At 39.9% G+C, this 243,793-nt stretch overlaps 3 protein-coding genes and 5 pseudogenes across 5 annotated transcripts; all 8 read left to right on the forward strand.

Moving 5' to 3' along the window:
• The first annotated feature begins 50,880 nt into the window (after nt 1–50,880).
• Nucleotides 50,881–88,737, forward strand: PI4K2B (phosphatidylinositol 4-kinase type 2 beta). Its single transcript, XM_012472410.2, has 10 exons — nt 50,881–51,273; nt 62,395–62,549; nt 65,160–65,360; nt 66,506–66,637; nt 69,014–69,167; nt 70,605–70,672; nt 73,996–74,095; nt 78,623–78,756; nt 79,333–79,392; nt 86,577–88,737. Exons 1-10 carry the CDS (start codon nt 51,012–51,014, stop codon nt 86,748–86,750), a joined length of 1,440 nt encoding a protein of 479 aa, XP_012327833.1. The 5' UTR covers nt 50,881–51,011; the 3' UTR covers nt 86,751–88,737.
• On the forward strand, nt 59,082–59,176 carry LOC135272208 (U2 spliceosomal RNA; annotated as a pseudogene).
• Nucleotides 60,347–60,441, forward strand: LOC135272210 (U2 spliceosomal RNA; annotated as a pseudogene).
• Nucleotides 88,738–121,347: 32,610 nt separating the features above from the next.
• ZCCHC4 (zinc finger CCHC-type containing 4) lies at nt 121,348–188,516 on the forward strand. 2 transcript variants are annotated; one of them, XM_012472446.3, is made up of 13 exons: nt 121,348–121,507; nt 122,619–122,737; nt 123,889–123,971; nt 148,973–149,248; nt 149,698–149,778; nt 162,171–162,243; nt 167,576–167,726; nt 169,283–169,383; nt 180,003–180,124; nt 180,369–180,444; nt 182,634–182,685; nt 183,194–183,338; nt 187,177–188,516. In XM_012472446.3, the coding sequence occupies exons 1-13, from the start codon at nt 121,381–121,383 to the stop codon at nt 187,310–187,312; spliced, it is 1,542 nt and encodes a 513-aa protein (XP_012327869.2). In that variant the 5' UTR covers nt 121,348–121,380; the 3' UTR covers nt 187,313–188,516. The 2 variants fall into 2 exon arrangements, with proteins under 2 accessions (XP_012327869.2, XP_012327871.2); XM_012472448.3 differs by lacking the exon at nt 183,194–183,338 and having other exon boundaries at nt 121,381–121,507; nt 187,177–187,301.
• Nucleotides 163,564–163,682, forward strand: LOC135272147 (small nucleolar RNA SNORA40; annotated as a pseudogene).
• On the forward strand, nt 163,923–164,014 carry LOC135272146 (small nucleolar RNA SNORA40; annotated as a pseudogene).
• Nucleotides 188,517–193,382: 4,866 nt separating the features above from the next.
• On the forward strand, nt 193,383–193,501 carry LOC135272145 (5S ribosomal RNA; annotated as a pseudogene).
• Nucleotides 193,502–197,249: 3,748 nt separating this feature from the next.
• On the forward strand, nt 197,250–238,614 carry ANAPC4 (anaphase promoting complex subunit 4). Of its 2 annotated transcripts, none has more exons than XM_012472435.3 (29): nt 197,250–197,330; nt 197,404–197,542; nt 200,305–200,410; nt 202,834–202,966; nt 208,111–208,185; nt 208,320–208,346; nt 208,441–208,485; nt 209,420–209,504; nt 210,204–210,308; nt 211,619–211,702; nt 213,076–213,162; nt 213,590–213,654; nt 213,954–213,996; nt 214,109–214,185; nt 215,974–216,074; nt 216,159–216,210; nt 221,724–221,779; nt 224,997–225,046; nt 226,249–226,305; nt 226,619–226,675; nt 229,410–229,503; nt 233,342–233,439; nt 234,027–234,088; nt 234,169–234,207; nt 234,303–234,404; nt 235,215–235,289; nt 236,228–236,401; nt 237,438–237,561; nt 238,263–238,614. In XM_012472435.3, the coding sequence occupies exons 2-29, from the start codon at nt 197,414–197,416 to the stop codon at nt 238,488–238,490; spliced, it is 2,430 nt and encodes an 809-aa protein (XP_012327858.2). In that variant the 5' UTR covers nt 197,250–197,330; nt 197,404–197,413; the 3' UTR covers nt 238,491–238,614. The 2 variants fall into 2 exon arrangements, with proteins under 2 accessions (XP_012327858.2, XP_012327862.2); XM_012472439.2 differs by having other exon boundaries at nt 224,997–225,043.
• Nucleotides 238,615–243,793: the final 5,179 nt, after the last annotated feature.

Genomic DNA, 243,793 nt, shown 5'->3' on the forward strand with positions numbered 1-243,793 from the left:
TGGAACTTCTAAGAAGGCACATAAGTAGATACTAGCGTGTCGCTAGATAAATGTGAAGGGCATGTATGTGGTGAGAAAGAGGGATGTGGAGTCTGTTTTTTTGCAGGCTGAGGGAAAAGGTTTCTGCAGTTTGCTTCAAGGTTACATTTTGAAACCCATTTTGATTGCAAGCTGCTTGCTTAGTGTGGCTTCCTGCTACAGGAACACAATCTCATAGTTGAAATCAGTAGTCCTAGTGGTGGCCTCAGAGGTGGTGGCTCTTCTGGTGGGTCACTTCTGCTTTACTATGGGAGTCATTTCTAGAAACCTAATCTAAAGCCCACACCCTTAGACCTTCCAATGACTTTGTAAACACCCCATTCCCTAAATTAAACCCCTTGGCAGTTAAGACATCTTGGGTCATTTCTTCTGCCCTCAATCTTGACTCTTAGACTAGATTTTTGCATCTTTCCTTCACAATCCCAACTGTGTACCACATTTTTGTAAGCAAAAATATTTTTTTCTAGAAAAAGCATCATTCACTTCACTTAGTTATGTTACTTTTCCTGAATTATTTATATCAACAGAAAGACTGACCAATCACCTCCTTCCTATATAATGAAGCCTGAGGCTTTGCCATTCCCTGGTGATAGCTGCACAAACTGCAACCGTAATGCTGGGCAGGGAATAATCAGAGTCAACAGAGCAACTTCACGATCCCAAGCCAATAAAGTGAAGCCTGATACTGATGTTTCTATGGAATTTTGAAAATGGAGAGTTGAGAGAAAAGACTTTCTCCAGCAATGTCCAAGAGAGATAGAGTATCGATGACTCAGTGAGTTTTCCTGCCAGCTTGGCAGATAGTCTTTTAATTGAGACTGACTCACCATGCCTCAGTGGTGACTGTATTCCTTAAAAATAGCAGCTCCCATTGCATTGGACTCAAATCCTTTTTGCAAGGAGGCAGGAAATAAACTCACTCTGCAACCTTCCCTTCTCAACTTAGTTTCCCTGTTGGCCATTCTGACCATCTGACATCTGTGCTGGTGTGATTTTTACTTCTCTAAATCCATACACACTAATAAATTAGCATTCTAGTCTTTTTTATTTGTTTAGCCTCTTGTGCGACTGTTATAATGATTCAGCTCAACAGAGCCTGATTATCTCTAAGAGAACTGAGAAAAATTGGTGAACCTAAAGATCTGAGTCCAAATCTGAGATCAAAAAATCCATGGACCCTGAGATCTTCTTCTACCCCTAAAGCCTGATTTACAGTCCCAACAAGTGGGCAAACACACACTCCCTGGCCAATTCTTCATTATCTGCATGTGGGTCATTTATAGCCGTTAATTTTCAATTATAAGACTAGTTGAAAAGGCCAGCCTCTTGAGTTCAAGAGATATGAGTTCAAATCTTGGCTATGCAGCTTCCTAAACAACTTACTTCACCTTTCTATGCTTCACTTTCCTCCTTTATAAGGAGTCAATAAGAAAACCCACTTGACATGGAATTAAAAACATATAAAGCAACTAGCATAAATAAATAGTAATCCCACCACTTTGGGAGGCTGAGGCAGGAGGATCACTTAAGCCCAGGAGTTCAAGGCCAGCCTGGGCAACATAGTGAGACTCCATCTCTACAAAAAATAAAGGATTAGCCAAGCATGGTGGCATATCCCTGTAGTCCCATCTACTCCGGAGGCTGAGGTGGGAGGATCACTGTAGCCCAGGTGTTCAAGGCTACAGTAAGCCATGATTGTGCCACTGCACTCCAGAGCCTGGGCAAAAGAACATTCCCCTGTCTCAAAAAAAAAAAAAAAAAAAAAGTAGGGGGACTAGGGCTCTGTCCAAAGATAAGTAGAAAGAGGGTTCCAGGAGGAGGATAGTGTAGGAGGAATAGTGTGGTGATAAAAAGAAGCTTGACAAGCCTTTCTGAAACAGGCTTCAAAGGCCAATTTCAACTCAAATAGTCTGATTGCAAAAGCCCCCACAAATGCTTCCTACTCCCAGCATCCACGACCTTAGGCAATCCTGTCTTACTCTCACTCTGGACTTGGTCATGCCACTGGCTGTGACCCATGGGATGGGTGGCAGCAAATGTGATTCAGGTAGAGGCATGCAAAGGGCTTCCACATCTGGGCTGACCCTAATGATGTGCAATCATCCCTCTGTATCCGTGGGGGATTGGTTCCAGGACCTCGATGGACACTCCAGTCTCTTACATAAAATGCTGCAGTGTTCACATATAACCTATGCACATCCTTTTGTATCTTCTAAATCATTTCTAGATTAGTTACGTCACCTAATACAATGTAAATGCTACGTAAACAGTTGTTATACTAAATTGTTTGGGAACAATGACAAGAAAAAAGTCTATATGTGTTCAGTTCAGGCTCAATGCTTTTCCTGAGTATTTTCTATCTGCAGTTGGTTGAAACCAGAGATGCAGAACACATGGATATGGAAGGCTGACTGTACTTGGAACATTTCTGTCACCATGTGAACAAGCCTGGTCTAGCCAGGTGGATGCTGAGAAACACGTGGCCCAGTCTTCTCCAGCGTCCCAGTCAACAGCCGGCACTGCCAGAGACATGGCAATCCAGCTCCCTGCAGCTGCCCGTAGATTCACACATGAGCTCAGTCAAGACCAGCAGAATGGCCCAGCTGAGCCCCGTTCAAACTGTTACTCATAGAACTGTGACGGAAATAAATGGTGGTCATTTTAAGTCATTCCATTTTGAGAAGAGTTGTGAAAGAAGTGAAAGCTTCCTGAAGTGGGGGTGGGCATTAGAAGTCGCGGCAGATGAGTGACATAGGCAGGTATGAAATGCTATCCAGATGGATGTGCATTTAGGAAACTGGAGCATGCCAAATATTTGATTAAGCAAAATAATTATTTGCATAAATTTGCTTCAAGAGAAATAGGTCGAGCTCCCCCTCCTTTTTCCCTTCCTTTTTTTAATCTCCTTTTCCCCACTTTTCCCTTCTTCCTCCCTCTCTCCTCCTTCCTCACAGAAAATAATAATAATAATAAATAGGCTAGGTATGGTGGCTCATGCCTGTAATCCCAGCACTTTGGGAGGCCGAGGTGGGTGGGTCACGAGGTCAGGAGATCGAGACCATCCTGGCTAACACAGTGAAACCCCACCTCTACTAAAAATAAAAAAAATTAGCCGGGTGTGGTGGCACTTGCCTGTGGTCCTAGCTATTCAGGAGGCTGAGGCAGGAGAATCGCCTGAACCCGGGAGGCAGAGGTTGCAGTGAGCCGAGAATGCGCCACTGTACTCCAGCCTAGGTGACAGAGTGAGACTTCGTCTCAAAAAATAATAATAGTAAAAAATAATAATAAATAAATAAATAGGTTGATGAGTCATTATTTCCTGCAAAAGGTAGTGATCCGTGATGCCTTACAGCCTTGTAGTTCAGGTGCTGTCTGCGGGCCAGAGGCATCAGTGTATTGGAGTGTACTGGAAACATGGAAGTTGGGCCCCACTGTAGATCTAATGCTCATCATGGGAATTCCGACATCCCCAGGTATTTCTTTGGCACCATCACACTTTGAGAGGCACTATCCTATCCTAAGAACAGAATCCACATTGAGCACTCACCTCATGCTTTCTACTCTGCTTAGATATTTTTAAAAACTTCTTTAGCTGCTTCAGTATCCCTTCCTTTCCACCTATACTCCCTACCATTGCATTAGTAAAACAAACAAAAGCAACTTTTATCCTTTGAATTGTATCATCACAAAACTCGTGTGTGTGTGTGTGTGTGTGTGTGTGTGTGTGTGTGTCTGTCTGTATGTTTTCTTGGGAACTTTGAGTAGAGCCCAATAATAAAAATTGCTTTTCCCATTCAGGTTTTGAACAAATTGATAAATAAGAGGATGTGGAGAAATAGGAACACTTTTACACTGTTGGTGGGAGTGTAAATTAGTTCAACCATTGTGGAAGACAGTGTGGCGATTCCTCAAAGACCTAGAAATAGAAATACCATTTGACCCAGCAATCCCATTACTGGGTATATACCCAAATGATTATAAATCGTTCTATTATAAAGACACATGCACATGTATGTTCACTGCAGCACTGCTTACAATAGCAAAGACCTGGAACCAATCCAAATGCCCATCAATGATAGACTGGACAAGGAAAATATGGCACATATATAACATGGAATACTATGCAACCATAAAAAACGTTGAGTTCGTTTACTTTGTAGGGACATGGATGAATCTGGAAACCATCATTCTCAGCAAACTGACACAGGAACAGAAAATCAAACACCACATGTTCTCACTCACAGGCAGGTGCTGAACAATGAGAACACATGGACACAAGGAAGGGAGCATCACACACTGGGGTCTGTTGGTGGGGGCTAGGGGAGGGACAGCAGGGGGTGGGGAGATTTGGGAGGGATAACATGGGGAGAAATGCCAGATGTGGGTGAGAGAGGGATGGAGGCAGCAAACCACCCTGCCATGTGGGTACCCATACAACAACCCTGCACGATCTGCACATGTATGCCAGAACCTAAAGTACAATAAAATAAATAAATAAACAGAAATAAAACAAACGAGATCACAGATAGAGGCCAAGATGTCATCTTTATCAGTGTTAAAGTCTAAGTTAGAGACATTACCAAATGAGCTTCCTCCATTGCATTCAGAACTGGCTGGCCAGATTTATCTATTGTCAGTTGTGGCCCAGGGCAGTCTTACCCCTGCCTTCCCCTAAGAGAAGGAAGAAAAGAGGACTGGTTGGGGGAAAGGATGGGAGTAGAGATAGGCTGGAGAGAGGCAGGAGGGTAACCTCTGCATAAAAGGAATCACTAAGAATGGAGAAAGGCATGTGTGGTGGTGGTAATGAGACAGTTATGTTCTATAAAATGCAGTAGTCATCATCATCTAGAAATGTCTTAAAATCTAAATGGTTTAGAAATGCTTTTAAATGATGACTGATTGATGATATGATCTGTTAAAATGAAATAATACAGATTGTAATGTGTAATTTTTAAAAATGACATTAGGTTCAGGTTCAAAGTTGATGATAATAAAGAACATGTTTGAAAGTTTTTGTTTGTTTGTGTGTTTTTGGGGGTTTTTTTGAGACGAGGTCTCACTTTGTCACCCAGGCTGGAGTGCAGTGGCGCCATCTTGACTCACTGCAGCGTCGACCACCTGGGTTCAAGCCATCCTCCTACCTCAGCGGCCCAGCTAATTTTTTTGTATTTTTAGTAGAGACAGGGTTTAGTCATGTTGCCCAGGCTGGTCTTGAACTCCTGAGCTCAAGGAATCCACTCCTTTTGGCCTCCCAAAGTGCAGGAATTACAGGCATGAGCCACTGCACCCAGCTGGTTTGAAAGTTTATGAACAAGAATAGTGCAGAAGAAAAATGCCTGAACTCTCCTGTGAGTGAAGAAAATGAACTTCTGTTACGTTTCAGCCACTATACAAATATTTCTGTGGTGATACAGAATAGATGTTGCTGAAAACCACACACTCAGCAAAAGTGAACATTAAAAATGCTGTTTTCAGGAATATTAGGATTATAGTCAGACCACTAGAAATTTATGCAACTTTGTAATGAGAGCACTAACAAAAACAGTAATTGGTACCCTGAGAGACAACTTGGACAGTCCAGGCAGGAAGCTCAGCATGGTTGCAAGTTTCCTCAAGCTTTTCAAATGCTATTAAACGTAATTGTGGAATATCACAGAGATGAAGAACAGACTAGCCATTGCTGGGGTTAGGGATGGGTGGAAGGGGCTAGGTATGGCTGTGAAGGGAGCCTTGTGGTAATGGAACAATTCTGTAGCTCAGTTGTGGCAGTGGTTATACTAATCTATACATTTGATAAAATTGCAGAGAGCAGCACATACACACACACAATGTATACAAAACTGATGAAATCTAAATATGCTCTGTAGACTGTACCAATAACCAGTGTCAATTTCCAACTTCCTGGTTTTGTTCCTGTACTGTAGCTGTGCCAGATGTTAACATTGGGGCAGCTAGGTGCAGGGTAAATGGAACCTCTATACACACACACACACACACACATACGTATATATATACACACACATATATATTGCAATTTTCTATAAAACTATACATTATTCAAAATCAAAAGTTAAAAAAAAAAATTGTCCAAGCACAGTAGCTTACACCTACAAATCCCATCACTTTGGGAGGCCAAGACGGGCAGATCACCTGGAGTTTGAGACCAGCCTGACAATCATAGTGAAACCCCATCTCTACTAAAAATACAAAAATTAGCTGGGCATGGTGGTGGGTGCCTGTAATCCCAGCTATTTGGAAGGCTGAGGTGGGAGAATCACTTGAACCCAGGACGTGGAGGTTGCAGTGAGCTGAGACTGCATCACTGCAGTCCAGCCTGGGTGACAGAGCGAGACCCTTGTCTCAAAAAAAAAAAAAAAAAGTATAAAAAATTCCTTGGGCAGAACTGCTGTCTGTGGTTGTAGAACCAGTGCAGATGGAAATGGAGCTCTGAGCCAGTGGCACTGTATCTAGGCAGCCAGAAAAGGAAATGCAACCTGCCCTGAGCAGGACTGGGCGTCCACCTGTTTCTTTCTTTTTTTTTTAATTTAAACAGAGTCTTGCTGTGTTGCCAGGCACCAGGCTGGAGTGCAGTGGTGCGATCTTGGCTCATTGCAACCTCCGCCTCCTGGGTTCAAGCAATTCTCCTGCCTCAGCCTCCTGATTATATGCTCTGTACTATTATGGCACCACACCCAGCTAATTTTTGTATTTTTAGTAGAGACGGGATTTCACCATGGCCAGGATGGTCTCGATCTCCTGACCTCATGACCCACCTGCCTCAGCCTCCCAAAGTGTTGGGATTATAGGCGTGAGCCACTGTGCTCGGCCCCCACCTGTTTAAAAAGGAACGTGCCCAACATGTTGCACTTATTTTTATTTTCTCAACATATACCAGAAATAGTTCCTGCCTGTGTATCAGCCAACCTAAGGATATTCTTCCCCTTTCTGTAGAAGGTTATCATTCTATTCTCACTACTCAAGCTCCTCTTCTTTCAAAGTATGTTAGCTTTGAATTTCATGTGTTCTCTTTATTCAGGATCTACCCAGCCATTTAGAAAGTTATACTTGATTGCAAGTGGAACATTTTCCACATATAAGCCATAATATATGTAAGGGACAGAGAGTCTTCTGGGAAGATTTGAATCAGATGAACAGACTTCCCGTTTGTGGAGATGCTCAGGTGTATTTCTGGGAACTGGCTTCTGCAGACCATTGGATGTCCCTGTGTGTAAATGAATACACAAGGCTCAACAAAACTATAGTTGGTGACTACAAAAGCCCTCAACTCAAAAGTCGTAACCATCGTTGCAGAGGAATCACCAGGGGCATTTGTTTAAAATGCACATTACCTGATCTTTTCCCAGAGTTTCTGAATCTGTTGGTCTGGGGACAAGGTCCAGGAATATGCAGTGTCACATGCACTCAGGGCATGTTGATGCTGTTTCTCTGAGGACGGCTCTATGAAAAACAGGCTTATATCCTCAACAAGAAGGAGGCTGGCCCACTAGCTTTTAAGTATTTAGCTGATTTCCTGCTGAAATAGTGCAATGTGGTTAACAGTAGCTTTGGAGGAGATGAATAGAGGTGATGCTTCAAAGACATGCTGAGCAAAGTGAAAAGCAAGTTAAAGCACCGTGACACTGCTTCCAAAAGCCGAGGATTGACAGCAGCTGGCAGTCATGCTGGTACCAGTGTCACCTTTGAATACAAAGAACATTGGGTATTTTCACTTATTTCAGCAGGGATAAAATGTTAGGGAGGAAAATATTCCCCTAACTAGCTTCCTCCTCTGAAACGTCAATGTAGAATAAGAATGCCTTCTTCTCATGCATCAGCTTTCCAATCACCAGCTTATTTGAAGGCATCACAAGAGAGATCTTTTAAATCATCTACCCTTAGGCAAATAGGACATTTCTTGAAATTCCTTGAATGTTGAAAAATGTACTTTTGAAAAAGACATTCCAAGTTCTTTATAGCTTAGAAATGTTTCCTTCTGAGGATGTTAGGAGATGTCCAGGTGAAGAAAAAGTGAACACAGAAGGAGGCGAAAACCTGGTTGGCAGATTATTCAGACATCCAGGAAAATTCTATTCCCATGTGACTCTGTGTTGCATTTGAATTTATAAAAATCATGAGACCTGTGTTTTTCCAAACACTGCTTCAACCATTCAGTGAAAAATGTCCTCTTGGACAAACTGAGTTCTGCCTGGTCCATTTTTAGGATTTACTTCGCTTCTCAAGACTACAATTCCTTGTTTTTGTATATTCAACATTTAGTATCTTATCCAGTGTGTAAAATATATGTAATGGTGTTGACGGATTGAAAGATCTCTTCTAGATGGCACTAAATAAGGGAATTTAGAATGGGATGGAAGACGGAAAAGGAAAGGTTATCACCAGACTCCTTTTCTCTTTTTGCTTTGAAATTCGTGGTACCCAATAATTGGTTCACGTCCAAATAGTTAACTGAGCTAAATGAGGTTTTGTGTAACTTCTGCAGGCCAGAGGGAAGAGAAGAGAGTAAGCGCTAACAAGTACTCAAAAAAAAAAAAAAAAAAAAAGGTGAAACCTATAGTCTCAGCTGCTCAGGAGCCTGAGGCAAGAAGTTCCCTTGAGCTCAGGAGTTCAAGTACAGCCTAGACAACATAGTAGCCCTTGTCTCTTAAAAAAAATTTTTTTTTTTTTAGTTTTTTAAAAAGAAAGAAAAAGAGCTAGAGATCTTCAACATGTAAGACCAAGTGTCAAGGCAGGCCACTCTAATTAGATATTTGGATCAAATATAATTTAAGGTTAACAATAACTCCTGCACAAGATCCTTTATTTGAATTATTCCATTTAATCCATACGACAAACCTATAAAAAGGAATGATCTGTAAGAAACTCATTGCAGCCCCAGCCACCATCACCTAGTGGATGTCCAAAAATAATTGTGTTTTAATAAATGAAGGAATGAGTGAAGAAATCTTCACCTTTGCAGGTAAAGAAACTGAGGCTCAGAGAGGGAAGGGAGCTGTATTTGAATCGCCATTCTGTATTTTCAATGTGCTAATAACAAGTGTGGTTTCACGTAATCAAGTTTATTATCTGTGCTGCTGCATGCTGTTCTACTCTGTGTGACCTCCAAGTCTACCAGTTGTGAATCTTAGCAACCAGTAGGTGGCGTCCCCATGCAATATTAATTCTCAGTGCTCATCCAGTAGCAGCCCCTTCCAAAATGAGGACCTAAGACCCCTCTGGAGCACTTCAAAATAGTAATTTATAATTAAGATAAAATGATCATTGAAAACTCCTGGAATTCTATCCCAATGGCTTTTATAAATGTGTTTTTGATAACGGGGTGAATTGTGCTACCTTTACCCCACAAAAACATGGTCACCCCTAATCTCTAGAACCAGTGAATGTGACTCTATCGGAAAAAACAGTCTTTGTAGATGTAATTAAGTAGCACAAGATGAGATCATTCTGGATCACCTAGGTCATCACCTAAATCCAGTGACGTGTCCTTATAAGAGCAGAAGAGAAGGTCATGTGAAGACAAAGGCAGAGAGTGGCAGCCACATACCAAAGGATGTCTGGTGCCACCAAATAAGTAAAGCTGGGGCCAAGTAAAGCTGATTCAAAAGCAAGACTTAATAAAATCATGATGTTTCAGTCAGGTGTGGTGGCTCACACTGTACTCCCTGCACTGTGGGAGGCCAAGGCAGGCAGATCACAGGCCAGTAGCTTGAGACCAGCCAGGTCAACATGGTGAAACCCCATCTCTGTTAAAAAAAAGAAAAGAAAAGTAAAAACGTTAAAAAATAAAACAAACATGTTTAAAAAACTCAAGTACTTAACCAAAATATCCAACCTACTGCATTATAGAGCTTCGATGTGTGTATTACTTTGAACATGAATGCTTGTATCATTTGTGAGACAGAATTGTACTGGAGACTTGTATTTTGATTTCCCCAAAGATAACAAACCTTGTCTCTTTTCTAAGATGCCACTTCCATACATCATTCAAGAACAATGAGGCATTCAATTATCCATCACAACTTTTCCAAGTGCCACATCAGAAGCAACCCAGGGACAAGAGAGAGATAAATGAGCATTACAGTCATCTCTGAATAAGCTATTCTTGTCTTATTTATTATGACCTTGCATAGGCACTCATTCAAATAAATTCAGCAAACACTTATAATGTGCCTAGCAGGTGCCAGGTGCTCTACTAGGTGCTGAGCAGTCAACAATGAATCAGATCTAGTGCTTGTTGTTTTGTTGAGAAAATCCAAGTCAGCTAACAGAAGAACAAAGAGTCAGATATGGGTCATGTGACAAGTGAGAATGGGTAGGGGTGGTGGAAGCACACATAGGAGGCACCCCTCACCCAGGGGATACAATGGGGAGGAGGAGATAGTGCCCAGGCTGTTATCTTGAAAGTACAGTTAGCAGAATTGGAGGCTGGCACACACGGTGGGAGGAAGCAACAGGCAGGAGCATAGAGGTCTGGGAACCAGGCAAAGAGTCACTTTGTCTGGACTGGAGACCAAAATTGAGGAAAGGCTGGAGAGGCAAACAGAGCCACGATGGGGAAGGGCTTTGGTAAGGGGTCTGGATTTTTCCTTAAAACAACAGAGCATCATTAAAGGGCTTCACATCTGTTACTGAGCAATAAAATGAGATTGCTTTTTTGGAAACATGAATCTGTTGATGTGTGATGCTGAAACAGAATGGGGCAGGGGCAATGAGGGAAACCAGGTAAGGAGTGTTGAGACCATCCATGCAGACATTAGGAAAGCTGGCAGCTGCAGAGGGGTGAAGAAGAGGAGAGAGTCTGAGAGGGTTGATATGGTTAGGCTCTGTGTTGTCACCCAAATCCCAGCTTGAATTGTAATCCCCAGGTGTTTAGGGAGAGACCTGGTGGGAAGTGATTGGATTGTGGGGGTGATTTCCACCATGCTGTTCTTGTGATAGTGAGTGAATTCTCATGAGATCTGATGGTTTTATAAACAGTAGAATCCTGCACTGACACATGCTGTCTCTTGCCTGCTGCCATGTAAGATGTGGCTACTTCCCCTTCTGCCGTGATTGTAAGTTTCCTGAGGCCTCCCCAGCCATAGGAAACTGTGAGTCAATTAAACCTCTTTCCTTTATTAATAATCTAGTCTCAGAAAGTTCTTTATAGCAGTGTGAAAACGGACTAATACAGGGTATTAAAGGAATGATTCTTAGGATTAGATATGGAGGTGTAGGGGGAAAAAGTAGAATGGGAAAATTATACTTCCCAGTTTTTGAACTCCTGAAAGATTAAGCCCTGGCTTTTAATTCATCTCTGTGCCAAACTAGCCACCTTTACAAAATAAGTCCTCAATTTGTTAGCAGTAGAATCGAATTTTCCAGTTTTCTGTTAGGAACTGAGTCTCTGAGTCATTTCCACAGTGCTTCTGGAATACCCTTCACTTTCAAGTATATAAAGCTGTTAGGAGAGTGAATTTATGGCTCTCAGAAGGGCCTCTGTTTTTGTTCATCTGCCCATTGAGTGGCTTCTTACTGGATTAATGGCCTGGTACATGAATCACAGGGACCGCCCGTGCAGAATTGAGTGCTGACAGCCAGTTTCAACTCTCTCGAATCTCCGTTGCTGCCTTGAGCTCTAGGCAAGCATGGCTGAAGCCTTCCCCTGCACCCATCCCTGCCCCGAGGTCTCTCACAGCCACCGATAGCATACATATTTGTACTCCAAAGGCCGCTGTTCATGTCTCTCTGCCTACAACCCCTGATGAAATTCCTACAGCTCTACTGACTGAGGCCTTTTTAAATTATTTTTTGCTACTCACCTATCTAGCACTTCGTGAGAGTGCTCAGACTTGCTTCCTAAAGCCAGAGTGCCTCCAATGTGTTTCAGCAGAAAGGCACCCAGAAGAGAAGGAAACCAGAGAACACAGGACTAAAGTCTCTACAGAAGCAGCAGAAGTAGTGTTAGCAGATAGTCAATCAAGAGGCAGCGATGACTTGGGACCTGGCTGGGCAGAGAAAGCCTCACAGAGGAAAATGGATCCCTAAAGACAGTTCAGATTTAGCCAACCCTGATTGGGGGAAGGCGTACTATTGGCCTACTGGGCTGAAGGACTCCTTTTGCTGGTCTGCTCCTTGCACGGTGTGATGTTCAGTATCCCTGAACCCTGCCCACTCAGTGCAGCAGGTCAAAATACCCACTCCACATTTCCAGGTACTCCGTGGAGGGCTGCACTTCCCTGGGTGTGAACCATGGATGGACAGCAGAGGGGAGCGTGACCAAATGGAAAAGACTGAGGTGTGGGGGAGACACACCAGGGTTATTTGCAGACTGCCAACAGAGCATCATGATCGTGGTAGAAGATGCACCAGGAGGGCCAGGCATGGTGGCTCATGCCTGTAATCCTAGCACTTTGGGAGGCAGAGGCGGGTGGATCATAAGGTCAGGAGTTCAAGACCAGCCTGGCCAAGATGGTGAAACCCCGTCTCTACTAAAAATACTAAAATTAGATGGGCGTGGTGGTGGGCGCCTGTAGTCCCAGCTACTCGGGAGGCTGAGGCAGAGAATTGCTTGAACCCAGGAGGCGGAGGTTGCAGTGGGCTGAGATCTCGCCATTGCACTCCAGCCTGGGTGACAGAGTGAGACTCTGTCTCAAAACAAAATAAAACAAAACACAAAAGAAGATACACCAGGAAAATGATGTTTCAAACAGGCTGAAGATGAGGGTTATCTCTAAGTGCTACTCACAACACATCCAGATGACTCCGAAAGAACATGTTAACACGAATGTCAGGCCCAATTAAGAAGTCGAAGGCACTAACCAAGTGTCGTGGTGCACGCCTGTAGTCCCAGCGACTCCAGAGACAGAGGTGGGAGGACCGCTTGAGCCCAGGAGGTTGAGGCTGCAGTGAGCTATGATAGCACACTGAACTCCAGCCTGGGTGACAGAGTGAGATCCTGTCTCAAAAAAAAAGAAAAAAAAGTCAAAGGAATGTAGTGAATAGGATGTGAGCTTTGAACTTGGACCTAATCTGGAACACCACTTACCACTTACTAGCTGTTTCCTTGGGCAAGTTATTTATGTTTTCCCAGCCTGTTTAATCGTGAAATATGATCTTCAAAATGAAGATCATTCTTGCTCAAAGAGTTAGTGGAATTTACATAAAGTGCCATTTATGATTACTTGTGTTCATGTTAATTGAGGGTGCTGCACATTAAAAGGACCCTGAGAATATGGGCAGGACTATTTGTAGGACATTCAAAGAGACCCGCAAAAATATAACATGATCTTTACTGAACTACATTGTTCTACACCTACTCTGTGCTAAATGCTGATATTTATAAGTTATGTATTTTATTCAGTTCTACTCTGAGGTAGCCTTTAACCACTTTGTAGAGGGGGTACACATTAGACTCAAAAAAATTAGACTCAAAAAAGTTGCCTAATATAGATAAAAAGTAACCATTCCAATTCCTACTTCACATTACTCATAAACAGTAACTTGAGATAGATCATTCATGTAAATATAAAAGCTAGAACTATAATGCTTCTAGAAAATAACATAGAACAAAGTCTTTGAAACCTTTGGGTAAGCAAAGATTTCTTAGAAAGAACACAAAAGCACCAACTGTAAAAAAAAAATTGATACACTAGATTCCATCAAAATTTAAAACTTATGCTTATCCAATAACACTCTTAAGAAAGTGACTCTTTTTAGACAGGACACAAAAAGTATTAACCCCTGAAGAAAAATCTGATGCAACTGAAAATAACCCAAATATCCATCAGTAGGAAAATGGATAAATGAATTGTGATAGATGCCTGGAACAGAATATCACTCAGCAGTTTAAAAATGAAAAAAGAGGCCCAGGTGCCATGGCTCATGCCTATAATCCCAGCATTTTGGGAGGCCAAGGTGGGCGGATCACTTGAGGTCAAGAGCTCAAGACCAGCCTGGCCAACATGTCAAAACCCCATCTTTACTAAAAAAAATACAAAAATTAGCCAGGTGTAGTGGTGCATGTCTGTAATTCCAGCTACTCAAGAGTCTGAGGCAGGAGAATTGCTTGAACCCAGGAGGTGGAGGCTGCAGTGAGCTGAGATCACACCACTGCACTCCAGCCTGGGCAACAGAGTAAGACTCCATCTTAAAAAAGGAAAAGAAAAAAGAAAAAACTACTGTATTGATACATGCAGTATTGTAGTTGAATCTTACTTCATAATTTTGAGATAAAGAAGCCAAACTCACAAGAATTTCTATTGTGTGATTCCGTTTATATACAGTTTTTAAACAAGCAAAACAAATGCACAGCAATAGAAATCAGAACACGAGTCACCTATAGGCCAGGCACAGTGACTCATTCTATAATCCTAGTACTTTGGGAAGCCGAGGCAAGCGGATCATTTGAGACCAGCCTGGGTAACATGGGTAAACCCTGTTTCTATTAAATATACAAAAACCAGCCAGTCATGGTGGGACATGACTGTAGTCCCAGCTACGTGGTGGGGCTGCGGTGGGAGGATCACCTGAACCTTGTGAGGTTGAGATTACAGTGAACTGAGATCATGTCACTGCACTCCAGCCTGGGCAAAGGAATAAAACTCTGTCCCCCCCCAAAAAAAAACACAAAAAAAACCCACATAGGGGTAGGAATTAACTGGAAGGGGAAGTGAAGGAGCTTTCTGGAGTAAAGAGAACATTCTATACTTTTTTTGGGAATGGGTTACATGGGCATATACCTTTGTTAAAACCCTATGAGGAATACACTTAAAATCTTTGCATTTCGCCTCACTAAAGCTTTACTTCACTAAAAAAATTAACTGGGATAGGTTTGGAAGACCTCCACATTGTACTTCTAGCTTCTTTCATGATCTCATCTAGTAGTCATGAGATGTATATTTAGCAAAGACAACTCTCCCCTTAATTCTGAAGAATGACCAATAATCAATTCCTTTTCCTGACCCCTTTGAGAATTACAAAGTGTGTATTTAATGAAAAATTAAGTAATGAGCATCTGTTAACTAAGAAAGTTAATGATGATAGGATACTTGCACATAATATATCACTAAGGGTTAATGATGATAGGATACTTGCACATAATATGTCAATATATACATCATTATGAGGGTTGTAATTATATCACTGATAATATGAATGTTTTTAGGTTTTTTTTTTTTTTTGAGACAAGTTTTCACTCTGTCACCCAGGCTGAAGTGCAGTGGTCCAAACACAGCTTACTGCAGCCTTGACCTCCCAGGCCTAAGTGATCCTCCTGCCTTAGTCTCCCTGTAGCTGGGACCACAAGTGTGTGCCACCATGTCTGGCTATATTTTTTTTCTTTGTTGTTCAGGCTGGTCTCAAACTCCTGGATTCAAGTGATCGCTCTGCCTTGGCCTCCCAAAGTGCTGGGATTACAGGTTAAGCCATTATGCCTGGCCATAAATACAAATTTTTGAAGAAACATCAGCATCTACCTTTAAAGCTAGAAGTTATTTTAAGTCTGTGCCTAAAGTTGACCGTTAACATGTGTAGCTGCAGAAGGTGGATTTAACTATCACTCTGACACACGACTTTTATTTTAGATCAAACAACATTCATACGTTTGCTTGTTTTTCCCCATTTTTTTCTTGGGTATATAGAAAAAGCGATAGCAGCATATGTGATGAAGAAAAACTTTCATTGAATGGTGCTAGTTGTATATCACTGCCATCAGCTGCTTCAACTAGAAAACCAGTTCGGTCCAATAATAATTTAATTTTTTCCACGCAGTGCATGGAATCAAAGTAAAGCTTTTGAAGTTTATTTTCTTGAAGGTTTAATATAGAATTGTTATGACTGTTATTCTATAATAAATTAAAAATTTCAAGCCAGGCATGGTGGCTCACACATGTAATCCCAGCACTTTGAGAGGCTGAGGCGGGTGGATCCTCTGAGGTCGGGAGCTCAAGACCAGCCTGCCTATCTCTACTAAAAATACAAAAAAAATTAGCTGAGAGTGGTGATGTGTGCCTGTAATCTCAGCTACTTGGGAAGCTGACACAGGAGAATCACTTGGACCTTGGATGTGGAGGCTGCAGTGAGTTGAGATCATGCCGCTGCACTCCAGCCTGGGTGACAGAGCAACACTCCATCTTAAAAAAAAAATTCAATGTTAAAGAAAAACGATTAATTTTTGTGGTGATAATATACATACAAATTTTGAAAAAAAGTAGTGTTCTTACTAAAGTAAGAGATTTACTTGCAATTGGATGTGGCATACACATAATTTATAATTGCATTTAAAATCTCAAAAAATAATTCCTTTAATTATCAAAAAGAAACTGTAATTGCCAAAATCTACAAATATTTTTACATATGCACAGAATAACTAGACTCTAAAATCTTGTGACAGTGCTGACATTGAATATAAAAACATATTTCAATATGGCATAATGTGTTTTCTCTCTGCTACCTGTCACCAATCCGATGTTTAAAAATGTTCAAGTCCTTAAACAAATTTATGGGAAAATAAACAACCCCATCAAAAAGTGGGAAAAGGATATGAACAGACAATTCTCAAAAAAAAAAACATTTATGTGGCCAACAAACAAGAAAAAAGTTTATCATCACTGGTCATTAGTGAAATGCAAGTCAAAACCACGGTAAGATACCATCTCACGCCAGTTAGAATGGGGATTATTAAAAAGGAGACAACAGATGCTGGAGAGGATGTGCAGAAATAGGAACAGGTTTACACTGTTGGGAGGAGTGCAAATTAGTTCAACCATTGTGGAAGACAGCGTGGCGATTCCTCAAGGATCTAGAATCAGACATACCATTTGACCCAGCAATCCCATTACTGGGTATACATCCAAAGGATTATAAATCATTCTACTATAAAGACATATGCATATCTATGTTTATTGCAGCACTATTCACAATAGCAAAGACTTGGAACCAACCCAAATGCCCATCAATGTTAGACTGGATAAAGAAATTGTGGCACATATACACCAGATAATACTATGCAGCCATAAAAGAGGCTGAGTTCATGTCCTTTGCAGGGGCATGGATGAAGCTGGAAACCATCATTCTCAGCAAACACACACAGGCACAGAAAAACAAACACCACATGTTCCCACTCATAAGTGGGAGTTGAACAATGAGAACACATGGACACAGTGAGGGAAACATCACACACCAGGGCCTGTTGGGGGGTGGGCGGCTAGAAGAGGGATAGCATTAGGAGAAATACCTGATGTAGATGACGGGTTGATGGGTGCAGCAAACCACCATGGCATGTGTATACCTGTGTAACAAACCTGCATGTTCTGCACATGTATCCCAGAACTTAAAATATAATAATAAAAAAAGTTCAAGCTTTGAATATCTATTTTATAAACCAATACAGGTATTCCATCATTGTATTGACCTTTGTATAAACAAGTCCTCTTAATTTTGGTTGTATGTTGTGCAAAACTGGTTGAAAACTGCTTTCTCTTTTTTGTTTTTCAAAGTAATATTTATACAATTTTAAGTGTCCCAGTTGGTGAATTTTGGCAAATTGTGTCCAATCATTTAACCACCATCACAATCAAAAAATGGAGCAATTCTTCACCCTAGAAAGTATTCTCATACCTGTATATATTTACTCAGCTCCCCTAACCCTGGCCCCAGGCAACCATTAATTCTCCTTCTGTCACTATAGTTTTACATATTATAGAATTTCATATGAGTAGATTTACCTAGTATGGAATCTTTTGTGATTGACTTCTTTCTCTTAACACAATATTTTTAAGATATATCCATGTTATTGTCTATACTATGTCCTTTCTTTGTATTGTTGAATAGTTTCCTGTGGTATGAATATATCACACTTTGTTTATCCATTTAATAGTGATGGATATTTGTGTTGTTTCTAGGCGGGGCTATTATGAATAATGCTGCTATAAACATTAATGTACATGGTATTTTTTTGTTTTGTTTTGTTTTTGTTTTTGAGATGGAGTCCCACTCCGAGGCCCAGGCTGGGATACAGTGGCGCAATCTCAGCTCACTGCAACCTCCACCTCCCTCGTTCTAGCTACTCTCCTGCCTCAACCTCCTGGGATTACAGGCATCCACCACCATGCCCCACTATCATGTACATGTTTTTGTTTGGACATATGTTTTTATTCCTCTTGAGTAAATACCTGGAAGTAGAATTTCTGGATCGTATGGTAATGAATCTAATCTTATAATGTAATGCCATGCTGCCAGGCACCATACCATATTGCATTCCTACCAGCAATGCCTGAGAATTTCAATTGCAACTTATCTTTGCCAACACTTGGTAGTGTCAATCTTTATGATTACTCATTCTAGTGTGTAGTGGTATCTCATTGTAGTTTGAATTGGTATGTTTCTGATGAATAATAAAGTTGAGCACGTTTTCATATGCTTATGAAAAGTTTTAATCAAAGTGTTTGTCAAATGAAATACCAAAATGCAGTTATTGGAAAAATGATTTGCAAACAGAGAAACTTGAAATTTATCCTTTCATAAGCACAGGAAGTACTGAACAAATTAAACAATAAGCCCTCAAATGGTGTACAATATTAATGTTGAAATCCTGTAATTGCATTTTAGAATATCTCAACTTGCAGCATGAATCATTTGCTGAAGCACCTATTTTTAATTAGATAAATTCATGTTCTGTACTGGAATAAAATGATACTGTGGAAGCCCATAATTATGCAGAATTGTAAATAGAGACAACATATTACGAAGTTGTTCTTATGAAATATTTGTTGAAGAAAGCTACTCTGAATGAAAACAAAAAAAGACAGCATCTGTGAAAATATTGAGGCTGAAACATTTATATGTTTCAATGTGCAAAAACACAAAATGGTGAATATCCTTGTATTAGTTTGCTAGGGCTGTCATAACAAAATATCACTGACTGGGTGACTTAAACAACAGCAATTTATTTCTCACAGATCTGGAGGCTGGGAAGTCCAAGGTGTTAGCAGGTTTGGCTTCTTCTGAGGCCTCTCTCCTTGGCTTGCAGACGGCCACCTTCTTGCTGTGTCTTCACATGGCCTTTCCTCTGGGTAGGTTAATCCCTGGGGTCTCTTTGTGTATCCAAACTTCCCATAGTGGACACCAGTCAGATTGGATTAGGGCTTACCCTCATACCCTCATCTTAACTTAAGCACCTCTGTAAAGTCCCTATCACCAAATAGGGCCACATCCTGAAGGACTATGGGTTAGGACTTCACCATATGAATTTGAAGGGGCAGGATACCATTCAGCCCATAGCAAGCCTCCATTTAGCAGACCGGGTTCTGACATTCCTTTAACTTCCGTATAACGCAGGAGGAGACATGCATGACCTCAAGAGTCTGGTGAGAGGTAAAACTCAGGCAGAAAATAGCGCCCTCTGCCCTGCAGTTGGGAACCACCCTTGTGTTATGTGCTTTGCTATGTGTCACTGTTGATCTGCCAGGCTCCAAAGTCTACCTATTGAGGCAGTAATAGCCACCTGACCCTCTCACATTGGCATCTTTTATTTCTACTGTTTATAAAATACATGCTCATTGCAAAATAAAAATAAAATGCTGGCGAAGTATACAGAAGAAAATAAGGATCACCTGCAAAACACACCACCCAGTGATAGCCACTGTTACCATGCTGGACATATGTCCATCAAAATGTTTTCTCTATACAAACAACTTGTATGCTTTTAATACAAAAAATAGAAATCACAATAGATACTCTTTTTCAGCTTTAAAATTGCATGTATTTCAGGTGTACAATATGATGTTTTGATGCACATGTGAACATGGTCAAGCATATGAACATATCTATGTCCTAATGTGATCAGCTTTCCTTTTCTACTTAACATCATGGATATCTTCCCTTTCAATAAATAGATACCTTAAGAACTATCAAAATTTAGGCTGGCTACCTCACCCTGACCCTGAGACTAGATTGTACTTAGATTCACTGGAACATGGTAGAAATTTCAGGACTGAAAGCAGCAAAGACCACTCAGTGCTAAGCAGAGTTTAGGCATTCGCCCCTACTGTTTGCAACCCTCTGCCAATATGTAGGCTACCAAATGTTGCTGAGTTTCTAGTTGGGGAAGCTCTCTCAGTGATCTGGGAGTAGACAAGGGGGCTCTGGTATCCTGCAGGTCTCTTTCTGCAGGCCTGGGGAGATTGCCTTTCCAAGGTGGGAGCTTTTCTTACCTTTTTAATTCACTTTCCTCCAGGCTGAAATTGTGAAACTTAGTCACTCCTAATCACAATTCTCTTCTCTCATTTGGGACATTGAAGGGCATCTTTCAGCCCCAATTGTCAGGTAGAAACATAGAAAGCAACTCAGCATAGCCTCCAACAACCAGGAGCTGTAGAAAAGGAACTTGCAAACATTGTACATTCGCCTTTGTTAATTCAAATGTGTAGTATCTTCTAGGAACTGGGCCCAGATGTAAGTGAATAAGAAAAAGTGTCTTAGTCTGTTCATTCCATCTCCAAAACAATATAACAATTACAGGGTAAAAGGATTTTCAGCTCCAGTAACACAAAATCCTCTTATCTCTCTCTCTGTTTTTTGAGACATAGTCTCACTCTGTTGCCCAGACTGGAGTGCAGTGACGCAATCTCAGCTCACTGCAACCTCTGCCTCCCAGGTTCAAGCGATCCTACTGCCTCAGCCTCTCAAGTATCTGGGATTACAGATGCCTGCCACCATGAATGGCTAATTTTTGAATTTTTAGTAGAGATGGGGTTTCAACATGTTGGCCAGGGTGGTCTTGAACGCCTAGCCTCAAGTGATCTCCCCACCTCAGCCTCCCAAAGTGCTGGGATTACAAGTGTGCACCACCACGCCCAGCCATCAACAAAATCCTTTTAAATAAGTGCTAGTTATTCCACTGCCTAATAGAAACTGTGTCATAACTTACCTTTTATTGATGGATATTTGAGGTTATTTCCAAATTTATTACACAATACCTCAATGAACGTCTTATACATGTATTTTGCACTATTGTCTGAATATATTTTATTAGAGCTGTGTGCAGTGGGGCCTGCCTTTAGTCCCAACTACTTGGGAGGATGAGGTGGGAGGATCGCTTGAGCCCAGGAGTTTGAGGATAGCCTGGGAAAAAAATAGAAAATATATATTTCCTTAGAATATATTCCCAAAGGTAGAATTTATGGGTCAAATAGGATTATAGCCCAGAAATATTATACCAATTTATATTATTTCAATTGTCTTGGATCTATACCTAGGAGTAAAATTGATGGGTCATTTGGTAAACCTGTATTTAACTTTCAGAGTAACTGACACACAGTTTTCCAGACAGTTTTTATAGTAACTGCTGAACAATTTTTCAGAGCAGCTGCACCATTTTGTATACTCTCAATAGTGTCTGAGGGTTCTGGCTTTTTTTTTAAATTATTCATTTATTTATTTTTTAAAATATAGAGATGGGAGTCTTACTATGTCGCCCAGGCTGGTCTCAAACTCCTAAGTTCAAGCAGTCCTCCTACCTCAGCCTCCCAAAGTGCTGGGATTATAGGTGTGAGCCATTCCACCTAGGGTTCTAATTTTTTTTACATACTCATCAATACTTGTTAGTATCTGGCCTTTATTATTATTATTATTTGAGACAGAGTCTTGCTCTATCACCCAGGCTGGAGTGCAGTGGCAGGATCTCAGTTCACTGCAACCTCCGCCTCCTGGGTTCAAGCGATTCTCCTGCCTCAGTCTCCTGAGTAGCTGGGATTACAGATGCCCACCACCATGCCCGGCTAAGTTTTGCATTTTAGTAGAGACGGAGTTTCATCATGTTAGTCAGGCTAGTCTCGAACTCCTGATCTCAGATGATCCTCAGCCTCCCAAAGCTTGGGATTACAGGCATGAGCCACCGCGCCCAGCCTATCTGGCTTTTTTATTATAACTATACTAGCAGGTATGATGTGGTATCGCATTGTGATTTTGGTTTGCATTTCTCTGATGGCTATTGAGGTTGAGTATCTTCATGTGCTTATTGGTCATTTGTAAATCTTCCTTTAAGAAATTCCTAAGGCCAGGCACAGTGACGCATGCCTGTAATCCCAGAAATTTGGGAGCCTGAGGTGGGTGGATTGCTTGAGGCCAGGAGTTTGAGACCAGTCTGGGCAATATAGTGGGACTCCATCTCTACACAAAATTGAAAAATCAGCCTAGTGTGCTGGCAATGCACCTATAGTCTCAGCTACTCAAGAGGGCTGAGGTGGGAGGATCTCTTCAGCCAGATGGTCGAGGCTGCAGTGAGTGAGCTATGATTGTGCCACTGCACTCCAGCCTGGGTGACAGAGTGAGATACTGCCTTAAAGAGGAAAGACCAAGTCTAACTTCAAATGGGATGGGGAGGTACATTCTTCCCATAGCTGATCACATATAAGAAAAAAGAAGAAGAGAGAGAATCAACTTGAGAAAAGCAAATGAAGCTCATGAGGAATGATAATATTTTCCTAGGCACCAACTCTTGAAATTATCACCCCTTCTACCCATCCTCACAGCCTCCAATTTTTAGAGAAGAGTGAATAGCAGCAGAAGGAGGAATTGGTCACCAGGATGCATGGAGAGACACCAGCATACTAAGTCTCGTATTCCTCCACTAAAAAGATTTAGTACTAAAAAGCTGCAGTGAAGTCTCCTGTTCCTAAAATTCATTGCAACCATAAAAGCACCACCATATTTTCATGAGCTATTAAAACAAACAGTTAAAAATCAAGTCCATTTGGTATCCAATATCCTTCACATGACCATATTTTTTCATGTATTTGTGAAGCAAAACAACTCGTTTAACTGCAATACATCTCCCTGTAACTGTTTCAGACTTCCACATTCTCTTTTGCATCCTAAAATAATAAAGTACAATTTCTCTAGCCATATAATTTATAAATTACATACACATATCACAACATGAAATACATTCTCCCATCATTTTTCTCAACTGTCCTTTCATTTGGACAATTGAAATTACAAACATGGGGCCGGGTGCGGTGGCTCACACCTGTAATCCCAGCACTTTGGGAGGCCGAGGCGGGTGGATCACGAGGTCAAGAGATCGAGACCATCCTGGCCAACACGATGAAACCCCATCTCTTTTTTTAAAAAATAAAATTTTAAAAAAGAGAAAAAGAAAAGAAAAGAAATTACAAACATTGAGCACCATAGGAGTAAGAATAGTGTAAAGGGAGGGTATTAGCATTTATTTGATACCTATCATATCACATGTTATTTTGTTTCACTTAATACTGACCCTAATCTTTAAAGCAATTGTTATTGTTCCCATCTTTTTGATGGAAAAGCCCGAAAGTGAGTAAGTTACTTACCCAAGTTTAAGCAGCTATAAAATAACTATGGCAGATACTGTTGGTTGCTTGTCTATAACCACATTTCTTCTTCTGTTTTGCTGGCTGAACATGCTTCTCATTAAATAAGTTGAAAATGCTGGAAACTAAAAAAAAAAAAAATGCTGGTAACTTTTTAAATTTTTGAAACAGTCTCACTTTGTTGCCGCAGGCTGGAGTGCAGTTGGCACTCTCGGCTCACTACAGCCTCAACCTCCTGGGCTCAAGCGATCCTCCTCCCTCAGCCTCCCAAAGTGCTGGGATCACAGGCATGAGCCACTGCACTTGGTCACTGGAAATTCTTCATCCAGATTTTGCTGCTAGGGCATGCGCTATCACCCAACCCAGCCAACGGGCCAGAGGGAAAGCCTGCTGGGATGTTATGAGAAAGTTTTCTTTCTGATTAAAAAATAAAATGAAACACACACACAAGGAGACTCTTCCCCTCCTCCTTACCTCCTTTTTGTTTGTGGATGAGGTCTTGTAATGATATTAATATAATACCTGAAACGCAGAAACCATCTTAAGATCACGAGGATAGGAAGGAGAAGATGAAGTTCTGTACTCTAAAACACTCTACAGAGGGTAAAAAGAAAAAGTGGTCCCTAACATCTTTGATTCTCTCAATTGACTAACCCTGGAACTTCCCCAACTCTGGATTTAAGACTACCTGATGCATAGTAGCACTTACCATTTACTGAACAAATAGTTAAGTGACTTTAACTTTTTAAAATGTGTTTTCATAGACAATAATGGAAATATCTATCAAAGCTAAATATTCACCTACCCTGTGACCCAGCAATTTTACTCCTAGGTATATATACAAAAGAAATGAGTGTTCTGTGTCCGCCAGAGATACGTGCCAAAGCGTTCATAATAGAGCCAAACTGCAAACAGCGCAAATGTCCATCAATAGCAGAATGGATAAACAAATGTTGGGATACTCAGAGCTTGAAATATGACACAATATAAAAGGACAAACTGTTAAAACTCACAACAGCATGGATAAATCTTACAGACACAGTTATTGAACAAAAGATACCAGAAACACAAAAATATATACTGTTTGATTCCTTTAAATAAAGGTTAAGACGACTCTCTCTCCTGCAGCCTTGTGAAGAATGTGCCTTGCTTCCCCTTTGCCTTTTACCATGATTGTAAGTTTCCTGAGGCCCCCCTCCCAGCTGTGTTAAACTCTCATTGTCCCCTGATAAAAAGCACCCTCTCTTCCTCTGCTCTTCCATCCTTTTCCCTTTCCACTGTGCAACTGAACACTAGGAAAGAATGACATGCAAAATAAGAGGTTTTGGATTCAACATAGGACTAACTACTGGATGCTACTTACAGAAAACTTTATATTTGTGTTGACAAGTCTTGTCATCTAGGTGAAAGCCAATGCTACCATAATGACAAAATTGTTGAGGAAATAAATCTATAAGAGACTTCATTTAAAGAAATAAAAGAAAAAATAATAAAGGTTAAGACAAAAGACTAATCCATTTTTGTAGACATCAGCACTTACCTCTGAGAAGGAAAACGGTTACTGATGGGGAAGCGGGAGGCATAAGAAAATCTTCTGGGTGATAAAAATGTTCTATCTCTTGATCTGAATTGTACTTACTTGGGTTTATATATATGCTTAAAAATTGTCAAGTTACATGTGTAAAATATGTGCACTTTACAATATATATAAGCCACACTTCAATTTTTTAAAGGTAACAAAACATTGTTGTTTTCAAGGAAGTACAGGAAATATCTTTTACTCCATGTTAATTCAGGTAAGTTATCTCCATAAGTGCCTTACAAAATAATCTTCATAATACAGTAGCACCATAAAGTAGGCATTATTATCTCTGGATCACAAGTGCACAATATGAGAGTCAGAAAGGTTAAGTTACTTTCCAAAGTCACACAGCTGATCAATGGCAATGCTAGGATTTTCTTTCTCTTTTTCTGAGACAGAGTCTTGCTCTGTTGCACAGGCTGGAGTGCAGTGGTGTGATCTCAGCTGACTGCAACCTCCGCCTCCCAGGTTTAAGCAATTCTCATGCCTCAGCCTCCTAAGTAGCTGGGATTACAGGTGTGCACCACCACACCCAGATACTTTTTGTATTTTTAGTAGAGATGGGGTTTCACCATGTTGGCCAGGCTGGTCTTGAACTCTTGACCTCAAGTGATCCACCCGTCTCTGCCTCCCAAAGAGCTGGGATTACAGGTATGAGCCAGCATACTCGGCCAAAGCTAGGATTTGAATATAAGTTTGTCTGACCCTCAAAACCCATGCTCCTTTCCCTGCTTTACTATCCAATGGGTAGTTACCTGCATAGCTAACTTCCCAGGGTCACAGAAAGAATCACTGATGCAACCCAGGAATGCTCTCTTGGAGTATGGATATATCTAGAGAAACTGTGGAAAGAGACCAGGCATGGTGGCTCACTCCTGTAATTCCAGCACTTTAGGAGGCAGAGGTGGGAGAATCACTTGAGGCTAAGAGTTAAAGACCAACTTGGACAACATAGCAAGACCCCTTTCTCTATTAAAAAAGAGAAGAAATTGCCTAAATAGAACAGAAAAGGCTGTATGCGCAAGATAGTTATTGCAGGATTTATAATAGCAAAAATCTAGAAAAAACTAAATATTCAACAGTACGTAATTAAGCAAATTATAATACATAAATTCAATAGGATATTAAGTAGCCATTAAAAATCATTCTCAAGAAAGCTTATGATATAATTTTCACTGGAGTAAAACTGAATAAAAGTTGCATATACTTTAAGAACACAATCATGAAAAATAAAACTTTTTAAACTTATGCACAGAGAAAGGAAAAACCAGAAAGTGTTTGTATGTAAAGACCATTAATTTGTGTCATCTATTATTTCTCTCAGCAGTGTTTTGTAGTTTTTCTTATAGAGGTCTCTTACCTCCTTGGTTAGGTATATTCCTAAGTTGTTTTTTGTTTTTTTGTTTTTTTGTTTTTTGCAGCTATTGTAAAATGGGTTGACTTCTAGATTTGATTCTCAGCTTGGTCACTGTTGGTGTATAGAAGAACTACTCATTTGTGTACATTAATTTTGTAACCGGAAACTTTCCTGAATTCTTTTTTCAGTTCTAGGAGCTTTCTGGAGGAGTCTTTAGGGTTTTCTAGGTAAACGATCATATCATTAGCAAATAGCGACAGTGTGACTTCCTCTTTACCAATTCGAATGCGCTTTGTTTCTTCCTCTTGTCTGATTGCTCTGGCTAGGACTTCCAGTACTATGCTGAGGAGGAGCTCATAGATGAGCTCATTTTCAATATTGTGAAAATGACCATACTGCCAAAAGCAATCTACAAATTCAACACAATTCCCATCAAAATACCACCATCATTCTTCACAGAATTATAAAAAAATTTCTAAAATTCATATGGAACCAAAAAAGAGCCCACATAGCCAAAGCAAAACTAAGCAAAAAGAACAAATCTGGAGGCATCACGTTACCTGATTTTAAACTATACTATGAGGCCATAGTCACCAAAACAGCATGGTACTGGTATAAAAATAGGCACATAGAACCAATGGAACAGAACAGAGAACCCAGAAATAAACCCAAATTCCTACAGCCAACTGATCTGATCTGTTGAAAAGGACATCCTTTTCAACAAATGGTGCTGGGTTAATTGGCTAGCCACATGTAGGAGAATAAAACTGGATCCTCATCTCTCACCTTACACAAAAATCAACTCAAGATGGATTAAGGACTTAATCTAAGACCTGAAACTATAAAAATTCTAGAAGATAACATTGGAAAAACCCTTCTAGACATTGGCTTAGGCAAGGATTTCATGACCAAGAACCTAAAAGCAAATGCAATAAAAACAAAGATAAATTGCTGGGACTTAATCAAACAAAACAGCTTTCACATGGCAAAAGGAACAGTCAGCAGAGTAAACAGACAACCAAGAGTGGGGAAGAAATCTTCACAATCTATACATCTGATAAAGGACTAATATCCAGAATCTACAAGGAATGCCAACAAATTAGCAAGAAAAAACAATCCCATCAAAAAGTGGACTAAGGACATGAATAGACAATTCTCAAACGAAGATATACAAATGGCCAACACACATACGAAAAAATGTTCAACATCACTAACGATCAGGGAAATGCAAATCAAACCCACAATGCGATACCACCTTACTCCTGCAATAACAGCCAAAATCTAAGAACAAAAAAATAGTAGATGTTGGCATGGATGCAGTGATCAGGGAACACTTCTACACTGCTGATGGGAATGTAAAACTAGTACAGCCACTATGGAAAACACTGTGGAGATTCCTTAGAGAACTGTAAGTAGAACTACCATTTGATCCAGCAATCCCACTACTGGGCATCAACCCAGAGGAAAAGAAGTCATTATATGAAAAAGATATTTGCACATGCATGTTTATAGTGGCACAATTCACAATTGCAAAAAAATGTGGAACCAACCCAAATGCCCATCAATCAACAAGTGGATAAAGAAACTGTGGTATGTATATATGAGGGACTACTACTCAGCCATAAAAAGGAATGAATTGATGGCATTTGCAGCAACCTGAACGAGATTGGACATTATTATTCTAAGTCAAGCAACTCAGGGATAGAAAATCAACATTGTATGTTTTCCCTCATAAGTGGGAGCTAAGCTATGAGGATGCAAAGGCATAAGAATGACACAATGGACTTTGGAGACTTCAAGGGGAAAGGGTGGAAAGGGGTTAAGGGATAAAAGACTACAAATAGGGTGCAGCATATACTGCTCAGGCGATGGGTCCACCAAAATCTCACAAATCACCACTAAAGAACTTACTTATGTATCAAACATCATCTGTTCCCCAATAACCTATGGAAATATTTTTAATGAAAAAAATAAAAATCGTCTAAATTGAAAAAACAAATAAAGACCATTAACAACTTCTGACTCTGAAAAGCGTAATTTTGTAAGATGGGGTAGGAGTTGGGATAGACGAGGAGTTGAAGGGAGGACCGGGACTTTCATTTTTTGCTTTATAAATTCTGTATTTAACTTTTTTACATTAAATATACATAATCTTATGATAAAAACTTTAACTAATTTGTTTAAAAAAACTAGAAGGAAATTTACAAAATATGATTGTCTTTAAGTAGTGGGATTTGAAAGATTTTTTGATGTGTTCTTTCAGCTTTTCTATACTTTCTAAAATTCCTATAAAAATCTTTATATTGGTGGGGGCGAAATAAATTTATTTCAATGAGTTGATGCATTTGAAAGCACGCTGGAATCTGTGAAGCACTTAAATTATAAAAAGTGATTTTTTTTTTTTTTGAGACGGAGTTTCGCTCTTGTTACCCAGGCTGGAGTGCAATGGCGCGATCTCGGCTCACCGCAACCTCCGCCTCCTGGGTTCAGGCAATTCTCCTGCCTCAGCCTCTTGAGTAGCTGGGACTACAGGCACGCGCCACCGTGCCCAACTTAGTTTTTGTATTTTTAGTAGAGACAGGGTTTCACCATGTTGACCAGGATGGTCTCTATCTCTTGACCTCGTGATCTGCCCATGTAGTTGGTGGGAGTTTATGAAATTATTTTTCCTTTTGTTTAGCTCTATTTTTAAAACTTTTAATTTGATGAACATGTATCCCAGCTTCCCAAAGTGCTGGGATTACAGGCGTGAGCCATCGCACCCGGCCCTAAAAAGTGATTTTATTACTACTGTTGAAAATATTAAATGCTGGCAATGGCGTTTTGTAATGGGAGGCAGATCTTCTATCCACCTGCCCAGGCACTCAGAATGGCTGCAGCCTCCACCTTTCTGAAAATGAGAGGGAGGTTGGATAAACCACTACCCGCCCACCTGGAACAATTCTGGCCAAACTTCAGGTGCTAAACTGGAAATTTATTTCTTGGGGCTGCACATTCAGATCACCTGGGGAGTTTTTTAACTGCTCCGCCCCCAGAGATTACATACAATTCAATTGCTTAGGGCAAGATACCTCAGGATTTTTGAAATGCTTCCTAGTTGAGGTCAATAAACATTTGATGCTGTGGATAAACTCTAGGCTAAGTGCAGGGAAGAGTTTCAAAACTCATCTGGGAAACATTAACCAAAAAACTGAAAAACAAGACTTTCCTCAAACCAACCTGAGTTAAAAAAAAGTAAGAATTTTAGTCACCAATTATATATTTACAGTTTACAAAGGTCAGTGCAGACATAATGCCTTTTGATGATCTCATTTGATTATGGTAATGAATGTAAACTGCTAACAGATATAACCGCCTAGAGAATTCTGGACAGTAAGTGACGCAGAAACCATTATTTACATTTTGCCCAGGAGAGAACTCAAAGGGAACAGTTCAGTTTCCCAGAATCAAATCACCAAAGTATTGAACCTCAATACTTCTACCTTCAACTACAGCTTGTTGTTACCTGGAACTGGCTTATATCTTTGAGTTGCCAATTTCACTACTGAAGATTTGAAGATTTGAAGAAGCCGGTTGCCTGCCTCTATCCTACTTATCCCCAGAGCATCAAAAACAACGGGAACATATTGTGCATGGAGTTGTGCCATCACTCAGTAGCGCTGCCTACAATAGGGCTTGGACATGTAAGTAAGTGTACACTGAATGAAACAATGAATGACTATCTTCTACAAGACAACATTTGATCCCCATTTTACAGAGGAGGTAACTAAGACTCCAACAGAGAAGATAACACATCCGAGATCATAAAACCTGAAGGAGGCAGAGCTAGAATGAGAGGGGGCTCAGACGGCTGACTTTGTACTCCTCTTCATGCTATGACCAACTGTAGTTTTTTAAAGACTAAGCCTCAAGGACAATGGCTGTAGAGACAATTTATGTAGAAACTCCTCTCTAGATATTATGCACAGATATTATAATGGGAGGAATATTGAATAGGAGTTGGCAACAGTGATTTTCTATTATAATGTTTTATTGAAAACAATTTATTTTACATAAGATTTACTTCCAATATCCTTAGTCTGACTAATGACAATCTTCTGAAATGATTTTTTTAAGAATTATTTTGCTTCCTGAAAAATTCACATAATATAGTATGTGACAGATCACCATAGTCATATATTTAGATTCACAATAACTAGATACAAATAAAAGATAGCTAGAGAGAAGATATCATACACGCTTTTAATCAGGAAAGAAAAAGACCTCTCTAATCAATGTCTTGCAAAACCATTAAGCAAAGTCCTAAACTGAAGCTCAAATAATTGAAAAATGAAAGTGATCTATCTACTCGTGACAGGGAGATTGCAGCTTTATAAAAATGTTGAATGCACGTCTGGATGAAAGGGATTGACACTGTCATTTGGTAATTGGCTATCAGTCACAGACAAATGGGAGAAATAACTAAGCTGAGAGCAGAAGTCAGAATTTTCTCCACTGCCGTTAAGAGGCCACAACATGTTCATTCAAAAGTTTGATGTTTAAATCATTAGTTACGGGAAATAGAATTGACAATGGTTAAAGGTATTACAATTTATCCATCCATCCATTCATCCATTTATCCATCCATCCACTGGGTTTAACCACATGAAATTTCCCAGTTTCCCAGTTGTGCTAAATGCTTATTAAACACGCTTCCAGGTGTGACATACCATGTAAGGTTTGGAGAGTAAGGGTTAAATGAAAAACACTCTCTATCTCTGCAAATCCCCAACTAGGGGAGCAGGCCGGGGTAGGGGACGGAGTCGGTGAGCACACACCGACAAGTATTTATAAGAGTTACAAATGTACAAGTGCTATCAGATTATATTGACATATACGCATAGAAAGAACATAGAGCAGATTGTCAGCAGAAATGTGGTTAGTGGGAGTTTATGAAATTATTTTTCCTTTTGTTTAGCTCTATTTTTAAAACTTTTAATTTGGTGAACATGTATTTTTGTAATTAAAGATTTTTAGAAAATGTACTATGGAGGCTGCAGAATTGATGACTATTCATAGATATGTGTAAGATAAAGGATTTAAAAGTTAAAATACATGAAGCAACCTAGGTAAAATGATAAGTGAGATATTGAATATACAAGACAATGGCCAGACCATCTATCAGAGTAGAACTCTGAGGCTGGGCATGGTGGCTCATGCTTGTAATCGCAGCACTATGGGAGGCTGAGGCGGGCAAATCGCTTGAGCCCAAGAGTTCAAGACCAGCCTGGACAACATAGTGAGACACTGTCTCTATAAAAAATACAAAAAAAAAAAAAAAATTGGTCGTGCATGGTGGTGCATGCCTGTAGTCCCAGCTACTCGGGAGGCTGAGGTAAGAGGATCACTTGAGCCCAGGAGGTCTAGGCTGGAGTGAGCTGTGATTGTGCTACTGCACTCCTGCCTGGGTGACCGAGTGAGACCCTCCCTGTCTTTCTCTTTACATATGCACTTGTGTGTGTGCATATATATATATATAAATTTTTTTAAGTAGAACTCCCTGACCCACAATCTGTAGAAACCAAACCATTATCTCTAGCAAACAGCCCAGGAAGCTAAACAATAATCCCTGTAGTCATTGTCCCAAAATAGCCAAGACTTGATTAATAACTGCCAGCTTCCCTGATTTTAATCCCTGATTCCAACTCAAGGCCAACCAGAGAAAGCCAAATATTATACCCAAATCAATCACATAGGATGCCCTCTTTCTGGTTGGCTGCCTCCAATTTCTCCATGCCAACAGCCTCCTATTAGGGTGTACCTGAAGTCTTCCCTTTTTTGGTACTATGAAACCTTCCCACTCTTCTACCTGCCTTTGAGTCTCTGCCAAACACAAGTTATGATGGCTGACTCCCTTGCTATAACAAGCTGTAAATAAGGAGCTTTTGCCGGCTCTCATGTGAGTAGGTCTTTGTTTATTTCCATGGAATAGAAGAGAAATAGAATCAGAAATGAGCTTAGCACATAGAATGCAAATGACAAAGTCTTATACATTTATGAGAAATATGGATTATAGCAACTCTCCATACCCCACTATCTCCAGGAAATTGCTGGGTTCTGACTGAGCCCCAGGAAGATGAAGTTATTTTGCTCTTTCTTCCTTCCTTCCCTCCCTTCCTCCTTCCCTCCTTCCTTTCTTTCCTCTTTCTTTCTTTTCCTTCCTTCCTTCCTTCTTTCCTTCCTTCCTTTCTTCCTCCCTCCCTCCCTCTCTCTCTTTCTTTCTTTCTTTTTTGAAACAGAGTCTCATTCTGTCACCCAGGCTGGAGTACAATGGTATGATCTTGGCTCACTGCAACCTCTGCCTCAAGGGTTCAAGTGATTCTCCTGCCGCAGCCTCCTGAGTAGCTGGGACCACAGGTGTGTGCCACTACACCTGGCTAATTTTTGTATTTTTAGTAGAGACAAGGTTTCACCATGTTGGCCAGGTTGGTCTTGACCTCCTAACCTTAAGTTATCCTCCTGCCTCAGCCTCCTGAAGTGCTGGGATTACAAGCATGAGCCACTGTGCCAGGCCTATTTTGCTTCTTTCAATTTCCTTCTTCATACACTCTTCCAGCATGCTTTACTCTCAACTCCTTAACCTGAGAAGGAAAATCAAGAGCCATTGAATACCTCTGTTTTGGTTTGAACTTTGAAGGCTGAATCAGAATCAGGAAGGTCTAGGAACCAGATTTAATCACAATATAAACTCCATGAGGGAAGGAAGCATGACTGTTCAACCTCTCACCATGTGTCCAGTTGAATGATTGAAATTAACACCTGGAGGCATCCAAAACATCGACACCATATGGTACCTGCAACAAGACAACCCAAATGATTGCATCATATTAAAAAACCTATCTTGCTTCCCTGAAGTTACTGAACCAAGACACAGTCAGAGAAAATCTGTGTTCCAGCATACCAAATATGGCCCGCATAGACTAGCCACACAGAAGACGAAGATCAGCTCATCATTTCCTAGTGATTTGTCCTACGGTGTTCAGTGCTTAGTCAGATACAGCTGTGTTTCTAAACTCCATCTTTCTCTTGTGCTCACTGGATAGTAAACATGAATTGCTATTAATAATAATTTTCCACTGCACGTCCAAAACAATCCATCCAGAGAAAATTGGAACTTCTTCTCTGCTGAGGTCCAGTCCCATCAATTTGATGCTCATTTTATAGAAAGGCCATTGAGCAAAATTAATGTACCCAAACAAATAGAGTTTGTCCTTGTAACTGATTCAGAGTATGACAGGAAACAAAAGGGCTGCCTTAATGGCTTCCTCTGGGAAATTTATTTTCAGAACATTGAGTTATTTTCTCCTACTCTACCAGATTAGATTAAAATATTTTTTAAAAAAGAAAGGAAAATAAAACTTAGTTGTCTGTTATCATAGAAATCACTTTGAGATCTAGCTTCATTTAAATTCGCTTGTTATTTTCTTAGTCAAATAATGTTACAACCCGAGTTATTTTACTTTCCGTTTTCTTCACATCTCCTCTAGCATGTTTTTTTCCCTAGTCCCTTAACCTGAAAAAGAAAACTGGGACCCACCACATGCCTGAAATGAAAGCATTTGAGCCCTTTAAAGATACTGCTATACCTTGCCATGAGAGAATGCATTGGACTGTCATCCAAAAACTGTTGTTTGAGGGTTTTTTTGTTGTTTGTTTTTTGCTGTATTAGACAGGTCAGTAATGTTATCTGCCTCACTCTCAGTCACAAGGAAAGAAAAAAATGCCTCCTCTACAATTTCCATGGGAAAAAAAATGTTATTTTCCTGGTGACCTGCAGCCTTTTGTCCTCCCACATCATAGCCAATTGATTGCAAAAGCAGTCAGCCCATGGACTAACCTATGGAGTGGCCAGGCATTAAAAACCATACCCAAACAGAAAAGTCGGTAACCAAAGGAGCCAACCAGAGTAGCGTAGTCGGAAATTAGAATTAGAAAATATAGAAGAGAAAATCAGTTGAGTAGCAATAAGAGATGATAAAACTTGCAAAGAGAAGGCTTGTGCAAGCTCGTCTGCCTATTCAGCAGCAGCCATCAGGAAGGCCTGCACAGAAGGCTGGTCACTGGTAGATAGCAGCAAGAAGAACAGAAGCAACAGGCCAGAGCTGAGTCCGCAGGATGGCAGGAACGGGTGACATTTTGCTGCTCAGGAACAAGGAGAAAACTAGCTCCTGGTCAGGTTCCTTCGGGCCTGGCTGGATGGCAATTCTTGTCACTTGAGCTTTCTATCACCCTTATCACGGTTATGCCTAAAAGGAAAACAAGGAAACTCCCCCTCAAAATCCTATTACTTGCAGGAACCTGAGTGTGCCTCTCTTTTTTTTAATACAAAAGAGAGCTGAGTGCTCATGCGTGTGTGTGTGCGCGCGCACACACACACACACACACACACACACCCCTCTAAAATATAAATCTTGCCAGATCTGGAGAATCTTAACCTTCCAGCATAAAGAGGAGTAGCAAAGTGGAGAAGAGCCCACGTTTGCAGGCAGGAGTTGAGTTGTGAGTACTAACCCAGCTCAACTACTATTTTTGATGTAGTCATGGATAAGGGGCTTATCATCTCTAAATCATTACTTCAATCAGAAAATGGAGTTGGATGAGATACATTCATTTGATAAATATTTACTGAGTGTCTACTATGAGACTAGTTCTGTGCTGGCTAATGGGAGCATAACAGTGAAGTAACCATGGTTTTTTGGCTCTTCAGACTTATTGTTGTAGTTGGCAGTACAGATAGATAAACAGGTTATTACAAAATTGTGTAATGTTAGCATATGTTAGAGGTAGAGAGTTTCCTTTGGAGCCAGAAGAGGGTACCTAATCTGGATAGGACAGGAGACCCTCACAGAGGTCTTTCTAGGGGACATTAAGACCTGGAAGAGGAAAAGTTGGTCCACCACATTGAGGGTGTGGGCATCCTTTTGAGGGACTGTGTTAAATAAAAACTTCTCTTCCTGGGTCTGCATGGGGCATGGTTTCAAAGGCAGGAGTTTCCGGCTCCATGCCTCCATCTGGGAACCAGAGTGGTTTCAAATGCAAACTTTTTTGTCTGGGTTTCCCGTGTGTGGGCTAGGTAGAGACATCCAGGTGGGCTTCTTTGTTCAAAACGCCCTTGGAAAGCTCTGGGAGGAGGGGGCTCTATAACTCGAGACTTGTGGACCAAGTAGCCAATTTGGTATGAGAGTCAAAGATCAATCACTCCAGAGGAAGTTTGAAAGGACTCCATTCGTTGGATGAGACCATGAATGGGGAGGGAATAACTCAAGGGTTAAAATTCTCCTGCTCCTTACCTATATAGATTCCTTTTCTGGGTCTCCTCCCATGGGAGGCAGCGTGGGAGCTGTTTTCTTTCTCTCTCTGTCTAATAAATCGCTTTTCTGCAAAACTCTTTGGGTCCATAATATTTATTCCAATGGCAAATTCACCACACCTCCAGGGCCCCTTTCCCTATTCTTCAGAGTTAGCAAGGCCAAGAACCTCTTTGGAACCTGGAGGGAGCTGTGAGCGTCTTCGGGACACCCACCGCCCCTTTCATTCTGGCTGGACAGAAGAAAAGAAGAATCCATGTGATAGTGTGAGGCTGTTGATGAAAAAGCCAAACTCTATAAAATATTTGAAGAGATTTTTTCTGAACCAAGTGTGAGGACCATGACCAATGACAAAGCCTCAGGATCCTGAGAACATGTGCCCGAGGTGGTTGTGGTTCAGCTTGGTTTTACATGTTTCAAGGAGACAGAAGACCTCAGTCACTACGTGTAAGGTATACACTGGTTCAGTTCAGAAAGGTGGGACAACTCCAGTGGGGGCTTACAGGCTACATGTGGATTCAAAAGTTATCGGATTGACAGTTAGTTGAAAGAGTTAAGTTATTGTCTCAAGACCTGTAATAAATATAAATGGGTGTCTGGGTTAAGACAAGGGGTTGTGGAGACCAAGGTTCTTATTATGTAAATGAAGTCTCTTAAGTGGCTGCCCTTAGAAGCAATAAATGGCAAATGTTAGACTCTCAGCTAATCTCTTCAGGATCAGAGAAAGACCTGGAAAGGGAAGAGGATTCTCTATAGAATGTAAATTTTCCCCATAAGAGACAGCTTTTCAGGGCTGTTTCAAAATATGTCAAAGAAATAGATTTTGGAGCTTGTTACAGTGACTCACACCTGTAATCCCAGCACTTTGGGAGGCTGAGCTGGGCAGATTGCTTGAGCCCAGGAGTTGGAGACCAGCCTGGGCAATATGGTAATACCCTGTCTCTACAAAAAAAAAAAAAAAAAAAAAATACAAGAAAATTAACCAGGCATGGTAGTGTGCACACCTGTAGTCCCAGCTACTTGGGAAGCTGAGGTGGGAGGACCACTTGAGCCCAGAGGTTGAGGCTGCTGTGAGCCATGATCTATGCCACAGCACTTCAGCCTGGGTGACAGAGTGAGAACTTTTCTCAAAAAAAGAAAAAGACAAACAAAAACAGAAAAAGACAGAAGGAAAGAGGGAGGGAAGGCAGGAAGGCGGGAAGGCAGGAAGGAAGGAAGAAAGGAGGGAGAAAAATATATATATATTGAGGTAAAATAATTTCTTTCAAGGCCTACCATCAGTGATGTGATGCTATATTAGAGTCAGGTTGGAATTTGGTGTTTTATTGCTAAAAAGAGTCTGTTTTGTCAGTCTTAAGATCTCTGTTTTAATATTAATGCTAGTCATATGGGCCTGAATTCCAAAGGGAGGAGAGTATAATGAGGCACATTCGACCTCCTCTTCCCATCAAGGCATGAACTAGTTTTTCAGGTTTCTTTGGAATTCCCTTGAATTCCCTTAATATTAATGCTGGTCAGATGGGCCTGCTGGTCAGGAGGAGAGGTTCACTCAGTCTGTTGGAGGTGCTTTTATTTTTGGTTTACAGGGCCAAAGCCCTTGGCCTCCTAAAGGTGAGTTGAAAAATCAACTGACATGTGGCAGATTGATTAATAGGAGAAAAGGAATACAAATTTATTTAATGCATATACACAGGAGCCTTCAGAATGAAGACTCAACCTCCCAGTGAGGTATAGAAGCTTATGCACCAACTTGAGTTTACAGAAAGAATAGGGGCCCAGATCCTGGTGAAATGGATTATGGGATGGGGAGAAGAGGAATTTCATTGAGAGGCAATAAATGATAACTGGGGAGAATGACCGGATGGGAGAACAGAATTAACTGGTAAATAGTTCTCTTTGGAATGTAAATAATTCTTTGAGATAGTCAATACCTTGAATAACATCTGTTCAGGTGTGGCTCCATTCTCGGTCTTCTTTCCTGTAATGGATCCTAAGATAATAAGGAGGTGAACAGGAGCAGCCGTTCTCCTTGGTGGGTCAATCCTATCTTTATGTAGATATGGGAAAGTTTCTTCCAGAGCTGATTGATCCTTAAGGATTTTTACTTTAAAATACTCATTTTGCCAGGGAGCCATTTTTTCAGATGAAATATTTTTATTTCCTTCATTAGCTTTGTTATAAGTAGAATTTTCAGTGCCGCAAAAGAAGTAGCACTGGAATATAAATTTCCTCAGCAAGGCAGTTTACTTCTATAGAAGGGTACAGCTCACAGATGGAACAATGGTGAGCACACACCTGGACAAGTGAGGGAAAGGGGACTTATGCCTGACGGAGGTCACCCCTACTGCTGTGTCATTCCTCTATTAGCTAGGGTTAGACTGCACAGTCTAGACTAACCCGTATTGGCTATTTTTAAAGGGAGCAGGGGTTCGAGCCAGAGTGGCGGGGTAGGTAGCTTGACAGGAAGGGCGGTTACAGACAGGTCAGAGCAGGCAGCCAGGGGTCAAAGCTGGTGACCGGAACAGGTGACTGGAGCAGGTGACTGCGTTGAGTCAGGATGGAGCAGGGAACCAGGGGAACAGATGTGCGCTACTAGTTAGAACTGGCAGAAAAGGTTGTTTACTGAAACTACAAGGAAGTTAAACTTTAAAATGTAGAATTAAAGAATAAGAGAGCTGAACATACTGACATGCTGATTCTTTGAAGAGAAACTTGGGGTTCACTATATCTAATAGCTTTATGTGTCAGTTTATTTTTGGGGTTGGACAAGCTTGCTCTAAAGAAAAAAAACTTATGGCAAAAAAATTTTTGACACTTTTATTTGCTTGTCCAATATCTTTTCCTCCCTTAGCTCTTATAGGCAAAATTACAGTTTTGTTAAGGTATTCATGTCTCCTTCAAGTAATTCAGAGAAATGGAATCATATTTTCAACTCTGGGGATAAATCCTGACTGGTCCAAGTCAATACAAATGGTCTCATTCTCTTTGTTAGTAACTGATTGGTTTAGCAATGGGCATGTGAACCTATTTTCGTCAGTGAGCTTTGAGGGTGATATCTCTTAAGGGGGATATCTTGCAAACCATGATTATCCTCTGCTCTCACACCAACACAACATTCAACACAGAAGAATTCTGTGACCAAATGTGGAGAGTTTTACCTACACACCAAGCAGCAAACACCAGCTGGGGGTCCTTTAATTCAATTCTAGCACTATCTCCCAAGAGATAGCATCAGATCCCAAGGTTGGGGGCTCAGTTCCCAAAACTGCCTCTCCCCTACCAGTAATAAGTCTGGGCCTCTGGAATGTCTGATGACCAGCTTCAACTTGGGGTTACCGCAACCCTCCTTTTAGGTTCTATTATTTTGCTGGAAAAGCTCACAGAATTCAGGGGAACATATTTATCAGCTAATTATAAAGGATGTCTCAAAGGATACAGATAAAAAGACACATAGAGTGAAGTATGGGGAAGGGGCATGGGGCTTCCATGCCTTGGAACCCCCACCCTCCAGAAACCCTCATGTGTTTAGCTATCCAGAAGCTCTCCAAAACCAGTCCTCTTCAGTTACTACAGAAGCTACGTGATGGCAGCATTCCTTCCTCCAGGTTATAGGGCTGGATGAAGTTGGGGGTGTAGGGCAGAGGAAGGAGGGGAATGATTACAATCCTGCCTTGGGGCAGGTGAAAGAAGGGCAAGAAGATCAGAGAGACAAATTCTATTTTCTGAGGCCTGATCTGAAGCCTAACACACAAACACACCAACATTATAACAAAAGACTGTTACAATGGCTATGGGAGTTATAAGCCAGGAACCATGGATGAAAAAATATATATGTGTAAAATAACATCACAGCTTGGTTAGTCTATAGTGTCCACTCTAATCAAACACTAATCCAAGTGTTGCTGTGAAGATATTTTGGAGATGTGGTTAGCATCTACAATCAGTTAATTTTAAGTAAGGGTACTACCTTCCACAATGTAGGTGGGCCTCATCTACTCTATTGAAAGGCTAAAAGAGCAAAACCAGGTTTCTCAGGAAAGGTATTCTGCCCCAAGACTGCAGCATCAACTCCTGCCTGAGTTTCCAGCCTGCATGCCTGCCCTACAAATTTTGAATTTGCCAGCCCCCACAATCATGAGTCAATTCCTTAAAATAAACCTTTTATAGGTTGGTGTAAAAGTAATTGAGGCTTTTGCAATTACTTTTGCACCAACCTAATATATCCTATTGGTTCTGTTTCTGTACAGTCCAAATTCAGGCATACACACAAGTCCTAAGATGGACAGGAAACCAGAAGGACTGGCTTATAATTAGTGAGGAGAGCAGTGTCCAGAGCCCACAGGGCCTTGTAAACCCAAATAAGATTTCAGGATTACATTCTATGCACCATAGGAAGCCACCGAAGCTTTAGCAGAGAAAGAACATAATTGGAATTGCAAGTTGAGAATATTATTCTGGCTGCTCTGTAGCAGGGGTGTCCAATCTTTTGGCTTCTCTGGGCCACACTGGAAGAACTGTCTTGGGCCATATATAAAATACACTAACAATAGCTGATGAGCTAAAATAATAATAATAATAATAAAGTCACAGGAAAACCTCACAATGTTTTAAGAAAGTTTATGAATTTGTTTTGGGCTGCATTCAAAGCCATTCTGGGACGCATGCAGACTGCAGGTTGGACAAGCTTGCTCAACAGAAAAGAGATTTGTGGCAGAGGGTCTTAATGACACCTTTAGTTTCTTGTCCAATATCTTTTCCTCCCTTAGCTCTCGCAGGCAAAATTGTAGTTTTGTTAAGGTGTTCATCTCTTCTCCAGATAACTCAGAGAAATAAGATTGTATTCCCAACTCTGGGGATAAATCCTGATTGGTCCAAATCAGTACAGATGGTTTCATTCTCTTTGTTAGTAATTGATTGGTTTAGTAGTGGGCATATGAACCTGTTTTGGCCAGTGAGCTTTGAGGGGGATATCTATTGTGGGAGACTTCTGGGAAAAGTATCCTCATTTGTAGGAACGCACTAGGAGACAGTCTCTTTCTGCACCTGAATATGTCTGGGTGTGAAGCTACTGACAAGAGCTGCAGCCATTTTTCACCCATGAGGGTAGCAGTCTGAGAGTAAAGATGACAAACTAGGCATAGATGAGCTAAAAGACAGAAAGAACCTGGGAATCTGCTGACAACGATTAACTGCTGAGTCACCCAGCTCCCAGACTTGCCCTATTGCTGGCTATCCTTCTATGCAAGATAATGAATTTTCTTTAAGCCAACTGGAATCAAGATTTCTGCTTTTGCTGCCCATGGCATCCTAACTATTTGCAGGACTAGAGCAGAAGTGAGAGTTTAGTTCAAAGACAGTTGTGGTGATCAAGACAGATATGACGATGACTTGGACTATGATGTAGTGGTGGGGAGAGAGAAAAGTGGATGATTCAGTAGATATTTCAGAAGTAGAATCAACAGGGTAAGGGGGAGCAATGTATGGACCCATAGATGAAGTCATTAGCAAAGTTCTGTACATGTTGACAATTAATAGATTAATATGCCATTTGAAAGTTTCTTATCAAACAGGAATGATTATGACTGTACTTCTGATGTTCTTTTGCATCTAATCTAATCCGTTGCCCAATAATACCAACTCTGAGATTAGAAGTTAAAAATAGTCTCATCATGTAAGATCCAATGTCAGAGTCCAAAAGTCTAATTCAAGGAGCAGAAACTACTCTGCAGCCACTATGGAGTGTTTCCTCAAAGTCAAGAGTGACAGTTTCCAATGCCAGAGCTTCCTTGGACAAATTAAGTTTTCTTTTATCCTGAAGCCAGCTTCACAGGAAAGCTTAGCAGAAGAAAACTGTCATCTCATTAGTGTAGCTGGGGCATTGTCATGGGTCTGGGATGTTTAGAAATTTGTACACCTTATTCTCTCCCTACCCTGTCTTGGAGTGGACCTGTCACATACCCAGTGAGGAAGGGACCCTGATGATAAAGCTCTGAGCACATCCAAGATGTTCTGCAGAGTTCGTGGAACTATGTTCAGTATCCAGTGCTTCACAGGCAGATTTTATGGAAGGTTTCCTACAACAAAGAGCTTTTGTTGTCAGAATTTGGAATCATGGTCTTTTCATCCCCGATCACATTCAGGAAGTGATTTTTCTTGTGCTCACTCTGTCTTTGTTGTGACCACTTCTTAAGTTTGCTCAGTGGTTCTCTTTCTGTGATAGTTACAGATTCACACTGAAGCTTTTGATGAGGCCATCTAGCTGATAATAACAGGTGTAAGTTACTGCAATAAGTTTTTATAATGGGTTGAATAGCTTCCCCCTCAAATTCATGTCCACTGGAAACCTAAGAATTTTACTTTATTTGGAAATAGAGTCTGTGCAGATGTAATTACTTAAGATGAGGTCATGTACTGGACTAAGGCAGGAGCTAAATCCAATGACTGATTTCCGTATAAGAAGAGGAGAAGACACACAGAAATACACGGAGAGGAGAAGACCATGTAACAACAGAACAGAGATTGGAGGGATTGTCTACAAGCCAGGGAACACCAAGGATTACTGGGAGCCACCAGAAGCTGGGAAGAGGCAATGTATTAGTCCATTCTCACGGTGCTGTAAAGACACTACTTGAGACTGAGTAATTTATAAACAAAGGAGGTTTAAATGACTCACAGTTCTGCATGGCTAGGAGATCGCAGGAAACTTAGAATCACGATGGAACGGGAAGGGGAATCAAGCACCTTCTTCACAGGGCAGCAGGAGGTAGCAGAGATCTGTCAAACACTTTTAAACCATCATATCTCATGAGAATTCATTCAGTATCATAAGAACAGCATGGGGAAATAGTCCCCATGATTCAATCACATCTTAGCAGGTCCCTCCCTCAGCCATGGGAATAACAATTTGAGATGAGATTTGAGTGGAGACACAGAGCCAAACCATATCATTCTTCCCTGGCCCCTCCCAAATCTCATGTCCTTGTCACATTTCCAAACATAATCATGCCCCAACAGTCCCCCAAAGTCTTAACTCATTCCAGCATTAATGCAAAAGTCCAAGCCCAAAGTTTTATTTGACATAAGGCAAGTCCCTTCTACCTGGGAGCCAGTAAAATCAAAAGCAAGTTGATTACTTCCAAGATACAATGGGGTACAGACATTGGGTAACTGTCCCCATTCCACATGGGAGAAATTGGCTAAAACAAAGAGGACACAGGCTCCATACAAGTCCAAAACCTGGCAAGATACTCATTAAATCCTAAAGCTCCAAAACTATCTCCTTTGACTCTATGTCTCACATCAAGGGCATGCTGATATAAGAGATGGGCTCCCCAGGTGTTGGGCAGCTCCATCCCTGTGGCTCTGCAGGATAGAGCCCCCGAGGCTTCTTTCATGGGCTGACAACGAGTGCCTGCAGCTTTTATAGGCAAATGGTACAAGCTGTCAGTGGATCTACCATTCTGGGGTCTGAAGAATGGTGGTCCTCTTCTCACAGCTTCACTACACAGTGCCCTAATAGGGACTCTGCATGGGGGCTCCAATCCCACATTTTCCTTCTGCATTGCCCTAGGAGAGATTCTCCGTGAGAGCTCCATTCCTCCAACAGACTTCTGCCTGGACATTCAGGTGTTTCCATACATCCTCTGTAATCTAGGCAGAGTTTCCTAAACCTTAGCTCTTGTCTTCTTTGCACCTGCAGGCCCAACACTATGTGGAAACTGCAAAAGTTTGGTACTTGGACCCTCTGAAGCCATGGCTTGAGCTGTACTTTGGCCCGTTTTAGCTACAGCTGGAACTGGAGTGGCTGGGACACTGAGTACCAAGTCCTGAGGCTGCACAGAGCAGCAGGGCCCTGGGCCTGGCTTGTGAAATTATTTTTTCTCTGGGCTTGTGATGGGAGGGGCTGCTGCTAAGAGATCTGAAATGCTCTGGAGACATTTTCCCCATTGTCTTGGAGATTAACATTTGGTTCCTCATTACTTATGCAAATTTCTTCAGCCAGCTTGAATTCCTTCCCCAAAAATGGATTTTTCTTTTCTACCACAAGATCAGGCTGCAAATTTTCCAAACCTTGATGCTCTGATTCCCTTCTAAACATAAGTTCCAGTTTCAAACCATCTGTTTGTGAACGCATATAACTGTATGCTTTTAGAAAAAGCCAGGTTATCTCTTGAACATGTTTGCTGCTTAGAAATTTCTTCCTCCAGATACCCTAAATCAACTCTTTCAAGTTTAATTCAAATTTCCATAGATCTCTAGTGCAGGGGCAAAATACCACCAGTCTCTTTGCTAAAGCACAGCAAGAAAGATCTTTACTTCACTTCCCAAAAAGTTTCTAATTTTCATCTGAGACCTCAGCCTGGACTTCATTGTCCGTCTCACTGTCAGCATTTTGGTCAAAACCATTCAACAAATCTCTAGGAAGTTCCAGATATTCCCTCATCCCTCATTGTTCTGTCTTCTTCTGAGCCCTCCAAACTGTTCCAACCTCTGCCAGTTACCTAGTTCCAAAGTCGCTTCCACATTTATGGATTATCCTTATAGCAGTACCCTACTATCCTGGTACCAATTTTCTGTATTAGTTCATTCTCACACTGCTATAATGATACGCCCTGAGACTGGGTATGTTGTAGTGGAGCGAGCATAGGAAGTCAACACCAAGACAAAAGTATGCCAGATTGCAGGGTCTTTATTGCCGGCGGCCAGGGAGGACTCATGTCTCTCCGACCTGTGGTCCCGAAAGGAGGGTGTCAAGACCTTTTATACCTGTAAAACCACCTCAGGAGTGAGGGTGAGGGGCGGAGGTGGGGGTGAGGGGCTTCAGACATTCCAAGGGCTAGTGGATTCTGTAAATCACCTCCTGGGCAGAGATGAGGGTGAGGAGCTCCTGGACATTCCGCGGGCCAGGGGACTTTTGACATTCTGATTGTTACTTAAGTGGTTCACAAAAGTCAAGATAAGCATTTGTTTACACATTGTCTGGGTAGGGTGGAAATTACAGTCCTTAAGTACTTATTACAAGTCGCAGAGGCCAAGATGGCATGGGTTTGGACTGCCTGCCTGTCACATTCGGGTTACAGAAAGCAGTTTCAACAGAAAGCCGAGGTATGGTTGAGGTATGCAGTTTTATGGGGCTTTTACCATGTCACAGGTAATTTATTAAAAAAAAAAAAAAAGGAGGCCGGGTGTGGTGGCTCACGCCTGTAATCCAAGCACTTTGGAGGCCAAGGCGGGCAGATCACCTGAGGTCGGGAGTTCAAGACCAGCCTGACCAACACGGTGAAACCTTGTCTTTAAAAGAAAAAAATAAAATTAAAAAAAAAAAAAAAAGGTGTTTTTTTTTTGACATTTGGAGACTGAGTAATTTATAAAGAAAGGAGGTTTTCTTTTTGGAGATGGAATCTTGCTCTGTTGCCCAGTGGTGCCATCTCTGTTCACGGCAAACTCTGTCTCCCAGGTTTGAGTGACTCTCCTGCCTCAGCCTACTGAGTAGCTGGAATTACAGACATCTGCCACCATGCCAGCTAATTTTCTTTTTTTTTTTTTGGTATTTTTAGTAGAGACAGGGTTTTACCATGTTGGCCTGGCTGGTCTTGAACTTCTGACCTCAAGTGATCTGCCCGCCTTAGCCTCGCAAAGAGCTGGGATTATAGGTGTTAACCACCAAGCTTGGCCAATGTATGACTTTTGGAGAGGCGATGTGATAATTGCTTAACCATCACCCGACATTCCTGGTGGGTGGGAGAAGAGCCCTCTCCTGCCCTGCTCATGCTGTCTAACTGCCCGTAACAATGTAACTTTAGTAAGCTTTGGGAAATCAAGAGTTCTAAAGATTGTTGGTAAAATAAAGACATTTGATCTAAATTAGGCAGGTCAGATATTAGATTTGTTAAATGCTTTAAGGTAATAAACTGCTTCTAGAAAAAAAGAAAGAATGGCATTTCTCCAAATTTTGTGGAAAACATAAATCTACAGATCGAAGAAGTAAAGCAAAACCTAATCAAGATATTTGTAAAGAAAATTATACCAAAAACTTCATGGTTAAACTATTAAAAATCAAAGAAAATCAAAGAACCAAAGAACCAGAGAAAATCTTAAAGGCAGCTAGAGAAAATGACAGTAAAAATTGAGTGTGTAAGTGAAGGGTTATGATTCAGAAACAATGAAGTCCAGAGGACAATGGAACGACATTTTTACAGTTGAACTTGGATGGGTAAGGATAGCAATATCAACCCAGAAGTCTGTATCCAGAGGACATAGTATTTGAAAATGATGGTAAAATAAAGACAATTTCTGATAAATTAAAACTTAAATTTATTACCAGTGTATTAGTCCATTTTCATGCTGTGGATAAGGACATACCTGAGACTGGGCAATTAACAAAAGAAAGAGGTTTATTGGACTTACAGTTTCACATGGCTGGGGAGGCCTCACAATCACGGTGGAAGGCAAGGAGGAGCAAGTCACATCTTACATGGATGACAGCAGGCAAAGAGAGCTTGCACAGGGAAACTACCATTTTTAAAACCATCAGATCTTGTAAGACTCACTTACCATCACGAGAACAGCACTGGAAAGACCTGCCCCCATGACTCAATCACCTCTAACCTCCCACAACACATGGGAATTCAAGATGAGATTCAGGTGGGGACACAACCAAACCATATCAACCAGCAAATCTGCTTTATAGAATTTTTTGAAAAATTCTTTAGAGGGAATGGAAATGATACTGGATAGAAACTCCAATCTACAAAAAGGAAGAACACTGGAAGTTGTAACTATGTGGGTAAATATAAATGACTTTAAATTGCTTTCTTAATTTCTCTAAAAAAGCAATTAAGGCAAAAATTATTCACTGTATTTAAATATATAGGTCTAGTATACACGACAGCAATATCATAAAGGATGGGGCATAAGTGGAATGATACTTTTGCTAAGTTCTTACCTCTTATGTCAAATAGTACAATGTGGGCTCTTAGTACATTGAGATAATTTAAAGATGTGTATTGAAAACCCTATTGTAAGCACTAAAAATTAATATAAAGAAGTATAACAGAAAGCCAATGGTGGAATGAAAATGAAATAATCAGAATCATTGAATTAATCCAAAAGAAAGCAGGAAAGGAGGAATAGAAGAACAAAAAAGGATAAAGCAAATGAAACACAAATTGCAAAATAACAGATCTCAATCCAACCATATCATTATTACATTAAATGTAAATCGACCCAAAACTCCAATTAAAAGGCAGGTACAGGCTAGGTGCGGTGGCTCACGCCTGTAATCACAGCACTTTGGGAGGCTGAGGCGGGTGGATCATCTGAGGTCAGGAGTTCAAGATCAGCCTGGCCAGTGTGGCGAAACCCTGACTCTACTGAAAAATACAAAAATTAGCTGGGCATGGTGGTGGATGCCTATAATTCCAGCTACTCGGGAGACTGAGGCAGGAGAATCGCTTGAACCCAGGAAGCGGAGGTTGCAGTGAGCCGAGATCACACCATTGCACTCCAGCCTGTGCAACAAAAGTGAAACTGCATCTCAAAATAAATAAATAAATAAATAAATAAAAATAAAAAGGCATGTATTATCAGACTGGATTTTAGAAAATCAAGAACCAACTATAAGCTATCTATAGGAGATACATACACTTTTTTGGGTGTGTGTTTCCACACACAACATTGATGAGATACATATACCTCAAATATAAAGACATATCTAGGTCAAGTTGGTGCTTAAAAAAAGAAGAGATGTATAAAGACACAATGTAAGGTTTGAATGAAGCAACTGAGGTTTAAATGAGGCAACTGAGGCCAGTTATTGGAATAAAGAAATTTAATCAGCTCCTGGGTGAGGTTCTACAGTCCGACAGGAGGGGCCGGAGAAGTCACGCTTCTCTTCTTGGGACGTGGGGTTTTATAGGGAGTAGGGGTAGCTGATCGACTGCGGGGAAACAAAGAGGAGTTAATTTCATTGGATATGAAAGGACTAGGGATGGACGAGGTGAACAAAGCGGAGAGATTTCCATTGGTTATGAAGGAACGAACCGGCACGGACGAGGGGCTGGTTGAGGACGTACAGGGCCAGCTTGCCATAGGGCAGGTCTTTGGCGGGCTTTTCAAAATTTCAGCGGGTGCAGGGCTGAGACTGGAATGTGGAAACGGATACGGGGAGCCCGCGTGGAGAGGGCAAATGCTAAGTAATGCGCTCAGAATGGTGACGTAGTTTTCAGGTGCAGAGAAAGAGGGGCGTGTTCATTCAGCTCTCAACTGAGGCAACCAGCCTTACACACAAGTTAATTGAAAAGAGTGGAAACTGATTTATACAGCAAATAGCCCAGGAAGGATAGGGTAGTTATATTAATATCAGACAAAATATATCTCAACCCAGGAATATTAATAGAGATAAGGAGGAACAGTTCATAGTCCTAATTTTAAAAAATGGTGAAATCATTATGACATAAAAGCCTAACCAAAGATTTAAGAATCCTATGTATGTACCTAATAACACAACTTCAAAATACATGAAGCAAAAAACTCACCAAATTAAAAGAATAGACAAATTCACAGTCATAGATTGTAATACTTCTTTTTGTAAATAATAGAACTAAACAAAAAAAAAAATTCTTAAGGATATAACTAAGCTGAACAACACTATCGATATTTAACTGAATTAATATTTATATTAATAGAATCAATGGACAGTTACAGAACCATTCAATCGCAAAATACACATTCTTTTTAATATATGTATGTATGTATTTTTTCAGTCTCTACTATTTGAATTAGAAATATATTCTTCTTAAAGTGCACATGAAATATTTACCAAGGTAGATAAGAAGACAGGCTATGAAATGAGTTTCAGTCAATTTCCAAAGACTGAAATCTCACCCTGGGTGCAATGGCTCACACCTGTAACCCCAGCGCTTTTGAAGGCCAAGGTAGGAGCATCGCTTGAGCCCAGGAGTTTGAGACCAGGCTGGGTAACATAGTAAGACCACATTTCTACTAAAAAAAAAAAAAAAAATTACTTATTAAAAAAAAATATATCTAAGAAAGCTCCTAAATATTTGGAAATTAAATAACACACTTCAACAAGTGGCTTGTCAACCAAAATGAGAGACAGGTAAAAGTCTCAGTCAACGGAGGTTTGTTGAGCCAGAGTTTGAGAGCACGCCCAGGAAAAGCACACTGTGGCCTGTGCTCTCCGAAAGAGGTTTCCCGGAGGCTCAGTATTTACACATTTCTTTAAAGAGGAGAAGGCATCAAGGAAGAGGGTTGGTGGTGGTGAGGCAAATGGTTACATTTTTGCTAGAGTTTAATTAGTGCCCAGTAACTCTATGCTATGCATAAGATAAGGTGAACATTCAAGGAAAATGGAGTAAAAGAATTATGCAGATATCTCAGGTGAAGGAATGATTGATCTTATCCTTGTTCTGCATCTGGGAAGATAAGCCTGTAATTGAAATCATCAGTGTGAAATTAACAGATTTTAGTTATTTGATTTAGGTTGCAGACTTAGTTACAATTGATATGTCCTTGTTTTATGGAAGGATATACATCTTGAAAGGTTTAAGGGCCAATAAATAATTTATTTATGATCAATTTGTTCAGGATAGTCATCCTGAGGCTGAGATGCATGAGGATTTTTTTTTTTTTTTTTTTTTTTTTTGCATTTTGGGGAGGGTCTGGCTAATGTAGAAAATTTTTATACAACGATGGAAGTAACAGGTATCCCTTTGTAAAAAGAACTGTAGTGTTGGATGACTTCAGTCTCCAGGCTTTACTCTCCCTTTGACATAATAAGTTGGGGTGGGGGTGGTTCTGAGATTGTTATTTTCCTTTACAGGGTCAAAGAGGAAATCATAAATTTAAAACTATTTTCAGCTGAAGGAAAACGAAAGCACAGTATACAAAAATTAGCAGGCCGGGCAAGGTGGTTTATGCTTGTAATCTCAGCGCTTTGGGATGCCAAAGCAGGATGACTGTTTGAGACCAGGAGTTCAAGACCAATCTGGGCAACAGTGAGACCCTGTCTCTACAAAATTTTTAAATTTAAAAATTAGCAGGGTCTCACGCCTGTAATCCCAGCACTTTGGGAAGCCGAGGCAGGTGGATCACGAGGTCAAGAGATCGAGACCATACTGGTCAACATGGTGAAACCCCGTCTCTACTAAAGATACAAAAAATTAGCTGGGCATGGTGGTGCGTGCCTGTAGTCCCAGCTACTTGGGAGGCTGAGGCAGGAGAATTGCTTGAACCCAGGAGGCGGAGGTTGCGGTGAGCCGAGATCGTGCCATTGCACTCCAGCCTGGGTAACAAGAGCGAAACTCCGTCTCAAAAAAAAAAAAATTAGCAGGGTGTAGTAGTGCACACCTGTAGTTTGAGCTACTGTCTTCTACAGTTTAAAGGTGGGAGAGAATCCCTTAAGCTCAGGAGGTTGAGGCTGCAGTGAGCTACCTATGACTATGTCACAGCACTCCAGCCTGGATAACACAGCAAGATGCTGTCTCTAAAAGAAAAAAAAAGTAGACTGCAGCTAAAGCAGTGCTTAGAGGACAATTTATAGCCTTAAATACTTGGCATTGGAAAGGCAGAAAGATCCAGAATCAATCATCTTCAACTCTAAGCAATTAGAAAAAGAAGAGGAAATCAAACCTCAAGTGAGCAATAAAGAGCAAAATAAAGCAATGAACTAGAAAACAGAAAATTAATGAACTAGAGAACAGAAAACAAAACATGACGTTTTGAAAAGATTTAAAAATTGTTAAACTTATAGCTAGATTAGTCAGGAAAAAGAGAGAGAATATATAAACTGCCACTATCAAAAATATCTGAACAAAGACAAGGTCCCTGTCCTCCTGGACGTCTAGTGGAGGAAAGAAATGCCATACAATTAAATCTATAGTTACAGATTATGATAAACTCTTAAAAGAGAATTCTGTCGCGGAGTGAGAGGCCGCTTTTGGTTGCAGGAGGGCACCTCTTTGGAAATTACTAAGCTTCCCTCCCTCCACTGAGAGTACCGCGAGCTCTGCCCAGCTATTCCTCGCGCTCCCGGAGGCAGGTGGTGGCCCCGCCCCACCTGGCCCATCAAAAGTCCCGCCCCCTGTTCACTCCCACACGCCCCCGCCGCCGCCAGGGCCTTTCTACGCAGGCGCAGGGGTGGCGCCCGGCGGAGGCACGAGGTGGGGCAACCGCTGGGCGGGCACCAAGCGGGCTGCATCGCTGGTGAGGTGGCGTCCGTCTTACCCGGTCGCTCCCGTTCCTGGCCATGCAGAGCCCAGACTCAGGCACCTGGCTGCTCTGATCTGGTCTCGGCGCGGAGGGAGCAGAGGGAGTCCATGGCGGATCCCTCCGAGCCCAGCCGGCTGGCGTCCGCGGGCGACGGGAGTCCGGAGGAGGACGGAGAGCGGGAGCCGCTGCTGCCGCGGATCGCCTGGGCCCACCCGCGGAGAGGCGCCCCAGGCAGCGCCGTGAGGCTATTGGACGCCGCCGGGGAGGAGGGCGAGGCCGGTGATGAGGAGCTACCGCTCCAGCCAGGGGACATGGGGGTCTCCCGGAGTTCTCCCGCCGACCTGGACCGGAGCCACCCCGCGGGTTCAGGTGCGAACCGGCCCTGCCCCACTCCCCGCGCCCCCGGGTGGCTGCTCCGGCTGCCCGGCTCTGTCCTGTCTTCCGCGCGCGCTGACCGAGGTGGACGGGCTTTCCCCGCTTCCTGGGGAGACCGCGGGCACCTCGCCTGTTCGCTCTTTCTCCAGGAGCTCCCTTTGCTAAGGCCAGTGACTGTCCTTAAACCGATTCTTTAGTGCTCCCTGCAAAGTGAGTCTAAACTTCTAGAATCGGACACTGGGGAGAGCTTAACGCTGTAAAATGTCGTCAGTCCCTGCTCAAGTTTGGACTTGACTTTGGAATTAAGAACCTTGAACTCTCGGGAAAGTTCCCGGAGTGGTGAACTTGCAAAGTGGATGACAGGAGACAGATGAACAGAGGAGACAGATGAACAGCAAGAATATCCAGTTGCCACTGGGGCACGTTTCAAAACCTTTTCCTATTAAATGTTGTTATTGTGACGTTAGCCACAGGGGGCTAAAGCAGTTGAAAGTCTGTTCCTGCTAACAGTTTCTCTTTCTTGATTTACTTCTAATACATAAGAAAACCAAACGAAAAACCTCTCTTCACTATTAAGCGGACTGATACCCTCGGGTGAAATGGGGCAATTGAAACGATGTTGAAAGTTAGTTAAATTTAGGTATGCTGTGCAGGCCTGGATATTTGTAGATAAAGGGAGTTTTTCTGGCGTGTTGAGTGGAGTTAGACTAACGTGATGGAAATGGCAGAGACTTGTAATATTGCCTGCTAGAGGTGAGACAGACATGTTTGTAAAAGGGTGATAGTAACACCTCTCTGCTGGTTGTGAGGATGGATTAAATGAGATGGTGTGCACCCCGTTTGGTTTGTCGCTTCACACATGACAACTTAAAAGCCACAGAAAATGGAAGTTTCATTAACACTGCTTAGTTTCTCTGGAGTTGCTAGAAGTTAAATGTACTGTTAGTGGTACACTAATGTGTCCTGTACAGTTTAAAGAATTTTGGATAGAATCGGTCATTCAAGTTCTAGTTGAAGTTACATTCAGACACATTCTAGAGTAAATAAATCGGAGAAATCCAAGGGGAGCCATTTGTCTGATTGTTTAAGCTTTAACCAGCGTCTCTGACGTGCATTTCTGTTCCATTATAATATTAGCTGATGGATGCATTGATGTTTAACCAAACAACGTGAAGCTGGAACCAGGTGACAAACGGGCCTGCATTCGCCTAGTTACATTGGCAATTTGGGCATATATTACTTAGAATTTAGTCTGTAAAATAGCTAGCTTGCCTTTTCCTTCCCATTACCTTGTGTAGCCACTAAACTCTTAAAGAGCCTAAAGGCTTCAGAATGCTCTCGTTCTGTTAAAGTGAGGTATTTTGTAAACAAAAGTATTAAGGCTAGAAAAAATCAAAGTGAGAGACCAACGAGATGGCAGGGCTGTAATCCCATCCCAGCATATTGGGAGGTGTAGGCAGGAGAATAGCTTGAGGCCAGGAGTTCGAGAGCCGCCTGGGCAACAAAGGGAGACCCCCATCTCTATAAAAAATAAATAGAAAAAAACACAACCATAAAAGTGAAAGTGAGGTTATAGTGTTAGAATACAAATGGATTCTTAGAATTCCTACCTTTTTTTAAAAGTAGTATCTTACCTATATCACAACTTACAGTTTGCTAAGATTTTTTTTTTTTTTTTTTTTTTTTTTTGAGACGGAGTTTCGCTCTTGTTACCCAGGCTGGAGTGCAATGGCGCGATCTCGGCTCACCGCAACCTCCGCCTCCTGGGTTCAGGCAATTCTCCTGCCTCAGCCTCCTGAGTAGCTGGGATTACAGGTACGCGCCACCATGCCCAGCTAATTTTTTATATTTTTAGTAGAGACGGGGTTTCACCATGTTGACCAGTATGGTCTCGATCTCTTGACCTCGTGATCCACCCGCCTCGGCGTCCCAAAGGCTAAGATCTTTTTTTAAAAATATTTTATTCTCGTGTGGGTGTTGTGGCTCATGCCTGTGAGCACTTTGGGAGGCCTAGGTGGGTGGATCATTTGAGATCAGGAGTTTGAGACCAGCCTGGCCAACATGGTAAAACCCTTCCTCTACTAAAAATACAAAAATTAGCTGGGCATGTTGGCAGGTACCTGTAGTTCCAGCTACTCAGGAAGCTGAGGCAGGAGAATAGCTTGAACCAGAGAGGCAGAGGTTGTAGTGAGCAGAGATCGCTCCACTGCACTCCAGCCTGGGTGACAGAGTGAGACTTTGTCTAAAAACAAATTTTTTTTTATTCCCGCAACAGTACAGCAAGTTAGTTGTTATTCGCCCTTATCCTTGTTACAAGGATTCAAAATTAATAAACTGGTAATGACTGGTAGCTCATAGGACTTCAGAGATAAATGGTTTGCCTGAAGTCAAATATCCAGGAAGTGGTAAATCAGGAGGAAGCCTGCCCTTTTTTCGTTTTGCCATGGGTCCATAAGTGTTAGAAAATAATTGTGTCTTTGGTTATTTTGGAGGTTTTACCTTTAATGGGACTTTAAAATAATTTCTGTGAAAACTGTTTAAAAAAATTTTAAAGACTAAAATGTTCATGATTGAGTAACTCAATTTTTAAGTTTAGTTATTTTTTAAATGACTCCATTAACTTCATTTGTCCTTTACCATCTGATTTCCATGAAACTACTTCTCTACTTCCAAGAAGTTTTTGCCTTTAGATTAATATGAGCATCATTTATGATGCTTAACTCCTTTGTTTACATAAACAAGAGGTTTATGTACTTTAGTCAGTGGAAGAATGTCATATGTCTGTTACCTTTAACAAGGCATTTAACAAAGTCTACAAACAGCATAAACCATAGTGTTAGTTGTTGGATCAGTGTCAGAGTGGAAGGATTAGTGCATTCCTTGTTCTAGTTATTTTAATCAGTGAATTGGGTAGTAATGATGCTAGCTAATGCCTACATAGTAGTTAATATGTGCTAGGCATAGTTCTATATGCTTCATGTATATTCATAACCAACCCTGTGATAGGAGTACTATTTTTTTTTTTTTTGGCGGTTGGAGAGGGCAGCGGGGGACAGAGTTTCACTCTTGTTGCTGCCCAGGCTGGAGTGCAATGGCATGATCTTGGCTCACTGCAACCTTTACTTTCCGGGTTCAAGCAATTCTCGTGCCTCAGCCTCCCAGATAGCTGGGATTACAGGCACACGCACCACCATGCCCAGCTAATTTTGTATTTTTAGTAGAAACAAGGTTTCACCATGTTGGCCAGGCTGGTCTCGAACTCTTGACCTCAGGTGATCCACACCGCCTCGACCTCCCAAAGTGCTGGGATTATAGATGTGAGCCACCACAGCTGACCTTGTTCTCATTTTAAGAAAGTACAGAGAGAGGCTGAGCGTGATGGCTTAGGCCTGTAATCCCAAGACTTTGGGAGACCTCTTTGATGCACACCTGTAGTCCAAGCTACTCAGGAGACCAAGGTGGGATTGCTTGAGCCCATGAGTTTCAGGTTACAGTGAGCTATAATTGCACCCCTGTCCCTCAGCCTGGGTTACAAAGGAAGACCCTGTCTCAAAAGAAAAAAAGAAACACAAAGAAGTGAAGTGACTTCTCCAAGGTCCCAGTTAATATAAACCAGGAGCACTTAGCTTCTGTTAGTGTGACAGAAAACAGTGTTAGAATTCACAAAGAGCTGCCAAAGTAAAAGAAAATGTGAATTTGTAAGTCATTTAATTATTCATGGTGGCTTATAAATACGTGAACAGAATAAGAAAATCATATTAAAGGAAGAAGGATGAGAAGAAGATGGAGCCTGGAATGAGTATACAAAATGCACCTCACATGCTTAATGCAGGCAACTCACAAATTTGACCTTTTTTTTTTTTAAGATGGAGTCTCGCCCTGCCACCCAGGCTGGAGTGCAGTGGTATGATCTTGGCTCACTGCAACCTCAGCCTCCCTGGTTCAAGCGATTCTCCTGCTTCAGCCTCCCAAGTATCTGGGATTACTAGTGCCCACCACCATGCCTGGCTAATTTTTGTATATTTAGTAGAGATGGGGTTTCACCATGTTGGCAAAGCTGGTTTTGAACTCCTGACCTCAGGTGATCTGCCCACCTGGGCCTCCCGAAGTGCTGGGATTACAGGTGTGAGCCACCACACCTGGCCCAAAAATTTGATTTTTAAGATTATTGAGCAGCTAACTTAAGAGAAAACACAATCACGGGGTCTATAAAGTTAAAATAAACTGGTTATTTGAACCAAAACAGAAAGGACAAAGGCCAGCCTGTCACATAGTCTCTTGGTGAATGCTGTGTGCTAGACAATATCTGTGGTAAAAGTGATTAGTTTCATAGAGATAGTTCTTACAACTTTTCTGAAGCCCATTTCAGTAGAAATAGTTTTAACTATGGGTGCTATCTGTATTGTCTCACGTAGGTTCAAGATACTGATAATCTGGTTTAATTTAGAGGAAGGTTTTAGCAGAGGAGATGTTCCATGTGTTTTGACCGTTTTCCATAAGTGAGCTTTTGAAAGACAGTGAGTGGCGGTGTGTTGGAGGGTATTTCTCAACCAATGCATAAAATACAGATGTTATTTTCTTTTTTTTTTTTCTTTTTTTTGAGACGGAGTTTCACTCTTCTTGTTACCCAGGCTGGAGCGCAATGGCGCAATCTCGGCTCACTGCAACCTCCGCCTCCTGGTTCAAACAATTCTCCTGCCTCAGCCTCCCGAGTAGCTGGGACTACAGGCGCGCGCCACCATGCCCAGCTAATTTTTGTGTTTTTAGTAGAGACAGGGTTTCACCATGCTGACCAGGATGGTCTCGATCTCTTGACCTCGTGATCCACCCGCCTCGGCCTCCCAAAGTGCTGGGATTATAGGCGTGAGCCACCGCGCCCAGCCTCAGATGTCGTTTTCAGTCCATTGCAGACATGCATCATTCATCAAATATTTTGAGTGCCTACTGGCTGCCAGTGGAAATCAAGGCTTTTGGGAAACAATAGGAACCTGTACTAGATGGATGCCTGTTCACCTGCCCTGTCCCCTCACAGCTATAGCCTATGGAGGAAACAGTCAAACAGTCCTAACAGACTGTGTATATGTGCTTGGATGGGGAAAGCTGTGCATTGAGGCATGGAGCCATGCCCTAGGTGTAGGGGGCCAGGGAACACTTAGAGGAAGCGGCATCCAATTCAAGACTTGAAGGATGAATAGCTCCAAAAGCCCTGAGGCTGGGTTCAGTTCGCCAAATTTGTGAACACCTAAAGTTTTCTATTTGTTTGTTTTTTGAAACAGGATCTTATTCTGACACCCAGGCTGAGTGCAGTGGCACGATCACAGCTCACTGTAGCCTCGAACTCCTGGGTACAAATGATCCTCCCACCTCAGCCTCCTGCGTAGCTGGGACTACAAGTACATGCCACTATACCCAGTTAATTTTTATTTTTTGTAGAGATGGGGTCTCACTATGTTGCCTAGGCTGGTCTTGAACTCCTGGACTCAAGTGATCCTCCTGCCTCGGTCTCCCAAACTGCTGGGATTACAGGCATGAGCCACTGCACCCTGCCAGTGAACATCTATGTTTTTCTAGAAAATATTCTGCTTAGTGGGTAAGGTGTAGTAAAGATGGGTAGGTTTAGGTTTATAGTTCTAATCCTCAAGAGAGAAAGAGTTCATTTGGATTTTTTTATTTGGAATAGAAAATTAATGAGTTACTTGCATACTTCATACATACTTCAATTGTGCTAAATAAAAAAGGTTATACAACAAGTTCTCTTAACTCATTTTTAGTTTCTGCATTGTAAAGGACCAGTAATAGCCTGGTCCTTTAAAGTGTGGCCAAGGGGATAGTTTGTTAATTTTTCAAAGGAATTTACTGAAGTCTTGCTATGTGCCAGGCCCTGTTCTAGGCACTTGGGATACATCAGAAAATGTATCCCAGAAGAGATCCAACAAAAAAGAGCTCTTCCTTCTTGGAACATAGATCATTTTGTTTCAGCATCATGAGTGTGAATAAGAATTAGTGACGGGAAGGAAGTGTGGCAGATTTATGAGAACCGCATGGGTGAAAGTTCAGAGGGTGAGCTGCACATACGCAAAAAGCTCGGAGCTTGAACAGGACCAGGACTTGACTAGAAGGTCACCACCTCTTCTTAGAGGTGACCCAAAGTGGGTACATAGAGGTAAAATTGAGATTCTCCTCAGAACATGAATTTGAGTATTTTCTAACACAGAGAAAAATCGAAATGCCATACTTTATTCCTTAAAGGGGTGACAGTAATTTTAATTGAAAAAAAAATAATGAAAATGTAGCTAATCATGCCCTCAGCTACCAAAAAATCAAACCAAATGAGAACAAACCTTCAGACCAGATCATCCACAGCCCATCCAGCTTGAAGCAGTGTAACGCCTTATGCCTTGGGGAGGGTGCTTCAAGGTGAACTTATTACCAACATGCATTTAAGTAATTAGAATGAAGGCCAGGAGCTGTGGCTTCTGCCTGCAATCCTAGCACTTTGGGAGGCTGAAGTGGGAGGATCACCTGAGCCCAGGAGTTTGAGATCAGCCTGGGCAACCTAGTGAGGCACTATCTCTACAAAAAACTTTAAAAAATTAACTGGGCATTGTGATGCACACTTGTGATCCTGGCTACTCAGGAGCTGAGGTGGGAGGATTCCTTGAACTGGGAGATCGGGGCTGTAGTAAGCTGTGATCTTGCCACTGTACTCCAGCCTGGGTGGGAGTGAGACCCTGTATCAAATTTTTTTAAAAAAGATCACAGAATGTAATTGTCAGTTACGAATGAGTTAAGGAAAAATTATCTACTAAAAATGAGTTTCTTTGAATTTAGAATAGTTGATATATGACCTTTTTTTTGGGCAGAAATTAGTAGGACCAGCTATTTTTAAAGTGCCTTTCTAGATTGTGGTGGTAAATCTAGGCCATTTTCAAATAACAGAATGCCCATTTTCCTGTGGGAAAGATATTATCTCATTTATCCAAAAGAGGTGCTCAACAGGGCAAAAACAGAGAAGGAAATGAGAAGATCCTGGCTTTTTTCACAGGAATGTTTCTGATTGATCTGATTTTGGTTGAAACTGAATTGTTAAGTATTCTGAGGATGACTGTGGGCTCAATGAGAGCAACAAAGGCAGAGTCTATAATGAACTCATAAAACGTCACCCATAAACCAATTTGGCAACATTTAATAGTAATAATGTCAAGGTCTGCACGTCGCGTCCAAAAGAACTCAAGTACAGATTGAAGAGACCAAGAGTGGTCTAAGAGTTTAGCTCTTTCCATATGAATTAGTAGTATGACAGGACTCCTAAATAACTAACACTTTATTATAGTGCTTCTTATTTTGAGATAGTGTCAAGACTGGGAGGTATCCCTATTCTCTGCAGTGGTTTATGTGGTTTCAGCAATCCTGTTTTAAGGAGGCACATTGATATACTGAGGCATGAAACGGCAGGGCAACTAGGATGCTGAAAACCTGAAAAAACTCCCGTATGAAAGGAGATGGAGAACAGAGAAGATTTAAAGGAATGTGAATTGATCTTCAACTTTTTGGAGGGCTTATTACTGGGAATAAAGGAATAAGTAGATTTGTTTTGCTCCGAATGGCAAGTCTAAGACAGAGAGTAAAACTGCAGGAGACCTGAGCAAGGTTGAAATAAATAACTTCAAGTTCATTTTTGTTAAGAACCTATGAAACCCTGACCTAGAAGAGATACCTAGGGCCTTTCGGAAGGTGGAGGGTAGGAGGAGGGAGAGCATAAGGAAAAATAACTAATGGGTACTAGGCTTAATACCTGGGTGATTACTTCTCAGTCTTTTGGCTATGATCAAGTATAGTATCTCTTCTTATCAGTTTAATACCTGGGTGATGAAATAATCTGTACAACAAACCCCCAAAACACAAGTTTACCTATGCATGTCCTTTGCAACCACTAATGATAATGATTACTGGCACGTTCATTTTCTCAAATAAATATAAGTGCCCGGTAAATACTAATCCCTCTTCCAAGTAAACAAGAAAGACAGAGTTCCTCCCTTCATTCTTAAGTATTTTCAAGGGAAAGATAAAATGACTTGAAATATTTATCAACTGTACACATGACTAAAATACTTGGATTTTTTATTCTTTTGAATGGGTTAAATATGCCCACTAGCCTTTTTTATAGTATTTTTCTTATCACAAACTTTAAATAGTGATTTAATTTTTAAATTATAAATGGAACTTTTTTTAGACTAGAGACAGGTTCTTGCTATGTTGCTTAGACTGGTCTTGAACTCCTGGGCTCTTGTGATCCTCCCACCTAGGCCTTCCAAAGTGCTGGGATTACAGGCATGAGCCACCATGCCCAACCTCTTAGCACAAATTTTTAAAAAGTAATAAATTATGGTTTTATTTCTGTCTGAATTAAGACAAGTTTTAAATTAAAGAAAGTGGATCATTGATCTTGAATATTCTCAATAACACGTATACCATTGAAATGACTTCTAAATTAAAACGTGAATAGCCTTTGATTTGTCTGCCACCTTAAATGATTAGTTATTAATTCATCCAGCAAGTGTTTATTAAGTGCTTTTATGTTCCAGGAACTGTATAAGTTCTGGGGATACAGCAGCGAAATCCTTGTCGTGGTGTTTCCTGAGTTTCTGGAGCATCCAAAATAAATACACAGATCAGGTGATAAGTGCTAAATGGAAAAACAAAGTGAAGGTTAGAGATTGGGTAAGGGTCTTGGGGGTCATAATGACTTGGACTAATTGTGAGATGGGAAATAATTGGGCTGCTTGGTCCAAAAGAGTGACATGAAATGTTTTAAGAGCCATAAGAAAGAACGAGATCATGTTCTTTGCAAGGACATGAATGGAGCAGGAGGCCATTTTCCTTAGCAAACTAACACAGGAACAGAAAACCAGATGCCACATGTTCTCACTAATAAGTGGGAGCTAAATGATGAGAACACATGCACACATAGAGGGGAACAACGTACAACGCCTTTCAGAAGGTGGAGGGTAGGAGGGAGAGGGTCAGGAACAATAACTAATGGGTACTAGGCTTAATACCTGGGTGATTGGCTTCTCGGTCTTTTGGCTAAAATCAAGTGTAGTACTTGTTCTTATCAGTTTAATACCTGGGTGATGAAATAATCTGTACAACAAACCCCCAAGACACAAGTTTACCTATGTAACCTGAACTTGGACCCCTGAACTTAAAAGTTACAAAGAAAAAGGATTGCTAGCTTCTCTGTTAGGTATAAAGAGGCCATGGGTGAGAGAGGGAGACCACTTAGGAGGCTCTTAGAATAATCGAGGTGAGAGCTGATAGTAACCTGAATCATGTGGAAGGAATGGAGATGGCAAGAGGTGGTTGGATTCTGGGTATTTACTTAAGGTAGAGCCAATACAACTTGCTGATTGGATGTAGAGGGTAAGACTGTGAGATCATGGATGATTTTAAGGTTTGTGGCCTAAGTAACTGGAAGATTTGGAGGTGCCAGCAACTGCGATAGGGAAACGTAGGGATGAAGCCTTTGGGAGGTATAGTAAAGGTGAGAGTGGAGTTTTGGGTAGTTAAGTTGGAGATATCTATTAAGCATCCAAGTAGAGATGTTGAATACAGTAGTCAAGTTTAGAGCAGAAGTCCAGGCTTGAGTTACAAATTTGGGAGTCATCAGTGTTGGTAATGGAGAGAAGAGGACTATGAACTGAAACTGGGCCATTCCAAAGTTAAGTAGTGAATAGATAAATGCAGTGCTGGGGGCTGGTCATAGTTTTTGTGACTGCTTATTTCTTTCTTTCTTTTTTGAGACCGTCTCACCCTGTCACTAGGCTGGAGTGCAGTGGTGCGATCTCGGCTCACTGTAGCCTCCGCCTCTGGGGTTCAGGTGATTCTCCTGCCCAGCCTCCCTAGTAGCTTCGACTACAAGGTACCCGCCACCACACCCAGCTAATTTTTGTATTTTTAGTAGAGACAGGACTTCACCATTTTGGCCAGGATGGTCTCGATACCTTGACCTCATGATCTGCTCGCCTTGGCCTCCCAAAGTGCTGAGATTACAGGCATGAGCCACTACGGCTAGCCTTCTTGTTTCTTAATGAAATAAGAAGCTAGATCCTCTCCTGAGAGAGAGGATGGGAGAGGAGGTGTTGGGAATTTTAGGAGAGGAATTAGCTTGTGTGCATTTCTTTAATTCCACTGTCCCAGTGCAGGCCTTGGAATCGGCAGACAGTTGGGTTTAACCAGGACAGGGAGTTTTGCAGGTGACCATGATGAAGGGAGGAAGAGTGATTCTGTGATGACCTGCCATAATTTAAGCTGGCCAAGGAAGACAGAAGCAAGGACAATGAAGGGGATGAAGTCCAGTGACATGATGGAGCAGTCCTTAGTAGGTTCTAGTAGGGCAGAAGAACATTTGGACTTGGAGCACTAGAGGAACTGAACTGGGAAGATAGGAGGTGCTTGAAATTGAAAGTGTGGTGAGGTTGCAGTTACTGGTATTGACAAGATCCAAGGGGAATTAGAGGCTGAAGTAGGATGGAGGATAGAATTACTGCAGGAGAGAAGTTCAAAGAAATGAGAGGTATTAGTATTATTTCAAAAAACAGTGAACTTCCCCCCATGTTATTATTATTATTATTTTTAGATGGTGTCTCACTCTCGTTGCCCAGGCTGGAGTGCAGTGGTGCCATCTCTGCTCACTGCAACCTCCACCTCCCAGGTTCAAGCGATTCTCCTGCCTCAGTCTTTCCAGTAGCTGGAATTACAAGCATGCACCACCAAGCCTGTCTAATTTTTTGTATTTTTAGTAGAGACGGTGTTTCGCTATGTTGGCAAGGCTGGTCTTGAACTCCTGACCTCAGGTGATCCACCTGCCTTCAGCCTCCCAAAGTGCTGAGATTACAGGCATGAGCCACTGAGCCCAGCCCCCATCCCATGTTATTATTTGGGAATTTAAGAGAAGTGGGGGTTGTTAGGCAGTAGGGAGGAAGGAGGATTAGAGCAGTCTATACAAACCTTGATTACATTTTATGTACCTTGTGTCCTAATGCCAGCAACCTAATCCATATTACAGGTCCATATCATGAGCATTCTCATAGCTGGTCTTTCTTCTTAATACAGTAACTACTGGTACTTCAGAAATGAATGCATACTTGGATGACCCAGAATTTGCTGAGATTATATTGAGAGCAGAGCAAGCAATAGAAGTTGGAATTTTTCCAGAAAGAATCTCTCAAGGTTCAAGTGGAAGTTACTTTGTGAAGGATCCCAAGAGGGTGAGAATGTCACAGACCTACTATATGTAATAGAAACTTTGGTAAATACAAGTTTAAATATGAAATCATTGTGAGTTTCTAAAGATATTTTCCTATTAAGTCTGATTGTAACCTCTTTTACAAAATAAAGGTCAGTTTTTATAGTTTTTGTTTGTCTTTTTTTGAGACAGGGTCTCTCTCTCTCTCTCTCTCTCTCTCTCTTTCTCTCTCTCTCTCTCTCGCCCAGGCTGGAGTACAGTGTTGCAATCATAGTTCACTGTAGCCTTGACCTTCTGGGCTCAGGTAATCCTCCCATCTCAGCCTCCCAACTAGGTGGGATCATAAGTGCGTGCCACCATACTGGGATAATGTTTTTAATTATTTGTAGAGACAGGGGTCTCCCTATATTGCCCTGGCTGGTCTTAAACTCCTGGGCTCAAGCAGTCCTCCTGCAGTGTTGAGATTACACTGTACTTGGCCTCAGTTTTTTGTTTTTAGTAAATCACTCTAGTATTTAGAAACAGAGCTAATCATTTCAAGTCACAGTTTGCCATTCTGTTATTTTATATTTGGTTTCAAGCATTTATTGAATATATACATTCAGCTGTAGCCTTATTGAGTGTGTATATTCACAAGTCCTTATCTTATAGAAGTCTATAGCCTTATTAGTCAAGCACAGTGGAAGTTTAAACCTTCAAAACTTATTTAATGTCATTTCCAACGTACTTGATTTTTCAGGTATATGAATACCTTTTCTGGCATTTTACCAGGGGAAGAAGGCTCAGCCATCTGAAGTTTGAAAGTATTGGAATGTGAAAGTGAAATGAACCACAGGATGATTCTAGACCAGAAAAGAGAAATTGATGTGGCACTTTGTTCCACTTAATCTAGAATTTTTCAAAAATATGTTATTTTTTCTAACAGCTTTCTGAATGATGCATAAGGAGCAGTTCTTTTCTCAGGGGGAAGAACGTTTATAATTTCACCCATTTTTTTGGCAAAGATTGAAGTTACAGTTTTAAAATGATTTTAAAGCATAGTTCCTTTTTTGAGATTAAAATGTATTTGTAGGTATTGCCAGTCTCTCAATCTTTATTCTAAGCTTTATTTCTTAATTTGATCTTGTTGACTTTTTTACTAGTGACTCAGACCTTATTGCATTATATTTATTGTGGTATAAAGCAATTATATACTTGAAATTATAAGATTTGTTCTTGTCTAAGGATAATTCAGCTTCTAAATTTAATATGAATATATTGTATCAAACAATTAGAGTATAGAGACTTTTAGACGTTCATGAGCAAAAAATATTTTTTAATAGGAGAAACTTTATTTAGTTAATGTATTTATTTATTAAGATGGATTCTCTGTCGCACCAGACTGGAATGCAGTGGCGCAATCTCAGCTCATTGCAACGTCCACCTCCCAGGTTCAAGTGATTCTCCTTCCTCAGCCTCCTGAGTGGCTGGGATTACAAATGCATGCCTACCACCCCCAGCTAACTTTTGTATTTTTAGTAGCGATGGGATTGCCCCATGTTGGCCAGGCTGGTCTCGAACTCCTGACCTCAGGTGATCTGCTCACCTCCCAAAGTGCTGGGATTACAGGCGTGAGCCACCTCACCTGGCCAAGAGTTTACTTTAAATTGGTTTCTTAAAAATAACTGGAAAAAAATTAGGGTAGGAGAATCTGACAGCATGGATATTCACTATATCTTATCATTACCTTTGTATTTTAGAGGTGATTTTTGTCATTGGATTAGTTAATTTAACAAATACTTGGATGTCTACTGTGCTTCAGGTACTGTTCTGAGTACTGGAAATGCAGCCCTAACAAACAAAGTCCCTGCCTTTTTGGAATGTGCATTAATGTGGGGAAAGTAAACAGCAAACATATAATGTGGATATTTGATAGATACTGAATAATACCACTGTTTGACCTGGGATAGTGGTTTTCAAACATTTAAAAATCAGTGAAACCCTTTCTCTCTTTTTTTTGAGACAGAGTTTTGTTCTTGTTACCCAGGCTGGAGTGCAATGGCTCGATCTCGGCTCACCACAACCTCCCCCTCCTGGGTTCAGGCAATTCTCCTGCCTCAGCCTCCTGAGTAGCTGGGATTACAGGCACATGCCACCATGCCCAGCTAATTTTTTTGTATTTTTAGTAGAGACGGGGTTTCACCATGTTGACCTGGATGGTCTCGATCTCTTGACCTCGTGATCCACCCACCTCAGCCTCCCAAAGTGCCAGGATTACAGGCGTGAACCACCGCGCCCAGCGAAACTCTTTCTTAACTTGGAAGTCCAGCAATATAAAACAGGTGAAATTAGAATTAATCTGGTTAAGTGGCATGAGGTCTTGGAGCCTTGCTCTCACCTTCCCAGGGTCTGTCAGAGCACAGTTTGAAAACTATTGGTCTTGATTTTAAATTGTTGATTGAGAATGAATATGAAAATGTGATCGGAACTAAATCTCTTAATATTTGAGGTTTATAAATCCTCTTAATAGTTTGAGGATTTATGCCTACATCTGTGGTGGGAAGCAGTAGAAAACTATGTATTAGAATGCATTTTTTGGATGGTTATCAATATATATAAAAAGTCTAATAAGATGATTACTCTTTTGCTATAGAAAATTATTGGTGTGTTTAAACCCAAATCAGAAGAGCCTTATGGTCAACTCAATCCAAAATGGACCAAATATGTCCATAAGGTCTGCTGCCCTTGCTGCTTTGGCCGAGGCTGCCTGATTCCTAATCAGGGGTACCTTTCTGAAGCGGGTGCCTATCTTGTGGACAACAAGCTTCATCTGGGTATCGTACCTAAAACAAAGGTAAACAAGGCTTTATCTTTAACCATGGACTTTTAACTTACAACCTGCCTATATCTGAATATTTCAGTAAGGATTCCTAATGGTAGAACCTAAAGTGGAGCCCCTTTTTTGATAGTAATCCAAGCGTCATGAGTGACTAGTAAATTGATTCTAGTGTAGACCCACAAATTATTTAAGGGACTGTGTCTTGTTCCTGTGTGATCTGACGATGCTAACAGAAAGAGGATAAAGAACTATCATTCAGAAGGCAGGAAAACATCAGGGATCCAGAGATCCTACTGAAGGCAGAGATAACCAATGTGCTTAAAGACTACTATTCTTGTCCTTTCAGCCTTTATAAAAAATTTTTTTCTTTTCTTTTCTTTTTTTTTTTTTTTAAGAGGCAGGGTCTTGCTGTGTTGCCCATACTGGCCTTGAATTCCTGTGCTCAAGCAGTCCTTCTACCTCAGCCTCCTGAGTAGCTGGGACAACAGGCATATGCCATCATGTGCCTGTCATCCACATCCTTTCTTTTCTTTCTTTCTCTTTTTTTTTTTGAGACAGGGCCTTGTGCCCAGGCTGGAGTGCAGTGATACAATCATGAATCGTGGCTCACTGCAGTCTCGTCCTGCTGGCTCAGGCTGATCCTCCCACCTCAGCCTCCTGAGTAGCTGGTAATACAGGTGTGCACAACCACACCCAGCCAGTTTTTGTATTTTTTAGTAGAGGTAGAATTTCTTCATGTTGCCCAGGCTGGTCTCACTCCTGAGCTCAAGCATTCTACCTGCCATGGCCTCCCAAAGTGCTGGGATTACAGGCATAAGCCACTGCACCCAGCTAACCTAGCATCCTTTCTAAATTTTAACTTGATGCCTTCATCCTTAAAACGTTTATTCCTAAGTCTGCGTTTCACCGTTGTTACTTTGACCACTGGCAAATTTTAGGCCTCTAAAAGGCTTTTATACCACTCTTAGGAAGAATTAATGTGCCATTCATTTAACAAAGCTTTGCAAAATTCCCTGTCTTTTCTGTTTTAGATTCTCCGGAGCCTTTCTTATAGGGTTAAACTTTGCTAATTTTCATCATTAGAGTGAGTTTCATGGTGTATATGAATAGAGATACTATAATGTAAATTCTAACCATTTTTCTAAACTATATGTTTCTAGGTGGTTTGGCTTGTCAGTGAGACATTTAACTACAATGCGATTGACCGTGCAAAATCAAGAGGCAAAAAGTATGCTTTAGAAAAAGTGCCAAAAGTGGGTAGGAAATTTCATAGGATAGGACTCCCTCCTAAGGTAAGTTTCTCTGATAAGCTTTATTTAGGGGGCCAATGGGCTCATACATCCTGACCTCTAGGAGCTGGGCATTGTGCTGTTAGCTGTGGATATAATAATGGCACAGATTTTTCATCTTCCAGGAGCTTATAGTAAATAGGTAATTTCAGTGTAATATGATAAAGCTGTTTAGATGATGGTAAGTTCAGGAAGCTCTAAGATGATAGAAGAGGGATGCCTAACCCAGTTTAGAGGGATGGGAAGCATTTCCAGGAAGAGGTTGCATGAAAGGCTTATAAAGTAATGGACAAAAGCTCAGGTCTGGAATCAGACTTAATTCCAGCCTCTGCTAGTTTGCTCTGAGACTTTGGGCAAGTTCCTTTCTCTCTCTCTCTTTCTCATTTTTTTTTTTTTTTTTTTTTTTGATAGAGGATCTCGCTCTGTTGCCCAGGCTGGAGTACTGTGGTGTGAAAAGGGCTTACTGCAACCTCGACCTCCTGGGCTCAAATAATCTTCCTACCTCAGCCTCCTGAGTAGCTGGGACCACAGATGCACACCACCACACCTGGCTAGTTTTATAATTTTTTTTGTAGAGAGAGAGTCTCACCATGTTGCCCAGGCTGGTCTTTAATTCCTGGGCTGAATCAGTCTTCTCACCTTGGCCTCCCAAAGTGCTGGGATTATAGGTGTTAGCCACTGTGCCTGGACAAGTTCCTTACTCTCTAAGCTCCAGTTTCTATAAAATGAGAATGACGAAAACTACCTCTTAGGTTCTTGTGAGTTTAAAACTAAGAAATCCATGTCAAGTAGTTGGTATAAAGGTTAAGTAAATGGTAGCATCTTTGTTTACTTATTACACATTAGATTTAGTGTTTTCTTATCACCTTTAAATCTAAGGAATGATAAGCAGCCAGCTAAACAAGGGTAGAGAGGGTTAATGGGAAAGGCATTCTAGAAAAAGCTTTAAGAATTATTTTTTAGAAATATATTGGTCTTATGATTTTCTTGCTTCTGTACATTTATCTAGATAAAAAGAATTTGAGTAGGAATCAATTGTTAACCTAACTTTTAAGATGAATTTTACTCTAAGTGGGCAGGAAGTTTGAAAGTTTTTAAAAGGCCTGCTCCTCCTTGGACATGCTGAAATAAGTGTGAATAAAGGAGGATGTTATTTCCATATTTGTGACTACTAGTACTTAGTTATAAGTATTTCAAAGAACACCATTAGGAAATCATTAAAATTTCATACCAACAACAAAAACATAAAGTGTTAGGATAAAAAGCAGATTTTCTGTGTGGTGATTTGTTTGTATTTTTGAAGCAAACTGGGGTTACCTATTACTTGTGTATCGCGTGCTACTTAAATTTGTATTTCCTTCTCCAACAAATTGTTTACTGTTAACTAGTAATCTTAGTAACTGAAACACCTTTTTAAAAGGTCATATCTTCAAGGAAAGGACTTTTTAAAAAACCACTATCAAGATTATGATTAGTAGATTTGTTCTTTAAAGTTTAAGACAGAGTATTTACTGTGTGGTTAAGGAATCTGTCCTTTTTTTTTTTTTTTTTTTTTTTTGAGAAAGAGTCTCTCTCTGTCGCCCAGGCTGGAGTGCAATGGCGTGATCTTGACTCACTGTAACCTCCGTCTCCTGGGTTCAAGTGATTTTCCTGCCTCAGCCTTCTGAGTAGCTGGGACTACAGGTGTGCACCACCACGCATGGCTAATTTTTTGTATTATTAGTAGAGAAGGGGTTTCACCATCTTAGCCAGGCTGGTCTCGAACTCCTGGCCTCAAGTGATCCACCCGCCTCAGCCTCCCAAAGTGCTGGGATTACAGGTGTGAGCCACCATGCCTGGCTTCATCATGTTTTTAAAATAAAATTGTTTATTTAGAATTCAAAAAAAGAGCTTAACAGTTAAAAAAGTGAAAAAATTAAAAAAAAAATTATTTACTGTATTTTATGTCATAAAAAGAATCCGGAAAAGTTTCTTCAGTAAGAACAAAATTGCACTGTTATTAAATAAGCAGGATAGGTTTAAAATTTGACCTCCATAATTAAATTTGTTTTAATAAATATTTTTAGAAAATGACATTTCTTTTTCAGAGTGTCACCTTGAAGGCACATGTTTATTCTTTTTTTAAATTTTCCCAAAATAGCTGCTATGCTCCTTGAAAGTCTAGGGTTAAGCATTTTTTATTTGCTATGTACTCTTCATGTGATTATTTAAAATTAGTGTATAAAAATAGTTTTCTTGATAAATGTGGCTTATCTAAATTAGTGTGAAATCTTCTTTCTTATTGTATTTACATATTTTTGACAGTACTGCTGAGAAATATAAATATTAATCCCTTTGTTCTTGTACTTTCTTTTCTAACTATAGTTCTTAAAATTATAGATTGGTTCCTTTCAGTTATTTGTTGAAGGTTACAAGGAGGCTGAATATTGGCTTAGGAAATTTGAAGCTGACCCTTTGCCTGAGAATATTAGAAAACAATTTCAGTCACAATTTGAAAGATTAGTTATTTTGGATTACATCATCAGAAATACAGGTATTGAAGTTCTCTCATTGTTCACTCAAATCTTGTTCACTTTCAAACTATATTCTTGTTATCCAAATTAAAGCGGTAAACTTTTGTTGCAGAAGTCTTGAAGCCACTTCCTCTGTCTGCCTTGGGAAACAGATGTAGTGTAGACTCTCCTGGGCAGAATTCATCCTATGTGGGAGAGTCTGACTCAGAGCAGGCTCCTAGATCAGTTCTTGTCCCTTAGGGAGGAGTTTCCTAGGGGCAGGGCAAAGTCAGATATTAGGAACGTTATTTGCATAATGTGAATAATTAAGGCTTCATTGTATAAATTACGTTAGGTGCTTATTTTGACATTATGTAACTGTTTGTATAGTCTATAAATACACTAAACTCTTAATTTTTCCTGTGCTGTCAAGAAGCAATGATATTAAAAAAAAAAAAAAAAGAAGCAATGATATAGACTAGGGGTGTCCAATATTTTGACTTCCCTGGGCCATTGGAAGAAGAATTGTAGGTCACACATAAAATACAGTAACTCTAACACCAGCCAATTAGCTTAAAAAAAATTGTAAAAAAATCTCATAATGTTTTAAGAAAGTTTACAAATTTTTGTGGGCCACATTCAAAGCCATCCTGGGCAGCATGCAGCCTGCAGGCCAAGGGTTGGATAAGCTTGATGAACATTATCCAAAGCAGGGGTCAGCTTGGATAACGTAGGTCCCTGGACTGTCAGGGTCAGCGTGACATGAGAATTTGTTAAACATGCATCTTCTCAGACACCACGCCAGACCTTTTGGAACAGAAACAGCAAGTGGTTACTGGCAGGCTGTGTTTTAAGGTACCTTCCAGGTAATTCGGATGTATTCTAAAGTTTGAGAACTACCAGTTCAAAGTGTTTTCTTATTTATATTAGTTTTTGGAAAAGTATCAAATAATTTTCCAGATTTACCTTCTTACTATATATATGTGTGTGTATATATATAGAGAGAGAGAGAGTAAGAATATATATAGTAAGAATATATATATATACACACACACACACATTTTTACAGTCTAGACTACTTCTATGCTGGCATGAGGTGAACCTGCTTAGAAATTTGCCTAGCAGTAGGGGTTAATGCTTTTTTCTTCCTAAAGTGAAGAAAAGCTGTTTGATTTTAATAACCTTGATTTAATAATTGTATCACCTCACAGGGTAGTTTTGAGGATTACGTGAATTATTACATACTAAGCACTTATAGCAATGTCAGCTTTGATGAAATATTCAATAAATGTTAGCTCACATTTATGGGTTTTTGTTGTTTTTTTTTTTAGTTTCTCTGTGTTAAACTGAGACCTTTAATATGCTACGATAACCAGTGAAAGTCTCAAAAATCAGGAGATCACTAGATGTTTCTCATTGGTATTAAACCATGATGTCCATAGAAATGAAGTAACGGATTTTCTTGTTTGTTTTGAAAGATAGGGGCAATGATAATTGGTTAGTCAGATACGAAAAGCAGAAATACGAAAAGGAAATTGACCATAAGGTAAGGAAATTTAAAATTTTATATATTTATAGATATAGATATATAATATTTATAATTATGTGTAACTTGAGAATATGTATATTCAATTTCTGTAACAGATTCCTTGAAGTTAAGTTATTCTTCACCATTTCCTCCTTCTTTCTCTTAATTCTTGGTTTTCAAATCTACTTACTCTGTTTTTCTCACACTTTTTATTTTCATCACTTGTTTACATTTGCCTTTATTTATTTATTATTATTATTTTTAACAGAGATAGGGTTTTGCCATGTTGACCACGCTAGTCTTCAACTCCTGGCCTCAAGCAGTCCACCTGCCTCGGCCTCCCCAAGTGCTGGGATTACAGTCGTGTGCCACCACACCCAGCTGGTTCCGTTTTTTTCTTTTATCATTGAGCAGCTTTATTTTTTACTTCATATTAGCATAGAAGAATAATACCCACTTAGTACCTTTTTAGAATTTGAGAAATTTATAGAATCCTCAAACTTATTTTGCTTTTATGTAGTAAAGGCTTTTGGGATTTTCGTTCACCATGTTTGTATTTTACTAATTCACTTTCTTCTGAGTCCTTTCATTCAGTCTTAGACAATACAATATTACCTAATAAATGGAGGATGTGTGTTTAACCTGTGAATCATGTCCACTGAACTTAAAAAGTATTAACTACTTCTGCCGGGCGCGGTGGCTCACGCCTATAATCCCAGCACTTTGGGAGGCCGAGGCAGGTGGATCACAAGGTCAAGAGATCGAGACCATCCTGGTCAACATGGTGAAACCCCGTCTCTACTGAAAATACAAAAAATTAGCTGGGCATGGTGGCGTATGCCTGTAATCCCAGCTACTCAGGAGGCTGAGGCAGGAGAATTGCCTGAACCCAGGAGGCGGAGGTTGCGGTGAGCTGAGATCACGCCATTGTACTCCAGCCTGGGTAACGAAAGCGAAATTCCGTCTCAAAAAAAACCTATTAAATACTTCTACTTATAAGAAGCTGGTTTTAACATATATAACAGACTGCATAGACCCTCAACACTGATATCAGAGTTACAGATTTTAGATTAATTGCTACCGACTTTGAGTACCAAGTTCAAATTTTAGATATGTACATGAGATTTTTTTCAAAATATTTTTACAAGTTTAAAACAGTTTGTACATTTGGGAAAATTTTAAGTGATTAAAAATATTTCTTCAATATTTATAATTTATGTTCTCAAGTAATGACTTCTGTTGCATCATTATTAAAAGTTTGTACTTTTAAATGTTTATCAAGGATATTTAAAAATATATATTCATAGTCCTTAGCAATAAAAAGAAACAAACTTGATACATGCAATAGCATGGATGAAACTTAACATTATGCTGAGTAAAAGAAGTTACACATAGAGGAAACATATTGTATGATTACATTTATATCTAAAAATTAGAAAATGCAAACTAGTTTCTCATGACAGAAAACAGACCAGTAGTTGCCTGGGCTTGGGGCAGAGGGAAGGCTGGACTGCAAAGGGACACAAGGAAACTTTGGGGTGAAAATTTTACATATGTCAAGGCTCATCAAATTGTATTTGTCAATATAGGAAGTTAATAGTGTGTAAATTATATGCCAATAAAGTTGTACATAGGAAAGAATGGTAGAAATAAGAATAAATGGCAGTTATAGCAGAAATGAGTTTAAAATACACACATAAATGTACATATGTATAAGCTCCTGAGCCAGGCACAGTGGCTCATGCCTGTAATCACAGCACTTTGGAAGACTGAAGCTGGAGGATCGCTTGCGGCCAGGAGTTTGAAACCTTGTGTCTATAAAGAATTTTAAAAAGTTTTTTTTTTAAAGCATCATTTAGGCCAGATGCAGTGGCTCATGCCTGTAATCCCAGCACTTTGGGAGGCCGAGGCAGGTGGATCACGAGGTCAGGACATAGAGACCATCCTGGTCAACATGGTGAAACTCTGTCTCTACTAAAACTACAAAAATTAGCTGGGCATGGTGGTGGGCACCTGTATTCCCAGCTGCTTGGGAGGCTGAGGCAGGAGAATCGCTTGAACCTAGGAGGCAGAGATTGCAGTGAGCCAAGATCACACCACTGCACTACAGCCTGGGACAGAGCAAGACTCTGTCTCAAAAAAAAAAAAAAAAAAAAAAAAAAGCATCATTTAGGGATAAAAGACTTTAAGGTAGTAGAAAAAGTAAAATGAAATAAATTAGTTGGGCATGGTGGCACACACCTGTGGTCCCAGCTACTCGGGAGGCTGAGGTGGGAGGATTGATTGAGCACAGGAAGTCAAGGCTGCAGTGAGTTGTGATTGTGCCTCTGCACTCCAGCTTAGGTGACAGAGCAAGACCCTGTCTCAAAAATAAAAAAATAAAAATATTAAAGACAAATAAATGAACATAAGCTCCCTGATTTATTTTATTTGTGTATCTTGAGCAGTTAGATTTTGCTGAAAATTGTTTTGCTCTGAGTATTTTGTGTACTTTCATTAAGGTGTAAAACATTTAATATAAACTAAACAAAATAAAGTTGGCATACATCACATCAAACTTCGCTGTAGTGCTTTTAAATTAGCAGGAAATTTATAATCATGGCAGAAGGCACCTCTTCATAGGATGGCAGGAGAATGAGTGCCAGTAGGGGAAATGCCAGACACTTATAAAACTATCCAATCTCGTGAGAACTCACTCACTATCATGAGAACAGCATGGGGGAAACTGCCCCCATGATCCGATTACCTCTACCTGGTCCCACCTTTGACACATGGGGATTACAGGGATTACAATTCAAGATGAGATTTTGAGTAGGGACACAGCCAAACAGTATCACCAACATTCAAGAATATCTTGAAGTTCTTTCTACTAGATCTTATTATATTTAGTTATGGTCTTTGAAGGAGTTTCATTTAGAAACATTTTATATTTGACTTATTTCTTTGGGACCCTAAGAAAGACTAGGTATTAATAAGGTGATTTTATTAAGGTGTTTAAAAAAATCAGTAATATTTTACATCATACATTTAAGCAATGAATCTAGCAGTAAATTATCTAGAGCATCACTATTTTCAAGCCCTTTAAAGAGAAAGAAATTGAAACCATTACCGAGTAAATGTATAATATCAAATTTTAAAAAATACTGGTTAGGAAATACACTATTTTCAGACAGTCTCTTCCATACTTGTGTGAATTTGTATTTTTTTCTGGTAACATTTAATTTTTTATAGGCTCTTCAGAGAGAATATGTTCTTAAACCTCAATAATTATTATAAATAATTTTTCTTTTGGGAATATTTATAAAGGTTCTTTATCAACATATCATTTTTCTCCTCTACAGGAATCAAAATGGATCAATGATAAAGAATTCCTTATTAAAATAGCTGCAATTGATAATGGTCTAGCATTTCCTTTTAAACATCCTGATGAATGGAGAGCATGTAAGTATTTAGAAGCTTCTGTAGATTCTATAATTACCTTTTTTTCCAGAATGAGAAGGGAAAAAAAATTTACAGATACCATAGCAGAAGAACTGGATGAAATATGATTATTAATTAAGGCTCAGTTCTAGGCATTAGGGATACAAATATATACTACAGGGTCTTGCTATGAATTATGTACTTATTTTTGGATGACTGGGTTTTGATTTTTAGGCTTTGTGTTATCCTTGGAAAATGAGTTTAGTAGTGTTCCAGTTTTCAAAATATATATTCATTCAAATTATTTTAATATTTTGGTAGAACTATATTTTAAATTTTTGGTTGTATTAACTTTTAAAACAATTTAGGCCTGCCCTTCACCTGACCTCATATTTAGTGAGTACTTTAATTGCCTTCCCAGTCTCTCTTGTGGTAAATGATTACATTTTCTGCATCTTCTTGAACCAGTTTTAGACACCTTTATTTTGTTTAAAATTATCCGTAATTTCTTGAGTTTTAAATTTATTGGTATAGCATTTTATTAGAATTCTCTTATAATTAAAAAAAATTTCCTCTGTGCATATTATTTAGGGAGTGAAATGAAATGATGCCTGTAATTTGCCTTAAAATACTTGTGGTATTGTGGAGCAGGAGGAATTAAAAAAAGCCAGTTTTGCAAAGAAAAAAATAATTCAATTAATATGGGAGTTTATTATAGTAGTTTTCTGATATTTGTATGTGTTTAAAATATATGGGCCAGGTATGGTGGCTCACGCCTGTAATCCCAGTACTCTGGGGGTTGAGGCTGGCAGATCCCTTGAACTCAGGAGTACCAGACCAACCTGGGCAACATGGTGAAACCCCATCTCTACAAAAGATGCAAAAATGAGCCAGTCGTGGTGGCCCATGCCTGTAGTCTTAGCTACTTGGGAGGCTGAGGTGAGAGGATTGCTTGAGCCTGGGAGGTGGAGGTCGCAGTGAGCCAAGATTACACCACTAGACTAAGGCCCCATCTCAAAAATAAAATAAAATAAATAAAATAAAAGTTTAAAAAATCATTGTATCCATGTCTCTTTTAAATTCCTCCTATTTGTTAATGAGCCTTTTACACATTAGGCTTGCCAAAGACTTGTCTGTTATTAAGCATTGGCCCTTCTATTTAGTTTATTATTTATGCTTTTTTCCCCAGATAATTGCCTTTTTATATTAAAGATCAGTCTTTTAGTTAGTTTGCTTTTTGTTTTACAGATTAATGTTTATTCTTTTCTTCTATTATGTTCATGCTATATTGCTTTCCTGTAAATGCATATTAGGCCTCATATTGTCCTCTGGATGTCATTTTGGCTAACCCACGGATGCATGGGTGCTGCTCTATTGCTCTGCTTTACATACACATATTTTCTGATTTTCTTTTTGACTGGAATAATTTAGAAGTATTTTGTTTGATCTTAAAATTTCTATGTCAGTTTATTTTAACTGTTGATTATTGCTATTTCTAAGAAACTGTTCATTGTTATTTTCTAGTATTATTGCATTGTGATCTGCGAATCTGGCCTGTGTAAATCCTGTTTTGAAATTTTTTAGCAATTTCTCTATGATCCTATATATGGCCTATTTAGAGGACTGTATTTGAAAAGAATGTTTGAGCACAAAATTCTGTCTGCTAACCTAAAGGCTGTTGGTTATATCATGTCTTTGACTTATTTTCTGACAATTTGTTAATTTTCAGAGGAAATTAATGATCACTGTGATTGTGATTTTGTCAGTTTCTTCTTCCATTTCTTTGCATTTTGCTTTATATTTAACATATGTAGAGGTCCAGTGGTTTATCTTCCTGGTGGCTTCTTTTTTTTTTTTTTTTAAATAAATGTGAAATATATCCCACTTTGTATGTACCTCAGTGGTTTTTGCTTTTCTTATTTGGCATTCTGTAGCATTGTTATACCTCCTTTCATTTTGTTAGCATATACCTGGTATTATTCTCTACGTATATGTATGTATGAGTGTATGAATGAATGGCAAGGCCCCCCTCTGTCACCTAGGGTGGATTGCAGTAGCATGCTCATAGCTCACTGCAACCTCAAACTCCTAGGCTCAAGCAGTCCTCCTGCCTCAGCCTCTCGAGTAGCTGAGACAGGCACACGCCATCACACTTAGCTAATCTTTTATTTTTAACTTTTATCATTTTGTTTTAGATACATGACTTATGAAGAATATACTTCACTGTTTTTTTAACCCAGTCTGAGTGTTTTAGCAGGTGCACTTTGTAGTTTGAGTCTCAACAAACTACTGATACGCTTAAGCTTTGCCTGCCATCTTATTTTTTTTCCTATTAAGCATGAATTGCAATTTGTTGTTTTTTACTTGTCCTGTCTTTTGTTGAACTGATCTGAAATGTCTTTGTTCCATTTTATTATTTCCTCCCAATGGTTTGGAATCTTTATGCAAACTGCATTTTTAAAGGGTACATCTAGGAAATTTTATCAAACATGCAGTTGGGGATTAAAGGTTGGGGCTTGAAAAGGAATTGGTAGTGGGTATATAGTTTTTATTTCTTTTCTTTTTTTGGATTCCTGGGATATGAGAGAGGGAAAATAGCTTTTAAACTGTCATCTCGTTGGTGGAAGCCAAGGTAGTGTTTGCTATCACCCAGGAAAATCACAGAGAACAAACACTATTGCCTAGTACAATGCCAGGCACATAAGTATTCAATAAATGTTTTATGAATGCTTAAATAAATAGAGAATAGAAAGGACTAAGTATGGAATCAGGGGTAACAACAACATTGAAAGAGGGGAGGGAAAACTAGCAAAAAAGAGAAGGAGTAGCTTACAAGACAGAAAGTAAACTTAGAGTGGCATCTCCAACGCCACAGAGGAGAGAATTTCATAAAGCAGATGATAGAAGACACTGCTACTTGCTACAGAGAGATTAAGTAGCATGACAACTGCAAGTGAGCCTTTGGACAGACCCTTAGGTCTGGTGATTGGTGATCTTAGGAGAGGGAGTTTAGATGGTAGTACTAGAAGTTGAGTGTAGGGATTAAATGTGGAGGCAGGCGAAAAATAAGGGCCTTTCTTCTATGAAATTATTCGGGGAAAACTAAAAAGAAAATTGGACATATCTACAAAGAGATGTGAGCCAGGGGAAAGACTTTCTTTAGAATGAAAAGTGACCCTCCTACTGTGTGCAGTGAGATAGATCAAGAAGTGAGAGCCAGGCGTTGAGGCACGCTCCTGTAGTCCTAGCTACTTGGGAGGCTGAGGCGAGAGAATTGCTTGAGCCCAGGAGATTGAGGCTATAGCGAACTGTGATTGTGCCACTGAACCCCAGCCTGGGTGACTGAGGAAGACTGACTCCAAAGGCAGATTTCCTCTTCAGGGCTTTCAAAGTGGTAGGATGCACCAAAGCTGGGGATTCTCATTGGGTATGCTCACAGTAGCTCTATGGATGATCATGATGTCAAAAACCTTCCACTCTTGTAGGAATCTGCATATGCACTCTCTCTAGAAGATTATACCTGTACAAATCTTTCTAGTCCTGGCACAGTGTAAATTTAATGGTCGTTTTAGGGGAGAACTAGAGTTAGCTCAGAGTCATGGAATCCTTTATCTCTTAAAGTGACTCACCTATTTACCTCCTAATGATTTTAAAGTTCAGAACACCTTCTGTATACAAGTAAGTGGTCATTCCTGATGATTTGTAGCTGTGCAGGGCAGGGAGACCTCAGCCATGGTATTCAATCTGTGCCTGGGTGTGGTGATACGCGCCTGTATTTCCAACTACTTCTGAAGCTGATATAGGAGAATCCCTTGAGCCCAGAAGTTTGAGGCTGCAGTGAGCTATAATCATGCCAATGCACTCTAGCCTGGATGACACAGCAAGACCCAGTCTCTTAAAGAAATATAATAAGGCTGGGCCCATTGGCTCACACCTATTATCTCAGCCCTTTGGGAGGCTGAGGCAGGTAGATCACTTGAGGTCAGGAGTTCGAGACCAGCCTGGCCAACATGGTGAAACCCTGTCTGTGCTGAAAATACAAAAATTAGCCAGACGTGGTGGCATGTGCCTGTAATCCCAGCTACTTGGGAGGCTGAAGCAGGATAATCGCTTGAATTTGGGAGATGGAGATTGTGATGAACCGAGATCGCACCATTGCACTCCAGCCTGGGTGACAGAGCAATATATATAATTAAAAAAATACAAAGCTGTGTACAAACTATAGGTATTCATCAGTTTCTGAACTCAGGAACCAGATAGATTTTTAACATAGATCTATTTAGAACTATTTGAAGTAGATTCATTATCCAAACTCTTACTCTTTACTGTCTAAAACTCAGAGACATTACTAGTTTACTGTCTGCATTGGCTGTCCAAATCTGAGTAATTTGGATTGCAGTGGGTAGTTTTACTCTAAGTTCTTTCTCCTGTCTTTTTTGTTTGTTTGTTTTTGGGTGAACCTAGGAGTTGTAGGAAAGAACCAGGATAAATGTGAGTCTAAATAAACCATTTCCTCCCACTGATTAGGAGAATGCTTTTCTCTGTTAGATCCATTTCACTGGGCTTGGCTTCCTCAAGCAAAAGTTCCTTTTTCTGAAGAAATAAGAAACTTGATTCTACCATATATTTCTGACATGAACTTTGTGCAAGATTTATGTGAAGATCTCTATGAACTTTTTAAGGTAAGTTAATGCTTAGTTTGATTATTGCAAAAAAATGAAACCTTAAAATAGAAGAGACTTTGCTTAATAGATCTAATTTGCAGTTTACTGCTTCTTGTATTGCTGCTTGCCATAGAACCTGACATGACAGAGAGGAATTAGCAGTTTTACTTTCCAGGAGCATAAATTCATAAAGCTGTACTTACTATGAGCATTCTTTGAAGTGAGACTACATTAAAACTTTATTAGCTATTTTATTCAAAGAGTTGAATTTTTACAAGAAAACTCTATAAATTCTAATACATATTTCGTGACTTGCTATGATTTAGTTCTCTTAAAAAGCCTAAATTCATTGGCTGGAAAGTCATCTTAAATCCTTTCTGGAACAAGTTGGGGTACAAATAAATAAGTCTATTTTCGTCATTCTGGGAGTATACAAAAATACATCAGGTAAAAATACTCTTTTTGTTTTATTTTATCAATTAGGAAAGCTTTTTAGTGGCCTTATTTGCTGGGTTGAAGAGTTCATTTGTTTTCAAATATGTATATTGAAGTCTTTATTTTGGGAATTATAATGTTTTTTTCTTGCTGTGATAGACTGACAAAGGATTTGACAAAGCCACTTTTGAAAGTCAGATGTCTGTGATGAGGGGTCAGGTAAGTTACCTTTTTATTTGTTCATAATGAAAAAAATCTCTTTGAAACAGTAGTCAGCTGTTTTCTCCACTGTGACCTAGAGGTGGAATTTTTAATACTACTTCTTAGGCTGAACCAAAATAGCTCAGATGATCAGAAATGAAGTTGATTCAGCTGGGAACCGTGGCTCACGTCTGTAATCCCCAAACTTTGGGAGGCTGAGGCAGGCAGATCATCTGAGGTCGGGAGTTTGAGACCAGCTTGGCCACCATGGTGAAAACCCCATCTCTATTAAAACTACAAAAAAAAAAAAAAAAATTAGCTGGGCATGGTGGCAGGTGCCTGTAATCCCAGCTACTTGGGAGGCTGAGGCAGGAGAATCACTTGAGCTCAGAAGGTGGAGGTTGCATTGAGCTGAGATCACACCATTGCACTCCAGCCTGGGCAACAAGAGTGAAACTCCATCTCAAAAAAAAAAAAAAAAAGAAGAAGAAATGAAGTTGATTGAAATAGTTTCTTCCCTCTATTATCTTATAAATTAGGTATTTCTGACCTTGTTCTATACTGTTTATTTAGCCCATTGTTTCCCCTGCTGTGAATTGTTTGTCCCCATTCTGATAGCTATTTTCTTGGGTAACACTACCTTTTTCTTCCTCAGATCCACTCACTTAGATATTTCAGTACCAAGTTCTGTTGCCAATAGATTATTATTATTATTTTTTTTTTTTTGCAGAACGTGTTTGGCCTTTGCTAGGGCAGTCAGTAAATAACCTTGTCACCAAGATTGAGTGTCAATTGCGACATGAAAAAACTAATTGTAACTCAATCATTGCTCTGACCTGCCTCCTCCTCACCTTTAGTTAAAGATTAGAAGTGCAAGGCATGAAGTCTGCTGATATGGGGCTGCAGGCTGGGCTCACTCTCAGATGACTTCTGCTTCTTGGACTCTATGAATAGTATTTGTATTCCAAAAGGAAAGCTTGAAACAGAAATAAATTATACTGTAAACATTGTCTGTTAGTATACTATAAATTAACATTCTCTTCCTAAAATATACATTTAATTTAAGGTAGGTTTGCCACAATATCTGTAGCAAAGAAGATGGATCAAGTTTTTGCACTGATTATTATGTTATATAATTTTAACAAGTATGTATCATTAAGTCAGAAACTCATTCATTCATTCACCAAATATTTATTGAAAGAACTAGTGCTGGAGATAAAGCAGTAAGCAAGACCAAGTTTCTGCTCTCATGGAGTGTTGCTGTGCAGAGGAGGCCAGGGCTCAGCGAAAAGGGACAGGTCGTGATTAACTCGTGCATCGCTCTGCTCCATCACATGTATGCACTGCTTTACTCAGTCATGCATTTTAAGTAGTAAGCAAAGCCTAGAGAAATAGGATGGAGCCAGAGTATAGAGGGCCTTAAACACCAGAGTGTACATTCCACAAGGAAGGGACTGGAGCAGTTAGAAATTAGGCATTAAAGAAGGGCTGTGATAAGACAGAAATTTTTGAAAATGAGATCTTACTCTGGGTTTCTTCTATGAACTCCTTGAAATTGTGTGTAAAATTTTGTTAATATGTACATTTTGAGTGTGGGAGAAGATCGGATTTACATCTCAGCAAAAATATTTATGTCCCCCCAAAAGGTTAAGGACTACTGCAGAAGCCTGGGCTGGACAGTGGGGTGCAGCTTTGCTCAGTAGATGAGGCGATGACAGCCAAGGAGCTTCACTACGAGGCTTTTTCTGGTAATTCAGGCAATAATGAAAGGATTCAGTGATCAGTGATTGTAATTATGTTGCAACGTTTTGCCATCCCAAAACTTATTTGAGCTAAATTTTTAAGCAAAGGTAATTATGCCTTGATTTGACCTTTTTGCTTGAAACAATTTGACTTGACATATCAATATGCTTCATCTTCTGGAGCTTTCTTATTCCTAAAGGTTTATTTTTATTTTAGGAATATGATTTAAAATAAAGAAGTAAATAAAAGCTGTAAATAATTTTGTAAGCTTTAATTGTGTTTTAAAGTTAGCACCTGAGGAATTTAAATTAAAATTTTTTTTAAAAGCCCATCTGGGTACAGTGGCTCATGCCTGTAATTCCAGTGCTTTGAGAGGCAGAGGAGGGCACACCGCTTGAGCTCACAAGTTCAATATCAGCCTGGGCAACATGGCGAAACCCCATCTCTACAAAAAAATACAAAAATTAGCTAGGCATGGTGGCAGGTAGTTCCAGTTGCTGGGAGGCTGAAGCAGGAGGATCATTTGAGCCCAGAGGTGGAGGTTGCAATGAGCTGAGATTGCGCCACTGCACACCAGCCTGGGCAGCACAGCAAGACCCTGTCTCAAAAAAAAAAAGCCCATCTAAGAAAGTGTGGGAATGTTCCAGTTCTGAGGTCTGTTACAAAGAAGTATCTGTGGTTGTCTTCTGATTTACTCATATCCTATCTCATGCACAAAAGCATAAGGTATTATAAAAATGAATGTAATAAAATATTAAGATGATGAGGTCAGGATCTTAGGAGAGAAAGAAATGAAATGATGATACCTTGGTTATTGTTTTCATTTTTTTTTTTGGTTTTTAATTTTAATTTGATTTTGAGCTTTCTGATAGCCAAAAAGATAATATGCCCTGACCATGTACATGATTATGTAGCTCTCTGGTTTTGACTGTTTTTTGCTTTTTAAAAAAAGTTGGTCTAAGGCCACTTGTGGTGGCTCACAGCTGTAGTCCGAGCTGCTTGGGAGGCTGAGGCAGGAGGATTGTTTAAGCTGAAGAGTTAGAGGCTGTAGTACACCATGATAACACCTGTGTGTAGCCACTGCACTGCAGCCTGGGCAACAGATCAAGACCTCGTCTCTTAAGAAAAAAAAACGAAGTTCTAAATAAATCAGGTATTCGGCCAGGTGTGGTTGCTCATGCCTGTAATCCCATTTTGGGAGGCCAAAGTAGGAGGATTGCTTGAGCCCAGGAGTTCGAGGTTGTAATGAGCTATGATCCCACCACTACACTCCTGCCTGAGCAACAGAGCAAGACCTTGTCTCTAAAAAGAAAAAAAAATTACTCTGTATTCTAAAGTAAATCAGCACTTATGAAATGAGGCTTAACAAACAAAAACAAATAGCAGTCACCTATATTCCAAACAACAGAATAGTTACTTCAGCAAATTCCTTGAGTCAAAGTATTTGTGTTATTTCTGTCATTTATAAATATTATTTAAATCCCTCTCCCTTCCAGTTTTGCTTATTAACTTAATGGATTGTGCTTTCTACAACCAAACCTTTTGCCCTAGTTTGTAGTAAGCCTTTAGTTTTACACATGTAATCAATGACACGCTCTCATTCTTCACATAAAGATGTAGACTGAAACAAATATGAAGGTTTTTTTTTTTAAATCAGAGCTGGTAATAATGTTTATGAAAGTTAAAGATAAACCATGTTTTGAATTGTATATTAAATAGTAATAGGTCATAATCAGGGTAGGTAAAATTCATCTTATATTCTAAGTTGGAACACTGAAACTGACAACATATTTATAAGAAATGTGAACTGAAAAAAATGCAGAAATAATAACTAAGACTTTTTCTGAAAATACAGTGAACTTATATGCAGTGATTTATATACCAGAATCTCATTTACAGATTCAATAATAATTGATGTTAAAGAAAGTGAAACTAACCCTTTAGTGCCTCCTGGTACATGACTCCTTCCCGGATACTTTGATGATGCTTATTATTGTTTATCCTCACAACACCTCCACAGAGTAGTCTACATTTGAGGTGGAATCAGTTTGGCTCAAAGGGCTTTAGTAACATGTATCTGTGAAATAAAGGGGACTGACAGCCTGGCCAACTGACAGCCTGACCAACTGACAACAGTTATGCACTGTTTCTGCCTGGGGCCCTTATCATCTCTTCTCTGGATTTATTGACATTCTAAGTTGACCTTACCTCTTCTCCCATTCCTCTTCCACACTGAAACAAGAACAATCTCTAAAAACAAATCTGAGCATGTCTTCTGTTATTTAAAACTCCTATGATTTGTCCATACGTACAGTCTCAAGTCCAGGCTTTCAGTGCAGTTGACAACACCCTTCACAGTCGGGCTCCAAACAGTGCCTCTGTCTTTATTTCTTGCCATTGTGCCCCTTCCCCTGGGCGTGGCAAATCGGAATTGCCCTTCCTTCCCCTTTCCCAGTGGTGCCCTTGTGCATGCGATTCTCCATCCTCGATGCCTGTCCCTCTTCATCTAGAGAACAGTTTTTATTTCAACCTCCATGTCAGTCTTCCTAAACTCCTCCTGCCAACAGGGAGTTGTTCTGATTTTTGCAGCACTCTCTGGGAATATGCTGGTGTCACATTTTACTCAGAAATCTGGTTTTTAAATCAGCATATGGGGTACATTGCTATCAAAAGATAGCTTAAAATCTGTGATAAAGTAGAATATATGTGGTTTGATGTATGTAGTGCAGTAATTTTCAGGCCCACTGGAATTTAAAGAACAGCAAACTAATCTAAAGGAAAGCAAAGTTGATATGTAGAAGCCCACAAGTTGATACGATCTGCCTGGACCACAGCCGTCACATTCCCTATCAAGTTGTCAATATGGCATGGGTGGAGAAGTCTAGTGTCTCCCCTGGCTAGCAGAATTTGCTCCATTCATTTTTTTAAATAATCCTCTGTGATTTAAACATATAGTAATAGATTTGTTATTGTTTGAGAAATGAAAAAATAGGTGGTATGTGGGGGAGGGGATCAGATTTTAAAGTCAGGGGCAGAGGTCCTTTGTAGTTAGAGTGTTCATCACACTGTATTGCAATTATTTGTTCATGTGGCTGCTTCTAGAATTTGAGTTCTTTAAGGGGCTTGCCTGGCTTTTCCCTCATTTGGTCCCTTCTTCTCCCCAACACAGTGGGTGCTCAGTAAGTGTTTGCTTAGTGAATAAATGCAGGATTATCAAGTGTCTTCTGAATTCCTGGAGAAATATTAACAGGTTAATTTCAGGATTTAATTTTTGCAAATTATGTAGCTATTTGAAAATTGATAATTCATAGAGCTACTTTTGTTTTCCTATACCTTTTTTTTTTTTTTGAGACAGAGTTTCCCTCTGTCATCCAGGCTGGAATGCAGTGGTGCAATCTCAGTTCACTGCAACCTCTGCCACCAAGTTCAAGTGATCTTCATGCCTCAGCCTCCCGGAGAGCAGGGAGTACAGGGTTGTGCCACCACACCTGACTAATTTTTATTTTTTTGTATTTTTTTGTAGAGATGGGGTTTCACCGTGTTGGTCAGGCTGGTCTTAAACTCCTGGTCTCAAGTGATCCACCCACCTTGGCCTCCCAAAGTGCTGGGATTATGGGCATGAATCACCACACGTGGCCAGGGTTTCTGTTTTCCATGTTCTCTGCAAGAGTCACATGTTGTTCGTAGAGTCAGGAAAATACTATATGTTACTTAAATTGGTATGTTTAGACTAACATTTTTCAAATAGAATTTTTAAAACCCAAAGAAGAAACTAACCAAAACATCTCCTTCCTTAACCATGCTGGTGCACACTTTTATTTTCACGGTAGGAGCAATACTTATAATAAACTCAATTTTCATAAATTATCTTTTTCTTGTTATCCAAATATAGCCAATTTAGAAAATTTTAAGGGGAGGCTGAGTGTGGTGGCTCATGCCTGTAATCCCAGCACTTTGGGAGGCTGAGGTGGGTGGATCTCTAGCCTACAAGTTCAAGACCAGTCTGGGCAACAAGGTGAAACCCTGTTTCTACAAAAAGAACAAAAATTAGCTGAGGTGGCATGTGCCTGTAGTCCCAGCTACTCTGGAATCTGGGGTGGGAGGATCGCTTGAGCCCATGAGATGGAGGCTGCAGTGAACTGTGATCACGTACTGAACTCCAGCCTGGCCGACAGAGCAAGACCCTGTCTTAAAAAAAAAAAAAATGTAAAGGAAGAACTTAAAAGTGATCCTAAAACATAAATATAATCTATAACACTGTTACTAGTGAAGATCTATTTTCCTGATGTGGTAAATACTCCAAATATTCTACAAACTGAAGACATCTAGTTTGGCCAGGTGTGGTGGCTCATGCCTGTAATCCCAGCACTTTAAGAGGCCAAGGTGGGAAGATCGCATGAGCCCAGGATCTCAAGATCAGCCCTGGCAACATAGCAAGACCCTATCTCTACAGTGAATAAATAAACCGTGTAGTTTATACTATTTCAAGTATTATGAAGTTTATTTATTAGTATGACTTTATGTTGAAATGTTTATGCTTATCACTATTGACTTTACAAGAACCAGTGAAATGCATAAGACATATATATTAGAATTCCTAAAATATACAATAAAGGAAATTTTTCCTAATACACAGGGAGAAAAGAAAATGAATTGCTATAATTTTATTTTACTTGAACAGAGAATGGAATAAGCTATAATGTATGTATTGCATTTCATAACCTTATTTGCATGCTCAAGTAGAAATTCCCAGAGTATCTTTGAACATGATATGTAATGTATTTTACTTTCCCTAATTTTATTTTTCTTATTAAGAGTAAACTCTTAAATGCACCTTTATTTGAAAGGCTACTTTCTCAAATTATCTAACCTATTTACCCTGCTTCATGCTTTCCCATAGCAATTTCACCTTCTACTACATGGTATAATTTACTTAATTATGTTTATTGACTCTTTGCCCTGCTAAAGTATAAGCTCTATGAAGGCAGCAATTTTGCTTGTCTTTTTAACCATTGTGCCCCTAGCACTTAGAGCAGAACCTCGCACATAGTAGGCATGCAACAAAATTGTTGAATGAATGGATAAGGCAAGTATTTAGTTAAAACCAGACTGTTTAAACCAACATTTATTGAGGTTTAATGTCAAATTGAATATGTATGTAGACCTCTTCACTTATTCTTTGATTCCATTGCTCTTGGACATAGGCACATTCTAGAATATTTTAAACTTACCTTCTGGCAAAAGTTACTTAATGCTAATTGTGTGTGTGTGTGTGTGTGTGTATGTGTGTGTATAAACATACATACAATCATATATATAGCAAGTACTCATCATCACAGTCTCTGTTGTGCATAAATGGATGAAATAAAAATTATAATGAATAAACGGTTTAAAAAATGTCAGTGAAGTAAAACTTTTTCTCTTTTTTAAATTGGTGAAAATTTCTCTTCTTCCCACAGATCTTAAATCTTACTCAGGCATTGAGAGACGGGAAGAGTCCTTTCCAGCTAGTACAGATGCCTTGTGTGATTGTGGAACGCAGTCAAGGTGGAAGTCAGGGTCGGATTGTCCACCTGAGCAATTCCTTTACCCAGACTTTCCATTGCAGGAAGCCATTTTTTTCCTCCTGGTAGTAAATGTAAGAGTAAGATAAACAAACTGTTTAGAATTATTGTGTTGTTAAAACATGATAGTAATGTAAATCTGCTGTTAGGAACTCCAGTTGCTAAAACCTCAAATAATTTAAGTCTTTAAAAGGTTATATTTTAGATGTAACCAAAAGTTTACAGTTTTTTGTCCAAATATTAAATTTCTATTTCAGGGAAGAAGTGCTATATCTCCTATATTGCATTTTTGTAGAAAACTTGTATTTTATGTTGTTGTTAGTTTAAAAGGTAATTTTACACGTGCTGGAATGGCTGTAATTGCTCTAGAATTCCAAGTAGAATACAATAACTTTTAATATTGAGAAGAATGTTCATGTTAACTCTTCTTACATTACAAAAGGCCTTTGAGGATGCCTAAGTCTGAAATTGCTCTTATGAACTTTAATAAAATGGTTAGCTAATAGAAAAACAGGTAAGAATAAAGCAATGTTGCCTTAATTTTAAAAGCTGCTATTTTAGAATTTGAATAAGTACTCCTAAAGTGACCGTGATTAGGGACCAGAAAATTCTATCTTGACTAAGTAATAGAGGACCATTTTGGTTTTTGTACTTCAGAGTATCTTTGGTGAATTACTTGTTGTAGTGAGGAAGAAAAATCTAAGAAAAAAAAAGGAAACACTCAATTGAGACTTGAGGGGAATAATAGAAAGTTAAGGTAGATCCCCAATATTTTGGAATACCAAAATTGCCTTAAAAATTCCCTTTTGTTTCTTACATGAGATCAAGTACTTGAGATTAGTAGTTCAGAGTACTGGCCTTGTTCAATTTAGTACTTCAATTAGTATTAAACTTCCCTGAAAAGTAAGCCATACTCCGAACTATATATTGGATTGCATTTTGGGGTCCTAGGTCATAAGTTCTTCAAAATAATAATTATTATTATTGTACTATTGTACTTGAAATTGCAGATATTATTATAATTATAGTCAACTGTAGACTGTAGGGTCAAATTAAAGGGGAGCATGGCAGATAATCATAAAGTTATTTATATTTGATTTTGAAATTTATTTTTGTACTTTGTTTTGAATATCATCAGTATGTCTGACATTCTTGAAATTTGTAACATTGTTAATGCAGTAAGTGATTTAAATTGAACTGATGAATGTGTGATTTTACAGAAGCAGAAGTTTCATTTTCTTGAAGCTTAAAACCAATCTCACCACTCGGGCTTAACCAGGCAATTTGTGGTCTTGGCCTTTTGTTTTCTAAGCTTACTGTCTTGTGTTTGTTATTTGGTTTTAATGAAGTATTTCGTGTAGAAGGTATTTCCTGGAGGTTAAATTAGGATGCAAAACAAATCTGCCATTCCCTCTTCCATTACATCTTTCTTTTGGTCTTCATGGATGAGACGAATGAGGATTCTGCTGCTTTGCCTTGAGGGAGTTCACTGGAAACCTGGGTTCTCCGACCTCTTCCAACCCTCCATAAGCTCAATTTTGAGATAATGGAAAAGTTACTGGAAATTCAAACTCAAACTACTATCTTTAGATAAACACTAGTAATTAAAATGTGCCTTTTGAAGATGTTTTCTAAGAGAAAGGAAATAAGTTGCAGTGACGTAGGTACTGCTTTCATAAACAGTTTTTTCAGTATTTTGAGAATTGCCATATTAATTTTTATAATGGAAAACTTAATAAATTGTTACTGTTTTATATCATAAAATTAAAATACTATGGAAATACTTGTGAAAGGTCTGACCATACCAGAAAAGTAAAGTTGAGATAGTTAAGATATAATCACAAGTCAGAGTACATTGGTTGTATTTTGTATACTTTCATGAACTGAATTCTTATTTCAATATTGTGGTTTTTTTCAATAAGTATATTTATAGTGTCAAACATGGTAGACTATAGGTAATAAAAATCATTGTCTTAAGATTATATTCTTCTGTATGTATGTATTTTGAATATTTAGAATGTTTGTGAACACATTTACTATAAATGATGCCAAACTACCATTTTGTTCATTTATTCAGGGTATGGTTTAATTCGTTATAATTCCAAAAGATATTTAACTGAAACCTTTATAATTGGAGACATTTTAATTTTGCTTAATTAAATATGCCACCTTATCATCCCCCAAATTTATCAGCAATTGAAGACTCTTTGTGGAAACATAGTTTTTTCATACTTGAAGATAATTTGACTCACAAAACTTTTCAAAAATTTGAAGTACTTTAGACAGCTGAGTCAAGTGGATCACCTGAGGTCAGGAGTTCGAGATGAGCCTGGCCAACATGGTGAAACCCCATCTCTAATAAAAATACAAAAATTAGTCAGCCATGGTGACACACGCCTATAATCCCAGCTACTCAGGAGGCTGAGGCATGAGAATTGCTTGAACCTGGGAGGGTGGAGGTTGCAGTGAGCTGAAATCGCACCACTACCTTCCAGCCTGGGTGACAGAGTGAGACTCTGTCTCAAAAGAAAAAAAAAAATTGAAGTACTGTACCAGAGGGAATTAAAACCTTTTTTTTTAAATGATGGTGCCATGTTCTTTGATCAGATTACATCTTAAATCCTTGTACAGCTGTTTGAAGAGAGAGACAGCATCCTAGGTGTTATAGTCTACCTTCTTTCACCAACTTGCTTGGGCAACTGTACAGAGTTGTAGCAGAGATTCTTAGTACTGTGCTATGTTTCCAGATCTCTCATGCAATTAGTCTGGGGCCTTGTGACTGATATATGCAGCTTCCAGGCCTGGTAGGAAAACTGTCACGATTGACCACTCTCTTGTCTTTCCATTTGGCTATGAGCAAAGAATTTGCAAAATGGAAGCAGCCAGGGCACAGGAGGCACTGCTGGGGAAAGCTACCAGGAGAGCCTCCTGACTGCACTGGACTGTGACATGAGCAGAAAGAAGTGCTGTGTTGAGTCACTACACTTTTAAATTTAATTACTACTCTAGCTTAGTCTGTCCCATCCCAGACATTATGATGTGAATAGAAAAATACGAGTCAGTTTTAAATACAAATTCAAAAAGCAACCATGACATTTCTTCACTAAAGCTGGGTAAAAGGTTATCTTTTTGAATTCCAGAATATGAATAGTTTGGGTTAAAACCATCAATACTTAACCAGGCACGGCAGCTCATGCCCGTAATCCCAGCATTTTGGGGGGCCGAAGCGGAAGGATCCCTTGAGCTCAGGAGTTTGTGACTAGTCTGAGCAACATAGTGAGACCTCATCTCTTAAAAATAATAAAATCAATACCAACAAGATCACGTGGGTAATAGCAGCTTTAGAGGATCAAGCAGAGAGAAGGGAAGGGGGATTTGTGACGGTCCTAAGAGCCAAAGAACTGAGAATTTGCCACCATGTACCCAGCCCCCAGAAGAAGGATCCCCAATAGCAGTGGGAATTTCAATTGGCAGAACCAAAAACCACAATCAAAATTAGGAGAAGGCTGCCCACCATTCACCTGGTAGCTAGTAAAAGGGCCTGCAGAAAGGTATGAGGATGCTAAGGCAATCTAGTCTTCATAGTTCTCAAAAATAGCCAGTGAGCAGACATAGGGCTATACTGAGAAAAACTACTGGGAATAGAACACACACTGACAAGGGAAGAACCCAGGGGTAAAGGAGAGGGGTTCAGATAATGAGAGAAGAGAGGACCAATTGAGACAGAATTCAGCAAGTACTAAAAAGGTAGCAACACACAAAACCGTCTTCCCTAATACTCTGTGGTAACAACAGATGACAGAACCCTAGAGCCATGAAGCTCAGAAACTGTCCTGGCCCACCCTCACGTCCTACGCAGGAATCTTCTAAAAATACAGGAGGAAAGATACAGGAAAATGCATCTGATTTAAACATCTTACAAGATGTAAGACTACATCTTACAATATGTCCTAAGACAAAAAAGAGGTTTACAATCTGCATAACATACCACAGAAAATGAAGATATCCCAGAAATGTATCTCTAAAGCAGAGGAAACAGTAATCTTATGTTTTAAAACATGCTGAAGGAATTTAAGAAGCCATGGAAGCAAAGAAAGAACAACAGAAATTGGGAAAACTCTGATTGGGCATGGTAGTTCATGCCTGTAACTTCAGCACTTTGGGAGGCCAAGGTACAAGGTTCCCTTGAGGTCAGGAGTTGGAGAACAGCCTGAGCAACATGGCAAGTCGCCATCTCTACAAATAAAGTGTTAAAATTACCTAGGAGTGGTTGTGCATGAGCATAGTCCCAGCTACTAAGGAGGCTGAGGCAGGAGGATCACTCGAGCTCAGAAGTTCGAGGCTGCAGTGAACTGTGATCACACCACTGCACTTCAGCCCAGGCAACAGAGTGAGACTCTCAAAAATAAAAATAAGACCAGGTTTGGTGGCTCACACCTGTAATCCCAGCACTTTGGGAGGTCAAGGCAGGAGGATTCCTTGAGCCCAGGAGTTCAAGACCAGCCTGGGCAACATAGGAAGACCCCCATCTCTACAAAATAAACTAGAAGGAACACAAGAGCAAACAGACAACGTATCCGCAACCACCCAACAGCAAACGTTGTACTTAGTGTTGAAGAATCTGAAGCTTTGGGTGTTCATTCTCTATTGTTACTTTAATAAGTTACAACAAACTTGCTGGCTCAAAACAACACAGATTTATTATCTTACAGTCCATAGATAGACGTCTTGATGCAGGTTTCATTGGGCTAAAATTAAGGTGTCAGTAGGGCTGCATTCCTTTTTGGAGGCCTTCAGGGAGAATCCATTTTCTCCCCCTTTCCAGCTTCTTGAGGCCTCTCACATTCCTTGGCTCTGTTTCTCCTCTTCCATCTTCCAAGTCAGAGGCAGTGGGTTGAATCCTTATTGCATTGCTCTTAAATGTACTCTTCTGCCTTCCTCTTGCACTTTTAAGGGCCTTTATGATTACATTGGGCCCTCACAGATAATCTAGAATAATCTACCCATTTTAAGGTCTGCGGATATATAACCTTAATTCCAACTGCGACTTTTTGTTTCCCCAGATAGAGACATCTTTGGGAACTATTATTCTTCCTTTGCACTTTCCCCCTGAGATTAGTAATGTGACGAGGACACATGCTCTTGCTATTTTTACTCAAGTGATACTCGAGAGCCTAACTAGTGCAGGAAGGCAAGAAAGAGAAGTCAGAGGACGAAGTAAAATTGTCATTATTTACAGATGGCATAATTATGCATGTAGGAAATTCAGAAATATCTACAGAAACCTATTTGCACTAATAAGTGAATTTTGCAAGGTTTATATATGAGCAACGTTAGTCTGAAAATTTTAAAAGGTACCATTTACAGCAGCATCAAAATACATTAGATTCCTAGAAATAAGCCCAACTGAAGATGTTCAAGATCTCAATACTAAACTATAAGAGAGCATTGGAAGAAAATGAAAGATTCTGATAAGCAAAAGGATATACAATGCTTAGGTATTGATAATATTAAAACATTGATTCTCCCAAATTTATAGATACAACTCAAAATCGTATCTGAGTTTTTTGTAAAACTTGACAGGTAATTCTATAACGTATAAGGAAATTTTTTGCCCAAAACAACTAGACAAGAAGAACAAAGTTAGAGGACTTATCCTACCTGATCTCAAAACTCATAAAGCTACAATAATCAGACGTTGTGGTATTATATGATGGACACACAGATCAATGAAATAGTATAGAAAATCCAGAAATAAACACTACACATGTAGTAAACTGATTTTTTTTTTAATTGTACTTTAGGTTCTAGGATACATGTGCAGATCATGCAGGATCGTTGCATAGGTACACACATGGCAATGTGGTTTGCTGCCACCATCCCCCTGTCACCTACATCTGGCATTTCTTCCCATGTTATCCCTCCCCGACCTCCCCATCCCCCCCGCTGTCCCTCCCTTGACCCCCACTCAACAGACCCCAGTGTGTGATGCTCCCCTTCCTGTGTCCATATGTTCTCATTTTTCAGCACCCTCCTAGGAGTGAGATCATGTGGTGTTTGATTTTCTGTTCTTGTGTCAGTTTGCTGAGAATGATGGTTTCCAGATTCATTTATGTCCCTACAAAGGACACAAACTCATCATTTTTTATGGCTGCACAATATTCCATGGTGTATATGTGCCACATTTTCCTTGTCCAGTCTATCGTCAATGGGCATTTGAGTTGGTTCCAGGTCTTTGCTATTGTAAATAGTACCACTATGAACATATGTGTGCATGTGTCTTTATAATAGAATGATTTATAATCCTTTGGATATATACCCAGTAGTGGGATTGCTGGGTCAAATGGAATTTCTATTTCTAGGTCCTTGAGGAAGCGCCACACTGACTTGCACAATGGTTGAACTAGTTTACACTGCCACCAACAGTGTAAAAGTGTTCCTATTTCTCCACATCCTCTCCAGCATCTGTTGTCTCCAGATTTTTTAATGATTGCCGTTCTAACTGGCATGAGGTAGTATCTCAATGTGGTTTTGATTTGCATTTCTCTAATAATCAGTGATGATGAGCATTTTTTCATATGTTTGTTGGCCTCATATATGTCTTCTTTTGAAAAATGTCTGTTCATATCCTTTGCCCACTTTTGGATAGGTTTGTTTGTTTGTTTTCTTGTAAATCTGTTTTAGTTCTTTGTAGATTCTGGATATTAGCCTTTGTCAGATGGGTAGATTGCAAAAAATTTTTCCCATTCTGTTGGTTGCCAGTTCACTCTAATGATTGTTTCTTTTGCTGTATAGAAGCTCTGGAGTTTAATTAGGTCCCATTTGTCCATTTTGGCTTTTGTTGCCAATGCTTTTGGTGTTTTAGTCATGAAGTCCTTGCCTATGCCTATGTCCTGGATGGTTTTGCCTAGGTTTTCTTCTAGGGTTTTTACGGTGTTAGATCTTATGTTTAAGTCTTTAATCCATCTGGAGTTAATTTTAGTGTAAGGTGTCAGGAAGGGGTCCAGTTTCTGCTTTCTGCACATGGCTAGCCAGTTTTCCCAACACCGTTTGTTAAACAGGGAATCCTTTCCCCATTGCTTGTCTTTGTGAGGTTTGTCAAAGATCAGATGGTTGTAGATGTGTGGTATTGCCTCCGAGACCTCTGTTCTGTTCCATTGGTCTATATCTCTGTTTTGGTACCAGTACCATGCTGTTTTGATTACTGTAGCCTTGTAGTATAGTTTGAAGTCAGGTAGCATGATTCCTCCAGCTTTGTTCTTTTTGCTTAGATTGACTTGGCTATGTGGGCTCTCTTTTGGTTCCATATGAAATTTAAGGTGTTTTTTTCCAGTTCTGTGAAGAAGGTCATTGGTAGCTTGATGGGGATAGTGTTGAATCTATAAATTACTTCAGGCAGTATGGCCATTTTCACAATATTGATTATTCCTAACCAAGAGCATGGAATGTTTCTCCATCTGTATGTGTCCTCTCTTATTTCCTTGAGCAGTGGTTTGTAGTTCTCCTTGAAGAGGTCCTTTACATCTTTTGTTAGTTGTATTCCTAGGTATTTTATTCTCTTTGTAGCAATTGTGAATGGGAGTTTGCTCATGATTTGGCTCTCTGTTAGTCTGTTATTGGCGTATAGGAATGCTTGTGATTTCTGCACATTGATTTTGTGTCCTGAGACTTTGCTGAAATTGCTTATCAGTTTAAGGAGATTTTGGACTGCCATGATAGGGTCTTCTAAATATACAATCATGTCATCTGCAAATAGAGACAATTTGACTTCCTGTTTTCCTAATTGAATACCCTTTATTTATTTCTTTTTCTTGCCTGATTGTTCTGGCTAGAACTTCCAATACTATATTGAATAGGAGTAGTGAGAGAGGGCATCCTTTCTAGTGCCAGATTTCAAAGGGAATGCTTCCAGTTTTTGCCCATTCAGTATGATATTGGCTGTAGGTTTGTCATAAATAGCTTTTATTGTTTTGAGATATGTTCCTTCGATACCTAGTTTGCTGAGAATTTTTAGCATAAAGCGCTGTTGAATTTTGTCGTAGGCTTTCTCTGCATCTATTGAGATAATCATGTGGTTTTTGTCTTTGGTTCTGTTTATGTGGGGGATTACATCTATAGACTTGCTTATGTTGAACCAGCCTTGCATCCCTGGGATGAAGCCTACTTGATCGTGACGAATAAGCTTTTTGATATGCTGTTACAATCGGTTTGCCAGTATTTTATTGAAGATTTTTGCATCTATGTTCATCATGGATTTTGGCCTGAAGTTTCTTTTTTTGTTGAGTCTCTGCCGGGTTTTGGTATCAGGATGATGTTGGTCTCATAAAATGATTTGGGAAGGGTTCCCTCTTTTTGGATTGTTTGCAATAATTTCAGAAAGAATGGTACCAGCTCCTCTTTGTATATCTGGTAGAATTCAACTGTGAACCCGTCTGGACCTGGACTTTTTTTAGTTGGTATGCTATTAATTACTGCCTCAATCAGCCCTTGTTATTGGTCTATTCAAGGTTTCAACTTCTTCCTGGTTTAGGCTTGGGATGGTGCAAGTGTCCAGGAATTTATCCATTTCTTCCAGGTTTGTAGTAAACTGATTTTTAACAAAGGTGCCAAGGCAATTCAATGGAAAAGGATAGTCATTTCAACAAATGGTGCTGTAAAGTAGATGGAGACAGGCAAAAAAATCAAAGATGAATCATCACCTTCACCTCATAGACTTCAAAGAGTTAATAAAAGCTTTAAAAAATTTTAAAAATTAAAAAAAAAAAGAGTTAATAAAAGCTAAACTTCCAGAAGAAAAAAGCAGAAAATCTAATGGCTTTGGGTTTGCAAAGATTTCTTAGACTACAAATGGCACAAACCATTTAAAAAAAAACAAGGAAGTTGGGCTTCATGAAAATTAAAAACTTCTCTTCAAAAGACACTTTTAAGAAACTGACATTTATAGCTACAAACTGGGAGAAAGTGTTTGCCAAACATATCTGGTAATGTACCTGTATCCAGAATTCCAGAATGTATGAAGTGATCTTGCAACTCAAGAATATTCCCAGGCCAGACACGGTGGCTCATGCCTGTAATCCCAACACTTTGAGAGGCCAAGGCAAGCAAATCACTTGAGGCCAGGAGTTCAAGACCAGCCTGGCCAACATGGTGAAACCTCATCTCTACTAAAATTACAATTAGGCTGGTGGCATATGCATGTAATCCTAGCTACTCGGGAGGCTGAGGCATGAGAATCCCTTGAAGCTGGGAAGTGGAGGTTGTGGTGAGCTAAGATTGTACCACTGCCCTCCAGCCTGGATGACAGAGCAAGACTCTGTCTCAAAAATATTAATTAATTAATAATAATAAAAGAATATTCCCAATTAAGAAATAAAATATTTAAACAGACACTTCACAAAAGAAAATGTAGGAATGTCCAATAAGCACATGAAAGATACTCAACATGTTAGTCATTAGGGAAATGCAAATAAAAATCATGAGTAAAGTTAAACAAACATACTCTTATCATACCACCTAGTCATTCCACTGCTTTGTAGTTGCCCAAGATAAATAAAAGCAAACGTCCACCTGAAAATGTTCATAGCAGCCTGTTTTGTAACACCCTGCACTGAAAATAACCCAAATGTCCACCAACAGATGAATGGACAACCAAAATGCTGCATATTCATACAATAAAGAGATATGAAATACTAATACACAGTGACACAGATGAATTTCAAAATCATTACAGTAAACAGAAGCCAGACACAGAACATACTGTATGAATTCCATTTATATAAAATTCTCTAAAATGAAAACTAATCTATTGTTAAAGAAAACAGTCCAGTGGTTGCTTGGTTACAGACATTGGAGGAGGGCTAGATTGCACGGAGGCATAAGGAAACTTTGGGAGATGGTCAAAATATTTTTATTTTTATTTTTATTTATTTGTTTATTTTATTTTAAGTTTCAGGACATATGTGCAAGACATGCAGGTTTGTTACATAGGTAAAAGTGTGCCATTATGGTTTGCTGCATCTATCAACCCATCACCTAGGTATTCAGCCTCACATGCATTAGCTGTTTATCCAGATGCTGTCCCTTCCCTCATCCCATCCCCCCAACAGGCCCCAGTGTGTGTTGTTCCCCTCCCTGGGTCCCTTTGTTCTCACTGTTCAACTCCCACTTGTGAGAACATGAGGTGTTTGCTTTTCTGTTCCTGCATAGTTTGCTGAGGATAATGGCTTCACGCTCCATCCATGTCCCTGCAAAGGATATGATTTCATTCCTTTTTTTTTTTTTTTTTGAGATGGAGTCTCGCTCTTTTGCCCAGGCTAGAATGCAATGGTGTGATCTCAGCTCACTGCAACCTCCATCTCCCGGGTTCAAGCAATTCTCCTGCCTCAGCCTCTTGAGAAGCTGGGACTACAGGCACATGCCACCACACCTGGCTAATTTTTTGTATTTTTAGTAGAGACAGGGTTTCATGGTGTTAGCCAGGATGATCTTGATCTCCTAACCTTGTGATTCACCCGCCTTGGCCTCCCAGAGTGCTGGGATTACAGGCATGAGCCACTGCACCCGGCTGATTTCATTCCTTTTTAAGGCTGCATATAATTCCATGGTGCACATGTACAACACTTTCTTTAACCAGTCTATCACTGATGGACATTCGTGTTGATTCCATGTCTTTGTTATTGTGAATAGTGTTGCAATGAACATACATGCGAACATACATATATCTTTATAACAGAATGATTTATATTCCCTGGGTATATACCTGGTAATGGGATTGCTGGGTCAAATGGTATTTCTGGTTCTAGATCTTTGAGGAATCCCCACATTGTTTTCCACAGTGGTTGAACTAATTTACATTCTCACCAACAATGTAAAAGTGTTCATATTTCTCCACATCCTCGCCAGCATCTGTTGTTTCTTGACTTTTTAATAAATTATAAAAACTGATAAAGGGGGTATTACCACTGACCTACAAAAAATAGAAAAAACCATCAGAGAATACTATAAACACCTCTATGCAAATAAACTAAAAAATCTAGAAGAAATGAAGAAATACCTGCATAGATACACCCTCCTAAAACTGAACCAGGAAGAAGTTGAATTCCTGAATAGGCCAATAACAAGTTCTCAAATTGAGGCAGTAAGTAATAGCCTACCAACCAAAAAGAGCCCAGGACCAGATGAATTTACAGCTAAATTCTACCAGAGGTATAAAGAGAAGCTGATACTATTTCTTCTGAAACTATTCCAAATGGAGAATATCCTCCTTAACTCATTTTATGAGGCCAGCATCATTCTGATACCAAAACCTGGCAGAGATACAACAAAAAAAGAAAACTTCAGGTCAGTATCCCTGATGAACATCAATACAAAATCCTCAATAAAATACTGGTAAACTGAATCTGGCAGCAAATCAAAAAGCTTATCCCCACAATCAAGTTGGCTTTATCCCTGGGATGCAACGCTGGTTCAACATATGCAAATCAATAAACGTAATTCATCACATAACAGAACTAAAGACAAAAAACACATGATTATCTCAATAGATGCAGAAAAGGCCTTCAATACAATTCAGCATCCCTTCATGTTTAAAACTCTCAAGAAAATAAATATCAATGGAATATACCTCAAAAAAGTAAGAGTTATTTATGACAAACCCACAGCAATATCATACTGAATTGGCAAAAGCTGGAAGCATTCCCCTTGAAAACCGGCACAAGACAAGGATGCCCTCTCTCACCACTCCTATTCAACATAGTACTGGAATTTCTGGTCGAGGCAATCAGGCAAGAGAAGAAATAATTGCAATTCCTGCTTTTTTCTGCTTTCTATTTGCTTGGTAAATTTTCCATCATCTCTTTATTTTGAGCCTATGTGTGTCTTGTTTATTAGTCTAGCTAGCAGTCTATTTTATTAATTTTTTTTTTCAAAAAAAAATAGATCTTAGATTCATTGATCTTTTTGAAGGACTTTTTGTGTCCCCATCTTGTTCAGTTCCAGTCTGATCTTGGTTATTTCTTGTCTTCCACTAGCTTTAGGGTTTGTTTGCTCTTGTTTCTCTAGTTCTTTTAGTTGTGATGTCACAGTGTCAATTTGAGATCTTTCTAGCTTTTTCTTGTGGGCATTTAGTGCTATAAGTTTCTCTCTTAACACTGCTTTAGCTGCATCCCAGAGATTCTGGTACATTGTCTTTTTGTTCTCATTGGTTTCAAAGAACTTCTTGATTTCTGCCCTAATTTCATTATTTACCTAGGACACATTCAAGAGCAGATTGTTTAGTTTCCATGTAGTTGTGTGGTTTTGGGTGAGTTTATTAATCTTGAGTTCTAATTTAATTGTGCTGTGGTCTAAGAGACTGTTTGTTATAATTTCAATTCTTTTGCATTTGCTGAGGAGTGTTTTGCTTCCCAATTATGTGATTGATTTTAGACTAAGTGTCATGTAGCACTGAGAAGAATGCATATTCTGTTGTTTTGGGTGGAGAGTTCTGTAGATATCTATCAGGTCAGCTTAATCTACAGCTGATTTCAAATCCTGAATGTCTTTGTTAATTTTCTGTCTCAATGATCTGTGGGGTGTTAAAGTCTCCCATTATTATTATGTGGGAGTTTAAGTCTCTTTGTAGTTCTCTATGAACTAGTTTTATGAATCTGGGTGCTCCTGTATTGGGGGAATATATATTCAGGATAGTTAGCTTTTCTTGTTGAATTGAACTCTTTGCCATTATATAATGCCCTTCTTTGTCTTTTTTGATTTTTGTTGGTTTAAAGTCTGTTTTGTCAGAAACTAGGATTGCAATTCCTGCTTTTTTCTGCTTTCCATTTTCTTGGTAAATTTTCCTTCATCTCTTTATTTTGAGCCTATATGTGTCTTTGCATGTGAGATGGGTCTCTTGAATACAGCACACTGATGGGTCTTGACTCTATCCAGCCTGCTATTTTGTGTCTTAATTGGGGCATTTAGCCCATTTACATTTAAGGTGAATATTGTTATGTGTGAATTTGATCCTGTCATCATGATGCTAGCTGCCTATTTTGCATAATTATTGAAGTAGTTGCTTCATAGTGTTATTGGTTTTTGTACTTCAGTGTGTTTTCATAGTGGCTGGTAATGGTTTTTCCTTTCCATATTCAGTGCTTCCTTCAAGAGCTCTTGCCAGGTAGGCCTGGAGGTGACAAATTGCCTCAGGATTTGGCTGTCTGAGAGGATTTTATTTCTCCTTCACTTGAGAAGCTTAATTTGGGCAGATATGAAATTCTGGGTTGGAAAATTTTTCTTTAAGAATGTGGAATATTGACCCCCAATCTCTTCTGGCTCATGGGGTTTCTGCTGAAAGGCCAGGTCACCTTCTTTTTGTAGGTGACCTGGCCTTTCTCTCTGGCTGCCCTTAACACTTTTTCCTTTATTTTGACCTTGAAGGTAAATAAATATGTGTCTCGATCTTCTCATGGAGTATATTACAGGAATTCTCTGGATTTCCTGAATTTGAATGTTCACCTGTCTTGCTAGGTTGGGGAAATTCTCTTGGATGATATCCTGAAGTATGGTTTCCAACTTGGTTCCATTCTCCCTGTCTCTTTCAGGTACCCCAATCAGCCATAGGTTTGGTCTTTTTACATAATCCCATAGTTCTTGGAGGTTTTGTTTGCTCCTTTTTATTTTTTTTCTCTAATCTTGTCAGCCTATGTTATTTTAGCAAGATAGTCTTCCAGCTCTGAAATTCTCTCCTCCACTTGGTCTATTTGGTTATTGATATTTGTGGTTGCGTTGTGAAGTTCTCATGTTATGTTTTTCAGCTCTATCAGGTCATTTATGTTCCTCTCTAAACTGGTTATTCTGGTGACAACTCCGGTATTGTTTTATCATGGTCCTTAGCTTCTTTGCATTGAGTTAGAACATGCTTCTTTAGCTCAGCAAAGTTCATTATCCCACCTTCTGAAGGCTGCTTATGTCAAATTTATCCATCTCAGCCTCTGCCCAGTTCCGTGCCCTTGGTCGGTGTTGCAATCATTTGGAGGAGAAGAGGCACTCTGGCTTTTTGATTCTTTCTCATGTTTGTGTGTTTAGCTTCGATCTTTGAGGCTGCTGACCTTTGGATGGGGTTTTTGTGGGGACTTTTTTGTTGATGCTGTTGTTGTTGTTGTTGCTTTCTGTTTGCTTCTCTTTTAACAGTCAGGCCCTTCTTCCGCAGGGCTGCTTCACCTTGCTGGGGATCCACTCCAGACCCTGATTTTCTGGGTCCCTCCTGCACTTGGAGGTGTCACCTGTGGAGGGTGAAGAACAGCAAAGATGGCTGCCTGTTCCTTTCTCTGGGAGCTCCGTCCCAGAGGGGCACCAACGTGATGCTAGTGGGAACACTCTTGTATAAGGTGTCTGGTGACCTCTGTTGGGAGGTCTCACCCAATCAGGAGGCACAGGATCAGGGACCTGCTTAACGAAGCACTCCAGCTGCCCCTTAGCGGGACGGTGTACTGCACTGCGTGGAATCCCACTCATCTGGAGTGCCTGGATTCCTCGGAGCCAGCAGAGGGAAAGACTAAGTCTGTGGATCCACAGAGAACCCAAAGGGGCTTCGTCCCAGGGAGATCAGAGTTTTGTCCATAAACCCCTGGCTGGAGTTGCTGAAATTCCCACAGGGAGGCCCCGTCTAGTGAGGAGGGATGGGTCAGGAGGTCTGGCGTAAGGAGGCAGCCTGGCCACAATCTGCCACAGCCAATGTGCTGCACTGTGGAAAATTCCTCCTGGATCCAAACTGCAGACTAGAACTGCCAGGATGACTGCCGTCCTTCCCCTCCGGAAGCTCAGTCGTCTTAGGCAAAAGGCAGCAGCAGTCATGGTGGCTGCCTCCCTCCCCCCAACCTGGAATTCAGTCACTCAATAGTCTTTGGCAATCTCCAGCCGAGTGGCTGCTGAGAATCTGCACAGCTCTGTGCTTGGGACCCAAGACCCTGGTGGCATGGGCTCACAAGGCAGACCTCTTGATCTGCAGTTGCACAGATCCATGGAAAAAGTGTGGTTTTCTGTGAGAAAATATTTTAAATGGTCCATTTTCAAGGCATGATAAATCTAAGTATGGCAGCAAATGTGACAAACCTCATGGCTCATGAACCTAGAAGGTCACAATAAGCAAACAGAATGTAGAGGAGGGGTCAACCCATAAGAGGGAAGAAAGTTTCATTATTGAGAAATCAAAACTTAAGCGGGGATGAGGACAGGTGTAACCTTATAAGAGGGATAATGAAACTTAGGTGATGTCTGGGAAGATTGTAACCCCATAGTACTGGACCAATGAGGAATTGGGGGAGGGACTTGCGTGCTAGGAGATAAATTACCTGTTGCGACTTCCCTGGATATGCCTGCTCACCAGACACCCAATCTTGCAAGACTGTTATCAAAAGTCTCACTTTTGATGTTCTTCATGCTTCTAAGTTCATTCTTTGGGTTTAGATGGGGTAAATTCATTCTTACCCCCATGTGGCTCCCAAGTGGGCTGTCGCACCACCCTGCTTTTACTCACTCTCTGTGGGTCGCACCAACCTCCTAGCCAGTGCCAGTGAGAGAACCTGGATACCTCAGTTGCCATTTTTGTTCTTCTCAGCGGGAGCCTCTGATCGCAGCTGTTTTTAGTCAGCCATCTTGGCCCCTGGAAATATTTTTTATCTTGATCATGGTTCTGGTTTCACAAGTGAAGACATTTGTGAAAGACTGTCAAACTGTACAGCTCATTGTATGTGGATTATCCTTCCTACAATAATAAAAAATGATTTACCATTTCAAATGGATCTGATTTGGGAAAAATCTAAACCCTGACAATTGGTACAGTCATTTTGTTTTTGTTTTGAGGCAGGGTCTCACTTTGTCACCCAAGCTGGAGTGCAGTGGTGCGATCTCGGCTCACTGCAGCCTTGACATACGAGGTTCAAGTGATCCTCCTGCCTCAGCCCCCAGAGTAGCTAGGACTAAAGGCACACACCAGCACACCTGGCTAAATTTTTTGTATTTTTGTTAGAGACGAGGTTTCACCCTGTTGCCCAGGCTGTTCTCAGACTCTTGAACTCAAGTGATCCACCCACCTCAGCCTCATTCTGGAGAGCAGTATCTGGTGCAATTGAAGGAGCAAATACCCTTTAGTAGTAATGCATGCAAGCAGACATATACAAGACTGTTCAATGCTGTGGTGTTTATAACACTGAAAAATTGAGAATGACCTAAATATCTGTCAGCAGGAAAATGGATAAGTAACTCGTGGCATGCTCATACAATGGAAGTCTATAGAACAAGAAAAATAAATTGACTATAGCTACATGTATCAAACTGTGTATGGCCAGGTGCAGTGTCTCACACCTGCAGTCCCAGCACTTTGAGAGGCCGAGGCAGGTGGATCACCTGAGATCGGTAGTTTGAGACCAGCCTGACCAACATGGAGAAACCACATCTCTACTAAAAAAATACAAAATTAGCTGGGTGTGTTGGCACATGCCTATAATGCCAGCTACTCAGGAGGCTGAGGCAAGAGAATCGCTTAAACCTGGGAGGTGGAGGTTGCAGTGAGCTGAGATTGTGCCATTGCACTCCAGCCTGGGTAACAAGACTGAAACTCCATCTCAAAAACAAACAGACCAAAAAAAAATTGTGTACATAAACCTCAAAACAATGTTGAAGAAAGAAAGTTACACAAGTATTTAACCATATCACTTATGTAAATGCAAGCTACAAAGCAGTACTCTATGTTGCTTTTTGACGTGCATGTATGTAAGCATATGAATATGTGGACAGGAATGGTCTCCTTCAGAATTGTGGCTACCTCTGGGCTAGGACAGTATGGAAGCAGACCCAAAGGGTACCAAAATATTAAGTTTTATGTATAAAAGTATAAAATTTATTTCTGCGCTGTGCACACTGGCTCATGCCTGTAATCCCAGCACTTTGGTAGGAAGGTGAGCAGATTGCTTGAGCCCAGGAGTTCGAGACCATCTTGGGCGACATGGTGAAACCCCATTTCTAACAAAAATACAAAAATTATCTGGGCATGGTGGCATGCACCTGTGGTCTGAGCTACTCAGGAGGTTGATATGGGAGGATCACCTGAGCCTGGGAGGCAGAGGCAGAGGTTTCAGTGAGCTGTAATTGTGCCACTGTACTCCAGCCTGGGTGACACGGCAAGACTCCTTCTCAGAAAAGAAAAAAACAAAAAGTTCCTGCCTGGCCAACATGGTAAAACCCCATTTCTACTAAAAATACAAAAATTAGCCAGGTGTAGTGGCACGCACCTGTAATCTCAGCTACTCAGGAGGCTGAGCCAGGAGAATCTTTTGAACTGGCAGGTGGAGAGGGGAGTGAGCCAAGATCACAGCCTGCACTCCAGCCTGGGCAACATAGCGAGACTCCATCTCAAACAAAAAGCAAAAACAAAAAAAGAAATGTCTTTCTTAAAGTTAAAAAAAAATCTAAAGCAAATAAGACAAGATGTCCACATTTGTTAAAATCCGAGGGATAGGTGAATGTTTTTATACCCTGTTATTTTCCAAGTTTCAGTTATTTTATTATTTAAAAAAGCTTGTATATGAGAGAGCACATTCACCTGAATTTTTTTTCTTTTGCCACCTTTATTAGGTCATGAGGGCTGCCATAACAAAATACCACAGACTGGGTGGCTTAAACAACAGAAATTTATTTTCTCACGGTTGTGGAGGCTGAAGCCCAAGGTCAAGGTGCTGGTAGCACTGGACTTTGAGGCAGCGGCCATCTGTCCGTATCCTCACAGGGTCTTACGATCCCCTTTAACTTTAAAGGCCCTGACTCTAAATACACTCACGCTAGGGATTAGGGCTTCAAAATATGAATCTGGGGAGGACACAATTCAGCCATAATACCACCTAAAGTGTTATAAAAAAGTTGTAAGCACCTATGTCTACATTAGCCAGTACCCCAGCCATCTTCTTAATCCTATCCTCAGTGGAGGATTGAGATAGGAGAGGGATCTTGAAACTCTCGAGTCTTCAACCCACCTATAAATGCTTCCTGAAGTGAGTCTGAGAGGCTTTTGCTTAAGTGCAGGAGGTTTCAGCCTCGATTTGCAGTCCCTGTTTTGACTATTGAGATCAAGTTCTTTCTTGTTACTGGGCTAATGGTTCTATTCTACAGAGCTGTGAACCAGAACAGCTGATTTCTCAATATGACAGATAGATGAAATTGCTGCAGCCCTTGTGTATTTCCTAAAATCCCCACTCCTGAATGATGACAGTTTGTATGATAGATACAATTCACTCATCGAACTCAACAAACATTGGGTGCTCATTGTGTGCTGGATTCCCAAAAAATTGGTAGGAATGCAAAAATCAATAAAATACAGCTTCATTTCTGGGATTCGCTCTGTGAATGAGGGAGGGGAAGCTGAAAATGGTAATAGATCTACGGTCAGGTATTTTCTAGGGAATAATATCCTAATCCTTGCTCTTCCGTGTTTTATACCTGCATAAATCTACCTTTGCCTCTTAGATGATAAATTCCTTGCATATAAGGTAAAGAACCTAAATGTTCTATAAACAAAATGCTTGTTGACTCTAACATAAACTCTCTATGTTTTTCTTTTTTTTTTTGAGACGGAGTTTCGCTCTTGTTACCCAGGCTGGAGTGCAATGGCGCGATCTCGGCTCACCGCAACCTCCGCCTCCTGGGTTCAGGCAATTCTCCTGCCTCAGCCTCCTGAGTAGCTGGGATTACAGGCATGCGCCACCATGCCCAGCTAATTTTTTGTATTTTTAGTAGAGACGGGGTTTTACCATGTCGACCAGGATGGGCTCGATCTCTTGACCTCGTGATCCACCTGCCTTGGCCTCCCAAAGTGCTGGGATTACAGGCTTGAGCCACTGCGCCCCGCCTATTTCTCTTATTTATAATAAGAGAAATAGGTGTCTGGATTTCTCATGTATTGTGGAGGGTGTCTGGATTTCTCATGAATCGTGGAGGGTGAAGCTTTCATTCAGCCTCTTGATATGTTTCATCTGGTCTTTGGGACTGGGGAGTGGATAGTCTCCAAAGATGGCTGCTATCAATTCCTTTCCTTTTCGTAAGCATGTGCTGTTCCATTCTTCGTAAAGTGGGATCTACCTCCACTCCCCTTCCACTGGGGCTGGCCTTGCAGCTTGCTTTAACCTTACTTACCCTTTAAGAAACCACGGAGCCTCTACTGTCACCTGGGAAATCAGCGGCCATGTGTGAAGTCCAGCTACCCATGAGCCCACTGCCCTATGAGGAAGTGCAGACTAGTCTCATGGAGAGGCCATGCTGCAAGAGAAAGAGAATGTCATTCTCCACTTACTACATCATCTCTACTAAGAAAATGAACAGGCCGGGCGCGGTGGCTCATGCCTGTAATCCCAGCACTTTGGGAAGCTGAGGTAGGTATATCACAAGGTCAAGAGATTGAGACCATCCTGGTCAACATGGTGAAACCCTACCTCTACTAAAAATACAAAAATTAGCTGAGCGTGGTGGCTTGTGCCTGTAGTCCCAGCTACTTGGGAGGCTGAGGCAGGAGAATTGCTTGAACCTGGGAGGTGGAGGTTGCAGGGAGTCAAGATCATGCCACTCCACTTCAGCCTGGGCAGCAGAGCAAGACTCTGTCTCAAAAAAAAAAAAAAATCCCACTGTGTGTAGACCATATTAAAATTTCTTCAATTATTCACCAAATATATATTTTACAGCTAGATTTTTTTTTTTTTGCATTGGGATCCAATGAAGTTTTTTACATTGTATTTTATCTTTTTTTCCCTTTTTTCTTATTTTTGAGATGGAATCTCACTCTGTCGCTGAAGCTGGAGTGCAGCAGCATGACCTCCACCTTCCAGGTTGAAGCCTCTCGGTTTCAAGCGATTCTTGTGCCTCAGCCTGCCAAGTAGCTGGGACTACAGGCATGTGCCACCACGTCTGGTTAATTTTTTGTATTTTTAGTAGAGACAGGGTTTCACTATGTTGGCCAGGCTGGTCTCAAACTCCTGACCTCAAATGATCCACCCACCTCAGCCTCCCAAAGTGCTGGGATTACAGGCATGAGCCACCGCCCAGCCTTGTTTTATCTTTTAATCTAGAAATTTCCTTTGCTTTTGTCTGACATTAACGTTTGGAATATTCTCGATTCTGGATTTGTATAATTATCTCCACTTGATGTTCAACTTGATCCTCTAATCTATATTCTATAAACTGGAAGTGATATCTAAAAGCTTGAATAGGTACAGGTTAAATATTTCTGGCAAAGTATTTCATTGATGGTTCGATATATTTAATATCACCTTTACAGCAGTTGTTAATAAGAGATCTTTAATTTTGATTGAATAATTCATCACAGTAGGGAAGTCCCAAAGGATCCAGAGAGCTTTGACAGCAGGAACTTTGTTCACAATCCTAAAATGTTCTTGTCTGGGGAGTATGGTTAGATCTTTCCCCTATTTCTTTGAAAACTTAATAGTTGTCCTTCACCAATGAATTGTTTTTATTTAGCTCTTTTTAAATGATGATCATGTTTTGATTTTCTCTTTTTAATTGACGAGTTAAAATTGTATATACTTATGGTGTACAATATGATGTTTTGGTCTATGCACATGTTGTGAAATGGCTAATTTTGTTGTTGTTGTTTGAGACGGAGTCTTGCTCTGTCACCCAGGCTGGAGTGCAGTGGAGTGATCTCGACTCACTGCAACCCTGCCTCCCATGTAGCTGGGATTACAGGTGTGCACCACCATGCCTGGTTAATTTTTGTATTTTTAGTAGAGACGGGGTTTCACCATGTTGGTCAGGCTGGTCTCGAACTCCTGACCTTAGGTGATCCACCCTCCTTGGCCTCCCAAAGTGCTGGTATTATAGGCACGAGCCACTGCACCCAGTCATATAGTAAGGTATTCATACCTTATTGAATGTATTGTTTGTAAATATATTCTCCCATTCTGCAGGTTATCTCTTCACTCTGTTGATTGCTTCCTTTGCTCTGCAAAAGCTTTTTTTAGTTTGATAGAATCCTTTTTGTCTATTTTTGCTTTCGGAGTCACACTCAAAAACTCATTGCCGTGACCAGTGTCATGGAACTTTTCCCTTTTGTTTTCCTTACGTAGTTTTACAGTTTCAGATCTTATATTTTAAGGCTTTATTCATTTGGAGTTGGTTTTTTGGTATATGGTGTGAGATGAGAGTCTACCTTCATTCTTCTTCATTGGATATCCAGTTTTCCCAGGGACATTTATCGAAGAGACTATCCTTTCCCCATTGTGTGTTCCTGGCATCTTTGCAAAAATCCATTGACCACAAATATGTGGCTTTCTTTCTGGGCTCTCTCTCTGGTTCCATTGGTCTATGTGTCTGTTTTTATGCCAGTACCACACTCTTTTGATTTTCATCAAGCAAACCTACTAATCTTTTCACAGTATCAAAAGAATATTGTTACGATTGATACTAATTAAGGATAAACATCTCAGGGGAACAAAATACATAACATGCAACAGGGTAGCATTTGACTTCTAATCTGTGAGCTCTCATTCACTAGTGTGAGCCATTTTGCTTTTACCCAGTGTTTCTCTTAAGAAGATTCTTAAATATTGTCAGCCTATTGCTTGAATGGTAAAAATATATAACAAAAATGAATGTATCTAAGCAAACTGCATTATTAATAAGCATCATTTTGTTTACTAATTAAGTTTTAACCTACTTCAGAAACCATATAAAGAGTTCTTCAAGAAAATAAACCCTTAAGCTTTAAAGTTTTTATTCTACCACTAAGCAATGACAATCGATTTAACTTTTTTTTTTTTGAGATGGAATCTCGCTCTGTTGCCCAGGCTGGAGTGCAGTAGCACGATCTCGGCTCACTGCAACTTCGCCTCCTGGATTCAAGTGATTCTCCTGCCTCAGCCTCCTGAGTAGCTGGGATTACAGGCATGTGCACCACACCCAGCTAATTTTTGTATTTTTAGTAAAGACAGGGTTTCACCACATTGGTTAGGCTGGTCTCGAACTCCTGACCTTGTGATCCACCTGCCTTGGCCTCCCAAAGTGCTGGAGTTACAGGCGTGAGCCACCACACCTGGAAAAATTTAATTTTTGTCTTAAAAATGCTGTAAACTTACTTTATGTTCTAAATATTGTCTGTCTTCAATAAGTGGATAAAAAGTATGTACAATTCTGTTTTGCGTTTGGGTTTTGGAATAGGGACCCGAGTTTAAATCTTGGTTCTGCCCTTTGTTAGTTTCATATCTTTGAGCAGATCTTGCAATCTCCCATATCAGCTCTTTCTCTACGTGTAAAAGACATGAGCAAATAGCTCGTAACGTTTGTACCAAGGATGAAATGAGGGTTGTTTTATGAAAAATGTGGCATGAATGCTCTCAGTTTCCACCTGAGCAGAGTCTGTGTGTGTTAACGGCACTTTTGGATCTTTGGTTTTAGATGATGAAATAAGGCATACAGCCGCATTTATGGGTTTGGATTATTGCATAAAGTGAATATGTGTGCATGCAAATTTCTAGATCTGATGACATCTTTCTTGGAGCATGGTGACAAATTTGGAATCATAAAGCTGTTAAAGTTTTCTGTTCTGTGGCATATATGGGGTTAATCTGGGGTTGAGAGAAAAAGGCACCTGAGGTCCCTAGTTAGAGACTTATCCAAACCTGACTCCAAAAGAGACCAAGTGGCATTTCAAAAGGTATTTGTTCAGAATCCTGACGCCTGGGTCTAGCCGGTGAAATGCTAACCTGGCAGTCAGTGGCTGGTGCCCTTGCATGTAGTCTTGTGGGTTTTTTAGATCTGGAAATTGAAAGCATGCGATTTCAAAAAGAAGCCGCTAATCTCTGTAAGCAAAGAGACGTGTTTATTTTTCCTTTGGCTCCCAGAACCCTGTCTGCCCCAGAAGCTCTGGTTACACAATTCCCACCTGGCGGGTCCTTACCTGAAGAAACGTCAGAAACGCCTGAGACTCGCAGAAGCAGCAGAAAAATCAAATAGACTTGCCTTCCCCCAAGAGTCAGAAAGTTGTATAAACATCTTGGGCCGGGCTGATCCCGTAGCCTATGGGACTGGTTTAACCAGGTGCTTCTGCCTGTGTGCCAGTTCTGGGAGAACAATGCTGCCTTTGATCTCAGTGTGGCTTTGGCAGCAATCTAGAAAGCTACTGTGGCCTTCCAGGGTTTGTTTTAAACTGCAGTACTTAAAGGTAACCAGGAACTGAATTTAAACCCAAGTACTGGTTCAAACCAGGGAAGTAACGGCCCTAGTATGGCTTCTAAGCAATTTCACATCTAGCTACACTTTTTGTCCACGTTGTCTGTGAGGAGTTGGAAATGCTTCATTGGCTGAATTTCTGGCTAGAGTCCTGCTCCTTCAGTGGGACAGTATCCCCTTAATATGTCTTGAGGACAAACATTATTACCTTTAAGTTTCAAAAGTCTGAGGCTCGGGACAAGTTGTCATTGTTGATACAGAAATTGAACGTAATCCTTGGAGGAATGCAGTGGAAAAAGTCTTTGAAGAGATGAACTAGATTCTAGCGGTGGTTCTCCTTAGAATTTGGGGCAGGTTATTTGAATTTCCTGTGCGTGCATATGTATTGTACGTGTACATGTCTGTGTGTGTGCTTGCCTATTTCTTTCACAGTGCTACCACATGTATCTTGATAAACGTCTTTTTTTTTTTTTTTTTGAGACGGAATCTCACATTGTTGCCCAGGCTGGAGTGCAATTGCGTGATCTCGGCTCACTGCAATCTCCACCTCCTGGGTTCAAGCGATTCTCCTGCCTTAGCCTCCCGAGTAGCTGGAATTACAGGTGTCCACCACCACGCCCAGCTTTGTATTTTTAGTAGACATGGGGTTTCACTATGTTGACCAGACTGGTCTCGAACTCCTGACCTCGTGATGTGCCTGCCTCGGCCTCCCAAAGTGGTGGGATTACAGGCATGAGCCACCGCGCCTGACCATCTTGATATATCTTACTTTACTGGGTGCTAACTGTTGTCCATGCTACCCTGGACATCTCCTGTTTTCTCCTCCAGATCCACTTTCCACCCTCCATGCTTTCCCCCTACACTGTGCTCTGGGAGGCTGACTTTTATGGATGGCACTTTTATGGAGCACTTCTCACTTCTGGTTGCTTTTTGCCAATAGGAGACACATAGAAGAAAGATCTGTAGGCAGAAGGAGAGTGAGAGTGAAGCATTTATCCCGCCAGCTTCTGCCAGGTGGGCCTGTCATGGTTGGCTGAGGCCCTCTACTGAAGGCCACAGCTCTCGTAGAGTTGTGTTTTCCATGTAGTTAATCTCTCTGGGTTCTATTTGGCCTAGTAGACCTGGGGGTAGAAATGGCTCTCTCTGCTGTAATAGCCCTAAGATAATGCATGTTCTCTGAGTGGTTTATTTTAACTTTGCCCACAATCTGGCAAATTGTCCCTTTATGAAATGCCCCTCAATTAGCCCACTTGAATGTGTCATCTGTTTCTTCCCAGCATCCTGAATGTCACAAATGTGATCTTATTTAATTCTTACCGCAGCCAGGAAGAGTTATGTATTATTACCCCAGAGTGCACCTGTGAAAGCCTCAGGGATGTGAGATGCCTTGCCTGAAGTGACATACTTTGTAAATGGGAGGGCGGGACTCCAAGGGACGCCCCCTGGCTCGGCTCTCCGGCCCCTCGCTGTGCTGGACTCTGTTGGATTATCTCTGCAAGTCTCACACGTGTGGGTTCACGGCCCCCTTTTCATAAAAACACTTGGCAAACCTCTTGAAATGAAATTACTAAATTATACAATTTATCTAAACACCTAATTTCCAATAAAATACCTATATTAAAAAATAAAAGGACAGTTATTTATAATATAGTCATGAACTGATGTTTTTCTCAGTGACTGACCGTATAGACGACGGCGGCCCCATAAGATTATGAAGCTGAAAAATTCCTAGTGACATCGCAGCCATTGTACTCTTGTGGCGCAATTTCTATTTTCCATTTTTTTTGAGATAGGGTCTCGCTCTATCACTTCAGCTAAAGTGCAGCAGTGCAATCACAGCTCACTGCAGCCTTGACCTCCTGGGCTCAAGAGATTCTCCCACCTCAGCCTGCCCCTCTTCTCCATTACCCCCAACCCCCACCCCATCGCCCCCACAGTGGGACTACAAGCACGTGCCAGCATGCCAGGCTAATTTTTTTAAAAAAAGGTTAGCGGAGATGAAGTCTCCCCACACTGCCCAGGCTGGCCTTGAACAGTTGGGCTCAAAGCAGTCCTCCCACCTCGGCCTCCCAAAGTACTGAGATGCAATTACTTTCTTAAAAATAAAATTTGGTAGAGCCTAAGTGTACAGCATTTATAAAGTCTGCAGTAGTGTACAGCAATGTCCTAGGGCTTCATATTCACTCACCACTCACTCACCACTCACCCAGAGCAACTTCCAGTCCTGCGAGCTCCATATTGAGACAGAGTCTTGCTCTGTTCCACAGGCTGGACTGGCATGAACACAGCTCACTGCAGTGTGATTCTTCCATGATAGAATTCTGGATAAAACACAGTGGTAAATGCCTAGACTGGGATAGCATTTTTTATCTTTCTTACTGCATTTCTACTTTACCTCTTCTATGTTTAGACATGCCTAGATACACAACTACTTCCCTTCCTGTTCCAGTTGCCTTTAGTATTCAGGACAGTAACACGCTGTAGAGGTTTGTAGCCTAACAGCAAGAGGCTATACTGTGTAGCCTAGGTGGGTAGTGGGCTATACCACTGAGGTTTGTGTAAGTACCTTCTACAGGGTTCACACGGCGATGAAATCACCTAGTGATGCGTTTCTCAGAATGTATCCCTGTCATTAGGCGACCCATGCCTGTGTGTATTCTGTATGTAGATAGTCATCACCACGTGGGTAGTTACAATTAAATCATTAGGGGCATGCACTTTCCTATCAGAGTACATGAGTATTTGAGATCTGTAAGGCAAAACAGATTTGTTGTTCTTTGCGTATGGCATTTTGAGATGAGGGCTAAATTTAAATAATCAGGTCAAATCACTGAGGTGGCTTAGACTTTTGCTCAAAAATATTTACTCTCTTCCCTCCACCTCCACGGGAGGCGTGTGCTTTCACTCTTCCACCATCACCAGACTTTGGGCTTGGCGATGGGCCTGCTTTGGGCACTTGGGCTAACAGCAGACAAGAGTGAAATAAAGCTTGAAATGTGCCGTGCAGGGAGGCTCACTTTCTCGTGCCTCTGCCTCTGTCAAGAGAAGGGCCTCTCCCAGGAATCTGCTGCCCCATCTGCCTGGGCCCCACAATGAGACACTCAGAACAGACCTGGGCCCAACCCAAGCAAGGGGCCAAGCCCAGCTAACCACGCTTGAGGCAGGACTGCCCAGCTGAGCCCAGCCAAGACCAGCCAACCCCCAGCAAACCCACCCATGCATGGGAGAAAATGATTGTTGTTTTGCCTTGGAATGGCTTATTATGCAAAAGTTGCTGACAGACACAATGATCATGAATGTAAGGGCTACAGATGCAGATGATACAGGCAGGTTGTCCTGGGACTTCAGATCCCGGGGGCCCAGGTGCTATTGCTCATGTGATTCTTCCACGATAGCATTCTGGACAAAACACAGCATAATTTTTTCCTTCATTCACACAGTGGTTGCATTCCGGAAATATTCAGATTTATTAAAACTGTACAAAAATACTTTGTTTTTGTACAGTGTAAATCAAAGTTAGATTTTAGACTGAAGTAATTGTAACAGCTTGTTGAGCTACACAAATGTTTGTGCAGACAATAAAAGTATGTGGGACATTAGGCAGAACTGTCCTAACCGTTACAGGCCACTTAGCACCCAGCTGCCCCCCAAATACCAGAAGTGTCCTTGAATCATTGTGAAAGCCCAAAACACCTCCGCACATTTCCAAAATTCCCCCAGGTGGCATGGCCTTGTTGGAACCTCTAGATGAGATGTGCTCATAGTAATAATTTAATCAAAACGTAGATAGTAAATATTATGTGCTAGTAATTTTTTTTCTGTGACAGGGCCTTGCTCTGTGTCACAGACTGAACTGGCATGAACATGGCTCACTGCAGCTTCAACCTCCCAGACACAAGTGACCCTACCGCTTCAGCCTCCTGTGTAGCTGGGACCAAAGGTACACATCACCACGCCCAGATACTTAAAAAAAAAAATGTTGGTAGAGATGAGGTCTCATTTTGTTTCCCAGGCTGATCTCAAACTCCTGGGCTTAAGCAATCCTCCTGCCTCGGCCTCCCAAAGTACTGAGATTACTGTGAGCCACTAGCCAGCACTGTTGATATAAGAAAAATATGCAACCATTGCTCTCAAAGGGCTTACAGTGTAGAGGGGAATGCAAGCCAGCAATTAGGCAGCTGTAATGTGGAGTGATAATTCGTACCAGGAATGTGCATTCAGGATGCTGCAGGAGCACAACCCAGGGGCATCGAACCCAATCTTGGGGCTCAGAGAAGGCTGCCCTCTCCTGGGAGATGAGTAGGTGTTAACCAAGCAAGCAGCCATTAAAGGTGGAAGAGAGGAGAGGGAGCAGGCAGCACACTCCATCCCATATAGAAAGGGTCATTTTAATGCATCTACTGAACTGTAAAAGGAGCCGTAGCCTTGGGCTTGGATAGATTTCAGTTCAAATTCTGTCTAAACTCTAATCCTGAGCCATTATAATGACCAAACTTTATTCATTGCATATTATGTTCCAGCCTCTGTGGGAAGTACTTTATATGAATCATCCTGCTTAATCCTCCCAACGGTACCTTAAAAGGGTACTGCTGTGGTTATCTTCCACGTTACAGAGTAAGAATAACTCTCCTAAACTAAGGAGTGGGAGAGCCATGATTAGAACCAAGACAGAAACGAAAAACAAAGAATGAAGATAAATTTGACGTGAGAACCAATATTCTTTTTCTTTTCTTTTTTTTTTTGAGACAGAGTTCCACTCTGTCACCCAGGCTGGAGTACAATGGTGCAATCTCGGCTCACTGCAACCTCTGCCTCCTGGGTTCAAGTGATTCTCCTGCCTCAGCCTCCGGAGTAGCTGGGATTACAGGTGCCCACCACCATGCCCAGCTGATTTTTGTATTTTTAGTAGAGACGGGGTTTCAACACATTGGTCAGGATGGTCTCAAACTCCTGACCTCGTGATCTGCCTGCCTCGGCCTCCCAAAGTGCTGGGATTACTGGCGTGAGCCACCTCACCCGGCCCTAGCACGTTTTGCCGCTGCCCCACGCAGCACACCACCTCTAATCCTATTTCCTCATCCATGAGATGAACGCAATGACAGCTCCTGTGAATTTACACATGGATGAAGCGGTGTATATATTTAAAGCACTGGAAACATTGGTAGAATTAAAACAAAAAAATTATACTTATTATCCAAATTCTAATTTTTCCTTTATAAGTATCTTAAAAAATTTTTACCTGTATTTTTAAAAATGTGGCTACTGAAAATTGAAATTACAAATGTGTTTCATATTTCTTTTTCTAATTTTATAGATTTAGGGGGCACAAGTGTGGTTTTGTTACATGGATATACTGTGTAGTGGTGTGATTCTTCCCTTTTTAAGGGAGGAACGTAGTCATTTGGAGAATATACATACAGTGTATACAGTTTTAGTTACAAATCACACTTTTTTTGGTCATTAAAAAAAACTCAAGCTATACCGGGTTGCATGTAACAGAAAACACACAATATAAGTGACTTAAACAGGTAAGCGTTTATTCTTTATTATTATTATTATTTTTGAGATGGAGTCTCGCTCTGTCGCCCAGGCTGGAGTGCAATGGCATGAACTCAGCTCACTGCAACCTCTGCCTCTTGGAGTCAAGTAATTCCCCTGCCTCAGCCTCCCTAGTAGCTGGGATTACAGGTGCCTGCTACCACACTCAGCTAATATTTATATTTTTAGGAGAGATGGGGTTTCACCATATTGACCAGGCTGGTCTCGAACTCCTGACCTCAGGTGATCCGCCTGCCTCAGCCTCCCAAAGTGCTGGGATTACAGGCGTAAGCCACTGTGCCCGGCCAGACCAGGGTTTAGTCTCATGTCAAAGAAGCCAAGTTAGATAATCCAGTTCCCCCTATCCTCTGGCTTCTGTCTCAGGTTACTTCATGATCCAAGGTGGCTGCTAGAGCTTCAGTCCTTAGATCTGCATCCACACGCAGGAGGAGGAGCGGAAAGAACAAAGAGACAGACCTAGTCAGTTCCTTTAAGGGGATTCTCTAAAGTCCCATGCAGGACTTCTGCTTACATCTGGGATTGTGCTGGAAGGCGGGGGGCTGCCAGCCTGTGACTGACTGATAGAAGCGTATACAAGCCCCCGCCTCACAGAAGGCAATGCTGCAGTGCCCAGAGCATCCTGTGTGAGCAGGCTGAGGCTGGAAACCACTCCCTCTTGTATCTTTCTTGCCTCAGTGTCTAGAGGAACTCTAGAAGCTTCTAGAAGCCTTCAGCTTCTGGAGACCTCAGGTGTACCTTGGCTTGTGCAGATAACTCCAATCTCCGCCCACCTCTGTCTTCACGTGGCCTTTGTGTCCTTTCCTCTTTTTCATAAGGACACCAGTCATTGGATTTAGGACTCACCCCAATCCAGCGTGATCTCGTCTCAAGCATTCACTGATCATTTCTGCAAAGAGCCTACTGCCAAGTAAGATTACGTATGATGTTCTGAGTGAACGCAAACGTCTGGGGAACCTACTACACGTGGGATTCTACTTTTCAGCAGATTTCTTTCTTGCCTTTTTCTTTTTCTTTCTTTCTCTTTTTCTTTCTTTCTTTCTTTCTTCCTTCCTTTTTTCTTTCTTATTTTTCTTTCTCTTTGTCTCTTCCTCTCTCCCTCCCCTCCCTCCCTCCCTCCTTCCTTCTTCCTTTCTCCCTCTCTCTCCCTTCCTTTCTTCCTTCCTTCCTTTCTTTCTTTTTCTTTCTTTCTCTCTCTCCCTTCCTTCCTTCCTTTCTCCCTTTCTGTCTTCCTCCCTCCCTCCTTCCCTTCCTTCCTTCTCTCCCTCCATCTCTCTCTCTCTCTCCCCCTTTCTCTCTCTCTTTCTTTTTCTCTCTTTCTTTCTTTCTTTCTTTCTTTCACAGAGTCTTGCTCTGTTGCCCAGGCTGCAGTGCAACGGTGCAATCTCGGCTCACTGCAACCTCTGCCTCCTGGGTTCAAGCAGTTCTCCTGACTCAGCCTCCCAAGTAGCTGGGATTATAGGGTGTCCGCCACCATGCCCAGCTAAGTTTTATATTTTTAGTAGAGATGGGGTTTCACCATGTTGGCCAGGCTGATCTCAAACTCCTGACCTCAAGTGATCTGCCTGCCTCAGCCTCCCAAAGTGCAGGGATTATAGGAGGGAGCAATCGTACCTAGACAGACTTATTTATCTTGAGGTTTCATTTCTACGCATTTACAAGAAGTAGTCACACACACACACACACACACACACACACACACACACACACACGTTCTCTCCTGCACTTCGTTCCCAGCTTTCATGCCAGAGAGGCATCATATTCAGGCAGGAAGATGGGGGACAGGGCAGCTCCTTGAGATATGGATGGACGAAGTCCCAGGAGTCCCATGCCACGGATCTTTATTGGCTTCCGAAAGGCCCGTTTCATGGGGGCTCCTGTCCAGCACAGCAGAAATGACCAGTGAATCTCAATAGCTTATCAGAAAGCGTCCTTAGTTTCAGGGTGTTTGGTTCAGCAGTGTTGTCGCTGTTTTTCAAAGATCCAAGGAAGGCTACACAGAGTCCCTTTGTATCCAGGTCCTTTCCCAGCCAAGTTTTCACAGTTGAGACTTCTCAGAGCTGGGAAAAGTTTTGGTGAGCTTTACTCTCAGAAATCAGAGAGAGAAGTCAAGGGGGCCGTGGGGCCATCTCAGCAGGGGTGTCGGGATCCTGCACTGGAAAGCAGAGGCTGCTGTGGCAGGGTCTGTGCGGGTTTTATTCTCGTGGCTGGTCTTCCCCGATCACTTTCACCTTAAAACAGAACAACAACAAAAAACAGTTGTGAGTGTGTGTGCTTACTTTGGAGCAGCAAGATGAAAGTCAGCAAGGAGGCCAGTTCCTCCACAAAGGTGGGAGAGGATGGAGGGAGGAAAGACAGAGGGAGGAAGGCAGGCAGGTCGATAGGGAGGGTGGCAGGGAGAAAGAAGGTCAGAGTGAGCTGATCATGACTGGAAAAGGACTTCAAGGACAGATACCTCCATCCAGTGTTATGGCTGCAGCCACAGAGCATTAATCAGCATCCTTGATTGTGAGTGATAGAACCAACCCCATCTCCAACTGGCTTAAGGAGCCACTGAGGAATTTATGAGACTTGTGTAACGGAAAGCTTCAGGCATGGCTGGATCTAGGCGCTCACATGGTGTCCTCACACCTTCCTGTTTCCCAATTCTGCTTTTTTCTTCTTGGCTTCGTTCTAAGGCAGGTGCTCCTCAAGGGGTGGGAAGCATTTCTACTGGCTGCTTGGTCGCCCTGGTGAAGAAGGCTTATGTGGTCGATTGTGGGGGTCATGGACCCTGATTCTTCACCATTTCCTGATCACATTCTTTGCCATGTAACTTTGCAATGCTTGGCCTATGTGACTTGCTTGAGCCAAAACAATGACATGGAAGTGAGAGCGGTGTGATTCCAAGCCCAGGCCTCCCAGATCTTGTCTGCATTTGCTAATTCTCTTGTGCACCTGCCAACCCCATGAGAAAGATATGCCCAGTCTGTCCTGGTGGTTCCAGGAGGAGGAGGAGAGACATACAGAGCAGAGCTGAGTGATCCTGGCCCCAACCCATTTATGCCTAGTGTTCCATTATTGGAATGCTAAGCATGTGGGAGTTATTTATATCTGCTCAATGTCATCGCCAAGGTCTGATTGCAAAAATTAAAAGAATTGCAACCTCAGGCATAAATAAATGGGTTAAGGTAATCCTGGATGAGCCAACCACTAGATGTGTGATTCAGCCCAGGCAACATTGGAGAGCTGAACCTCAGACACAAGAGAAATCAACGTCATGAATGCCACTGAGATGAAAACATCCAACCATGACGCCTTCTTTCTCAGCCATTCCAGCGGAAGCTCCAAGCCACCTGCCCAAATCCAAGCCAGTCCCTGCCATTTTTTATACCTCGCACACTACACGGGCTGAAGTCAGGAGGGGTGGCTTCCCAAAGGAAAACTGGGGCCCTGTCACTGCAAGATAGAGAAGATGGTGAGACCCCACTACGGAACGCTCCTCTGGCTTCAACCATCTTCTTGATCTTCTCACCATCTTACCTCTGATGGAGATTTGGGAATGGAAAGTTTTTCAAAAGACACTGATTTGTTCTATTAATAAAGCCACGGAAGGAGACTACCAGGCCTCTTAAAAAGCTCACGAGTTTGACCAGACAATCTGTTGGGAGAGTGGCTGAGTCCCAGCAGTCTTAGCAGCCTGGGGTCACGCTCTGTGTGATAAATGTAATATAGGTCTCTCCTGGCACTTAGGATTCAAGGGACCTGTTTTCAGTTCTGTCTCTGGCTTCCTTTCAGAACCTTGCTGAATCAGTATGTCTCAACTCAAGCATTTTCCTGCATAGACTAAAAACACTATCAGGAAATTAAATGAAACGTGTAACTTATTGGTCATATTCGTAACCCCATCAGTAAATATTTAGCACAGATTATTTACTATATATATCTGAAAATAAGGTGAGTTTTTTTTCTCCCCAAAGTTATCCCTCTGCAAAGAGGGAACGGCCTGATGTTTGAAGCCTTCAGCGACTCTCGCATTTTGCGGGGCCCTTCCCATTTACTTTATTTGGATCAACCTTTGTTGTATTTTTACTGTTTGGGGAAGCTTATCTGTAAAGGCTGCACATCTACACTGGTTTTGGCTGCTTAGAGAGGTTGCCTCACAGAATCAGCATTATTTAAAAGAGAAAGAGAAAATATGGACTCAGTGACTCTGGTTTTATGAGTTTACAAATTCAGTGGCAAATTTTATAAACAAGTCTTTTAAGATCACAAATGTGTACATCTAAAACAAATTTGTAAATAAAAGTGCTAGAATTCATGTGAGTAGGTAGTTAGGTCTTTTATTTTTTCTTCTGCCCGAGGCATTGTCTCCAGAGGTCCTGAGAACATGTGTCCAGCTAGTAAGGTCTTGAGATAGTATCCAAAAGTATCATTATCATAGCTGTAGAACGTTTCCTACCTCCAAAGACGAGACATCCACAGATAATATACACTGAAAATGTGTGCTGGACATCTTGAACAAAGGGGACACTGGTACAGCAAAGACACAGATGCTACCGGTGCAGATGGAGAATCTGAGTGAAACTATTACATGAAATGTGAAAGAAAAACAGTCATGTTTCTACATTAATAAACCATAGCACTCAATGTGTGATGTTAACCAGGCACGTGCCCCAATGGTTCTTTAAATAACGTGGAGACTGTTTCATCTACAACCACAGACACGTGGATGCTTCTTGACTACTGCACTGTAAGACTTGAAATTGAGTAGGTTGATTCCTCCCTTCATTATTCTTTTTCAAAATTGTTTTTAGCTATTTTAGTTCCCTTGACTTTCCATATAAATTTCAGAATATTGTCTAAACCTACAGAAAAAAATCTGGCTGGGATTTTTATAACAATTGTGCTAAACCTCTGTATGCATTAAACCTGGAAAGGGCTGACATATTTACTATGTTGAGTCTTCAAATTTATGAATGCAGCATGTTTCTGCATTTGTTTAGTTATTCTTTGCTTTTTAAAAAACTTTAAAAATTGTTTATTTATTTATAGCAGGGTCTCACTTTGTTGCCTAGGCTGGTTTCGAACTCCTGGATTCAAGCAATCCTCCCACCTCGGCCCTCCCAAAGTGCTTGTATTACAGGTGTGAGCCACTGCACCCAGCCTTGATTTTTTTTTTTAATCAAGTATTTTGGAGTTTTTAGTATACATAAAGCCCTGTACATATTTTGTTAGATTTACACTTATTTCATTTATTGGAGTGATCGTAAGTGGTATTCTGTTTTTAATTTTAGTGTTCTTGTGATCATTGCTAGTATTTAGAAATCCAGTTGATGTTTGTATGTTTATCTCATATCCTGCAACCTTGCTGAACTCAGTTTTAAACCAGAGGTGTTTTCCTGATAGATTCTTTGGGATTTTTAAAACGTGGACAATCATGTCATCTGCAAATCGGGACAGTTTTCTTTCTTTCTAATGTATAAATGCCAATGAGTATGCAACATGATGTGTAACTCTCAGTGTTGCCCAAGTTATAAGAGGATGATGCAGTGGCTGTGACTTTGAAAAACAAAGAATGGTCCATCAGTCGCAGCTGCTGCAGCCATTTCAGCTATTTGGCAGAGGTGGTAATGCTGCCTTTTGGAACTACAATACAACCAAATCTTTGTTCAAATCATCTCACCTCCTGGCTGTATTCGTAAGAAAGGAGGGTGCTTTCAGGTGCTGAGCTCACGGCACAGGTCCCACGAGTGACTTACGAGCCCCACCGCTAGGAGCCGCTAAGGTGCAGCCCCTGGGTGGGCGGGGACTGCGTTTCGGGGCATGGCCTCAGCCGCGGCAGCGCCCCCAGCTCCTCCTAAACACGTGAGGGCGCTGTGGGTCTCTGTGGCTTGCAGGGGCGCTCTTTCTCCTCTTTCTTGGGTCTTACTGAGGCTTTCGGGACGGCGGCGGGAAGATGGCGGCTCCCGGGGATGGGCTTGAAGCTGTGGAGGCAGAGGGCAGCGCAGGGCTCCGAGGGCCCTCGGGAATAGCGGTGGTGCTTCCCTCGGGTCCCGCCGTCCCGGCCCCGCTGTGCCCTCACGGTGGGTCAGAGTCTGGGCTCAGCTTAACTGCTGGGCGCTGAGGGTGTGAGTTGGCTTTGAAGTGGTTTTTGGGGCTCGTGTATGTTTATCCGCCTCTTTCCCTCACCATGTGCTGCCTAGAAAATACTCCTTCCTCGGAATGTGGTGTTTTTCAGCTTCCTTGAAAAACATTCAGACCAAGTGTCCACTGTTGTGATTTTTGGCTCCAGGACTGTTTAATCTCTTTTGTCGGGGGGTGGGCGGGGGGCGTAGGCAAAGAGAAAGATGCATGGTATTGAATAGTTCTCGTTGACAAGTACTTGGGGATTTCATTTGTTGATTTGCTGTCCTTTCAAAAATAAAAAATTAGGAAGAAAAAGTGTAATTCTTGCCTGGGAACTAGACTCAGTTTTCTGTAACTTACAGAAAGTGGGCGTGTCCAGCTCAAAGCTCAGATTTTCACTGCAAGGGTAACCTCGCGAGAGATGTCAAAGTCCTCAATTCTCTGAGTCCCCCTCCTTGTTGTAGCCTAGGTTTGCAACATTCACAACGTAGACAGCAACTATACTGACAATAGCATTTTCTTTCTGGAGAGACCAGTTTTCAAAAATTATTTATAAGTAGTCACTGCCAGAATGTTAGCAGAGAGGAAGAAAACCATTCATTAAACACAGAGAAGTCGGCGTGGTGGCCTGTGCCTGTAGTTCCAGCACTTTGGGAGGCCGAGGCAGGCGGATCGTTTGAGCCTGGGAGTTTGAGACTAGCCCGGGCAAAAATGGCGATACCCCGTCTCTACAAAAAATAAAAACAGCCGGAGACCGGCGCTTGTAGTTCCAGCTACTTGGGAGGGTGAAGCAGGAGGATTGCTTGAGGCTAGGAAGTAGAGGTTGCAATGAGCCATGATCTTGCCACTGCAGTCCGCCCTGGGCAACAGAGGGAGACCCTGTCTCAAGAAAACAAAATAAAATGAAAAAACAAAAGCAAAAAACAACCAAAGAGATGAATTTAATTATGGTAAATTGTGCATAAAGCTCAAACAAATTTTATTTGAGGGCGGTGAAAAGTCACTTGATGTAGATGACCGTTATTTGACACTTTTCTTTCTTTTTTTTTTTTTTTATTCTGGAACTAGGACCCACTCTTCTGTTTGTAAAGGTAACCCAAGGGAAAGAAGAAACTCGGAGGTTTTATGCATGTTCAGCCTGTAGAGATAGAAAAGACTGTAATTTTTTTCAGTGGGAAGATGAAAAGGTATATCAACTTTTTGGATATTTATTTTTTTATTTTTGATATATTTGGCAATTTTATTGAGAATGCGTAAACAAATAAAAATATGCGGTCTGAACATATGAGATAAATCTCTTAAGAGAGATGGAGATAGTATGTTTGTTGGTTCAGAAAACTGGATTTCATGCCTACTCTGATTACTAGTATCTTAAACTACTGTCTCGAAGTCTTAATTCCATGTTAAACTCTCTGAAGTGGTAATGTTGAGTGGCTGATCTTCTATCTTAGCTTGGGCTTCTATCACAGAAGTACCATAGGCTGTGTGGCTTAAACAACAGACATCTGTTTCTCACAGTTCTGGAGACTGGGAAGTCCAGGATCAAGATGCTGGCAGATCCATTGTCTGATATAAGTCCTGTCCTCTTCCTGATTTGCAGACGTCCATCCTTTCTTATATCCTCATTTCCCAGAGAGAGGAAGCAAACACTGTCTATGTTAGAGGGACACTAATCTCATTCCTGAAGGCTCTACCCTCTTGACCTAATTACCTCCCAAAGGCCCCTCATTTAAATACTGTCACCCTGGGGTTAAGGCTTCAACATATGAATTTTAGGGGGCACAAACATTCAGTCCATAGCACTGTTGGGCAATATAGATTTCTCACTAAAGAGAAATCATGATCATTCCAGAAAGTGTTAAAAAACACTTTTTTTGAACATTTGCATTGAACGTCCCTTATACAGCTATTAGATGACCAATGAAGGCACTTAGAGATATAGTTATGAGCTTGGTGTCCTCTTGGACTCAGCTCCAGTTGAAGTTTCTGGAAGCTTTGACAAGAGAATCTTCAGTTTTGTTAGGTTTATGGAAAAACAGTCTTATATACCACTCTTCTGCAGACCCATTAAGGTGAATGTTTAGCTCATGTCCTTTTTGCTATTGTGGATCATGCTACAGTGAACATATTGCATTTATCTCTCAGTGCTTTAATATGCTGGATATTGCTTCAAGCTGCTCTAGAATTTTCCCAGTTTTCACTGTTTTGTTTTCCCCTGAAATGAATGCATGTTGAATTTGTTGAATTTCTGGCCTCCTGATGTCAGAATGTGATACCAGTTCTTCTGGGATGTTAGAGGCTTCCTACTTTATTCAATGGGTTTTGTACTCTCTTTCAGCTGTCAGGAGCTAGACTTGCAGCCCGAGAAGCTCATAACCGAAGATGTCAGCCTCCCCTATCTCGAAGGCAGTGTGTAGAAAGGTACTGATGTGGTGTCATTTTTCTTTATTAGTTTACCTGTCATGTTTCTTTATTTGTTATTGCCTTTTCCTGTGCCTTTAAGTTTACTTTCATTTATTTATTGTAGTTATATATATATATAAACATAAAATTTGCCATTTTAATCATTTTCAAGTGTGCAGTTCATTGACATTAAGTACATTCACCGGCAGTGGGCATGGTGGCTCACGCCTGTAATCCCAGCACTTTGGGAGGCTGAGGCGGGTGAATCACCTGAGGCCAGGAGTTGGAGACCAACCTGACCAACATGAAGAAACCTCATCTCTACCAAAAATACAAAATTAGCTGGACGTCGTGGCACATGCCTGTAATCCCAGCTGCTGGGGAGGCTGAGGCAGGAGACTTGGTTGAACCTGGGAGGTGGAGGTTACGGTGAGCCGAGATTGTGCCATTGCACTCCAGCCTGGGCAACAAGAGTGAAACTCCGCCTCAAAAAAACAAATAAATAAAAGTACACTCACGGTGTTGTGTGACCTTCATCCCTATTCGCAAAACTTGTTCATTGCTCCAAACAGAAACGATCACTATTAAGCTGTAACTCCTCATTCCACCTCCTCCCAAACCCTGGTAATGTCTGATTTATTTCTGTGGTGTTTTTTGAGACAGGGTCTCACTCTGTTGCCCAGGCTGGAGTGCAGTGATGCTGTCATGACTCACTATAGCCTCAACTTCCTGGGCTCAAGCGATCCTCCCACCTCAGCCTTCTGAGCAGCTGGGGCTTCAGGCACATGCCACCACAGCCAGCTAATTTATCATTATTATTATTATTATTTTTTTTTTGAGACAGGGTCTTGCTGTGTCACCCAGGCTAGAGTGCAATGGCACTATCTCGGCTCACTGCAACCTTTGCGCTGAGGGTTCTAGTGATTCTCTTACCTCAACCTCCCGAGTAGCTGGGATTACAGACCCTTGCCACCACGCCTGGCTAATTTTTTTGTATTTTTAGTAGAGATGGGGTTTTGCCATGTTGGCCAGGCTAGTCTTGAACTCCTGACCTCAGGTGATCCACCTGCCTCGGCCTCCCAAAGTGCTAGGATTACAGGCGTGAGCCACCATGCTTGGCCTATTATTTTTTGTAGAGACAAAGTCTTGCTGTGTTGCCCAGGCTGGTCTAGAACTCCTGGGCTCAAGGGATCCACCCACCTCAGCCTCCCAAAGTGCGAGGGTTACAGACATGAGCCACTGTGCCCAACTATTTTTGTTGCTATGGATTTGACAGTTCTGTGTACCTCATGTAAGTGAGATTATACAATATTTGTCCTTTTGGGTCTGACTTATTTTACTTAGCATAATGTCTTCAAGGTTCATGCATGTTGTAGCATGTATCAGAACAGTATTCCTTTTTATGACTGAATAATATCCATTGCCTTTATATACCACATTTTAAAAATCTATTCATCTGTCGATGGACACTTGCATTGTATCTACTTTTTTGCTGTTGTGAATAATGCTGGAGTGAACATTGATATACAAATATTACTTTGAGACCCTGTCTTCAATTCTTTTGGGCATATACCTAGAAGTGGAATTGTTAGTAATTCTGTGTTTAGTTTTTTGAGGAACCACCAAACTGTTTTCCATAGTGGCTGCACCATTTACGTTCCCACCAGGCATTTATCAGTGTTCCAATTTCTCCACATCCTTGTCAACACTTACTATTTCTTGTTTTTTTGATAATAGCCATCCTAGTAATTGTGAAGTGGTATGTCATTGCAGCTTTGATTTTTGTTTTTCACCAAATTACTAATGATGTGAATCATCTTTTCATGTGCTTATTGGCTCTTTATGTATAATCTTTGGAGAAATGTCTATTCAAGTCCTTCATCTATTTTTAATTGGGTTATCTTTTTGTTCTTGAGTCACAGGAGTTCTTTATATGTTCTGGATATTACACCCTTACCAAATAAATAACTTGCAAGTATTTGCTCCCATTTTGTAGATTGTCTTTTCATTTTCATGATGTCCATTGAAGCACAGGAGTTTTAATTTTGATGAAGTTCAAGTTATCAATTTTTTTGTTATTGCTTGTGCTTTTGGTGTATAGATCAGAACCCGTTATCAAATCGTCATGAAGATTTGCTGTGATGTTTCTTTTTTGAAATACTAAACCAAACAAATTTGAAAAAGCTATAAACATCTATTTTTAAAAATTTACATTGTTGAAATGTTTTATTGGGAGGATTAGAGTTGAGTCATAGATTTAATTTTTTGACAAACTTGTGAAAAGAATTTATCCCTCACCTGTGTCACTGACATTATATAGTATGGGCTAGGAGAAGCTCCTTAAAAAGCCTCTTGTCTAGATTACTGGTGACAAATAGGTTTTCACTTTTATGGCAGCTCCTTCATTTTATCTGGGCTGCTGTGTTCAGAAAGATTGTGAGGCCTCATCTAGACAAAGCACAGAGGAGTACTGGGGAAATGTATAATATTTTTCCTGAGCTGCTTAGTAGTAGACTTTAAAGTCCTTTGATACAGGAGGCATTTCTCAAGATAACTTGATTGCCCCTTGCTACAGTGCTTAATCAGAGATGTCTATGTATTTACTGTGTGGGAATTCAGTCATCACCCAAAACATCTTGAAAAGGGAATTAAAGAAAATTCAGGCTGGGTGCGGTGGCTCACACCTGTAATCCTAGCGCTTTGGGAGGCCAAGGTGGGTGGATCACTTGAGGCCAGGAGTTCTGAGACCAGCCTGGCCAACATGGTAAAATCCCATCTCTACTAAAATTACAAAAATATGCCAGGCATGGTGGCAGGTGCCTGTAATCCCAGCTAGTTGGGAGGCTGACGCAGGAGAATTACTTGAACCTGGGAGGCGGAGGTTGTAGTGAGCTGAGATTGCACCATTGCACTCCAGCCTAGGTGACAGAGTGAGACCCTGTCTCAAAAAAAAAAAAAAAAGGAAAAGATGGAGCACTACTGTGAGGTAGGCACTGTGCTAGGTGTTTTACATGAGCTGTTATTTAGTCCTGCAGAGGTGGTTTACTTAGATGAGAAAATTGAGGCTTGTAGGAGTTATACTTTATCATGTTCATGCTATGAGAAGTACTAAGCTGTGACTCATCTTATGCCTGATGCTAAGGGATTAGTTTTAAATGTAAAAGTAGATAGTAATATATTATGTATGGTGATTTAATTTGAGGATATATAAGGAGATAAAAGATAAGGACTATGTAGAGAAGTATCATAGTGATTATTGAAAGAAAATAAAGTGTTGAAGATGGAGAAAGTAGAACCACATTGCCCGTGGTTTCTTCCTTTGAACTCACGACCTTGGTCATTTTGTATAATTTCCTCCTGGCTTTTTTCCCTGTGCCAGGTTTATTTGTGGCCATAATGTATACATAGTTTTGTATTCTGCCCTTAACACTTACTCTTATCTGATAAGCATGTTTCTGTTAGAAGAATATTGGTGATTTAATTAAACTCTGTCAGAAAATCTAGGTGATCTTATTTCTATGCATAATAAAATTTTAGTTTGGAGCTAAACCACTGTTCTTTCTTAAATTTTTTATTTTTCAGTCTCTTATTTTTTTTTTTTTTGAGATGGAGTTTCACTCTCATCACCCAGGCTAGAGTGCTAGAGTGCAGTGACACGATCTCGGCTCCCTGCCACCTCCACCTCCTGGGTTCAAGCGATTCTCCTGTCTCAGCCTCTGAGTAGCTGGGATTACAGGCACCTGCCACCACGTCCAGCTAATTTTTGTATTTTTAGTAAAGATGGGGTTTTACCATGTTGGCCAGGCTGATCTCAAACTCCTGAACTCAGATGATCCGCCCATCTTGGCCTTCCAAAGTGCTGGGATTACAGGCGTGAGCCACTGCACCAGGCCTAAACCACTGTTCTTATCTTTGTAGTGCCAGAATATGTTTATTTGATTAAAAAAAAAAATCTTTGAAATGGCCAGGCATGGTGGCTCACACCTGTAATCCCAGCACTTTGGGAGGCTGAGGTGAATGGATCACGAGGTCAGGAGATCAACACCATCCTGGCCAACATGGTGAAACCCCGTCTTTACTGAAAATACAAAAACTGGCTGGATATGGTGGCTCGCACCTGTAATCCCAGCACTTTGGGAGGCTGAGGTGAATGGATCACGAGGTCAGGAGATCAACACCGTCCTGGCCAACATGGTGAAACCCTGTCTTTACTAAAAATACAAAAATTAGCTGGATGTGGTGGCGTGCACCTGTAGTTGCAGCTACTTGGGAGGCTGAGGCAGGAGAATTTCTTGAACCCAGAAGGTGGAGGTTGCAGTAAGCCAAGATCGCGCCACTGCACTCCAGCATGGTGACAGAGTGAGACTCTGTCTCAAAAAAATAATTTTGAAATTTATATTTTATATTAAATAGAACATAAAAGCTGACTAAAATGTGAATTATTAAAGAATTTCCAAAAGGTTATTTTTTTGGGGGGGGCTATAATTTCATGTTTTATCTAGTGCTAATTCTTGCCAGCGTATCTCAATAAAATGCTTTTCAATATCTTAAATCACCTATGACCCATTATCTTGGATTTTGTTGCCAGAAGTCTCCATCCAAACATCTGTCCACTTAGTCATTCACTCGTTCATTCATTCAGCAGGTATTTGTTGAGGGCTTAAAAAGAACTTAAAATGCTAGTAATGGAATTGAGATATATAGATAAAGATTATATAGTATAAAGTAAGGCATGTTAAGTATCCAAGGTATTCATAGAGAACAGTAAACGACTTGGAAGTTGGAAGCCTTAGGGCTAATTTGTGGCCTAGGTGGTCGGTACAGGGTAAGGAGAGGGCATGTGAACAGGTGTTGGAAGATGGGTAGAAGTTTATTATTGTTGATTTCACTGTATCACTTTGTAATCAGTGTTCCTATGCTTTGTTATATGCTTTCTATGGAGCAAGCAGTTTGAAATCAGTCATTCTTCTGAAAATATTCAGTGTCTTAAGATAGAGAGTCCTGTTATAATTTTGGCTTTTTAAAATCAAAGACATAATAAATAACCTATTCTCTTTCTCTGTCTTCAGCTTGAGACTAGCAGTTCATTCTTATGTCTTCCTAAGGATGATGTGCTATTGTTGAGATTGTAATTGTTTTCTAATGTGGATAATTTAATTTTGTATAACTCATTTATAAGTTACCTTATTAAACAACTATTATATTTGAAAATATTAAACTGCATTTAAACTTTATTATACTGATTCTTAAAAAGATAATTATCCATATTATCTATAAAACAAATTTTTCATGTTTTTGTGCAGTTACAATAGCTTTTCATTGACTAATTTATTTTTTAAATCATTTGTAAGGACTTGATAGCTAGCAAGATAAATTGACCTGTTAGCTGATTTTTGTTATGGGACTGATAGCGCTGCATAGATTTCTAGGTTTACAGAATAGGATTTGATTTTCATTTTTCTAATCTCACTCTTTGAACCATACTTTATGTTTCATATGTGTTCATTGACATATTTACATTTTGTGCCTGAGATTTGCTTTTTAAAAATAGTTTTTAGCTGCCTGTTATGCTCTGAAATGTGTTATTATGTTTATTATGTATTGTGTTTGCACCCTTATTGTGACCTATGAAGTCTTAGGGAAGATATTTAAATGCTAAAATCAGCATTAATTTATGTGCATCCAAATAGTTTTGTTTCCTTGATATTTCATTTGGTTATTTTTTTTCAAATCTCATTTAAACTGAGATTTTCAAAGTCTGCTATTAGAGAAATGCCATAAACATAATTTGTGTACTCCAGGAAAGGCAAATGGAACATCAAATGCAGATCAATAAAAATGACATTTCAAAATGCTAGCCTGCAATTTGTGAATCATGCTGAGCCATGCAGCAGAATGAATTTCTCTCCCCCTGGGGAATGTGATGTAAATACGGATAAGGGGGGAGAGCTGAATAATCTTGAGTGCTTCATATTCTCATGTTCTGTCTCCAAACTTTTAGAAAGCCGTGTGTCTGAACGTTAAATTTAAGGCACGATAGTTGCTGATTATGTTGTGATTTTGAATAGAGAGAAATATGCACAAGATCTCAGTTTATCTTTTATCAGGAAAAGGTTAATAAACTAGCAGTGAAGCTTTCTGAAGGGCAAGTTGAAAATACTTACAGGAAAGAGGTAATTGTCAAGGCACAAAAATGTATCGTGTAAGTGGAGATTCATTTTGCAGTGTTCTCCTTTTCTTTCTTTTAAAAATGATTAAGCTCAGTTCCTTATGGTGAATGAAACATCACCACATCACCCCCTCATTGCTTTGAACTTTCTTTCCTCCCTTCCTAGTGATTTTGCAACTTCTGCCTTAAGCTGGTGTTACTCAGTGGGTGATAGGTAGTCCTTTTGACCATATTTGAGTAACAAAACCCGATACAGCTTCCTCTACTTGGGGGATTTTCCTTTCTTAGATCCTCTAGAGGCCTTAATTATTGTTATTCTTTCAACCAGGAATATTTTTTCTTTCTTTTCTCTCTGTCTCTGTCTCTCTCTCTGTCTTGCTCCCTCTCTTTCACTCTTGCTCCTGCTCTTTTTCTTCCTTTCCCTTTGACTTCTTTCCTCTCTTTTCTATCTTTTTTTGGAGACCGTTTCAATCTGTTGCCCAGGCAGGAGTGCAGTGGTGGTTGTAGCCTCAAACTTTTGGGATCAAGGGATCTTCCTGGCTAATTTTTTTTTTTTTTGAGATGGAGTCTTCCCTCTGTTGCCCAGGCTGGAGTGCAGTGGCAAGACCTCGGCTCAATGCAACCTCCGCTTCCTGGGTTCAAGTGATTCTCCTGCCTCAGCCTCCTGAGTAACTGGGGTTACGGGCACCCACTGCCATGCCCAGCTAATTTTTGTATTTTTACTAGAGACGGAGTTTCACCGTGTTGGCCAGGCTGGTCTCGAACTCCTGACTTCAAGTGATCCGTTTGCCTTGGCCTCCCAAAGAGCTGGGATTACAGGTATGAGCCACCACACCAGACCCTGGCTAATGTTTTAAAATATTTTTAGAGATGGGGTCTTAATATATTGCCCAAGCTGATTTGGAACTCCTGAACTCAAATGATCCTCCTGCCTCAGGCTCGCAAGTAGCTGGGATTACAGGTGTGAGCCACAGTGCCCGGCCAGGGACTATTTACTTCTCTCATATCAAATGTATGTCCTGTTGCTCAGTTCTGGTGCCTGACTGAATGTATGATGATGTGTTTCAGTAATGAATCATTGGGTGATGGCAATTAACTCTCCGCCTGTAGTTCCAGCAGTGCACAACACTTACATGAAGACATGACAGCTTCAAGAGCAAGGACCGAGTTTTCATGAGGTCTGAGCTACATGTTGGCCTCTGTCTGGCTGACAGCAATTATAAATCTTATCTTGATATTGCAGATGCTAAAATGTGAAAAAATATACACCTTAGAAGTGATGAAATCAGGTGGTTGGATTTTGCTTTGTGATTCAGCCTGACAGGCTTTCTATTTATTTATTTATGAGATAGGGTCTTGCTCTGTCACCCAGGCTGGAGTACAGTGGCATGATCATGGCTCACTGTACAAAGTTGTACAACTATCACAGTCTATGTCCAGAATATTTTCATTACCTCAGAACGAAACCTTGAGCCTGTCAGCAGTTACTTCCATTTCCCCACCCCCCACCCCAGCCTCTAGCAACCACTATTCTACTTTCTGTTTCTATGCATTTGCCTATTCTAGGCGTTTTGTATAAACAGAATCATACAATAGCCACTTATCAATTTTGATTTAATCTTTTTTTAATTAATCAAAGACTTCTGTTTAAAAAACACTGAATTGTTCAGTTTAGTTATTTTTTTTTTTTTGAGACAGGGCCTTACTGTGTCACCCAGGCTGGAGTGTCATGGCGTGATCTTGGCTTGCTGTAACCTTTACTTCCTGAGTTCAACAGATTCTCGTGTCTCAACCTCCCAAGTAGCTGGGATTACAGGTGCATGCCACCACGCCCGACTAATTTTTGTGTTTTTAGTAGAGATGGGGTTCTGCTGTATTGGCCAGGCTGGTCTCGAACTCCTGGCCCCAAGTGATCCACCCGCCTTGGCCTCCCAAAGTGCTGGGATTACAGGCGTGAGCCACTGCATCTGGCCTGAATTGTCCACTTTGAAAAGGTGAATTGTATGGTACGTGACTTGTATCTCAGTTTTAAAAATCTCTGTGTGGTAGTAGAATCAAATCATTCAATGAGAGTGCACCTGCAAAGAGTAATTGACGCTCCTGTGTCCGTCTCTGCATTTCTCCTTCCCCAGTAGCAACTGTAGGCAGCTCTAGGCTAATTCTTGCGTCACATCAAAAGGCAGATCATGTTTGGTTGTGCACTTTTTGTGATATTAAGATTAATCACGTGTTCAGGTATTAGCCAACATAAACCATCCATTACAAAGCTCCCCATCAGCCCTTTGTCTAATGATTTTAGCAGTAACTGATGATCATTGCTCAGAGGTTGTAGAGGGTTTTGGAATCTTGTCATTGTTTATGCATTCATTAGCTGTAATTCTTTTGTAAAGGAGAATGTTGTTTCATCAACTGTTGGCTTACCTTGCTACAGTTCATATGGGAAAGAAAAGATAAATGTTTCATCCTACCCCTCCTGTCCTTTTTAACTAGTTTTTAGAAAAATGGTTTGGTACTGTGGCAACTTCCAAAGTTGATTAATCAGGATCATTGTTCTAAATTGTTTTTTTTAATATCACTATGAAAACATGTATTTTTAAAATTTGGTGTTTTATAGTTCATTGAGATTATTACTCTTTGTGATATAGCACTGTCTTTTAGAATTTGATCTGATTTTCACAATATGATGGGGGTTGTAAGTAGGGTGACTGTAGAATTTTAATCCAGGCCTAGATACTTTTTGCGACTGTCGGGGAGGGAGGCAGTAACCAGATGGACCTTCAGGATGGAAGATGTCAACTGGGACTGTCCTGGACAACCAGGGATGTGTGGTCACTCTAGTGGTATGGGATTGTTAGGGGAAAATTCACTTTCCCCCCACATTTTTACCTTTACTGAGGTATGCTACTTTACATATAATAAATTGCACATATTTAAAATGTAACATTTGATGAATTTTGACATATACATCTACCCATGAAATCACCACTAGTCAAGATAAAGAACATACTATTACCTCCAGAAGTTTCTGGCTGCCCCACTGTTCTATATCCCTGTACCCCTAAGGTCCCCAGACATCCACTGATCTGCTTTCTGTCACTATAGATCAGTCTGCATTTTCCAGAAGTTTATATAAAGGGAATCATGCAGTATGTACTGTTTTTTAAAGTCAGGTACATTCATTTATTTAGCATAAATATTTTTGATATTCATTCATCTTGATGTGTTTATCAACAGTTCATTCCTTTATTCACAAATAATATTCCACTCTATGGATATATCCATTCCCCTGTTTGTGGTCATGTAAGTTTCCTCCAGTAACTGACTGTTAGAGAAGAGCTGCTATGAGCATTTATGTATATGTCTTTGTATGGACTCATGGTTGTATTTCTCTTGGGTAAATATTGGGAATAGAGTGGATGGATCATATGGTAGATATAGGTTTAATTTTTTCCAAAACTGCCAAACTTTTCCAAAGTCGCTGTACCATTTTACGTTCCTTTCAGCAATGTATAAGGATTCAGATTTTTTCCTGTCTCCTCCAACACTTATTATCTGTCTTTTTAGTTATAGCCATTGTCAAGTGATATTGCATTGTGATTTTAATTTGTATTTATGACATGGAGCATCTTTTTATGTGCTTATTGACTATTTTTTATATATATTTTTTTATTGCATTTTAGGTTTTGGGGTACATGTGAAGAACATGCAAGATTGTTGCATAGGTGCATATGTGGCAGTGTGATTTGCTGCCTTCCTCCCCTTCACCTATATCTGGCATTTCTCCCCATGCTATCTCTTCCCCACTCCCCACCTCCTGCCGTCCCCTCCCCTGTTTCCCCCCAACAGACCCCAGTGTGTAGTGCTCCCCTCCCTGTGTCCATGTGTTCTCATTGTTCAACACCCACCTATGAGTGAGAACATGTGGTGTTTGATTTTCTGTTCTTGTGTCAGTTTGCTGAGAATGATGGTTTCCATGTTCATCCATGTCCCTACAAAGGACACGAACTCACCGTTTTTGATGGCTGCATAATGACTTTTTTTGTATTATCTTTGGAGATATGTCTGTTCAGTTCCTTTGCTATTTTTGAATTGGGCTAATTGTCTTTTTATTGTTGAGTTATTCCTTATACATTGTGGATACAGTTCCTTTACTTGACATATAATTTGCAAATATTTTCTGCCATTCTTGAGTTGTTTCTTCACTCTCTCTCTCTTGCTTTTTTGTTTTTTTGATTTTTTTTTTTTTGGCAGTGGCACCATCTCAGCTCACTGCAACCTCTGCCTCCTGAGTTCAAGTGATTCTTGTGCTTCAGCCTCCTGAGTGGCGGGATTACAGGTGCATGCTACCAGGTCCGGCTGTCCATTTTTTTTTTTTAGTAGAGATGGTGTTTCACCACGTTGGCCAGGCTGATCTTGAACATCTGACCTCAAGTGCTCTGCCTGCCTCAGCCTCCCAAAGTGCTGGGATTATAGGTGTGAACCACTGTGCTGTCTTTTCATTTGCTTAATGGTGTCCTTTGCTGTACAAAAGTTTGAAATTTTGATTAAGTCCAGTTTTTTTTTTGTCTCTTATGATAAGGGTATCTTTTGAAGAAAAAAATTTTAAGTCGTGATGAAGTTCAGTTTATTGATTCTTATACTTTGTGCTTGAGTCTATTTAAGAAATTTTTGCCAAACCCAGTTATTATTATTATTACCTAATATGTTTTCTTTTAAGTTTTAGTTCTTAGAGTTAGATCTGTGACCGATTTGGGGTTAGTTTTTTTTTTTATATGAAGTGAGGTAAGAGTCGAGGTTCATTGCTTTGCATATGTCTTTCAAACTTTTCCAGCACCTTATCTGCTGTGGGGTTAGAGGGAAAAAAAACAACTTTTCCAGCACGATTTCTTGATAATATTATCCTTTCCCCATTGAGTTGATTTGGCACCTGCATTAGTTTTCTGTTGCTACTGTAACAACTCACCGCAAGCCCAGTGGTTTACAGCAACATAGATTTATTCTTCCAGTTCTGGATGCCCAACATTCAAAATCAACTAAAGCAAGTTGAAGTTCAGCTGTCGGTGGGGCTGGTTTCTTCTGAAGACTCTGAGAGGAGAATTTGTTTCTTGCTTTTTCCAGCGTCTGGGGCCACCTACATCTTTTGGCTGCGGCCCCTTGTTCCATTTCATAGCACATCACTCCCGTCTCTGCTTCTGTCACCGCATCATCTTCTCCCTCCCTCCTCTGCCTCTTGCTTATAAGGACTCTAGTAATTACGTTGAGTCTACCCAGATGACGCAGGATAATCTTTGCATCTCTAGATCCATGACTTCATGACATCTGTAAATTCTCTTTGATCCTATGAGTGTATTCACAGGTTACACATTATCTTTGGTAGGATGTGGGGAATGAAGGGGCATCATTCAGTCTACTGCAGCACCTTTCTCAAGTCAGTTGACTTTATGTGTGGGTTTTCTTCTGGACTATTTTTTCCCCTCACCTATAGGTATATGTTTACATAAATACCACATGTTTTGATTACTGTGACTTTATAATGTCTTCTTGAAATAGGGTAGTGTACGTCTTCTAACTTTGTCCATTGTTTTCAAAGTTGTTTCGGCTCTTCTAGGTCCTCTTTATTTTCATATGAAGTTTTTCAATGAGGTTTTCAGTTTCTACAAAAAAATCCTGCTGCAATTTTGATTGAGAGTGTTGATTTTATAGATACATTTGAGGAGAATTGATATCTTAATCATACTGAGTTTTCTAGTCTGTGACTGTGATGTATCTCTTCAGTTACTAAGTCATCTTTAATTTTTCTTGGTGATGTTTTGTAATTTTCAGTGTACTGCGGTTACACATCTTTTGTCAGATTTATCCCAGAGTATTTCCTATATTTTTAATGTGGTTTTAAATTGTGTTGTTTTAAAATTTCAGTTTCTCATTGTCTGTTGCTGGTCTCTATACAATTGATTTTATGTATTGATCTTTTATTTTGAAATCTTGATAAGCTTACTTACTAGTTCTAGCAGGCTTTTTGGAGATTTCCTCAGGATTTTGTACAGGTATGATCATGTTGTCTATAAAGAAGTTTTAATGTTTCCTTTACAATTTATGTCTTTTTAAAAATTCTGTCTTACCAAACTGGCTAGAAACCCTAACCAAGGTCCAGTAGAAGGCTGAGAGCAGACATCCTTGCTTTGTCCCAGTCTTGGGGGAATGCATTCAGTCCTTGAGCAGTACGGTGTTAGCGATATGTTTTTCTTAGATGCCCTTTATCAGATTGTAGAAGCTCCCTTCTATTCCTAGTTTTTTTGAGAATCTTCTCTTTCCTTCCTCCCTCCCTCCTTCCTTCCCTCCCTCCCTTCCTACCCTCCTTCCTTCCCTCCCTCCGTCCCTTCCTTCCTTTCTTCCTTCCCGCCTGCCTGCCTGCCTGCGGGATTGTTGCATGAGTACCTACATGGCAATGTGGTTTGCTGCCTCCATCCCCCCATTACCTATATCTGGTATTTCTCCCCATGTTATCCCTCCCCAACCTCCCTGCCCTCTGTTGTCCCTCCCCTATTCACCCCTAACAGACCCCAGTGTGTGATGCTCCCCTCCCGGTGTCCATGTATTCTCATTGTTCAACACTCGCCTATGAGTGAGAATATGCGGTGTTTGATTTTCTGTTCTTGTGTCAGTTTGCTGAGAATGATGGTTTCCAGATTCATCCATGTCCCTACAAAAGACACAAACTCATCTTTTTTTATGGCTGCATAGTATTCCATGGTGTATGTGTGCCACATTTTCCTTATCCAGTCTATCGTCAATGGGCATTTGGGTTGGTTACAGGTCTTTGCTATTGTAAACAGTGCTGCAATGAACATACATGTGCATGTGTCTATAATAGAATGATTTATAATCCTTTGGATATATACCTGGTAATGGGATTGCTGAGTCAAATGGAATTTCTATTTCTAGATCCTTGAGGAATCACCACACTGTCTTCCACAATGGTTGAACTAATTTACACTTCCACCAACAGTGTAAAAGTGTTCCTATTTCTCACCTCTCCAGCATCTGTTGTCTCCAAATTTTTTAATGATTGCCATTCTAACTGGCATGAGATGGTATCCCAATGTGACTTTGATTTGCATTTCTCTAATGACCAGTGAATGATGAGCATTTTTTCATATGTTTGCTGGCCTCATATATGTCTTCTTTTCAAAAGTGTTTGTTCATATCCTTCCCCCACTTTTGAATGGGCTTGTTTGTTTTTTTCTTGTAAATCTGTTTTAGTTCTTTGTAGATTCTGGATATTAGCCCTTTGTTAGATGGGTAGATTGCAAAATTTTTTCCAATTCTGTTGGTTGCTGGTTCACTCTAATGATTGTTTCTTTTGCTGTACAAAAGCTCTGGAGTTTAATTAGATCCCATTAGTCTATTTTGGCTTTTGTTGCCAATGCTTTTGGTGTTTTAGTCATTAAGTCCTTGCCTATGCCTATGTCCTGAATGGTTTTGCCTAGATTTTCTTCTAGGGTTTTTATGGTGTTAGGTCTTATGTTTAAGTCTTTAATCCATCTGGAATTAATTTTAGTGTAAGGTGTCAGGAAGGGGTCCAGTTTCTGCTTTCTGCACATGGCTAGCCAGTTTTCCCAACACCATTTATTAAACAGGGAATCCTTTCCCCATTGCTTGTTTTTGTGAGGTTTGTCAAAGATCAGATGGTTGTAGATGTGTAGTGTTGCCTCCGATGCCTCTGTTCTGTTCCATTGGTCTATATCTCTGTTTTGGTACCAGTACCATGCTGTTTTAATTACTGTAGCCTTGTAGTATAGTTTGAAGTCAGGTAGCATGATTCCTCCAGCTTTGTTCTTTTTGCTTAGAATTGTCTTGGCTATGCAGGCTCTCTTTTGGTTCCGTATGAAGTTTAAGGTGTTTTTTTTCCAGTTCTGTGAAGAGGGTCACAGGTAGCTTGATGGGGATAGTGTTGAATCTATAAATTACTTCAGGCAGTATGGCCATTTTCACAATATTGATTCTTCCTAACCATGAGCATGGAATGTTTCTCCATCTGTTTGTGTCCTCTCTTATTTCGTTGAGCAGTGGTTTGTAGTTCTCCTTGAAGAGGTCCTTTACATCCTTTGTTAGTTGTATTCCTAGGTATTTTATTCTCTTTGTAGCAATTGTGAATGGCAGTTTGTTCTTGATTTGGCTCTCTTTAGGTCTGTTACTGGTGTACAGAAATGCTTGTGATTTCTGCACATTGATTTTGTATCCTGAGACTTTGCTGAAGTTGCTTATCAGTTTAAGGAGATTTTGGGCTGAGATGATGGGGTCTTTGAAATATACAATCATGTCATCTGCAAATAGAGACAATTTGACTTCCTCCTTTCCTAATTGAATACCCTTTATTTCTTTTTCTTGACTGATTGCTGTGGCTAGAACTTCCAATACTATATTGAATAGGAGTGGTGAGAGAGGGCATCCTTGTCTCGTGCCAGATTTCAAAGGGAATGCTTCCAGCTTTTGCCCATTCAGTATGATATTGGCTGTGGGTTTGTTGTAAATAGCTTTTATTATTTTGAGATACATTCCGTTGATACCTAGTTTATTGAGAGTTTTTAGCATAAAGAGCTGTTGAATTTTGTGAAAGGCCTTCTCTGCTTCTGTTGAGATAATCATGTAGTTTTTGTCTTTGGTTCTGTTTATGTGAGGGATTACATTTATAGACTTGTGTGTGTTGAACCAGCCTTGCATCCCTGGGATGAAGCCTACTTGATAGTGATGGATAAGCTTTTTGATGTGCTGTTGCAATAGGTTTGCCAGTATTTTATTGAAGATTTTTGCATCTATGTTCATCATGGATATTGGCCTGAAGTTTTCTTTTCTTATTGAGTCTCTGGTGGGTTTTGGTATCAGGATGATATTGGTCTCATAAAATGATTTGGGAAGGATTCCCTCTTTTTGGATTGTTTGGACTAGTTTCAGAAGGAGTGGTACCAGCTCCTTTTTGTATATCTGGTAGAATTTGGCTGTGAATCCATCTGGACCTAGGCTTTTTTTTTGGTTGGTAGGCTATTAATTGCTGCCTCAACTGCAGCCCTTGTTATTGGTCTATTGGGAATTTTGACTTCTTCCTGGTTTAGGCTTGGGAGGGTCCAAGTGTCCAGGAATATTTCAATTTCTTCCAGGTTTATTGGTTTATGTGCATAGAGTTGTTTGTAGTAATCTCTGATGGCAGTTTCTATTTCTGTGGAATCAGTGGTGATACTGCCTTTATCTTTTTTATTGCATCTATTTGATTCTTCTCTCTTTTCTTTTTTATTAATCTGGCTAGTGGTCTGTCTATTATGTTGATCGTTTGAAAAAACCTGGATTTATTGATTTTTTTGAATGGTTTTTTGTGTCTCTGTCTCCTTCAGTTCTGCTCTGATCTTAGTTATTTCTTGTCTTCTGCTAGCTTTTGAGTTTTTTTTATCTTGCTCCTCTAGCTCTTTCAATTTTGACAATAGGGTGTCGATTTTAGATTTTTCCTTGCTTCTCATGTTGGCATTTATTGCTATAAATTTTCCTCTAGATACTGCTTCAAATGTGACCCAGAGATTCTGGTATGTTGTGTCTTTGTTCTCGTTGGTTTCGAAGAACATCTTTATTTCTGCCTTCATTTCATGGTTTATCCAGACAACATTCAAGAGCCAGTTGTTCAGTTTCCGTGAAGTTGTACGGTTCTGCGTTAGTTTCTTAATCCTGAGTTCTAATTTGATGGCACTGTGGTCTGAGAGACTGTTTGTTATGATTTCCGTTCTTTTGCTTTTGCTGAGGAGTGATTTACTTCCAATTATGTGGTCAATTTTAGAGTAGGTGTGATGTGATGCTGAGAAGAATGCATATTCTGTGGATTTGGGGTGGAGAGTTCTGTAAATGTCTATTAGGTTTGCTTGGTCCAGATCTGAGTTCAAATCCTGGGTATCCTTGTTAATTTTCTGTCTAGTTGATCTGTCTAATATTGACAGTGGAGTTTAAAGTCTCTCACTATTATTGTGTGGGCGTCTAAGTCTCTTTGTAGGTCGTTAAGAACTTGCTTTATGTATCTGGGTGCTCCTGTATTGGGTGCATATATATTTAGGATCGTTAGCTCTTCTTCTTGCATTGATCCTTTTACCATTATGTAATGTCCTTCTTTGTCTCTTTTGATCTTTTTTGGTTTAAAGTCTATTTTATCAGAGACTAGGATTGCAACTCCTGCTTTTTTTTGCTCCCCATTTGCTTGGTAAATCTTCCTCCATCCCTTTATTTTGAACCTATGTGTGTCCTTGCATGTGAGATGGGTTTCCTGGATACAGCACACCGATGGGTTTTGACTTTTTATCCAATTTGCCAGTCTGTGTCTTTTGATTGAGGCATTTATCCAATTTACATTTAAGATTAATATTGTTATATGTGAATTTGATCCTGCCATTTTGATGCTAGGTGGTTGTTTTGCCCATTAGTTGACGCAGTTTCTTCGTTGTGTCAATGCTCTTTACCATTTGGTATGTTTTGGAGTGGCTGATACTGGTATTCCTTTCTATGTTTAGTGCTTCTTTCGAGAGCTCTTGTAAGGCAGGCCTGGGGGTGACAAAATCTCTCAGCAATTGCTTGTTCATAAAGGTTTTTATTTCTCCTTTGCTTATGAAGCTTAGTTTGGCTGTATATGAAATTCTAGTTTGAAAGTTCTTTTCTTTAAGGATGTTAAATATTGGCACCCACTCTCTTCTGTCTGGCTTGTAGGGTTTCTTCCGAGAGATCAGCTGTGAGTCTGATGGGCTTCCCTTTGTGGGTAACCCGACCTTTCTCTCTGGCTGCCCTTAGCATTTTCTCCTTCATTTCAACCCTGGTGAATCTGACAATTATGTGCCTTGGGGCTGCTTTTCTTGAGGAATATCTTTGTGGTGTGTACTCTGTACTTCCTGGACTTGAATATTGGCCTGCCTTGCTAGGTTGGGGAAGTTCTCCTGGATAATATCCTGAAAAGTGTTTTCCAGCTTGGATTCATTCTCTCCGTCACATTCAGGTTCACCTATCAAACGTAGATTAGGTCTTTTCACATAATCCCATATTTCTTGGAGGCTTTGTTCATTTTTCACTCTTTTTTCTCTAATCTTGCCTTCATTTTATTTCATTGAGTTGATCTTCAGTCTCTGATATCCTTTCTTCTGTTTGGTTGATTCAGCTATTGGAACTTGTGTATGCTTTGCGAAGTTCTCTTGTTGTTTTTCAGCTCCATCAGGTCATTTATATTCTTCTCTAAGCTGTTTATTCTCATTAACATTTTGTCAAACCTTTTTTTCAAGGTTCTTAGTTTCTTTACATTGGGATTGAACAGGCTCTTTTAGCTCAGAGAAGTTTGTTATTACCCACCTTCTGAAGCCTGTTTCTGTCAATTCATCAGACTCATTCTCCATCCAGCTTTGTTCCCTTGCTGGTGAGGAGTTGTGATCCCTTGGAGGAGGAGAGGCATTCTGGTTTTGGGTATTTTTCATCCTTTTTTTGCTGTTTTTTTTTTTTCCCCATCTTTGTGGATTTATCTGCCTGTGGTCTTTGTATTTGGTGACTTTCGGATGGCGTCTCTGAGTGGATGTCCTTTTTGTTGATGATGAAGTTATTTCTATCTGTTTTTTAGTTTTCCTTCTAACAGTCAGGCCCCTCTGCTGTAGGACTGCTGGAGGTCCACTCCAGACCTGCTCGCCTGGGGATCACCTGTGATGGATGCAGAACAGTAAGAGTTTCTGCCAGTTTCTTTTTCTGTTATCTCATCCCACAAGGATATCCACCAGATGTCAGCCTGAGCTGTCCTTTATGAGGTGTGTCTTTGGATATATGGGGGTCAAGGAGCTGCTTGAGACAGTCTGACCCTTAAGGGAGCTCAAGTGCTGAGCTGTGAGCTCTTTTGTTCTGTTCAGAGCTGCTGGGCAGGTACGTTTAAGTCTGTTGCAGCAGAACTCATAACCACGTTTTTTTCCCAGGTGCTCTGTCCTGCAAAGGTGGGGCTTTATTTATACGTTCCTAAAGTGCTGCTGCCTTTTATCAGAGATGCCCCGCCCAGCTAGGAGGTAGCTTAGTCACAGTCTACCAGAAGAGGTGTTGCTGAGCTGCTGTGGGCTCTGCCCAGCTGCTGTGTGAACTTCCTTGCAGTTTGTTTAAAGACTTATAGTTAGAACTGCCTCAGTAATGGTGGACTGCCTCGGTAATGGCAGATTGCCTCAGTGGTGGTGGATGCCCTTCCCCCCACAGAGCTGGACCGTCCCGGGTCCAGCTGCGCTTGCTGTGAAACTCTCTATCCAGAGCGTTTCAGATTGCTGGTCTTTGGGGGGGTGGGACCTGCCAAAGCAGATCACCTGGCTCCCTGTTTCAGTCCCCTTTTTTTCAGTTGAATGGGCGGCCCCATCTCTCAGGCATTCCAGGCGCAGGTTGAAATGCCTGCCCAGATTTGTGTGAGTTTTTGTGCGGAGACCCGCTGCACGGCTTCTAGCTGTGCTGGAAACTCATGGCACTTTTCAGCTCAGGAATCTCCTGGTCTGTGGACAGTAATAACTTGTTCGGAAATGCAGTGATCACTCACCCTCTGCATTGTTCTTGCTAGGAACTGCACTCCAGAGCTATTTCTATTCAGGCATCTTGGATCCTCCTCCCCTTCCTTTTTTCTTCATTTCCTTTCCCTTTCCTTTCTTTCTTTTTCTCTGTTTTGCTCTGTCATCCAGATTGGAGTACAGTGGCACGATCATGGCTCACTGTAGCCTCTACCTCCTGGATTCAAGTGATCCTCCTGCCTCAGTGTCCCCAGTAGCTGGGACTACAGGTACGTGCTACCACACTCAGCTAATTTTTTTACTTTTTGAAGAGATGAGGATCTTGCTATGTTGCCCAGTCAGGTCTCTAACTCCTGGGCTCAAGCAGTCTTCCTGCCTCAGGCCTGCCAGAGTGCTGAGATTGTAGGCATGAGCCACCGTGCCCAGCCTTAGAATCTTTATCATCAGTGGATGTTTGATTTTGTCAAGTGCTTTTTCGGGGGAGGCATCTAATTATCTTTTTTCCAAAAAAACTTAATATGAATTACATTGATTGAATTCAAGCTTTAAAACAACCTTGCATTTTTAGGATAAACTGTATTTGGTCATGGTATAATACATTTATATATATTGCTGGTTTTGATTTGCTAAAATTTTGTTAATTTCAAGTTTGTGTTCATGAGGCATGTTGTCTATAGTTTCCTCATAATTTTTTTCCTGGTTTTGTTATTGGGATAACGCTGGCCTCATGAAATGAATTGGGAAGTGTTCTCTCTTCAGTTTTCTCAAAGAATTTATGTAGAATTGGTATTGACCCAATATCATCTTGCTTGTATTGTTTTCAGTGAGAAGCCTGATGTCATTATGTCATTTTTATCTTTATCTCTGTTCCTCTGTACATAATATATCTTTTTTTTTTTTTTCAAGATGGAGTCTTACTCTATCTCCCAGGCTGGAGTGCAGTGGCTTGATCTCGGCTCACTGCAACCTCTGCCTCCCAGGTTCAAGCAATTCTCCTGCCTTGGCCTCCTGAGTACCTGGGATCACAGGTGCCTGCCACGATGCCCAGCTAATTTTTGTATTTTTAGTAGAGATGGGGTTTCACCATGTTGGCCAGGCTGATCTCGAACTCCTGACCTCAAGTGGTCTGCCTGCCTTAGCCTCAGGGTGCTGGGATTACAGGTTTGAGCCACCGTGCCAGGTCCGTAATCTATCTTTTTTCTATGGTTTCTTTTAAGATTTTATCATTGTTTGTTTGTTTAGAGACAAGATCTTGTTCTGTCACCCAGGCTGGAGTACAGTGGCATGATCAATGCTCACTGCTCACTGCAGCCTTGACCTTCCACACTCAAGTGGTCCTCCCACCTCAGCCTCCTGAGCAACTGCAACTACAGGCGCTTGCCACCATACCTGGCTAATTTTTGTATTTTTTTTTGTAGAAACAGGATTTTGCCATGTTGCCCATGCTGGTCTCAAACTCCTGGACTCAAGTGAGCCTCCCACCTTGGCCTCCCAAAGTGTTAGGATTACAGGCGTGAGCCACTGCATCTGGCTTATCATTGATTTTAAATAATTTTGGCTAGGTGCAGTGGCCCATACCTATAATCCCGGCACTTTCAGAGGCCAAAGCAGGTGGGTCAGGTGATCCCAGGAGTTTGAGACCAGCCTGGACAACATGGCAAAACCCTGTCTCTACAAAAAAATACAAAAATTAGCCAGGTGTGGTGGCAGGTACCTGTAGTTGCAGCTGCTCAGGGGTCTGAGGTGGGAGGACCGCTTGAGCCTGGGAGGTCAGGGCTGCAGTGAGCTGTGATCACGTTGAGGGAATGTGTTCTCTTTCCAGCTCCATGAAGGGGCGTAGTTTTAAGGGCAAGAATTTCTCAGGGCCATGCCCCGCTCCCATCTCTCTCCATCCAGGATATTTAACAGTTTATGTTTGAATTTCTTGGGCTTGGGAAGAAACTAAAAGTCAGTCACCCCAGCAGTATTTCAAAGGAGCTCCTTTCATTGGCCAGAGGAACTTGGGAAGGTGGAAATTTCTCCCAGAATAATTTCCCCTGCTCCTTCACCCACGCCGGATTTCCAGCTCTCTGGAATCCCCTCCCACATGGTGGGAGCTCCCTTTCTCCTCTAGGATTTCCCCTCTGGAATCCCCTTCCACACTCTTCATGGAAGTCTTTCTCTTCTCTTTTCTCTGCCTAAATAAAATCACCTTTCTGCAACACTTCTTGGGTCTGACATTTACATTTACGAGCATACGGTGCACCTCCAGTGGTCCCATCGCTGATTCTTTAAGAGATTGGAGACCAAGAACCCACAGCATTCTCTCTGGGGAGCTGTGCCTCACCAGCACCCAAGAAAAAACCTGGTTACAATGTCACTGTACTCCAGCCTGGGTAACAGAACAAGACTCTGTCTCAAAAAACAAGTAAATAAATAATTTTATTATGATGTGTCTTATAGTTTTCCTTCATGTTTCTTGTACTATGGTTCTCTGAGCTTCTTGATATTTTGATGTAATTTTGAAAATTATCATTTATTATATTTTTAAAATCCACCCTCTCCTTTATTTTGAGGGCTTCATTTCCACATATTTAGGCCCCTCAGTTTTTCATTTTGGGTCATATCTGAGACTGTGCCTTCAAGTTCACAAAGCTTTTCTCTTTGGTCTCTGAGCTGTTATTCCCATGTAGAGTGTTTTTTTTTTTTTTTTTTAAATGAATAATTTTAACAAATCTTTGTAGGTTTGGTTTGGATCTTTTTATATTTTGTATGTCTTTGCTTAACAGGCTCATGCTTTCCTGCACCTTCTTGAACACATGGAATATAGTTATAATGAGTAGCTTTAATGTCTCTACCAATTTCATCATATGTCATTTCTGGGTTGGTTTAGACTTTTTGATTTTTTTAAATTTTTTACTTTTTTGAGACTAAGTCTCACTCTGTTACTGAGGCTGCAGTGCAGTGGCGTGATCTCAGCTCGCTGCAACCTCCGCCTCCTGTGTTCAAGAGATTCTCCTGCCTCAGCCTCCTAAGTAGCTGGAATTACAGGTGTGATCCACCACACCTGGCTAATTTTTGTATTTTTGGTAGAGACCGGGTTTCACCATGTTGGCCAGGCTGGTCTCAAATTCTTGACCTCAGGCTTGTCTCAAACAACTCCTGACCTCAGGTGATCCACCCATCCCAGCCTCAGTGCTGGGATTACAGATGTGAGCCACTGTGCCTGGATGATTTTTTTTTTTCTAATCATGGGTCATGTTTTTCTGTTTCTTTGCATACCTGATAATATTTTATTGGATACTAGCAGTGTAGAATTTACCTTGTTTTATACTGGATATTTTTAATTCCTGTATGTATTTTTGATTTTGTTCTGGGACAGTTACTTGTTGTGGTTTGATGTTCTTGAACAGGAGTTAGCAAACTACTACCTGTGGCCATCTCTGGCCTTGCCTATTCACTTGGCTGTGTTTGCTTTTCTGGTATCACTACAGAATAGTTGTGACTGAGAGACTTTATGGCCCTCTCAAGCTTAAAATTTTTATTATCTGATCCTTTACAGAAAAAGTTTGCTGACCCTGCTTTTGAAGGTGTGTCTTTAAGCTTTTTAGGCAGGACGGAGGAACCTTTCTTGGTTCTAGGGCTAATTCTTCCTCCTTACTGAGGCAGTGCTCTTCTGAGTACTTGAGTACTTGTGTATTGTGAGGCATTTCCACTCTGGCTTGGTGGGAGACAAACCATTCTGGGCCTGTGTGTGTTGACAATTTCACCTGCTCCTGGGCACCGGTTCTTTGCCTTGCCTTGGGGAGTTTCTGCACATGCACGTGCTGCTCAGTACTCAGCCGAAGACTCAGTGGAATCGTCAGCTGGTCTTGGAGCACTTTCTCTCTCAGTGTACAGCTTTCTGCTCTCCTGTCCTCTCTGTTTATTCTCCAGTACTCTTCCTGTGAATTCTAGCCACCTTGCCTCCTGGAGTTCTCGGCTCTGTCTCATCAGTTCCTTGGGAGTTTCGGTTTCCCATCCCTGTGCCGCCAGCTCTTCACAGGCAGGAAACAGGGCTGCCGTACTACTCACCTCTCTATTCCCTTCCCTCAGCATTCACTGTTTTGGGCTGCTAGCTGTCTAATACCTTAAAACTGCTGTTTCATATACTTTGTCTTTTTAAAACTTCTTTTTGAAGGCCAGAATGGTAAATCTGGTCTCTATTGCTCCCTCATAGCTGGCTGTGGAAGCTATCAACATTTTTTTTCTTTTAGAGACAGAGCCTCACTCTGTTGCCTCAGCTGGAGTGTGGTGGCATAATCATAGCTCACTGTAGCCTTGAATTCCTGGCTTCAGGTGATCCTCCTGCCTCTGTCTCCTAAGTAGCTGGGACTACAGTCATGTACCACAATGCCTGATTAATTTTTACAATTATTTGTAGAGATGAGGTCTCACTATGTTGCCCAGACTGGTCTTGAGCTGATCCTCCTGCTTTGGGCTCCCAAAGCACTGGGGTTTCAGGCATGAGCCACTGTGCCTGGTCTGTTCAATATTGTTAGCACTTAGTGATGAAAGGTAATAATAGTAAATTAAATGTTTCTGTTCCCAAAGAGTGTTTATTGGTTCTTTCACTTGCATTTCATGTCCTAAGGCCCTTTCTTCTACTAACATTCTCACTTTGAATTACTAAGAAGTTTCTTCTAATATCCCTCTATCTCCTTTTTCTTTCTAGTTATAGATAAAGCTGTCAAAAGATCAGTTATCATAGGAATAGAAACATTTAAATTACTGGCACGATAGCTTATTTCTTGCTGCAGCCATTCAGAATATCTATTTGTCACTGCCTTGGGTGCTTTGAAGTGAAACTGTGCATAGATACACAAAAGTTTAAAACTCACTTTGATTACATGTTAGGTTCAGAGTTTTTACACTGCAGTTCCTGAATTTAGTTCCATCAAAACTGTTACGACTAGGCCAGGTGAAGTGGCTCGTGCCTGTAATCCCAGCACATTGGGAGGCCAAGGCGAGTGGATCACCTGAGGTCAGGAGTTCGAGACCAGCCTGACCAACATGGTGAAAACCCATCTCTACTAAAAATACAAAAATTTGCTGGATATGGTGGCACATGCCTGTAATGCCAGCTACTCAGCAGGCCCAGGCAGGAAAATTGGTTAAACTTGGAAGTTGGAGGTTGCAGTGAGACGAGATCACGCCATTGTACTCTAGCCTGGGTGACAGAACAAGACTCCTTCTCAAAAAAAAAAAAAAATGATATGACTCTTCCCAAAGTGTAAGGATCATTTAGTGCACTGTTTAACCTGCTTAGTTTTAGACATTTCTGACTCTCATGGTCCTCAATAATACTATTTCTTTTCCTTTTTTTGTTTTTGTTTTGTGTTGTTTTTTTGAGATGGAGTCTTGCTCTGTCGCCCAGGCTGGAGTGCAGTGCTGTGATCTCGGCTCACTGCAACCTCTGCCTCCTGGGCTCAAGTGAGTCTCCTGCCTCAGCCTCCCTACTAGCTGGCATTACAGGCATGCGCTACCATGCCTAGCTACTTTTCATATTTTTAGTAGAGATGGGTTTTCACCATGTGGTTTTCTTTTGTTTTCTTACTCTGATTTCATAACTGGCATCACATATACAAAACCAGCAGTTTTTAAAACATACTGACCATGATTATTTTCTCTCTTCAATAATCTCTAATAAAATTAAAAAAGAAAAAAAAAGAAATGGTGACTTTGAAATCAGATATAAGGGTGACTTGAAAGAAATCAAATGGGCTATTCAGTGTAGTCTTTTTTAAGACTTTGAACATTGTCTTGCTGTTTTGGAGGTGAGCTTATAACTCCATCAGTACTGCTAAGAACAGAGGAGCTTTGAGAAACATCTTTTCTTTTAGGAGGTAATTTTTCTTGCTAAGTATGTCATAAGAACTTGAAGAATGATCTTAATTTCTCATTTTAAAATGACTGTCAAGTGAGCAGACTGTTTAACAGATCAAAGTTAGAACATGTGGATTTGTCAATAAATTTAAACTTGATAGTAGTTGTCATTACTACCAAGTTGTTTGAGTAATATATTATATTCACATTTTAAATGGATATTGATCTTCATTCAGTGACTAAATTGGAGCATCTCAATTCTTATGAAATTGCTGATCCTTTTCCTCTTTGTAGGTAATGCAGTCAGACATAAATCCTAGCCAACATTCCACAGATTTCTTCCTACCTTTCTCCTTTACACAATACTCTTTAGGAAGTAAGAATACTTTTTGGATGCTAAAAATAGCAAAATACGTTGTGTTTACAACAATAAACTTCAAATATATTTCTTTGTGTTTTATTTTGTCTTGAAGGTACTTGAAGTTTATTAAGTTGCCCTTGACTCAGAGAAAGTTTTGTCAAAGATGTCAGCAGTTGCTGTTACCAGATGACTGGGGACAACATAGTGAGCATCAGGTTCTGGGCGATGTTTCTGTCACACAGTTAAGAAAGCCCAGTCAACTCCTTTATCCACTGGAAAACAAGAAGACAAATGCCCAGTATCTGTTTGCTGATAGGAGCTGTCAGTTCTTGGTAGACTTACTTTCTACCCTCGGATTCAGAAGAGTACTATGTGTTGGAACACCAAGGTATGTCATATGATTTTTTAAATAATTATCTTCTCACCACTATTCAAACTGTACGAAGATTTTATTAAGTAGTTATTTACCCTGTGCAAGGTATAGCATGAAGCTTTGAGTATTTAAAATGTGAAGCAGAGTACCTCTCTGGAGGAGTTTGCAGCCTGTATTCCATTTGAGAAAAATCTTCATAGATTCCTCTCTGGTACATGAGAGAAGATTCTTTCTGATTTAACTCCCAAATTGTTTATAATTTTAGACCTCTCTGTTTCAGATAAGTTCTGCTCTTAAAAAATATTTGCAAAATCGAAACCTCGATTATACCTGCCAAATTCTCTTCAGTGTCTCATTGAAATATCACAAATACAAGAAGAACGTTGATGGTTTTGTTGTTTGTTTGTTTATTGTCTGTGACATTTGTGATTTCTTATTACATTTGCTTTCACTAATTGCTTTAGGTTGCATGAGCTGATCAGGTTGACAGCATCAGCTGACAGGAACTCTAACATTAAAAGCCTTTTATTGGATATTGATTTTCGGTAGGTTTAAAAATACAATATTTATTTCCTTTCATTGTCTCCTGTTTTTTTTTTTTTAATGCTTTTCTGTTTTTAATTGTTTATACTCTGTTACAACTCTTTAGTTTACATTTAAAAATAGTAATTTGTTACTAGGAAACTTTTTAGTTCTGTAAACTCAACATGTAATCTGTATTACAAACAGGGAGGCAGCTGATTTCTCCTTTTGCTGGTGTGCTTCCTAGATTTTCTCTATGAATGTGTCTTTGGCTTATGATCTACAGATGAATTCCCATTGAGTAAAGTTTCTTCTCATATATTATGTTCAAAGATAATTCTGAACTGCCTCATACTTAATCAGACTTCCAGGATTTTGTCTCATCAGATCTTTGAAGTGTGAGAACTCAGACATTTCTTTTAGTTTATTTTACTGGATGTTGTACATATTGTCTTTCACTGAACATAGCCTGCAGTGAAGGGAGTGCTGAGTAGGGGCTAGACAGGTCCCAAAGCAGAAGATTAGCTGACAGATAGACTTTGTGGGCAAGGGTTGGAATTAAATGGCATCTGATGTATTGGGACAACGGATGACACAGAGGGAGGAACACATCTTGAATCTCCCTTCTGGTGGTAATTTTGAAGGAACAGACCTTTCACTTATAACATGGATAGTAAATACATCCATTCACTGTGTCTATAATTCTGTTGCTTTGAAGTACTCTTTGCAGTTTCTGTAATTGTTTAATACCAGGAGTTCATGTTGAATTTATAAGATGCTTTGTTCTTAGTATTCTTAATGTGTTCTTGAAGGTATCAGGAAGGAATCAGGCTTTGTGTTTGCTTTTATTTAGATCTACTTCCTAAAAACAAAGCAGACAGATTTTTTTTTTTTTTTGCCTTAGACAGAGTCTCGCTCTGTCACCCAGGCTGGAGTGCAGTGGCATGGTCATAGCCCATACCCTTGAACTCCTGGGCTCAAGTGATCCTCTAGCCTCAGTCTCCCTAGTAACTAGGACTATAGGCTAGCACTACCGCACCCAGGTAATTTAAAAAAAAAATTTGTAGAGTTGGGGTCTGGAACTCCTGGCCTCAAGCAGTCCTCCTGCCTTGGCTTCCCAAAGTGTTGGGATTAAAAGCATGAGCCACTGAGTACCAAACAAATTTTTAAAGTGTAAAATGTCACTTTAAAAAGTGTAGACTGGGTCAGGTATGGTGGCTCGTGCTTGTAATCCCACCACTTTGGGAGGTCAGGAGTGTGAGATCAGCCTGGCCAACATGGTAAAACCCCATCCCTACTAAAAATACAAAAAAAAAAAAAAAAAAAAAAAAATTAGCTGGGCATAGTGGCTCATGCTTGTAATCCCACCTACTCTAGTGGCTGAGGCAGGAGAATTGCTTGACCCAAGAGGTGGAGGTTTCAGTGAGCCAAATTCAAGCCAGTTCACTCTATCCTGGGTGACGGAGCAAGGCTCGGTTTCAAAAAATACTACTACTACTAATAAAAGTGTAGCCTGGCCAGGTACAGTTGTGGGTAACCCCCCATATAGGCACCGAGGAATGAGAGCTAAGCAGAACCTTGGCACAGTTAGGGCTTGAGGAATATCTCACTTTATAGTGTTACTACTCAGCAATTTCCTTTTATATAATCCTTTATATAATCATATATTAGTTTATAGAATTAGGGCTTGAAAAATCCCTTTATATAATCCTCTATATATAATCATATAATAGTTGATAGTGTGAGTGCCTAAAGAATATTTCCCTACATATATATATAATTATATCTTAGTTTATAATCGGAGGAATGCCTGAATGGACACAGTACAGAGCATGAATTAAGGACTAAGCAGCTTATAATTGGAGAAATGCCTAGAGCAGACACAGTGCAGAGCATGACTTAAGGGAAAACAGTTATACCAGGACGAGAATCCATGGCCCAGGCGGCAGTGTTCAGTATCATAAAGATACCCACTGTATGGCAGGCTTGGGGCAAGAGCTACTCCTCCTGATAAAGGAGTTGTAGGACCTTGCTCCAGTTCTTGTGGAAGGCTGCCCTCAGACCGGCAATCCACCTTGGTGACTGTGAACTTCATCAGCTCTTGTTACTGTGCTGCTCGAAAAGCATCTTCCCATAGAACTCATTGGAAGCTGCCAGAAGGTGGCAGTAACCTTGACAGCTCTGTCACTGCTATGTGACTTAAAGCATCCTCCTATAAATCTTCTTAGAAGTAGTTTGCCCACAGATAGAAGTATTGCACACTGCACCCTCTTCACTGCGCACGGCCCACCTTCAAGCCTCGGTGACCTAATGGGGGTGGACCCCTTACTGCACACGGCCCTTGCTTTCATGGGAACGGGCCCTTGCTATGCACTGTCCACCTCCTGGCCTAGGTGACCTAATGGGGGTGGACCCCATGTTTTATTGCTCACGACACTATCACTATCCTTAAAGATGATATCACTCACTGCCCTGCCCCCTAATCTATACACAATAAATACTGATGCTTCTGGACATTCGGGGCCTCGCCTGACTCCGCTTATAGGTGGCGTGGCCCCCTGAGCCCAGCTGCATTTTCCTTGTACTTCTGTGTCCTGTTTCTTTATTTCTCAGATCCTGCGCCTCAGCACAGCATAAGGCACACCCCACGACCCTGTGGGGCCTTCAGCCCTACAACAGTGGCTCATGCCTGTAATCCCAGCACTTTGGGAGGCTCAGGCAGGTTGATCACTAGAGTCCAGCAGTTCAAAACCAGCCTGGGCAACATGATGAAACCCCATTGCTACTCAAAATACAAAAATTAGCCAGGCGTGGTGGTACGCGTCTGTAGTCCCAGCTATTCTGGAGGCTGAGGTGGGAGGATTGCGTGAGCCCAGGAGGTAGAGGTTGCAGTCAGCTGAGATTGTGCCACTGTACTCAGCCTGGGCAACAGAGTGAGACCCCGTCTCAAAAAAATAAAATAATAAAACAACAAAAAAAAATAAAAAGTGTAGCTTTAATAATTTATTTTCCTTTAGATTTCTGAGTCAACTCTAAGCTGTGTATCATACACAACCACATTACTCAGAAATTACCTATACTCTCTCATTCCTTATGAACAGTTCTGGCCTGTTAACACTCATCCCTTGTTAACAGGACTAGCACACTTCACTAACATCTGCTTAACATGAGTGATCCTTGATTAATGATGATACAGACTTCTTAAAGATAAACTCAGTTTATTTTTAATTGGATATAATTCATTTAATAGTCACCATTTAAAAGTATATATTTCAGTGGTTTTTGTTGTAATCACGGTGTTGTGCAGCCATCACCATGAGGTACTCCTAGAATATTTCCATCACCCTGAAAAGAAAGCTAGAGTTCACTTCTCCTAACAAGCACTTTCTGTCTCTCTTTTCTGGATTTGTCTGTTCTGCACATTTGATATAAATAGAATCATAAAGTCTGTGACATTTGTGGCTGGCTTCTTTCACTTAGCATAACGTTTTCGGGGTTCACCCATGTGATAGCATGTAGTGGTACTTCATTCCTCTTAGGGCTTTATGATATTCCAGCGTATGGATATGCATGGAGATAGCAACCTGTTTTTTTAAATTCTGTGTTCCTTTCCTCAAGTATTAAATTATTCTAAATGCATTATTTTAAAGGTAGAAGTTTAACTTTTGGGTTCTTATAACGTATTATTAATAGCTGGTATGTTTTGTTTGTTTGTTTGTTTGAGAGGGAGTCTCACTCCGTCGCCCAGGCTGGAGTGCAGTGGTGCAATCTCAGCTCACTGCAACCTCTGCCTCCTGAACTCAAGTGATTCTCCAGCCTCAGCCTCCCCAGTGCTGGGATTACAGGCGTGTGTTGCCATGCCCAGCTAATTTTTCAACTTTTAGTAGAGAGGGGGCTTCACCATGTTGTCCAGGCTGATCTCGAACTCCTGACCTCAAGTGATGTGCCTGCCTTGGCCTCCCAAATTGCTGGGATTATAGGCATGAGCCACCGTGCCTGGTATAGCTGGTATTTTTTGAGTGCCTGTTATATTTCAGGACTTGCCCTGACTCATTCCTCAAATTAGCCCTGTAAGATAGATCTTATCATTGTCCTTGTTTTTCCAGATGAGAAAACTGAGGCACAAAGAGGTTAAATAACTTGATCAAAATCATAGTTTATAAGTGGCCAAGCCAGAATTCAAGCCAAGGCAGTCTGGCTTCAAAAACTAAGCTATCCACTGGAAATAACTTAGCTTTTGAAATTGTATATATGCCTTTCTCATCTAGTCAGTTTTTTTCTTGTCATCCTTCCATCTTTCCCTTTTTCCCTATAGCCTCCTACCTTGTTCCACAAAGATTTTCAGATGAATCAAAACTGGTTTCTAGGTTATTTATGTATTTAGAATTAGGCACTCAGGAATTTTTTTCTTGGAGACCTGGAAATCCAGTCACGTAAAAGAGAATTTATCGGTTCACATTACTGAGGACTAGGATATAGCAGGCTTTAGTCTAGTTGACATAGTGAGCCTCACACAGTATTGCTAGGGCTTCTTCCTTCTCTACCTCTCATTCTGTCTTTCTCTGTATATTGGTTTGATTCTGCAGACAGCTTCCTTCCTACTGCCAGGGACATTGGTGGCAGCAGCTTTAAGCTTATCTAGTCTCGGCATAACGGCCCAGTGGAAAGAGGCAGTTCTTCCTGAGAGCTCCAGTGGCAAAACTCCAGAGAGTGCTCTGATTAGCCTGATTGGGGTCACTTGCCTATTCCAGAGCCATCACTGTGGCCTGGCAGATGGCGTACTCCGGCCAGCCTCTGACCAATCACATGAAGTAGGTTCTCCACAGGAAACAGGTGTTTGACTTAAAGAGAAGGGATGTAGGTGCTGGAGAGACAAAAACCCACATGTCCATAACTAAACTATTCAAGGCAACATATACAGTTGCCAGCAGCACTCATATTCCTACCTTTGACATTTTTACTTCAGTGAAAATGGTACAGTGTGATCTTTCTAAATAGCATGGTTTTGAATTTACATTAAAAGTTATATAATGATTCTAAGTTCATTAAAGACAAGCTTTTTCAAGCTAGTTTTAGTGGACTGATTTATACAAAAAGAGACTAGGAAAAATCATAGTGTGTCTTCTCAAAGAACTTGTTAAAATTGCAAGAATCCTTGGTTTACTTTGTTTTTAAAAAAGGAAAAATGATCTTCGATTCTGCCATCCAAAATGTTAGTTTTGGTTTTTTAAACCTTTTTTATGCATACAAACATTTTAAAAAGTAGATACATAACCTTGAAAACTTTTCCTGCTGGTGATATTTTAGGTATATTTCTTTTTTCTTTGTTTTTTGAGACAAGGTCTTGCTCTGTCACTCAGGCTAGAATGCAATGGCGTGATCTCAGCTCACTGCAGCTTCGACCTCCTGGGTTCAAGTGATCCTCCTACCTCAGTCTTCCAAGTAGCTGGAACCACAGTTGTGTGCCACCACACCCAGTTAATTTTTGCATTTTTTGTAGAAACAGGGTTTCACCCTATTGTCCAAGATGGTCTTAAACTCCTGGGCTAATTAATGCATTTTTCCCACCTCAGCCTCCCAAAGTGCTGGGATTACAGGGTATAAGCCACTATGCCCAGCCTATTTCTTTTTTAAAAATTGAGACATATTTGACATACATAAAACAGTGGTTTTCAGTATATTCACACGGTTGTGTAACCATTACCACTGTCTAATTCCACAACATTTTCATCACCTTCAAAAGAAGCAAGAAGCACTCTCCCTGTGAGCAGTCCCTCTCCATTTACCATGCCCCCAGCCATTGGCAACCATGAATCTACTTTCTGTCTTTATGGATTTGCTTTGCCTATTCTAGATATTTTTTATATAAGTGGAATAATATATTGTGTGGCCTTTTATATCAGACTTCTTTCACTTATGTTTTCAAGGTTCATCCACATGGTAGCATGTATCAGTACTTCTTTCCTTTTTATGGCTGAATAATATTCTACTATATGGATATACCAAATTTTGTCTATCTTTTTATCTGTTGATGGACATTTGAGTCGCTTCCACATTTTGGCTATTTTGAATGATACTGCTATGAGCATTTGTGTACAAATTCCATGTGAGCATAGGTTTTCGGATCTCTTGGGTAATATTTTAGTTTGTTGGGGCTGCCATAACAAAATACCACAGACTGTGTTAAACAGCAGAAATTTGTTCTCTCACAGTTCTGGGGGCTGGAAGTCCAAGATCAAAGTTTCAGCAGGTTTGGTTTCTCCTGAGGCCTGTGTCCTTGGTGTACAGATGGCCACTGTCTCCTCACAAGGTCTTTTCTTCATGTGTGTATCACTGGTGTTTCTTACTATGTCTAAATTTCCTCTTTTTTTTTTTTTTTTTTTGGAGACGGAGTTTCGCTCTTGTTACCCAGGCTGGAGTGCAATGGCGCGATCTCGGCTCGCCGCAACCTCCGCCTCCTGGATTCAGGCAATTCTCCTGCCTCAGCCTCCTGAGTAGCTGGGATTGCAGGCACGCGCCACCATGCCCAGCTAATTTTTGTATTTTTAGTAGAGACGAGGTTTCACCATGTTGACCGGGATGGTCTCGATCTCTTGACCTCATGATCCACCCGCCTCGGCCTCCCAAAGTGCTGGGATTACCTAAACTTCCTCTTCTTATAAGGACACCAGTGAGATTAGATTAAGGCTCACATTAATGGCCTCATTTTAACTTAATTACCTCTTTAAAGGCTCTGTCTCCAAATAGTCACATTCTGATATCCAAATAATCACATCTTTATATTGAAGCCCAAACCACTTGAAAACTTTAGTGGTTTGGGCTTCAACATAAAGACTTTGGGGGTGAAACAGTTCAGCCCTTATACCTAGAAGTGGAATTGCTAGGTCATGTGGTAACTATGTTTACCTTCTTGAGGAACAGCCAAACTGTTTTCAAAGTGGGCACCTCATATTTTATTCTCACCAGGAATAGATGAGGTTTCTAATTGCTTCACATCCTTGCCAATGTTTATTATCGTCTGTTTTTTGAAGTGGTATCTCCTTGTGGTTTTGGTTTGCATTCCACTGATGGCTAATAATGCTGAGCATCTTTTCATGTGCTTATAGGCCATTTGTTTATCTTATTGGAAAAATATCAATCCTTTGCCCAGTTTTTAATTGGTTATTTGTGTTTAACTGTGAGAGTTCTTAATATATTCTGGATATTAGACCCTTATTAGTTACATGATTTGCTAATATTTTCTCCCATCCTGTGGATTGTCTTTTCACTTGTGATGAAGTCCAGTTTTTCTTTTTTCTTCAGTAGCTTTTTTCTTCAGTTGCTTGTGTATTAGGTGTCATATCTAAGAAAGTCTTGCCTAATCCAAGGTAATGAGTATCTATACCCATTTTATGAGAGAGTTTTACAATTTTTGCTTTTACACATAGGTCTTTAATCTATTTTGAGCTAATTTTTATTTGTTTTTGAGGTAGGGGTCTAACTGCTTGCATGTGGTGGCCAGTTGCTCTAGCACCATTTATTGAAAAGACTGTTCTTTTTCCATTGAATTGTCTTGGTACCATAATGAAAACCAAAGGACCACAAATATATAGGTTTATTTATGGACTCTAAGTTCTATTCCATTGATCTGTGTCCATCCGTATGCCACTCTCACACAGTCTTGATTACTGTTGATCTATAGTAAATTTTGAAAATGGGAAGTACGAGTCTTCCTATTTTGCTCTTTTTCAAGATCGTTTTGGCTGTTCTGGGTCTCTTGCATTTCCATATGAATATTAGGATCAGCTTGTCAATTTCTACCAAAAAAGCCAGCTGGGATTTTTATAGGGATTGCATTGAATTTTTAGATTAATTTGGGGGAATATTGCCATCTTAATATTAAGTTGTCCAGTCCATGAACATGAGATGTTTTTTCATTTCTTTAGGTCTTCAATTTCTTTAAATGATATTTTGTAGTTTTCAGTATAGAATTCCTGTACTTCTCTTGTTAAATTTATCTCGATGTTTTATTATTTTTGGTGCTATTATAATTTAAATGGTTTTCTGAATTTTATTTTGTGGCGTTTATTGCTAGTACTATGATTTACTTTTAAAAGTTTTGCAAAAATACAGTTAACCCTTGAATGACATGGTTTTGGACTGCCGGGGTTCACTTACAAGTGGATTTTCCTCTGCCTCTGCCACCCCTCCTCTTCTACCTCCTCCTAAGCCTAGTCAGTATGAAGGTGAAGACCTTTATGATGATCCACTTCCACTTAATGAATATTAAATAATATTTTCTCTTCTTTATGTTTTTTTTTTATAATGGAGACGGTGTCTTTGTAGTTGGCCAGATTGGTCTTGAACTCCTGGCCTCAAGCAATCCTCCCACCTCGACCTCTCAAATGACTTTCTTAATAACATTTTCTTTTCTCTAACTAACTTTATAGTGAGAATACAGTATACAAAACATAAACAAAACATGTGTTAATTGACTGTTATCTGTAAGGCATCCAGTCATCATAGGCCGTTAGTAGTTACATTTTTAGGGAGTTGATATGGTTTGGATATCTCATGTTGAAGTGTGATCTCCAGTGTTGAGGTGGGCCTAGTGGGAGGTGTTTGAATCATGGGGTTGATTCCTCATGAATGGCTTGATGCTGTCTTCATGGTAGTGAGTTCTCATTCTATTAGTTCACCCAAGAGCTGGTCGTTTAAAGAGCCTGGTACTTCCTCCTTGCTTTCTTGCTCTTTCTCTTACCATATAACATGCCTGCTCCCCTTTCCCTTCCACCATGAGTAAAAACTTCCTAAGACCTCACTGGAGGCCCAGCAGATGCTGGTGAACCAAATCTCTTTTCTTTATAAATTACTCAATCTCAGGTATTCTTTTATAGCAATGCGAAACGGACTGACACAGGAGGTAAAAGTTATATTTGGATTTTCTACTGCACCCCTAACCCCTGTGTTGTTGAAAGGTCAACTGTACATATAACATAACATTTACTGTAGTAGCCACCTTTAGATATACAACTTAGTGGTGTTAAGTAAATTCACATTGTTTGTAACTGATCTCCAGAACTCTTCATCTTGCCTGATTTAATTGGAAAGATTTATATGGCCCCTTAACTATTTCACCTTTAATGCCATACCTTGTAGTTTTCCTCTTTTTGCACCTGTAGTTGATATGTCCTGGTCAGCGTAGGGGTTAGGGGATGTGGATAAACTTATTTCATAATGTATGGAATATATTGATACTTTTTTTTTCATAGTTTATTAACTTTTGTGTGTGCCTTGCAAACAAAAACTGATGGTGTTCTATTGGCAATATCACAGCTCAGTTTTTTTGATAACATAGTCTGTTACTGAGTCAGTTCTGTAGGAGGTCAACACTAGTTGTTAAGAGAGAGCTGGTTTTATGAACGATGCTCATTAAAAAAAAAAAAGAGAGAGAGAGCTGGTTTATTGAAACACCTAAGTTGCTGGAATGCTCAGAGGCTATTACCTGTATTTACAGCATGGTGGAGTGTGTGGTTGGTTCAGATTTCTTCTAAAGACCACAGTTAAATTAGAAAAAAAAAAATTCTGTGTGGTACAGAGTGACAGTGAGTGGTTTTTTGGCACTTTGACTTTGGTTTCTTGGTGCCTTACAACAGGTTTATCTGAGGCTGGACTGCCTCAGACTCCAGTGTTCTCTATAGATGTGCTATAAATATCTTTTTTAGGGAGTAGAAGATATGAAGTTCACATTTGCTAAGATGGATTTCTATATGCTCTAATTTTAGCATGAAAGATGTGAAACTCTGTTTGGCAAACTATTATCCAAATAAAGTTATGTCAAAAAAATGAATTTCTTAGGTTCATTTCATGAACTAATTTTATTCAGCTCTTGATTACATTTCCTGTGTGTAAAGCATGTTTCACACTTGGTAGCTGACTCTCATTTAAAGAGAATGAATGACCAAGTTAAATGAATGTCCTTTTGAGCAGTTTTCAAGTGCATGCATTTCTGATTGGTTTTGTTTGCCTTATTCAATGGAGAGAATAATTCTTTGTGGCCAGTTTCATTTTAAGAGGGCAATGTTGAGTGATTTTTTGTAATTTAAAATATGAATAATTATGCTCTCAAATTATGTATTTGATGGAAACTTAGAACTGAAATCTTGGCTTTTCTTTCCCTCTGGCTTTGGACACTGCTGCCCAGAATATTTTGGACAGGTGTGCTGTGCTGAATTTCATGTAAATCAAATTTTCTTTTTTTAGTATTCAAAACTGACTGTTGTATCTTTGTGAAGGAATGGAAACAATGGGGATTAAGTTAAAAAGGGATTGTATTTTCCTTTGCTCATAGTCAAAGCAGTGCAAGAGAGAAGAAAACCCTCAAATCGGTGTTTACCTATGGCTGTACTAGTACTGATATACTTTTTTTAAAGCCAGTTATTTGAAATTTAAATAGGAACATACTTGTTTAATGGTAATTTGACCTTGCCTACAGTCAATTTTTGGAATGTTCATTAGGTTACAGTATATAGTTTAAATATTTTTCAGTAATCTAAACCTTTTATTTCTTCAGCAAATTTGTATTTTATGAAATGTGCTAACAGTGTCTTAAATGACATTTAAGGTTAATGTACTGAGAATGGTCGGCAGCTCTTCATCCATCTCCACAGAACAAGAAGAAATAGATTTAGATTATCTTTTGGTGAACATAAATATAATTCCCTAATATTAGGGTCATTAAGACATAAATCTTTACAGCTGATATTTATTAAAATAATAGCACTTAACATTTTAGTATCTGCTATGTAGCTGGCATTGTATTAAACATTTTACATACATTAGCTCATTTATTGTTATCTAGTCCTATGAGGTAGAAATTATTATTTTTCCCATTTTATAGATGAAGAAACTGAGGCTCAGAAAGGTTAAATGACTTACTAAGGATACCCAGCTAATGAGTGAGAGACCCATAGTTTGAAACCAGACCATCTGACTACAGAGCCTGTGCTCCTAACCACAGTGTAATGGGAAAAGGATAAACCAGTGCTGTCCCTTATGTAAATATTCACCATGGATGATCAATCAGTTATAGATAGTAATGGATAACTGAGTAGAAATACAAGCAAAGAAGTTGCCAGTATCATGATTTGGTTCAAGAAGTCATAATAAGTAAGGATGTGTCATATATTTTTTTCAGTCTTTTCACTATGTTACAAATTCCCAAGAAGGATCGTGTAATTGATATGTGAATTATGTGTAATAAAATAGTCAAAGTTCAAAATCCCATTGAGATAACAAAGATGTTTCTATATTATACGGAAAACTCAGAAATCAGCAAGACAGACATTAAGACCCATATACATAAATAGGGAAAATATATGAACAGACAGTACAAATACAGTTAAGAAATACAGAAAGTTCCACCTTGTAAGTTATCAAATGCAGATTTAAATCATAATGTGGTATGAGTTTTTCCTAGTAAATTAGCAAGAATTTATAAAATGTTAATGCCCAAAGCTGGTACTCTCATTCACTGCCAATGGCTTTTTAAAGTACTGCATTAGAAAAACAAAATAATTCAATCAGTAAATACTTGGCACCAATTTAATAAATACAAAATGCATATACTTTTTCTATTATATTGAAAAGCATATTTTATTAAGCTAGTCTGCATTAGACAAAAAAATTTGTATTACTTTGTTTTCGAGACATAGTCTGGCTCTATCGCTCAGGCTGGAGTGCAGTGGTGTGATCTTGGCTCATTGGAGCCTCCACCTCCTGGGCTCAAGCCATCCTCCCACTTCAGCCTCCCAGGTAGCTGGGACTACAGGCGCGCACCGCTATGCCTGGCTAATTTTTGTATGTTTTGTAGAGGCGGGGTTTCACCATGTTGCCCAGGCTGGTCTCAAACTCGTTAATTCAAGCAATCTATCTGCCTCAGCCTCCCAAAGTGCTGAAATTACAGGTGTCAACCACTGTGTCCAGCCTGTATTAGATACTTTTAAAAAAAAATCACCTACAGAAGAAAATAAATGAACAGGTGTTGAGCAGAAATGTTGATTTATATTCTCCTTGAAATTATTAACCATGAGGGATATGTCTTAATTGCCAACCCACTGCAAGCTTAAATTGCATAATCATCTGTCAGTAACTGATTGTTTATGTATAATCTCCTGATACATAGGAACATGTGTTTTTTATATACGAGTATTCTATAGTTTTGCTACTAGTTAATTAAACATAGGAAAATGACTTAAGTTTATTTACTCACTGTTACAGATTCCCTGAAATTTTTGGAAATTATTCTTTATTTCAAAAAACTAAAGAATGATGAAGTTTTTAAATTAAAGGGGTGATTTTATAGTTTTAAAATTGAGTTTATATTTGCTTACTCTATAGATGTGACTGGGCAAATAACTATATAATTATTTTACAGGTATTCACAGTTTTACATGGAAGATAGCTTTTGCCATTATAATATGTTTAACCATCATTTCTTTGATGGAAAGGTAAGAGTTGTGACCATTATCTCATTGTTCTCTTATTGTGGAATAACAAATTTCAGAGTGCCTTTTTTTGTGCTTTCTCTAAATTCCCTCAAGGTCAAATTGTGGCTGTTCCACCATTTATTGGTATTTTTTTTTGTTCTTTCACTGTTTATTGAGCACCTAAAAGTGATTTTATTTTTCCCTTGTTATGACTTTTCACTACTTTTTGGATGAAGGCCCACATTCTTAGAAGGCCCGTGGGCTCTGTGTGATCTGACCCCAATTTCCACTCTAGCCTCCTCTCTCCCTGTTTCCCCTTTGCTGTCTGTACTCAGGGCACAGGGCTTTCATCTGGAACTGGTCAGAAGTCTTTCCACCACAGTGAAGACCTATGCTGTTCCTGCTGGTTTCTGCTATCTTTTTGCATTGATAACTCCACTCATCCTTTAGAACTTTGTTCCAAATCACTTCTTCCAGCCTCCCCCGACCCCAGTGCCCCAAAGGGTCAAGTTCTCCTTTGCAGACTTACCACTGTGTAATTAAATGCATGTGTCAGGGCTGGGGGTGTATGGAAGATCTTGCTTCCTTCCTCTCACTTTTTCTGTGAACCTAAAACTGCTCTTAGAAAAAAAAGGGTGGGGGTGGGGGGGGTCTCTTAAAAAAAAAAGCAGCTCAAAAAAAGCTTTTTTCAATATGATGTTAATAACGTCACTGAGAATAAACAGCATAGCAGAGCTGATACATTAAGTTTGAGCTCTTCGTCAGGCCTATTATAAAATAAAATCTGTAATCAGCCAAGTAATCACACCTGCTAGGATGCTGGCCAAAATTATTTTGAAATTATCAAGACACCTTGAAGCATACCCATAGGTATATGCATACATGTCAATTTTGTAAAAGTTGTGGACCATGCTTACTATATATTGTGCTTTGAGATCCTAACTAATGATAGGATGAAAACCAAGCAAGACTTTAAAAGTCAGCATTCAGGAAATGAAAACAAATATGAAATTGTTGGTTGGGATTGAAAAATGAGTCCCCTGATTTAGTAAGTATAGCACTCCTTCCATTTGAATCAATTTAGCATTGGGATATATATTAATATTTTTCAGCTGTGAAGCCATTAAAACTCAGGTATTGAAATAAACAGCAGTTATAATTAGATGTATTTCAGCTGTTTTCCAAAGAGGTTATGTGGTTGGTAATCACTAGGATTTGAGAACTGATTAGATGAATGTGAAGGAAAGTGGGAGTTGAAAGTCACTTGCCAGTGGATGATGAGGGACTTCTCATCTGGGACAGTGGCAGTGAGAAAAGGAGAGGAACAAACTGGATTATCACTGCACTTATGTATGTTTCTGTTTAACTTGTGGACGAAGATTTATGGATAGGTGCAAAAAATAACTCCTTTTGGCCGGGCACGGTGGCTCACGCCTGTAATCCCAGCACTTTGGGAGGCTGAGGCAGGCAGATCACGAGGTCAAGAGATCGAGACCAACATCGAGACCTGGCCAACATGGTGAAACCCCGCCTCTACTAAAAAAATACAAAAACTAGCTGGGCATGGTGGTGCGCGCCTGTAGTCCCAGCTACTTGGGAGGCTGAGGCAGGAGAATTGCTTGAACCCGGGAGGTGGAGGTTGCAGTGAGCTGAGATCACGCCACTGCACTCCAGCCTGGCACCTGGTGACAGAGCGAGACTCTATCTCAAAAGATAAAATAAAATAAATCCTCTTTTGTAACCCAGAACTCATTGTTCAGTATGAGTTTTGATACATATATGAAGGGATATTATGATACCTGAGACGGTTAACTGATGGGAGTATTGATAGTCCTAAAGGTTGGTTCCAAGCCAGGTGCAGTGGTGCAAGTTTGCAATCCCCGCATTGAGGTGGGAGTATTGCTTGAAGCCAGGGGTTCAAGACCAACCGAGGCAAGAAAGTAACAAACACCTCATCTGCACAAAAGTTTAAAAGTTAGCTGGATATTTGGGCATGTGCCTGTATTTGCAGCTACTCAGGAAGGGGAGGCTAAGGCAAAAGGATTGAGCCCAGGAGTTGGAGGCTGCACTATACTCCACTGTACTCCAGCCTGGGTAACAAAGACAGACCCTGCCTCTTAATTTTAAAAGATTAATTCTAAGACTGTAAATAGTTAAACAGCATGGAATACGAGGGAAATCCTCAGCAGTATTAATTTTGCATTCCAATTTCACGTTGACTTGATATATAAGATGGCTTTTTGTTTTAAAGGCTTTTATCTTGAGAACATGATGTCTGGAGTTAAAGGTATTGGCATATTTCCACATATCTGTATTATCCTTGAGTGTCATTGCTTAGGAATGAATATGATTTGAACTCATTCATGTTAAGAGAAGGTTCTAAATTGAGAACCAGGCAAATCCACCACCTACAGCAAAAGCGACCCTAAAGTAAATTGGTTGGAGAAATTAGATCCCAAAGATACTTGGTGAATTTTGAAGTTTTCATCAGTATATCCATATTAAAAGGAGATGACAGAAGCCAAAATAAAAGAATTATGGGCTGACAGGACAACTGGATTAAAATAAGCATCAGTTTCATTAAAAAGGGCTCACTTGAAGATAAATCTTTTCTCTCCAGCTCATTAGAGGATCTAAAGTGACCTTGATGGACAGTGGAAGAAATCACAACATGGAATTCCTTGAATAAAAATTTATTGACTTTAAATAATTTTGGCTAATGTTACACATACAAAATTATAAAAAAAAAAAAAAACTCTAAAAAAAAGGGTTGTCTAGGCAGTCAGAAGACTCTACTGAGGGAGAAATCCAAGCTGACTTGGTGGAATGGCCTGGATTTGTATTTTTTCTTCCAAACAGAGGGAAGCAAAGTTTGAAAATGTGGAGTTTGTGGGACTGGTGGGATATTGATGTATCCAGCATGACCACTTGAAACCACAGGGCCTTGCCCTTGGTGAGGTCAGGGCTGTGATGTAGAGATGAGGAAGTCATTGAGTTTGTATTGTTACTTGATGCTACAGTAGTGAGTTAGGGTTTTCGTGTTGTTGTTTGTCTATTTTAATACCATGCTATGATTTTGCTTTTTATTTTGAACAATAAAGACAAAATAAGGATAAAATTACATTTATGTTGGCTAGCAATTACATAACAGTTGGCAATTTTTTATATTTTTTAAAGAGTAACAGGTAATTAGCCTTTTTCTTGGAAATGCTCTGAAGCTTATAGAAAGTGTGTAGCATTACCTTAAACATTTCTAGGATAATGGTTGGAATAAGATGCCAAGATTGAGTTCCACTTTATCTTCCCTGAAGAAAAGAGTTGTCCAGCTCAGGCTTTCCTTACTCTATATTTCAGCAGCAGCCTCTAAATAGCACTGCACCTATAGAGATTGATCTGCAGAAACCCATTGTTTTAATGATTTTACTATCTTCCCTTTTTCTGCCTACTCCTGGAGTCAAGTTTTTCACTAGAGATTTACCATCCACTAATCAATCACTAAGTATTTAAGTGTCAGCTCGGTGCCTGTGAGGCTGTCCAGGGATGCTTAGAAGAATAGAAGACGCTGCTAGTGCACCTCAGCACTTTACAGTCCGCTAGATTAAAAGCAGGAGTTCCCCACACAGAATTTCTTATTGCAAATCATATATCTTTAAAAAATGCCATCTACCTTAATGGCAAAGGGGGTTAAAGTATGTAGAGAGGATGGCTAATTAAATTGCCGGGCACTTTTTAAATGATAACTGAGATAAAGGAAAGAGTCAGGTGACTGTCAACATTGGTGATAAGCAAGTATCTATTTTCCATAGGAGGTCGTCATTAAGACCATCAGCAACTCGTGTTGGGCAATGATGCCATTGATTCTTACCTGGAAGAAAAATATCCTTTAAAAATATTTTTGAAGTTAGGTTAGGAGTTAGACATCATTGACATATAATTTCTCTTTTCTACTTTTAACTCTAAGGAGTTTGAAGATTTCAATTTCATCATCTGAAAGTCCTTGTTCATGTAAGCAGGTTAAGGAAGTGCAGACGGCACTTGAAAAATGATTAACCTTCTTGACAAGTCATCCTCTGCTATAGGAGTTCCAGTAGGAAATTAATGAAGACTCTCCTGGGGAAAAAGGTTTTCCTCTCATCAGTGGGGTCTTCTAAAATGATTTAGCAGTAGAACAAAATATATTTTATCAGAAAGTACATATAGGCTTATTAAAGTTTAAAATGCCATTAAATTTTAAAATCTCATGTCATTTTGTATACTGTGTTGACTTATTTTGGTAGATGAGTACGGTCAGCTCTCCCCATCTGTGGGTTCCACATCTGTGGATTCAACCAACTGCAGATCAAAAATATTAAAAGAGAATGAAAGGATGGTGGTGACTATACTGAACATGTACACTTTTTTCTGATTATTATTCCCTAAACCATAGAGTCTAAGAACTATTAGTATATCATTTACATTGTATTAGGTATTATAAGTAATCTAGAGATGATTTAAAGTATATAGGAGGATGTGTATAGGTTATGTGTAATACTACAAATTTTATATCAGGGACTCCAGAACCTGCAGGTTTTGGTATATGTGGGGGTCCGGGAACCCCAGTCCCTCAAAAAACCAAGGGGCTGTACTTGGAAGCTTCTTCCAAGTCAGTTGACTGGAGATACTGTTATATGGTATCTCTTAATAACTTCACCCATAGCAAAAACTGTTAAATATCCTTGTTAATGTTTACTTTGCAGTTACTCAGAAAGCTGAAATTAACCTTTGGGAAAATGTGTTAATAGCATGGTTTCATGGACCAGATAAGCTTTGTTGTTTGTGAACTTTGATTTTTTACTTACTAATAGTGCATGTTCAAATATGTCTGCCTGATACTCAAAAATATGTGCATGTTTAACTGGCAATTTGTGGCTGTTATTAAACTGAACTCATGGCATTGGACAAACCAGATAGGAAAACAATGTCTTACTCCTCTTTGTGTCCCAAGTGCTTAGCACCATCCCGGCTTCTGTTTGCTGAATTGAATTTAACATTTTAGATAGTTTTCATGGGTAATGAGTTTCTTTTAGGACTCTAAATTTAGCCTTTTAATTTAACCATTTGAAATGTGTAGTCTTCTGATAGTGATGGTGTTTGAATTTGCAATTTTAAAAACCTGCTTATCAAGAAAACCAAAGATAAAATCTTACAGGGGCTAAGAGAGGCTTCAGCATGTCACTGAGGGATGCTGCGGAGGCAAGATGACTTGGTAAAGTTTCCAGGATTGAGAGTGAGACCGAGTCTAATGCATTCTCCTCCAAATAGGATGAAGTGCCTCTCTCGTCCTAATTTAGAAATGCATTTTTATTTGTTCCAGACTGCCCTTGAAGTATGCAGAGCATTTTTACAGGAAGATAAAGGCAAAGGAGTCATTATGGTGACAGATCCTCCATTTGGTGGCTTGGTTGAACCTCTGGCTATTACATTCAAGAAGTTAATTGCTATGTGGAAAGAAGGTCAAAACCAAGGTGTATAATTTATTACTGCAAAATAAACATGTATCTATGTATCTACTTCCTGTCAAATACTAGCTGAGCTCAGTGAATCGGAGCATTGGTAGAATATACATGTCTTGAGTTCGCTTTTTAAAAACAAACTTATTTGATGTTGCAGCAAACTTCATTATCATGATATACTTTGTATTATTCCAATCATGTGGGTTTTTTTTAATGGCTTATAGGTAAAATACTATGTTTTTGATGGGGATAATGGGACATTATGCAGAAGGGCAGGAACTGTTGTCATTCATTCAGTAAATACTGAGTGGCCACTGTGTGCCAGGTACTGTTTAGGTACTAGGAATAGATTTGTGTGCCCTGTGGACCTAACATTGCCTGTACCTAAAGCCTTGCCCAGAATTCTAAGAGGGCACTCAACCTGAGGTCCAGGGCTCTATGCTTTGCCAGGATTTGAGTTTGGAGGTTGGACATCCCATAGGCTGATCATGGTTATAAGTGACACAGATCCCCAGCCCTAGAGCTGGGTTAGTGGCTGGGGGTTATTATTCAGTTTAAAGCAGCTTAGGACTGCAAAGTATTTTATATAATTATCTTAATTAGTTGGTACATTCATTTTTTATAAATATTTTCTAGCTTGCAAGTTGATAAATTTGTTAGAGTGTCAGGAATTTTGTGATCAGGCCTCTCCACTAATTGGGTTTTGGGAGACAGAATGCAAATGAAATCTATAATGTGACTCATATGGTTAAGTATTTCACTTGTTTTCTGTTTTTAAGTCCACTAATTAGAGTGGATAAAATCAATGTCATTGGGGAAGCAATAAAGAGCTTTTGTGGGCTTGAATTCCTCTTCTGCCACTTACTAGCTGCATGGACTTGACAGTTTATGGCTTTAGTTTCCCTATCTGTAAAATGGGATAATGTCTAATTCTAGGGATTATTGTAAGGAGACAGTACATAGAAAGTACTTATTATAGCTTAGTGTAAACATTATGATTAGGCTTCCCTCTGATTAAGGCTTTTCAGCCTGTTGGAGTTTTAGCTGTAATAGTGCTTACACTAATCTATAATAAGTACTATTTACAAAGACCTACTCTATACTAGGTGCTTTGTGTTTTTAAGAATTTTCCATGATTCAGAAAAGATTGATTCATCCTTGGAAACTAAGATAATGAGTTCTGGCAGAGCTGGGATTCACATCCAAGGCTACTGCCTTCTAGTCCAGAGGTCCTTCTACGATATCATGACTACCTTTGTGCTTCAAAAATGACACTCCTTTTCTATTTTCAACTTTTTAGGAAATATAATTGCCTTACCTAGACAATAGTAATATACATGTAAGGGTTACTTTTACATACTTTTAGTAGCTATGTTTCTATATAAAGGAATATTTCTGACTTTTGGGAATAGTCAAGTTTGAAATGGCACTCTGGTAAACATTTTCTGTTTTTGTATGAAATTTAAATGTGTTGAATCATTGCAATTTCTCATTCTAGCAGAAGTTTTTCTATTGTAGCTATTTTTTCTTTAATTTACTATTATTTTTCCCTTTTTCTGATCCATTAGATGACAGTGACAAAGAACTGCCCATTTTCTGGATTTTCCCCTATTTTTTTGAATCCCGAATTTGTCAGTTTTTTCCAAGCTTCCGGATGCTGGATTACCAGGTAGAGTACATTTTCTGTTTGCTGGCATGGTTGGGGAATGGAGATTCTACTTAAATACTTGTAAGACTACCCATTGATTTTAGTAAATTAAAATACAATGAGCTGTATTAAACACTAAAATTATACCATATATAGCTCAGTCCAGTGGTTCCAAAATGTCTGTAATCCCTAGGGTGCTTGTTGAAAATACAGAGTGAGCACCAAAATAAACCCACTAAATCAGAATTAGAGGACAAAGTCCCAAGAAAAAAATATCTCACCAAGCTCCTTGGGTGATTCTAAGCGTGCTAGGTTTTAGAGTGGCTGATTTAATCTTTTGTCATCACTGGGAGATGCTGCAGCCCCCAGGATCATCATTATGAACATTGGTTTGCTCTGTTCAGAGCATATAGAAAGGCAAATCACCTTTCTGGTTGGTGGAATGCCATGTATACTTTACTGCGCCATGTATACTTTACGGGATGTCAGGAGTGTCGGAGAAGGCAGAGATGGCTCTGTGAGAATGTGTTGATTCTGGGAGGAAGTTACTGGAGTGAGTAGACTTCCTCCTTCACAGCAATGCCTGTGGAATTTTCCCCATGCCTGAAATGAGGATGAGGCTGCTGTCCACAGTAGCTCTACCAATTCCTTTAAGTTCATTTTGCTTTAATCTCCACTTTCCTATATTTCTTTTCCTTGTATTTGAAGTTAATCCTGTTGTTGCCATCACCATGTATGGTCTTCAGGCAGGTACTGCTTCCTTTGCTTTGTTTTTTTTTTTTTGAGACAGAGTCTCACTCTGTCACCTAGGCAGGAGAACAATGGTATAATCTCAGCTCCCTGCAACCTCTGCATCCCAGGTTCAGGTGATTCTCATGCCTCAGCCTCCCAAGTAGCTGGGACTACAGGTGTGTGCCACTATGCCCAGTTAATTTTTTTTTCCTGTATTTTAGTAGAGATGGGGTTTTGCCGTGTTGGCCAGGCTGGTCTTGAACTCATGGCCTCAAGTGATCTGTCCACCTCAGTCTCTCCAAGTGCTGGATTATAGGTGTGAACCATTGCACCCAGCCTGCTTCCTCTTTTTATAAGAGTTTTCTATTTGAGTTCTCTGGATAATTGACTAGCCTCTGATTAAGGCAGAGTTTTAGCCATAAATGTCTTCACTGGCTGTTGCAAGCTAGCACTTGGTTCTAATCTTTCTAATCTTGAAGGCATATACCATTATGAAAATTATTTTAAAATTCTGAAAGAAACAGTGTTACCAAAAATTAGGGTAAGTTGTGATTCCACCCAAACAGCAGACACTATACTTTCAAAGTGTTCACTTTTAATCTTTTTTTAAAGCACTTTTTACATATTTGTTTTTTTTTTTTTTTGAGATGGAGTTTCACTCTTGTTACCCAGGCTGGAGTGCAATGGCGTGATCTCAGCTCACCGCAACCTCCACCTCCTGGGTTCAGGCAATTCTCCTGCCTCAGCCTCCTGAGTAGCTGGGATTACAGGCACGCTCCACCATGCCCAGCTAATTTTTTGTATTTTTAGTAGAGACGGGGTTTCACCATGTGGACCAGGATGGTCTCGATCTCTTGACCTCGTGATCCACCCACCTTGGCCTCCCAAAGACATATTTGTAATCATAGAAGACAATTTTGAATTCTGCTTTTTCCCGGTGTCTTATAAGTATACATTTGTAAACATAGCTACACAATCATTATGCTTTAATAGCTTTAAATTATTTCATTAACAGGCTATATTATTATTCCCTTATTTTTGGACCATAGGTTGTTTTTACATTTTAAGGTGCTATAAATAACACTGCTATAAACATCTTTTATGTTTATAATTTTTTCATGTTTTACATAACTTGTTTAAAATAGATTTCCAAACCTAGGTTACTTTATCAAATGTAATGGACTTTTTTATGGCTGTTGAACAGTATTAACAGGTTTTGTTCTAAAAGTGTGTAGCACAGGCCATTTTAAACTTGACTTCTTGAGCTCTGCTTCAGGCAAAATTTATGCTATAAGTCTTCTCAGAGCCCGTTTAACTCCCATTTTGGGGCATCAAGTTTTCTGTTACTTGTCTGAGCGTTGCTCCTGGTATTGACATTTGCAATGCAGAGATAGCTGACATATTTTAAAGGTGTTAACTGCGTAAACTGGTTCTACTTGTCGGTAGCATCTATGGCAGTGGATAATTGTATGTTTGGCACACGGTAGGTACCATGTATATGTCAAATGGATAATTGAATGAAAAAGCATGAACCCTGGAGTCAAAAAGGATCTGAGTTTTAATCCTGGTTCTGACACTTACTTAACCTCTCTGAAGCTTATCTTACCTGTTAAATGAGCATGACAATAATGTATCTGTCTCTTAAGGTTTTAAGGATTTAATGAAATAATGCATGAAAAGGTTTAGCCCTGTCCTTAAGACACAGAAAGTGTTAAGTTTAGGTTCTTGCTGTCGGCATTGTCATCACCATCACTGTCACTGTCATCATTCAGATAGTCCCAAGGTAGGGATAAAACTCCTTCTCAGGTCTTTTTTTGATATATCTGAGACATTGAAATTGCATAATTATATAAATTGGTGCAAAAGTAATTGTGGTTTTTGCCATTCCTTTTAATGGCTCATTAACGAGCTATGTTATTATTCCCTTCTTTTTGGACTATAGGTTGTTTCACCTTTTAAGGTACTATAAATAATACTACTATAAACATCTTTTATGTGTATAATTTTTTCATTTTTTACACAACTTGCTTAAAATAGATTTCCAAAACTGAGGTTACATTCCTTTTAATGGCAAAAACTGCAATTACTTTTGCACCAACCTAATAATTTGTGCCCTTAGAAAATTATTTCATCCACATTTAGAGAAGAGGTTTTTTTTTCACTATGGACAAGAGCATGAAATGGTGAGAGGACAAAAGAAGACAGATCCAGAATAGAGCAGATGAGAGAGGCAACTGCGAATAACCAGCCATCACTTGTTAGGCAGTCTGTGTTACTAGGAAGAACTTTTGGAAATATTAGGGTTATAGTTTTGAGAAATAGTTGCAAGGTCCAAGCTTGTGGACAATAATTATATGCTTTAGTGTATCGATGAAGAAAGGTTCTGATTAGGTCATATATGTCTGGCAGGCTAAAAAGCAGTCTTCTCAATAAGGAGAAAGCCAACCTTTGGAAAGAAAAATGAGAATAAAATCCAAAACAAAGCAAATTTGTTTTTCATGATTCCTGCTAAAGGGAAGAACAGTACTGTCCATTACATGCTCATGTTGGAGAAACTGATTTTGCCACATCTCCTCATGTATTTATAAACATTATTTGATGGACGTTCTTTGACAATTTTTCTATTTTTTGAAAATTTCTCTGGACCTATTATTATTCCTTTCTGAGCATTTTGCTTTCTTCCTTTTCTTTTGTTACTTTAGCTTCATTAAATTTTTTTTTTATATATAGAGATGGGGTCTCTCTATGTTGTCCAGGCTGGTCTCAAACTTCTGGGCTCAAGCGATCCTCTCACCTCAGCTCTCCCAAAGTGCTGGGATTACAGGTGTGAGCTACCACTCCTGGCCTAACTTCATTTTGTGGTACTTTTTTTTTGTTTATAGTAGCCTTCATTGAATGAAAACTTTGAGTCTCCTCTCCTCCTTCATAGATCTTTTCCTATAGACCTTGATTAGGCTTTTTTATTTTTTTTTTGGACATCACCTGAGATGATTATAAGTCCCCAAACCACAGTGCAGTAAAAAACCCCAAATCACTACATCTCTTTTTTGGAAATACTCTCCAGATAACAGGAAGGCAGAAATGCTGAAATCTTCATAAAACATAAATTATGTAGATTCTTCAGTGATTAAGCACTCGATGAATACTGAATGAAATAGTCATCAAAGACCTGGAAAACCAAGAGTTTTATTAAAGGCAGATTAGAAAGGAAGGATAAGGAAGGATGTGATGTTGAAAAGAAACTCTGATTTAGAGTTAGAAGAAGTCTGAGTCCTGGCACTGCCTTTTAGAGGCTAGTTAATCTTGGGAGAAGTCACTTTATCTTTCCAGGTTCTGTTTCCTTACCTATAAAATAAAATGATTGAACCAGAAAAGAGATGGCAGATAACTTTCTCTTTTGGTACTAATCCTGATAAATTGCTAGTGATTTTCTGGAGAATTTGTTGAGAATACCAGGCTCGGTAGCAAAGAGTAATGTCATTAGTAATGTTTGCTATGGGGGTAGGGTCAGGGAGTGGTGGTGTTCATGTCCTGAATTTTCTGTATCTGAATTAGATGGTCTCACAACCCTTCCACCTGGGACATTCTGCTCTCTCTTGTTTCTACTTAATATGGGACACTTGTCTGGGGGTATTAAAAGTATAGCTCTTTGCTTTTGTCAAAGCTACCCTTTTAAAACATCAGCCTTTTAGGACACTGTGTTTTTCAAGATTAATTTCACAGTCATAAGCGAAGATATTTTTGTTGCAATTTCTGGGAAATTATTGCAGATTAAAAGACGGTTACCAAAATTCTTAAAATTTAATGTATAATCATAAAACATTTAGGGGGTTTGAAGTAAAAAGAAGTATAAGATGTACACGTTAATTTTAAATAAGAGGCTATGGGATATGGGGACTGCGAAAGACTTTACTGCTGTGGTAGAAGCTGGTTGCTGGAGCAGAAGAAGGTACTGGGGACCTTCTGTGTGTACTGAAATCCAATATAACACAATCCTTAGGGAGTTATGGAAATGCAGGTACTCTGTCTTATTTAGTCTTTCTTTCCTGGCATGACACGTGGAACACAGTAGGCACAAAATAAATGTTGACTTGGATGTCTTAGTCTTCATTGAACTAGTTTCAGTCTCATGTTACGGAAGACATTTGCGTATAGATAAAATTAAAAGTTAGGAATTGCAGAGATTTTGTGCTTTCCCTCATTTCTATACAGTACTTCATCACATTAATCAGTTCCATGGGAGAAATTTCCTATTTGAAAATGCCTCTCATCATCATTGTGAGTGAAATGTCAGGGATAATGATGGGAAAATGGTGTATCAGCTCCACTACTAGTGATAGGCAATTTGCAAAATTGTGTTTGCTTTACAGCACTTCCATAGGAGGTTTATTTGTGTGGCTGAAGCTATGAAATATGGATGTATGTTAGAGGTACATTAATTTACTCTAGCAGCATGCATTTTACATACCATATGTTTATAGTTAATTAGCACAACAAACCCGCATTTAAAAATAATAATAATCTCAATTAGGTTATGCAAAATCAAGCAATCAACCACCTTCCTGACGCATACATTCTCTGACTCCTTGGGTAACCATAAAGAAATTGTTCCTTTTTTTTTCCCTCTCTTCCATCTGCTATCTAGTATATTGCATAGAATATTCCATGTACTAGAAATCTTTCTAAAACATTATTCTCCAACATTTGAAAAGCTTTATATGATTCCCTTGGGAAGTTTTTTTCTTATGACACTCATAAATGTTCAAAATATCTTTGTTGAGTTTAATAAGGTACTATATATTTATTGAGTACACAGAGGAGTGCATTAGGGGGAAAATTGGGAATTTACATGATTTTAAGAGAAAATGACTTACAGTACTATTTTAAGGTGATTTTGTAGTAAAATCTATTTTTGTACCCTAGCCTCTAATAGATAACATATATTCATAGAATTTTCAAAGTTAGAAACAGAGGTAACCTAGGCTGACTTCCCAACATAATAATCCTCTCCACTAAATTCATGACCAGCCGTCATCCAGCCTCACTTGAATGCTTCCAGTGAGCAGAGGCCTACAGCCTTAGAAGGCAATGCAATTTATTTAATAGCTCTAATCGTTAGAAAATTTTCTCATATGGAGATAAAATATGCTCCCCATTAACTTCCAACCATTGGTCCTAGTTCTGTTCTCTGAAGCAATAAAGGATAAGTCCAATTTCTATTCCGTATGACACCCCTTCAGTTATAGAATAGCTATCAGATCTTCCCTGTCATCTCTTTTCTGGATAAACATCCCCAATTTGTTAAACTATAAATTCTGTTCATTCCCATTATTTTTCAAAGAAATGAACTGGTTTTATCAATGTCTCTTTTGAAATGTAGTGACTGAACGTGAGGCTTCAAATGTGATCTACCCTGAAAGTTTCCTTGTTGTGATACTGTACTTCCAAACAGGTCAACTGTGAATCCATGCCAGCTTTTACACAGTTTTGCTGGACTGCAGAGCCACCATACTGACAGGCAGAAACCCTTAGGGGCTTTTCCACACTGTCCCTTGGGTCTCCTCATCCTGTGCTACAATATACTTAGTTTTTCCCACTGCTGAAGCTTAGCCTTAAACTAGACAGGGCTGGAGAACAAGCCTAGGAATTTCTCCGTAAAGGCATCTCTTTCCCTTGTCCTCAATTTCTTACATTTTTGTGATTCACTTATTAAATAGCTAGCTTACGAGCCAGTTTTATTGTAAGTTCTTGTGTATTCTTGTTTGTAATAGAAACAATTCGGTACATAACTTATTTGAATGTCGAGCCTACCTGCACTGACCTCATAAAAAACCTCATGGTATTCTCGTGGATAATCTAAAGCAGTGGTTCTCAAACATCAGTGTGCCAGGAGGGCTTGTGAAAACACAGATTACCGGGCCCCATTCCCAGAGTTTCTGATTTATTAGGCCCTAGGTGAGGTGAGAATTTGCATTCCTAATAAGATCCCAGGTGACACTGACATTGCTGATCCAGACACCACGGTTTGAGAGCTACTGACAAAGAAAGATGGATTTAGTGGCCAGGTGGATTCATAGCAGTCTTAAAACCAAATTGAGAATGCGTGTGGATAATAGTTTGGAGGAGGAGACTGAAGCAAGAAGCTAATAGAAGTCATGCTGGTTCACTTCAGTTTGCTTTCAGGATAATCTGCTGAAACTAAAGGCTGAGTTAGGGACCTTGAGGAGAGAGGTACATGTTTGAAATGGTCACTGTGGGGAGAACAACTATAATTGTGAACCTGTGTCTTCATCTCCATTTTTCTCCCTTATGCCAGGCCTTGAATAAGTACTTAACATACATTATCTCATTTAATCCTCACCACAACTTTAAGTGCTGATACCCTTCTGTTACATAATATGACACAGAGCAAATTTCACACACAAAATGGGAAGCCCCAACCAAACCAGCACACGTCTTCAAAGGCTGAATTTTTTAAAGCCAAAAGCTAAATTATGGAATGCATAATAGACTTTCTTGTAAAGTCTGTTGTATTAGATAAAAGATTAGAAAGTTCCTTTAATACTAGACAACATGAATTTGTCATAACAAATCTTACATTTTGAATAATGAAATTTCACTGCTACAGAAGCTGTTGGTTAATAAGTAAACTCTTGCTCTGAAGAATTTCTTGTTAAATACTGTAAGGGAGATGGCTGTGCTTTAGTCAGGAGTAGGCTAAGGTGGCTTTCCAGTGCGGCATAACTCAGCGGGTTTGGAGCACGGGTGCACAACTCTGCACATTATGTCACCACACCACGTGAGGCGCATTAGGTGACCACCCATGTGAGCTCGTGCTTGGCTTGGAGCCACTGTTGTCTGTAAAAGGTATAATTACCCTGCTAATGCTGTGCCTTTGGCTTATGCCTGGGTTGGCTTGTGCCCAGGCTTGCTTGCACCCAGAGAGAGAGTAAAGCCATGTTGAAACTGCGATTCCTCGAGTGTTTTTCCAGTTACCTGGCACTGGTCTACCCACTCCCCTTGGTCCTCAGCTTGGACTGAAACCTAACACTTGGCATGACAGTTGGCATCATGAGCAGGATACCAAGGAGACTGAGCCTTTGTTCCCTGTTGATTCTGGGTCAACCGTGTGGCTACAGCATGGGTTATGGTGCCCAGTGGCAGCTGTACTGATTGGATGGGCTCCGGTGGAAATCTGGGCAGGAGTAGTTGGGTCCCCCACAAGCGTGGAGAAGGCGCTGAAGCAGCTAGATGCACAGAGCCCTGAGAAGGAGTGAGCTTTTGCTAGCAGAATTGGATGGGTGTTTTTTGACTGCGCTAAGAGAAGTACACACCCAGTCCCTGAGGGGTGCAGTAGAGGCAAGGGCCCTCTAGGTACACATGGGGTGCCTGGAGGGCCAGCTACACAGCTCAGAAAAAGAGGTCCCCATGAATGGGGACCTCCATCATGGGGACCTCCAGGCACAGGTAGGGTGCCTGGAAGCCCAGCTACAGAGCTTGGAAAAGGAATTAGAGGCTGCTGTGGATGCAAGCCTGGGTCCATCATTTCGGCCAGAGACCCCCACTTGGTCTGATACCAAGGAGGCTGTCCGTGGGATCAAGGGGTCCATGCTGTAAAGAAGGGGAAGATGCGCCACCCACATGGGTTCCCCGAGTGGGAGAAAAGGGGGCCCAATGAGTGACACACTCACAGATGTGAATAGATTTGATTTTGGCCAGAGTTGACCAAGAGAAAATTGATTAGCAGCCCAATGAAGTACTCTTAACTTTGTGGAGATGGTTGTCTCTGGAGCAGAAATTCCAGAAAATGCCCAAGCGGGAGAAGAATGTTGCTGTGTAACTTGGTCCCACCCAGGCGCTCCAGCTCAAAGACTCTGTGCTGCAGACAGGCAGGGGTGAGTCTTTTCTGTTTGATGAGGGAATTGGCCAAGGTGCTCGGCTTGGGAAGACACTGGACGACTGGAGGCTACATGTGAAATTTGCAATCCACTGGTCTCCCACCAATGCACAGCAAGTGCTGGTGCTGGTAAACACCAGTGCAGATACATTCTGGGGTTGGATATTTTACAGAGCTTGACAGCTGTGCCATCTGTCACAGACTTGTTGGACCACTTAATGGAACTGGGACAGTACGGGCTAAAGCATTCTTTTACAGAGAGCCTGGAAGAGTGTGCCTTCGTGGGAGGATGACAGTGGACTTTCACGGTGTTGCCGCAGGGCTTTATGCATGGCCCCACCGTATATCATGGTCCTGTTAATGATGTTATGCTAACCTCTGATTCTCTTGCAGATTTAGAAGTGGCAACACTCCCCTTGCCTAAAATTAAGATGGTATGGCCGAGACCACCTTTCCGGCAGCCAAGAGGGCCATTTAGCAGGCATAAGCCCTAAGGGTAGTTGACCAGGGGCGCCTGTTTGAGCTGGATGTGTATGTGACCACAGATAGTTTTGGCTGGGGCCTGTAGCAGTGCATGGAGCGCTTGAGAACACTGGTGGGTTTTTGGTCCCAGCTGTGGAAGGGAGCTGAGCCCCAGTGTTCATTGATAAAGAAGCAGTTCGCAACTCATTTGCTGCCCTTCAGTCTCATGAGAGCATGACAGGATGGGCTACAGTCATTGTGCATACAATTTACCTGATAGTGTGATGGGTGCATGCATGGATAACGACCCCCCGGACTGGACAGCACAGACATCCACTTTGGCAAAGTGGGGCACCTACTTGGAGCAGCGGAGTACACTGAGTACAAGTCCCTTAGCAGCAGAGTTGCGAGAGGTCTTGGGACCTGTAGTCCTAATGCAAGATAAGGCCATGGTGCCTGAAGCAACCATCTACCTTGAGCCATTGCTGTTTAAGGAGGGGCATCCCCCCATTCCCAATGGGGCATGGTACACAGATGGGCGTAGCCAAGGTGCTGCTGTTGCATTCCAACCTAGTACTGACACCATATGATTTGAAACCAGATACGGGCAAAGTAGCCAATGGGCTGAACTTAGAGCAGTGTGGCTGGTGATCACTAAGGAGGTGACACTTGTGGTAATCTGTACGGCTAGCTGGACAGTTAACTACCTAGAAGTTACAAAGGTAACTAGTTGGTCACCAGGCCATGTGGGGCCAGGCCATGTGGCAGGACCTAGAGGAGCAAGGATCACCTCCTCCAACTAGGTATAGGGATGAAAGGTAAACTGTCGTTGTCTGCCCCAACACCTTTAAAGGTAGGGGAACAAAAAAACTGGCTTAATGTATAAAGCAACATTGCGGTGATGTCATTATGGGGTGGTTGTCCGTCATAACCTGGAGCTGTTGCTCCTTTATTGTTGATGTGTGTTATGAATTCAGGGCTCTAACCTGTGGGCACGTGTCCCTGCCCAGAGGGCACCCTTGGCCAAGGGAGTGGAGTGTGAAGGAGATGACTGCACTTTAGTCAGGAGTAGGCCTACGTGGCTTTCCGGCACAGCGTGACTTAACGGGTTTGCAGTGCAGTCACAGGATTCTGCACATTACGTAACCACGCCATGTGAAGCGCATTAGGTATCACCCACATGAGCTCGTGCTTGGCTTGGAGCCATTATTATCTGTAAAAGATAGAATTACCCTGCTAACGCTGTACGTAACGGCCTGCACCCAGTTCGGCTTGCACACACGGCTCACTCCCAGCCTTGCTCACACCCAGAGAGAGTAAAAGCCATGTCGAAACTGTCTACAATCCTCAAGTGTTATTCTAGCTACCCACCACTGGTCTACCCACTCCCCTCTCCCCTTGGTCCTCAGCTTGGGCTGGAACCTGATACTTGGCATGACAATACTTTAACTCCTATATTGGCATCAGCTTGTTCATGTATTGGTTAAAAAATCCTAATGTTGACTAATTTGAGTAAATTTTCTTTCTGCTTTAATTGTTAACTTTCTAGGTAGATTATGACAATCATGCACTTTATAAACATGGAAAGACAGGTCGAAAACAGTCTCCTGTGCGTATTTTCACCAACATTCCACTCAACAAAATAATCCTTCCTACTGAAGAAGGGTACAGGTAAGATCACAGTGGAACTTTGAAGTACACGAGTCACTGAAAATGAAGTTACATATATCTATCAGTAAAATGCTTTCAGTATTGAATTATGTTATTCTATTATTTTTAAATTAGGTCCATAATTTCATAATGAATTGAATTCAAATTGTACCCAGTTTTTGTAATGAGTGCTTTGTAAACTTTTATCTACTCTGTAAATCTCAATAAATATATGCAGCCTATTTCTCTGTCCTTTATTCTTTAGATTTTGCTCTTTGTGTCAACGATATGTTTCTCAAGAGAATCAGCACTGTGAGCACTGTAATTCTTGCCCATCCAAGGTATGGTGTTCTTATAGAATGTATTTTTACTGAGACATATTCATTTCACTTTAGTTTACTAGTTTTATTACTTTTTAAATGTTATTTTGTTAATATGATTTGTCTTCATATGTATTATTTATTAATTATACTACAATACAACATTTTAAATTACAGCATACAACAGGCTTTTAAAAACACTTAACTGCCTTCATCATCACCAACAGTTATTTGAATTCATCTTCATATGGTACGATGTGACTGCTAAAATTATCAGTGTTTCAAATAAGGCATTAAATGAATGCTCAATTATGTGTATGTTGAGGGCAAAATTATGGTGTTTCAAATAAGGCATTGAGCTATTAGGTACCATCATCATTCTGATGAAATAATTAATAACATGTACTGTGCACCTTTTAATATGCCAGACACTTTCCTAAGAGCTTTACATGGATTAACTCATTTAATCCTCACAACAGCCTTATTAGGTACAGTTACTCGTGATTTTTTTTACAGATGAAGGACTGCAAAGGGACATACCTCCTATTTATTTATTTATTTATTTAGGTATTATTTTTTCTTAATAGACTTGGTTCTTTAGAGCAGTTTTAGGTTCACAGCAAAATCGAGCAAAAGGTACAGATTCCTCATATGCCCCCTGCCCCAACACATGCACATTCTCCCCAACTGTCAGCATCTTCCACCAGAGGGGGGCATTTGTTACAACTGATGGACCTGCGTTGACACATCATGAATACCTGGAGTCCATAGTTGACATTGGGTTCACTCTTGGTATTTTACATTATATGAGTTTGAAAAATGTATAATGACATGTTTTTACCATTACAGTGTCATACAGAGTGGTTTCACTGTTTTCACTAAAAATCTTTTGTGTTCCGCCTACTCATCCTTCTTCCTGAAGGGTATCTTTGGCTACCACTATCTTTTTACTGTCTCCATAGTTTTTCCTTTTCCAGAATGTCATACAGTTGGAATCATACATATACAGCCTTTCAGATTGGCTGCTTTCACTTAGTAATAGGCATTAAACGTTCCTTCATGTGTTTTCACGGTTTGATAGCTCATTTTTTGTTAGCACTGAATGATATTCCTTTGATGTACCACAATTTGTTTACTTATTCACCTACTGAAGGAAACCTTGGTTGTTTCCAAGTTTTGGCAATTATAAATAAACCTCCTAATTTTGTAGGAAGGCAGGATGACCCTTAAGTTGTTTTGTTTATTTTAACTAAATCTGGTCAGAAAGGGCCTGTAAAGTTTAGATTGGCTCATAAGCACAAATTATTCTCCAAAGAATAGGCTGCATTTATGTAAATATTAGAAAGTACATTTTTCATGATTATATAATGTTATATTTTCCATGATTATATAATGATATTACTGGTTATACTTGTTTTTAACAATGTTAATACATCTGATTGTTTATATTTAGTTTGTATTAGTTGAGACATGATGTGTGTTCTTCATTAAAAAAACTTATGCCCAGATTGTATCATTTAAAGTTGAAAATGAACTTATTGTTTAGAGATGCACACAAAGGTGGTAAAAGGAAGGAAGAGCAAGGAAATGACAATCACAAAAACTGAATAGGTGTTACTGGGAGGGAAAGGGAAGAATGCTGTGATTGAGTAGGGGCACAGGGGGGGTTCCAGAGGGCTGGTGGTATTCTTTCTTGACCTGGTGGGTTTCATCCATGTTTGCTTTATAATACTCATTAACTTGGGTATGTTTTATGCACTTTTCTAGATATTTTTTATTTCATAGTTTTAAAATTAATCAAACAGTAACCTATAATCTGTCTTTCTAAATTATGTAAAGTTCTCAAATATGAATTTCATTAAGGATTATACAGTATAGACACATAAAATTATGAATCATTAATTCTCTTGAAATTTTCATTTGAGTCCTTCTTTGTGCAGATTGAGTTGCTTGAACTGGAGTGGATTTTCAAGATGATTTAGATAAATCTCCTAGTTTTACAGTTAAGGAAATTGAGGCCCATCAAGGAGGCATTTGAGTTGAGTGGAGAAATGCATAAATTAAAATCAAAGTATTTAATTGTGAAGCCCAGAAAAGGCAGAAATAGGGAATGAATAATTTACACAGATTTTAATAAGACATTTTAATTTTTAATTGTAGAACTTGATTTTTAATAACAAATTAAATATAATTAAAATTTTTTTTGGTAGGACGGAAGGAAGTGGAACCATTGCTTTCTCTGCAAAAAGTGTGTAAAGCCTTGTAAGTATTGATACTTAGTGTTTGAAATCCTATGAATACATTTTAGAGTTTTTCTCCATCTAAATAGGATTTTTCATTGGATTTATAAAGGAAAAAATAATCATCGTAGAGACTTGTAATTTATTTGCTTTTTAATTTTATAGTTATCAACATGTATGTTCTGCCTTGTTCTGCCTTGCAGGAGAGATGACTGCTAACCTGTTTCAGTGTGGCATTCGGTTTTACTTATTTTAATAAGGCATTGTGTCACTCAGCCAGCCTCCATTGTGACAGTAGCTGTCAGCTGATAACTCACTGGAGAAGGGCTGAAATTGTTGCCATTTCACAGAAAGAAGTTAGCTAGTTTATGTGGAGTTCTAACCTCTTTATTTAGCCAAACAAAAACTAGCTGTGCAAACTAGCTACAATTCTTCAAGTAAACACTGTTCATATATCCTACCTTAAAGGTTAATAAGATGAAAAATTACATTACATGAACTTCTTTTGAAACTTAATTTTTATTTTACAGCCTGGATCCACTGTAGCATTTGCAATCACTGTGCTGTTCCAGACCATTCTTGCCAGGGCCCCAAAGATGGCTGCTTTATTTGTGGTGAACTGGATCATAAACGCAGTACCTGTCCTAACATTGCTACATCTAAAAGAGCTAACAAGTCAGTCGAATACTTTACTAGAAAAATATATTCCCTCTGTGTTTTATACAGGGTAGTCCACAAAAGCATGCAACATTCAGAGGATTTTGAAGTGCCAGGTTAATTGTCACTTTCACTATTACGTATTGGCTGCATAGATGGGCGGATGGAGGAGAGGAAGATGATTCAAAGCGCTTGCTTTCAAAGAGCTTATAGCTTTATAGCTTAGACATGAAAATAACCAAAATATGAGGTAGAAAAAAACTTTACATCTCATTAGCTTTACGTCTCATGTGTAAAGTTATACGGGGTGACAATTCATGCTTTATTGAAGGACATGGTATTTAAGTCAGGCTTTGAGAGACAGATCAGATATAGACACAGGATGGCAGGAAAGGCTGGAGAAGGCATTTCAGATTGAATAGCGAGTACTTCCACAGTAGGCAAATTGTAGAAAGTTACTTCTTTATATCAGATTTTAAGAAAAATATTTAGACATGCTTTACTTAAGTATTTGAAATTTGTATTACTATTTTTTCTGTAATTATTTTTATGTCTCTTACCAATATTTGATTACAGCTATGGATTACAACTCAGTAAAGTGATACCAATGACAGTAACATATTTAGAAAAGCTTTTGCTTCTGGAATAGTTATCCCCAAAACAAAGCAAAAAAAGAAAAACATTGCTATTTTAATCAGGCTAATTTGAATGGTTATACTTTTTTTCTAACTAGAAGGGATGATAGAATTAAGTCCTCTTGCTTTATTGGTAAGAAAACTAATGTCACACAGTTATTAACTGGAGATTACCAGATAGCTAAATTTGACATTACATGAAAATTGAGATTAGGGTAAAAATGTTGGGCTACCATATGTCTTGTGATTCCAAAAAATTGATTCATATTAGAAATATCTGATGCTTTTGTAATTATTTATGATAATATTAGAATTCATTCTCATGTGTTTTATTTATTTCTGGTCAGTGAAAACTTTTTTTTCCATTGTGGTCCAGCCACTTGAATTCTGGCTACTGTTACAACTGTCTCTTTCCTAAATTTACTCTATTTCAAATAATTATTTCCACTGAGTAATCCAGAATAGAGTTTTTAAAAATCAATTAAAGAAGCTTATTGAAGAATCTTATGAAATATTTTTCCTTAGAATAAACGTTCAAAAATTGAATACAGCCTCATAAACATATTGGTCTGGAACTGTTGTACCATTGACAGTGTAATTCTGGGTGGGAACAGGAGTCAGTAACATGCTCAGCCTTTAATTCTGTGAGCCTACGTGGAAACTAAATTTGCGTTTTAATACTCTATTGTAGGCTCTTCATTGCTTCCTGAATAGCCTCAGCTAGTCTGTTTGGCACTAATATACTATTTCATTAGGGGAAATCATTAGTATCTTTCAGTACTAGATTTTATCAAGTTTAATTCCAAGAGGAAATCTTTTGAGATGTGGATGGCTGATAATTCTTAAATAATAATACTTTTTTTCTCAAAGACTCCTAAATTCCTGTTAATAATTACTGCTTTCAAAAAAAAATTATAATGAAATTCACAAAGCAAAAATTTTTTTTCTTTATAATAGTGAAAAATAACAGCCTTTTTAGCATACATGGCATAAAAAGGCTTTCCATCTCATGCCTTTTACAGCTGTCTTATATTAATCTGTTTTTCCTTGGTGTTAATTTTTCTTTCGTTGCTAACTGGAATGATGCTTGCTCCCTCTTGTGGTTAAAACTCATTTTATCAGTTACATAAATACCTCTAATTTAGAGGACAAATACTAGGTCAATTTAATTTTAAGACAAAATAAAACTGACTTATAGTCGCTGTTCAAAGACTTTATCTCCGGAAAATTTTGTGTATTCATAGTACAAATGAATATTTTCAAATATTTTCCTCCTGTTTTTACTGTATTCTCTAGTGAAATCTGGTTCATTTTTAGTCCTGCTTATACGTGCATGAGCCAAAGAGAAACTTAAATTTTGTGTACAGGCACACATGGTTTCATTGACTTTGCCATTAGCGATCGTACTATACTTCATTAAGTTTGCTAAATCATCACTTATCAAGAAATTATCCTATTAAAAAAATGACTGGGTAAGTAGATTTATATAGTATGCAAGAATCAGTATAATAGTATAAAGATGACTTTTTTGTTTTAGTTTTCAATTCTCCTTCTGTAGACTTTTATTTTGAACTGATAATCCCAGTCCATAGTGCAAAATCTAAATATGAAAAAATTTAAAGTTGTCAAGCAAAATTCTGCATAATGGTCACGTGGAACTAATAATAGCTAATATGTATTGAATGATTATTATATGGTTAGTAGTTTGCATATGTGAATAATTTACAGTAGAGTATGTAGTATCAAGGTGATTAAGAACACAGGTTCTGGAGTCAAGGTGGTTCTGCCAGTTCCTCATGGGATGATCATTGATTTCATAGCCTCAATATCTTTGCCTAAAAAAAGTAAGGGTGGAGAGGAGGGGGTGATCATCGCCTTTATCTCTGTCTCCCAGCTCCTTGAAGTCAACAGTTATGCCTATTCATTTTTGTATTCTCAACAGCTAACATATATGCTGAGTAAACAAAAAGTGAGGCATAAATTGAACCCATTAGGGTATGCACTGTTTATGAAGCTCTTCTCCCAGGTTTTCTCCTGGCAAGATCAAGAATAAGCTTTTCTATGGAGAAACTTATGAGAGGTGAACCTAACAATTGATATTGCTGGGTAATCAGGGGAAGATTCCAGGTTTGCCAATGCTATAGCTCCGGCCTGTTCCTTGGTTCTTGATATGATGAGTGGTATGATTCTCCTAGCTTGGAGAAAGTGAATGGATGGGCTTGTAATCTTCTCAGCCACAAGTCGCCTGTAACTTACTTTGGAGAACACCAGAAATGAAGAATCTGTTTTGTCTGGTGTGGTTCAGTGTTTTTAGAGGGTGAGTTCCAGCTTGTTTATTTTGAAGCTAATCTTCAAGTTAAGGACCACAAAATGCTTATACCCTGTGTGGCACTTGTCAGGACTTTTGATCTGCTGAGGAAAGGAAAATCTGCAGGACTTAGGAAATGGGCCCTTTCAAGGCTTGTCAGTTTTTTCCATTGTGCTGTTTCATTTTCCTGCCTCTGCTAACTGCCCCATATATCAGCCCTTCTAAAAAACAGAATTCAAGGATTTGGAGATTGAAGTGCTGTGTTGAGCAGTACAGATGTACTAAACGCTTTTTTTAAAAAAAAAATCATGCTCGGCTGGGCACGGTGGCTCACGCCTGTAATCCCAGCACTTTGGGAGGCCGAGGTGGGTGGATCACGAGGTCAGGAGTTCGAGACTAACCTGGCCAACATAGTGAAACCCCATTTCTACTAAAAATACAAAAATTAGCTGGGCATGGTGGCTCATGCCTGTAGTCCCAGCTACTCAGGAGGCTGAGGCAGGAGAATCGCTTGAACCTGGGAGGTGGAAGTTGTGGTGAGCTGAGATCTCACCAGTGCACTCCAGCCTGGGCAACAGAGTGAACTCCATCCCAAAAAAAAAAAAAAAAAAAAATTCAAACTCACCTGCTTTGCATTTACCTCTGTGGTGAGTTTGCCCCGACCAGCTTATTCTAAATTCGTAGTAACTGTCTTTTAAAGAAAATTTTTTTTTTCTCAAACATTTTGCTTGGTCAGGCCTCTGACTGTTTCCTTGTTGTTATGGTTAGGAGACTGAGGATTTATGCTTGCAATACACTAGATGCTTTCCCTTCTTCTATTTTCTTATTTGGTTAGCTAGTTAATTAAACTTCAACATAATTACATAATTCACTGTGCTCATTCTGTGAAATAATTTAGCACCTTGTTTTCCAGGGCTGTCAGAAAGCAGAAGCAAAGAAAAAGTAATAACATGAAAATGGAGACCACGAAAGGACAATCCATGAATCATACATCTGCTACAAGGAGAAAGAAAAGGAGGGAAAGAGCCCATCAATATCTTTGCTCTTAAATGTCCAGTGACTTGAGAATAAGAAAGATTTATAGTCCAACCTTTGATGCCATTTTCTGAAAGTGCCACACTGGACTTAAATTCAGCTGCTTTCAGAGGTGTGCACCTTTCTGAGCTAGATAACAGGCAGGTGGCATTTGCTGGCTTGCAGTCCCTTATCTGCCTCTCTGGAGACTTGGGGAGTTGGTCCATCTTCAGCTGGTTTACTAGTTCTTTCGATGCTCGTTTTTCCTCACTTTAAGTCTCTCCCAGTCACATTATTCTATTTTTATTTATTTATTTATTTTTGAAATGGAGTCTTGCTCTGTCGTCCAGGCTGGAGTGCAATGGCAAGATCTCAGCTCACCGCAACCTCTGCCTCCCGGCTTCAAGCGATTCTCCTGCCTTAGCCTCCTGAGTAGCTGGGATTATAGGCACACACCAGCACGCCTGGCCAATTTTTGTATTTTTAGTGGAGACAAGGTTTCACCATATTGGCCAGGCTGGTCTCAAACTCCTGGCCTCAAGTGATCCGCCTGCCTTGGCCTGCCAAAGTGCTGGGATTACAGGCATGAGCCACTACGCCCAGCCCCAGTCACATTATTCTAGCCTCTTTTATCCAAAAAATGAGCAGACAGCATTCTTTTGCAGAAGATGTCAGAAGAAAATGAAAGTGAAAACGTATGAGGTTTGTTTACATTGAACATAAAAGTATGTTAATTTAAATAGGAGAATTATTTTATGTTAAATATGAAACAATAGTTTAAACCCCATGTGAAAAGAAAAGTACAGTGCACAATTGTTTTTAGACTGAATCTGAAGATGATGGAAAGAATTTTTACAAAGGCACTGTATATAGAGATTGTAATTATAATTACATTATTACTAAATATTTGTTTTCCAGGTACTTTGTGCAGTTGTCCTTTGATGGTCTAGAATCACTTAAATGTTTGTTGAATGAATGAAATGTTTAGAAATATGACTTGCTCTGTCATTCCAGTGTCTTTTAACTGATGCAATAAGTTTCTCTCTTTGTGAAGTAGTTAGCAGCAGAAGGCAGGATAGTTTGGTAATTAAACTCCTCATTCCTACCCTTACATTTCCTGACTGTGTGGTCTTGGCCAGGTCACTCACTCCCCAAAAGCCCCGGTTTCTTCATTATTATAATGGGAGAATAACAGCTATGCCTGAGGTTTGTTTTGTGATTAAATTAAATGAGACCCAAGTGCTTGGCTCTCAGTTCTCCTCTGTCATTGGTGAGTTATGTTAACAATGAAGATTGTTACTGAGGTCTAGTGGTAATTATCTTTTGGCCCAGTAGCACAGCACTGAAGGCAGTAGTTTGAACTCCCAGAACAAACAGTTCATCTCCCCATTTCTCCGCTAGTTATTACCTCCTTAAGACTGAATTGTTTTGAATGACTTATATTTGCATAGGGACTTTTCTCTTGTTTCTAAACAATGCTATAAAGCAGATTTGAAGGCATCTTTGCTTGGGGTTAGTCAGAGGCCTGTGAGTAAGGGTGGAGGAACTGCACTCCATCTGGTATTTAAATTCTAGGTAAGTTAGGGCTGATGCCTGGTGTAGAATACTCAAGCGTGGCCCAGATCAGTGTGGCAGTGGTGTACATCAGTTGACATCAAAAGATGAGTTATACCCCTGGACTTCATAAGCATCAGAAAGCTCTTCTCCCCTTTGTTACATGGAGTGCTATGATAGGAGGGGCACATTTGGAGGTGACTGGGTGAGATACGAACGTAAAGCCATTGTGAGAGTTCCCCTCTCTGATTCAAGCAGACATTGCCTGACTTTATGGTGTTCACCATTCCATGGTAAAATCTATTGAAATCTCTGAAACTAAGACACCTGAGGGACTATGGCTACTGAAGAATTGAGTTCTGAAGGCCAACAGCTATTCTCATCACTAGATTTCCTTAATTTTAAAATATCATCAATTGTCAAACACAACATTGATTTTATCATAGCTTTTCAGGGGGAGAAAAACAATACTTCATTAATTATACATATTAATTTTTAGATTATCTGATTTCAGAAATACTGAAGTGCAAAAAAAAAAAAGGACATCTTAGAATTGAGGAAATAGTCTTAGTTATAATCAGGAATAATGTACTTATTTAATTTGAGGCAGAGTCTTGCTCTGTCAGCCAGGCTGGAATGCACAATCTTGGTTTACTGCAACCTCCACCTCCCGGGTTCAAGCGATTCTTATGCCTCAGCCTCCCAAGTAGCTGGGATTACAGGTGCCCACCACCACGCCTGGCTAATTTTTGTATTTTTAGTAGAGACAGAGTTTCGCCATGTTGGCCAGGCTAGTCTCAAACTCCTCATCTCTGGTGATCTGTCTGCCTTGGCCTTCCAAAGTGCTGGAATTGCAGGCATGACCCACCACACCCAACCAGGAATAATGTACTTTAAAACTTTGTTACTGTCTTAGAAAGTTAAAAATAGGAAATTTGATGATTTTATACTTACATTCAATTAATACTGATTTTAAGAACTTAATCTCTGTTCCTTTGTTAGAGAATAAACTAATTGGTAGTCTATAAAAATGTATCTCTGGGAGGTAGAATATGAAGTGGGATGAGGTCATTTGTTCTTAATAGAAATCTGCATATTTGAATATTAAGATACGTACTCAAAACAGCAATAGAAGAAAATCCCTGAAATCTGACAGATAACATTTTCTAAGCTTTTAAAAGGACATTTTTAGTAAATAATTACAGCTAAATTTCATCTTTCTTATATTATGAAATTTAATGAGCTATGTAGTCTTTTTGTAGGCCCTCAATGATTAGATTTCATGTTTGTTCCTATCTTAGTCTAGTTCCTAGACTAGTTGATTTCTCCATATGCCCCATTCTTTTCATCCGATACTGTTCTTTCTGCTTGGAATATGTCCCCCCACATGGCCAGTCCATTCTCTTTTGGGAATCTTCCACAAGTCACTGATACAGAAACCTTCTTTGGCCCCTTAGCATTCTATGCCACATTTAAGGCAGTTTCACATATTCTGTGATTATTTGTACAGATATTATTTCTCTCAAAGATTTAGGTTTCTTAATATACTGATATTAAGAAACCCATGTCATCCACTCTTGTGTATACTGTGCCTTGTTGGTGCTCAATAAAAATTTGATGTAGCCGGGCACGGTTGCTCATGCCTGTAAACCCAGCACTTTGGGAGGCCAAGGTGGGCGGATCACCTGAGCTCGGGAATTCAAGACCCGCCTGACTAACATGAAGAAACCCTGTCTCTACTAAAAATACAATATTAGCCGGGCATGGTGGTGCATGCCTGTAATCCCAGCTACTTGGGAAGCTGAGGCAGAAGAATCCCTTGAACTTGGGAGGCAGACGTTGTGGTGAGCTGAGATGGTGCCATTGCACTCCAGGCTGGGCAACAAGAGCAAAACTTCATCTCAAAAGAGAAATTGATGTAAGAATGGAATTTTCTGGAGGCTTTTAAGTGGTAGGCATGCCTGAAATATGGACTGGATCTGCTCTTTAATGTTTCTTCTAAGGACGGAAAAAGAAAAATATTTGTATTGGGAGGGACTTAGAGTCAATATGAGGACCACCCTGACACAGGTTTTAAATGTGGGGATGTGCTGTGTGAGGAAGATTAGTAGCCTTATCTGCAAGGCCCCTTCAAAGTAATCTGCAAAATGCTAGGGAGAAGTTTCACTAATCTTGAAACATAAAATCGCAACCTACAAAGTGTCTTGGTCTGCTGCCACTGCATTCACAATGTCCCCGTTGGTCTCTCCAGTGGAGTAGTACATCTGTTGCCAGAGAAATAAAAATGTGTTTGTGTATTGTTGTTGTTGTTGTTTTAAAGGGAGTCTCTGTCACCTAGGCTGGAGTGCAATGGCACAATCTCGGCTCACTGCTCACTGCAACCTCCACCTCCCAGGTTCAAGCGATTCTCCTGCCTCAGACTCCTGAGTAGCTGGGATTACAGATGTGTGCCACCACACCCTGCTCATTTTTGTATTTTTAGTAGAGATGGTGTTTTGCCATGTTAGCCAGGCTGGTCTCGAACTCTTAACCTCGGGTGATTTACCTGCCTTGGCCTCCCAAAGTGCTGAGATTACAGGCATGAGCCACCGTGCCCGGCCTGTGTGTGATTTTTATACTACTTTTATGGCACTTAAATCATGCCCTGTATAAGAATGACTTTGTGTACTTGTTTAGCCCCGTACAGATTAGAAGCTCACTGATGGCAGTGCCTGTGGACATCATTGTGTTCACTTACTAGGCACGAGAACTGTGCCTTACCTATGGTGATAGAGATTACCAGCTGCATCACCTGTGACCTCAGTTAATGGGAAGCAGGCAGCCAGGCTAACACATTTCTTCACCCTCTGGGTAGCAGGTGCTTGTAAATACCAACTGAGTGAATGGAAATGCCATTTATTATGCCGCTTTATGCCTCACACCTTAACCACGCTATGTAAGAAGTGGATACACTTAGAGCTGCCTAGGTAGGACAGCTTCCACAAAATCTAAAGGAAAATCCAGTTTTACTCTTTGATGTGATTTTAAATGGACCATGAACATCTGGGTTGAAATTACTTGAGGGTCAGCTAAGAAGGTCATTGCAATAAAGTGGAGATAAGATCTCTGCTATTTGATTTCAGGCAATTTGGTATAAGTGTTAACTCAGCAAGATGAGACAAATAGAGCAACAAGATCTCAGAGCTCGGAAGGGTTGAGTTTTATCCCAACTGTCTTTGGTAGGACAGTTACAAGGTCCCTGGTTTAGTTGCTTGATACCACTGGAGACCAGAAGAGGTGAAACAGCTCGTGATCTCTAAGATGGTAGGCCTGAATAGATGGGCCAGTTTCTTCATCTGTGTTAAATACACTGAGCTCCAAGTTTCTCTTCAAAGAATCAGTATGTCAGTATGTTCAGCTCTCTTATTCTTTGTTCTCCATTTTAAAGTTTAACTTCCTTGTTCTCTTCACCCCATTGCCTCAAGTTTCAGTAAACAACTTTCCTGCCAGTTCTAATCAGTAGTCCACATCTGTTCCCCTGGTCACCTGCTTTGACCTGAGCCACCCCTGGTCACCTGCTCTGATCTGAGTCACCTTAAGTTACCTGTTCCATAACCATCCTTTCCGCGAAACTGCTCACCCCACCACTCTGGCTCATACCCCTCCTCCCTTTAAAATGGCCAATTGGAATTAGCTTAGACTATGTGGTCCGACCCTAGCCAAAGGGGGAATGATACAGCAGTAGGGGCTACCTGCATCAGGGATAAAAACCCCCCCTCCCTTGTTCAAGTGTGCTCTTGCCATTGCTCCATTGGTGAGATGCATGCTTCTATAGAGGTAAATTGCCTTGCTGAGAAAATCTTAGTCTGATCACTAGTTCTTCTTTTTGGCACCGAGGAACAAGCAATTGTTTCTGACATCTACAAATGTGGAGAGGAGGAGTGGGAGAACACTAGAGGAAGTCAGCCCAAACATTGTATGTGCTTAGAGAAGACAGAGGAAAACAAAGGTTGCTGCCCGTTAACTTTACAGTAAATCAAGGAAAAATAAAATCATCTCTAACCCTACCACCCAGAGATACTACCCAGAGATAACCACTGTTACAACTTTCCTGTCTACCCTTCCAAAGATAGGTTCTTGCATAAATAGGTATACAGACACATGCTAAGATTTCCCTCACAAAAATGGAATTTTAAGTACATACTGTTTTGTGACTCATACTTTTTTGAAAGTATATTGTGTACATTGATTTATGTCTGCATAGTATTCTTTAGGATAGATATATATTTTTAAAAATTTATAATGGGACATCTAGGTTGTTTGCATTTTTTTCACTTTTGTTAATAACCTTATAATGAACATGCTTAAGTATTTATTTCTCCTGCCTTTGCCTCCTTAAAAAGCACTGATGCCTGGTCCCTGAGCCTTCTTCCCTTTTCCTCTTTATTCTGTGTCACAAATGCATAAATGAGCCAGTTTGACAAAGCAATATTTTCCTAAGGATGGAGGAGGCAAACAGAGTAGGTAAAGCAAAAATCTTTATGGGGCAATGGGAAAGAGAAAAGGCTGGAAGTCTACAGCCCTACCACCCTGAACACACCTGAGCTTGTCTGATCTCGGAAGCTAAGCAGGGTCGGGCCTGGTTAGTACTTGGATGGGAGACCATCTGAGAATACTGGGTGCTGTAGGCTTTATTTAAAAAATAAATAAATAAAAATAAAAGGCTGGAAACACTGTGTTAATATTTCCTGTCTACAGCTACTTTGGATCATTTCCACGAATGATCCCTGCTGCCACTGCCTACCAACACACATGAGGGGGCTACAACAAGCTTGTCTAACTCGCAGCCTGCAGCCCAGGACGGCTTTGAATGCAGCTCAACACAAATTCGTAAACTTTCTTAAAACATTATAAGATTTTTTTTGTGATTTTTTTTTTTTTTTTTTTTTTTTTTTTTTTTTTTTTTTTTTTTAGTTCATCAGCTGTCATTAGTGTTAGTGTATTCTATGTGTGGCCCAAGCCAATTCTTCTAATGTGGGAAGCCAAAAGATTGGACGCCCCTGGTCTATAGCAGCATATAACTCTGCTGTTTCCTGCCCACACCTGGAACTCCACACCTGTGCTGTTTCCTTTGTGGTAAGGCTTAGGAAATTCATATTCTGTGAAAACTTCCTGTGCAGGTGGTTATACTCTGTCCTTTGCAGTACAGTGTTTATGCCTCTGGGAACAGCCATTTTCACGAGTTGTATGGGTGTTTGTATTCAGGTAAGTTCCAGGAAAATGGACATTCAATTTCCATAAGAATGTAAAGTGCATAGATACTGGATCCCCACCAGATGATCTGTTATAACTGCCCCAAAACAACACCTGAAAATGCATTTTGTGAAAAACACAGGCAAGTGCATTTTCACCTTAGAAATGTTGATTCTGGAAGAGTTAGGGGGACATGCTAAGTTGTTTGTGGCAAAGGCAAGGGTTGCAAAGCCCCTGAGAGGAAGTCAAGGGTTGAGAACAGTGGCTGGCACAAATTAGTTACTTGACACTGAATGAATTAATCTCCCTCCATCGTCTACTTCCCAGGGGCCAGATCCAGACAGAGGTCAAGAAGAGGAGGCTTGTTGGAAGTTAAAGGTCCTGCAGTGTAGGGTTGAGGGCCCCACAGGGTCATGGTGTGTCCCTTATGCTGTGCTGAGGCGCAGGATCCAACAATAAAGAGACAGGACACAGAAGTACAAGGAAAATGCAGCTGGGCTCAGGGGGGCCACGCCACCTATAAGTGGAGTCAGGTGAGGCCCCAAATGTCCAGAAGTGTCAGTATTTATTGTGTATAGGTTAGGAGGCAGGGCAGTGAGTGAAGTCATCTTTAAGGATAGTGATAGGGTCATGAGCAATAAAACAAGGGGTCCATCCTCATTAGGTCACCTAGGCTAGGAGGTGGACAGTGCATAGCAAGGGCCGTGTGCAGTAAGGGGTCCACCCCCATTAGGTCACTGAGGCATGAAGGTGGGCCACGCGCAGTGAAGAGGGTACAGTGTGCAATACCTCTATCTACGGGCAAGTTACTTCTAAGAAGATTTATAGGAGGATGCTTTGAGTCACACAGCAGTGACAGAGCTGTCAGGGTTACCGCCACCTGTTGGCAGCTTCCAATGAGTTCTATAGGAAGATGCTTTTTGGGCAGCACAGTAACAAGAGCTAACAAAGTTCATAGTCACCAAGGTATGATTATCCGGAGGGGTTTTGAGCCCACGGATGCTCAAGGGATTGCCGGTCTGAGGGCAGCCTTCCACAAGAAGACGCAAGGTCCTACAATTCCTTTATCAGGAGGAGTGGCTCTTGCTCCAAGCCTGCCATACAGTGGGTATCTTTATGATACTGAACGCTGCTGCCTGGGCCATGGATTCTTGTCCTGGTATAACTGTTTTTCCCTTAAATCATGCTCTGCACTGTCTGCTCCAGACATTCCTCTGACTATAAGCTGCTTATTCCTTAATTCATGCTCTGTACCGTGTCTACTCCAGGCATTCCTCCGATTATGAACTAAGATATAGTTATATATATATATGTATATGGAAATAACTGAGTGGTGAGATATTCTTTAGGCACACATTCTATGAACATATATATGATTATATATAGAGGATTATATAAAGAAATAACTGAGTAGTAACACTATAAACTGAGATATTCTTCAGATCTTAATTGTGCCAGGATTTTGCTTAGCTCTCCTTCCTCGGTGCCTACGTGGGGGGTTATCCACACTGAGGCCTCTTTCTCCATTGAACAAGTGAAAGGTAGTGAAAAGTAGATGACTTTCTACCATAGGTCTGTGGGAAGTAGAAAAGTTCCTTTTTAAAGTTTCCTTGCTTATTAAAGAATAAGTGTGCTAATAACTCTTTGTTAAACCCTATCCTACATAGTTGTTAAACATGCCATGCTTACAGGCAAGTAGTATATTCTATGTTCTTGTACTTTAACCAAGATATCTGTGCTGAACCAGGCATATCCCAGCTCTCCATTGCTTTTACCTGTTTAGAAAAGTTTTAAGTTGTTAGCCAATCGGGTTTTAGTTTAGATTGTGAGGTCTGGCTCCAGCTAATGAAGATCAGACACAGCAGTAAGGATGACCCCAAATGCATAAGGGATAAATTTGTGTGCTTTCCTTTGTTCATTGTATTCTCATGGCATGACAGCTAGTGAGAGTACCCTTCCTGCCGTCCAGGAAGTAAAAATTGTATTGCTGAAAAATCCTTTGTCTCAGTGCTAATTTTTCTTTGCAGCACCGAACATTTATTTCCAACAGATTTTAAGAACCCTAGGATGACATTGTCACATTCTCTCAGGGAGGTCATAGCTGTGGGAACTGTGAACATGTTGACTCATTTAAATGTGTCCTATATAAAGCAACATCAGATGAGTTCTGATTTCCAAGACTGCCAGGCGGGCCTGTGAGCCTTCTGGGCAAAACCCATCCCATGCATTCGTGTAGCCCCAGTTCTTCCACATGGTAAATGCCCAAGAAGCTATAGAAGAAATCGTGTGTGAGCCCACAGTCCTCATTCGTTATGATGGGGCTGCAATTACCAATAAGTTGTGAGGGTTAAATGGGATGAGGAGTCACAGTATTATTTGCCTGTTAGGGAGGTTTTAGGGCAGGCCTCTCTTCCCTCTTCAAACTGGAATCACCCAAAGAGTTTTAGTAAATACTGGGCCCATCCAGAGTTAATTCTCTTTTAATTGGTTTGGGGTGCTGCTTGGACAGGTGAACTTTTAAAATTCTATACTGAGCCACCAGGAATGACATGAGAACTACTTGTTTGGAGTCTGTCAGAGGAGGCTCCAGCTGATCAGAACCTAAAGTTCATATTCTTTTTCATCTCCCCATTGTCGCTGAAGCCTTTCCCCTACACCCCTACCGTCCCTTCAAACACAGCAGCGAATTTCTGGGAAAACTGGAAAATTATGCAAGCGTGCCCACACGTGTGCACACACGCGTTACCAAAAAATCCGCGTGCAGCTTTCCACTTCCCAGTGCCCAGCGCTCCCACCCGCAGCTGGTACCACCGCTCTGCTTCTCCCTCTCCGCTCCCCTCGGGGCTCCCTGCCCCGCCCACGTGCCCCACCCTCCCTCACGCCCCGCCCACGTGCCCCACCCTCCCTCACGCCCCGCCCCTCGCCATTCCCTGCCCCGCCCACGTGCCCCACCCTCCCCTCGCTCCGCCCCTCCCTGCTCCGTGCCCCTCCCAAGGGCCCCAGTCTACCCCCACCTCGCCCCGCCCCTCGCTGCTCCCTGCCCCGCCCACGCGCCTTGTCCTTGTCCGCCCCGTCTGGCTCTCGCCTCGCCAGGCCCGGTGCCCTCCCCGCCCCGCCTTCTCCTCTCGCGAGGCAGTCCCGGAGCCGGAAGTGCCTGGAGCGCGCGACAGCGGCAGGGCGGGGCGTCTGGAGGCTGCGGCGCGCGGCCGGCAGAGGGAGGGGAGAGGCCGCTGGGGCAGTGTAGGTCGCCGGTGGGGACTCTTGCAGGTACCGCAGCGGTCGGGGCTCCTCGCGGAGGGCCGGGAGCTCCTGCCGGCCTCTGACTGGGGTGTCGTTGCAGGGCCGTCCCCATGTTGCGTTTTCCGACCTGTTTCCCGTCCTTCCGGGTGGTGGGAGAGAAGCAGCTCCCGCAGGAGATTATTTTCCTGGTCTGGTCTCCCAAGCGGGATCTCATTGCTTTGGCCAACACAGCGGGCGAGGTAAGTGAGCCAGTGGAGCCCGCCTGGGCTGGGTCTGCCCGCTGGGGACCCAAAAACACCGAGCCTGTTCATTCGGGCCACAGGCAGCCGGAGCCTCAGTTTTCCCTTCTACAGACATGGCGGGCCACCTGCTACCCCTTCCCTGCCTCCCAGGACGGCAGTAAACTTTAAGTAATATGCGAAAGGTGGTGTCTGCCATTTTCGGTACTTTTATGGCTAAAGTAACAGTTTTCACACAGCTTAACACCATCAGGCAATCCTGCATCCCCAAGTCTTCTTCACTCTTCGCTTTATTAGTTAAATGAACTTTTTTAAAAGCCCACGATGTGCCACCCATGAGCTAGACATAGTGGTAGATTCAGGGCCTGCCCTAAGGTTGCTTACAGTTTTAATAGCAGAAGGAAGAGTTATTTTCGAACTTTAGTTGCAAGACTATGCGTGTAGCTGACCCAGAATATATATTTAAGAATCTGTAGTCTCTTGTCCACGTTTTATACTACGGGTTGGATAACCAACTTCCACTAAAAAATACCTTTAAATTGGACAAGGAAAGGATGCATCATTGGATTCCAGACAGAACGTACATGGGTTTTGTCAGCATTTCTAGTTCACATTAAACTTCATCGAGTATAAACCTGTTGTACCCAACAGCCGTTTTGTAAGGAAACCTTCACCTGTGCATCTTTCCGCCTCTGGCTTGAGCGTTATCTGGCCAAGTGAGAGTTGCGTAGAGTTAAGTTTGGAAACTAGGCGGTAAGGAAATCTTAGCACCCTGCAGACTACAGCACCATGTTATCTACCATGACCCAGTCGCCAGGGTATTGATGTCTAATTTTTCAGGGCCCTCCATGAAATCTAGTCTCCCTCCTCTGCCGGGATGCTTTGGAACTCTGTCGTGGCTCTAGAGAACAGCAGGTGGTACAGCCACAGGAGTAGGAGGGAAGGTAGAAAGCAGGCACATCTGTGCGATCAGGTGGGTAGGCATGATAGTGGGCACTGTTACATCCATTTCTCAGTGAAGGAAGAAGCAAGGGAATTTTCTGTGGGTGAAGATGGAGAAGAGAATATTGCAAGCTTGAGGAGAAAGAAGAGGTCTGAAAAAGCTAACAAGGCAGGTGGACTTGGGAAACCTAAATAGGATTGTCAGTCAGTGTTAAGAGCACCACAAGATCAGTGTTCTTATTTGAGAGACACTGGTTGAATGAGGTTGTGTCTCCATTCTGTTTGGCTGTGTGGGTGCAGGTACAGTTGGGTTTAACCAGGATTGTTGTTTAGCAAGAGAAAGATGAAAGAGTTGAAGTTATGTGCAAGGGGAGTGATTGTGTTGATGAACTTTGGGTTCTAACCTGGTTAAGGAGGTAAGTGAGGGCAGGTGTAGGGAGAGGAACAGTGACTAGGGGGTAGAATCAATAGATTGTATATTCTGGTGAGGTCAAAGAATTGGAGTTGAGTGTTGCAGAGATGAGCTGGAAGAGAGGTGGTGGATGGAAGGTGGGAAATTTGAAATGGAGATTTTGGTGGCCCTGCAGTTGTTGGTAATGACCAGGCTGGGGGTGTGACCCCGGGAGTGCCTGAGTGCAGTAGAAGATGTGATCACTGGAGGTGAGGTTGTTGACAGCTGAAAAGCCAGGACATATAACTCTTGAAATCACCAAAAATGAGGATGAGTGTGCTGTTAGAAAGCATGAGCGAGCCAGGTGTGCAGATCTTCAAGGAATGAGGGAAATGGCCTAGGGATCTGTAGAGGACTGCAATTAATGGGAGAGTAGGTGGTATGGTCTGACTGCATGTGATTCAAAGTTAGGAGATTTTCAAGAAGAGAAGAAATGGCATTGAGCATCAGGGAAGACACCTGCTTCATCTCCTAGCCCAAGAGGAACAGTACAGGGTCTGTGGGATACAAAATGGTCACCACCTAGGAAGGCTGCAGGGAAGCCATGTCCTCTGATGAGAGGCACATTTCCGATAAAAGTATGAAGATTTTAATTTCATGATGACATCTGACCATGAGCTACAGAAAGCACAGAGGACGGGTTTCAGAAGTAAGGAATGGCGGGAATGGTTTCAGAAAAGAGAGGGTCAAGTCGGAGAGATGATGTTACCAGGAGTGAAGGGTGCTGTGAGGTAAGGTAGGGCATGGTGGTGAAGCTGAGTGTGGAGTCGATGGAGATCGGGAGGGGTCTTCTAGGAGCATGTGCAGTTGTGAGGCCTTTTCTTCCTTACTGTCAATGGTTGTATAGAAGCTGCAACAGGATCAGTCTTAGAGCTCTTGGGCAACATTTTGACCTTCCAAGGTGGGAATTTACTGGTGTGGAAGTGGAGATTTAGAATGGTTAAGTGATTTGTCTAAGATCCATGGCTAGTGAGTGACACAACTGAAATTAGATGCCACGTGGTCTAATTCCAAGCTTAGTATTTGACTATATTACAGCTAGCTACCTTTTTAGTGATGTTTGTGTTCCTTTATTTCTTTTTTGGTTGTTATCTTGGACAGCCTTCTTCTTTCTAAAAGGTAAGTCTCCCGTTGATATAAAAGATGGGAAGATGTGTTAGGTACTGGGTTAAATTAGACCTTGTTTCACCCATTTATTTTAAAATACTTTGTGTTCTTTCAGACACTGTTGTCTTTTTCTATTTTTCTGATAGCTAACTATACTTTTGAGTTACTAATTTAAAAAAAGTTTTTAGTAGGGATCTAGGTGTATTTTATTTTTGGAAATGGATTTTTTTTATTTCCTGCCGTTATATCTGCTTTGTCTTAGGTGTTACTTCATCGACTTGCAAGTTTTCATCGAGTTTGGAGTTTTCCACCAAATGAAAATACAGGAAAGGAAGTGACCTGTCTGGCGTGGAGACCAGATGGCAAACGTAATGATAATATTACAAAAATATATTTTTATTTTCACAAAGAGTATTCTGTAAAGGAATTCTGTTTTCAGGAAGGATTTATTGTTCTTAGTATACATTAGAATTATAAGTACCAGTTGGGGCCTTTTTTTAAAAACATGCCTTAAAATATTTTTATAGAACTCAGATTAATTCTGCTATCTTGTTTCTTGGCAAAGATATCTCTTAAATAAAATCTGGTTTCTTGGCAAAGATAACTCTGAAGTGAAATCCGATGGAATGTACAAAATATTTTGGTTTTGTTCTTTCCGCTGTCATCTTGGCCTGTGTTGTTTGGCCCAGGCAGCACCTGCCACTCTCCAGTCAGTCAGTTCAAGGCCATCATGGCCTTTTTCTTTCACAATGGATTTTAGCACGAAATGTGTGGCTCGTATTCCCTTGGTGCATGTATGTTTGCCTCCCCAGGGGGACTATGAGCTTTGACTTCATACCTTCCATTTCTATGTGATCTTTCTTCTGGTCCCCTCCTATGTTATAGCCTTTTATGGCTCTGGTGATAGAACTCTCCTCTTCCATGTGATATTTTTACAATGACCGTCCTTATTGGAGCTGTTGTATGCATATAATCAGTGAAGTAAAATGCTGTAAATCCTACAGCTTAAAGTTCATCTGTGTCATGGGTATTTTAAGAAAAAAGTGAATTGTTTTTGTAAAATATGTGTTCTTTGCTTAATTTTTCTGTAGATAAATATAAAATACTTAAACATTTTATTGGTGCTTTAAGAAAAATGGATTGTTTTTGTAAAATATTTGCTCCTTGTTGCTTTTTTTTTTTTGAGACAGGGTCTCACTGTCGCCCTTGCTGGAGTGCAGTGCAGTGGTGCGAACTCGGTTCACTGCAACCTCTGCTTCCCGGGTTCAAGCAGTAACTGCGACTACAGGCGTGCACCATCATACCCAGTTAATTTTTGTATTTTTTGGTAGAGCCAGGGTTTCACTGTTTTGGCCAGGTTAGTCTCGAACTCTTGGCCTCAATCATTTGCCTACCTGCTAGAGTATGGGGATTACAGGTGTGAACCTCTGCACCTGGCCCTCATTGCTTTATTTTTGTCTATAGATAAATATAAATATGTACTTAAGAATTCCCTGAAAGCAAATCACTTAGAGATGACAATTGTTTCTGTTTTGGTGAACATCTTTTCCAACATTTCCTGATAAAGTATATACTTGTAGAGACCTATATATAGTTTTATCAAAAAAAAGGTCATCTGGTGCATGCCATTTTGTTGCTTAGCTTTTTCTTTTTTTTTTCCCCCACTCACTTTTTCCCATGTCAATGTGGATAGATTTACCACATTAATGTTAAATGACTGCAAACTAACCCATTATATTTATATATTGTAATTTACCAAACCTAGTCTCCCTTGGTGGATATTTAGATGGTTTTCAGTTTTTGGCTTTTATAAGCAATGCTGTATAAACATTCTAAACACCGGGAAGAACTTTGCCAGTAGCTCCCTTAGATTAACTCCCAAAATGGAATTTTCGGAAGTGTTTTAAAAATTCTGTGCTCATTCTGTAGTCATTTTGCTTGGAGCATATGTAGAATATGTGTAAGTTTAGAGGACTTTTGCAAGTAAAGTTTTGAGATCTTGCACTAAATAATTCAAAAACATGGAATCTCAAAGATAAATCATGTAAGTCAGTGTGCATTAAAATATATTTAAGTAGTTGTATTAAATTTTTAAAAGTCTCATGTTTTTGGATAGTAAAATATGTTTTTTGTTAGATAATGATCTTTTCAAGTTTGTTTTAAATTGTTTTTAAGAAGGAAGGCTGGATTGGTTCACATCTGGCAAAGTTGCATGTGATGGTGATATGCAGTGAAACTCACTGCCCTCTTTTTGGAAATTCTTAAATTACACATGTTAGGAAGAAACAATGACTTGCGTAGAGAAATCGTACTAGAAAATTTAGCCACACTCAAAGGAAGATTTATCTGTGTTGAATGGCCTCGTTTACCACCATGGTTTAGAAACATAAAGGAGGAATACAAAGCCTTCCAAGAACAAAGCAGATGGAATCACTGTTTACCTTTTAGACATACGTTAGGATGTAATTATTTGTTGAAGCCTCTTCTGTATTTTCTGCTTGACTACAGGGTTTTAGTCTGAAATCTTTGATGTGTAAGATGTTAAGTGTGTTACATGAAAAAGTAGTAGATCACCTATAAAGTTTGAGCACTTGAAAATAAGCTTAGATAATAACATAACTACAATATATGCAGATACCTCTTTTTTCAGTTAAAATATCGAAGGATGTTTAGGTCAAAAGTTGCCATGATTAAGATGCACTTAAGATTAAAACTAGGCAATAGGTGAAATACCCATTTATTTCTCTGAAATCTTACACTAATTTATTCTGATTGCTTTTTCTTGTTTTAGTTTTGGCCTTTGCTCTTGCTGATACCAAGAAAATTATTTTATGTGATGTAGAAAAACCTGAGAGCTTACATTCTTTTTCTGTGGAGGCTCCAGTTTCCTGTATGCATTGGATGGAAGTGACTGTAGAAAGCAGGTAATTAGAAAAACTTATGTAGTCATAGGATATTCATGAGATTTTTATTGTTTAAAATGGAAACTTAGGAGTATCTGAGTATTGAGTGTGTGTGCATTGCATTTAAATTTTGGTTTAACTTTAGCAAGATGAAATTTTTTAATGGTTTCCTAGATTTTTTTTTCCTTCTGATAAACCTCTATAGGCATACTTCAGAGATTGTGGGCTTGGTTCCAGACCACTGCAATAAAGTGAACATTGCGATAAAAGCAAGTCATTTGAATTTCTTGGTTTCTTAGTGCATATAAAAGTTATGTTTATACTATGCTATAGTACATTTAAGTGTGCAGTAACATGTCTAAAAAAAAGTATGTACCTTAATTAAAATGTACTTTATTACTATTACTAAAAAATGCAAATGCTCATCTGAACTTTTAGTAAGCTGTCATCTCACTGAAAGTGGAGGGTCTTGCCTTGGTGTTGATGGCTGCTGACTGATCAGGGAGGTGGCAGCTGAAGGTTAGGGTGGCTGTGGCAATTTCTTAACATCAACAGCAGTGGAATTTGTCGCATCAATTGACTCTTTCTTTTATGAAAGATTTCTCTGTGGCATGGGATGCTGTTTGATAGCATTTTACCCAAGGTAGAACTTCTTTCAAAATTGGAGTCAGCGCTCTCCAACTCTGTTGCTGCTTTATCAACCAAGTTTATGGAATGTTCTAAATCCTTTCTCATTTCAACATTGCTCATAGCATGTTTACCAGGACTAAATTCCATCTTAACAAACCACTTTATTTGCTCATCCCTAAGAAGCAACTCCTTATCCATTCAGGTTTTGTCATGAGATTGCAGCAATTCAGGCCCACCTTCAGACTCAATGTCTAATTCTAGTTCTCTTGCTGTTTCTACCACATCTGCAGTCATTTCCTCCAGTGAAGTCTTGAATCTCTCAAAGTCATCCATGGAAGTTGGAATCAGCTTCTTGCAAACCCCTGTTAATGTTGATATTTTGACTTCTCATGAATTATGAATGTTCTTAATGGTATCCAGAATGATGAATCCTTTCTAGAAGGTTCTCAATTTTCTTTGCCCAGATCCATCAGAGGGATCACTATCTATGGCAGCTCTAGCTTTATGAAATGTTTTTCTGAAATAATAAGCCTTGAAAGGTGGCCAGGCACGGCGGCTCATGCCTGTGATCCCAGCACTTTGGAAGGGAGATCCCAAAGTGGGATCTGCCCAAGGTGGGCAGATCACTTGAGCCCAGGAGTTCAATACTAGCCTGGGCAACATGGTAAAACCCTTTCTTAAATACTAGCCAGATGTGGTAGCTGTAGTCCTAGCTACTCAGGAGGCTGAGGTGGGAGGATCACCGAACCCTGAGGAGGTTGAGGCTGCAGTCAGCTATAACAGGACCACTGCACTCCAGCCTGGGTGACACAGTGACCTGTCTCAAAAAAAAAAAAAAAAAAAAAGATTTGACAGTTGAAATTACCGCTTGACCCATGTAATGCAGAATGGATTTTTGTGTTAACAGGCATGAAAACAACATCTTATATATATCTCTGTCAGAGCTCTTGGGTGACCAGTCATGAATAAGCAGTAATATTTTGAAAGGGATCTTTTTTCGAAGCAAGTAGGCCTCAGCAGTGGATTAAAGCATTTAGTAAACTATGCTGTAAACAGATATGCTGTCATCTAGGCTTTCTTGTTCCATTTATAGAACACAGATGGGATAGATTTAGCATAATTCTCAAGGGCCATAGGATTTCAGAATGGTAAATGAGTTTTGGATTCATAGTTACCAGCTATGTTAACCCCTAATAAGAGAATTAGCTTATCTTTTGAAGCTTTGAAGCCAGGCATTGACTCCTCTCTAGCTATGAACGTCCTAGATGGTGCAATATTTGACTAGCTTATATATATACATAATCCTCCATGGCATCTTCTTCCAATAAAAGGCCGTTTCTTCTCCATTGAAAATCTGTTGTTTAGTGTAACCACCTTCATCAGCGATTTAGCTGGATCTTGTTGCAGCTTCCTCTCAGCACTTTCATAGAATTGAAGAGAGTTGGGGCCTTACTGTAGCTTAGTCTTTGGCTTAACAGAATGTTGTGGCTGGTTTGATCGTCTGTCCAGATCACTAAAACTTTCTCCATATCAGCAATAAGGCTGTTTCACGTTCTTATTATTTGTGTAATCACTGGAGCAGCACTTTTAATTTCCTTTAAGAACTTTTCCATTGCATTCACAACTTGGCAGACTGGCAAAAGAGGCCTAGCTTTTGGCCTAATCTTGGCTTTTGACATGCCTTCCTCACTAAGCCTAATCATTTCTAGCTTCTGATTTAAAGTGAGACAGTTGAACACTTAGAGGTCATTGTAGGGATATTAACTGGCCTGGTTTCAATATTGCTGTGTTTCAAGGAGTAGGGAGGCCTGAGCAAAGGAAGTGGGAAAGGGAATGGCCAGTCAGTAGAGCAGTCAGAACACACACATTTATCAATGAAGCTCACCATTTTAAAAAAATTTTATTTATTTTTATTTAATTAATTAATTTATTTTGAGATGGAGTTTTGCTCTTGTCCAGGCTGTAGTGCAATGGCGGGATCTTAGCCCACCGCAACCTCCCCCTCCTGGATTCAAGAGATTCTCCTGCTTCAGCCTCCCGAATAGCTGGGATTACAGACGTGTGCCACCACACCCAGCTAATTATATATTTTTAGTAGAGATGGGGTTTCTCCATGTTGGTCAGGCTGGTCTCGAACCCCCAACCTCAGGTGATCTGCCCACCTTGGCCTCCCAAAGTGCTGGGATTAGAGGCATGAACCACTGCACTTGGCCTTATTTATTTTTTGAGACACAGTTTCATTCTGTCACCCAGGCCAGAGTGCAGTGCAGTGGCGCAGTCTCAGCTCACTGCAGCCTATGCCTACAGGGTTCAAGTGATTCTCCTTCCTCAGCCTCCCAAGTAGCTGGAATTATAGGTGTGCACCACCACGCCTGGCTAATTTTTATATTTTTAGTAGAGACAGGGATTCACCATGTTGGCCAGGCTGGTCTCGAACTCCTCTCCTCAAGTGATTCGCCCACCTCAGCTTCCCAAAGCCGGGATTACAGGTGTGAGCCACCACACCAGCCAAAGCTCACCATTTTATATGGCCATGGTTTGTGGCACCCTCAAAACATTTACAACGGTAACATCAAAGATAACTGATCTCAAATCACTGTAACAGGTACTATAATAATGAAAAAATTTGAAATATTGCAAATATTTCAAAATGTGACACAGAGGCATGACGTGAGCATATGGTTTCTGGAAAAAGGACTCCAGTAGACTTGCTTGGCTGATAGACTTGCTTGACACAGGGTTGCCACAAACTTTTGTGAAAAATGCAGTATCTGGGAAGCAGGATAGAAGGAAGCACAGTCGAAGGAGATATGCCTGTATTTTCTTACTGGAGTGGTAATACCGAATAGCTAAGAGTTTTCTCTTCTTTCTAATCATTTCATACTCCTAAAATAGTTACTGAGACAAAAAAAAAAACGAAGCTCCAGACGAGATAAATGGTGAAATGGAAAACAATCTCCATTTGCCATCAGTAATTTTAAAATTGTATTAATTAATACGTTAATTTCCATTTCACCATTTATATCACCTGAAACTGTTTTGTGTCTCAGTAAATATTCTTAGAGTATGAAAACTGCTAAGTTGGACATTCTGTTCTGATGCTGGACAGGTTTTTTTCTTTGTCCATGGTCCTGATACTTTCCTTGTTTCATAAAAACAATTCTGCCTTAATCTGAATAGTCAAGTAATTCACCAGGGTTGCAGTGAAGAAGGCCGGAGGAAGCAGTGGGTTTGGCTAGTACTGAAAACAAAAATTGTTTTTCTTTTTTGGGGAAATATACTTTTTTCCATTAGCTTTTCCTTTCTAATTAAGTTACACTAAATTAATATCAAATGGATTTGTAAATTCTGAATATTAGTTGACAGTTTTCCTAAGGGAGGCCTGAAAGAATTGGATGACAAGGGTTTGGCCTGGGGTTTGAAATTCACTGTAGATAAACCAGAGTGACAAATCCATCATCAGATAATGAAGGATTACAAATGGTTATGTGAATTTGTAGAAGGTTAGAGGATCAGAGCGTACCATGTAATTCCTATTCCAGCCTAGTTATCTGCTATGTGTATTCCCGATATGCTTTCTACTAACAGTTTAGAAATGTTATGTGGAGATTCCAAGGTCTCTCAAGACAGCTACTTTTTGTTAAGGTAGGAAAAAATACTTGTTAAATCACCACGTTTTACTTGCTCACTCATTTATTTCCAACCTTATTTGGAGTTAGAATTGAGAAGGAAAAGGGAGTAAATAAAACTATTTCAAAAGGCATGGTGTAGTCTCATATACCTTTGGATTATCAAATCCTCAAGTGTATATAAGTCATAGAACCAATAATTAAATCATACAGTAGTCTGTACGCAGTGGTTCATGCCTACGATTCTGCACTTTGGGAGGCTGAGGCAGGAGGATTGCTTGAGACCAGGAGTTTCAGACCAACCTGGGCAACATAGTGAGATCCCCATCTTTACAAAAAAAGAAAATGAAAAATATTAGCTGGATGTGGTGGCTTGCACCTGTAGTCCCAGCTACTCAGGAGGTAGAGGCAGGAGGATGGCCTTAGCCTAGGAAGTGGAGGCTGCAGTGAACCATGATCACACCACTGCCCTCTGGTCTGGGTGACAGAGTGAGACCCTGTCTCAAAAAACAAAAAGATAGGGTAATTGCATTATTCTTTAAAATTACACTTAGTAGTCATGTTTAGTGTGAGTTCTTAAATGAGAGTTAAGAAATCATAAATTCTCAATGTCTGAGTACATATGAATGCATTTCATATGCTAAAAAAAGTGTTTATTAATATTCATTTCTCTAAATGTAAAGTGTGCAGGATTTTTTTTTTCCCCTAAAATAACAAAGAAATTCCTACTTTTCAATTTCTCATTTGGGACTGTTATACTGACTACAGCTGTATAGTATTTGTGGCATCTATTTACTTGATAATGTTGTAAAACTCTGGGTATCTTTTTTAAAAATTAGCATTTTTAATGGTAAGAGAAGTAAAATCTTTGGTGTTTTTATAATGCTTTTATTCTTTCCTTTTTAGTGTTCTCACATCATTTTATAATGCTGAGGATGAATCAAATCTTCTCTTACCTAAACTACCTACACTGCCAAAAAAGTAAGTATCACTGGTTTCTTTTCTTGCACGTTTCTCTTTCTTCTGCTTTTAGCACTGGAACAATTTTCAGATACATTTTAAAAAATGTATTTTTGCCATGTATATTTTTTATCCTAATCTCTGTTTCCTTCTAGCTATAGCAACACCTCAAAAATATTTAGGTAAGATATGCTTTTGTTTTGTTTTGTTTTCAAGTTAGATAATCTGTTATCATTTGAAAGATAGAATTAAAAGATGACTCTTTTTATATTTTAGTGAAGAAAATTCTGATGAAATTATTAAGCTTTTGGGAGACGTCAGGTAAGTCTTAACAGATATCTTAAATAAGTCTGACTTCTTAAAGTTATTTCATAATTGAGGCAATTTTCAGTAGCTTCAGGAGCAAAATACTTTATTTGCCATTTTATTTCATTTTTTGTTTTTGAGACGGAGTTTCACTCTTGTCACTCGGGCTAGAGTGCAGTGGCGTGATCTCGGCTCACTACAACCTCCACTTCCTGGGCTTAAGCGATTCTCCTGCCTCAGCCTCCTGAGTAGCTGGGATTACAGGTGCATGCCAGCATGCCCAGCTAATTTTTTTGTTTTTAGTAGAGAAGGGATTTCACCATGTTGGCTAGACCGGTCTCAAACTTTCGACTTCAGGTGATCCACCTGCCTCGGCCTCCCAAAGTCTGGGATTACAGGCGTGAGCCACTGCACCCAGCCCTACTGTTGACGATAATACCTTCAAACAATATATAGACCTTAATACCTATTATTGTTTTTATTGTATGGCCTTTCATTTTATCAAGTTTTGATAATTATATGATGTACATATGTTTGTTTTAATAAGACGTAAACTAGAGTTTCTAAAATGTAAGTATTCATGTTCTTTAAGCCCATTTAACATATTCAGCATCATAGCCATGATAAAACTGATGGCACTTTGTATTAGTTGGTAAAAGGATTGTTTTGTTATTGAGCGTGCATAAATATAGTTGTTATTAAAATAATCTTATTTTATTGTAAGCTGATTTTTTTAGGCTAGAGGAAATTTATGGTGTTCTTTGAAAAAAAGAAATAAGCCTGATCTGATAGAATATTGAGTGTTAGTGGATTTGATGTTTCACTTCCCTCTGCAGGGGAGCTTCGACATGTAGATTATATGAAAGCAGTAATAATTATATCTTGGTTTAAGAATGCAATCATCTGTGTTGTTGATTGGTTCTCAGCTTGTTGCATTATTTTTAATTAGGCTTAATATTCTTGTCCTTGGAGGAAGCTCTGGATTTATTGAGCTTTATGCTTATGGAATGTTTAAAATTGCTCGAGTCACAGGGGTAAGTTTTTCTTTAAAATTTTCTATTTCTAAATTGTTTCTCTTAGCATATACTAGATACTTAACTTATGGAAAAAGAATAAAGCACTAGGTTTTTTTTTCAGTTTTGATTATTGGAATTATTTGTTCTTAAATGTTCAGAGAATAATTTTCTTACTAAGATAAAATAATTGTGATATGTCTATAAAGATTGGGAGCTATTTGTGGAATTAGTCAAGTTTTTTTTTTCTTTAACAGAAAAATTAATGATGCACTTGGTTATGATTTAATGTTTTTCTAGCCTGAGATGTAAAAGAGCTTCAAATGTGATTGGAATGTAAGTCTTCAGAAGCATTCTTAAATCTAGTACTGAATCCACTGAGTTGCTATGCTCAGTCTTCTCCATCGCTTTTTCGTCTGACTCTTACCACTCCCAAAAGGGGTAGAAAATATTGTAGGCTCTGTGGAATATGTTGGTTCTCCAGCACTTGATTTGAGACTTTTGATGGGTAGGGATCAGGAAACCACATTGTTTTTGTGGCCTCCTAACTAGAAGAGTCCATGCAGACAGACACCTACCTTCATCTGCTACATGTGTGTGGCTGGAGCCTGGAGTATATGTTTCTGCTTTCTGAAGCTCTGAATTTTTGCTTTCTGCATTATAATCAGATTCAACCTAGCAATGATATTAAATACACTAAGGGATTTGACTCTTTTACAGATTGCTGGTACTTGTCTTGCATTATGTTTATCAAGCGATTTGAAATCATTATCCGTGGTCACAGAAGTCTCTACCAGTGGTGCTTCAGAAGTTTCATACTTTCAGGTGGGTATTGGAACTTGATAACAGTAAATATGTATTTAATAGGTTTTATAGGTTTTTATCCACATCTCACTGTATTGTAATAATCATTATAATAATACAAAATAATCTACTTGGAATTTCTAAATCCTATATATATTGTTATTATAGTGAATGCCATATTATTCTCCCCATACTCCAATATAGTTTTAATAGAAAGTGTTTTGATGGTCTGTTAATGACTATATTAATTGGTTGCTATTCCAGTTTGGCTTTGTACCAAATGTTTGCTTAGGACTCTGTCCCTGATAATAAAGCCTAATATTTACTGATTGTTTAACGTGTGCCAACTACTGAGTGCTTCAGAACAATTCATTTGAATCTTCACAGCATCCTAATAGGCAGTTACTGTTATTATCCCCATTTTTTAGGTAAGTACATGGTTACACAAATACTTTGAAACTTGCTTGATGTCACAGGATTGGAAGGTGATGCTAGGCAGTCTGGCTCCACAGTCTGTGCTCTTAACTAGCACATTGCGTCTTGTGTAAAACGATCACTTAATATTGGGAAAATACTTCATTGTGTGCTGTTTGCATTGTAGATCGAGGAAACTAATAGGGCTCTCATAGAGTATTTAGATCATAGCCTTGCCAAGAAATCTCAAAATTTTCGTCTTAAATGTCCCAGCCACTTAAGTATTTGTGAACTCTCAAACAAAAGTAGAACAAAAAAGATGCAAGATGCAATGTGTGTGATGCCTTCTAACATTCTCTTTGTATTCAAAGCATCAGAGAACTCTTGACTTACTGTTCACTATAGTAATGATTGTTTATATTTGCTCATCATCTTAAGGTTATGTGGCACTGTGATCACCAGGATTGCATTGGAGTTCTAATAAAATGATTCACTACTACTGCGAAGTTTATAACAGATAATTTTTAATGACAAATTTATTACAATTCATATATCATTGATAGATATTTTCCCAATATTTATCAGTAGCCTTTAATTCCTTCTATTTCCCTTAAGTTTTCGCATATATTTGTGATTTAAAAATTTCTTTGTAACACTGTTGCAAAATAGATTATATTACATTTATTCTGTCTACACAGAAGGGGTTGATGACCCAGAGAGAGTGATTTGTGTATGGTCATGCATAGGTTAGGAAATCCTAAGGCTGTGTGCTGTTAGTTTCCAAACCGTTAATGCTCAAAGAGGGCAGAATTCTGACATAGTCTTTGTGATACGTAGTTTAACCTACACTCTTTAAATTACAGACTTTGCAGCAAGTGCGTCTGATGGTGACTCACTTTACTCTTTTGATTTTATAGCTTGAAACCAATCTGTTGTACTCTTTCTTACCTGAAGTAACTCGGATGGCCAGAAAGTTTACTCATATTTCAGCTCTTTTACAGGTATTTATTTAGAGCTTGTTTTATGTGAATATTTTTTGGCTTCTAAAGTTCTGTAAGTAAAAAACTTCAAAATATTGTTTGGTAAAGCTGTCTGAAGTAGGGGCATCTAGTCTGATAGATAATCTTATAAGGTCCATTAAAGCAGGAAAAGAACATTTAATTGAGAATCTACTTCCACCACACCCTATTTTCCACCTCCAAAATAAAAGGAAAAAATAGTTTAAATCTTTAAAATAGTCCCATAAATAAAATACCATTGGTAATGTAAAATATTGTAGGAAAAACAGTCTTCACATGAGTTTACATTTGTTTATAATAAACCCACCCCAAATTAGCTCCCAGTTCTCTAGGTTGGTGATTTAGGCTAGGCTTAGCCAAGAGGTTTGGGTGACTAGACTTGGTCATGCCAGCTGATGTGTCCCTTGGCTGTGATGGCCTTGTCTCTACTACACATCCTTCATACTCCAGCAGGCCAGCACAGGCTTGTCCACATGGTGGTGGTAACGGGGCATTGAGGGTGCAAGTGGAAGCATACAAAGACTGTTGAGGCCCTGGAGTCGACAGCGTTATTTCTGCTGCATTCTGTTTGTCAAAGTGAGACTCAAGGGCTGAAGAAATTAATTCTACATGTGACTGGAGGAGCTACAAAAAATTGTGACTATATTTTTTCATTCTATCACAGTCATTAATTTATTTGATAATAAAGGTTTCTAGAGATCAGTATTTTTTTAAGGATCCTATTTGAAAATTGAATAGTTAGTTGACCAAACCAGCATTTTGACAGTTAGCATACATAAGACATGTCTTCTATAAAAAGCTTGGGGATATTTGTTTTACCAGATAAAAACTTAATTTAAGAATGTTTTATTATGAAATTCTAAGAATCAGTGGAATGTTTCATTGTTAAGCGATAAGCAAGCTATAGTCTTTTTCTCCATCTTAACTGAGTTAAAAGAGTGATTGAGGCTGGGCATGGTGGCACGCACCTGTAATCCCAGCACTTTGGGAGGCTCAGGTGGGCAGATCACTTGAGGCCAGGAGTTCGAGACCAGCCTGGCCAACATGGTGAAGCCCGTCTCTACTAAAAATACAAAAATTAGCTCGGCATGGTGGTGCATGCCTGTAATGCCAGCTACTCGGGAGGCTGAGGCAGCTTGAACCCAGCATGTAGAGGTTGCAGTGAGCTGAGATGGCGCCACTGCACTCCAGCCAAGACAACAGAGCAAGACTCTGTCTCAATAAATAAATAAATACAAGTAAAAGAGTGATTGAAAATAAATTCATTGAGACACTTGATCATAAGCACATATTTAGATAGCAAGTTGGTTTAAATATTTTTTGCTATTTCAATTTTTTTTCTTTTTTGCTAATAGTATATAAATTTGTCACTAACATGTATGTGTGAAGCATGGGAAGAAATACTAATGCAGATGGATTCTCGTCTCACCAAGTTTGTGCAGGTAAAGCAGCTAAAGTTTCTCATGGAGAGAGTTAAGGAATGCTTGATGTGTATATTTACTTTGAGGTACATGAGAAAAATCAGTTGGATTCATACAAGGCTAAGATTGTGATTTCTTTCAAATGGCTTAGTCTAACTTCAAACTGTTTTCTCAGATTTCCAAAAGGGGCTCTTTTCCCATTGGTACAGCTTAGGTGGAGACAGGATTGTGAAGTGGAGCTGGTGGGGCTTGGGCAATAAGGGCAGGTGTTAGAACAACTGACTGGCTGTCTTCTAGTCACTGATGTTCAGATGATCACTTTATGGATTTGATGGAAGTTTAAGGCAAGGAAAGGGAGTCATGTTCCTGTAATTTTGAATAAATATGCTTATAATTTAGTAAATATATATATCACAATTTTTTTTTTCCTTTCTTTCTTTCTTTTTAGGAAAAGAACACAACCACATCAGTGCAAGATGAGTTCATGCACTTGCTATTATGGGGGAAAGCAAGGTAATAAACTCAGATTAGGTGCTCCTGCTTTTGCTTCTTTTTTAAACAGTAATTATTTATTTGAAAAGTAGTTTATAGTCATATGAATTTTTTATTGATACATAGTATTTTTAATTGATACATGTTTTGCATATTTATGGGGTATATGTGATGTTACATGCATACAATTTAATTTTTGTTGAGCTGTTTCTTTATTTTGTTTCAAAGTCTTGTTTGTGCTTTGAAATTTAAAAGTTTTAAGTGATGCATTCAGATTTCCAATAGAGAAGTGACTAAAAATACTTTGTTTTTCATTGTAGTGCTGAACTTCAGACTCTCCTGATGAATCAGTTAACAGTTAAGGTGCAGTTAATGTATCTCTGTGTTAAAATGGCTATGAACACATTCTTAATTTTTTTTGAGTGGCATATAATATCCTAATTGTATGCTAAATATATTTTCTTCTTTCACTTAGGGCTTAAAAAAGCTTGGCCAGTCTATAGAGTCATCGTATTCCAGTATACAAAAATTGGTCATAAGTCACTTACAGAGGTACGAAGATGACGTAGAATCTTTTGGTATTGTATCCACACGTACCTGGCATTGGCCGCCTTTCTGCCGCCTTCTCTTCATCTGGCATTCTCTTTTTAAACCTTTTCTAGCTAAAATTGTTGCATGGCATTTGAGAAGAATCTTCGTGTACTCAAGACTGAAAGAGTCAATAATAATTCTGCTTTATGAAGTAATTCTCCAACATCTTTTCACCAGGCTAGACTTTATCTGGGGTTTTTTCTTAATCACCTAAGCATGAAGTATATTTTGAAATAAGGCATGTATCCCTTTTTTGAGCAGTGAGATTAACATTTTACAGTTTACCAAGAATATTGTATATTTATTTAGTATCTTAGCAAGGTATTGGTCATTTCAGTCTTTAACTTAAAAGGTTAATGCTGGGTAGCTTTACAGTGACACAAGAGGAAACAAAAGTTCAGAATCGGTTATGTGGCTGGCCCAAAGTTACTAAGTGTCGGAACCAAAACTTCATCCTAGATTTTCAAGTCTCATGCTTTTTCTATCCATAGCTAGTCCATTGAAGCAAATTAAAAGTGGATGCTGAGCATTTGGTTTATTTTGTTTGGTTTTTTGTTTTTTTGAGATGGAGTCTTGCCTAGGCTGGAGTACAGTGGTGTGATCTCAGCTCATTGCAACCTCCCCCTCACAGGTTCAAGCAATTCTCCTGCCTCAGCCTCTCAAGTAGCTGGGATCACAGCTAATTTTTGTATTTTTAGTAGAGACGGGGTTTCATCATGTTGGCCAGACTGGTCTCAAGCTCTTGACCTCAAGTGATCCCCTGCCTTGGCCTCCCCAAGTACTGGCTGGGATTACAGGCATGAGCCACCGTGCCTGGTGGTGTTTAGTTTAAATTTTGATAAATTCCTTTCTGCAGAATCCCTGACCCTAACTACATCACCCTCCCTTGGACCACTGTAACACCCTCTGGACAAACTGGGCTCTTTCAGTACACACTGTCCCTTGAATGTATTTTCCCCAGTGGAGCTAAACATATTACTGTCTTGCTTAAAAACGTCAAATGCCTTCCCTTAGAATGGAGACCTTTGTGTGGCCTTTAGCATACCTGCCTCTCTGCCTCGCCCACACTGGTGGTCTTTTAGTTTCTCCAGCTTGACATTTTGTCTCCCACCTAGGGCTTTTGTATATTCCTCTTGTTATCTGGAAGGCTCCCACCTTGTTCTTCACGTGCATGCTTCAGCTCTCAGTTCACATTCCCTCCTCCAGAAAAGCCTTTCTGAATCCCAGATTAGCTTAGGTTCTTCTGTTATACCTGTACCCCGTGTATTTCCTTCAAGGAATTTATGGTAGTTGAAATGGTACACTGTATGACTGTGGTCATTGTCTTCCCTGTGACACTGTCAATGCCATGAGACCCTTTGATTATGTTCACTGTTATGTCCCCAGTTATCTAGCACAGTACCTGACCTAAAGTGGGAACTTAAGAAATATTTATTGAATGTTGACTCGATAGTAGTTGGGTGAACAAGATGGCCATACAACTATCTTAAAAGTGTCAGGACTAACTATGGAACACAATTTGATCATCTTACAAAATTTGATCTTTTCAGATTTGTTTATGTCTGGAATCACCTTGACCACATGGTTCTGCTGCAGTTTTTAGGAACAGTTTTGAGAAATAATTATTTCTCCTGGAAAGAAAATGAAAATTACTTTCAGTTTTTATTCCTGAAAATTTAGAAATATTCAGTCAAGGTAGTTGCTTGATGATCATCATGATACTAATTTATTTCTGCTCTGTTTGGATAGTGGCTCGGAGTCTTTGTTATACCATTTGAGTGAATTGAAAGGAATGGCTTCATGGAAGCAAAAGTATGAACCTCTTGGACTAGATGCTGCAGGAATCGAAGGTAGTGATTTAATTTCTCAGTGGAATACATTAAACACATTTTGCTTATTTGACAAATGACATTTATTTATTTTTTTCCCTTTAGATGCCATAACTGCTGTGGGTTCTTTTATACTCAAGGCAAATGAACTTCTTCAGTAAGTATCGCGAGTACTTGGAATTATTGCGAAAGAGTACGTCACTTTTGACCTAAATAAGAACCTAGTAAAAACTGTTACAATGCTCTTAAAGTCAGTTTTTAAATTTTTATCCCAATTATGCCTTTATATGATTCTGACAAGCCAATAGCACAGAGAGTTTATAAAGTAAAGCTGTATTTTCCTGTCCTAGTCATCCTCACCCTAGGTCTTCTCTCCAGAGGGAATCATTTTAACTCTTTAACTACTTCGATTTTTAGTTCTTCTATGGGTTACCTCCATATTTCTAAATTGTTTGACTATGCCACGTTTCTTTTGTCAATTTTTATAAATTATCTGTTTGTTTTGTTTTTCCTAGACTGTTTGGCTTGCTTGTTTTCTTGCATTGTCTGTCTTTTCTGCATCCTTCCGTCCTTTCCCTTCTGAAGGGTAGCATAGTATCCCTAGAATTCCCTGTTCCAGGCCTTTTTTAACCTCTCACCCCTCTGTGTAAGCCTGCAGCTGTGCTCCAGTTCTCCACACAGGCATTTTCTTCATTGCTTTACTGGGTTAGACCCAGAACTGCCAGGATTGCCTCTGTTTCTTGATTTATTTAATCATTTTGCTGGAAAATATCCTCCAGTAACTTTCTCAAAAAGCAGATATAGAAGGTAAACTTTATCTCCTTTTGTGTTTTTTCTCCTGTCCTTACACTTAATTGACAGTTTTGGCTGGGTTTAGGATTCCATAAGGGTTATTGTTTTTTACATAGAACTACAAAAGCATAGTATTTTGGGCTTTTTGTTGCCGATGGAAGGTCTGGTGCTTCTGATTCTTAGTCCTTTATAGTTTTTTTTTTTCCTTTTTTGAAAAAGCTGTAAAAGCATTACTCTTTATTCTTGATATGTTGAAATTTCATAACAGTGTTTTTAGATGTGGGTCTTTTAATTCATTGTGTTATAATAAGAAAGCCATTTTAACCTGAATTCTCTTGTATTACATTCTTTTAATAGTTTCCTCCTCCCTCTTTTATTTATTTTATTATTATTTATTTATTTTTTATGACAGGGTCTCTCTATGTTGCCCAGGCTGAACTTGAGCTCCTGGGCTCAGGTGATCCTCCTGCCTCAGCCTCCCAAGTAGCTGGGACTACAGACCTTTATGCCTTGGTTTCTCTTTGTTTTAAACTAGATTTTTGTTCTAGAAATATGTTTGGTCAGATATTAGAATTCATGGTGGACTGATTTCTGTGTCTCTTCTATTTCTCTTATATTTTTCATATCTTTGTCTTTTTGACTTTCTGAGAGTTTGACTATCGTCAAATGCATCATTCATCAGTAGACATTTGTTGAGCACTTAACTATGTCTTAAACGAGTTCTAGACACCGAGTATGTATCAGTAAACTAAACTGAAACAGATCTCTGACTTTATGGGTCTTATGTTCTAATGTGGTAAGACAGACAATAAACAAATGGGTAATTAAAACATTTAGCAGGTCAGACAGTGATAAGTAATGTTGAGAAAAACCAAGCAGGAAACGAGGACTTAGGGCATGATAAGGTAGGGGATTCAATTTTAGGTGGTCAGGGAGGCCTCACTGAGAAGGTGAAGTTGGAAGGAGATGGGAGGGAGCAAGCCCTGTTGATGTTTGGGGGCAGAAGGGGCAGCAAGTGGGAAGGCCCTGAGTTTGGAGCATGCCTGGCATGTTGCAGGGACAAGGGCTCTGTAACTGAAGTGGATTGAATGAGAGTAATATAGGGGTGAATGACAGGTGATAGAGGATGGCCAGGTTGCATAGAGCCTGTGGGCAGTTGTTAGGACTTTGGCTTTTACTCTGGATCTAATGAGAAACCCTTGGGGAGTTAGGAGTAGTGGAGATTTAGGTTTCAGAAAGATCCCTCTTGCTTGAGTTGAGAATAGCTTATAGATAGGCAAGGAGAAGCCAAGAGAGAAATGATAGTCAGAATCTGAAGTGGTCAGGATCAGGATATGTTTTGAGAGTATAATTAGCAGCATTTTCTCAATGCTTATGACAGATGGTGATAATAAGGGAGTCATAGGATAATTATGAATTTAGGGTCTTAGCACTTGAAATAGTAGAATTGACATTGGCTAAAAGGGGGAACTAACATGAAGGCAGGTTTAGGGAGGGGGACTGTGGAGTAAGATCAAGAGTTTGGTTTGGACGTGCTAGATTTTTCTTTAGACTTCTTATTTAGAAATAATTTTACATAAAAATTATAAGAATAATAAAGACAACTCTGGTAATACGCCTTTACCTGATTCATCATTTAAAAATATTATGCTATAGTTATCATATAATTTATCTTTTCTGAAACGTGAGAGTATGTTGTTTATATCAGGTGACTTTGCCCTGGAATACTTTAGTGCATCTTTTCTAAGACTGAAATTATTTTCTTACATAACCATAGTACAACTACCAAATTTAGGAATTTGAACACTAATACAGTACATGAACCCTCAGTTCAATTCCCCTTTAGCAATTATCCCAATTATGTCCAGTATGATAAGATGCAGTTCAGGATCACATATTGATTTTAGTTGCTATGTCTCTTTAATCTTGAGCAGTTTCTCAAACTTTCTTGGTCTTTTATGAAAATTGACATTTTTTTAAAAAGCAGATCATACATATGTATGTATATGTGTGTCTGTATATCTTTATTTGTGTTTCTCATTTTAGATTTGTCTGGTTTTTTTTTGATGATTATATTTAGGTTATGGATCCCTGGTCAGAAATACCACGTAATTGGTGTGTCCTTCTCAAGGTGTCACATCCAGCGGCACACACAATGTCCATTGTCCACCCCTCTCAGTGATGATAATTTTGGTCACCCTGTCAGTTTGCTAGACATAATTGAATTTGAAATGCCCATTAGATCCGCAGGTGGAGCTGTCCGGCACAGAGTTAGTTATGTGAGACTAGTGTTGAAGGGAGGGGTCCAGGCTGGAAATGTGCATTTGGGAGCCCTCAGCACATTGGTGTTATTTAAAGCCATGGGACTGGATGAGGTAATGAGTGTGCTTAGAGAACAAGGAGCGACCTGATTTAAGAATGGGGACGATGAAGAACTAGGAGAGGAAATGGGAGAGACAGAACAACCAGAGGAGTGGGCGTCCTGCAGGCGGAGCGAAGAAGGCACTGCAAGAAGGAATGAGGGATTGGTTGTCAGATGCTAAGTCAAGCAAGGGAAATACCAAGAATAGAATAGAGTCTTAGAATATTATTAGGATAGTGACCTTGATAAGAGCCACCTTGGGGAGTAATGGGAGCTGGTACAATACAGAATAAGAGCAGATGCAGAGAAGACAGCAAGGACAGCCTCTCGAGGAGTTTTGCTGTAAAGGGAATAGCCAGTAGATGGAAACAGAATTGTTGGGTTTTTTTCTTCTTTTTATCTTGGAAAGAACAGGAGCATGTTTATATATGGATGGAATGATCTTCTAGAAGGGAAAAAATTGAGATGAGAGAGGAGAGACTCTAAAACAAGAGTATATGAGAGAGATGGGATCTAATGCAGAAGGGAAAGGGTTAGAAAAGCAGAGGCTGGAGCTCATCCAGTTATAGGAGGGAAGGCTGAGGGAGGAGGGTTGCAGAGGCCAGTGTGTGAGCAGGTCGGATTTGGGGGACGTTCCCTTCAAGGTGCTTTTATTATCTTAACAGGACATCTGTAATCATCTGAGAGTAAGGATGGGGAGGCAGTGCTGGAGGTTTTTTTTTTTTTTAATTGCATTTTAGGTTTTGGGGTACATGTGAAGAACATGCAAGATTGTTGCATAGGTGCATACGTGGCAGTGTGATTTGCTGCCTTCCTCCCCTTCACCTGTGGCATACAAGGAGACCTGTGAAGCAGCTGCCTAGTCCAGCATGAGGTCTAGTGGGCTAATGGAACAGGAGGGCTCTGGGAGTGGGAAAGTGAGGCCCGCTGGCATGGCTGCAGGCCTGCTCTAGGAGCGGGGCACAGAGCAGGGAGCTGTTAGATTTGCCAGGTGTCATGAGTACATGAAGCAGGAGGAGCAAGGGAATTGAAGCAAGGATCAGATTAAAATGATGGCCCTCAAATCTGAACTACTTTAGGAAGGAAGTGAGGACATGTAAGGGCCGAAAGACAGCTCAGAGCACAGAGGCTCCTTCCAAGCTGCCGTCTCCATGCACTGCCTGGCACGGGCGTCCTTTCTTAAGGTGCATCATTCACTTTTGCTGTTGAGCTGCATCAATCCTCTGTCACTTTTGATATTTCTGAAATTTGATTTCTATTGTTCTCTTTGTTTTTGTCAGTTTCTAACACATGTAGCCCTCTCCATCAATGGCCATTTTAATGGTATTTTAGAAGGTAGAGGCTGTAGATGTGTGCGCTTAGAAGACAAAAACACAAGGAGAAATGGCATTGCTTTTCCTGCATTTTGAAGTATTTTTTGGTTCATCATATTTGTAGGGAGCAAATATAAAATATTATGCTTTCTGTGATCACTTCTCAGTATAAACGAAAGGTAGTTTAACTATTGTTCCTTTCAGGTTAGTAGAATTATTACAGGTTACAGATGGAGAAACTGAGCCATTGAGCATTTTGATGTTGGTCTGGTGGCCTGGGGTTGGGTTGAAGATAGTGACTGCACAAAGGAACTCGTTTTCTTTCTTTCTTTCTTTCTTTTTTTTGATCATTGCTGCAAGAGGGTTTTGATTATGTTGCTTAGTAACACAAGAGATGTTTCAGTCTTTTATTACAAGTGTTTTACTTTGTACTGAAAGGTTAACATTACTGACCTCTCTCTCCAATGGTATTATGAAACTTAATGCTTGGAAAGGCCTTTGAGATTTAGGAATGAAAAGCACAGGTATTTTCCTAGAGTAATTTTCTTATACATGTGAGCTTAAAGAGATTGTTTAAAAAGTGATAACCCATCTCTATTCAGAAACAGTTTTATCAAAATGAAGATGACCTCCATTTATAACACTTAATTTTGGGGGTATATTTGTGCAAAGCCAAGGGAGATTCAACTTTTGAGATCTCAATTGTTTGAATAAAAACTCAGCTTCCAAAAATAACGTCCATTGATATCAGAGGTAATGACATAGCACTAATCTGTAATAATGATTTTCTCTTGTAGTTGATGTTTTTTCTTCTTACCAACCAATGAGTATTTTCTTTTAAAATGAGAATAATGCTGAAAACTGTTTTTTTCTGATTTCTTTTATTTGCCAAGTTAGAAAAGGATTTCATGCTTTACTGAATAATAAAAGAGACTGTTACACAGTTTGTGGCAAGGCTGTTGTAACCAGTTAGACTCTAAGTTATTTGCTTTATTTTTGAAAATATTCAGTATTTGCTTTTTTGAAATTTTATTTTTAGGTATGTGTTTGATTTGTAATATCTGCTGTTCTAAAGACTTAAATGTCACCCAGATAGGATAAAATAGAATAGTAAGGATTATGATATTTCATGGCAGTTGAGCAGTGATATTTGAACCCCCCACATAATCTTATTTCTGATTTTTTTTGTTTTTATCTTTTTAGAGTTATAGATAGTAGTATGAAAAACTTCAAAGCATTTTTTCGGTGGCTGTATGTGGGTAAGTTAATTGAGTAAAGCATTTTTATTTTAACACTTTAAAAAAACTGTAGGAGTATTATCTTAGACTGTTTCAGTACATCTAGTACAATTTCAAATACTTATCAAAGTAGAGAGAATCGTATAATGATCCCTGTTGTACCAATCACCTAACTTCAGCAGTTATCAACACATGGCCAGTCTTATTTTATTCATACTCCCACCCAGACCCACCTCCCCACAACTTATTTTTTATTAGTATATAATAAATATACATATTTTCGATGTACTTGTGATAATTTGTAATACATTCATATAATTTGTAAAGGTCAAATGAGTATAATTGGGATATGTATCACCTTAAACATTTCTCCTTGTGCTGGAAACATTCCTCACAGAACAATTAAAGCTGACTTGTAGCCCCTGTTATCCCTGTCACTCACTGATAGTTCACACTTTTTTACTTTATAATGTCTCCTTAGGTTAAAATAACATTTTTAAACATTTTTTTTAAGTATTAGGCACTGTTAGGTGCTAGATTTTAAAAGTTAAAAAGAAAAAATAAAGAGCCTTTGTCCTTGGGGAGCTTATCTTCTGTTTGATTATTTGGTCTTCTGTCTTTAGATCTCTGCTGTCCACTATAGTTGCCACTAGCCACATGTGGCTGTTGAAGTAGATTGAAATCGTATAAAACTATATATTTGGTTCCTTAGTCCTACTGTTCACATTTGAGGTTCTCAGTAGCCACAAATGGTTAGTGACCACATAGAAGTAGAACATTTCCATTACCACTTCTATTGTGTATTGATGCCCAGCTAAATAGAATGCAGACCACTTATGGCCTGTCTTTGTGTCTTCACAATGTCTTTGCATTTGGGCAGGTAGTTAATAAGTATTTATCGACTTGATATTAAATGTTTTGTATTCACTCTGTAGTATATGCATATTTTATTTAGGTCCATTTATATTGCTATTTTTGTGAACTCTAAATACCCTTAAAATAATCCAGCATAAATTTCCTTCCAACATATGCAAAATTTAGTGTAAATGTAATTTATCCCACATTTGTTGAAATTCTAGAGTAAAATAGAATGTAAATTACCTGTAATGTGCTGATATCCTTTAAACAAATGTCCATATCTTCAGTTCTAATATTGTAAAAACAGACTTTATATTTTCCAACCTAACATAATTGCCTTTAAAAAAAAAAAAACTGAACGTGATCTGCATATGATCATACTTGAAATTTTTTTATGTTTCTGGAAACTGTACCAATACTAGCCAGAATGAGGAACCAGAGTGCTTATCAGGCTGGCCTGTTTAAGATCCATGTTGTTAATTAGAATAAATTACAATATTAAAATTGTATGAGACCTTAGAAGTATTTTTTGTCTTTGCAGAGGTAGTTTGGTTTTGCTTAAAATTATTGGAGGTAATTTAGGCAGTGTCTATTCTTACTGCACATTCTAACTGTAGTAAGAATCAGGATTAGAAGAGAAATGAATTGCTGCTCGGTCCTTCTCATTAGAGCAGGACATTGAAGAAAGCACCCTGGATGGGAGAAGTAGAGATCTAACTTGTGATCCTGGCTCTGTTTCCAGTAGCTGTATAACCTTGGTTTTCTTTTTTGTAAAATGTGTTCTCCATGAAGGCAGGGATATCTTTTATACTGATATATTGCTAGCACCTAGAGTATGCTCAATAAGTAGTTTTTTTTTTTTTTTGGATGGATAAGAATGAGTGGAACTAGATTTTAGCCCTCCTTTCAGATAGCTTAGAAGTTTAAATTAGTTTAAAACAGTTCTGTATTTGCAAAAGTACTTCTGACTTGCTTGTTACTGACCAAATACAATTAAGAACCATGTTTGTGGCTCACGCCTGTAATCCCAGCACTGTGGGAGGCCGAGGCGGGTGGATCACGAGGTCAAGAGATCGAGACCGTCCTGGTCAACATGGTGAAACCCCATCTCTACTAAAAATACAAAAAATTAGCTGGGCATGGTGGCGCGTGCCTGTAATCCCAGCTATTCAGTAGGCTAAGGCAGGAGAATTGCCTGAACCCAGGAGGCGGAGGTTGCGGTGAGCCGAGATTGTACCATTGCACTCCAGCCTGGGTAACAAGAGCGAAACTCCGTCTCAAAGAAAAAAAAAAAAAAGAACCATGTTTAAATACCATGCGGGAGCACATGCAACATACTTTGTCTTGACTTAGATGGAACATAATACAAATCACATAGTACTGATGAGGACAACCCTATGAAAGGACAAAGAGAGTCAACCACAGATACTAGATCAAAGAAAAGCATATAAATATGCATAACTGTAAGTGCGTAGCAGAAAAGACCAAGGGAAACAAACAGGTTTCTTTGGTATCATAAGGCTTTGGAGGAAAGAACAGCTTGCAGATTTTAAGAGCAGAAACATCACCAGGTATGGCCGGGCGTGGTGGCTCACGCCTGTAATCCCAGCACTTTGGGAGGCCAAGGTGGGCAGATAACGAGGTCAGGAGATCGAGACCATCCTGGCCAACGTGGTGAAACCCCATATCTACTAAATATATGAAAAAATTAGCTAGGCATGGTGGCTCATGCCTGTAATCCTAGCACTTTGGGAGGCCAAGGTGGGCAGATCACAAGGTCAGGAGATCGAGACCATCCTGGCCAACATGGTGAAACCCTGTATCTACTAAAAATACAAAAAAATTAGCTGGACATGGTAGTGCACGCCTGTAATCCCAGCTACTCGGGAGGCTGAGGCAGAAGAATTGCTTGAACCCAGGACGCAGAGATTGCAATGAGCTGAGATTGCGCCACTGCACTACAGCCTGGGTGATAGTGTGAGACTCCATCTCAAAAAAAAAAAAAAAAAACTTTAAGCATCTGGAGGTATTAAAAAAAAAAAGAAACATCACCAGGTTAGAAGGAGGGATCCATGCACATGTAGTCTTAGCACAGACAGCAGTTAGATTTGTCTGGAGTGACAACAGGTTGAATCAAAGAAGAAAAAGAAAAAAAATAGTTTAGAATGGTTAGACCAACAATTTTGAACCTGAAAGTATGAATCAAATTTAAGTTCTGGCACCCTTTAGTTTTTGGAAGAAAAATGATTTTTGTTGGTGAAAAGCTGTACAAAATTGAAGATTTCGTTCAGTAAAACACCTTGTCTTTGAAGGGTATTTATAATTTAAATTATGTTTGTAGTTTGCCTTTAAAGATAATTTTTTTACTTTATATTTCCAGCAATGTTGAGAATGACAGAAGACCACGTGCTTCCCGAGCTGAACAAGGTAGTATGTACTGGTGCATTTTCGCAGTGGTGACATTGTCCTGGTTGAACTCAGCTGTGCTGGTCATTTTGGTACTCTTACTCAGTTACTAGTTAACAGGATGTCAGGATGTAGACATTAGATCCCTTAAGCCACAACTTTTTAAAAAAGAAATTTGTATGTTTTGTGTATTGTTTCATCTCATAGAATACCTTCACTATCTGAATTTATAGTTTTCATGTTTGATTAAGGTTTTATAATCCATGTAAGAAGTATCTTTGTATTCCTTACTTTGACTTCCTTAAATTTTAAATGCTTCTTATTTTCCTTGGAAATTAGATGCTTAGATATTAGTACCTGTGTTGATGTCTGATAAGCAACAGTTTCTTTCTGAGGAAAGAAAGAAAAAGGATTCCAGTAAGGACTGAGACAAGTGGTGATGGAATCTCCTTCCAGGGAAGTCTTACAGAATAGGGCAGAATTTCCGTTTGATTCCTGCAGCTCACTCTTCCTCACCCCTGCTGAAGCTGTTGAGAATAGGTAGTTTTGAGCCTGAAAAAGTGGGCAGCATTTAAATAAGCCCGTGTGAACTAGATGACAGAGGGATCCTCCGCTCTCCACAATTCTTGCTAAGTAGATCTTTTGCACTATGGGTGATTGGCCTTGTAAACCAGGAAAGTTTCACAATAGTTGTTGTTCTGACATCACTGTTAGCTTTATTTTGGAGATAAAATATGTCAGTTGTTGGAAGGGATCTTAAAATATAATTTTCTGAGAGCTGAAGAACTAAATTGGGATGAATGCAGGTCATTGCAAGAATCAGTGGTCTACACTGAAGCAGACAACACTGTTTGCCTCCAGCCCTTGACTAAGGGTGATGTGTCTCATCTGGGGTCCAGTTCCTATTCCCAAAGGAGGGACCTCAGCACATGTGGTCTTAGCCCAAGACCCGAAATAAATAAACAACCTTAGGCTATAAGGAGTTTTGCAGCTCTTGGATTAGCTGATTGGAAGATAAGTTCACATGTTTAATTACATTCTCAGAACCCCAGGAGTTAATATTTTCACAGTTGCACAATCTACATTTATTCGAAAGAACTTTGCTGGTTTTTCTGTGGCTTTTAGTAGATCGTAAAAATGTCACATTTATTATTATGTACCATTTCTTTTATTGAGCAGTTTTCTTTTATCTTGATTTGTTTTCTTTTTGCTCCTCTTGTTGATAGATGACTCAGAAAGATATCACATTTGTTGCTGAATTTCTTACTGAACATTTCAATGAGGTAAGAAGTTGGTCTTCTGTAATGCAGTCTAAAAAACAATAATTGCAATAAACCTGGGTAATGATACGACATAATTAAATTTAACCCAATTTAATTGAAGTCTGTAGCAATTACTTTTTTTAAACTGTTGAACTAATTATGTTTATAAACATAGTCGATAAACTAGACTTTTGTTTGTGTGTCTTACAATCCATAAAAGAAAAGAATAACTGCCTCTCACAGCTCTCTGTGAAAAGAAAAGTTTTGGGTTTAAATTTAGGATGTTTTTCTTTGTGAGCTGAATTAAGAATTAAACTCTGCTTATTTTTTCCAGGCTCCAGACCTTTATAATCGAAAAGGAAAATACTTTAACGTTGAAAGAGTTGGTCAGGTATGGGCTTTGAACTCATTTTGTAAACCTTCGCAGTTGTTCATCTTTGTTATCCAAAGTTTCTGGAAAGTAATATAATACCAAGTAATATAGGAGCTCTGCCCTTTTAGTAAAATAACCAAAAAGCAGCAGCTTTTAAACTTTTTGATCTGAAAACCCTTTTACATTCTTAATTGAGTACTAAAAATACAAAAATAAGCCAGGTGTGGTGGTGGGCACCTGTAATCCCAGCTACTCAGGAGGCTGAGGCAGGAGAATCACTTGAACTTGGGAGGTGGAGGTTGCAGTGAGCTGAGATCAAGCCACTGTACTTCATCCTGGGTGACAGAATGAGACTCATCTCAAAAAAAAAAGAATTACTGAGGACTGGAAAAGAGCTTTTGTTTATATGAGTTGTCATCTATTGCTGATAGGCATGATTAGGTATTAAAAATTAAACATAAAAAAATTATTCCTTAATTCACTCAAAAATAGAATATACCAGCCAGGCATTGTGGCTCACACCTATAATCCTAGCTACTCAGGAGGTTGAGGCACAAGAACTGCTTAAACCCAGGAGGTGGAGGTTGCAGTGAGCCAAGATTGCATCACTGCACTCCAGCCTGGGCAACAGAGTGAGACTCAGTCACATAAAAAAAAGGAAAAAAGAAAATAGAATATACCCACTTACTATTACATGTTAATATAAATATTTTTAGTGAAAAATAATATTTTGTAAAATAAAAATAATTTAGTGAGGAGTGGTAATGTTTCATATTCTTGCAAACCTCTTTGAGGTCCAGCTTAATAGAAAACAGGTGAATTCTCATATCTGCTTCTACATTCAGTCTGTTTTCATATGTTGTTTCTATAATATCAGTCCTCACACAGGTGTGTATATGGAAAGGGAGAGGTATTAGCTCTTTCAGATAATTGTGATGTTGCTTTATTATATCCAATCTGGACAAGTGATTATATCTTAGAGGTTCGTTTCAATGTGGAATCTAAAATTGCATCAGTGAACGTTTTTTACTGTTACATTAAAATTCATTCATCTCCCTCCCACTTTGGATCTTTTGCCCATGCATAATTTTGTAACATCATGCTTTGGTCATTTTGGAAGTATCGGTTCTGTGAGTCATGCAGCTGTTCTAAATGCTGCCACCCTTCATCAAACTATAAGCTAGATTTCATTAATAGCATCACCAATTTACTCAGAAAAGTCTTTGTGTTGTGAAGCACACAGGGGCAGATGAGGTTTTCCAAAAACAATTTTTTTTGCGACAGGGTCGGTCTTCTGACTGCAGTGGTGCGATCATTGCTCACTTGAAACTCAAGGACCACTTGAAACTCAAGTGATCCTGCCACCTCAGCCTCCTGAGTAGCTGGGGCTACAAGCACACACCACCAGGCCTAGCTCATTTTTGTCTATTTTGTAGAGACCCGCCATGTTGCCCAGGCTGGTCTTGAGCTCCTGGGCTCAAGTGATACACCTGCCATGGCCTCTTAAAGTGCGGGGATTACAGGCATGAACCACTGTGACCAGCCTATTTTTGCTTTTAACATAAGTGCTTTTTCTCAAAATAACGATCATATTTTGTGTAGCAAGAGTACCTATGTATAACTCTCAATTCTGTCACACAGAATAGTAAAGCTTTGTACTCAAGGGTTGAAACTTAATAAAGTCAGTAATTTAATGACTTCAAATGAAACTATCAGTATATGACAGAAAAACAATACAGTGACTGCTGGTATGATTTGGGACCTCTGCCTTGACTCTTGGCTGAGTCACAGTTTTCCCCACCATCAGTGCAAATGTTACCACAGTGAAAAGGGCAGGTGACATCTGCATTATTATAAAACTAGTATTGACCTTGTGGGTCCCCAAAAGCATCTTGGGGATTCCCAGGAGTCTGTGGACCTTACTTAGAGAACAGCTGCCATAGAGTGAATGGACAGTATGTTGACAATTGATACATGTGAAACTAATTTTTAATTTGCATATGTAAAATTAAAATATGCTCATGAAAAAGAAACAAAATTTAAGTTTGATTTGTGGTCTCTACATCTACAACATATAACTCTATACTTTGCAGTCTGTTTAGTTGCTTGTCTAAACAAACTGCAAATTGTTCAGCAGTTTCTTTGATTTTTAAGATAGTAGCTAGCTGACACTGACGGAGGGCTTATTTTACCACATACGCGTAGCAGACTTTGTCTACCTCACTTAGAATAATAGTAATGCACTTTCAGAGGACTTGGCAATAAAACAAAGTAACTTACTGAATTAAAAAAGTGTTAAATATGAACAGCTTTTAGACCCGAGTTCTTTGATTTACTCAACTTAATTTTTTTTTGTTTTTTACTTCCTTTCTTTTTCTATTTTCCCTTTCAGGTATGAATAAACTTAAATTTCTGGCCGGGCGCGGTGGCTCAAGCCTGTAATCCCAGCACTTTGGGAGGCCGAGACGGGTGGATCACGAGGTCAAGAGATCGAGACCGTCCTGGTCAACATGGTGAAACCCCGTCTCTACTAATACAAAAAATTAGCTGGGCATGGTGGCGCGTGCCTGTAATCCCAGCTACTCAGGAGGCTGAGGCAGGAGAATTGCCTGAACCCAGGAGGCGGAGGTTGCGGTGAGCCGAGATCGCGCCATTGCACTCCAGCCTGGGTAACGAGCGAAACTCCGCCTCAAAAAAAAAAAAAAAAAAAAAAAAAAAAAAAAAACTTAAATTTCTAATTCTGTATTTCTAGTACTTGAAAGATGAAGATGATGACCTTGTGTCACCCCCTAACACAGAAGGAAACCAGTGGTATGACTTTCTTCAAAATAGCAGCTACCTGAAAGGTATTTTATGAACCAACCAGATTTTGGGCATGGTTATTTTTACTTAAGACTAGGTCTTGAATAGATCTGCTAACAGTTTGGCTGAAAACTTGCTGAACGCTTATCTAAGTTTATTAGACTTATTTTTTGTGTCCATTTTTATTTGATTAAAGGATCAGCAAAATAATCAATAGTGTATGACATCACCATGATAGATAGAAGACACTCTGAAGTTCACTATGCCATAGTAAGATTGCTTATTCCTAAGTATTCTTATATATGTGTGTGTTTTGCATCCTGTAAAAAAATGGGATTTTGCGGGGAAACTATAGAGCCAACTAGTGAGAAAAGTCTTTTTTTTTTGCCAGTTTCAATTTATTGTCTTCTAAAAGCACAGTGATGCTCAACTGTATTCTCCTCAGGTTGTAGTTGTGTGTGTGTGTGTGTACTTGTTATGCCTTTCATTTTCTAGGATGTCAGTGTTAATACTGTAAAGCTGTTCAGCATAATTAGGGTTGCAGCACATAACAGCACCCATTAAATATGCCAACATATTTTACCATTTTAAAAGTGAAAATGTTTTTAAAGCACAGGTTTCTTTGCTGTCTGAAAGAATAATCTGACCACATTTAGCAATTTCTTTGATCTTTAAGGTAGTAACTAATATTTATGGGGTGTTTAGTCTGCTATATACACATAATACCTGCTTTAATCCTCACAAGAGTCTATGGGTAGCTACTTGGCATCCCCATTGACTAATGAGGAAACAGAAAGTTTGAGAGGCCTGAAATCACACAAGCTGGTTAGTGATGGAGCTAGGATTCTGTTAACTTGAAAGCCTGAGGTTTTAACTAGACAGCAGTATGAGGTGACCATCTTAATCCAAAAATCCGAAGTCTGAAATGCTCCAAAATCTAAGCTTTTTGAGCACGAACATGACACCACAAATGGAAAACTCCATACCTGACCTCATATGACAGGTCGCAGTCAAGACTTTGTTTCAAGCACAAAATTATTAAAAATATTGTATAAGATGTACATGAAACATGAATGAATTTCATGTTTAGACTTGAATTCCATTCCCAAGATATCTCATTATATATATCCAGATGTTCCAAAATCCAAAATAAATCCAAAACACTTCTAGACCCAAGCATTTTAGGTAAGTGAAACTCAACCTATAGTAATTTCTGCCACTTCGATTTGGTTGCTGCTTCTATGAATGAATGAATGAGGGAGAGAATTCTTTGATGCCCAGAACTTTGCATATAGTCTAAATTCTTTTTCAGAGCAGAAGCTATTTTGTATTGCCAGAGAGTCTTGAGGTCAGTAGGGAGCCGCATTGGTGCAAGTCAGCTGTTGAATGGAGGGAGGATAAAGGTACAGGAGATGCTACTCATTTACTGTATTTAATCGGAATGCACAAGGAATAAGGCAGGATGTCTGGGGAGGGCCAGTGGCAGTGCGCCAAGAGTAGTGGCACTTGGACCCTGTTGCTATTTTGGCTATTATTGATTCAGGGAACTTTACCAGGCTAAAAATAGGTCCTACCCTCTTCCCCCACCTCACATCTTATGTGTCTGAATAAGAAAGGCCTGATCTTAGCTACAGACCTAATGGAACTCACTACTGAGTTCCGTAATGAATCCTAGTGAGGAAGTATCAGCGAAACTATTTTCTTAGACTGCAAAAATCAAGTGCTAAATACTTGATCTGTGTACTTTCTTAGGTATTGGGTCATTATTGTGTATTGGATAAAAGTTGGTGCAGTGGAAGCTGGCTTGTCTGGGTTGGAATCTGCTCTATTTCCTAGTAATGTGGCTGAGAGCAAGTTGTCTACCTCTCTGTGCCATAGTTTCTCATCTTAAAATAAAGATGATAATAATGTCTCCCTCAAAAAACTGGTGTGGAGATGAAATAAATTAATCTAGATAAGCACCTAGACTAATGTCTGGCACTTAGCACAGAAGCAGTCTATTGACTACCATCTGAGCGGTTTCTAGTTAGTGTTTCTGACAACAAAATGAGGTTTTTTTCCTCCTGACACCAACCAATTTTGACAACAACAGGATATCCTACAATTCAGTTCTGACACTAATTACAGGCAGTTAGCGCAGACTCCACAGGATGAGGGCGCAGTCCCGCAAGACTGCCCTCGCATCAGGTGTCAGGTCTCTAGGTCACCCACATCTCTTGGGTAGCCATGCTTGTTGTCTGACTTGGCTATACGGTCAGGAGTTCCCAGAACCTTCCTCCCTTTCAGGTTGGATAATTTAGCTAGAACGGCTCACAAAGCTCAGGGAAACATTTAATTTATGTTTACCACTGTATTGTAAAGAATATGACTCAGGAACAGCCACACAGAAGTGATGTATAAGGCAGGGTATGGAGGGAAAGGTGCAGAGCTTCCATGCTCCCCCAGCACCTTGACATGTTCACCACCTAGGAAGTTCTCTGAACTCATTGTTCCAGTGTATCGATGGAGGTTTCATTATGTAGACATGATTGATGAAGTCTTTGCCCATTGATGATTGAACTCAACCTCCAAGCCCCTCTTTCCTCCCTGGAGGTTGGTGGGTGGAGCTGAAAGTTCCAAACTTCTAATCAAGGCGTGGTCTTTTTGGCAGCCAACCCCTGTCCTAAAGCTATCTAGGTGCCAGCCAAGAGTTGCCTCATTAAAACAAAAGATGGTAATCCTAGCACTTTGGGAGGGTGAGGCAGGCAGATCACTTGAAGTCAGGAGTTTGAGACCATCCCGGCCAACATGGTGAAACCCTGTCACCTAAAAATACAAAAATTAGCTGGTATGGTGGCGTGTACCTGTAGTCCTAGCTACTTGGGAGGCTGAGGCAGGAGAATTGCTTGAATCTGGGAGGCAGAGGTTGCAATGAGCTGAGATCACACCACTGCGTAAGCCTGGGCAACAGAACGAGACTCGATCAAAAAAAAAAAAAAAACGCCCAACAAAAACAAAAAAGATGTTCCTGTCATCTTTATCACTCAGGAAATTCCAAAGGCTTGAAGCTCTGTTCTAGAAAATGGAAACAAAGATCAGTGTCTTTCTGTGATACCATAGCATCTGTCACCTGGTGAACTTAAAATGTTTATGTGATTATAGTTCATTTTATCCAGCATGGCCTTATCTAAGGGAAGGCCTACAAAGCACAGTGGAAGAGGGTGGGCATGTGTCAGATTTGGGCTTGATTGATAATCTAGATACTTAGTTATTTTCACACTGGGCAATTGCCTAAACCTGCTAAGCTTCATTTTTTTCATCTGTAAATTGGAGAATATGGTGTTTACTTCATATGGCTGTTATAAGCAATAAAAAAAATAGACTATTTTTAAAGACCTAGCACAGCAGGTGTCAGTAAGTGCTGAATTACATATTATTTTCTCCTGGTAAGGTAACCTTTTAAAAAGTAAAGAGCTTATTTATATAGAGCTAGTTTCCAGTCTCCTGTTTTTGAGACTCTTACAAAACAGTACTGGACTGTTACTGTCATTTCACTGTGGCGAAGAAGAGAAGAATGAACTTTATTTCCTCATATATTTGATGGTTCCCAAATCGTTCCTTTTTTCTTATAGCCAGCAGAAACATACAGTTAGATTCTGGTGAGTCTAAGCTTGTACTAAGTGAGGTTGTTTTTAGTGAGCTGTCAGTGGGGTTTGATGAAAGGCAGAAGGCCATGGTCGTTTTAATGAGGTTGTGTGAAAATACAACGAAGTGGTCAGTGAAAATTCTACCTTGAGATAAACTATGCAGACTGGCTCTAACAGTAGATTATTTTCTTCTAATTATAAGTTTGCTATAGCTTCTTTTATTTTTATTTTTGTTTCTGTTTTTGTTTGAAACCAGAAAGTCCTTTGCTGTTTCCTTATTATCCTCGAAAATCATTGCATTTTGTGAAAAGGCGGATGGAGAACATTATTGATCAGTGTTTGCAAAAACCAGCAGTAAGTTTGAAAGAAATGCATGTCTTTGTGTAGGAGCAGTAGTGACTACAGTATGTGGCTCACTTATGTAAATGATCTTAATTTTTAGAATGAACTATGACAATGTTGATACTCAACTGTTTTTGACTAACAAAAGTACAGTTTCATATGGTTCAACCTAATATACTTGTTAGTTTCTTACACACACACGTGTATGTGTGTGTGTATATGTTTGTATATATATAAAGATTACTAAAGGTGTTGGCATCTTGAGTATTTTATTTGTTCTCAGAAGAAATTCATTGTAAACTGTCTTAGTTACAGAGCTGATGTGTCTCATGTTTACTACTAAAGGCTGTGAATGAAGGGTTGTTATGAGACCAGAGGGAGGTGGTCTTAAACCTGCCCTATGCTTAGCTCCAAGGTCCTTTTCAGCTCAGAATTTTCTTTTTCCTCACTGTTAAAACTGTCACTAAAGTTTCTCATAAAGGTTTGGTGATACAGGCGATTTTTTACTACATTCGAAGAGTGATGGTCAGTCACTTTCTGTAGAGTATCTGTGTGTGTATAAATGCTTTAATTATTTTTTTAAATCTTATTTTATATAGGATGTAATTGGGAAATCGATGAATCAAGCAATCTGTATTCCATTGTATAGAGATACCAGAAGGTAATCCTGTTTACCTATTGGGTGGTGTAATTCAGCAGCCCATTTAAATTTTTCTCATTTCTTTTTCCATTTTATTTTAGTGAAGACTCTGCACGTAGATTGTTCAAATTTCCTTTTCTGTAAGTGTATATTTCTTCCCTATCTTGCATGAACAATACAATTTTGTTTTAGCCATCGACAGTTAAAAAATGTTATGACAATTTTTTTTCCTTAGGTGGAATAATAAAACTTCAAATCTACATTATCTTCTTTTTACTATTCTAGAAGATTCACTTTATAAAATGTGCATCTTAAGGAGACATACTGATATTTCCCAGTAAGTATTAATCTGAAGTTTGAATCAAAGAGATAAGATTTTATTAAGAATGAAGGATACAGCCTTCCAGCATTTCAGAGTTTAAACTACTTCGTTACTTTTAGATTTGTCATTTAATTGTTAGCTTTCATCTAATTAAGATGGTAACACGGAATTAGGAAGTTATATAATCTTGTTCTAGATTAATTTTGTATTGGCATATAATCATTGTGTATAGGACTTTTCTTTAGAGTTAGGAAAAATATGACAGCAGAAAACTCAGGATATTATATCTCAGTTTTTAGAAGTTAAAAACTTCCAAAAAGTTAAAGTAACATTTTAGAAGTCATAAACTTCTAAAAGTGGCTGCCTTCTAGAAGTGATTTTTGCCTAGGGTTAAGTATACTTTTCATTAAAAAAGAGGCCTTGCCTAACAGAGACTTACTTTGAAATTCAAAGTAAAAGTTCTGAAAAATAAATCATATTTAGAATGCCATTGGTATCTTAAAAATGGTTTTAAATCTGAATTTGAAGAAAATGTTGAGACCAAGATGTAACCAAAAAGAATTTGGTTATTTCTATTCCAAATTGTCTCTGGCTAAGTTATCTATTTACTTTGGTGACTGTATGATTTTAAACCAAGTTGGTTTATCTGTCTAGGCGTTTAAGCCAGTTCTCAGTGTTCTAGAGAAGGACAGTGGTGTTTTTGGTCTGGGATTTGGTATTAGGTAAATGTACTGAGCCTGACAATCATGTTCTTTTAAGCATTTAGATTATCGACTATCGAGGTTGTTCTATAAAGTCTCTTTTTTTCTCCCTTCTTTCTTTAAGATCTGTAAGTAATGGACTAATTGCTATTAAATTTGGGAGCTTTACATATGCCACAACAGAAAAAGTCAGAAGAAGGTAAGTCTTGCATCTTGTTTGCATGAAATTTAGATACATATGATATGTGTATATGTTTCTGTTTGGATGAAATGTACATGCATGTATGTGTGTATATGTTTGGGAATGTGATCATACTCAGTTACGGTGATAATATAGGCAAAAGGGCTTTGTCACTTCCAACATAGAAGGCAGGATTCTTTGTATTTATACATAGAGAATGATTTGACTTATGATTGAATAGAACCTTACTGCCCTGCAGGAGTTTATGTCATATGGTTTCCTATAATTACTATAATTACTACTTCTGAGCTCCCTGTTGGCAAAGAAAGTAATATGCTTCCAGTGGGCAGATGGCTTATGGGGCCAAAATACTTGTTAGGACCAAAAAATGATGAGGCGATGCCATTCTCAGTGATTGGAGATTTTCTCAGGATTCAAAAGGGTAACAGTACCTAAGCCATCCCCAAGGCTTCGCAAGGGAAAGAACTGACTAATCACAGGCTGACCTTTTTCTCACTTTTTTCCCCTCACATAAAAGAAGATTTTTTTTTTTATGATAAACTTTTGGAGTTGCTGTGCCTATTTTTCATATGTAATATCTTATTTTTTTCAGTCTAGTCAACTGTTTGCTGAATGTGTATGTAAGGTGTTATTCATAGAATTTCCACAGGCTTAAGGCCTAACCATTGATAGTCAAGGGTTTTCTAGAACTGAAACAACTTCACAGATTCTGGGGGGTCATGTTACCCATTTTTAAGATCTAATTATATATGTGAATAATCAGTGCAAGAAGTAATTGAGTTTAATACAAACCAATGGTATATTTTAAATGTTATTGTACAGAAGGTCACTTAGTTTTTAAATTTTTTTCTGCTTGCTGCCAGTATAATATGCATACAGTATTTTCTCAGTAGTCATCACCATCTTTGATATAACAAAACTTATTTTAATTCTAGCATCTACAGTTGTTTAGATGCACAGTTTTATGACGATGAAACTGTAACGGTAGTTCTTAAAGACACTATCGGACGTGAAGGAAGAGATAGACTCTTGGTCCAGCTGCCTTTGTCTTTAGTATATAACAGTGAAGATTCTGCAGAATATCAGTTCACTGGGACTTATTCTACAAGGTAACTAGTAAAACTGTCTTTCTGATATTACAGTTAAATGTTTTTTAATGCACATTATAAATTCCAACCTTTTAGGTATGCTAGATAATGGTTATTTTGTTACTAGGGTTAACCATAGAAGTAGCTGAGCAGAAATGCTCCCATTTTTTGTTCAAAATATGCTGGCCTTAATAGCTTTTTTTATCCCTTTGCTTTACTAGCAAATCAAGAAGTATTTGCTGGAATCAAGGTGGGGAATTACATGGAGTGGAGAATGGGACTTCTTTTAGTTACATTTTCAAGGAGAGCATTAACCCTAGTTGGTTGGAGTTATTTTTGATTTGCCTTCAGTATTTTCCCTCCAGAATTAAGACTGCAGTACCCATGTGGGAAATATACTGTCACTTCCAAGAGGTGGCTTTAATTGACTGAGACTTAAGTAAGCAGATCTCTTCTCTAATTTAAAAATGTATCCATTTACTTTCTTTGAAAGGGAGTCAGAAACTTTGCTAAAATGATAGTCTGCCTATTTGGAATTACAGTATTTTTCCTTCTTTTTCTTTCTTTCTTTCTGGTTTTTTTTTTTTTTTTTTGAGACAGGGCCTCTCTTTCACCCAGGTTGGAGTGCAGTGATGCGATCATAGCTCACTGTGCCCTCAAACTCATGGGCTCAGGTGACCCGCCTGCCTCAGCCTCTGGGGCTACAGTCATGTGCCACCTTGAGTAGCTAATTTTATTTTTTTACAGGGATGGGGTCTCACTACGTTGCCCAGGCTGGCCTTGAACTCCTGTATTCAAGCAGTCCTCCCACCTTGGCCTCGTAAAGTGCTGAGATTACAAACATGAGCCACTATGCCCAGCCAAAATATAGAATATGGAATTTTTTATGGAGTATTATATCACAGCTTTTTTTTTTAATACAACAGTTGCTAAAATTATATTGGAAATAGGAGTATGAGTAGAAATCAAAACCATAATTGATCCTAATGCCACCCGTGGTAAACCAGGGAGGAGGAGATCCACTTTTCATTTCTGGGTTGTTTTTTCCCCTCTTTAGGCTAGATGAACAATGTAGTGCTATTCCCACCCGTACCATGCATTTCGAGAAGCACTGGAGATTACTGGAGAGTATGAAAGCACAGTATGTTGCTGGGAACGGTTTCCGAAAAGTATCCTGTGTGGTAAGTGTTTACAGATCATTCAGCAACTAAGAAATAGCAAGAAGTAACATGGCTTCTTTGGAACCTTCATCAAATACATGATATATAAGGTCCTTCTGTGCCAATATTTTTATTGTGATTTATCGCTTGTATTGATTAGGATCCTGTGGTGGCCTTAGCTATTTAGTTCGCTTGTTCTGATAAAGCTTACTAAGTAGTTAATAATTCTAGATTTTAATCTCATGAAATTGTTACTGTTGTTATGTGGAGATCTTTTTATACAAAATGGAAGCTGAGTTTATTGATTTTGTTGAAATTGATGGAAATATAACTCCCATAAACCATTCTTTGATTCAGGCTTCTGATTTCTAATTCCTTACATATGATATGTTAATTAAGGCAGATGGACACAGGGAGGGGAGCACTATACATGGGGGTCTGTTGTGGGGGAGTGGGGGGGACAGCGGGGGGGTGGGGAATTGGGGAGGGATAGCATGGGGAGAAATGCCAGATATGGGTGAAGGGGAGGAAGGCAGCAAATCACACTGCCACGTATGCACCTATGCAACAACCTTGCATGTTTTTCACATGTACCCCAAAACCTATAATGCAATAAATAAATATTAAAAAAAATAAAAAAATAAATAAATAAATAAAAAAGAAAACAAAAAAAAAATAAAAATAAAAATAAAAATGCTTCTATGGCCTTTTCTTTTTTTTAGTTAAGCTCCAATCTTCGTCATGTGAGAGTATTTGAAATGGACATAGATGATGAATGGGAGCTCGATGAGTCTTCAGATGAAGAGGAGGAGGCCAGTAATAAGCCTGTGAAAATAAAGGAAGAGGTGCTGTCGGAGTCGGAGGCAGAGAGCCAACAAGCCGGTGCTGCTGCTTTAGCTCCAGAGATAGTCATTAAAGTGGAGAAACTTGACCCTGAGCTAGATTCGTAATCTAGCTTGCTATTACTGTGTGTGATTATGGCCAAAAGGACCTAGGAGATGGACTGAGATGTCTTGGACCACCTTTAATTTTCTTTGTGTAACAAAGAAATAAACAGTAAATTTTATTTTTTCATATTCTGCTTCATATTCTCTTAGTGATATAGTCACTGTGATAGACTTTATTTTTGCTGAGATTTCTCTTTAATGCTGTGTGCAGAACTAGTGTATAAAGAAACAGGGCCAGGCGTGGTGGTGGCTCACGCCTGTAATCTCAGCACTTTGGGAGTCTGAGGTGGGTGGATCACTTGAGGTCAGGAGTTCAAGACCAGCCTGGCCAACATGGCAAAACCCTGTCTCTACTAAAAATACAAAAATGAGCTGGGTGTGGTGCACGCACCTGTAATTCCAGCTACTTGGGAGGCTGAAGCACAAGAATCGCTTGAACCCGGGAGCCAGAGGTTGCAGTGGGCTGAGATCGTGCCATTGCACTCCATCCATCCTGGGTGATGGAGTGAGACTCTGTCTCAAAAAAGAAAGAAAGAAAGAGAACAAATTGAATGTGAAGAAAAAGCGTAATCTTTTCTGTCAAAAGTTTAGGTATCAGGAATTGTTAGTCTATCAGGAAGAAATTACATTGAAATAGTCATTCATCACTGGAAATTTTAATGCATTTAGTATTTTTAAATTACAGATCACATTTCTATTTTTCCATCTCCCCTTCTAGTTCATTTTGGGTCTCCAGAATGATTTTAAAATTATGTTTTCAGAATAAATCATACTGATTTACTGTAATGCTAAACCAAAGGATGGATCCTGTGTTTTATGATTTAAACAACATACACACTGCTTGACACCTTCGTGGTTATCTTTTCTTATTCTGTCCTTGCATTTGAGCACTGAGTTCTTTGCATTAGCAGTGCCATCTAAGCATCTAAGACTAGGTCAAGGACATACAGTAGCTGTCTGTCTGGTTGACTCCTTAGGAGTGTGAGAAATATGGGTCAACTAAATGTTACCTAGCATTAGTGCAGGTAAGTTACTGTTGATTTCCTACTGCTCATTCCTAAAGTAGAAGATTGTTTTCATGTGACTTTCAAAGGGTTTCCATTTAATATATGAATTCCAGTGTCAGCTCATTGACAATCACTTTTTAAAGCTTTAAATATCTTTAGGCAGGAGGATATACTATAACCAAGTGAATGGGTAACTGCAGGGTTGCTGTGTCATTTGTCTATTTAATAGGTAGTTGTCTCTCTCGGTACTCCAGGGTACCAGTGGAAGCCACTGTTGTATGACATAGTATTTAGGACTGTGATCGGGAGGTTGTATACTGGTCTGTAGCCTTGCATATGATAGGTCTTAAACTCAATTAGCAAATTTATGTAAATGTTTATTGATGGTTGGGCATTGCCTGAGGTAGTGCAGAATGTCTTCAATTAGTTTTTGTAAGAAAGTGAACTGTCAGATGACATTGCCGAAAAATGATAGGTTGTGGGTATGTAGAGCATTTTTAGAATCAATGCATTCTGCAAACTTACCATAACATTTGAAGTTTTAATGGATTCTAGGAACCAATAATGATAGCCTGTTGTTAGAAAGAATGACAGTTTCACAATCAGCAACCAATTCTTTTTTAGTTAGTAATTTGTCCTTTGTGACCTCAGCGTTAAATTTATAAAGATTTTTTGATACACATTTGCTTTCTATGGTTTCAGCTTAGGTACAAAATATGGGAGAATTGGTTTTTCAGTAATGCTTTTAATATGTATAGCAAATACTTAGGAACTAGAATTGTATTAAAGTGAAAAAACTTAAATTGACATCTGAATCTCTTAAAGTTTTAATAAGATGCATAGAGCAGAGAATTTTATTGTATTTTTAGACACATGCAATAGTTTTTGACACCATTGGACATTTTACTTTAAAATAATTTTTAAATTTTTGTGGGTACATGGTAGGTGTATATATTTATGGGGTACACGAGATATTTTGGCAGAGCGTACAATGTAGACACTTTGCTTTTACAGTGTAGAACCAATTTGATCATTATATACTGCTACTTTTAGTATGTTTAGCTGCAGATGTTGAAATTGAGCTTTGAATTTAGTGAGCGGCAAATGAAGGGTGGGGATGTGAGGACCCTGGGAAGAGGAGCCTCCAGGTCCTGGCTTTTGTGGATCTTAGCACCTTGGCTCTGTAAAGTGGGGTAATTGAGTGCGTCTCTCAGGGTTTGAGGACTAATGAGGGGTACTTGAACATTGTGGTTGGCACATGTGGGATACCCAGTAAAGATTAGCACTTCTATTTACAATATTCTATCCTACTTTTTGCTGAGATAAATTGTATTGACTTTTTTTAGAAACTTAACCTCTTTTTTTTTTTTTTTGCCAAAGTTGATAGGACTATAATAGTAGTCTTTCTAATTCTCTGGCTTAGTAGGGTTTTTTGTTGTTGTTGTTGTTGTGTTCTTGATTTTTTTCTAATATAAAAATTTTACACTTAGCAAAATGCTAAAACATTCGGTCTTCTTAATTCGGGACATTTGAATGTAAATGTGCAGAAAACTATTATGGTATAGCCTTGAGTTTATGATGCCGTAACTAGGGGAATTTATATATATCTGAGTTGATGTAAATATTTTTCATTCTTGAGGGAAGTCCAGCAAGCAGACATGTGTCTGCTTTCTGAAGGATGCTAGAATTGAAATCATAGGTTGCGTGATTTCAGCAGGAGCAAATCAGTTTCTTTCACACCTCTTTAAGTTGCGATGTTGTGGTGATTATCTACAGTTTATATTACTAGAACCTACAGTTGACTATCGAGCATGGTATTTTTAGTCCTCCCTGAGCACAAGGAGATAGTTCTTAGGATTATACTAAGGTCACAAAAACCTTATAAGAGAATGTAACATATTAGCATAGAAATGATCTCTTATGAGGAATATTTACTTCAGAAACTCGATTACTAAATGATTCTGGGAAATGATTTATGAATATGGTTGATAGCTGATGCTTACTTTCCACTTTTTTTCTTGTTCCGAGCAAATGAAAGTTTCTAGACCAGGATTTCTCATGAAGCACACACTGGTACATCAAAATTGCCAGGGCCACTGATTAAAAATGCATGGATTTTACCCGAAGCCTACTCAATCAGAATCTGAGGGTGAGGCCAACATTTTTAACCAACTCACTCGATCATTTGTACACCCACTAAGGTTGAGAACCATTATTTTTCTGTGAAAGCTGTGTTTTAGAAATTAGATGCTTATAATTTTTTAGTTGGAGGTTCATAAGCTGTTCCCTTGGATGCAATGAAAATTGATGTATTTTTTTCTTTAAAAATGACCCCGACTGGTGGTTAATTAGACATGCAAATTGCTCACACTTCAATAAATCTGTTTAAACGATGGTGAGCATAATTGTACCCCAACTCCCTCAGTGCACTGCAGCATTGTAGCAACGAATCCCTTGGGGCCGCATTTCAGCCTTAACAGGATTATGTTCAGCCAAGTGGGAGATGGTTGGGTATGTATGCGCTGTGCTGGTGATCAGCCATTCCAGTTCATAAATGTCACCTTTCCTCTGGTGTGTGCAGTCAGACTGAACTCACTGCTCGAGGTGAGGTGTAATGTGTAGTTACCACGGTACGGATGATAAATCTGTCCCACAACATGACTATAAGTGAAACTGATGTTTACCGGCTGGTTATGTTTTAAGCAGTAAAACAAGAAGACAAGTTTGTTGTGTGTGCCTCCTGCCAGCAGATTTATGACCAAAAACTTTAGGGGCTGTTTTTCTTCATTTCTGCATTCCTGATTGCTATTACAGAGTGAATATTCTTTCAGATGATATTTCTGTCCACTGTTCAGATAGTAAAACTAGGTGGAGCCCAACTGGAAGAGCGGCCAGCTTGCTATAAACGATCCTCATGATTGTCAGCATTTTCATGATACTGCAAAACTTTCTAACCTTGAGAATATGTTACTTCCCTTTTTCCTTTCTACCACTTACTTTGTCCTGCCTAATTGCTGCAGGAAGAGATTCAAAGATTAAAATACATATGGGCCTGGCGTGGTAGCTCACGCCTATAATCCCAATATATTGGGAAGCCAAGGTGGATGGACTGCTTGAGCCCAGGAGTTTTGGCAACATGGCAAAGCCCATCTCTGTGAAATACAAAAATTAGCTGGGCATGGTGGTGCACGCCTGTAGACCCTGCTACTCAGGAGGCAGAGGTACGAGGGTCGATTGAGCCTGGGAGGTCGAGGCTGCAGTGAGCTGTGATTGTGCCACTGCACAAGCTTGGGTGACACTCACAAAGCCTGGGCGACACCCACAAAGCCTGGGTGACAAAGATTTTGTCACAAAAAGACGTAACTTTTTTCATATATATGACATAATTTACATATGTGTGTGACATTTTTGTCATATACACGTGTGTGTGTATATGTGTATGTATGTGTCATGTATGCACACACGTGTATATGTGTGTGTGTATATAATTGTCCTTGTTCTCTTGTGACAGAAGGTTAAGATCTAGCAGCAGAGTGTGGATAGCAAAGGGGCTGAGACCATCGTTCTGGGGCCCTGCCAGGTGTGGGGCCATTTTCTCCACTCAAGAAGGAGGAGACTAAATGGCCCAGGTGGCAGGAGGACCCAAGTGACTGGTTCGGTGGACACCCGTTAGGCTGGAGTAGTCAGGCAGGTCAGATGCTGTGGAGAAAGAGTGGGATGGAAAATTCCTGTTGTCTCTGAAAAGCTGCATGTCATTGGTGACCCTGATAGAAACTTGGAGGCGTGTTGAGAACAGGAGCCCTATTGGAATGGGTGTGGAGTAGATGTGAGGTGAGGCAGTGGAGGCCAACTGGAGGCAACTCTTGGAGGATTTTGCTGAGGGGCACAGAGATGAAGTGGTGGCAGGGGAGGGACATGCATCAGAGAACTTTTTTAAAAAGATGGATGATACTAGGCATCTTTATTCATCAATACGAATGATCCACCAAAGAAGGAGAAATTGACCATTGTGGAGTAAAAGGAGAAATTGACCATTGTAGGGTAAATGAAATTCTTGAGAAGGCCAAAAGGGGTAGGGCCCAGTGACCAATGCAGGGATCGGGCCTAGGGCAGAACATGACTTCCATCCTAATGGGAGTCTGTGGGGACGGATGCTGGCGGGTGCAGCACCCGGTGGCAGATGCAGCATTTTTCGCTCGGAGAGAAGTGTTCGGGTCTTTATGGAGAGTGATGAGGAGAGGAGGAGGTAGAAAGTAGATGCCTCAGATTGGAAAGTGAATGAACTGAGAAGTGTTAGCA

Source organism: Aotus nancymaae, unplaced genomic scaffold (assembly GCF_030222135.1).
Source record: "Aotus nancymaae isolate 86718 unplaced genomic scaffold, 86718_ANA_hifiasm-v0.15.2.pri h1tg000006l, whole genome shotgun sequence".
NCBI classification, from domain to species: Eukaryota; Metazoa; Chordata; class Mammalia; order Primates; family Aotidae; genus Aotus; species Aotus nancymaae.

Coding starts and splice junctions, on each gene's coding strand:
- ANAPC4 (XM_012472435.3), top strand. CDS start 197,414: ATGTTGCGTTTTCCGACCTGTTTCCCGTCCTTCCGGGTGGTGGGAGAG. Junction 202,967..208,110: donor GAAGTGACTGTAGAAAGCAG/GTAATTAGAAAA, acceptor TTTCCTTTTTAG/TGTTCTCACATCATTTTATA. Junction 213,655..213,953: donor CTATTATGGGGGAAAGCAAG/GTAATAAACTCA, acceptor TTTTCATTGTAG/TGCTGAACTTCAGACTCTCC.
- PI4K2B (XM_012472410.2), top strand. CDS start 51,012: ATGGCGGATCCCTCCGAGCCCAGCCGGCTGGCGTCCGCGGGCGACGGG. Junction 65,361..66,505: donor GTATCGTACCTAAAACAAAG/GTAAACAAGGCT, acceptor ATATGTTTCTAG/GTGGTTTGGCTTGTCAGTGA. Junction 69,168..70,604: donor TTACATCATCAGAAATACAG/GTATTGAAGTTC, acceptor TTGTTTTGAAAG/ATAGGGGCAATGATAATTGG.
- ZCCHC4 (XM_012472446.3), top strand. CDS start 121,381: ATGGCGGCTCCCGGGGATGGGCTTGAAGCTGTGGAGGCAGAGGGCAGC. Junction 149,249..149,697: donor CTATGTGTTGGAACACCAAG/GTATGTCATATG, acceptor TAATTGCTTTAG/GTTGCATGAGCTGATCAGGT. Junction 169,384..180,002: donor TCCGGATGCTGGATTACCAG/GTAGAGTACATT, acceptor TTAACTTTCTAG/GTAGATTATGACAATCATGC.